This window comes from Chaetodon auriga, chromosome 13 (assembly GCF_051107435.1).
Source record: "Chaetodon auriga isolate fChaAug3 chromosome 13, fChaAug3.hap1, whole genome shotgun sequence".
Taxonomy (NCBI): domain Eukaryota; kingdom Metazoa; phylum Chordata; class Actinopteri; order Chaetodontiformes; family Chaetodontidae; genus Chaetodon; species Chaetodon auriga.
Window position 1 is genome coordinate 21405927 of NC_135086.1, and position 287218 is coordinate 21693144.

Below are 287218 nucleotides of genomic sequence, written 5' to 3' on the forward strand. Positions count from 1 at the left end.
ATGTAGTTCATGAAGTTGCCTGTAAATGCTGTTGAGGAGAGGAGACTTAAGGTCTCCACTGCAAAATGAACATTAAATATAGCTGAAATAGTTTCTAATTCTCTAGAAATGATGTCATCAAAAAGATATGACCCCTACATACACTATAAAAGACATGCATACTAGAAGACAATGAACCATAACAAAACATAAACATAACAAAACCATGCTTTGATTTTGTTGAAGCATAACGATGTGTCCTTTGAGGACAGAGTCAAAATGTCCCATTAAAGAAATGTACAGAACATATAATAATTCTGTGTCAGTCGTTGCTAAGTGGACTGTAATTCTTCTTCATGTAGGACATTTGGTCCTTTTGAATGCAGATAATAGTGTACTGCAGTTACTCATTTATGAGGGACTATTTTCAGTGGCGGATTAAAATACATTTGGTCTTTACTGAGTATTTCTGGCAGTGGGAAGGTGCATGTGGGGTTGACTCAAAATAAACTACAGCGTGTGTCTTCAGGGTAATGAAGGAACATCAGCCAGTGTAACAGTGTGGCTCGCTGTTCTGTTTTTGCTAGTTTTTGGACAACAGGAGCTCTGTGGCACAGAGGAACACTTGCATGGACTGCAAGTCATCCTATAATGAAGGCAGACAAAACATAGGAATGACCAGAGACAAGGCTGCTTCTCTCTTTGAGTGAAAAGAGCACTGTCCGGTCTCTCCCAATGGGGGGCGCTACGCCCTCGCTGTGAACCCCTCCCCGGGGACTGACTGAGCATTCGTGAGCTCCTGGTTTATCACCGCCACCATCATCATCACCAGACGTGTTGTTAAACTATAACACCTATCACTAGCCGCAGGAAGAGCTGCTGCTTTGTGGAGCTTCCGTGTCAGGACCCACATCTGACAAGAGGCTCACATCTGCAGCCGGCTGACGTAAGGCGGCCTCCCCTCTCCACCCATGAGCCCGTGCACACTCCTCCTCCCCACCCCCAGCCTCGCCCTCTCTCCCTCCACCCAGAAGAAGCAAGGCATGAAAGCTCAAGTCTTTTGGAGGCTTTAAGGAAAAACATTCCCCCATTTCACCTCACATTTTTTTGGGGGGGCGGTGGACGGGCGGAGGTACAAAACACGGTGACAAAACCCAATTTTTTGAAGAGGCAAGCTTTTTTCTTTCTGTGCTATCTGTCAGAGTTGGCCAGACTCCAGTAACTTGTCCCATTGATCTAAAGCTAAAACGGCCCTGTGCGCCCACACAGCCAGGCCTGCGAGGGGTGTAAAAACATTTTTTCACCCTCGTGGGGTTTTTTTTTGTTTGGGCTCAATCCCCAGCTCTTTCAGGGGGCATAAAGAAAGCGCTGTGCTCAGCAGGGTCATGTGGGCGAGGCCCGGGGGGTAGACTATAGGTGGCGATTAGGGCCTCTAATGTGCAATGAATCCTCTTCAAATCACATGATATGAACTAATGTCGCCATTTAATGATAAAACAACAGCGACTGGGAGGGAAGAGACAGTGTGTGTGTGTGTGTGTGTGTGTGTGTGTGTGTGTGTGTGTGTGTGTGTGCAGATGCAGTGTACAGCTGCACAGAGGACAAGAGGGCAGGAATGGATGACAACTGCATTTCTCAGGTTCTGTGCTCCAACACACGGCGCAGCACCGGCGGAGGGACGGGAACGAGTTTAGCCGGGACAGCTGGGACGTGAGTTCAAGTGCAACACGAATCTTTTGTGTTATCCTTCCTCTCGTCCTCCTGGATGGTTCTGTTTTTGCTCATTTCTTACATGCTCCTACCAAATGCTCCAATGATCCTCATCTCATTTCTTGAAAGCTGCAGAAATTATGGCTTCTTCCAAACTGAGGATGACAAGATCTGCATTTCATTTGATGGACAACTGTCTACCTCCATACACACACACACACACACACACACACACACACACACACACACACACACACACAGTGTAACCTTGGCTCTGACGGCTGGTGTGGGCAGAGTGGGGAGCTTGGATTAGGTTAAATTTAGGATGGCCTTACCCTATTTGGTGAGCCATAGTGAATCAGTGAGTGCAGCAATCCCTCCAGCGCAGAGTCACCAAACTCATCTTTTTCCAAAATACCCCCGGGACACATCCGTCAATCCGACACACACACACACACACACACACACACACACACACACACACACACACACTGGTCCCCTTTGAAGCCAGGATCACATTTCTGTACCCTATAATCTTCAGCAGCCGCTCTCCTCTTCTTCAGGTGGTTCCTCCAAAGTAAAAGTTGATCAACACAGTTTAACAACAAGCTCTTGCAGGTTTGTTGATGATGTGAAGTGTAGTTATGAGCTTTTGCTTCTAAAACACAAAAGGGAAAGCTCTTAAACCACTGCAGAAACCAAAGCATCACGGTGTTGAGGTAAGACATGAATCCTCACATTGTGGGCTTACCTTAGTCAAACAATCTTAAACCACATCCCTAAATACAATACTCAAAATGCCACATGGAGATGGGGTTATTGCACTGATGACCCCTGTTCAGGTGACTGGAAGGAGAGACGAAGGAAGCTCAAACATGCGGAAACTGGAGCCGACCTGAATCTGTCTCCAGCTCTGTGGAGTGCGCTTTGCTCCTGACAGGTCACATAAAGAGGTTCAAAGCGATGTAAGGAGAGGCTTTAGTCGACCTCTGGAGAGACAGAGACAGGTGGATGGAGACAACATTTTGTCCTGTCATTTATTTTCCGTTTCAGTTCAGCATTTAGTTGAACTTAGTTGAGTTATGATGACTGTACCCTGTTGCATTCAGCACTCAAGTGAAGTCAGCCAGGTGCATTGTGGGCACTGTGCCCATACCCTCGCCTGACCTGTAGGTGTCCCCGCAGAGCCGACCTCTCCTCATATAATTCTCTCATAATGCCCCATGCAGCCCCTCCCTCTTTCAATGTACAGACCGTCAAAACAAGCCGTCCCACATGACCGCACACTGTACAACTGCTGCAACGTTACATCATGTAGAGTATTAACAACTAGGCTGGAAGAAAGCTCTTTTTAAGTGAACTACATTCAAAATGTGGCAGAGTTAATGGACTAGACTCATCAAATAATTATATATATATAATAATAATTTGAATTGAAATGGAAGAAATGCACATAATGCACATATACATTGTTTTTCTTTTCTATATCCTGTATACTTTATATCTTGACCCTTCTGTGCCACTGTTTTTGCTTTTTGTAATACTTGCTGGCTGTAACGACTTAATTTCCCCGGTGCGGGATCAATAAAATCTTATCTTATCGTATCTTAAATCTTAATTTATTTGGCAAAGGCTGGGGCTGCATTAGGGGAATTTAGACTCACGACCTCAGTGTTCATGAAATCCTCGCTCAGGCAGTGACTCAGATGAAAGGGAAAACTTTTCTCTAAAAATACAAAGTCAAAGCATTTTTTTCTCAGAGAGTTTGGTTTTCAGTAATTCACCTCCTCCACCCTGTTTCCTAGGGCTGATTTTGAAAATGAACTTTCACTTTTACAGTTACTGTTGGTTATGTTTTTTTTTTTGTTGTTTTTTTTTTGGACTGTTTTTAATCATTTTTGCAAACAGCTTTGAGGTTGCATGACCTGATCTGTTAAAAATGCAGTCAGACGTTTGACAGTCTGGCTCCAAACTAGAAAGTTTTCTGTCAAACAAACCAACATCTTTCCATGAGCCAGTGGTCAGGCCTCCTAGAAACAAATTCATCACACTCCTGAAATACATAAAGAGGGCCTGAGGTATTTGTGCTGTGGGCTGAGTGTGAATTTGTTAGGTGATTAAAGGCTAAATATAGCCTCCTGTCTGCTCCGAGCTGAAGACTGGTGACTCAGTGACAGACGTTCTCTCTCTGCAGCAGTCACTTTTCCACCACAGGGCCAAGTGGGGCTGCACAGGGGCCACGGGATTCAAATTGGATAAAAAGCACCACTGAAACCCCTATCAGGACTTAATGTCCTTACTTCCTTATTAGGTCATCATGTTGCATTGTTAAATTAGAATTCATTCTTTCAAATAATAAGCTGTGTGTGATTTGTTTATGGCTACATAAATGTCTTTCAGTTAAAATGTTATTCTAGTTTTCATTTATGAAATGTGTAAACCTCTGAAATCTCAAAATCAGATCAACTCAAATCAAATTTAAAAATAGTGTAGTGTAGTGTTGTATGTTGTATTAATCTTCCAGTTCAAAATCTCAAAAAAAGAAAAAATAATAATAAGATAAAGATCAATAAGTCAATACAACGCTGTTATACTTCAGACTCTCCCCCTGAACATGAAAGCTATTGACATTTACTAGCATTGACTGGTGTTGGTGTGAAACCAGACAGAAAAAAAACAGGAAAAATGTGAATGACATGCTGCTATACTGTGTAGAAGAAGTCACTAAAAAGCGTGTTGTGTTTGGCCCTGCAGTGGAAACAAGGCTGGCTGAGTGACAGGCCGAGGCCTCCAGTCAGTCGTGCCAACAGATCCACTATCTTCCATCACTCCTCAGCCACTGGACCTAAGAGCAAAGCACTCTGTACTGTACTCTGGTGTTAGACTCACTGCCAAATATCCTGTGCAAAGTAATCCTTCCAAATCCATATGATGTGTATTATTATTATTATTACTATCTAACCTATTAAACATTTCAATCTGAGTAATCAGTCAAGTATAAAGAAAAATGAACATGCAATGTGAGACTTTCATATTTTTTTTACATTTTAAGCAGGCGGCTGAAAAATGAAGCCACTGTGGAAGTGCCTAAAACTGCAGTTCCTCGAATGGCCAATTGAGGCTGGCTCCAAAAGCCAGTCAATCCCCATTAACCCCCACATCAAAATATCCAACTTCACTGCAGAAAGAAACATGTTTATATCCCGGTCTTTGCCAGCTAATTTCCACATGTTATGTTATGCAAAATTATGGGTGTGGTTGCTTTGAGTGAAGCTAGCTGCTAGGTTTCAGCAAACATCTGGCCCACCTCAACTCCACCCACACTCCATCTCTTTGGCCATTTTTGGATTAGGCGGTAGTTTGGTGGAGTCAGGCGCTGCCAGGATGGTGACCGATGGAGCCACTGAGCTTCATGTTGGCTCTGGCGAAGGGTGACGTCACGGAGACTACATCCATGTTTTATACAGTCAATGGTTTTTAGTGGTCTTTTAATACAGGTTTACAGGAGCATACCGACATTTTTGGAAGATTTAGTCATTGAGCAATTTAAGATGTGTAGACACAGTGTATGTTAGTTCAATGTTTAATCTGTAGTAGCTCATTGTTGCCTGTGCTCTACGTTAACATGTTAGCATATACTGATATCAGATTCCAACACTTAAGCATATTCCATGAATAACTGCCCACTGTCACATAGTAAGAGATGTCAGGTAACGTTATGTTCAGAATTGTGTGGCTGTGGTTGAAAAAGCTTCTTTAAAATCAGAATTTTTGCAGAAGGCATAGGCAACAAATGTTATGTTTAGCCACCCTAACTGCCTGTTTGTGATGATGATGATGGCCCCAGAACATTTGAACTATCATAGTTAATGCACTTATTTCTCTTTGTATGTATATGATTATGTGCTTTGGATGTTGCTTTGTTGATGCCCACCGTGGCCAAAGATCAAAACGAACCTTCCCGGCAGCTGTAAATTTCACCCACCTCTATCATGTCTTGCACAGTGTTGTAAATTATCATTCCCTTTTTGATAGATGTTTGACTCTCAGGTGCAACATTGACACACCCGTCTCATTTTAATTATTTCTGGATGTGGTTATAAAGTGGGTCTGCCTGTGTGTGTGTGTGTGTGTGTGTGTGTGTGTGTGTGTGTGTCTGGCTCAGCGTCACATTGTGACATTCGCAGTTGGAATGCAGAGTGAGGGAGTGAGCACTTGGGAGGTCAGAGGTCAAAGAGTCTACTAAGAGAGCAATGCTAAAGACACTCCTGATGCTGATGTCTGCAGCACAGAACCCAAAGAGCCAACAGGAAGCCAGCAGTTCAAATTAACAACTACATGCTGCCAGAAAACTGCACTGTGGACACATCATGTAACTTGCAATAATAAAACAATACTGAGGTTATAACTACAGTTAAGAAATACATATTCTGTATCTCCACATACACAGGAAATGATGAACAATGTTGTGGCTCATTATCCTGTGCAGACTCATACATAATCTGTACTTAAAAATGCTTTAAATTTAAAATCTACTGACAAAACTAAATTACAAAAGTAGAATAAGCATAACAAATGAACATAAACAAATCTAAACACTATAAAAATGACTATTACAACCACCATCAACCATTGTGGACCAGCTGATTGCAACAAGTCATGCAAGCATTTGTGAAAGATTCTTTCTTTTTGTACATTTACCTTTAAGCCAGACATTAAGACTAAGCATATAGTTCCAACTCACATACTGTGCTTTGAAGCACCTCCATGACATATTGATTCACCTGCCATAAGCTTTAAAGTGTTGAATGAATCTACTCTAATTGAGTTTTCAGTCTTCATGATGAGTGGGCAAACTCTATCCACTGATGAAGACCAGGAGATGTGGTTGAAAGGCTGAAAAGCTAATAAGTGGACCTTGAGTCTGTTTTTCTTATTTCGTTTCACACCCGTGATGTGTTTAATCTCATTATGAGATATCTGGCTTACTGTTCAAATTTTTGACCCTGACCGGTCTTACACCCTTTGTTGTCTGTCTCCTCACTTGATAACTTCATATTTTCTCTTTCTGTATCACTGATGGTAGTTGTACTTTTGAGGCGTGGCGGCCAAGTGGTAAGATGGTCCTGGGCATACATCGACGCAGACTCGCAAAACTGAACCCAAGAACAACAAATATGGTACAAAAAATTTATTTAGTAACAGTTTTGTAAACATTTGAGGTAAATTAACATTTACATCAACTTGTTCTTACAAAAGAATCATTCATACACAAGGCACTTCTCTTGTTTAAGACAGCATTGAAAACAGGTTGCTGTTCTGAGCATTGTGAGATGGTTCCTACTCCCTGACGAGCCAGAGAAATCATGCTCTGCATGAGACTTAAGAGGAGAGAGTTTGGAGGAGTCACGGGGACAACGGGCTTTGAACACAACATCCTGTCAGGGCTTCATATGCAGGGTTAGGGAAGGGCCAGCTACCCAGCTAACATTGTCTCAACAGTGGAGTCGTCTGATTTGACATCTAACCAGAGTCTCGGCCAGTCTGTGAGAACATACTGAGTGAACACACAGAAAAATACCCCAACTGTTTTTTTCTCTCTCTCGCTGTTGCTGTTGGTTTTTTTTCTTTTTTTTTTTTGAAACCTTCAAACTCGTCATTTTCTGAGCTTGAGATAAATAAACAGTTTCTTTTTTTAATACTGCCTTTTCTGTGAAGAGCCACTGTGTTTTAGTTTTAAGACATTTTTTCCTTTGAGGATCATTGGCAGTTTGGCGTCACACTCTCTCTCTCTCTCTCTCTCTCTCTCTCTCTCTCTCTCTCTCTCTCTCTCTCTCTCTCTCTCACTACCAATATAAGCACTGTAGAACAGCAATTTTCTTTCCTAAATGTGCAAATCTTTATCAACTACCAAAATGTAAACTTTAGGGATCAAAAACAAATGCAGATAACAAAGATTTTTTTTTTCTTTTTTTGTCATTTTGAACAAGAAACATGGATTGAGAAAGGCTGCTTTTACCTATGTGTTGTGTCGGCGTATATTCTCCTCTTTGTGCTTCTGTTGGCACTAAATGTCATTCAAACAACTGAAGTAAGATACGGTATTGAACATTATACCTATATGGGTACAGATACTCTTACACAGTACAGTACCATCATTTTGTAACCCCCCTCCCCCAGAAAATTTTAAAAAACAGCTGGTACCACTTTGCACTGCTCTTACTCCAGTGTATTAACCTGCACATTAGCTGCTGGAAAAGTATAGCTCCTAGAGGATAGAGGAACATATTAGTGCTTAATCATAGTACTTAATTGTATGCCCTGTGAGTGCAATATGTCAATGCAGATTATTGAGTTTTCACAGTGTTATTTTGCACTTGCAGCTCTGCCCCAGAGGTGAACTCACAGGATAATACAGTGGATTAAGGTTGTGTAAAGTAAAAAAAAAAAAAAGAAAAGAAAAAAGAAAAAGCTTTGAGTGCCCGGGTCGTGAATGAACCAAACAGCACAGTAACACAACAGAGACAGGGGACTGCAGCTGCTGAATTCAGTTAAAAGTTTGGGTTTCTAAAGATCTAGAAGAATCAAGATGAACACAACAAAATAGAAGCCGTCGAGGTCGACCGCACCGTGGCGTCTTGATACTCACAACGCCAGTCACTTTGTCTTTCTTAATCGTAGCTGTTTCGCAATCACAAACTGACTACTACAAGTATGCAATTTATGAGTAAAATTCAATTCAGTTTTAAAAAAATAGCACTTTTCAGAATAAAACCAATGAAGAAGCACTTGAAATGTGTGATGGTGAAAAATCATTGAACTCCCAAAGTTGCTCTCGGTCTTTAAGTGTGGTGATTAAAGAGGGGGCATAAATATCTGCCAACAGTCTAACTAAATAAATGAGCAGTTTTCAGTGTAACCAAGGAGCTTTGGGAGATTGTTCAACTGAATGAACAAGGAGAATATTGTTAGCCTTCCTATCAGACGGTGGCTGCCATGTATTTGCAGAATATTTTTAAGATTCTTTGAAGGCGTTATCTTATCATTTGTGCAGTTAGTGGAGAGCATTTTTCTTTTCAGACATGTTGACCGAAGGCGACGCTGACAGAGGCAGGTGTAAGGGACTCTGCTCCTATTTTCCTCTTTTGTAAACTAACAGCTTGGTGGGGACGTTTTAATCTCTAGGTTATTGTAAGTGGGGACCCAGGTGCATTCTGGGCATCACAGGGATGACTTCTATCAGCAGTTTTGACCCATATCCCGTCCACACTGCGCCTATGTCTGTTTATTCTGAGGGAATATCACATCTGTCCATTCCTAGCCTTTCCAGCTCAATTACAATATTTATTGTCTCTGCAGGAAGCGCTGCATTGAATCATGGGTAAAACAAAGCTTGCCATGCGAATTTGTCAGTGAATCGGTGAGTTGTAGGGCTACACACACTGGCATGCACAACTACAAGGAACACAATACACAGAATGTTTGTTGATAAAATGACTTCTTGATGAATTCTGTCTAATGCAACAGGTGTTTGTTCAGAAAATTCACGAAGTGCTGCAGCAAAAGACATTCCAGGTCAAAGGACAACCACTGGAAAAAGCTGTGGACATGAGTGGAACACACGGTGCACGTCTGCGCTGCCAATTTGACTGTGAAACCAGATAAAAATGATGGACAAGATATATGAGTGAATCGTCTGGCTATACATCAAATAACTGATCTGTACAACAAGCTACCAGCTACCTCTGCTCCCTCCAGATAAAATAAAAAACCATTCAGTCGTTGTTTTGACGAACGTCCTTTAGGCTGAACAGAAGGAAGAAAAAAATAGAGAAACACCATGAGATCTTCCCCCAAACCAAACACTTTGGTGAGATGTGTCCATTCTGTAGCAAAATTGTGACATCACAATGTCCTTTGCTCCATCCACCGCTGTGTGTGGAGCCTTCTCACTTTATCGCACTGCATGATCATCTTTTTTGTGCATAAATTAAGACCATCCAAAAACACAAACCTTGCCTCAATTACTCTGCAACTCACCGATTGCACTAAATCATCGACTGCTGCTGATCGTGTCTTCACATTTGCCTAAACGTTTTCTGCTATCCTGCTTTCCTGTCTCTTGTCGCCTTGCCTTCTTTTGTTGTTTTTTTTGTTGTTTTTGTTTCTTTTTTTTGTTTTTTTGTTTGTTTTTTCCTTTATGCATGCCTGTGATTTTTCTGTCTGAGAATCACTGTGTTTGGGGGTGGGGTTGGGGGAAGCGGCGTGTTGGTCGGGGAGGGTTTAGGGACATGAAAGGGCCGAAGAGATTTAGACAGCCAGGTCGCTTGGCCTGGCCCTTATGCTGCTGCTCTTGCTGGCCCGACTGAGCCGCCGAGGGTCTGTGCTGACCGTTACCGGAGGCTCGTGCATCTCCACTGTGGTGGTGGTGACGTGGCCTTCCTCCTGCTCGCTCTTCCCTCCACCCCAGCTGTCTGCGTTGGAGGCAGTGCCAGGGCTGCCGCTGCTTCCGCTGCTGCTGGAGGCGGCAGTGGCGGTTGTGTTGGTGATGTTGGTGTTACTGGTCGTGTTGCTGGTGGGAAGGAGCAGTGCAGCATCGACGGGCTGCTGCTGCTTGTTGTTGCTGATGGAGGAAGAGGAGGATGGGGAGGGAGAGGTGGCCTTCATCTCCCGAGTCTGCTGCTCGGTGGCCAGGTTGGCCCAGTTCTGCTGCGTGGCCAGCCTGTGGTTGTTGTTGTTGCTGATGTAGTAGTGGGAAGAGGGGGAGGGCTGGTGGAGAGACTGCTCCTGCTGGAGGTCGTCCATCTTGAACTCTGCTGCTGAAGGCACGGCTGCCGGCCCCAGAGGCGGCAGGAATGCCCCGCTGCCCGCTGTCACATCTGTGTAGTTGGGAGGATAGCTGAGGCTGGATGGGGCAGTTCTGGAGGCCGAGGCCAAACACTCAGGCTCTGCAATGTCGACGCGGCGCAGCGACTCATGGTCAGGGGCAAACTCATTTGTCATGCCCTGTTTAACTTTCTTCCATCCAAGGTGATAGATCTCTAACAAATTCAGCAAAAGAGACACGCAAGCCACCACAAGCATAAATATAATAAAAATAGTCTTTTCAGTGGGCCTCGATATGAAGCAGTCAACGGTGTTGGGGCAGGGCCAACGTGCACACTTGTACAGGGGCCTCAGCTGGAAGCCATAGAGGAAATACTGGCCCAAAATGAATCCCACTTCAAACAGGGTCTTGAAAATAATGTTGAACACATAGGTACGCAGTAATGCGCCTCTGATACGGATTTTGCCATGCTCATCCCTGATTGGTGGCTTCTCCTTCTTGCCGCCTCCTCCTCCTCCTCCTCCTCCAGCATCTCCACCATTTCTATAAAGGAGTTCTTTCTCCTCTTGGAACCTGTTTGCTTTGCGCATCTCCTCCTCCTTCTCTTTCCGCTTCTCCTCCATGCGGACGATGTGTAGCACATGGCCCAGGTAGATGAGAGTCGGCGTGGACACGAAGATGATCTGCAGCACCCAGAAGCGGATGTGCGAGATGGGGAAGGCCTCGTCGTAGCAGACGTTCTCGCAACCGGGCTGTTGGGTGTTACAGGTGAAGTCAGACTGCTCATCACCCCAGACCTCTTCAGCCGCAGCCCCCAGCACCAGGATCCTGAAGATGAAGAGGACAGTCAGCCAGACTTTGCCAATGACCGTTGAGTGCTCCTGAGCGTTCTCCAACAGCCGTCCCAGAAAGCTCCAGTCGCCCATGCTTCACGATTTCTAGCCTATGGAGAAAGTACAGGCTGGAGTGGACAAAGAAGGGAGTGACAGCAAAACAAAAAGAGGACAAACAGACAAAGAGAGCGTGAGAGAAAGTTAAAGACATGTTTATGAATCTGCTGAACTACTCAAAGTTGGTGTGAACATCATGTCAGGCCTCACCCCAAGGTTAAACGCTTCACACATACAAACACACAAGAAGACGCAAGGACATGGATGAGTGTGGAGGTGTCGACTAGACTCCGACATATTTCTCTTTTTCATAAAACGCTTAGCACAACAAGGTCTTTATAGAAAAGTGCCACGTAGGCGCCGGATATCGATAACAAATCGAAACACAGCATTCGCTTCAAACGCAGACGCTTTTTAGCAGCTGGTACACTGTATAGGCCACCTGTTTGACTGAACCCTGGTTCACTCTCCCTTTCTCTCTCTCTATGTCAGGCCTGTCTCTCTCTCTCACCTGCTCGCTCCACTGCCCAGCAGGCATGTGCTGAGATCAACATTATAATGTTCGAAAACAGCATTTAGCAGAGATGGGGCTCTGGTGTGGCACATGCACACACACACGCACACGCACGCACACACACACAGAAACAAATACTGACATACACACACACACACACGCCACCCTCCCTTCCTCTCTCCCCCTTCAACTGTAACAGAGAACAAACAGAAATATTTTACAGTAATAACGAAGGATAATAATATAATAGCTATGTGATAAACTTTAGGTTTAGGAGATTTAAGAGTGTTTTTAAGTTTCAAAAACTCTGCAAGTGGAATTTTTACATTTGAAAAGACAGAAGACATTACTTTCATTACCAATTAATCTTTGATTTTTCATTTATTAATCAAATTATTTAGTCTTTAAAATGTTAAAATAACAATTTAAACTTTTCAGGGTCCTCTAACAATGGTCCAAACAAAAACCAAAACAAATATATAAAATAAAGAAAATGAGCATATCCTGAAGCTATTTGCAGTTTTGCTTGATTAGTATTATTGGTAGTACTGTAATACTTTGTAGTATGATACAAAATGTTAATATTCTGTTGATTCACTAGTCTCTCTGCACTGCGTCTGGTATTTGATGTCATAGATTTAGTACTCAGTGTAGATCAGCCATTTGAACAGCCCTTTCAAACTACATTTTAAAGTTGAAGTAACACAAATGGATATTTACAGATACAAAATATCACACGTCCTCTTATGGGATAGACAGGTGATAAATGTGTTTTCAGCAAAGTAGCACCTCTTATTCTTTCCATCTTTTAGACAGTCTTCTGTAAACTGAGCAAACAATATCAGTGGAACAAATTCAACACACACACACACACACACACACACACACACACACACACAGACCAGAGGATAAACTTACTAAAGTATTCTTGTATTAAAGGTAATAAATCCATCGACTAGGGTTCACAATATGTATGACACCTGGAAGAAAAAAAGCATTAGTCAACCAATCACTCATTTTCTTTCTGTCAGAGGGTTAGCAGACCAAAAGCAGTGAATCAAATGCTGAACAAAAGAAGACTTTAAAAAGTTCTGTGCATGTTTTGATCAAATATCAAAATGCATCCAGATTACAGCAATAGCATTGTAAGAAAACTGGAAACAGCTGAAAACAATTTAAAATCTACAACAGTTTAATTTTATAGACCCCGTTTGCATTTGAAATACCTGATAAAAATCTTGGGATCACAGTAGGCTACTGAGGACACTGTAGCAGTGACACCCACAGAGTCACAAAGTCGTGTTTTCCCTTTGCCATGTGACCTTGTGATGACTTAATTATTAGTGGCAAACTTTGAGTACATTTCTCTCAGTTTCACAGGTATTTGTGGCATTTATGTCGGATGGTGATGAATGTAACAGACAGAGCCAGGTTCAAATACAAAGCCATAGCTGCCAGGCTGACAATACAGAGTGTGCCAGAGTCCCCAGACTCCCTTTAAGCGCCACAAGCTTTGTCAGGCTTTTGTCCCACTCTTGTAAAAGTGAAGCAGCTCTTAATTACCTGACAACCAGCCGTTCTTCATTCTATTCGGTCTTATTTTACTCCCATTTAAGTACAGGGAACAAGCAGCAGTGTTCATCCATCATACCTTTAGTCCGGAGATGTCATACTTAAAAATGAAAAGCAAATCCATCTGCCATCATTGGTGCCATCGTTTGAGTGCGTTGAAAAGCGTGTAGACCTCCCGCGGCTGCAGCGACCCTCCCTCTGTCTCCCTGATCCCAAACCCGCAACCTGTCGCCTCCCTGACAGCTCAACAAACTCTTTCTTTAAAAAAAAATGCTGCCACACAAACTCATTCATGCACAAACTTCTCCAGGCGCGCGGTCAGTGTGGCTGTCTGTCCCGGGCCCGTTACCGTGCGCAAGGAAAACTTTTCCTTTGTTGTTGTTAGTTTTTGGAGGCGGCTTGGAGTCGGAGATGGGGCTCGGTTAGGCGGAGCTGCCTCCCGTTTCCAGCCATGTCTGGACTGTCACATTGTGTGACCATGCATGAGTGAATCCACAGAGTCATCAGCCTGTCCGGAGTCACACCACGCCCCTGCCAACCTCCCCAAAAACCTGTCCAAAATGCGCGCAAAAGTTGCCGAAAATGTGCCCAAAACTGTTCCTGTAACAAAAGCAGCAGTGTAAGGTTTACAGAGATAGCACTAGCTGCAATATTTTAAGTAAAGCACAATGAAATGGTCATATGTTCACTATAAACCCACCCCACAGACACACTGTACTCTCTGTCCAAATGAAACTACTTTGAGAGATTAACGAAAATTTGATATCTGGTGATTAAAGAGAACACGTGGTGGAAAATACAGGGATCTCTGGGCAGACCAGAACTTTAGGACATCTCCCAGAAAATGAATTAAAGGAGATTCCCCCACATGTGACCCAGTGGTTTAGCTGCAGGAAAGCATGGCATTATGTGAAATACACTAACAGACACACTGCAAACAACACAATGAACCACGAAGTTCTGTTTTTACTGATTTATTAAAAAAGGTCTCACAGAGCAAAAAGACTTCATGGATCAAAGTGCGAGTAGAATAAAATCTTCTTAGGTACAAAACACAATCACAAACATATAATGTCTTAATTTCTGTCTTCGAAAGCTGTCTGTTCATTGGTGCGTCGTTTGCTCAAAGCAGACTACTAACCCTAGACTCTAAAAGAACTCTGAATAGAAAAATGTTAAAAACAACAACATCTTGGGACTGGACCACTCCAGCTCATCCCTTGAAAACAATGTGCATTACACACCGCTGCTATCAAGCATCAGAATGTCATTTGGCTGTTACAGAAAACAAGAGGTCAAAGGTCAATGCAGAGCAGGCACACAAGACAAAACAATTTCTTATAAATGACAAGTATTTGTTTATAGATCTGTGACAACCATGACATGGCATTTTTTTGGATACCAAATATAATAATATAGATATTATTATAAACTTTACTTACCCACTGAAAAAAATGTCAACATTACACTTCATGCTGTGACTCCACAGATCTGCATCAGCTGCACCAGTTATGTAATGCCAATAAACGAGCCGTCCAGATTGTCTTTTTATAAATTTGGAATTGACACATCCAATTATTATCCAATTTGTTTTGCGCACCCCTTTCCGATCGTTTCTAACCACCACATCACTGTTCTCTGGATTTTTCTTTTAAAAACACAAATGTGACTAATCCATCTCAGTTATTCCTGGATGGAGGGAGGACAAAGACATTTTCACTTTGACATCAGCCGTAGTCCCTCGCATTAAGAGGGCAAGCAGTGATTAGTGTGGCGGCTAAAATAAGGCACATGCTGAAAGCTGATACAGCCAGCTGGGGTCAGTACACACTGCAACAACAACACAAGTCCAAGTAACACATGAGCCAGTCAGGACGGAACAGCATTTACTGACTGACGACTGAAAACGTCTCATACAGACCAAACATATATATTTCTCATAGTTTTATCACCTGGCATATGTGAAAATATACAACACATTCTCACATTGAGTTTGCGTCATTCATGTAAAGACGCACTTCAATTTCAAACACATTCAGTTCAAGTAAAAGACAAAAGACATTCTGATTTGACTGAACAGCAACAAGCATCAAATCTGTTAAACCGCCACGGTGTGATTTCACCATGTTTCATAAATTCTTTATCAGCATAATCTACACTGTGCAACACACTTCTCAGTAATTAAAAAAAGAAACGCTAGCATTATTCATAGAACGTCATTTAGCTAATTTTCAAACTCAACTTCATGCTGCATTTCCTTGATTCAATACAGCAGGATCATAAAAACTGCTTTTATCAGCTACTGTAAAACATCAATCAAATGTCAGCTCTTGTAAACTACACACTAAAGCGTAATCACAAAGGCACTTGGACCCTTTTTCTGCTTCACTTTTCAGGACTTCATTTGTTTTCCTTCCTCCTCTTCAGCGCTGGATAGATCATTCAGGCTCTCAGAAAGGCGTTGGTGCTCTTAGAGGTTCTACTGTGAACCACTAGATGTCAGCATAGACTCATTGTTCTAAACCTGAACAGTCACCTGTGCAATGTTCGGCAACAATAAAATCACTATCAGTCTTCCACTGTACGGAAAAAGTAAGGTGACACTTAATAATGTGGAACGTCCACAGATAGAAAGATAAAATTGTGTCTTGGAAAAATTCACTGTTACCTGGAGACTTTTTGTTCTAATTAAGCAAACCGGCCGTCAAAGTAACATTCACTGGTGAGACTTCGTCCAGATTTAAAATTATATACTAACAATTATTGCTTTTCTTACATTGAAGAAGAACATCTGACTGCCTTTAGTGGCAAATTTGAGGCCGTATGTGGAAATACAGAACAAATAGGCATATTTTACAGTGATTTCCCTACTAATGAAAGTGTGCTGTTGTCTATCTTAATTAATTCCTAGTGGGGTGATTTTATGCACCAGAGGCTCAAAATGTGTTTCAGAAGCCGTTTCACCTTCCCATGAGACAATTCTGGCGGCTTCCCACATTTAGAACCTAACTACCAAACTGCAGACACAAACTGTGACCATTACAGGTGGATGTGTTTCCTAAGATCCACCACTGATGGCCGTCCTTCAACACATGGTCTTATTGCTGGTTGAATCTGTGGAGGAGGACAACAGCATCTCGTTCTTCTTGTTCTGCAGAAGGGCATTATCCTGTGCCGTGCTGTCTGTGTGGGTGTAACTGTGTCTCCTCCTGTTCGACCTGGCCGAGCACCTCATGAGCGCCTTGACGATGAGGTAGCAGAGCTCGGCCACGTTCAGCACCATGCAGATGGCCGATGAGGACACCATGAAGATGGTGAAAACGGTCTTCTCTGTGGGCCTGGAGATGAAGCAGTCCACCTTGTTGGGGCAAGGCCACTGCTCGCACTTCACCAGCCGGGGCATCTGGAAGCCGTCGTAGACAAAGTACAGCGCGTACATGAACCCGCCCTCAAAGATGAGCCGGAAGAACAAGCTGCAGGTGTAGGTCCACCACAGTGGGCCTGTGATGGGGAGGCGCCTCTTCTTCAGCGTCTCGAGGTCATTATCTGTCATCTTCTCTGTGCCGTTGGAGGCCAGCATGGTCCTTTTATCCCCACGTTTCCTGTAGGCGACGTGCATGGCCACCAGCAAGGCAGGTGTGGACACAAAAATTAGCTGCAGGCACCACAAGCGGATGTGTGACACGGGAAAGAAGTGGTCATAGCAGACATTTTTGCAGCCTGGCTGCTGAGTGTTGCAGGTGAAGTCTGACTGCTCATCCCCCCAGACGCTCTCAGCAGCCAGAACCAATATAGTGATGCGGAAGATGAAAAGGACAGAAAGCCAAATCTTTCCCAGACTGGTGGAGTGCTTGTTGACGCCACCCAGCTGGGCATAGAGAGCCCCCCAAGTCATCGTGGCAAAGAGGGCTCTGGAAGCTCAGACGACCTGTAGATGGCGGAAAATCAGAAGATTAACAGCCTAGAAAACCCAAACTCAGTTTGTTCATGAAGGACATTTGAGCAACTGTGTGAAGGTACAGAGCTGTACTTGTTGGCTACAATCCCCCTCTCCTATGGAGGATGGAGGCAGTACAATAATTAAATTAAAAATAATCTAAAATAAATTTGGACAAACAATACAAAGTGGGACTTGAAGTCACTTTGAAGGTTGGGAGTGAAAAGCAGACTCGTACCCTGGGACACAGAGGGCCCAGCCTGACACAGATTTGACACTTTCAAGTCAAAGAGGGCCAGAGCAACACACTTCAGCCGTCACCAGTGTTTGGCTTTTTCATGTGTCTTAACGGGAGAGGGGCAGCGGCATTGATCTGCATTTAACCCGTATTTTTCCTTATCTCCAAACAAGAGATAACCTTTGCTTTCATCTTTATTCTTGCCATCCTAAAAAATAATAAAAAAAGTCAATCTTTTCACATACCAGTAATTGCCTCAAAGATTAAAGAAGAAACAAGTGATGTAGTAAAAGGCAATTTCTGCTCTTTCGACGTGATTCAAGTAATGCCAATTTACCTTCAATAAATGTACAACACAGGCTACACAATCTTTATTTTCACTTGCGTAAATTAGACATAAAAGTGTTTTTGCGCATCCGACATAAATCACGCTCAATGGGCTTTTGTTTATTAAACGAAAGGCCGACATAATTACTGTTAATATCACTGTCCTGAGCAGTGGTATTGTTGTTGCTATCATCCGTATATCTTCACTCAAGTTGCGTCAAAGCGCAATGACTTAATAAAATAAACGGGCCGCACTTGCGTTGCGTAAAGCCCATGACCTCACCTGGCTGTGTGGAGCTTATCCAAAATATGTCACCAATCTTCCATGAAGGGAGACACCAGGAATTTTGTCTTCTGCTGTATTCTGGAGTAAGTTGTCCCGAGTTTAGGTCGCTGGGGACTGAGGTGGACTTGTCCCGTCTTTCAGCTGTGTGAGGCGCACCTGTGTCTTCAGAGGCTTTTCATCTCCTCTGCTGGGGAGGGGCCAAGCTCAGGGTAGGGCCAGCCAGGCCCCGGTGGAAGAGGGCCATTATGGGCAAGACCGACTTTAAGTAGCTGTCACTGGCATAGTGAGTGTGTGTGTGTGTGTGTGTGTGTGAGAGAGAGAGAGAGAGAGAGCGAGAGAGAGAGAGAGAGTTTCATAATCAGTTGTATGAACATTCCCAAGTAATGAGGATCATGGTTCGCGGAGTTAAAGCACAGCAGTGGAGCTTTAGAGCACTTACATGATCAAACGAGTCAAACTCTAGATGAGTTCCAGCTACAAAAGAAGAGGAGTCAATCACGAGACTGGTCAGCGGGATAGCAACTGAACTACTTCACAAGCTGAAGATCAGGCAATCAGGTGGACAAGTTTAACCTGCTTGTGTGACTGGTTTACATTTATTGGCATCACTAAAAACAGCACTGAGCTCCATAACATCCTCTCACCTCCTCCTCTCACCTCTTGTCTTAGATTGTCTCAGGTGACTTTAACCAAGCTGATCATTTCTGCCTTTGGGAAAAAACCTAGAAACCCCCAAAACAGCTGGATAGCTTGATCAAATACTGTTCTTTCTATTATTTGCGCCACACAGTCACATACTCTTGTCCACATTCAACCATTTTCAGACACATTTATCCTAAAGTAGATGAAGAAATCAGTGCAAATTTCATGTTTTGATATTATGAATAACACACAACATAATGCTTTAAAAATGTGGAAATATGCTGTGTAAGCCAGGGTGACATTTGCTTAAAGCTTTTAGACATCGTGGTACCTCTGAAACTCCTGCCTCATTCACACAGCACACTGTATGTGCACATCCTGTACACAGATACACATATTATCAATTGTGGTAAAGGTGCAACAGTCACTCTGGCCTGAAATCTCCGTGAAATGAAATCTGCAACTTGAGCAGAGCAGAAATGGCGAAGCGAGCCTGAGCAGCACTCGTGATTTTTCCATTCCCTGTTTCCTGGAACGCAGGACATTATCACTAACCAAAAAACGCTCCACACATCATCCATTTGCTTCGCTGAAGGGAACAGAGGCCACTCCAGTTCTCATCCAGACACATCTAATATTTGATTTCACAGTTTCATTTTTATTTTTCTTACATGTGAAGTGAATAATTATACATATGGAAATGTGTGATTCCATTATTTTTAGTGATCAAAACATACATTCACATTTATTTGGAGACCTCATTTTTCACAAGAGGTCATTCTGTGGCGTACAAGTCAGATGATTGCTTTTACTTCAGTTCCTCAATGACCACAGTGTCAGTCTTGAGATCAAAATGTAGACAAAAAGCTGAAATATGATGTATATTTGGGAAATTAAACATTTGAAACTGAGTCTCTTTCTCTTAATGGGTACCAAGCCACAGTTCTTTCATAATGTTGGCAGTTATGTGCTACAACTATCCAAAAAAGGCAATTTAGAGCAAATTATTATCAAAAGAGGTGTCTGCTCTAATCTTACCTGTCTAGAAAATGACAGGAGTTTTTCCATTTGATGCTGGAATAACAATTAACCAAGAGGTATCAAAGGCCTCTTGCAGGGGTCATGGTCATACTGATAATAATGACAGAAGATTCATATTCTCTGTTAGCTGTCATAATCAGAAGTATTGTTGACTTTGGGCCCTGCATGCTGATTTTTTGATTTCAGTGATCCTTCTTCAGCTTGGCCAGACCCATGAGGAGCTGGTCTCTCCGCTCCATCCTGGCTGACAAATGCTGCCGGTCACTGGGAATCAGCTCACACATCGCCTGTTGGACATCAGGGAAGGAAACGTGACAAAAAGCAGATTGCTAGAGCTAAGATTAGAAGGCTTTCAGGTGACAGAACCACCCTCAGATGGCCATATTGGACTTCCAGTGGATGAGAACATGACTGATCTGTTTGTTTTTAACCGGAATCTGATCCTTTTGACACATTTTGTGTTTGAGTAATGTTAGTTTGTGCAGATAACTAGTGAATGATGACTTCCCTGCTGTAAATGTAAATCTGATTTACACACTGGGTAACGTGCTTGGTGTGAGCAAGCTCTAACTCAGGTGGCACAGAAACATACGGTTTCAGTCCCGTGGTAACTCTGGATTGGTCATGTGTCATGGCAGACATGCGTGTGAATAATAAAGCTAGCAAGGGTTCACGTTCTGGGCACTGGCTGGTCAAGATGGCTTCACAGTCATGCTGGAAATGGGGGAAACTTGATCACATCATGATCATGAGACGTGGCATTTATTTGAATTCACAGTAACTGCTAGCCAGTGAGCAAAAAAAGACCATCAGAACAAAGTTATCTGGTATGATTGGTCTTGGGTTAGCAGTTGAGGTGAGGCTGGAGCTAAAGGAAAGAATGCATGGGGACGCTGAGAAATTTTGCTTCAGTCGTGGTTTGATTTTCATACTTACAGCCAATTTCCTCAATGAAGGAAGCAACACACTGTTACCTTTCAAATGTAAAAGATGGTGTGTGTTCATACTTCAAACCAGGGCAGGAATTTCACGGCAGCCATGAGGACCATGGCTGCTGTACCCCCTCAGTTTGGCCTTATGCTCCTCAAAAAGTGGTACGCCCTGTGGCCACAGTGGCTTTGATGCCCTGCCTGCACTGCCCTAGTTGATTTTACCATTTTCTCTTGTGCCTCTTTCCTGTCAATACAGTTTTTAGACACCACTGTCTTGTGAAAATTCTGAATTCTTATGGGGCAAAATCAAGTGCAACGCTGGGCATATAATCAGTGGTGGGTTTGAGTTTGAGCCCGGTTTAAACTGCTGGAAAACTGGGCTATTTATGACAGTTAAACACAAATCTAGCACCGGCCAGACAGGAGACCTTATCAAAGTCACTGATAGTTATACTATGTATCAAAAACAAAAACATCCTTAACCCTTAGATTTAACTCATGAATCCTGGAGACTTAAAATCTGACAGCACCAAAGGCCAAGTGGCCTCGTCCCTAAATTGATGAAACTCCAGGCCTGATTAAAACGTTTGTTTTCAGTACAGTATTCCTTTAAAAGCTGGGTTGGCTGAAGATAATGAGGTGGGATTCTTTGGTCTTGCATCCATTGTTGCCTTCATACCCTCAGTCACAGTAGAAAACTCCGCTCCTGAGTGCCTATCTGTGGAACTTCTGATTAGAAATTGGGACACTGTGTAAATGCAACTGATTAAGTCATCTTGGAAAGGCAAGATTCAGAGGGAATATGACTGTTCACAACTCTAAACTCATGCACTTGTTCAGAAGGTTTCTCGGAGAGGCAAAAAACACCAGAAAACAAGACCGCTGCTGTTCTCCAAACCAGTTTACCTTCAGCTATTTATTGCACTGGTTCAGAGTTTCCCTGATGACCTTCTGTGGCTAACATTTCACCAGCCTGTGACAGCATGTGACTCAGTAATGTCTACTTAGGAGAGAGCTATTTAGTGCTGGCCGAGAAGGACCTCTTGACTTTCAGTCATGCAGAACTAAAGGCACAATCAGCAAACATTCTCTTCATTCGACTGAATCAGTAGGAAGAAATCATGAATCAGGCAATGTTTTCTGTTTTGACTAAATGCCACTAATCTGGACAAATGGATACTGTTCCATTTTACACAAGTTATCATAAGTGGCTCAGTGTCTCGACAAGTTCATTCAAACACACTGTACATACGCCACTAGGGGTCTCTCAATCAAAACAATGAAAATAAAAGACATCGTTTGATGATATTTCAAGGGATCATGGGAGTTGTTGCCTTCATTGTTTAAAAACAACCACCATTGCAGATGAAAATCTATTTTCGCCGACGAGGCAGATATTCAAGTTTTATCCACGCTATGCTTCGTCACCTTCGCCGGCTTCCTTTCTAACTCTTTGAAGTATCATCTAGTGTTTCCCACATAGCCACAGAGAGGTGACAAAACGAAACACACCACTATTTTCAATTAAGACAGGGATTTCTCTGGGTTTGAACATTGTTAGAAACATTTTGGATAATGTGAGCACATAACTCAGCAAAATACACTAGACACCTTAGCACTAGTCCTTTTTGAGAGTTTAATGTGGAAATGTTACATATTGTGCGTTTAAAGCATGGTCTCTTTTTCCTGCCATCATACTTACATCAATGATGTTCTTGGCTCCCTCAGCAAAGAAATCTGGTACAGGCCCAAAGGAGTTCAGGATCCTCATTATGCCCTCTCCATACCGTTTCATGTAGTCTCCTAAACCTGCGGAAGGGCAGCTGATCAGAGGTGGGAGCCAGGATTGAGAACATGGTCAAACAGCACAAATCTAACAGCAGTTGGTTCACATGCATCATGAAATATGCCCCAAAGTCACCAAAACTTGCAGAACAAATTGCTTGCTCATAATAGTAAAAACTTTTGCTCCACTCCAGGAAAATCCATGGTGCTAGAGGTAAAATATCACAATTTGAAAAGCTGTCCTCCCCTGTTAGGTGTTCCCCGCAGGTGGACACTATGAAACATGCTACGGGAGGCGTGAAAACACAGACTAGGACTTTTAATCTGAGGAGATAACAAGCTTCTTCAAAGACATTCATGGGATTCAAAATTGCGGCTGGGTTTGTGTTGTGCACTTGTAGCTGAAGGCTGAACTCACAGAATGACACAAATTGGCACTCAGCATCGTACAACACATTCTTAGACGTGTGCTCATTAGCTCCTCTGCAAGCCTCTGCCAAATATGGTTACCCATAACACCCTTCTCTGCATACATCTACAGAACTACTATGTGCATACTTGCAGTCTTGCACTGAACTGTAAACTGTGACTGCATTTGTCAAATCTCAAAGCTTCAATGCCTTGTCAGTGTTAGAATAATTATTATTATTATTAAAAATATAACTGCATCCAAGGAACATTCCCATGGACTTCTTGTAGAGTAAGCAAAAGATAAAGAGTAAAGCCCACTGGATGTTGACTGTAAGATGCAGCACTGGGCTGATGACAAACATGAAAACAAATAGTAATAACAATAATCATTTTCTCACAGTTTAGGCAAAATAAACTAACTTGTCAAAAAGCAATGCTACATTCTCTAATTGATATTTTCTGTTATCATTATTATTATTATAATATCTCCTGTTATTTTATTATTATCCAAGGACTTTAAGATGAGCCTCAGTTGTCTGAATTCATCGACTCCACAGAGAACGACGGTGCTCAGTAATTAAGTCTTGCGGTTATGGCTGTCATGAAAAGATGACGTCAGTCTCTCTGAAATGAGAACTCCTCCTTGCTGACAGTACATGGTAAATTCCTCATGAATAACTCTCCAGTTCTTTGAAGCATTTGAATTACTTAAAAACCTTAGGGTGATTCCTTGGAATTATTCTGTCATTACTGGCATTGATTAATCTTAAATGATTAACATGTGTAAGTAAAAGACACTTAAGCTGATGAATGATTCACATGCTGGCCAAATAATCTGTTAAAGATTACATAATAAGGGTTCTGTTTTATGACCTGACCACCTCGCTGTTGTATTCACTCTAGGTCTAAGTCAGTGACTCTCAGTCAAATTATGACATCAAAAGATGGCAACTATTTGTCCTTCTGCTGATCTGCAGTGGTGCTCTTCTTTAAAAGATCAACGAAATGAAGCTGACTGGGCTATTGATTATTGATTACTTGCTAAAATGCTACATGTAGCACCTTTATATGAACATCCTTCAGCACACAAGCAAAGGACTGTGGTCAAATAAGTGGTTGCTGACAGGACAAAACATATCGTGAAGAGGGCCAGTGTTATGGTTTATTGACATTCCTGTGATAAGAAACACAGCAGGTGAGAAATATATAAATTTCTAAAGCAATATAAAACCAGGGTGGAGCAATCGGAACATAAGAAAGATGTTCCCCAGCTACTTCACACCAGCTCTTTAATTAAGGCAGGTCAGAGGGCGTCCATTTAAAATAGTTACACTGAAATGAAGTTTCACACAAAGATTTCAAAGTGTGACGCTTGTGCAGCATGTAAGTCAAACAAATGGAAAAATGATTGTAAAAGCTTTTACTGTTTTCTTGCTCCTCAAACTTTCAGGCCAAGCATGTGATGGAGCCAGAAATCTGAACATGTATAAACTTTTAAAATCCATTTCCTCGTGTTTCTCATCTCATGTTTTATCCTGGACACACTACATGACGCAGCAGTGTGACAAGTACCATCTACCTTCAACCAGACACAGACTTTGTGTGGGAGGAAGATAGGAGTGTTATTTCAAGCTGTGATATTCCTCTTTCACTGCCATTTTCCTCAAATGTCCATATTCTGTGTATCAAAATCAAGGATCGAGCCCAGTACTGCTGCACATTCAGAGTTCTGGAGTGGATGGTTGAAGTCAATGGCGAGCTTTCCAAGAGCTTCCCACAACAACCCCATGTTTACTGAAGACCTCTGCAGAGGTTGAAAGTGAGTGGAAATTTAGACATTTCAGCTTTGACAGGTTAAAACTAAACATGTTTCTTTTTCCATCGGCCTTTCACTTCTTCCACCATGTGTCATTACATGCTGTAAGACTGAAAACTTCATTTCAATATGCTCTGGGAGAACAAAATGTTATGTGTTGTGCCGTAAAGCAATTTGGTGGATTTAACCTTCTCCTTCTGTAAGCCAAACCTCTGCTGTCTTTTGCTCAGCATGTTCTGACCACCCAACACTTGTTGCTAGTGCTGTGTTTGTCTTATGGAGCAACTTTTGCCTCTGTTGGTTGCATACGGCAAACACAAACAGCTAACTGAGCAAATGAGTGTTAAGAATATACTGGCAATAAAGAGTGGAGAGCTGATCACCATTTCAATCCATTGTAGGAGCAAGCTGCAAACATTTCAGAGCTTCCTTCAAGACAACAGGCAGCAGGTTTTCATTGGATTATTCCGTTAAAGGATAATGCTCTCCTGTACAGGTAAGTGGTTTCCAAAAGCAAAGTCATTGGGGCAGGGAAGAAAGAGACAGAGACAGAGAGCCTGAGTGCTCCAGTATCTGATTGGAATGATTTAAGGACGGGAAGTCACATCGGGAGATGGTCTTAGCAATCTTTTGAGAACATGATCATGCTACTGTTTCCTGAGCAGAAAAAAAACATCAGTAGAAAGCTTCAGCACTGTAACTACAGGTAGAGTTGGCACCTGGTTTGAAGGCTGCGATGTGTGCGCTGCGAGTTTTGGATTACTGGTGTGAGGGAGTGCATTCACTGTTACTCATCAAAAGACTGCTTTGTTCTGCCAAAGCGTCCTTTTTGTGTGTGTACACAGTCAGGGTTACTCTCTGGGTTTCACACTCCCCTTTGATATTCTCCATCTCCCTGAGGTTTCACTCTCAGTCTCTGTCTTTCTCTGACACACAGAGGAACGCCACAGTAAGGTACAGTACATGTATGCTGTGTTGAGACATGGGAACTATGTCACTGTTAACTCTCACATTTTTCATGTGTCTATGGGGCCTGAGTTCTTAGAGAAAGCTCTTGAGGAATGACTATTACTGTCATCAAAATATGTCCTGAGCTAATCTCTTCAGGATTGCATCTATGTTTAGACCGACATAAATCACATCATGGGTCAAGACTTGTCACCTTCTGACAAATTGAGCTTAGGCTTCAGAGGTACGTGGGGCGCTGATCCTCTCTTTATCTGAGCAAAGAGTCCAAAGTGGGCAGATTACCTTCAGGTGCATTGAGGTGCATCGTTTCCATGGGACCTATGAAGGCGTAACGCATCCCTAGCCCCTCTGACATCACCAGGTCGATGTCTTTGACAGAGATAATGCCATCCTGATAAAGAAATGAAGAAGAGAGTTAGAACGGACACATGCTCATCTCACTGACTTGACTTCCATCAATCTCCCTTTTGTATTCCTTTCAAAAAGGTAAAAATCTGTCAGTGTGTGACTCGACCTCCCTACAGCAGCTTTAAAGACAATCACTTCGTATCTAACAGATCGACTCTAAGCCATCCATCAGGTTTCTACTCAGTACCCCGGGTGGAGGATTGCGTGGCACTGGTGCTACCAACAAACAAACACAGCTCCAACTCTTTGAATAAAGCTGCACCGCAACATTAAGTCTCCAGATGTAAGCATATATTTTCCCTGGCAGTTCATCAAAGTCATGGCTTTTTACCTCCGGGGTTTTGGACCAACCAAGTTCCCTTTGATCCCATCAGACTACTCCCACCATATAGAGTTTCCCTAATCAGCCAATTCTGTGTCCTCAGGATTATGCAGGCAGTACAGGGAGGAGAGGGTCTGAGGATGGAGGGATGGATGGAAGGAGAGACAGAGGGAGTGGCTCAGGTATCTTTGGGTTAGAGATACCCCTTGGCCGACCACGAAGGAAATCAAAGCTCGGATACAGATACAGAGAGCAGGGTGAGCTGGAGGAGAAGGACAGGGTCTTCTTTGTTTGGGTCCTGCGTCCAACAACGGGCTTGTTATCTGAGCAAAGCGGGATGGTGGGTGGGGTCTTTTCTCCACAGCAATCAATGGAGGCAACCAGCCGCTTTCTCAGCCACTCTGTTTTCCAATGCTGGCCCTGACTCAAGGACTATTTTCTGTTTGTGTGTGTTTGCAGGTGAAGGAGGGTCCCCGTTATGTAAGAAGGATCACAAGGCCACTCTCAGGCTGCAGACCTTGTTGCTCAATGTCAAACTTTTGCTGATGTTTTGATCTTTTTTGGATTTTTGTTCATACTAGTTCGACAGTGTAATTGAGGCTGATGCTTAGAAGCTGTAAGCACAGCTGACAATGTTGCAGTTCTGTTTTTGCTCATGTAAACAGAGGGTCACCCCCCACCTGACAAAGGTTTCATAACTGATGACGATTCAGCCTGCTTGTATATACAATCTGTGTTTTTACACATTCTGCACCCCGAACGCATTGATGATTTTCCAGTTAGTTCCAGTTAGTCAGCAGGTGATGCAGAGTAGTCAGACTTTGCTTCCTTTCAATTGTGGTGGTTCTGGAAGATTGTTCATGGCGTGACTAGTTGTTGGTCATGAGGTGCCTACCCTTGTTTGTGGCTAGTAGGGCTGTATCTCATTTGGCAGAGCATGGCCATATTAAGTTTTCTGGTATAACAGCCTCTGTGATACAATAGGTCATTTTGATGTGTTGTGGTCGGAAAAGCGCATGTGTTACTAATAATATTAGCAATGGCTCCTTTCTGTTTGAGTGTCCCAATACCAGGACCCTGAAACCAAAGCATCTAAATGGAAATCAGCCATCATTAATATTATGTTTTTCGTACTGTGACATGTCAACATTTTTTGTGTGAAATAGGCTTATATCTTATTCCATTCTGGACCTTCTGTTTCCTCAAATGTCATTACTGCAGTGGCAGTTGGCAATTGGTCAGTGGTGGAAATTTGCATATAAAAGTTCATAACTACTGAACTATACACATAAGAAGGATTTGCTTTGCCTCTATACGTACGCCATTACACTGAATCCAAGGCCCAGTAGTTGCTGTCATAAAGGCAGTTGTGAATGAGGTCAGGAGAACAGTGCTGTCACACATGTCACACATGCCTGTTCTGTTTGTTCCCTGCACATTTTAATTATAGTATAGTAAATGAAGTACCCCAGGTGCATGACACAAAATGTGTCACTTGCACCAACAACCAGATCAGAAATCTTTCAGTGTGTGTCACTGCATTGTGATCTTATGTGAATGTATCCTCTATTGTGTGGCAGGGCAATGACAGCGTAACAGTTTTAAACAAGCCAGCAGTAATTGTACACAGTTGTGCATTGACTACAAAGAATACAGAATGGCGTGCATCGTGTTTTAATAACTGAAGGGCTCTAAAGTAGCAGCATCGTCACCGTCCTGATTAAAATAACACTCATGCAGTAGCTGAAAGGCAAACACATTCTATATTGTGTTTTGGGATTATTAGCTTGTATGTATCTGCAGAGCTTGTTGCTTTACTCATTAAATAATACAATTTTTATTGCTTTTGGCTAACAATGTATGTTGTATATTATACTGAACATGTGTTCAATTTTTGTCACTGTTTGCAGTCCTTCTGATACAACAAAATGGTAAAACTGGTGGCAATTTATTCCAAATCTCTGTCAGTTGATAGAATGATACACATTAGAGTCATTTAATTCCCTCAGTATACTTTTTTTTATTTTAATATGCACTGTTGGGCTGCAGCGTCCAAAAATGTGCTGAAATTTAAATCTGGTCATATTCTAATCATTCATTTTATGCTGACACTGCATCCATCCATCATTCATTGTAGACACACGTCAGGGAGGGCAGACGGGTGAAGCACAGGTCGGCCGGTTCATCTAGTTATCCTGCTCTTGACTCATGTAGCAATTGAGATTCACAGTTTATCACTGTCTTGAGTGTGGACTAAAATAGAAACCACCACTTGTTATGAAAATCTGTCTTCTTCTAAGGTATGTTCAGGTGAGTAACACCTTAGACATTCAACATGACCTCATCAAAGCCAGGCCCACATGCTGAGCTATGACAACTGAAACTGAATAATGATCATTATTTACATATTGTTCTTTGACAAAAGGAACTACCAAAAAGACAGAATGTTAATGTCACACAGGTTTGTAGGCAAAGCCTAAAAATTAGCAAAAAGTCTGATAAGAGTTAAGTAAAAAATTGTCATCATCATATTCTTGACTTGATTCAGGGTGTACCAGAGATACAAAAAACAAAACACGGCCACTACTTCTCATGAGAAGAATAAGATGCGAGCAGGTTGGTCGTCAAGTCACTATAGAAGATTTTTCTTGTGTCTTTCAGTTTCACTTTAAATTGAAAACATTTCTGGGTTTTCTTCAAAACCTACAAGAAACCTGTCTGGTTACTCTTAGGCACACAAGGATGGTTATGATGGCTGTGAAAAATGTGAACACCTGATTATAGACTGTGGACAAAAGGCAGTGTTGTAACTGCTAACATCAATAATAGCTCTGCTCCATTTAATTGTCGCAATAAGCCAGGGGAGGTATCCCAGCAGGCACAGTAACAGGGCCACTGAAATGAAATGATACTAAAAGAATAATAAAAAAAAGTTTTGGACATCTCAATCCCCAAAAAGACTGGTGCTGGAAAACAAAATGCCTGGCAGAGCAGAAAAAGAGAGAGGTCAGCACGCCAAATAAGTCCTGCTTGAATGCTGTTAATTATCTGCTGTGTACCTTTCGAGTACATGGTCAAGGTCAGATCTATTTATAGAGCACTTTAAAAACAAACCGGGTTTGTGCCAAGGTACTTTCAATCGAACATAATTGAGTTGTTGGGTCATACCTGTTTGCAATGAGAGCTTAGGTAGTAATGTGAGTGCTGGTGGTCTCATCAACTCCTAGACTTGACGCTTTCAGTCTAGTGCCTGTGCTGAAGCGCCATTAGAGAAGGCTGGTTTGGGAGCTTCAACAGCTGATTCAATGGCATCAGGACACATCCAAGGCAGCACATCAGCCGCATCTGTGATGGGATGCTCTACAGTTGATGTAATCCTGTGTATAAAAGTCTAGCAGCACCTTGTACAGTAGCTGCTATTGAGTCAATGAATTGCTCATCCACATGTATCTGATGCAGCATTTCAATCTTCTAATTCTCTGTCAGCTGCTCACACTCTGTGCAGCTCACAGTATTTGCCACCTGCATCCAAAATCTTAAGAAACATCTTTTTAACATGGCTTTCTCAAGTGTCTTTTCTTTCCACCTAATGGTTGTTTTATTTTGTCTTACTTTCTACCTACTACTCTTGTGCTATATAAATAAAGTTTCTGATTATTATGATTATTTTTATCCTAATCCCTGTGAACGAGTCTCTGAAAGGTAATCTACAAGTCATCTTTGTGTAATGTTAGCTTGCAAGTGAAACAGTGTTAATGTTAGCTGCTCTGTCAATTTCACAAGAGTGAAAGCTAATAGCCTTGATTATAGTCACCACAGACAGCTCAAAACAGTAGTCCACTACTCAATAAAGAGTCAGGATATGGGGTAAAATGCGACTGTTTTTGGTGTAATTTGGTGTAGTCGACACGGGGTGAGACTTATCTGCAAGGGCCCACAATATGAGCCCACAGAGGAGTCTTAAAACATTGATCAGAAGGACCTACTGGGAATAAGAGTTAGTGCCACAGGCCCAAAGACTCGACCTTCTAGCATGGACCAACCTCAGGTAAGCACGTTGGTTAGCTGTGGTTTCCTCCCAGTTAGTGGTGGTGGCTGACGTGAGGTAGCTCTCGTGCAACAAACAAATCGGGTTAGGCTGGGTTTGGTAAATCCAAATGTTTATATAATCTTCATGTCAGGGATATAACACAGCTTATGAGCTAAATGCCAGACAGATCAGACATGTCTGCAGTCATTGTGAAGTGAGAGATGAACCATTACTATTACATTCTGTTGACAAAGGCAGCTTGTAATGTAGTCATTTCCAGGCCCAGTTGTCATTAGTTCAAAGCTCTGTTCATCAACACATAACTCTGTGTAATATGATTTCTGGTTCTGTGTTTTCAGACAGACAGACACTCGTCCTCTGGGTGGAACTCTGCATGTCACAGCAGCCGTACACAAACAAAGTGCACGGGACAAATAGCGGAAAAACTAACTGTTGCCTCTTTTCTTTCTAGTCTGTTAGCCTTTTCTTTTCATTTGTACTTCACTGTGAATGCTTTCAGTTGATCAGGATGCTCTATGATGCACACAGCAGGGGCTCCTTCTTGGGCTAAGTTTGACACTTTAACAGCAATGTGGCATTTTTGTCAGCTATGACCTAAGAGAACCCTCAGGGTTAATTCTACACAACAGGAGCCTCACAAGTGAGTGATCCATGGACAATATGGAATGTCATGTAGATATGAGTCTGAGCTTCCACAGGCCTGTGTGAAGACATAAATATCACACAGTGGATGCATGGATGCAAAGTTACAGCCAGTACAGAGTCAGGAGGGAGACAGGCACAGCAATCTCTGCTTTCCTTGAGGTATACTGAACGCTTCCATTCTCAAAAGCTGAAAGCCAGTGGAATGTTTTGTTGTTTTCTTGCGTTCGGCACTGACTGACCTAACAAGGGCTTTCACCTGACTGCACGCCCACTTGACTCAACAGCGGACCAAGAAGCTCCTCTTGAAACTAAGAACACGGTCATTCGAGGAGAGTTAGAACAATGTAAAAGTTCTTAATCCTTAAATCTATATGTTGTGAAGTCCAAACTGAGACCAGGCACTGTTGCAAGTCATCCAGTGCTCTCTTTCGTAGTGCCTGTTGCACTGTCCTTCCGAGTATCTAATAAATGCAACCAATAAAGAATCTTCTGTCTGCCTCAATAAATAATCTTTTTGAGTGCTTTTACAAACATGTCACATTCTTGTTTCATTTCCAGATTTCACAGAAATTCATCCAATAGTTGCTGAAATCCTCTGGATGTGAAGTGGTGGACTGACAGACCCACAAATGGACACTGTCATTCATGGAGCCATGCCTCTACTGTGGCTAAACATGACCACACAAACAACTCTTCTCTGACAGTCTAAAGACAAGCATGGAGCTGATTCAGCTTCTCAAAGAGTATTATTTATTGCAAGAACATTGTATTGGATTGGACTCATTCAATTCATTCAACCTGTAATTGTCTTTATATTATAAATGTTTGAATTCTCCCTGCAGCCTGCTGACTGATGCCATTCACACACACAAGCACTTCTGTGAACACATTAATGTCATGAGAACTTGTGTTTTTCCTTCAGGGTTTGCTTCAGGGTCATTTTCTGGCAATCATTCAGCTGGAAATTAATTGAAGGACGTCTTGACACCAAGAATACAACCAATAGTCACAACATTGTCATGAACCTTTGAGAACACGCATGCCGAAGAGACGCAAAGTTACCCTGAGGATGTAGCAGGAGAGCTAATTGAGTTAAACAGGCTGTCGTGACAGTTTGTGCACATTCCTCTTGTTGACAAACTTAACTCATCATCTTCTCACAGTATATCCTCATCACTCTGCTTTAAAGGTGAGAGCAGCTCAGGAACATCAACTGGTATTAATGGAGAGTTTTATAGCCCCATATGGACTTTCAGAGATTTTACATCTTGAGGACATCAAGGTTGAAAGCGACAGTAAAATCTATCAGCAACTCATGCGAAACAAACTTTATCTATCTGGAGAAACTTGTTGATTTAACACTACCTTTAATATAGCTTGCTTCATGGCAGAGCAAGTGTCGTCGGGTATTTAAAAATCCAAAAGACGGAAATTCAGCTGTGTGTACACACCCCATCAGTAGTGAATTAATCTTGCACTGGCTGTTAAAAATGGCCATAGAGTCAACACTGCTCCAACAGTCTAAGGCAAACATGAAACCAATGCAATTTCTCTAAGTGTATTTATTGCAGGGCTATTGTCTGGGATAGTACTTAGTTCAATTCATTGTTCTGGCAATTGTCTGTAAACTAAAAATGTTGAGAGAAACCTTGGAAAATCCACCGAGCAGCCTGCTGACTGTCAGCTAATTAACTGTGACACAAACAAGCACTTCTACGAACACATGATTGTCGTGTACAAAATTTCCATAGGATAGTGCACAATTCCTCCAGGGCTGGTTCACCATCATTCAGCGGGAGTTTATTTTTGAGGACATCTTGACATCAAGAATGGAACTAATGGTCACGACATTGTAATGAACCTTTGAGAACGCACACGCAAAGTTACCCTGAGGATGTAGCAAGTGGGCTAATGGAGTTTAGCAGGCTGTCGTGACAGTTTGTGCACATTCCTCTTGTTGACAAACTTCACTCATCATCTTCTCACAGTATATCCTCATTACTCTGCTTTAAAGGTGAGAGCAGCTCAGGGACATCAACTGGTTTTAATGGAGAGTTTAAAAGCCTCGTAATGACTTAAGTGCTGTTGCAGAGATTATACATCTTGTGGTCATCAAGGTGGATGACGTCTATCAGCAACTCATGTGAAACAAGCTTCATCAGTCTTCCGAAACATGTTGACTTGGAAATTGAGCTGTTGGTAGACGCCCCATCAGCAATGACTCGATCTTGCGCTGACTCTTTCTTTAAATAACTGGACGATAAGGGAGAGTGTGTTCAGAAAAGATGATCAAGGGCAGAAGCGAAAGTAACGAGGACACGCATGTCCATCATCACAAACTCATGCGAATCAATGGAAATCCTACTATTAATTGACAGCGGAAGAAATTTCCCTTTATGCTTTCATCGTTCATCAGAACTGTGGAGAGTGTAAAAAAAACCCTTCCAGTGTAAAGTCCCATGAGTAACTTCAAACCCACGGCTGTAAAATAAAATCAGCTTATCTGAAAGATATCTTTTCCCTTTCTCAGTGTGTTTGTCAGCATGTCTTTACAGATGTGTCCTCGGCTGCAAACTTCTGAGTCTCATCGCAAGATGTTCTGCCAGTGGAACGACCTCTGATCTGCGCGTCGCAAAACTTGATAATTCTCTTGATATTTACTGTGAGCCTGTAATAGATCTCATCGAGGCCCTTTCATGGTTAAGCAACTAATTGATTAATGGATCAATTACTGCAGCTTCAGTTACAGATTTATATAAAAGGGCATAATTATGCAAACTATTGGGGAGATTTGCCATCATAGTTCTTGCTCTTATTTAGATTTTAATTGATAACCTTTGAAAGCATTTCTGTAATCAGCCTGAGAAGAGAGAGAGAGAAAGAGTCATTGTCCATCAATCTGACAGAGTAACAACGTGTAGGAGTACTTATGTACTTAGGAGTACAGTAATGTCAGGGACAAGAGCACAATGTGTTGATTTAGCTGTGAAAGAGCTGCTCTTTGTGACACTTCTGCATTGAAAAGAGATGGAATAGAGGTAGAAAGAGAGAGAGACACTGATCTCAGTCCCTCTTTGGGGTTATTATGGCCTGTGTGTGCCAGCCCTGGAATGAATGATGGGATTTGTTCTGACAGTAGCAATAAATCCCCACGGAGGTCAGACCTAATTCATTACAGCTTTAATTATCTTGTAATCTAGTCAACAACCAGGACAAAGGAGTTTTTCTTTGGCAGAAATAACCAGTAAGAGATTCATTCCAAACTCAGGTACCTACCACAAACAACTACTCTGACAAACTGATTGCAGGCATTGAAAATATTGGTAATCATTTACGAAACCCCTATGATGTCATCAGCTTCATTTAGAGACTACACATTCACAACAGTCTGCGATACAATGTGGGGACATGTGTTTGAAAGATGTGAGTGTTTATTAAGTGGGAGAGTCTTAAGAAAATTGCTATTGCTTTGCATTATGGGAAATGTCAGATCCAGGCTTTTTAGAGCTTGACTGCTATTATGGACTAAAAGTGGGGATATTTTGGCCTCCGCTACATCAGTTTGAAGATGCTAGATTTCCTGCTGATGGCAGTATTTTTTTAAATATTCTACAGTGGTTTCAATGGTTTCGTTCAGTCACTTTAGCCTATCTTAAAAAAGAAGTGTACTTTAAAAAGGAGGCCCAGCCGAAACAGCAGGAGCTCCAAGAGTCACCGACGGACTGGACACAATAATGATACAACGCAACAAATATTACAAGTAAGAAAAGCAGCAACTATGAAAAGAGACAACAAGAAAGAAAGCCATCATGGAATATGTAGTAACAAAGGTTCCGAACCTTCTACAGAAACATCTGCTGTCACATTATTCAGTGCAGAGAGAAGTTGGAGGTTCTGATGTCAGCCGTATTTGAGGCATGAATCACAATGATCTTCATGTGAGTTCAGTTCAGGTAACTATTGTCATCGCACTCATTGTCCTTATTATCACTCTAACCATTCCTCCCTGAGTGAGCATGTAATGGTGCCTGTCATCAGAGGCTAAAGCTCATTTACTGTCATTGTGTTCCTTTTTGGAAGGAGTCGTGGAGATTATAACAGTGGACTGACAAGGGGCTTCCTCTTCTCTGCCTCTATTACAAAAACCATCAGCAGCACAACAAAGCCACACAAATCCTCACTGAGACTGAAGAGCTCTTGTCCAAAAATAAAAACAAACATGCACACATACATTCCTCTGAGCCTAATGTTATAAAGACCTAACCCTAACTATGTGTAATGACACACCAGCATGTTTTGGTTTGGCTGGAAATTCAAATGTAGTATTATTATCATAAGCAGCGTGTGACAGCCCTCCCCGCCGCCTGACTCCTTCCTGTGTTTTGGGTCGTCAGAGAAACTGGCAGCACCTGAGTGGTGGGTGGGCCCAAAGGAACAAAAGGACTGCTCTCCCAGGCTGTACTCTCTCTGGATGGGCAGCCCCTGCCTCTCCTCATGGCCTCCGCATTACTGTAGCTTCATTTAGGTTTACAAATGTCACACCACTCACACACCTGCTTTCATTCATCCATGCGTGCCATACAGTGACTCCATATCTCCACACCCCATTCTATCTTCTTATCAAATAAATTAATCTGGTTTTTCAAACTACTCTATGTGTGTTTGTGTGTGTGTGTGTGTGTGTGTGTGTGTGTGTGTGTGTGTGGGCTCCCTCTTGTTACAATCCCAGCCAAGCTTGTATCAAGTGCAATAACCGACCTTCCATTGAGAGAACTTAACTGGTTCACCTAAGGACAAGACCACCACCCAGAAAGGGAACCCCCCACACACTGACCTGGACCAGCCTCCAGGACTCTGCGATTATGGCCGCCTGTACTCTGTTGAGAGCAAAGCCATCAATCTCCTTCTTCAGACAGACGGGCGCCTGGCCAACCTGTACCATGAGAAATCAGTCATGACAAGAACGGCAATAGCTCCTTGGATACAGTGCTTGTGTCTCTGCATGTTTAGGAAAAGAAAGTAGAGATTTCACATCAATTACATTCCTGCCAACCTTAGTGCACCCAGGGCTTGAACTGATCTGCTTCCTAATTACTTTTTGCATCTGACGTAGCAGTAATGGCTAGCTGAAGATTTTGTGATCTGGAATCTTTACCTTTGTCATTAATGCGTGGGTGGTGTCCATAACGGTCGCTGCTGTCTCTGGGTGAGGTACCAGCTCCACCAGTTTGACATAATAGGGTGGGTTTACCTGGAGAGCACAGGACAACAACACAACATCCAGTGTGTACTTCACTAAGGCCCACATGCGTGGCAAAGTCTTGAGAGCTGGTCTGTCATCAGGGTTACTGCATCCAATTTTCGATCATTAGACTTTTTTCTAATAGCAGGCCACACTGCACTATGACACACCTGCCCATATTCTGACCACATTACACTCATCTCTACGTTATGCTGCATTATTCTACAAAATACTGCACTGTTATCTTAGAATACACAGCATGTTACTATAATAATAGTGCCCTCACTGACCACTTGGATGAAGATGATTAATACAATGTGGCAGCTGAATCCTACACTTTTGGCAGGACATTGAAAATTTTGTGATTCATTGCAGTGATTCATACATATATGCATGACTCATTCATTGATTTTTCCTCTGTTCTACACTAATCTACCTCATTCATTATTATCATTGTCAACAGATTTTGTTAGTATTGCCATCACTGTCAACAGAATTCCAGGACAAGGAGGTGGGTGGTAGAGGGAGGGGGGTTGACAGGTTCATTATTGGAACAAGTCATGTCACTGTATTGTTTTGTGATGATTTCTAAAATATCAATAAAACCTAGTTTAGCATTTGTTTTGTTCTAAATTTGAGTTAAATAATATATATAGAAATGACACAAGGAACTTATTACATATTGTAATGAGTTCCTGAATTTGTGGAGTCCTTAGTCACTTTTTTGGGCAATAAATAATGAGGATGTGAAGTTAAAGGATCTTTTGATCAGAATATTTTAGCACGTATCATGGTTCTGCTAAACAAAGCCTCAGCATCAACATTAACTGACTGCGTCACCAACTGTGCTCAAAATTTGACTCCATCTTGTTAGTGAACAGAGATTACTGTTTGCAACAGAACCATCAGTCCTGTGATAACAGACTTATGTGATCATGTAAAGTATGCAGTATCTATAATGTTAACAAAATGGATGTAATTCTACAAATACCTGTATTTCTTGCATCAACAATGGGTTAGTCATTTTGAATTTTAATACACTGAGTGCAAGTTGTTTTTGTGATTAACAACTTTGTGATTGCCTTGACATGATGTTAAATGTGGACTGACAGCTCAGGCTGAAGAATTAACCGAAATATTATCAAAACACAAAATGACCAAGTGAATATTGAAATCGCTGGAGCTGCAATTGTGGTGCTACAGAGACGCCCTGGCCTACAAATCGTATTAATCTATCATTCTGCAGATGTAAGGGAACATGCTCGTTTGGTACAGACCTCAGGAAAAATTAAATCATCACCAGTTTTAGATTTTTTTATCAAAGAAAACGAAATGAAAAATTTACCATTCCCCCTAAAATCATGATTCATGACACAATTATCTTTTCTTGCAAAAGGTCACTGCAGACTACTAACAGCAGGAAAAATGAGGGAGACATGAAAGAAGGAGAACTTCCACTAGATAATGCAGTAACTCTACATACATGACAGGAGAATTAACTAAACTGGCTTCCCCGGTTTGCCATTCCTCTGTTTGAAGTCCCTTTACACTGACAGCAGCGCTGCAGTGGCACTAACCGGATGGGAGACGATGCAGCGACTCCTGTTCTGCACTTTAGAGAAGACGCTGCTGGGCACCAGGCAGGAGGTGGAGCTGCTAAGGATGACGTCTTTTCCCACAAGATGCTCTACGTCCTGGAAGACGCTCTGCTTGACCTCAAGCTGCTCAAATACACACTCCTGGAAAACACATGCAAGCATATGCATACATGGAAAGCGTACACACACATAGAGACATGTGTTGGTGTGCACACGTTAGGTTTTCATCCCTTTGGGGACATCACATAGACTTGCATTCATTTCCTGGAAACTTATGAGAATGTCCTCCAATAAATAAAACCAAAGCAATCAGCAGAGCTAAAGACCACGAAAGGTGAGTGAGAAAGTGTGTGTATTTTAAGATAATGTGCGTGAATCGATCCTTCAACTTTATACACTTTATCATTAATCATCCTTTGACTACAGCAAAAATGAAAAGGTTAATCACACATAATAAAATAATCAGTGTTTTGCTCCTCAGTAAGCATCAAACTACAAACTTCCACTATGTAGCCACTGAAAATGTGCTCTGACAAATTGTATGTTGAAGGTCAGAACATTTTAAAAACTGGATCCGCCCACTTTGGGTTTGGTTTGTCATTTTTTTTGTCCGCCCTGACAGTGTCGGAAAGGAGTGGCTGCCAAAAGCTGTAATGGCATGTTAATATGCTCTTCAAATGGCATTCGTGTGCGTAGAACTGCAATAACTGGCTGGGCAAGCAGCATACCTGCTGCTTAGCTAGAAGGGCACGCAGAGAGCACAGACCTCTGCCGCGGCCAAAATAGTCCACTCTTCTATGACATGCACATCTGCCCACATTGCTCGCAATGATGTGTCATGGGTGTGTGAGTGTGCATAATGAGCAGGTGGCACCTTGCCACCAGTGTGTGAATGGGTGAATGCTGGCTCATGTTGTAAAGCAGTAAGACTCGAAAAGCTTTACCAGAGCTGGCGTTTATATTATATTGTATATTCTCTGTTATTTTTTGTTTTATTTGAGCTATTTCATGACTTATTTAACTTTCTAATGGGATATTTTGATTTGTACCAATTCATATCTCCTCTCCTCCAACAGGGAAACAACAGATTTATCTGATTTGAGCACCGTGTTTGATGTGGAAAACAGCTGTCTGGAAACATATTGACCAAAGTGAGGAATGTGAGGAGTGGCACTGTATGTGCAGTCCACGACCCAATGGTATGTCCCGTACTGTTCCCCGGCACCAAGTGCACCACCATGTAGCTAGCAGGTCAGCATGGGTTAAGACAGTCACGAGTCTTACTGAGAAAAACTCCTGTACTTCCTCTACTCCACAAGGAACTGTGATCTGTTACAGGGCGAAACATGTAGCAGATGGTGTCTTGCTATCAGGAAATGTTCATTTGCCTATGTGGCATTTCCCCGTTTCTAATAAGTCCTCTATTGTTCCTTGTTCGAGTGAATATTGATTTCCTCTGGCCTCACCTGTCTCTCTGTACTCTGATCACTGCCGTAATGAAGAGCACCATTGTCTGCTTTAACAGAGTCAGATACAAGACATTTAGCTGAAAAAGTTCAATTTCTATTCTATTCAAAGTGGCTGTGTTACACACGACTGAGTCAGGAGGATAAGCAAGTGTCCATTGTTGTGTCTGTTTGAGCTCTTATCGTGACAAACACGAGATGAGTGACTTGAGGTTAAAATGTCGGGTAATGATGTCAACAGCAAGTAAGCTCTTGTCATGGCGACTTTCTCCTGAACCTGTCAAAGAAAAGCTCAACGATTATTAGTTAGTTTACATGAGAGACAGTTCATACAATGGCTACTGAAACCTGACAATATCTACAGAAAGTGCTGATATATCCTGGTTCATTAGAAAACATTTAAGATTTGATTTATTAGTGATGGGCCACAAGATAAATCTGAATAATAAGTAAGAGGAAGGAAGCGACATTATGTTAAAGAAAGCCTCTGAGAAGTGCATTTAATGCTGTGACACTCGACAGGCACAAGCCAAGGACGGTCATAATGACCATTTCATATCACAAACAGCATTCAGTAAATACTACACAGCACTTAACTGTCTGAAATCTGATTTTCCTACATATAAGAAGAGTGGACCACGTAAAAGAGTGACTGCTTTTGGGGAAATACAAAATGCTTTGGGGTTTATTCAAAATGCTATCAGTGGTGTCTGATGTATGCTATATGTGCCACAAATGAATCAATGACTTTGCGCCCCCTTGAGGATAATCAGTGTCATTTTGAAAATGCCAGAGCATACCATACTGAGGGAACTGTAGTCACTCCAAAATTTGATTTATGACACATGACTCGATGCTTGTCAACTAAATAAATGAACCAACAGTAAAGCTTCCTGTTGGGTCTCACACTGTACATTTGAAAATATCCTCACTGCAGTGGTGGGAGGCAACACGTCCAAAGTCTGACCACATCCAGGATACATCTGTTGTGTCACGTGTGGTGAACGAACAAGTGAGTGATAAAAACAAACAAAATCAGCAGAGATGAATCTATCTGCGCTTCCCCTCGAGTTTAGCATGAGGGAGGAACAGACAGACTGGCATGTGCTGGTGCTGAGAGTGGTCAGGTGTATCACCTGGACAAAGAAGGCTCCCTCCAGTGCCTGAGCCAGGTCATCGTAACTGCTGAGCAGGGCGAGCTGCTGCGCGGCGCTCAGCTCCCCTCTCAGCATGTGGGCTTCCTCCAGCTCCTCCAGCTGCCTCCTGAACCAACACAAAGTGAAAGCTGTGTTTAACACTCACACACACACACTTTCTACAAAGACTCCATGAAACAAATTGTCCCTTAGGACAACATTACTCTTTCAATGTCTAAGGAATCACTAGCACAATAAACATCCAGCAGATTTGAATAGTCTGATATAATCCTTGTCTAAATTATGCAAACAGATGAGAATTGAGCCAGAAACCTCTGGGGTAGATTTTTCAGAAATGCTTGCGGGCAGATGCCTGAATGCTGTCAGGTTGGTTTTCCAGCCAAAGTGCAAAGCAAAATTAACTAGCTGTCACTCATGGCAGTACAGGAGCAGCCATAACTTGGAAGATGCTATTTCAAATGAGTCAGTGACATGCATACATGAATTTATCTGTCAAAACAAAAGTGACGTAAAGGAAATTACACTTTACAAAAACAGGGTACGGCACTAAGGGACAGTCCTCACAGCTTGTTCAGCAGGAAATCGCACACAAAGGAACACTGAAAGACCAGTGCAATGCCACCCTCTACTGTTCCTACAGGCAACTGAACCTGCAAGAGCCTGAACAATAACTGTGCAAACACCAGAGGCAGCAGCAGATGAGCTATTTACAGGATGAATCAAAGACATATTAATGACATCCTGGTATGGAGTTGAGGTTTGAGTCACACTTTCAAAAGCTGTAGATCTAATTTATGTTAGGTTGCTTTTTTCTGAGAGCATTTTCAAAAGCATTTTTCACCAAAAGCCCTTTGTCATTCACCAGCAATGTTTAACTAGCAATGACTGGGCTATGACAGAGTTTTTAGGCCAGAGCATGTTTGTCCATGTGTTCTTATAGTAAGAGGAAGTCGCTGATCATGCCATGTCCATGTGTCTTCCCTGTAAGCACTGGAAGGAAGAACAGGTTATATTTTGAACAGGACCCTCGTGAGTCACGAGTGCACGGAGGCAAGTCTGTTTGTGTTTTGAAGCCACACACTCCTGTTAGCTAATAACATAACAGAGGCAGATCGTCATAAGACATGGTTACTTATGATAATCCATTTTGACATTCAGCTCTCCTGTATTTGTACGGGCTATAATCAGTGTTTTTTCCAATATATACAGAATAATAATAGATATTGTTTTATTGTTGCTCTTTTTGGAGCCTTTTTGTTTGTTTCTGTTGATTTTTGGTGCAGTGGGCATGTGATTTTTGTTTTCTTCACCACTGTAAGTTGCTATTTCATGTGTAAAGTTGGCTCTCTTCTTCTCTGATCTCTTTGTATTTGGCTTGTATTGTGCTTTTTTGTTGACACTATGTGACTTTGATTGTTGATTGTCATTTTATTGGTACTGCTTTGTACAGACCCCAGGTAGACCAGCGACCACTTTGTAGAAGCTAATGGGGATCCGAATAAAGAATACAATCTACTGTGACCCAACCATACCGAAAATCTCTCTGTAATCCCAGCTACCTTTAATTTCTATAAACATGGATTTGGGATACTCCTCCTGTCATGGCTGACAGGATGATCAATGCACAGAAAAAAAAAGCTGGAGTGTGTCTATAACTAGGGAAGGTAGATGGAATATTACATTAATTAAGACCATCATCTAATCTATTACATGATGGTTTATGCTGGAAAAAAGTGCATTATTGTGTAGTAAGACTGACCTGATCTCTGTGATGGCCTTGGCAGCTTGTCCTGGTTGGTTGTCATAGATCTTCACATTGAAGCCTCCACTTATAAACACCATAGCCCAGGAGCGGCCTATCAGCCCACTGAAACAACACACACACACAACAGACATCTCAGATGTTCACTCTTCAGCTGAAATCACATGAACGATCTATGCAGTTGAACACCGATTGTGACAACCGGCCCGGTCTTTGTCATTCTGTTCTTATTGCTGTGGTGTGTCTGCACCATCATGTCCTGCACTTACGTGCTTCAGCACATCCTGGTTTATGTTATTCTGCAGGATCTCACGTGCTCTGTCTGTCTCTTTTTGTGCTTCTCAGCACTTCACTCTCTTCCCTACGCAGGGAGGTCTGATACACAGCAAAGACCCTGGAGGTTTTGCTGTTGCTATATCTAAATGTTGGATTGCAAAATCCTGCAGTGGAAATGCATGTTTGTACAATGTTTACACAAATACTGCATGTAAGTCTCAAAACCTGAAAAAAGAGAAGTTGATGAATGGCTGTGACGCTTTATGTTTACTTCCCAGGAGTACAACAGGTCATTTCAGAGGTCTGCCAAGTCTTGCTGAATCCGTACAAAGAATGATCAGGGTACAGAAAACAGGTTAAAATGTAAGCCTCAACAAAGCAGGAGCCTCAGTACAACTGCTGGGCAACTTGATAAAGTAGGCTGAGACTAGTTTGCAATAGCCAGGATTAAAGTAAAAGAGGTCAAGAAATCACTTCAGTTAGCTAAATGCCAAGAGATGTAAGCAAGCATTCAGAAATCATATGCAGGACAGCCATCGCTAACGTCAAACGGAACCATTCAGAACCAATCACTTCACAAAAACAGTTTCTAAGTGTGCTGACTTTCATGCCAACTCCGTGAATACGTTCCACGACCAGCTGCCATCATAAAAGGGTCTTTTCTTGCTCACCTGCCGATCACAGAAATGATCTTCATGTCAGAGGAGTTCACCTCAAGAAGTTCGGCGTGCAACTCGTTACCCTAAATCTCTACAGGCCTGCTGAACGGGTCCGGCAGTATCAAAGATGTAGCCCCGCCCCTCTAGAGTCACGCTGTCACTGCGTACGGAAACCGAGAAGGACAGAAAGAACCCTATACTTAAATAGCCAAAAAATAACACAAAAAAACAGAGAAAAACCACATATCCGCCAAGTATTAGCAGCTACTGTTTAAGTTATATTTACTTTGTGACAGTACTGTGACAACCGAGGAGATATTGTGCTGGATACTCAATAGCTCGCGCGCGTAGCGTAGGCCTGTATCCTAGCAACGGATGGAATCAGTTTGGTCCACTTATGTTAACGCAGATTGATGATTGACACGTAAGTAACCAATGAGAGGTCTGTGAACGAAAGAGTCCCACCCAGGCCGCGTTGAATTGTGGGATTGAATGCTGAAACGACAACAAAATTGTTGTTTCTTCGCCTGGAGAAGTGGCTGGCTTCCATATTCATGAGTATTTCATTACACCACCTCACTGGAGAAAGAGAAATGGAAAATGTGCATCTGGCTGTGGAAGAGGATGATCTTTACTCGGGTTACAACGACTATAATCCGACATTTGACTCCGAGGTGAGCTATATGCTAACTCTTAACAGCGAGCTAGCTCAAATCCATTTGCGTTTAAGTGTACAGCTAACAGTGATAGAATCAATGCTACATACGGTAAGAGCTGGACAGGTGGCGAACGATAGCACAAGGCATTTGTGAAATTATGAATTAAATTGTGTGGGTACAGCGCCCACTTCTGGATTAGACATTGCAATGCATTTCATGCGTATGGATTAAGGCCAATTGTTGACCAATTTCAAGGAGCTGGAGAATGATGTGGGCTTCCAACAAGCAGTGAGGACAAGTCATGGAAGAAGACCTCCCGTGAGTACCGATTGTAGTGTGTGTGTGTGTGTGTGTGTGTGTGTGTGTGTGTGTGTGTGTGTGTGTGCGAGAGAGAGAGAAAACAGATGGAGAGACAGAGACCGAGGAATGATACGTTTTGTCCTCACTGCACTCATTTGATGTTAATTGTTCATTTTGTTGTTAATTTGTTGTTCAATACATGTCCTTACTTGTCCAGATGACTGCCAAATTTCCTGGCACTGCCATTGGAGCTCGGCCTTTAGCTTCTTCCTTTGGAGTAAGTGAAATGAAATGGAATAATTCTGATTAAAACCTGTTTTGAAAACTTTCAACACTTGCAGCTCAAGTAATCATATAAACAGAGTCCTGAACTCTGCTTCTCCTTTTAAGACTTTTATTGAATCAGCACAAACTAATGTTCTGGTCCCTGCAAACAGCTCTTTGTAAAATACGACATGCATCAGACACTATATTGCATCAGCGCCTCTATTGCACAGATGAATTCACTGCTACAAAGGTGTCACTGTGTGAAGAGCACTTCAAATATGCACAATGAACATGTTTTTGTCTCATATTTGCACATTAAATCGTTTTGTTTGGTAAGCAAACGTAGTCTCACCTGGCTTATACTTGTTGTTTCATCAAGTCTCGGATTCCAATGGCCTCTTCAATGGGCAGACCCATGACTGGAGCTGTGCAGGTGAGCGTGAACGACCACTGAAGTGTGCATTTAAGGTCCAGCATAGTTTTTGCTATCCATTAATCTCACTTAGTATTAAATGTGTAGTGAGGTTTTGTTATAGATTTTAATGATAAAAGCTGGTCGATACCATATATTTAATCAGCGCTTAATAAGTAAGTAAGTTTATGTATATAGCACCTTTCAAGAGCAGATGTGACAAAGTGATTCATAATAAAGCAAATAACAAAGGAACAGATATGAAATAAAGACAACAACCTTGTATACTGTTCAGCATTAATAATAGCTTTGTAATTGTGAGACTGAAGCATATGAGGCAAGCTGTAACAATACATATATTGCTGTTTTCAAATGTGACAGGATGGAGCAGCCCGACCAATGACTGCTGTCAGAGCAGCAGGTTACACGTCCTCCCTGACCCGTGGTGAGTTCAATCACAGCTACTTTAGTGATTCTCTAATGCTACATATGTTTCAATTTGGATAACTGCATCTTTACCTATTTAAAAGTCTGTGGCTGCTCATTTTTCCTGTGTCCGCATTGTGGAACTTATTCGTCTGGATAGACATAGTTGTAGAGAGCCAATGTTAGCGTGGCACAAGCAGCAGGTAGCAGGAGATTTTGCTCTTTTTATACTTTAAAATTATTCTACATGTACCGTATCGTATTGTAATTATGTTAACAGTATAGTATTCCTCCAGATACACTGATAATCAGTATAATTTGTATTGTCAGGCTCCAACTTTGACCCTCTCGGCCAGTCCAAAGGCCCTGCACCTCCACTTGAAGCAAAGAATGACGACACGTGAGTTATCACTTTTTCAATTGACTTGTCTGTCTGTGTTTCTTTCAAGATTATCCCTCCATTATCCAAGATTAGCTGATGTGTCACATCGGATCTAAAGATAAATATTCACTCATAATAAGGTGTAATTCTTAAATCCAAATAAAATGTAAACGCAATTAATAAAATGAAATAACGCTTTACAGTGGAACTAATAATAATAAACTTATTTGTAGGTAGAAAACATATTTTCGACTACTGCTCACTAGTGTCCGCCCTGATATACTGTACATGTCACAAAATGTATTATGTATTGGGATACATTTTAATTCTCTCGACTATAATAGGTTTCTGTCACTCTTCTAACATGTAGTTATTGTCTCTAAACAGCTGTGTCTTGGGAAGCGGTATTATCACACACTGTATTGCTGTGTCTGTGGTCTTGCAGGCCAGAGGAGAAGATCAAGATCCTGGAGAAGAAAGTGAATGACCTGATAGAAGAGAGCTGCATGGGACAGAGCCTGGGAGCCTTACAACTGGTCAGACTCTGTCATTCTTTAACACGCTGTTTAGTAATATTGGCTGTTTGGATTTGGAGAGAACGGTCTCAAAGTTAGGCATGAGTTGATGATGAGTTTTTCATTCTGTCAGACGATGTTCCAGGCAAAAGTTTATGGTAGACTTTCTGTCAGATTCAACATTAATACAACTCTAATCACTCTACCTATTTCTGGTGCTTTCTCATATATTGTATAGCTTACAGAACTAGACTGTGTGCGTGTGCGTGTGTGTGTGTGTGTGTGTGTGTGTGTGTGTGTGTGTGCGTGTGTGTTTGTGTGTGTGATGTGTTTCTGCAGGCTCTTGAAAAAGCCAAAGAGGCAGGGAGGAAGGAGAGAGCACTGGTGAGACAGAGGGAACAGTCTGGCAATGCAGACCACATCAATTTGGACCTCACATATTCTGTAAGTTGTTCCATTGTCTGTAAATGAAACAATCGAGCTTTGACTTCCTACGACCTGAAATGAAATGCCTAAAAAATTAAGTGCCACCCCTTGCAAAACCCACTCTTTAAGCCTGGTTTTCATTAGTTACTTTAAGTTGAGGCTGCACCTTTTTATCCTTCTTGAGCCCTCATATTATACATCGCTTTTATGTTCTCTACTTACATACAATGATGTTTATTAGAAGACAGTGAGAATTCAATTTCTTTTCACATTAAGTAATATTTTCATGTTAGACAGAGACACTGTAAAGAGAGTGTCAGTCAGGATTTGATCCTCAGCCACCATGTTTGTCCTCTGTGAGCTGTATCCACATAGCTGTTCGCTTACCTGCCTCCAAGGCCACATTACATAGTGAAGATAGAGTCTGTGAATCTGTTCCCGGCTTCATTGCCTGTTTTCTGTTATTTGATTTAGAATATTGAACCTTTCTTTCATGACCAGGTTTTGCTCAACCTTGCCAACCAGTATGCAAACAATGAAATGTACCCAGAGGCCCTAAACAGCTACCAAGTCATTGTGAAGAACAAGATGTTCAGTAACGCAGGTGAGCAGAACACACTGCTTCATGTTCCTTACAGATGTGGACACTATGGCTGCTGTCACACATTATCCACACATTAAGCAGACAGGACAGACATCTCATGTGTAATATGGGTATAAAGCAAAGATATTCCTCTGTATGATTCTGGCAAACACAAACTCTGTCTCTGCTGCCTCTCCAGGCCGCCTAAAAGTCAACATGGCCAACATCTACGTCAAACAGAAGAACTACCCTAAAGCCATCAAGTTCTACCGAATGGCGCTGGATCAGATCTCCAACGCTCACAAGGAAATGAGGATCAAGATCATGCAGAACATCGGCGTGGTCTTTGTCCGCATGGGCCAATACTCGGACGCCATCACATCATTCGAGCACATCATGAGTGAGAGCCCCAACATTAGGACGGGCTTCAACCTTATCCTCTGCTACTATGCCATTGGCGATAGGGATAGGATGAAGAAGGCCTTTCAGAAGCTCATCTCTGTTCCTCTGGGCATCGATGATGAAGACAAGTACATCCCGTCTAATGTGAGTTACACTAACATCTTTTTTTATTTCTTTATTTAACTTACAGAATTAAGTGAGCAGACTGTGTGTGGGCCTTTTATTAATCGAAATGTTCCCCCCAGTTAAAACATTTTCCTATTGAGTAGTTTCCAAAATGCTTGAAGGGTCATCTTTGCATAAACATGTTCCTGTAGTTTTTTGTCTCACTTTCCAGTTATATGTCTGTCTGTCCGTAATTCAGTCTTCCCAAGATCAGTCACAAAACAGTTGTGATTGGATGTGATGCCTGTAACATCCTCACGTCAGCCTTGTCCTGTCATCTTTCTCAGGATGACACCGGATCAAATATGGTCATTGAGGCCATTAAGAATGACAAACTTCACCAGATGGAGAGAGATCTGTAAGAAAATTCTCACGTAACACCAACACACACTTTCCCTTAGCAAAACATAATCATTGTTTTGTCCTTACAAACCACTGACACACAAAACACCAGCACACTGCAGTTTAAATACAAGGCATGCTGTTTTTATATTTGGGTTTTGAACCGTTTATTGTCTTACTTTCTCTCTGTAGAAAAGCCCTGGCTGAGAAGTACATCATGACCGCAGCCAAGCTCATTGCTCCAGCCATTGAGACTTCTTTTGCTACTGGATTTGACTGGTGTGTTACTGTTGTGTTTTTTTACATCTTAAAATCTTAACACCAGAGGGCACACAGTGTACACGAGCACTCCAGCTCTAAGGGAGTCCTTAGAGGGCCTCAGGAACACAAAGACATTTTTTTTAAGGAGTGAGCTGATATGCAGGCATAATTAAAAATAGCTGACCATATTAATAGGCAAAATCCTCCATTTTCAGACTGAAAATCAAAATTAGGGGAAGGCCACTGGATATATTGTTTTCCATTGGTATGGTTCTACTTACATCACAGCTTATGAGGATTTTAAACCTATAACTTTTTTTTTTTTTTTGTGGGAACTGAATAAAACCATGAAAAGATCAGCCACAGATATACATGTATTGTATCTTGACACAGACATATTATTATCAAACAAAATCAAAATGTGGCTCTACTGCACCTTTTTATTTAGACAAAACAAATAACTATACGTGCTATTTGCATCAAGCAGGAAATGATTTGATATGATATGTTGATGTTGTTGGTTCTTTCAGGTGTGTGGACATGGTGAAGAGCTCTCAGTATGTGGAGCTAGCCAACGATCTAGAGATAAACAAAGCCATCACCTACCTCAGACAGAAGGACTTCAACCAGGTGACTGTTTGTGTGAACAGCATAAAGGGCAATACCACTCAGTTTAAGCATCACTCCTTTAGGCTGTGGTTGTTGCCACAGTAGCAGCAAAGGGCAACTACAAACTGCACGCCACACGGCTAGTATTTTACCTCCAAATGATTTTTAGAGCTGAACAGGAAGTCTAAGTAATTCCTTGTAATGTGCCAAAATGGCAGAGCCAGATTGGGCTGATGTTTGACACCTTGGAATAGATAACTGTAATGGAATAGTTGAGATGATGCAGACTTTTCCCATTTTAAAACCAGAAGTTATGACCAAACATTGAATGGGAATGCCTGAAACTAAAATCTCACTTACATATATACATTATTACAAAAGTATAAGCCAGTACAGTAGAGAGTGACTTTGCAGAAGCAGAACATATTTGTTGTACATATTTGTTTGTTGGTTGTGTAACTGTGTTACAGATTCTGAACAGGTACTCTCATTAAAGCACATAAACGCTGTGTGTACCAGGGTAGCAGTTCCATTAATAAATTGTTAAATCGAGTGGTATTTCCCTTTAAATATATGTAACATGAGGATGATCTGGCCTTTATTGTTCTTTTTATATTTGTTTTTTCCATCTTTTTTACAACATTGTGTTTCCATACAGTTATTAGCCAGTGTTGTTTATATATGTCAGTTTTCTCCTACTAAGACTGTTTTAAGAGTTTGCAGCATCAGACTCAGAATTTCCCCTTCTCATTGCCCTCCATTCTCTCTTGCTTTTGTCTTGTTTCCTTCCCATCTGCATGCCTAAGGTTGAGGTATGTGTGCCTTCTGTTTCCATGTTAACATTTAGGTTTGGTTCTTTTCCCCTGACATGTTACTACTTCAGCATATCTGATCCAAATAACAGCACTGCCAAGAGAAGTTGGAGAAGCAGTTATTGGTTTAAAACCCACAGAGCAGTAAGGAAAGTCTTGGGGCAGAGAGGAAATTATAACCAGGGTTCCTTCTTCAACAATATACTGCCGAGCTGTCACTGAGAGAGCTCTCACTGCAAACAGTCCACTTCTGTAGAACTGCTGTAGACAACTGTCTTGCACCAACCGACGTTACACCTGTGGAACCCCAAAATGTACAATATTAAATGAATAAAAAATCTTTTACAAAATAAATAATAATATGAATAAACTGTGTGAAAGGTATAGTTTAACCAAATAATTAAAGAAATCATGAAAACGCAATTCATTATTATAAGATATTATTTAAATATTCATAATTAAATAATACTGGATAATAATAATACTGGATATCATTTTTATTTCATTATAGACATTTTGAAATGCGTCCTGTTTCAAAAGGTTGTGCTTTACATTTTCTCTGATAACACATTTCATGTCAGGTTTTATGTCATAATGACACTTTTTATTTCGTAATGTCACTGTTCATGATAGGGCAGTTGTCACCGCCCTCTCACCTATCAGCCAATCACATACCCGCTGCCTCTCTTTAATTAGAAAGCTCAACAGCTGCCACTACATTTGGCCCTCGCTCCTGGTAGCTAGACTAACAATAATACAACCATTTTTCCAAATGAACCAACTAGAGGCTGCTGCTGTAAAGAAACACACACAGTAACTAAGCCTCTGTAGCTTTTAAGGCTTGTGTGTCTTTCTCTGAGGAACTGTGACCACTGCAACGAAAGGTCCCATTAAACTCTGAAAAGAAAATAAGATAACATTTTATAATAATGAGTTGATGTCTTAAATCATTTCAGAAATTATCGTTTATTTAATATTGAACACTTTGGAGCTCCGTATACATCTGATGCATGTGTGTGGTGCTTTTACACTCAGACCGACAGATGTGGGGGTGGTGTAACCTGCAGCATCAGTGCAGCTGTAGCCTAGCTGATGATGTGTCACAATGTGAACTTTCACGCACGGACACTGTTATAAAGTCTCCTCAATATATGATGCAGTGGCATGACCAATTAAATGTGAACACTGTGTGTCTGGAAAAAAAAAAAAAAAGCTCATTGGGTATGCTACTGCATCCTCTTTATGCTGTTTGGATTTATTTTGTGTTTATGGTGATTCCTTCACTGCTCTGCTTCATGCACCGTCATTTCCAAAATATACATTTAACTACACATTTAACATATTCTGATATTTGCTGATATGAAGAATATTTATTGAGGGTGTGATGGTGCAGTATAAATCATACCAAACACCAGAAGCTTCAGATCACAAGTGTGGAATTCTAAAAAGTTACACAGTATTACTATATAACATTAACCCTGACAGCTTTTTATTATGTGTTATCAGGCAGTGGAAACTCTGAAGACATTCGAGAAGAAGGACAGCAGAGTGAAGAGTGCTGCAGCCACCAACCTCTCTTTCCTCTACTTCCTGGTAAGATCCTTTCATTGATCAGTCAAAAGGCAATCTGATAACACACACATAAAGAGGGAAAAAAGGATGGGGTTGGATTTCCTTTAGAAGCTTAATGTCTGAATCAGATGAAATATTTTTGCCATGAAATTGCAGTGAAAAAGCATATTTGCTGTCAGCTGTATTTGAAGAAGCACCTCCTAATAGATACTCCCCCTTTACAGGAGAAGGACTATGACCAGGCTGACAGATACGCTGACCTCGCCATGAACGCTGATCGTTACAACCCGGCAGCACTTATCAACAAAGGCAACACAGTGTTTGCCAAGCAAGATCATGAAAAGGCTGCGGAGTTCTACAAAGAAGCCCTGAGGAATGATTCCTCCTGCACTGAGGCCCTCTACAACCTGGGTGACATGATCCAATTCCATGATATAGTGCAGCGGTGGATAACGCAGAGATTGATTTATAGTGTATCAGCTTTGCACAAAGTGCGCATTGGTTCATCCATTCAAGGGAGATGAGCACTTAAAACAAGATAACGTTCCCGCTCATAATGCAAGAATCATCCTGGAATGTTTTAAAGGAATGTTCATAATCGGTTTTTGCCTCCACTTGTACCAGGTTTAACATATAAGAGACTGAATCGTCTTGAGGAGGCTCTGGACTGCTTTCTGAAGCTCCATGCCATTCTGAGGAACAGCGCCCAGGTCATGTACCAGCTGGCCAACCTGTATCCGACTGATGATGTTTGTCTGTGTGTCACATGGGTTAACTGTTTGAAACTGTTACACCGCAGCAGATGTTACTGGAAAGGTGTTTATGTAGGGATTCAAGCCTGCATCTCTGTCCATTCCCATGTGAGCATCAGTTGGTCCTTGACTCATTGGCCTCATATATGAGCTTTTGGAAGATCCCCAACAGGCAATCGAGTGGTTGATGCAGGTCATCAGTGTAACTCCCACCGACCCCCAGGTACTGGCCAAACTGGGAGAGCTGCATGATGGCGAGGGGGACAAGTCCCAGGCTTTCCAGTACTACTGTGAGGTACGAGAAGTGGAGTCAGAGGTTTTTCTGTCTGAGGACTAATTGATTCATTTATCATTTCACAGATTAATTTAACATTAGCGTGCACGCTGTATATGTGCACTGATTTTGTTGGGCCGTGTTGCTGTCCAGTCCTTCAGGTACTTCCCTTCCAACATTGATGTGATTGAGTGGCTCGGGGCTTACTACATTGAGACACAGTTCTGTGAGAATGCCATTCAGTACTTTGAAAGAGCCACCCTCATACAGTAAGTAACCACGAGTTCATAGTACTGTAGAAGATGATAGCAGGATAGGTAACAAATTATACAGACCTGTATAAAATGAATGATAATTTCAGCAAGTAGCAGCTCAAATTCACCATAATGCAGTCAAGTCTAAGGAGTTTTTCTATTAAGCTGAGAAATATTTGTGAAATGATTTGTTGTTTATTGTTATTTCTACATTTTTAAGACATGATTAAGTGATCTGGGTCTTATTTTGTCTCGTTTTCATTGTTGTGTTTGTCTTCTTTCACCAACTGTGAGGCCTGTTCTCATCTGGAAGTAGTTTCTTTATTGAGCAGAGGACTGATGATTTGGCTTTGTTCGCCTTCCAGCTGAACTCACAATTGATTTGTACCAATCTCTTTCTCTTTCTTAAAAAAAGTTTAGTGCAGGGTTCTGTGTGCGTACTGACAGGATATCTTTCTGCTGTGTTTCTCAGACCAACCCAGGTGAAGTGGCAGCTGATGGTGGCAAGCTGCTACAGAAGAAGCGGTGAGAATGATTTTGTTCGTTCAGGCTTTGATTAAACAGCATGTTACCACCTATTCTGTGCCAGTTTGATACTGAAAACCACACCATAGAGAAGTGGAGTCACTCCCAAACTTAATCATGTCTGCAATCCACCAACAGCAGATTAGTCATTTATTATTGAAGGATTATTCTGATCTTATAAAATTGAGCTAAGTCTTTACTGACTGAAAGGAGGTAAGTGAAGGAAACACCTCATTTCAAATCAGTTTTGGCGAGTAGCTAGCTAACTAGCAGTGAGTTCATTTAAAGTTTTAAACGTAGGTCTCTCTTTTTTCTTTGCAGGAAACTACCAGAAAGCTCTGGAAACATATAAAGACATTCATCGCAAGTTTCCAGAAAATGCTGAGTGTAACTCATCTTTGTTTGTTACGCAATTTTCAACAGAACCCTTGATAAACAGCAGATGATCCACTGATCAGTGGAGTGTAAAGAAAATAAAAACTGTGTGTTTTGTCCAGGCCTGCGTTTCTTGGTGAGGCTGTCCACAGACATGGGATTGAAGGAAGTCCAAGAATACGCCACCAAGCTGAAGAAGGTGGAGAAGATGAAGGAGATCAGAGAGCAGGTACTGTACGTCTGTCCGGGCCATCACACTTTACTTTCAACAAAGCTTCACAGTTACTTTAACCTACATAAAACAAGCAGCTTAGCTGGACGAAACAGCATTTAAATAATTGAACATGTGAATAGTATTACCGTTACGCAGCCTCGTAAATGACCTGCTTGTTTTGCAGTTGTTATGTTACAGACCTGTCGTGAGCTTTCATTAATCATCCTGTCCTCACTCATGTCTTGGCATACTGTCCACTGTCCTGGACAAGTTCTTTGAAAAAATACATACGTCCTTTTGCCATAACATGGGTCAGTGGTCACCGCAGCTCAAGACAAGCATGAAAAAAACAGCTGGGTTTTTTTTTCCATGGATCAGTGTTCAGAGGAGAGCAGACGCGGTACAGCTGGTTAACACCTGGCTGATGCTCATGCTGGCTCATGTAAAAGAGTTGTTGTGTTTGGAGAGCCGGCCACATGTCTAATGCTGCATGATCAGGTTGTTCAGTGTCACCTGAGACGTCTGAATGGAGTAGTGGTTTGATTATCAGGAGGATTATAGCTGTACGGTGAAAAGGAAGTCTGTGTTTTCCTCATCAGTCTAAACCTAGAATAACAGCAGACACAGGCATGTCCCTGATCTGACACCTTCAACACGATCCTGTGAGACCTGCTTGAGTATACTACAAACAAGCATTCTCTTTAGTTCTCAGGCCCTAAATATTACATAAATGAAATGAATTCTGCGTTGCAACCTTATCTTGAAGGATGCAATAACTGCTATCGATGATGGCTCCCAAATGTGAGATCCATGCCCGAAATAGATGACAGGCCTGTGATCCACAAAACCGGTGCCGGTTTGAAGGGCGAGAGTCAGAGAGATAGAGTTGTGTGCCTTGGTCGAGTGGAGATATGCATTAGAGCCAGGAAGAGATGAGAAGGATGACTTTTTCAAATCACAAGCAGCTGCTCTTGAATCAGCTCAGAGATGCTGTTGGAGCAGAGAAACAATCCTAGTGAGACTGACAGACAGAGCCAGAGGTTTGACTCATTAATCCCAAAATTCTCCAAACTGAATGACCGTGTTAAGCGACTGATCCCTCTTATATTACTGCATTATGTGTGCAATGACAAATGGGGGAATGACTTGAACCAAAAGCTAATGTATGAAAATCAAACCACTGCTGCAGCCAATGTTGTGCGAATGCTACATTTTTTTTATTTTACCTTGAAGATTCTGATCTTGTCATGTTATTATATTTAAAAATCTGTCTCAATCATGATGAGGGAGAGATGAAGAAAGAGAGAGCAACACCGGCTCAGTGCTGGAAAAGATCACTGGAATCCAACTATCAAGCATGAACTGTCTCTGCCCTTTGGTTTGGAGGACACATAAACCACATAAATGTTTTAGACTTCGGTTGAATTATACATCCATCCCTCCTCGCTCTTTCTCTCTTCCTGCAGAGGGTGAAGTCGGGGCGGGAGGGCAGCACCAGAGGTCGTAGAGAAGGCCGAGAGGGCAGCGCCGGGAGTGCAGGTGAGTGAGCGAAATGTTTGGAAGATACATCATAACTCCACATTTTCTCACAGTATATCCAGAGTCCAGAATTTGGATATGTGTCTTATTAAGAAATGCTTTCTAAGAAGGTGAGGTATATGTTTTGGTCGTCTTTAGGGTAAGGTCATGTCTTTATGTAGGGGTGGTTTTAATTAGAATCAATTTCTAATCTGTACTGTTAAGATCATCCTCATCCTCACTTTCAGTCTTTTTCGTGCATGCACTGTATGTCATTGACTTCCCTCTCTCTACCTGTTGCTCACACATGCTGCTGGGCAGCAAGTGTCTCCACACCTGTCCTCACCTCTCCTAAGAAGGCCAGCATCATGGGTACACCTCCATACACCACACTGAGTCCTGACTAGTTGTGTTGTTTTACCAGTCTGAATATTTTTAAGTCCATCAAAGGAACTGCTGCAGCTGTAATAAATCTAATCCAGAATGGGTCACTAACAGAGGGAACACCTTTCCTGGTCAGATTAACGGTCTCCTGGCTGTAACATTTTGGGATGCTAAAAGGTTCATGGAATGCTAATGTAGCCTGACGTCTTTGTAGGATGAGACTCTTTGGGTAACCTGTAAACACTGAGAAGGACACAGCAAAGACCAGAGGACAGACTTCCATAGTTTTAGCACTCCTTCGCTACAGATCCACAACAAATACAGACGCATACTCTAGACTGGCTCCACGACTGGAAAGCTGGCTCATCAGCAGATTTTAAACGCAATCCAGACAAACTAGAGAGCTGCCAAAAACTGTAACAAGGCCCAGCTTTGCTCTGTTGTGCAGCTAAACTTCCTATAGTGTAGTAAAATATATAAAGTATATCAGGCACCTGTTAATGTGTCCGCTGCTCCACTCTGCCAAGACTTTGATCATTTCACTGTCCTGACAAATTAGATTAGAAAACCTCAAACTTGTGTGCTTTTACGTTTCCATTTTGTTTTGTACTGCCAGAGCTGTAAGCGGATGTGTTGAAAAGAAGCATTTCGATGTTTGATCCTTTGTGGTTTATTACTGGTCCTGACACTTTTAAGTTGTTTCACTAAACCCCAAACCCTTTTCTTACTTTGTTACGGCACATCAGAGATGGATGTTAAAGCAGGTGAGAGAATGAAGGCCAATAATGACCTCTCACATATGCACACATGATCGTTTCTCTCTGTACTTTTTTCTGTTTTGTTCTCTCTTTCTGTTCGTTTCAGTCAAACTTTGTAATCTTGTCTTTTTTCTTTCTGCTGGTCTTTGTCTCTGGCTCCTCTGACTTCATTTCTGTTGTCACTTGCTTCCTCTTTGCTGCCCAGTCTCTCAACCTGAGTCTAAACAACTCAGTCCACAGTTGGACTCAGGGAGAGGTATGTAAGATTCTCACTCCAAATCAATTAAGCGAAGCCTGTAGGAATGTAGGATTGTATTTCTGGCCTCATGGACATATGACACTTGGACAAAGAGATCTTTACAAGCATTCAAACTTGCTTGTTTCATTGCAGTAATTTCTCATTTGTTTCTGATATCTGAACCACGTCAGACATGGTATTCAAAACAAGCTGTCGTGTTAATTCAATTAGAGATTATTCTTCATCTCTTCCTCCTCTGCAGTGAGTACACTAAATACTTACTAAATACTTAAAATGGTGATAGATGTTTAAAAAAAGAAAGAATTGGACATAAGTAGCTTTTAACCACAGCAGTACAGTTTGGGTGGGCTTTCCCTTTATGCCAGGAAGCAAAACTTTGTTTATACAGAGCGTTCATGCCTTCATTTAAGGAGCCCCGTTGTAATAGAAAAATGGAAAAACGCACACAGTTTCACTGGCTTTATACCAGCGTCTTAACCTTTTTGTTGTGTTTTATAGAAGTACTGCAGCTTTCATACTTTGTAAGAAATGAATGCAAATCCTTTTTAATACTCCGCTGTGCACTTCCAGCAGATGTGGTTAGAACACTTTTCCGTAGGTAAAACACACAAGTTGAGAAACCTAAGTATAGCGTTTCGCTCAAAACACCTGAAACTGGTCCAGAAATCTTGGCTGACAAGTGGCTGTGATGTTGGCCTGTGGTCGGTGTTTGCACTGAGCTCGCTCGCTGAGGAGGAGGGAGTCATCACCCGAACCTCTTTCAGATATTTGAGAAAACCTGAGACTTTTCCATCTTTCCTGTTAAGTCTGCATGTTTTCGGTACTCAAAATCGTCCGTGTGTGTATGTCAGCGCTGAGAGTTTGTCTTCTCTCACATGCAAACCTGCATCATTGGTTGATGTGAAAGTGGTAAAATCACTGTCACAGAGCAGGCGAGAGGTGCAGGTCTTTAAACTTGTTTCTCTTCTGTTTTCTTAGAACATAACTTCTCTCTGTCCAATAAATGAACACATTTAGGCAATGGTTGCAACAGTGTTATCATGAAGCAGCTGTTAGTCCGTATTTGTAGCCTTTATTTTTTGACCCTTTTATGATCTTAAAGTGTTTCAAGTGTTTTTCCAAATATGACTGGGCCGGAAAATTGAATTGCTGAAGCCAGAACGTCAACTCATCGATACTGATCAATGTTTTTATCACACTCTCAGAGAAATATTATGGCTGTTTGTGCCATGGAGACAAAAATCTTTGCAACTTAAATTGTGGAAACTGTTACATGTAATTTGAAGCGTGGCTTCCAACCTGTCGTGTCATCCCTCTCTTCTGTGTGTCCCAGTTGCGTATAATAAAAAAGAAATGCCAAGAAATGAAAAATAGGGAGAAAAAAGGTTGATTTTCCAGCAGAGGTTTCAGTTTGCCAGCAGTGTGAGAGGCCTCATGTGAGATGTTTGAGACTGTGAAGGAAGCTAGAATATTGGGCCTCCTTCTCCTTCCTGTTTTCCAGCTTTCTGCCTTTGCTCTCGTCAGTTTCCAAGGCTACCTGGCAGCCAGATGTGGGCTGCTTCTGTCTGTAATCATGTCTGTCCTTTAGCTCAGCAGACCGCTCTGTCAGCCTGTCATCTGAGCCTGGAACACACACACACACACACACACACACACACATTTTACATTACATCTCATGAAGAGCACCAGCTCTGTGTCTAAGAGCTGAGCTGGTGCTGTTGTTCATCGTCTTGCTAAAGGGCTAATGGATGCAGCGCTGTTACATTTTGGTTGATTGGTGGTATCTGGTAACTGCTAGGCTAATGATTGCTAACCAGGGTCCTCAGAAATAACTCAGCTAGCTTTAAAAAATTGTAATTACGATTTGATAAAAAAGTAAACTTGACAAAACTCAACTCAACATAGAAAATATAGATCAAAGCTAAACGATGACGCTTGTAGAATCATGTTACTTTGTTTGCACGAAGGATTGTACAAACATCAACTTTTAAGGATTTAAATGTGTTGGAAAAAAAAAAGTCATGTGTGGTGTTGTGGGGGTATGCCAGACAAGAAAAGGACACACACACACACACACACACACACACACACACAAATATTTCATAACTTACTGTCTCTGAGATGAAAATCTCACATCTCCACCATGTTGACTTTTCAGAATGTGAGAAAAGCAAACATACTTTCTGTTTGACCTGTAAGCTTTTAACTCTAGCTGGGTTTGAAACTGTTGAGGATGTCAACAGCCATGAAGGGTCTCACACCACGTCTGACGTCGTCACATAACAGCAGAGACACTAACACACACAGAGAACCACAAGAGCTGTACACTTGTTAAATCTGGGAATGTATTTGTGTCTTCTTGTGTGTTTTGTGCAGATAGCGGCCACAGCAGCAACAGCACGAAAGGAGAGCGACTGAGCGCCAAGATGAGGTCACTTCCTGGTTCCAATGAGCCCTACGAGGCCAGCAGCCCAAAAGAAATAGGTGAGAAAACATTCATTCCTCTGTCTCACACTCCCTTCTGTAATCAATTACATGATATAAGCTGTCTCACCTCAAAGCTTTATTAAAACTACAAAAATCATTGACAGTGATGTCGAGTAACAGTTTAAACTGACTTAAAAGATACAAAATATTGAAATATATAAAACAAAGTATACAGTATAAATACAGTTCATAAAAGAGGCAATGCACAAAAAAATATTCAATTAAAGCAGGTACAAACAAGCTGAATGGTTCATGATCATAGATTTAAATTTACCGCTTCAATTCATTTTCAGGAGTTCCAGGCAGTGGGGCCATAGACACTAAAAGCAGAAGTTCAGTACAGACATGCAGTCAAAGCCAGTCATTAGAATGAGTTTGATGTGACCCAGAGGACCAAACTAGCATAGATGTGATATAGGAAGACAACTTCCCATTAAGGGCCCCATAGATTAACAGATACATATGTCTATGATGTCAGAGAAGAATACTCAGCATTTTCATACAAGATGCAATGATGAGTGCAATAAACATCACCAGGAACAAACTTAAGAGCAGCATGAAAAACAGGGTCAGAGGGCTGAAGAGTGGAGACAGGAGCATGTCTATAAATCACATCACCACGAGCCCTGAAGGAGAGAAAAACAGCTGCAGCCGTCCTACAGAGCACAGGAGAGATGCTTCCATTTCGATATTCTGTTGTTTGTTGACAAGATTGTCTCTATTATGTTTAAATTGAACTATAATATTTGTGAGTTTGTCGTCTATCTGAATATCAAGATATTTATATTCTGTGACTCTCTCAGGTTTGGATTTTTGTCAAGAGGAAATATGTTGTTGTTTTTTTTTATCTACGGCTCTAGAGAACAGCATAAACTTAGTTTTATGTGCATTCAAAAGAAGATCATAAAGTGCAGCTTGGAGGACGTTAAAGGAATGTTGAAAGAACTGGACCTAAAACTGAGCCTTAGTTGTTGATAAGTTGCTGCTGGTCACAGGTGCTCCAGGGGCCAGGCACAAGCCCTTAAACTAAAACCGACATTACTCAAAATATGTAAAAGCAAGAAATGATCGATAGTGTCATGTGGCTCACTGAGGTCCACAAGCTCCAAAGTAGTGACAATGTCATTTACAACCAAAGTGATGGCAGAAAGCGTTTTATGCGTAGACCTGGAGCCGCTCCTGTCTGCACCTGTACGCAACAGGATAACAGACAGGATCTAAATTAAACTGAGAGGCAGATTTGGAGCGGAGAGATAATTATGGTTAATGAAAAGATGGCCACTGTTAGCAGGAACAGCTCCGTCATCCAACGAACCCTACGAGGGCTCAGCCACTATACTTATCCTCCTTTATGTCTGAACTGAGGAGACCAGGAGGCTTTTTTGAAGACAAGCACTTCTTACAGTTCTTACCAGTGACAGCTCAGACACAGGTGTACAACACGCAGTCAGCATATGGATCTGCAAACACTCATGTGACCATCTGTATTTATCACACCTGCTAGTGCTCATGTAATTTTGCTGAGTGAAACCTGTTTCTCACTGCAAATAAAGAGTTAGTAAACTCACTAATCAGAAGGTCGATGGTCTGATCCGCAGGTCAGTCCATTGCACACAGTGGATTTGGAGTAAAAGACTGTAACAGATTCAACAGTTGTGTCCTTGAATCGGGGCCAAAAGTAGCTGTGTTGGGGATTCTGTGGATGTTTTTGAGACCTTTTTTTGGCTTAATGTAGCACAAACACTGGAAGCAGGCGAAACTGCTAGTATTGTTGTACCAAACAAAAATCAGATGCAGACCTTTGACGCATTCGTTTGAGAACCCTTGGTCTCTGCTTTCATCACTTTGTGAAGTGATATACTGCTGCAGCACCATCCTCAGCACCACAGCCAGCCGACATGAAAGAGCTCTTAACGGCATGGCGTTCATTCACTGTAATGTGGAATGTAAGAGGGTAACACGTCTGCTCCTCTCGTGTATAGACGCGTCCTACGTGGACCCACTGGGGCCTCAGATGGAGAGGCCGAAGACGGGAGCCAAGAAGCGCGTGGAGGATGACGACTTTGCGGATGAAGAGCTGGGAGACGACCTGCTGCCGGAGTAGCTGCTTCCACCCTCTGCCTTCACCGCACTGTTGGAACATTTGCTCTTTTGTCACCATTGAAAGGCAAGAGCACAAAGATTCACCAGAAAAAACCAAAACGTTTGGAGCTCAGCTCATGGACATCAGTGAGACTCTCTTATTCCACTTCAGGGTCTACGAGTGAGACGTCTTTACCTCTGTCAGACCGACCATCTCTGCCTTACATCTGAGCAACCTTGTTTGAAAAATGTAATATTTTTAGATTTCCATTAAGCTTGTACCTTGAATATGTCCAAAAAAAAAAACATATACAAAAAGCTGTTTCCAGTACAGTCTGGAACTATTTAGAGTTGTTTTGGCTCTGTACTCCAGTGATTTTAAAATGAACGAATCTAACTGAAGCTACAGTGCTGGAGTTTAACTTTTACCTGGATGTGTTTACATTCATATCTGATGAAGTGTGTAGATGTTACAGAGTTATCCTCCCAAGAGTAAATGAGCCATGAGTTCATTTTCTCTGTTCACTCAGTACGCATGTGAACGCCCCGAAACACCCCTAAAGCTGAAAGTCTGCATTTCGACCTCGCTGTCACCTTTTCATTTTAATTCCAGTGTTGGGACGCAGGCGCAGAGCCAACACAATGAAAAACATAGCACTGTTCTAACAGTTCTAACAGTTCTGACTGCACGCGGAACCTTCTGGAAAATCCATCAGCATGATGTACCAAACGTATGTAATCCATCCACTTCAGCTCCTGCTTCCTTTTGTTCTTACTCCAGAAATGTTCATTTGTACTGAAATATTTATTTTGTTCATGTTTATTTCTTTGTTGTTGAATCTGTGATTAAAAGAGAAAATATTTTACCAAACGCAGAGCAGTCTCATTCTGAGCACAGTAGATAAAACCGAAGCGTGTGGCGTGTTATTAATGTGAAGTTTTCCCTGGCAAGGCAGCAGATCAGAGGTTTAGAGGAGGTTAAGCTGCACTGAATTAAGCTTTAAGTGCCTTTTTATATGTGCAATATAATTGAAAGCTTTTGCCTCACATAAAGCTTGATATGAATTCACAGCACACGTCATACCGGCGGGGGGAAATGGGGTCTTTGAAAGAGAAAAGAAACGCAAAAGTGTGCTTTTATTGGTCTAATCAAAATCTTTGTATCTTTATGTTCGTGTCTGACCTCGACGTCATAGTTTCTGTGTGAACGCAGAGCAGACAGGAGGCTGGAACAACCGGATCCAGTTTATCTAGAAGTCAAGAGACTGAAGTGTGAATCCAGGATTCAGCAGCAGAGCCAATAGTCTGGACTTCCCTCTCGCGTCCGGAGCTGCTCTCATGAACTCCTCCATGACCGTGGCTAGAGGTTTAAGACGGGACTTCTTCTGTCATCACTTTGATTCAGACTCGTTCTGAATGGTGGATCTCACTGTTCCTGCGCGTCCAAGCGCTCCCAGCGGATTTTACGCACACCCCACTGAAGAAAAGCAACAGGAAAGTACTGTTAGTGGCATTTTTCTCATATTAGACAGACAGCAGCAGGTGTTTACCTCCCACCTCGGCAATAATTTCTAATTGTAAGGTAATTATTACTCCTGGCGACGCTGTGGACGTGTTGTGCCAAAATGTTTCCGCTGTTTCCCGGGCGGCGCGCCTGCGCCTCGGTGTCCGAGCCAGGACTGAGGACTGTTTGCCTGCCGCTGACTCTCCAACGCTCCAACACTTCACTGGATTACAGCAGAGGAAAGTAACTTGTTAACGGGAAAAGTCGCCTCATTAACGGAGGTCACTTCAGTTCTGAGAATCCACTTGTCATCTTGTAAGAAGGGCGAGGGCAAGGAAGGCGACATCACAGCGCGCAGGGACCCTTTTTCAGAGGATTCACATTTTGGCACCGCACCGAGCTGCGCACAGTGATGCCGCAGCAGATCCGCGTCCTGCTGCTGTTGCACCTGGCTGTGCTGCTCCTGGGCTCGCCCAGCGGGGCGGCTCGGATACGAAAGAAGGCCGCCAGGACGCGGTCTTGTCTGGACCTGCCGGAGGAGATCCTGGAGCAGATGTTCGGGCGCCTCTCGGTGGGCGTGATGAGCGCTTTCCACCACGCCCTGCAGCTGGAGCCGCAGGACAAGCTCAACCTGACCTGCCCGACCACCGCACGGTCCCCGACCGACAGGAAGACCCGCCTCCCGGTCAACCTGCTCAGCATCTCCCCCTGGGCCTACAGGTGAGGGCAGCTGCACCGCACAGGGAGTCACGCTGTAGTTTTGGAAATTACAATTTGCGCACATCTCACATCTGGACTGAAAATGACTTAATGCCTTAATTCATTTGCGATCAAAACTTGCATTCAAACAGAAATACACAGATATCACATCAGAATGGAAAAAGTACTTCAAAAAGTATTCCATTTATTTGTTGCAACAAAGCTTTCAGCACGTGACATTTTGTCATGGAAACGTCTCCATAGCAATTGACGCGGAGTTGTTATTAATAACATTAAGTGTTATTTATAGTGAGTATTTAAAGTTTCACTGGCAGAATGCAGAAACTCCCTCACAGCCGCTTAAACGTTTTCAGATTGCTTTGAAAAGCCTGATCACATGGCAGAGCTGTCACATCAAAATGTCTGAGATACCAAACCTTTTTTTTTTGTTTTTGTTTGTTTGTTTGTTTGTTTGTTAGTTTTAAGAATACAAAACGAAAGAGTCTTTTCTCACAGAAACTTTGTAGCAGTAATCTGTGTTCTGACATAGTAGGAATATAAACCAGGACTGAATCTGATAGTGAGTCTGCAGAAGAAAAAAAAACAAAAAAACAAAAAACACATCTGTTGCATTCATGTTTTCAGGATCTCGTACGACCTGAGCAGGTATCCCCGCTTCATCCCCGAGGCCTACTGTCTGTGTAAGGGCTGCCTGATCGGGCCGTACGGCGAGGAGAGCGACCAGTACCGCAGCACTCCGGTCTACGCGCCCTCCGTCATCCTCAAGAGAACCGGCTCCTGCGCCGGCGGCCGCCACTCCTACACCGAGATCTACGTGTCCATCGCGGTGGGCTGCACCTGTGTGCCGCTGCTGGAGAAGGAGCGGGACGGCCAGAACGGCAACCAGAGCCTGGAGAGAGCACAGCCCAAAGCCGGACGGCTCCGCTCTGCGGCCAAGAGAGTGTGAAGGTACTCCAGAAACGCCATCTCTACACCCGACTCACCTCCCCGGGTTTCCGTCTTTCCCCACGGACACGAAACATGCACACGTTGAATTCTGGGATGAGAAAGGCTTCACCACAGAAGTCCTGCAGACTGAGCTCCATCATCGAACACTGACCAATATTGACCATTAACAATGAGCTGATCAACGCTGCCACCTACTGACGGAAGAAGACAACTGCAAGTTGAGCCCTCTGCTCTGATCACCAGGAGAAACCTGAGGATGCATTCATGATGTTATCCTGACAGACTTCATCTGAATAACACATATTCCACAAGACTGTATTTCTCATCATCAAAATAAAAAAAAAAACATCCGGCACATCAGTTTGCAGAGTTCACTCACCTCTCCCTCCAACTAAAAATCAGCACTTGAATATTTCCATTCTCCATATCCCAGACATCCTCTCAGCTGAACGTCATCACATCACTAAAGGGGTTCAGAGAATAAACAGGCTTACATAGAAGATGAGCTTTCCTTTTTTTTTATTTATTCTTCCTGACACTCCACAGTTGGCGCTCCTCTGCCTCCTCTGATGAGGGATCAGCTGAGACGTGCAGAGAGGTGTTTCCTCTCAGGCTGAGCTCTACGTCTGTTTGAAGTCTCTCATTAAAGTCTCACTTCACTCTGTGTCTCCTGTGCACTCTGTCAGTGATGCTTCAAGCTCCATCCTGTCCGGGTCTGCATCGTGTCTTGAACTGCTCCTCCAGTGTGCATTCAGCGAGGACGTGGCTTCAGATTAGAAACCGTCCCTCTCGTAACGAGGCCTCGTTAAACTCTGCCTTGCTGCTGGTCAGTGACAGCAGACTGAGGAATATTTCATTTGTGTAGAATAAAGCTAAACAGTCAAAATCAAAGCAGATGAGGGCAAGACATCCCAACCTGTGTGTACAGGTTATACTCAAAAACACTGGATCCTACAGTTCCCATCATGCAACTTGATAGCATCCTTTTGTTAGAGTGTTGTTTGCTGAAAGGCCACATCTGTCAGACTCCACGGTCATGAATCGCAGGCTTTCTGCTGAGCGTGTGGATCCTCCAAACCAAAGCTGAGTTCACTTTGACGACAGACCAAGTGAAAGAATTCTGTACTTAAAGTATATTTAAATATTGTAAGTATGTTTCCAGTACATTTATATAAATGTGTACTTACTTTATATGCAATGAAAGCATACTTTTTCTCAATATATTACAGTCAAATGTATTTTTTGTCAGATGTAAGTTCAATATTTAAAGTGCACTTTTAAGATAATTGCTGTGAACTACACTGTAGTATATTTTTGGTGAGTGTGTTAATGACTATAAGCATGAAGTGCACTTGAAATGAACTTATACAGACTAAAGGATATTAATTTTACGCTGTCATGACAAACTCCAAAGTATATTTTTTACACATTAATCTGTGTATATCTATTTGGCATTCAGTGTAGCACATCAAGACATGTTGATGCAAGGACGACGAAGATCAAACATCCAGAATGCTGCATCACGCTGTCAGTGACGGGAAAAATAGGATGTGACCAATAAGAGGTGCCAACTATTTCAAGGACATGCAGGCATTAATGTGCACCGAACATACGAGGACAAATAGGAACAGTACATCCTGTTTGTCCTGAGTGTTGAAGTACACCTAAAGTGTATCGAAAACGCTCAAGAAGTATGTAAAAATACACCTGTATCCCAATGTATTTGTGATCTATTAATATTAGATTTAATGTACACTCAAAGTACAACTTACACTCTAACTGTGTTTCAGTTATACTTTAAATTGAAAAACATGAGCGGATATAAAATAATCAGTAGATTTGCAGTACATTAAGTACACAGTCTAGTGCAACAAGTACAAAATGATTTGTTCTTATTTAGCACACTTTAAGTACACCATTCAGTCTGGATGCAAGTACACTTCAGTATACTCAGTATACTGATATTTAATATGTTTCAGTGCACTCGTCATGTCCAAGTATTTGGACACATGTCCATCACGGTCTCCTTGAGCTGAAGGTGGCGTCTTCAAAGTAAGCAGTCCATTTGTAACACCAAGAGTCCAAAGACGTTCAACATAAAACGGCATCAAACAGAAAACCTCACGATGAGGACGCTGAAAAACGTCACGTTTACTCTTTTTCTTTGATTCCAGACTTTTAAATAAATGTCAGTTAGCTTTCCGCGGATGAAATCATTGTTTTCACAGAAAGCACATCACCAAATATTTGTTCCTCCTCACGCAAGTTCAGGGCCTTCGTGGAAACCGTCTCCCTCTCTCGGGCTGCTGATCTCACAGGTGTCCGGCTCCTCAGCAGGACAGCAGGCGAGACGGATAGTTGACGAAACAGCGGAACTCATTGGACAGGTGTTTGTTGTGCTTTGGCAGGAAGCTGCACATTTTGACATCCAGAAGGTCTTTGGCGAGATTCTCCATGATGGCTCCTGCAGAGCGGACAGGACACAAAAAGCAAGACATGAGTTCACAGCAGACAGTGAGTGTCTTCAAACTGCAGCTGTGACTCGATCGGGTAACATCCTCCTCTCACCTGTGCACAGCAGCACTTTGCCTTTGCTCAGGTACTGGATGGTTTTGGCCACTTTGCTCAGACACTCCTCGGACAGGTATGGCGGGTCGGCCAGGACGATGTCGAAGCTCTGAGGAGCCGCGCAGGCCGTGAGAGACAGCGGCTCGTTGTAGTCGTAGAACATGAAGTCGTCACCGTAGATGGCGAAGCGGCGGTCGTACTCCAACACGACGGCGGACACCCGATCCGAGCCGTCCACCACACCCTGCTTCAGCTTCTGGTACACACTGGGCGCGCTCACACACGCGATCCTGTGTGTGAAGGGAAACACATGTTGGAGATGAAGCCTAAACTTGTGGTTGTGGTTTGCTGCTCTGTGGTCAGTCAGTCGTTCAGAAACAGCGAGGACTCCTCTGCAGCACCGACGCTGAAGCATCACAGAGGAGACACGACCGGCTTCTACACACAACATCTGCAGCTACAGAACGATTGACGAATGATCACATTCTGCTTTACGCAGCGTCACCACTTTTCTGGACTCAGGGTTGTACGTCTGTAACCACTTCAACCCCAAAGGGTTTTTTTTTTTCCTGCAGGATTAAAGGTGGAAAACTTTTACAGTCGTCCACATGAAGGAAAGCAGAAATCACAGGAACATCAGAACAAATATTGTTTCTTGCTGATTGTCTGACTTGTTATCTGTCTCATGACCTCTTTGGCTTATCTTGTGACCCCTGAGTTGAGAAGAGAACCACTGTGTGTGTGTGTGTGTGTGTGTGTGTGTGTGTGTGTGTGTGTGTGTGTAGTTTTACCTGCCTCCCTCTCCAGCTTCTCGTACGACCTCCTCAGCTAGCTGAGCTGCTGTCTCATCACTGTACCAGAACTGGCTCATCCGCTAGTGGACAGACAGACAGACAGACAGACAGACAGACAGACAGACGCACGCGCACACACACAGGTATCAGTGGCACTGTTATCTTTTATCAACAACATTTAATCTTGTTTAGTTTGCTGATGTTAAGCTGAAAGAAAAAGTAACATTTACTCTTAAAGCTGATCAACAGCAGATTATTGATCTGATGCCAGATGACATTTTAAAGTTGAAAACTACGCAGCTGACACTGTCTTTAGGGCTTCTTCTTACAGTTACATTTATGATCAGTTCATCTGCTGATTCTTCTCCGCTCTGTCAAATCAAATAAAAACACTTGAATGACAAAATGGTTGATCCACAAAATACCTGGCAGCCAAAAATACACCAAGACCGTAAATCTGGGCTGAGACAATAAAACCAGACAGACACAGATGCAGTGTCCTTTTTTTCCTGTCTCCTGCCACTAAAGCCAGCAAACTAACCCAGTCCTCCTCCAGTGCGCCCACAGTGAACTGCTCTGATGGCGTGATGCAGCACGCGGGGTCATTCCTTCTGTCATTGTAAAAGTCCTGCAGGGCGGCCAGCGTGTGAGCAGACAGCGTCGGGACGTCGTCGTCGTCGCTGTCACTCATGGCAGGCAGGGCAGGGGAACAGCTGGCCTTCAGGACTGACGGGACAGAAGACCTGAAAGAAAAACTCAGTTATTAATGACTTTTTTGACGCCTTGATACCTGATTGGATAAATCTATTGATTTCGTAGTTTGTTTCAGTTGTGCTGTTGAAGCTTTTTGAGGCATCGTTTAAGTCAGGTTAAAGGACCTCAAAGAAAATGAAGGTTACACTAAAGTTTAGCAACCATCAACATCAAAAGAGCCATTTTGGCCCCTTTCCCAACAAGTGGAGCCACTATTCAACCCCCTGAAATGAGGATAAAACAGCACACAATGTTTTATATGCAGGTATGCTACGAACTGTAGTTTATTGCATTTATGAAATCATAGAACTACAAAAAGAAAACGATTGGCGTTTTATTGCTATTTGTAACAAAGGAAACCACCAAACTCTTATGAACATTAAAAAAAAAAAACAAAAAACAAAAAAACACTGTCACCTACAGGGTTACTTTCAAATGAAATGTATAACGCAGTCCTTCCCTTATTTGTTGGGGGGGGAGCCCAGATTTGATTGATAAAACAAATAGCTGCAGCACGTTTGCTCTGAAGGGGCAAACACAAAAATATGCCAGTTTACATTTAATCATCACATGTTCAGACAAGTGTCGGGAATGGCATTCCGTTTTTCCAACAAGTTTCTTTGAGGAGGTTTTCAGTAGGAGGTTTTGTGCGTCTGAGCCGGAACGGCCGTCTGACCGGTGACGCGTGTAGGATGTGACGCAGTTTGATCTCCAAAATATTAACACTTTAATGTAACAAGATCACCTCGATCTCTAAAATGACAAGTATTCCACTGAAGAATGAAATAAAATAACATAGCTATTATTTTTTCACACCATTTTTTTTTTCAAAGCTACAGGGAGCCACCGCAGAGGGGTGAAAAAGCCGCGTGCGGTTCAGTCAGAGACGCGTGCCGCCGACCCCTGCAACAAACTGTCTATTCTTATGATCCTTCACACCCAGAGACCCTCCAGAGGGTCTGCAGCAGAGATTTCTGTCCTCTTTTAACGCGTGTTTACTGATCAAACACCGAATCACACCTCATTTACCACCACCGGTTATTTTCAACTTTTTAACATTTATTCTGCTTTAAGGACGTGTTTATTTCATTAGGACAAGAGCGTCGCCATCGCCACAGCCTGTGTGCGGGCAAAGCCTGAGGAATGAATGACAGCCATAATGAGAGCCAGAGAGAGAGCATACCTGATGAGAAACAGGTGGCTGTGAACACGCTGCTGCGGGGGTCACACTGCCTACACCAGGCAGGGTCTCCTCTGTCGACTCCCTTCCGGTTCAGGGTCCTGTCAGACAGGAAGCGTACGCTAAAACTACAAAATAAGATCTGATAAATACTTCCGGTGGAGGCGACGGTTTGTCGACGATTTATATGAATTCATTAGTCAGATTAATTAGATTAATTCCTTACATGTAGGATTTACACTGAACAAATATATAAACGCAACACTTTTATTTTTGCTCCCATTTTTCATGATCTGAAGTCAAAGATCTAAAACATTTTCTATATACACACATAAAAAAAACATTTCTCAAATCTTGTTCACAAATCTGTCTAAATCTGTGTCAGTGATGACTTCTCCTTTGCCGAGAAAATCCATCCCACCTCACACGTGTGGCATATCAAGATGCTGATTAGACAGTATGAATATTGCACAGGTGTGCCTTAGGCTGGTCACAATAAGGGGCCACTCTGAAATGTGCAGTTTTATCACACAGCACAATGCCACAGATGTCGCAAGTTTTGAGGGAGCGTGCAATTGACATGCTGACTGCAGGAATGTCCACCAGAGCTGTTGCCCGTGAATTGAATGTTCATTTCTCTACCATAAGCCGTCTCCAAAGGCGTTTCAGACAATTTGGCAGTACATCCAACCGGCCTCACAACCGCAGACCACGTGTAACCACACCAGCCCAGGACCTCCAGATCCAGCATATTCACCTCCAAGATCGTCTGAGACCAGCCACCCAGACAGCTGCTGCAACAATCGGTTTGCATAACCAAAGAATTTCTGCACAAACTGTCAGAAACCGTCTCAGGGAAGCTCGTCTGCATGCTCGTCGTCCTCATCGGGGTCTCGACCTGACTGCAGTTCGTCGTCGTAACCGGCTTGAGTGGGCAAATGCTCACATTCGATGGCGTCTGGCACGTTGGAGAGGTGTTCTCTTCACGGATGAATCTTGGTTTTCACTGTTCAGGGCAGATGGCAGACAGCGTGTGTGGCGTCGTGTGGGAGAGCGGTTTACTGATGATGGGGTTATGGTATGGGCAGGCGTATGCTATGGACAACGAACACAGGTGCATTTTATTGATGGCATTTTGAATGCACAGAGATACCGTGACGAGATCCTGAGACCCATTGTTGTGCCATTTATTCACGACCATCACCTCATGCTGCAGCATGATAATGCACGGCCCCATGTTGCATGGATCTGTACACAATTCCTGGAAGCTGAAAACATCCCGGTTCTTGCATGGCCAGCATACTTACCGGAGATGTCACCCATTGAGCATGTTTGGGATGCTCTGGATCAGCGTATACGACAGCGTGTTCCAGTTCCTGCCAATATCCAGCAACTTCGCACAGCCATTGAAGAGGAGTGGACCAACATTCCACAGGCCACAATCAACAACCTGATCAACTCTATGCGAAGGAGATGTGTTGCACTGCGTGAGGCAAATCTTGAAACGCCACACCTGTGAGGTGGAATGGATTATCTCGGCAAGAGAAGTGCTCACTAACACAGATTTCGACAGATTTGTGAACAATATTTGAGAGAAATGGTCTTTTGTGTATATAGAAAATGACATCCATTTATAGGAAAACATGAAGATTGTTGATTAAACAATTAGTTTCTGCCTCTCTTCCTGTCGTTCAACACACACATTTCTCACTCATAATTTCCCTTTTGAAGAACAAAATACCACGGGAGCTGAATTTGTGGAAAAGATGACACAAGAAGCTGGTGTATCTAATTGTGCTGTAAGCCGAACATTGTTAAGAAGAGATGTCAGCGATAAACATTAGAACTGCAAACATTAATAGTCGCGGATTGATGACGTAGTCCCGAAAGTATGGCTGTTGAGAAGGGACAAAAGTCCCTAAATCTCTCGTTCTATCACGGCGTTTTTGTGTAATCACTCGTCAAACAGTTGATGCTTTACCTCCAACGTTTTGCTTTTTGCACAGGAATGACCACCAACATACCTGACAGAAGGTATTCCATGATAAAAGCAGAATCAATAATTATTTATTTCTAAAGTAATAAAAGACAGACAGACAGACATGACACGTGTAAAGGAAAATGCAGAGGCCAGAACTTTGTATACAATAAGTTTATGTACACTTTTACACTTCATTAACAAAACAGCCATTCTACAATAACCAGGATAGTGCTCTGAACGAGGAGGATTCTGTCTCCAAAATAATCCATCAACAAGTGGCTCTGTTCCTTTTTATTTGGTTTGTTATTGCTGTCCTTCCACTCAAAGTCTTTGCTTCAATCCAGTGTGTGTTGAAGAGTGATAGGGTGGATGTGCTGCGGTAGAAAAATACTACTGAAACGAATCTGCTAAACTTTAGAGGCCTGATCCTTCTTGGGCCTTCATCTGTCCTCAGGGACATAATACTACAATCCAAATAGAGAAAAAATATCAAACTTCAAAGGTCAACTCAGAGAAAGTTGCTCCCTCTAGCTGTTTTCATACAATATTGAACTCACAACTCTTCCTGACGTCTACTGGCATATAAAAACATCTCAGTCGTTTTTTCATCCTTGAACATACATTTCTCATGGTTTCTGATTTGAAAACATCATATATAGTATATATACACCCTTTAGTCAAGCACAATCTGATTTTGGTTTTCTGTCATCGCCAAACAACAAACATCGTCCGGTGCTGCGTGGTTCAGCCAGGCCAGCCTCTGTTGTCATGGCAGCATTTCGCATTTTGTGTGTTCATGTGCATATTTTGTGTGTTTGTGTGTGTGTGTGTGTGTGTGTGCGCGCATCTGCTGTATTCGTGGCAAATGACAGGCACAATTGTTATTTGTCGTCAGTTGATGTATGACACGATTCACACAAACACGCACGCACACGCACACACACACACACACACACATACACAAATACACACACACAGAGAACAATCAAAACAAAGGCACTCTGGGATTGGGGTGGCATGTGTGTGTATGTGTATTGGGGAGGAGGTGGTTGCCATGGCATCCTTGAAATAAAATGGCCCCTCTAATACCTATAACAAAACCTCACACTGGAAAAAAAATTCTCCTTCAATTTCCAATAACAGCAGCCTGTTTTAGCCTCAATGACACTGTGTGTGTCTGTGTGTGTGCGCGCGCGTGCGTGTGTGCACATGCTCTGGCAGACTCCTGGTACATGAGGTGGCAGAGGGGAGCACAACGCATCGGCTGCTGCTCCACCACTCGTCGTCATGATGGTCGGTGCTCCATCATTTCAGTCAACAGGGCAGGATCCTCCGAGTGAGTCCGTCTGCTCTGCAGTTCTGTCTCCATGGTTACCACATCATCGTCATCAAGCCTGTCAATCATGCTGGAGGGGCAGGCCGAGAGTGTAACAAGTGGGGAGGAAAACGGAAAACAAACAAAAAAAAAAAAAACAATCCCAGGAGGTGAAAACAGGGTAAACATTCAGGCATGAGATGGATTCCCCAGCAGGTGGAGAGACAGAGAGTTCATCAAAGGCTTCCAGCTGTCTCTTCTACCCATAGTTCTAAGGGATGAAGCAGGGGGTCTTTGATTGGTTGCTTTTCAAAACGATGATTCGAGGCGGAGTCGGTTTCCAGTGGTTATTTCACGCAGAGCAGGCCGCCCACATTGGCCACAAACTCCTCCAGGCTCTTGAGGAAGGCGACCTTCTGCTTGCGGTCCATGGTGGGCGGCGTGCTGCTGGCTGTCAGCGTGTTGAAGGCGTCAGCCAGCCGCTGGTAAATGACGGCGTCTCTCTGTGAGGAGAGCAGAGACTCCACCAGCTCTGAGTACTCCGCCTGACAGAGAGGACAAACAGACCATACACACAGGGTCAAACAAAGACATTTAATAGTACAGCCAAGACTAACAGCTGATGAGTAACAGGGGTCTCAATACAAAGTGTCTACCTGACATTTGTCCACTAGAGGGCACTCAAAAGTTAATTTTTCAACTGTGAAAGCTTCCCTGATAGGAGAAACCATGTATCAGATGTGTCCAACCGGCACTGACACGCTGACCTCTGGACATGAACAGGCTGAACCACTGGAGCTTCCTGGTACTGACAGGTGCTCTGTGTTACTCACCTGGTGCAGGCACACAAGTGTGTAGAGAGCTTCTCCTGCTGCCACTGTCATCTCTGTGTTGTGTTTTTGCAGGACCAGCATGTCAAACACCAACTGGAGGCACAGACGACGGAATACACGGCGTGAAAAGGAAAATTATTATAGAGCACAAGTCTACATCTACATTAGTTTAGCAAGCCAATGGATTCTAGAATCATTACATTTATGTGTTTAATTGTGGTGAAAAGGAGACCCGGCCAGGTGTGTGCTGTACCTTAAGGAAGTGACGGGTGGCGATGAAGAGTGGTGTGTCCTTCTCCTGGTTTTTCGCGCACTGCTCAGCCAGAGGAGACAAAGCCTCCAAACACAGCTGGCTGATCTCTGAACTCATCCTGAACACTGACGTTAAGGAGCCCAAACTACATAACAGTGTGTCTTTTTTCTGTCTTCCACAGCTGCAGCAGGCAAGATGGAATTAAGAGGCAAAATATGACAAATCTGACCTCAGATGACTGGAAATCCAGTAAATTACTAAACATGTGACACTCTTCTCTGATGTGGCCACATTTTGAGATTCAGGCTACTTAAAATATCTTTATAAACATGTTTCAAGCCTCACTGCCACCAAACCTCTCCACTGAAAAGAAACATGTTTTGGTCCAAGCACCTGTAACTTCACTCTTATACATTAAATTATCAGTCACATTCATTGGCTAAATAAATGCCCCTTTTTCCCACCATCTTTTCCCAGTTCTGGAGTCGTACAGAGAAGGTCATCTGTTCTAGAAAGGCCACATGTTTGCCAACCTCGATGAAGAGTCGAGCAGTAGCAGTCGGTACCAAAAACAAGTCCTGAGGCTCAATACTCAGTATAAAAGCTACTGAATGGGAGAACTGAATCTGAACAGTCAGAAGCCAACGCTGCAGACACACACGCGTTCATCATTTATGCGTAGTCCCACATGTGTGTGATTAGTACCACTCAGCAAAGCAGACTCTTAACAGTCAGGCTTCAGCTGCCAGGAGCTAGTGAACACTGTTATCACAGAGGCAGGAGAAAACCAGCTGTTTATCTAAATGTGGACCACATTAACAGCCAAGCGTGATTCATTACTGTTGCTTTATCTGTTTTCATCACTTCTAATGACTTCAGGTGCTTCTGCTTTTCATAGGACAGAGATTGTGCTCAGCGTTAGCACTTAGCCGCAGAGGTGTGGCGGTAATGAGCAGGTCTACAGAACAAAGCAGTGGCATACAAACCCACCCTCAAGCACATCCCCTCCAGCTTCAGATTCACAACAGTCTGGTTCTACTTTTCCATCGTGCTGCGTAAGAATTCCTTCAAAGTAAGTCAGCTAACGTGTTTTTTTTATTTTAGTCAGGTTCTTTGTTTGAGCGAAGTTGAGATAAAGATTTGGATTAACTAACACTCTCCTCTGCATTCCAACATGCTTTTATTTGAAGGGTGCGCCATCTGCGTTTCAGAGCTTAGAGCCACTGAACTTTCTTTTTCCTCAGCAATTAATGTGTTTTTCTGGTCTAAAGATTGATTTTCCACCGTGCTGTGGAGACGAGGACCCTGATAAACGGCATGGCATTCAAAGTTCAGCCAAATCCAGCTACAGGGTTCACAATTTCTCTATTAACCAAATATAAATGCCTGCTGTAAATCATAGTGGAGCTGTACGATCTGTCAGTTAAATACTTCCATGAAATTATGAACAATGGGTTCGATGCACAAAACAATAAGACAGAAGTCAATGTGTGTGACTAATGGTCTATTATTAATCATTTCTGTTTTAGTATTGTCATTCATATTGTTTTACTTGTATTTCTTTATTTTTTTTTAACCCATTCAGGCATTCCTTTCTGACACAGGATGCTAATTTTGGCTGACATCACCACCAACAGTAATGAGTCATACTGGGCTATTAAAGCGGGCTAATCCACATTTAGATAAACAGCTGGTTTTCTCCTGCCTCTGTGATAACAGTGTTCACTTGCTTCTGGCAGCTGAAGCCTGACTGTTCACAGTCTGTATGGCTGCGTGCTAATCACACACAGATGCACATACATACACACATGTGGGACGTTTAGTAAATAATTACTCAAGATTATGTACGTGCATTTTGTCCTCTGTGACCCTTCCCCCCGCCCTGATACACTCACACACAGACACAGTCTCCCACACACACGCACACAGCCGATGGGAGGATACGAGGTCATTCCCAGCTCCAGGGAGAACATGAGGCTTTTGAAGAGGTCTTCAGGCAGCTGTGGGATCTTTTCTGGAAAGATCTCACAGATGAAGGTGATGAGTTTGTAGTACTGGTTACACAGAGAGGGGAACTGGAAAACAACGAGGACACGATCAGCATGAGCCCACAGACCACGTCTGATGATGAGGGACACTGAAAGGAAATGTCCAGCCTGGATCATAGGCCTAACACTAAAAGACATCCATGCTGTGGAGTTTACCTTGAGCAAGTCCTGAGACATGAGTGGAAGAACAATGTTGACGCCATAGAGAACCACATCCGCTGCGGATACTGTCCGATTGGATGCCGGTGTTCCCTGGTCTTGGTTTCTAAACACCTCGTCTAGAAAAGACAGAATCTTAAGCAACTGAGGCACCATGAACAGGCTATGGAGAAGTCCTCTGCTCTAACTGGCTGTGGATTTCTACTCTTGGACAAACATTCAGCTAACTCACCGGTGTCGCTGAAGTCGATGAACTCTTTGGAGAGCAGGTTTGTGAGCAGCTCCATGATGAGCAGCAGGTCCTGGTACTGGTCCTCCTCGGCTGTGGCGTCGCTTCGCTTCCTGCTCTGGTTGTTTTTGGAGTAGACCTGCAGCAGCGTCAGACACGCTTCATACAGCTTCATGGACTTAGTCTGAGCAGAGAGGAGACAGTCGGGACAGTTAGTATCTCACACAGCGACGTGGATGTGAAGCCATAAAGACTTTCTGCTTCTTTTTAAAGGCCAGACTGAAATACATTCTCTGAGAAATCTTTGAAGTTAAAGTTTTCCTTTTGTGTTTCCTTCATTATCTTACATTCTCTTATCTTACACTGACAAACAACTAAAAAGTGAGGAGAGAAAGATCATCGTGTGTTAAACTTGTAAAATGTACCAATGCTAAGTCATCTAAATGCTGGTATCAGTGTAAAGTTCTTTTGAGTTGCTCATTAATTACAATCTTCTTCAGCTAAAGTCACAGATGAATTGACTGACTGATGAATATCTCTTGATAAATATTCATCTGTTACTGCTGAGAGACAAAAAGACGACAGCCACTGACAGAACGTCCCACAGGAGGCACAGCAACACATGGCTGAAACACCCCCGTCCGTTATCTGTACAGTCCCAGCTGCTCTGGCAGGTAACAAACCATCACCTGCACAACATATTGTACTTCAAACATTATGAAACAGTGAAAGACAGTTTAGACGTGTCACTCACGTCTCCCAGGTAACAGATCTGCTTGTGAGCCACTTCCACAAAGACTTCAATGATGAGGTTAATCGTCTCAGGCGTGTTGCTGTAGACCTGAACAACAAAAGCCACAGTCAATGATGTGATGTCATCTAGATATGAACGCAACCTTTCATCCCGCACATACACACACTGACCAACGTTTTCAGGCCTCTGTCATTGTATCAATTCTACCGAAGAGTGGAAAGACATTTTAAAAAACCTTTGAATTGTAAATGGAGTTTTGTCGGCTTGTCTTTTGAGTTGAATGCGATGTATAAAATCAGCTCAGTCCTCATGAATAATTCAATTCAAAGCCTCTTACTATGTCCAATTTTGTCTTGAACCTGTGAGCTTTAGAGAACCATCCACTAATCCAACTAATAACCATCCTCCAAAGCTGTTAGAGTCATCACTTTAATCTAAGATACACAGGAACAACAACATACAGGCCATCTTTCCCTAACTCTGATTCACCTCTCCAACCTGCTCTTACCTCCATGAGGCCGATGCAGCTGGACAGGAAGTCCATGAGAAAAGAGAAGAGCGAGGCCACGTTGTCGATCTGTGTCGCCTCGGCGATGCCGCACAGTGCCTCTAACGTAGCCACGATTTCCTGTTTGACAGCTTCCTCCTGGCTGATCTGGGCAAAGTTCTCCTGGTTGATGAGGTTGAGGAAACGCTGCTGGAGAGGGTGAAGCACCTAGATGGACGTAGAGAAACAGGGAGTCTTAGCTTAATTTGAGAATCAAAGTGTGCGATTGCCTTGATACATGTCTGTTCAGATGGACAAACTGGATATTATCCATCATGTTCTTCATGTCTCCGGTCATTTCAGTTGTCTAGCTTCACTTTACTTTGCTGCCAGTTAAGAGATTTAATGCGATGATTTCACATTTATTTGCCATGCACTGTTAAGATCACCTGGCAGAACTGAAAGCTCATTTTATAGAGCAGTTTTCAATATTTTTCAATATATTTGAAAGCAGTGGCAGCAAAACAGACTGGAACTCAGCCTTAAACTGCAGTTATGTGAACTCAGTTATGACATATGTATGAAACTGAATCTGCGTTACTTGAGCAAATGGGATAAAAGTGATTTCTCGGTGCATGTGAGGAAAGAGGAAGAATGCAGATGGTAACAAAGGAGTGTTTGATCAGTTGTTGGGTCCATCTCTCCTCTTCCTCATCCAACAGAGCCACCCGAGTTCAGACAAAACAGCTGCATGGAGCCAACAGCTGCTGTCTCACTCGTCCACCCCCGTAATTACTCTGGAGTCATTGTGGCTTTGCACCCCCATTTACTACTGTCAGCCTATTAAGACAAAGGCCTCCAGGATCATGAAAAGGATCATGTTATACACAAGGGAGAAAGACTCGACGGGGGAATATTATCAGCTTCATCCATCACTCCTCCTCTTTGGATCTGACTGGAGTCTGCAGAGATCTGTAACTCCGAAAAGGACTGACTGGTGTTTGTGTAATTTTGAGGGACAAAGCTCATGTCTGAGGTGAAGCTTTAATGTCAACAACACGAGCAAAATAATCAGTTCATTTATATATCATCAGATGAAGAACAGGTTAAATGAAGCACTGTGGCTGCTGGCTGTTCCAGATAGCAGTCAGACAAACCAGATTATATAAATGAGTTTATTTGTTTGCACAACTGAAAGTGATTGCATCTGACATGTCAGTAATAACCTGTCACTGTACAGGAAAGCTGTGCATGCACATCTATGAAAAGTACCACAGATCAAAGTTGAGCCGTTCTGCAGTTAATCTGGGTGAAACTTTCACTGCTCACTTTTATTTTCTTCTCCAAATAAGTTTGACTAACCTGGAAATTTGTCTACAACCTGTCTAACCGTGTTCTCGTACTTCTTCTGCTATGTTTATAGGATTAAACATGTCATTTACAGGCCTTGCGTTTGCCAGATTCTTTCAGTTGCTGAGTAGGTGTGATGGGTCTCCATGCCCAAAGAGCTGCTACAGCTGGGCTCAGACTACAGGAGTTTTAAAGTCCTGGCTGATTTTAAAATGGGGTGCATGACACACATAAGGAGGAGAAACTTCACACATGTTCTTCTCTCTCATCTCGAACATGTACACACCATGAGACTCGAAAATAAAGGCACAGGACACATTATAGGATGTTATTTAGATTATCGAGGGAGGGAGCAAAGCACAGTCTGGCGTGATGTCATGGTGAGGCAGATGTAAACAAAACGAGACCGATGTACAACTCGCTGTAGAAATGTTTTGCGGTGTGAAAAACAAAAGCACAAAGCCAAATGAGTTTTTAAATATCTGTCAACAGCAATATGCTAGCTAACATTAGCCTCAAATGCCAGAATGTTTACCATTCCTTGGCGAATCATCTCACTCACTGGCTATTGTGGTCCTGCTTGGAAAGCACAGACGTAATCATCCAGATTTGAACTCCTAAATATCAAACTGTTTGGAATGATCAGGGTGGCTACCATGAATCTGCAAGCAGTGCGGGAGGTACAAAACTGGATCTGTAAACATTACCTGATTATCTGGGCCAGACATCGGTACCAACCAAGGTCCCAGACCAGATTTCTGCTCCAACTGTCAGGAGGGGTGAATCGAGGATAAACTGACCCAAAACTCCTGCAGTCTGAGCCCATCTTAACACAGAATTGCAGTTTAACAACATAATTCTATAGTCCCATCAGTCAAGGCCCTTGTGCCCTTGTTCCTAAGCCAAGTATTGCTACAGTATAAGTGTCACTGTCATTGTAATTTATTTTTTAGACTTTATTTTTGGGACAACTTTGCCAGAATTAGATATTTTAGACTAGAAGACAAAGACACAGTTTTTAAATACTTACTGTCTTTTTGAATTACTTTAATCTTTTTATGTATGTGTGTGTATCAAGGGTCTGTAATAAGGTAATGTTATAACTGAGGAATGCAATAAAGTGTATAATGATATAGCGTACCTCAGCAATGATAAGCAAAATCTACAGAAACGCCCCTTTGCAGGATTACAACTACCAATATTATTTTCAGTGATTAATTGCTTGGTTTGCCAAACGTTCGTTGTTCAAATGTTTTCGTTCAGCCAACAGTGCAATACTCTGAAAGGATAAATACTCAGAAAAGCTTCAAAATCTCACATTTTAAGAGAGTTTGGCATCATTTTCTTATGTACAATTACAACTTTCCAATCATCTGTTTGATTCATTATCAACTGATCATTTCAGCTCTGATTTTTTACTGTACGTCGTTATCACGTGTTACCTCGGCCCAGTATTGCTGTTTGGTGTCAGAGTCCATGTGTGCGAAGCCTCCCAGGACCAGTGCTTTCATCAGGGACCTCTGCACGGAGCTGGACAGGAGGTGGAGGGGCGGGCTGCGGCTGGCAAACTGCTTCGCCAGGTTCCACCAGCTCTCACACTGCACCACGATGTTTGCCCTGAACGCACATGGAGGCAGAGTGTCTGTCAGAGTCCGTGGTTCTGATGTAACACACAGCAAGCTGTGAAAACATCCACACACTCACACATGATCTCACCCAAAAGACCTCAGAACACTGCTTACTGACAACGAGCACTTTTAAAAAAGTAACGCTGACTTCAAAAAAACCTTCTGGCTTCATGTTGTTGCTCTCCTGTGAAGAGTTTGTAAATCCTATGTGGGTGATTTCCATGCTTGCATTTTGATGATTGAGATTGATTGTTTCTTCTAGTTCATGAAGAGCTGACATTTGGGAGATAAAAGGTTTTCATCCAACTGTGACAACATGATGAGTGGCCACCACATCAGCAGATCAATGATTTCCCCTTTTAAAAATTGTTTGATCTTGTAAAGTCAATTTATCATAGAACTATGTTTTGACTCTATGTGTGACCTGAAATGACTGTTGAACCTTGTGTGCTATCTACTGTCCATCCCTGTTTAATTTGACCAAGTGTTTCATATCTGAGGAGGCAACTGCCTTTTTCCTTTGACCTTGGATGGAAATTCTTCTCTACCACTTCCACAAACTGGACTACTTCCATTCATACAGGCAGGATAAAATAACAGACTTGAACCCCGTTCAGGGTCAGACCTCTAATATGAAACTCTGGTGTATGAGCTCTGTCCTTTCAGCTGAAACTTGGTTAGCGCTGTATTCCTGATTGCTCTGTAAACCTCTTCTCAGTCATTATTAAAGAATACAAACAAGTTTGTCCCATCATCTTTTATAGAAAGGTTTCTCACAGGAAATAAGAGAACTTTCACCACAGATCTACCATCAAAGGAAGCCAAGAGGCTTGAAACTATTCAGTACATCTGAGAAATAAGTAAAAATGCTGTTGGTTGCTTTATGGGGAAAAAGCAGGATGAAGGTTTTTTGAGGCCTGATCCTTACTGTGCAATAAAACTCCCACCACAATTTCCCAAATCTTCTGATGTCATGTTTTGTCCGACCATCAATCCAAAACACACAGATATTCAGTCTGCAATCATAACAGACCAAGGAAACCACTAGATATTCACATCTGAAGAGCTGGATCAAGAGAACTTTTTCTTAAAAAATGAATAAAAACAATTCACTCATGATCAAAATAGACGTCAGTTAATCTTCTGTCGATCGACTAGCTGCTGCAGCCCGACACCGCTGTCCTCACCTCTCCCTCTTTTCTACCAGCGTCACCAGCAGCTCCACCGTGTCGTTGGCCAGCTCAGCCTCTGAGCTCCACACAGACAGGTTGTTGATCACCTTCTCTAGAAGATATCCCACAATCCACTGGGCCCCCTCCGTGTCTGCACCGAATGCTGTGCTCATGGGAATGCTGATCTGAGGAAAGACAGAAAAAACGATGAGTCAGGAGAAACATCTAGTTCATTACTATTACGGAGAAAAGACATTACAAAGGCGAACTGCAGTGACTGGTCTGGAAAAGATTTTATATGTTTTGTAGAGGTCAGCTGGAGGGAACAAGAGAGGAGCAGAGAGGATCAAACCTGCTCATAGAGCTTCTCGTCCACCAGTAGGTACGTCTTGGCCCAGCGTCTCAGGAACCACACGATGTCCTTTCCCATCTGTGGGCTCAGCAGCTCTGTCAGGCTCGCTCTTGTTGCCCGGGACTCAACCTCTGAAGTCCGCAGCACTGCTGACAGCAACCTGTGACAAGAACATGAGAGACAGAAATAGTTGAAATATGGGAAGACGAAGTCTGTAAGCCTGTGAGAAAGAAGATGAGATGACAGATGAAGATGACCGATTAGGCAAAATGAGTAGAAAAATAAAAGGCTAGAAGAAGTGTGAGAATAGGGAAGGATGAGAGAGAAGTTAAGATGAGATAGGTTAAATAATAAAAACAAGGCCATGACAGGATAAGGAGCTCAGCAGAGACCATATAAAAGGAGCTGGGAGTGAGCAACATTTTATGGTGGACGATACTTTATCATCTTGGCCTCAACATCACAATGAAGGCAAAAGTCACAATGCAAAGGATGCAGAGTAAAGCCACATTAACAGTTTCTGCATCCGTGTGGCTGCAAGGGTGAGCCTAATGTAAATTTCATCATCTTTCCATGTCAGCAAGGGGTCTGCACAGTCCATCCAATGGCAGGCCAAAAAATGTACACGCCAACAAATGTGTAATCCTCCCTTGCAGACACCCCCACATCGGTCTCTGGACTACATTTGTGCTTCATGCGGCCAAGTAGCCCCACAATGGTTTATTAGACAAACCACGCTACTGTCTGCCTGAAAATGTAAACTAGCAAACATCACCTTTACACAAGGCACTTAACTTGTGTTATTCTATTACTGGATACACGATGTTTGTATCACCTACCATGTAACCGTGGTATAGTGGAATTAAAAAATCTCAAATCTGAATCTGAACTCTGGATGAATCAAAAGCTGAAGGCGCAGGTGCAAATGAGGAGGAGCGGGTTCAAAACAGCGATGCTAGTCAGTTGCGTGGACTCACTTTGGTTTTGGTCAAGATAATACTGAGCGAAATGAAGATTTAATCAGAGGCGTGAGGGCGAGGTGTAATTAATATTCATAAGATAAAGGTTCAATCATTGTTATGGAGGGAACTGTGACGGTGAATTGTGATCCTGGTTCCAAATCACACACACCGACAACAACATGATCAAACCTTAACAGATAGATATCATCCTGATGCCCTTTGCGTTTGTGTGGATTTGGATTTGAGAAACCATTTCTCACACACACACACACACACACACACACACACACACACACACACACACACACACACAGTTTAAAGGACAGAGAGACAAAGGGCTTAAAGAGGCTTATGGGTCCGGCCCCCTCAGTTGAGAACAGTGCACAGTTTCACATTGTTTGCAGAAAACAAAACCACGCTGACATTTACAGGGCTGGGGTCGTCTGCTCGCTGTTAGGAAACCTGATGCCATCGGCCACTCGTCTCTGCAATTCTCTGTCATTGCTGTCATCCCCCCCCCACACAAACTCACACGCACACACGCACCTCTACCTAATGAACAATCTAGAAAACACAGGGGCTCAATGACCTTCAACAAACAATGTCTCTGGCTGCTGTGATTATCTATTGTCGTCACTGTGATTATCCGTACACACACACACACACACACACCTGCATGCACACGCACACACACGCTTGCCCTCATACAGACAACCATCCGGTGTGACTGCCAACAGCCCTGAACAGCACAAGGTTTGTAACACCAGTCACATACTGTCAGGCTGCACAAGTAATTGTTGAAAAATAAATCCCATTTGATGACAGCGACTGCATATGCTTTGCATCCCTGAGTCCATTTCATTATATGTTGGTGTATTTTAGAGCCATCAGTTGATGTTCAACAACCACACAGGAAGAAGCCCATTGTGCAACATCCATTATGTGTTGACAACAATGTCTAATCCCACAGTAGCAGAGAAACATGCCAGAATGAAACGCAGCAACACGACAGGCAGCGGTTTAAATAAGGTGCCACAATCATAAACATGCATTTCTACTCTTACAGAAAGCGCTGGCTGAATATTTGTTTTCAAAGTTAGAAATCTCTGCCCTTCTGGAAATAACAGTTCATTATTTTTTATTGATCAACAACTCGTTTGACAACCCTGCAGATACATTGTTGTCATTTTGAGCTGTGGTGCAGCAGAAAATGTCTTGATTTTTGACCTGCAGCAGCAAATACCCTGTCCATTTCTGTGCTGATAACTGAAAGCGTGTATTGGGAGTGGTGGTTGCTGGGCTGTAGGGCAGCAGCTAGTGATTATCTGCATTACTGGTTTACCTCCAAGTAGCTGTTTGGATTAACTGATTAATCATTAAGTCTATAAAATGTCAGAGCATAGTAAAAAATGACCATCGTAATTTCTTAAACCCCTAGCTGACATTGTCAAACTGCATGTTCAGACTGACGAGCGATCCTACTTTGAAATGCTGGACTTTATGAGTTGATGAAGAGTGGCCAAATCCACCTTTATTTTTGGTCCCTGTGACTGTAGACTGTCTATTTAAGGGCAGAGAGAGGTACAGGTTCAGGAGTCTGAAGGACACACCTCCATGTGTCTCATCCTTGCAGCTTATGTGAAAGTCAGCTCATGTAAGAGCCGTGACAGATTTATTAAGCAGTATTTTGTGTGTGAATGCTTGAGAGTTGAACAGTTTGTCATCCTGAGCCAAATGCACCGCACACCGGCCTGAAACCACATTAAACCACAACCGCGGTGAGAGGGTCGTAGTTACTGTGCTTTACTGGCTGCACCTTCAGAGAGTGTTTGAGTGTGAATGTGAAGGAACTAGACCAGCTTTTAGCTTTATAGGACAATAACTGTGACAACACTGAGAAGTCCAACTAGCCTTGGACAGTGAGGATGTCTATTCTGGGTGAGTTTTATGGGGGTCTGGCTGGTAAAGTGAGATGGACTGTCACGACATCCAAGGACTACTGGACACAAAGAAATGTCATCTGTCCATCTGACAGCAGTGTGTCCGGTCCTTCACTCAGACTTATTGCGGTGTTAAATTCATTTCAAACCTGTGCTGCACACCATTAATCACACGTGCTTTGCTGAACACAGGTTCAAACCTGAGACATTTACAGTCTTTTCAGTCTTATGATGAGAGCAAGTGAAGCTCAAATTCCTCTTTCACCTTACATACCCATATGTTCTTAGTTATTTTGGAGATTCAAGCTCTCGACATTAAGGTTCTCAAAGCTGGATTCCAGTAAGTGTCGGGTCTGACAGCTATTAAGTTGTCTTAGTATATTAATCAATTCAAAATGTTACATCAACTGCAACAGTACCTGATGACGGAGTCTGTACGGTTGCAGCCCGGTATGGACGAGGCCTTCTCCCCAGGAGACCCGAGGATCTGCAGCGTCGTGTTGATGTCCACCTCTGTCGAGTGTTTGATGGAAAACTCCATCACCTCTGAGGGGATCAGCGGGGTTTCACCCTGAGGGTCGTCGGCTAGTAAATACCCTGCAGAATGTACAGACAGAGGCAGATGACATGTTACAGCCACAGTTCACTTTGCTGATTTTAAGTTCTTACTAAACCTAAAAAAAAGTATTGATTAATTGATTGATTCATGATCAATCTTTTGTAGTTTTCTTTTTCCCCGAAAAATGCCACACCGTTCCCACCATGTCATTTTTGAATATTTGGCTGTTTTATTTATCTTGTATGATAGTAAATTGAATGTCTGCACAAATGTGCCGGTTTTAGTGTTTTTCTGTACTCCACCACATAACATTAAAAAAAAAAAATAACAAAAAAAGGACTTTATCTTTAAAGGGCAGCTCAATTTGGCAGAGTGGCCCACCCAGACTAAAGAGTTAGTTAATGGTGCAGAATCTGCAAAACGTGTTTAACGATGCAGATTCAGACACTATTTCATTAACACAGAACTGGGTGGAGATCTGTTCTTCTGTCTTGTTCACAAATAAAGGCAATAAAGTGGAATACACAGCACTGGAACAGTCATTTGTGAAGCCTATAAAATAGTCATATTCCAGTATATTAAAACATCATCTGGCTTTTTATTAACTTCTTCAAAGTGCCTGCAGCACTACGTATGTCTGCATTTATTTTTAGACCATGTGAAGCCCGAACGCCCTAACAATGATTTTAGAATGATTTGCAGGAAGACTAGCTGAGGTCAGGTACTAACTCAAGCTTAGCGAAGTGAAACAGCATTTATTAAAAGATGCACCCACTGACTGTACTGGCTTCCTCAAAAATGAATGGCTTATGTGCTGAGTCCAAACACTTCCTGTGTTCCAAACCCCAAAACCCCAAAATGTCCTTTTTAACAACAAAAGACACAAACAAACGTTTTATGTCCTGCTTCTGACCTGAGACCAGTATGAGCCAGTGGATGTCCTCATAGAGGTCATCCAGGACTTTGCGGTCCACTGATCCGGGGTCAGATGAGGCCATGAGGTGCTGCTGGGTCCTCTGGAGCTGACCGTGCAGCCGTGTCACCCGGTCCTCCAGCAGACTGTGGGACGAGGTCACAAGACCAATGTCAACATGGGCAACAGAGCTTGACAAAATGCATTTACTATTTTCATAGTATAGTTACACAAAAGGTGACAGTAACTTTGTATAAGACAGTCAGCTTTCTGATGGAGTGGTTACAGCAGGAAATAATATGAAGTGTTCACCTCGTGAGCAGGGGGATGCAGTGATCAGCAGCCACACGTCCGAGCATGCCGATGCTGGACAGCTGGTCAGAGAAAAGCTCTCTGTCGTCTTCCTGCAGCTCGTTGATCTCCTCCTCATCATGAGACGATATGCCATTCACTGACTGAGGGGTGGTTCAGCGTTTTATGAATGAAAGGATGAAGGGATGAAATAAGATGGTGAGTGAGGACGAAGAGCATCGAGAGTGGTCATAGCTATGTTCATATTGTGGAACTCTGAAAACACGTTCTACATGTGCACTAAAGAGGTAAAATAAAGAATGCATAAATATCCTCCATTAGGCATGAGTAGATCCAGTCTAATAAGATACTCTGAAATGAATGGAGTTCACTTCTATCCTTAAAGAGTTTCCAAATTTGCTGTAATCACTGATGAGATGAGAAACATGGCTGTAAATGCGTAAACGGGCTGAATCTCACCAGGTTCCGGGTGCCATCAGGAGCAGCTAAGTGACACTGGATGTATGAGTTGAAGACCTGGATTGCCGGCTGGACGAAGCAGCCGCGAGGAAAATGCTCCTCGTCCTGGACGAGCGTCAACCATGACTCAAGCAGCTTGTCGTAGGCCTCCATGTAAACCATGTCGTCCTTATCCAGCTGAGCAAAGAACGAAAGAGCAATTTATCTCTGACAACACAACCTGCAGGTCATCGTGTGGAGTGAGTGCAAGTGATCGACAGCAGGCAGGATTTTTGTTTTGGTCTTGATCTGATCCTAATCTGATGCTATAGTGTTTAAGACTTTCTGGAGTGCAAGAACTTTGCAGTCAATAAAACAACAATTACTCTTCGGTGAAACTGGTCAAAAACAGTCTCAAGTCTACATTTCTTGCATTTAAGGGTAATTCACTAGTCAAAAATTTGGGAAGCACTGATTTAAAAAGTCTAATTATATTTGTGTGATCAGAGGGTAAGGATGCTTAGTTCCTGTCATGTTAAAAATGCATCCACAAATGGTAAAGGTAAAGGTGTTATATTTTTCCAAATATCACAGTATCTCAAGCGAATAATGTCTCAGGGCTTCTGATCAGGTTCAGTAAACTTTAAACCAAATACCTCCAAGATGTACCTTAATGTAACACACCATGTCACTAAATTCAATGACGACGATCAGATTTTTTATAGCAGATGAAAGTGTTATGACTCACCACCTCCTCTAGGGCGGCACTGCGTCCAAACGAGCAGGTGAGCAGCGTGAGGCAGTTGATGAAGGAGGTGAAGAGGTCGCTGGGCAGAGCTGTCAAAGTGCTTCGAGGGAACATGGTGATCAGATTGGAGATGATATTGGAGATGCCCACTGCCTCAGAGTCCTCGATCTCAATGCTGGGAATGCAGATAATGAAATGTAAGCTACAGATAAGATCTGAATGATTCCTGATCGGGATATAAATAAATAGAGCTCCAAATACTTCGTGCGGTAGACGTTCTGCAAATCAATAAAATGACTGATGCTGTTGGGAGAATCAGGTCAGGAGTGAAAACTGACTGCAGCACATACTGTGGTGAAACAACACCTTGTGAATCTTAGAAGTTCAGTGGTACAAATCAATTTCCTTCTCTTGACAGGAAAGGCTAAGAAAGTCCAAACTGCTTCTTTTGCATTTTCAATTCAAACCCGTGCTTTGGCCTGAGGAAGGGCAGTTTCCACTCTGCAGGGTGAGGCTGAGGCTAAACTAGACTCACTTTCCAGTTTACCCGCTAGTGACTGAGGTTTGGAAATGGGCATGAAAATTGATCCTTAACCAAAACTCGTGGGCAACTTGACCCCTGAGCTGTTTTCCACAGCTGCTCAGTGGTTATTTTTATGGTATTTCTGCCTCATACTACAGTGCGCAGAGTACAAGATGATAGAAAGAATGGCTATAATTACCCTTCTCCTTTTATCATCAGCTCATACCATGAAGCATGAAGTGACAGGTCTGGACATGTTAAAATCAGATTGTGCTCACATGTTGAATTTCAAAACCAGATAGAAAAGTGGCTTGTAATCTGAATTCTACAACATCTGGACAAATCTAACCACAGTGCCCGAGCAGTCAATGTGAAGAGATACTGAAGGATCGCAAGAAGAAGTCATAACGCAGTCACGTTTTACAGCAATTTAAGGCTCAACATTAACGACAAGCATTTAATCAAGTGTAAAATATTGTGTACCTAGACAATGGGTCTAGAGCCACACTAGCGGCTCTGTGAGGATTTACTATGGTACAGCAGTGCTTTGAGGTAAATGCTATCGTCAGCATGGTAACATGCTCACAATGACAATGCTAACATGGTGATATTTAGCAGGTAATGTTTACTATGGTCCCTATTTTAATTTAGAGTGCTAAAAGTAGCTAATCATTAGGAAACACACGGTACTGCTGAGGCCGGTGTCATTATTTTTCCAGGTATCTGATCACAAACCAAATTGTACGAACTGAAAATTTGACCTGCTGTTCGCGCTTTAGGAAAAGTCAGTGGATCACCAATATCAGGACTTCACCCTCTGGACACCACGAATGTCTGTACAAAGTTTAACTGACTGATTAGTCTGACTGATCCACCATCCAGCATGATCATCCATAGAGTCTTGCTACCAGTGTGGCTAAAAATGCTTAAATGTAACACTTCTTGTTTCAACATGCCAAAAGAGTCATTAAGAAGAGTCTTAACTTGGGGCTTGCTTGAGTAGGTATCTTAAAATCCCAACATTACACCACGTGACTAAACTGTGAGCAGGCATTTGGGGCAGAAACAAGAACAAAGGCCAAAATTCAATGTGTGAGAGACATAAGAGGAACAAAGTGGGTGGAAAAAGCTCCAGATGAACAATAAAATCGACAACAAAACAAGTCAGAATCGAGGAAATCAGACTGGAATGGCTTGGGATTTCGCCAAAAATGTGAGTGGAACTTTCCAATTCAAAACATACTTTACAAGCAGCGTGTCTCTATAGTTGCAGTGCTGCAGGGCAACACCACAAATTACCACATTTTTGGGAGATAATTACATAAAATAAGCAGCGTTTGGTAAGGATCCTTAAAATTTGGTATTTAAAGAAGTGTTATTCAGCGGGACATTTTGAAGTTGAAAAATAAAGTTGTTAGTACTTTCCAGGAGATTTTGGGATTTCTGTAGTGCTGTTTCTTTGTATTTATCTGCTGACATGTACACAAATACAAGCATATTTGTGCTTAGCTAAAAATTGGCTGATAATATCAATCAGGCTCTACTCATGAGTGTTTTCCCCAAACAGGTTCATCCAAGTTCTTGGATGATGCATATAGTGCAAACCTATTCAACTAAATACACCATGTTACCCACACTCAAAGGGAAATCCCCTTTTAACCCCTCTACAGACACAAGCCCTTAAAATTTAGGTATATTTTTGTCTTTTTTGTGTTGCCTTTGCTTCCCCAAAACAGCAGAAGTCTTAATCCTGAATATGTGTTTGAACCAGCACACCTCTCCACACTCAGGCCCAGTCACAGAGGAACATTGTGTGAGAGGCCTAGCTAACCCCTATCAGATGGAGTTAAATTGCGAGCAGAAGTGTTCAATCACTGTAGATCAGCCATCCCTCTCTGCATGGTTTTCCGATGAGGCAATTGGAAAAAAGCTCCAAGAATAGGTGATTACAGACAGAGCAGGAGAGGAGGGAAGAGAGAGGGAGTGAGTGAGAGAGAGCCTGGGAGAGAAAAGGGAGAGAGAGAGAGAGACCCCCTATTCACCGAATCACGTGGTCCGACAACAAGCTCATGTGCACATTCAAATGTGTGTGTCTGTCTCAGTTATTTATACATGTGCATGTGGCCCCTTAATTCAGATCAGAACCACTTTGACTACAGACACACCCACAAATGAACAGAAAATTCTTCTTTTGTACTTAGTGGCCCCAGTTAATCATCTCTCTCTCAGTCTCTCTAACACACACACACGCACACGCACACACACGCACACACACGCACACACACGCACACACACGCACACACACATCCCATGAACGCCACTATTTCTGTTAAGTACCTCAAACCTATTAATTTTTATACACCACTTTTATTAACAGTTATAAAGTGCAACAACAGCCACAGCATTATTAAAACTATATACAAGGAACAGTAAAAGAATATTAAAAGTAGGGCTGGGTATCGAAGCTCACTTTTTTGGTATGTCTGGTTTGATTTATTCCTGGAATTAGTCTTGAACAGACAGCTGCCGATTTATTTCAAAATCTTGCCAATTTTTGACCATTTCATTTTGGCAAAGTCTTTGTATGGTTGCTTGTATTTTGACAACATCTGAAATTTGAGAAATTTAGCTTATTTTAACCAAAAAAAGTACTGTAAGGTTATCAAAAAAGTCTTGTTTCAGTATACACCCAAATTAATAATAACATTAATAATCAAAACTTTATTTATCTAAGACTTTTCTTAATGTTACAAAGTGCTTTGCAAAAGAAAAAAAAAAAGAACCAGACAAGGCAGATAAAATGAGAAAAAGATCGAGGACATGAGGACACAGAGGAATGAAAGACAATAAGATGAAATGAGAGAGTCCACAGTGTGGACCTCTATTAGCAAAGCCAATCACCCTCAGTCATAACCCACAGCTCTCCATCTGCAGATCTTAATGATCAAGAGGGCACATACCAGGTCAGAAGATCAGAAATCTATTTAGGGGCAAGATCATTTAAGGTCTTAAAGTAGGCAATAAAATTTTAAAATCAACTCTGAGAGGGAGCCAATGTATGGAGGCAAGCACAGGGGTGATGTGATCATGCCTCTTTGTTCCAGCAATGAGTTGAGCTGCAACGTTCTGTACCAACTGAAGACGGTGGAGGGAGCCCTGACTGATACCAGAGTAAAGTGCATTGCAGTAATCAAGCCGAGAATAGATAACAGCATGTATAACTTATTTTAGATGAGCAATTGATAGAAATGGCCTACTTTTAGAGATTATCTTGAGCTGGAAAAAACATGGCTGAACAACACTTTTGACTCGATCATCAAAACAGAGTTCAACATCAAGTATTACTCCAAGATTCTTAGCAGAGAGCATAACAGTATATGAAAAACCACCGAGATAAGCACCAGAAGAGCTGATGGAATTTGGGGGACTGAACAGAATGACTTCAGATTTATCATCATTAAATTTAAGGAAACTCTGGGACATCCAGGATTTGGTATCAGACAGGCAGGAGGTGAGATTAGCTAGGTTACTAGGATCAGTGGGTTTTAACAGCATACATAACTGAGTGTCACTGGCATAAAAATGGTAAAACACACCATTGCTTTGCTTACGTGGCGTGTATGAAAAAAAAACAGAAGGGGGCCAAGAACTGAGCCTTGGGGGACACCACAATTTAACTGAAGCGTCAATAAAGAAGTGTTACCCAGAGTGAGAGAAAAAAGCTCTGTTATGTGGGTTATAAGCTGAGAGCCGAGCCCTGACACAGTTGATGACAGTATTGTCTCTGTAAGACAATACTGTGATGTGTGTCAAAAGATGGCACTTAAATCTAGGAGTCCTAAAATCGAGCAGTCACCTTTGTCTGCAGTTGGCAGCAGGTCATTAGTAAAGTTAACATTTACCGTCTCAGCACTATGCAGTCCTCTAAAAGCAAACTGGAAACTGTTATTATACATAAAAGACATCAGGTGGGATGAAATAACTTTGTCCAGAACTTAAGATAAAAAAAGATTTGGAGAGTGGCCTGAAGTTACTTAAAGACAGGAGGTCCAGATTAGTTTTTTTTTTTTTTTTTTTTTTTTTTAGCAGTGGCTGAACAATGGCATGCTTAAAACTGTCTGCAAAAGAACCAGAGGTCAGAGAGCTGTTAAAAATCTGCTAAATAACAGGGCTAAAAGTGGGAAATACTTCTTTGAGCAGCTTAGTGGGGATGATATCTAAGATGCAGGAAGATGAGTTCATATGAGAGACTCTAACACTGAAAATGTAAAACTGGGTAAAAGAGGCAGAACCGACATGTGGAATGGAAAGAAAGAAAGGGTCAAGCTGGATTTGGGACCTGATATCCTCCACCTTCTTTACAAAATGAGCGAGGATTTTTTTGGACAGCTGAGCGTCAGGTGTTGGAGAAGAAGTGGAGGGACCAGTAATAACAGAATCATTAATCTTAAAGATGACTTTTGGATTATGATTAGTTTTAGATATCAGTTCAGAGAAGTAAAATATGTGCAATTTCAGACTTTTTTTTTTGACCTTCCATTGTCGTTCAGATTCTTTCAGGGGCTAACAGTGTGATCATTCAGCCAAGGGAAATTATGTGGTTTTAACTTCCTGGTTTTAAATGGTGCAATTTGGTCGAGGATTGATTGAACTTAATTGTTAAATGAACAGATTGAATGAGGTTAAAAGAGTCTGTAAGATCTAAAGAATCTGAGTTGAGGGAATAGGAAGGACAACAAATATGAATGATAGAAATCACCAGGAATGAGCACCCTGTCATATGTAGAGATGACAATGCAAAACACTCAACAACAAAATCAACTGATTTAGATGGCCTATAGATTAATGATGCAGAGTAAATTGGGAGGGTTAGTGATTAAGAAATTTAAACCTTCAGAAGAAATAAAATGAGCTAGACTGCCTCCTCTTCCAAAGGGCCCGGGGTTACGAAAATATGCAGAGTCAGGGGGTCTAGCCACAATTAGGGAAACAGTGTCCCCTGAGGACTCAGTAATCATAAAAATTCCAGATTAGAAACAATAAAATCATTAGTAATGAAGTACTTATGACCAAGAGAGCCGGCATTCAAGAGGCCAAAGCTGTTCAGTATCACAGCAGAGAAGGAAAGAGCATACAGGGAATAGAACATTAATTGTTATTATTTCCACTTTTAGACATGCCGTGTGGACAGGAGGCTCTGTGCCATATAATGGTCTGTATGGGGAAAATTCTTGATGACAGGGTAAATGACAGATGAGGCCAGATGAGGGCAGAGAGGTTCAGGCTTTAGGACTGAACAATTCTAACAGCAACTGTAAGCCAGTAGAGGGATAACAAAATGGGGCTAATGTGTTGTCTTCATGTAACTAAAGTCCTGCAGGTGCATAATAACCAACTGCAGACAATTTAGTCCTGTTTGAGCTGGAAAAAGTGTTGAGACTTCCAACATTTCATTTCCTCCAAGCGGTTTGTTAAGGCAGTCAGGCTGTCAACATCTTTAGGTCTGACAGGGAAGTATAGTTGAGTATCATCAGCTTAAAAATGGACGTATAATGTATATTGTCAAGACAACAAGAGCAGGTTTTATGAAACACTGTTTCTATGAACGTTTGTCAAAATATTAACTCATAGCAACTCACATTTAAAGCAGTGTGAACAATAACAGCCTTTTGATTTATAATATTTTTGAGTGGAAATCAGGAATGTCCCATGCAGCGGGAAAAGTCTTGTCAAAATGAGATTTAGGAAGTATAATAAATCAAGTGCTGAGAATTACGGGATCATGAGTATTCTTTCTAATGTGAAAAACAATACTCTAGCAGTTTTACCTGCTGCATTGTATTCCAGCATTAGCTCCGTCAGCAGTGGATGAAGCGCTTCCTCCACTTGACAGTTCTTCCTTTTACGATGAAAGCGGCATAGAAAATGTGCTGACTTTCGGTTTAATGGAAGTGAGTCTGTCATAAAAGTCTAATCGTCAGAGCTCTGCAATGGAAGATCAGGCGTGAAAAGAAGTGATATCTCAACTCAACTCAAATTGAATTAATAAAAAGGGACTGATTAAGAAAGAGATGGAAGGTTGAAATCCAAGGCTGAGAGTGAAGGTGCACGGGGCAACGTGAACCGAGGACATCTCAGTCTGAGTCACAGGCTTTGCTGACAAGATAAAGATATCCAAAGGCAGCAATGCCACAATATTTGTGAAGAGCTACTGTAGCAAAGTCTTGTGAAGGTAAGAGCCTTGTAGGTGAAAACCAAGCAAATTAAGGGGGAGATGAAATCATGGGAGGATAATCTCTAGCTCTAGCAGCTCTAATAGCACTTCCATTAAGAAATAAACTGGCCCAAAACATTTGAGCGAAATCATAAAGCACCAAACAAACAGTCAGGGGTGCAGTTTGACATAGTGTCTCATGGACAAGATTAAATGGATGCACCTATGTGTTTTGTTTTGTTTTTTTTTTTGCTGAGCAGTGTGTTAGGCTGACATTTATAGATTCACACAGACCACACACAGATTAGCCTCCAGCCAATAATGGTGTGCCAGTGAGGTCAAGACTTTCATAGAAATGTTGCAGAAATAAATCAGGTATAAGACAAAGAGTCAACCCACAATTCCTGCGTAGTACCTCAAAAACTAGTCAAACATGCAGATTTGGCACTTCTCTTTGTCTTCTATCATAATAAACTGAATATCTCTGGGTTTTGTTTGACTTCTTGCTTGAAGGGACTTTTTTCTTTTTTTTTCTTTTTTTTTTTAGAAAAAGAACCACAGAAACAACTGCTGGGACAGGACTCAAACTCTCTTAACCTTTAGGTAACTGCCACCTCACCCAGCTGCTAAAAAAAGAGCAGTGATCGCTTTTAATGCATCTTCCTAAAGCCCGAAAACACTCTCTGACTCCCTGCACCACACACAGGAGCGATCAATAGGCTCCGAACAGCCGCCTGCGAGCCAAGCCACAGGCTCACACAAGTCGCAGCGTTTTTCAGCACAAGATCACAAGTTCTATTTCTTCACATGACCTCTGCTAACAAGCAGCCAATACAAGAGGCACGGACTGAGGAGGCCCTACGGCTCAGCTTCTTAAATGCTACACACCTGCCCACACCAATTCAAATGTAATGCCGCTCAAGTCATGAATCCCCTCGAGTATATCTGGTTAAAGTACACAATGGAGTGTATTTGGAGGCACAGGTGCCCCTATATGTTTGTTTCATGCGGCCTTACCTAACCTAAAGCTAAAAAAAACTGTGTAGGTCACTTTGATAACGCTTCTTTGAAACCGAGTCAGGATAAGTGCTGCATTTCTTCTGATTGGACAGTCTGATTACAAACCCTTGACTCAGAAGTCCAAAATGACACCTCTGTGGGATGAGATGGGGGAATGGCTTTGTAGTAGAGAGGCTGAGAACATTTTGAAGTAGTGAGGAAAATTGGCTTTGAGTAGAGGTTTCAGGGTGAAAAACAGTCAGTTCCTTTGCTCTGAACACCCAGGTTCAGTCCTGCTTGGTGAAGGGATTTGCAGCAGAATAAATTGAGCTGAACATTGGAGTACACGCGCAATTTATTCTAGTGGAGACCTATTGCCATTTCGATGCATCTGCTGCTTCATGAGTAATGAAGTATGAAGTAATGAAGTAATACTAAAACAAGAGCAACAGGCCAAAATTCATCTTCCACTTGCACAATATCAACAGAGAAAATACATTTAAATCACAGGTATAAATCCTACACTGAAGTGCACCTCAAAGATCTCCTTAAGACTTGAAGCAGCCCCTGTTTCAACCTATATTCATGCTCTATTTATTCATTTAAAGATTATACATCTGTAAGAACGTTGTGTGGCTTATTTTGTCATTGCTAAAAATAAAAGTGACAAACGAATGAAACTAATTGGAACGTAACAACATTTGTACCAACTACGTGTTTAAACGGCTACAATTTCTCTTATATTACTCTTTTATGTAACCATACATGCCATCTGTATTTAATGTCTCGCCACTGTCTTTTATTGCGAAGCACTTGCTGACTGCTGCCCCAGAAAAATCATTTCCTACATAGTTATCTACTCATATTTTGAATTTCTCTGCTGCCATAAAATGAAAAGTATACCAAAATCAAAGACCTTAGACATATCACCTCACAGAATATAATCAACACATATCCCTTCTTAATGTCTCATATTTTGGAAATGACATTTTGTTGTTGATACCTGACTCCTGCACGTTATCACTGCACTGAAATCAAGGATCCATCATTAAATTGAAGTTACTGTTATGACATATGGGCTTTTAATAGGATTCAGGTTTGTTAAGGTCTGCAGCACTTCCAGACACAATAGGGAAGCATCAGTTTCATAATAAGGGTCAGGCAGCTCTTTATTATATTAGAATTTACCAGTGTGGTGGTTGCTAGTGATGATTTTTTCCTCTCTAGCTGAAAAAAGGCAGCGTCTCTGTGAGAGCAATAAGGCCTAATTTGATCCTCTTTCACATAAATTTGGTTTTAGCGGAAACTGGGAAACATAAGTTCCTTGTTAATTCTATTTGTTACTGAACTGGAAGACAAGCTCATTCCTCTCCAGCCAGTTTCCCACAGAGTGTGCAGATGCTAGAATCAGAGGCCATTAAAAACACAGACTCAACAAGCAATTACTTCCTGTAAATAAAGCAGAAATGGCACAGTATGAGTCACACTCGTGCTGACGTTGGCCTCCATCACTTGTTGAGTTTCTGGATTTAAGAAACATAAAATCCTTGAGATACTGGAGGGAGATAAACAGCTACTGAGTCTTCAGCCATGGTAACATAACACTAACTGTGCTTCCTGATCTGGCTTTTTGAATGCTACAATATATGCAGTTGAAATGGACAGCTGAGGTTTTATAACAGCATTAGATTTAGATTACACGTACAAAAGACAGACATGCGGCCTTTATTAAAAAATCCACATCCGAGCCGTCTCATAGATTAAAGATCATTCTGCTTCTAATCTGCTTCTATTTATCTACAACTCCCTCTGTGTGATTTGTGGATTTAATGAAGGAAATCAATAAAGGAATGCTTTTACATGCACTGACTTCAATAGTACACCTCACTTCAGCCAGCGACCCTATTCATTGGTCTTCATGTGATTCTTATGCCTGGAATATCTTTACTTTTGAATGCACCCCTGCACAATAGGATTCATTTAGCAAAGGAAAAGCTCATTTGTTATTGTAAAGTTGGTGTGTAATAACCCCAGCATCCCCAGGGGAGCTTCTTTCAATCGGCAGGTCTGAATTAGTTCCATCTGTTGTTTCTAAATCCTCACCTGTCAGCTTAGTGGAAATTACGAGAAGGTTGTGTATCTTATCAAACATAAAATTTGAGAAGAAAGCATGAGAGAGATCAGTGTGATTGATGAAAGTAGTAGACTGATTGCTAGTGTCAACTGGAACAACTGCTCCTTTGAAAACAACATCATATTCTCTATTGAGGGGATTTACGTTTGAACTGGAGTGGGTCCCTGCTGTGAGCTTTTGGTTCTTTATTTTCATTGCTTTTGGAATTGTGGATTGTGGATATTGTCCCCTGTCGAGCTAAGAGGGGATCACCTCACAGCCAACATGGACAGGAACAATAAATACAGCAATGGATAAGTGTCAACATGCATACTGCATGTGACTTGCTTAAAGGCTGGCTAGGAAAAATGAAATTTAACATATTCTCTAAAGAAAACATTCTCCTTGCTGTCAGTACAATACAGAACAAAACCTCAAATTTCACTGAGGATAATCCTTAAGAGAAACACTGAACAGCTTCAATCCTTAAAACTGAATGTAGAAAAGGTGGTCACCACAGTGGCCTGTATTCACCTGCCAACACAACCACTGATGCATCAGTGTGCTAGAGTACATTATTTAAAAAGGATGCCACCTAATAGTTTGCACTTCGCCATGAAGACGTAGCAACTACAGAAATACCAAAAGTAATATTTGACCTTTGTCACAATATTACAATAACCAGAATCCTACATGATATCTAGTCTCTTTACAATATGTCGGTATATGGCCAAGCTCAACTTAAAGAACAATGACGACACTGGAAAAAAATACAACTACACTCTAAAACGGTTACTCTAGTGGCTCTGTGAGGCTGTACTCAGGCACAGCCAGCTGTCTACCATGTCTACAGTCAGCTTGCTACCAAGCTCACCACGACAATGCTAACATACTGATGGCAAGCAGGTATATTCTCTATCATGTTCACTATTTTAGATTAGCTTGTTAACATGCTAATACTTGCCAAATAGCCCAATAAATAATTAAAAATTTTGACCAGATGAAGGCGCTTCAGGAGAAGTCATGGGGTCACTGAAGTTAATACAATTCCTATCCGATAAGTAGTTGAGATATTTCAGTCTCCACCAAAGTGACAGACAAACCAACCAACAGACAGACTGATCAGCATCACCATCCATAGAGCCACTAGCATGAGCAGAGAACATACAGTGTGACTGTATCAAGATGAGCCACTGACAAACTGCATGTTGAGTTTTCCAACACAGCAACACACTGACCCGTTGATCATGCTGAGAAGACCCTCCACAAGGTGAGCCAGGTAGGAGACCTGGGCGCTCTCATCAGGGAAGATGGGCCCGTGCATGGAGGCCAGCTGGGCCAGACACTGCAGGGAGTCCTGGGCCATGTCCGAGTCCTCCCGAATCTTCCTGTGCACCTGAAAGGTGAGAGAAGAAATAGGTCTCTGTTTTCAAGGTATGAAAGAAAGGTCTTATCAAATAAAGGGATAGAACATCTGTATTCCCCAGTCCTCAATGAAGCAGCAGGTACTCTGAATATATGAACAAGGTTGGAAATAAGTGCACAGCGAAAATGACAGACTAAAAATATGTGGAAAAACTTGTGCACGCTGTCACTTTTAACAATTTGCTGAAAAAGCACAGATCATTTCACTCTTGACTTCATGCCCACCTGTAACATGAGAAGAGAAAACAAGGATGGCTCCCATTTTTAACCTTTTCATTCAGCACTTTGTTAATAAAGAGGGAAAGTTCAATGGAGAAAGTAGTGAGGTCTGAGTCAGCGTCTCAAATACTCCCTGACGACTGCAAGGCATCAAGCTGTTTTCACCCAGACTGCCTTTCAAACATCAAAGATAAGAGCAGAATAATGTTACAGTAAAAGCCCTGAATAATAATTAAAAAAAAAAAAATCACCTAACTGCACTGTAAGCATCAGCTGAAAGTGTGTGTATGGATGAGCTAAAACAGAAGAATAAAAGAGAAAAACCCTTTTTAAAATGGTGACTGCTTTGCTTCGTGTGATCTGGACTGTGTGAAAATCCATATGACCCTTCCAAAGGAGGTCAGCGGCCAGGATCACCAACAGAGCAGTGACCTCTTCAGCACCAACACACACTGAGGGCGTTTAAACCTGTCGGCTTGGCTCCTCTGTGCCTGTAATGCATAGATTTATATATTTAAATGTGCCACTTGTACATATTCAAAAATCATTTAATCAAATCAATTAATTCATATGTTGTGTTTTGAATGTTTAATTACTGATTCTGAGTTTGAGTTCAGTGTTCGGGAATACAATTTTGTGGTCTCAATTTAAATTCAGTGTTAAACATATCAATTTAAATTTTAACTTCTATGTGAATGATCAAATGTGAATGTACGCTCTTTGTCCAAACGCTGAACAACTTAATTTGATTTTCTGAAATTAAGTGCAGTGTCACCTCAAATAAACCAGAATTCAGAAATTCTTAGTTCAAGCACACAAGTCATGATTATGAATTCAATGGTTGGCTTTTCTTCTGCAACATGCACATGCTTCAAAGGAAACTCAAACTGGCTTTCAAACAACCAGACTTGCTCCATTCAAAAACCAGAAATCTTACACTACGGCACATGTTGAAATAACAACCACACATCCAACCATGGAAATGATCCTTCTGTACTGTAGTTACCTCCTGTAAGATTTCCTTATTATGAGCACCTGATCTGACCCAATCTCCACAAAAAAAGATTGAACAGCCTCCTGCATGCACCTGTTTCTAGGTGTATCACGTCTCCTGAAAGCCTGCAACCACTTTCAAAAAAAGTTAGAACTAAGGTCTATGAAAGTAGGAAAAATATTCCAGACCTTTGTAAGTCGAGACTTTTTAATACCCTCTGATGCTTTTGTTTGGGGGCACTGAATTCAAAGCTTTCAAAGATTTTTCAATCCCTACAGATGAACAGGGATTTGGCTCCTGCCTGTTGCTCTGGTGATATTATCATGCTTTTTATCAATGAAACTTAATTTAAATAAACCGCAAAAAATACTGCTTTGAAATGGAAAAGTCAAAGGCACAAAGCGAAAAGGTGAACCTGCCTCGTCCTCTTGTCATCACTTTCAAAAACATATCAGCTGATACAAGGCAGATGGAATACTCACTGGTGTAACCCACTACCCAGCAAGGCGAAGCGAACTGGCGAATTGATTTTCAATGTGTCTGTTTTAGACACTGTGACCCCGGTCTCAAACAAACAATCACTGAGCCCGTCTGAGCCCAAAGACAGCCTCAATCAAACCCCGAGTGGAACGATCCGGCTCCTGATGGAAAAGATCTGCTCAACTCCAGTCTCATCTCAGTTCTGAGCTTCTGTTCACTTGTGAGATTTGGGGGTTTGTCCGTGCTGAGCTGTCACACTCCCACAAGAGAAGAGGCATTGTTGGTTTCAATTGTGCACACGGACAGACACATAGAGCAGGGCAGCAGCAGTAACAGCACTGCGAATCATCACAGCCTCTCAGCAACATGCGTTTCCACTGATGGTACTATGCGGACGTCTGGAGCTCAGCTGCCTTCCTCTCTTCTCAGACCAGTCCGAGCTCTCTTCCTCTCTCTTCTTCTTCTGCCGTCTCTTGAACAGTCATCCTCTTAAATCCAGAGAGTGAGTCCTTCTTCACTGGCTCCACATACTATGCCAGCGCATGGCCCCATTGCAGAAGCAATCAAACTTTCAACCTCCCTCTCCTTGTTGCTTCTTCCTCCTCCTCTCAAATCCTCTCCCCTTCTCACTTCCTCCTCCCCAAATTCTTTCCCGCTGCCTCTCCCCACTCCTCCCCTCTCTTCTCTCTCTGGTCTCCAGCTGGGGTGCCTGGTTGGTCGTAAGCCACGCTTGCTGGGAAGAGATCTCAGATGCTAACGTAGTGTAGCCACCATAGTCTTCCTGCTGCTGCTACTGCCCTCTTCCAGAGCGTGAAGTCATCCTCTGGAAGAGCTCAGTGAGAGGAGGGGAAGGAGGAAGGGGGTGCTGGGTGAGTGAGCGAGAGAGAGAGAGAGAGAGAGGGAGAGAGAAGGAGGGGTGGGAGAGGTAGTGTAATGCCAAAGGATTGAACAGTGCGAGGTCTGAAAAAGCAGCTGCACCAGCGAATGATCCATGCGATGCCAGTAATGTCAGTCGCCTTGAGTCTGACTATAGTTAGAGATACACAACGTGTGTGTGTGTGTGTGTGTGTGTGTGTGTGTGTGTGTGTGTGTGTGAGCGTGTGTGAGAGAGAGAGAGTGTGCGTGTGTGTGTGTGTGCATGTGTGTAGAGTGGGATGGATGGAAGGAGAGAGAACAAGATACAACAATATGGAACATTTTGGGCATGCAGCTCAGATGACACTAGATTTTGCACTCTGATTAATCAATGAATTTGGTATCAGTGAAGCATTAGTTGTTGTTCTTGCTAATTCGATGCTTATTAGATTTGTTTTGGCTGTGCACTGGACCTCATACCAATAGAGTGCTAGTCTGAGAGAGGGGAAATAAGAACTGTGTACGACTTGGTTCATTTTACATTTGTATCACATTAATGCCTGCATTGTATTTTTCATACCATATTTTGTGGATTTCCTAAACACTTAATATTATGTTTAGAACACATTGATTTAAGTCTAAAATTGGGAATATTCTTAAAAAAACAGAAACTGCTTTCAGAAAAGCTGGAACCAAAAAATTCTTGCCTATTTTACCTGAAAAATGACTGAAACAAGTCATCAATTGTCAAACTAGTTGCAGCTCTGAGCCATCTTCAGGCACTATGTGCTGCAGACTAACAAATCTCTTATGGTTCCACTGGTTGCAAAAAGAAGTCTAAATGTATAGATGTCTATGAGAAAATTACCCTACTTGATTTATTACCTCAGTAAACAGTAAACAATTAGAAATTACAGTCCTGCTCAGAGTAAAATAGACAACACAATTGGGTATGCTTTAGGGTGTGGCTACCTTGTGATTGACAAGTCGCTACCACAGCAATATGTCATTTGGGATAGAGGCGTAGCGATGTGTCTCCCTGGCACTGTGTACATTTAAATAGCCGTGAACTTGTTTTTTGAGTGTTGCCCTTGGTTTCGTCTTTGACTCGTCAACAGTGTGTTTTCAGTTAGTGAAAGTTAACTGCAGTCACATTTCAGTCATTTAAAAATGCTTTGTTCAGTATTTGGTTTACTAAATGACTGTAAGGAGTCGTCTGCTCATTTTTCTGGTAAGTACATTTTGTTTAGTCTGCTCTCGCAAGACAAAAATTGGTATCCCAATTAACATCATAGTTAACAAGAATTACAAGCGCACCTTGCTAACCAAGCTAGTTAGCTAGTCTTAGTGTTAGCTGGTAACGTGCTGTTTGCTATGCTAATGGTAGGTGGCGCTGCCGGGCTGGTAATCTGTATGAACCATAGACTATGGGCGTGTTTGTGTAATTGTAGCTGTTCAGTCCAAGCCTGATGAAAAGGTAAACTTATCCAACATTAAGCTAACAATGTTTGTTTTGTGTGTCTTTGAGTTCTCAGTCAGATCCACCCTCTCGCTCCTCCTCAGCTCCATCCTCTTGACCGAATATGGTCACTTCTGGCTCCAAAACACCAAGATGGTGATGACAAAAATGTCAAGATTTGAACATTCATTAAACTACAATTAAAAAATGCAGTGTATTTACTATCTACGTCAAAAACAAAGCTGAAATTCATCTTACAGCTTACGTAATACTTTGATGGGATAAAGATTTGAAAAGCAGAGCTGATGCTGGATTCAGATGCAGTAAAATTGTCCTGAACCTCAACCTTACTGCAGACACATTTTCGTGTGTACCAAAGAAGCATACTAAGGCCTATTAAGACTATAACGAGGGAGAAAAGAAAGGGCAACAGGTAATTAGGATGAGAGCCGAGTGGAGAGACAGAAAATTAGCTATAATGACTGAAAACTGAAGGAGGGAGAAAGGCAAGTAGACAATGAGTTGAGGGAGAGGTTGAAGGAAAGAGGGTAAAGGAGGAGATGGGAGAGTGCTAAAGGACAGAGGACAGGGAAAGAGAGTGGAGAAAGAGAAAGAGAAAGAGAGGGAGAATGAGGAGTGATATTTATAGAAGGAGACAAAGCCTGGTGTCTGTTTCCTCGGGGGGCTCAGAGGCTCATCTTTCTGTTTTTTCAAATCAACACTGTGCCTCCAACTTATTGTCTTTCGCTCGCTCTTTTCCACCATCACTCCCTCTCCCTCTCAGATTGGGTTACTGTCTGCCCGCAGGCTCAGTCAGAATAGCATCAGCCTCTGCTGCAGCCTCATCAGTCCCTGTGCTCCACACTGATTGTGTTTACTGGGTAAATACCAAATGCTTTGCTGTGTGTGCTCTTGTGCTTCTATATTTGTGAGGACTAGGGGTGGGCTTCTATCATAATGCACATTTTATACCAAAACAGCAAATAGGAAATTCAATTGAGAAACTATTTATAGTAAAAAAAAAAAAAAAAAGGCCACTATGTGTGTCTGTTTTTGGAAAAGGAAATCTTGAAAAATATAATTATACTAAATATAAAATATTTTATCACACTGATGCAAAAATACTTTTTTTTTTTTATTGCCATAAAGTGGTGGTTAATTTACAACATTACCCGCAATGGGCTAATACAACAGTTTTCCAAAATCTCTTTAATATTTCACAAATGTCAATTGTCTAGTAGTGTATAATGTCATGTCCCTGAACTCTAGTCAGGAACCATTTGACGTTCAGACCTCGACAGTGAGGACATTTTTGGGAAGTGAGGACATTCTGGCCAGTTCTTACATCCTTGAAGGACACTGACGGTAAAGAGCATTAAGTTGGATCTATATTTGACGTAAAGGGTTAACCATAGTTTTCTTTCAAGTTACTGTCTTGAGCATTCATATGTGTGCATTCCAATGCAATGAAAAGCTCTGGCTACTCCATGGAGAAGAAAAAACAACAACAACAACAATGGATTCGCATCAGTTCATATGCATACACATGTACCCCTTCACGTCTACCCACACTCACACTGCAGTCTTTCTTCAGCTTGTCTCATATCATCTTAACTTTCAACAGTCTCTACCTGCATCAGACACTTGTCAGAGAAAACACAAGCAGCTCATGCTGATGAATCCGTGACAACTTGTAGTTTCGGTTTTGAAGAGGCTACATGCGTAAGCTCTGTACCACAGCTACACCCCTTCACACACAACCGTTAATTCAGCTTTATGCATGTGAAGTTAATATTTGGTTGTGGGGAAAGAAGCAGCACTACCGCGATGGCTGTTCTTGCGTTGGCATGAGCCTCCGCACTGAACGCACAGCGTGAGGGTCAAGAGTCACACAACCAGTTTCCATTATCTGGTAAAAACAATTTTTTATCTGGAAAGTCTGTTTAAGTCCGATATACTTAGATTTTGGCGAGAGCGATGCAGTGACTGTTTCTGGTTAAACAAAAAGGATCTTACTCTGTGTTACTGTAATTCCACTATTCCTTGTGGTTTATACAAAGGTTAGTAATTACTTTTTACTGTCTAATTACAAAAAAAATAAGGTAATTAAAATTAGAGAAATTTAAATGGGTTTGTTACTTGGGAGACAAACACAGTCTATGATACTGGAATATAATGACATTGATCACAGGGGAGAAGAACTCCAAATCAAAGTAGTGAAATATAGCTGAGGTCAAGAAATGTGACAACCATCTGACTGACAGTTAAAACCATAAACCAGCTCAAAAATGACAATTACCAGCATGAAGCACCATGCTGTGAACAGACACATTACAAAGACTACTATGACTCTGTGGCTGTGCGTTACTGCTATGTACAAAGTGTGTGAAAGGATGCGTTGTTGTGGGGTGTGTCCATGTGTGTGTGCAGTGTTACTGTAGCTTGTATGTGTACGTGCCCATTTGATGCGATGAAATAAACCAGATGCTACTAAAAGTCTGGGATGTGTGTTTGTGTTTGCATGTGGGTACACACTCAATCACAATGTGATGCTGCTCTCTAATCACTGAGCGCCAAACAGAAACTGGAAACCCAGAGAAACACAAACACACAAAAACACACTGCTGATGCCAAAATGACAGACGCTTCAGTTTGTGTGCTTTCCTGTGCACTCCTCTATTTCTTTCTTTTTTTTTTTTTTTTTTTTTGGAGTCGGGGTGTGCGCTGTGGTCACAAGGTGTTAAATCGACAAAGGTGGAGAGGGTTTATTTTGAAGGAGGCCATCAGTTATTGGGGTCTTCTTCCTTTTCAATCTACCATGACCCATTTATCCCCAAACCTCTCTGTCTGCTGCAAATTGCATCCTTATTTCACTTTCTCTCTAAATTGTATTTCTCTGTTCTGTTTCTTTTTCTATGCCTCGTTCCATTCCTGCCCCTCGTTTCATATTCTCTTCTATTCTTTCTCTTCTTATTCTATCAACTCGTCTTTCTTTCAGTCTTGTCCAATTTTCCATCTCGCCTGTCTGTCCATCTTTTATCAATCCCTGAATCTCAGAGCCGTAGCTGTCAACAGATGAAGTGGAAAAAGGATGAATGCTTTTCCACAAGAACCATGGAGACCGGGATGACATTTTGGCAGATGAGCCCCTTCAGCAGCAAAATGGCTGCTACACATTGCATAATTATTGAGCTGATTTCCAAAATATGTGTTTGTCCTGTCAGTGAGTAGGGAGATCCTGACCTCAGGCCTGGTCAGGACCGACAGACATGAATAATCATCTCCAGTGTTATCTAAGTTGTTTGCTGATTCACTGCCATTATTGTCAATGAACTTGCAGACTGACCTGAGCCATCCTTGTGATGTCAATCATGTTTGATGTTTAAAACCTAAAAACACATTATAGTTACAGGACCACTGGATATTGGTTCTGATAGGCTACCGTGAAATTTCTGACAGGTTGTTAATAAACCAACAGTTTCATTAGAGTATCTAAATAACTCAAGTTTAAATGTGGTTAGGCAGTTTATTTTAGGCCTCATTGGCCAAAAGCTCCATAATAACCTTTCAGCACATTGTAATTCAAGCGGTCTGACAGAAAACTAGACTTCTGCACCTCCTCTTGGCTCTGTTTTAAGGCTTTAGAAAATCTAGCCCATGATGGGAGACTTTGGCCAATCACAGGTCATTACCGAGTCCTGCATAGCTGGACTTGTCTCCACACTTTATTTTAGCGCTGTGGCAGCGCTCGAGGTCGTGAAAGTCTGACTGGATGGCAGAAAATCCTGCAACTTGAGATAAATTCGGAACACGTCCTGGCTCTGCATGGACTTCCAGGCTCATTATGTTTGATGGAGAGTGACTTTTGAGGGCGGACACTGGTTTGTGTGTGTTTGTCGCGTACTAGCTTTTCGTCCTTCTGTCAGACAGCGTTGCAGCTGCCTCTGAGCCCTGGGGTGCTCTGCCCTGGGGCCGCAAGGCGCTGGAGAGGCAGTGAGAGGGACCGGTGATACTCATGCCATGGAGAGCGGGCGGAAGGTTTTTCATTGGGTATGTTCCATTGTTGTCTACTACAGCTTTAACCAGGAAGCCAGTCTGTTAATTCTGATGGATGTTTATAACAGACAGTTTGCAGAATCATTTCACAGTCCGCCTTCTTTTGATTCAAAATATGTTTGGCGAACCCGTCTGATCATCTCACTGCTCGTGTTTCTTGCCTTGTCTGATGCATGAATATGCGTGATCTGATCACCAACCAAACCTCCTGGCTACAGAAAGTGACAGCATCCTCCTGTTAGCTCACAACACTGATCAGCGAGGGAGGCCCGGAGCCAGTTAATGGGAGACTGACAGACATCCACCCACAGAGGGACGGAGAGTCCCCAGAGTCCCTGAACAGGGTGATGAGTGTGTGTGTGTGTGTGCGCGAGATCGGTGGGTTGCTGTGGTTGTTAACAGGGGCCCTTAATCCTGGGGCCGGGCTCTAATCCTGCAACCGGCCTGTTGTGAACTGTGACCCTGATGGCGCGTGTCTCTGAGTAGCCCCTCACACACACGCACACACATATGCACACACTTACCCTGGTCGGCCTGTTACCACTCACAGCTGAGGAGACACAGCAGCTGAGACAGCAGAGGGCCCCATTAAATTGAATAAAAACACACACACACACACACACACACACACACACACACACACACACCTCAAGGAAGCAAACGGACATAACACAAATCCAAGCATAGAGTACACACAAAAATACACTACACAAACTCAAATTGACACAATCCCACAGAAAGATATGCGCCAACACATGCACAAATACACACAACACCACCAGGAGGATGCTGTAACACACACTCACTCACACACACACACACACACACAAACAGCTGACAGGGCCACAGCAGCCTTACAATAACACACAGTTGAGCTACTAGAAATACCACAGCGAGAGATGAGACTGGAGGTCTGAAAACTGAAACCAACACAAAGCACATCCTGCAGATTCCCACAGCAAAGAGAAGCAAAAGAAAAATGACAAACATTTTTATTCATGTCAAACTCCTGGGCAGGCCAATCAAACCCTCGATTCGGCCGTGTGCTTTGTATACCAAACCTCTGATTACATTCGCTGTTTGGAGCCAATTACAGTTACAGTATTTGTGATTGCTTTGCGAACGAAGCCATAACAACCAGATTGAAAACTGTCGATGAACAGTGATCATCAGACACAGCAATGGAAAAGAAAAATAATAATAAGCGTCTGCAGGTTGTGCAACAAAGCACAGCTACTACTTAATTTAATCAAAATAGAAAGTCTTTCAGATTTGGAACTGAACACATGTTTGTGTATTTCTACTGCAGCTTTCCTTTGTTTATTTTCACCTTAAACCAGCGGCATGAAGACAATAACATTGCTAGTCATGATCTCTCAGACAAATCACAGATGCAGTGAGAGCTGGGGTTCAGCACACATTTAACCAATAGAATTCATGTTGCAATAGAGGACAAGGGACAAGAGTGAAAATCACACCTTCAATCAAACTGCGTTCATCTCATTGAACTGCACCACAACATAAAGTGAACTTTAAACGACACTTTCAATACCATTTCTGTTCCACATCTTCATTAGCAGAAGATTTTCATAAACACTTCTTCATCACAAAGCAATTCTACTGAAAATACTGACTTATTTTTCAAAATCACTTTCCATATTTCCATATTCACAAGACAGGCATTCATCTAGAGCTGGCTCGTTTTATCTCTGTGTAATCCAAACTGAAAAGACACAATAGGGTGTATTAAGAGAAAGTCAGTGAAACAGGTTTTCTAAGGTCCTTTTTCAAAAATAACAACAACACAAAAATTAGAACTCCCTGATAAAACGGTCGAGTGTCAGATGACAAACACAAATCCAGCCAAGTAGTTTCTGCCTCTGTAGCTGCACAGAAAATAGCTCCACAGGTAATTACGGGGTTGTAAGGCAGAGAACTACTACAAATAACTTGACAACTTTTGACAGCAACGCAGAGTGTCTATCGTTGTAATGCAAACCGCTTTTATGGAGGAATAATCTGCACCACCAAAGTAAAGACTGATGAGAGTGAGAGTGATTTACAAACGTAATAGACATTCAGAAGACCTGGTTCACCTCTCAGAATCCACACCCAAAAACTACGTTATGTTAGGCCTTACAAAGGTAAAAATGGGGCTAGAGGAGTAGTATTTGGCAATGAAAATACAGTATATGCTCCTGTATATAAACAGTGGAGCAGTATTTGGTAGGAATGAAAAGCCCTAACTCACCAAGATGAAACAAACAAACAAACAAAAGCTGAACAGCTGTCACTTAGCTCTCAACATGCTGAATCACCCAACCAGCCAACTTTGCCCAATGTTATCCAACATTTAGCACAGCCCAAAGGGCTAAGTGAGTGGACCAGTATTTGGTGATGTGCATGAAGTGTTAGTAAGCTGGAGTATGGCTGCATGTAGTTCAGTAATTCACAGACAGATAGCGTTAGTGTAGTGTAGCATCTAAAGGAGCGCAGCAGTATACGGCAGATGAAAGGCAGAGTATCTGGTGATGGGCAGCCAGAGGGTTTGGATGGATGCTGAATGGAAGAGGAGCTGACTGGTTTGTTCCACACTTCTCCTCCACACCGTTTGCTTAGCCAGCCTAGACTGCCTCTTTAAACACACAGGTCACTGTGCAAAAATACACATTTACTTCACCGGGCGGTCCTCTGGACAGTAAGGCAATAACACGACCCCACGGCAAAGCACCCATAAATCTACTTAATGGTGCGTCCAAAAAACCCACGAAACTAGTAAAAACTCTGCATGCGCCAAAAAGACGAGGTCAAGTGAGATCTCTCTGCCCAACATGAAAAGGCAAACCGTCTCTCTGTGTTTATCATAAATAAACCACCATGTAGAGGTCAGGGGAAAAAAAAGAAGAAGAAGAAGAAGAAGAAAGGGCAAAGCAGGACACAAGAACACTAATGGAAATGTATGAGACACAAAGACCTCAGCTGTGGAGGAAAAACCTGAACAGTGACAGCACATCAGAGAGCAAAGCATCAGCAGGTCAACGTTTTTCGTGAAGCCGTTTAAAATGAAATGGAAGACAGATTTCATCAAAGACATCAACTTCAAACCGCTGTGATCCAGACAACGTCCCACTTGACATAATGAGCCACAACAAAGCACAACTTCAAAACTGAGCACGCTAAACACGTCAGTGATGGACGGGATACTCACGGTGAAGAAGAGGTCCATGACGCGGGTGTCCAGCAGCGCTTCCCTCCAGGACTCCGTAGGCTTGAGCGTGACGTTCTGTGTGGCCTCGAACATGGCGATGTAGTGGCGCCCCAGTGACCCGCCGACAGTTAAGGCCAACAACAGCATGAAGAGGAGGAGGAGGAGGAGGAGGAGGAGGAAGAGGAGGAGGAGCAGCTCACTCAAAAACACCAGCTCCTGTCACTAAGCTCCCTCTCAATGGGTATTTTGGTCTCTGTGTGTGAGTCTTTGGTTTCGTGTGGCTGGCAGCAGAAACTTGTCAGTCACTTGTTAGCGAACGCTCCCTCTCATTAACCCTGTTAATCTTTATTCCACAAAAGCTTTTGTTTTGATTTTTTCTCACCCTTCCCTCTGTGCTTGCTTTGTGTTCTTGTCCTCCCTTCCTTCTCTTCCTCCCTCATCAGCTCTTCCTCTGCCACAGTTTTCACCCACAAAGAAACTCCTTCCTTCTTTCTCACCCTTGTGTCCACTGTTCCCTCACCTCCTTCCTCCGTTTTGCCTTTTATCCCCAACTCTGTGCCTTGTTCCGCTCTTTCCCCTCTGACTCGCCTGACACCCTCTTGCCTTCTTGTCCTCTTCTTCACCTCTCTTCCTACCGGCACTCCCTCGCTGTGTACACTCGGATTTCTCTCCTCTGCTTCCTCAAGATCTTAAACACACAAGACACGCTCTCAATGCAGCCAATCAAGACTCTGCGTGGCTCTGCCTCTTTGTCCACTCCTCTACAAGACGTCCTCGAGACTCCTTACTGCCCCGAGACACCCCCTCTCCCTCCTCAGCCAATCACTTTGTGTCTCCTCCTGACTGCTTTCCAAGACCAAAGCCTCTCTCTTTGCCCCATGACACAAAGTCTTCATTTAAAACTTCTGTCACAAACCTTCCTCTTTTGCCTTTTATCCGTTTATTTTCCCTCTGGACCACTTTCCAAATGGCTTTTTTTCTTCATCCTAACAAGATGCTGTCTCTCCTTGCCCCACACAAAACACTTTAGCCTGATTTTAAACTTTGCCTCAACCCACAACACAATCACACTCTGTTCACAAAACTATAAAAACCTTTTCATCGTAGCGCTTTTCCAAATGTCCCTTTTCTCCTTTTTCTCAAACAAGTCTTTCTCTCTCCAAGCTCCCACAACACACACACACTGACTCCTTATTGAAGACTTTCTCTACACCCACAACAAGCTTTTTCACAAACCCACAACACACACTTTCTCCCCACGCAGCCACAACACTTCCTGCCCTTATTCAAGTCTCCTAAACTCAGCCACAACGTGCTTTTCCCTGAGCTCATCGAAAACAATCCCCGTCACTGCTCCTTCCACTCTCCAAAACCAGGCCTTTCTCACTCTTTCCTCAATCAAAGCGTCTTACAATCACACACTCTCTTCACACACCGCCCGAGGTTTCAACGCTTCTCTGCGCCGCCCTCGAAACCCCTTCCTCTCTCCAAAAAAATGTTTTTCTTGCCGTCGTTACAACATACAGAGTCCTGATGGAGGCTTCATGCCAAAATAAGTCAGCAGATTTGTCAGCCTCCTGACTGCAAGTAAATTTACACAAAAGATCAACACATGAGGTTAGTCTTTTGCTGTTTTTGTCCTCTGGAATGTTGCCTTTACTCCAGACTTTGTTTTTGGAACAAATACAAATACACAATGTCTCTTCATTCTTACCTCACTAAAGGACAACCGATCAAAACTCTGTCTCTCCAACACTCCCTCCATCACAAGCCTCAACAACACTCAGGACACTTCAACAACCTGAGACGCTCCATCCGTCAAGACTCTTTCCTTAACTGTTGACAGCTGGTTCATTGAGCGAGGAGTTAATTTAATTGTCAATTAAAATACTGATTATTTTTCCAATAATGTCAGAAAATAGTGACCAATTGTCTGACCAACAGTCCAACATCAAAGGTCATTTATATTGATGTTACAAAGTAAAGCAGCAGATCGTCACAAATGAGAAGCAGGAATCAGAGAATTCCTGGCTCCAGAAAAAAGTGACTTATCACTTATCAAATCATTCCAGGTGAATTTTCTGCCGATCCACTGATCGATCAGTTGTTTCAGCTCGAATTCAAACCCAAAGTTCCATGCTTTGTGTTGATTAATGGCTGCACCTTGTAGACATCCTGAATCATTCTATATACACATGCATATAATCTCAAAAGAGTTTCTCAGAATGACTTGTTTGGTGTATCCCAAATAAAATGAAAATAAACTTCTGTGGGTTTCAGCAATGTTTGGCTGCACAGCACGACGTGATAAGTGACTACTGGAAGACCAGCGCAGGTTTATGAGTTCAACACACTGCATGGATTATTCAACCGTCTCCTCTCCAGGACATTTCACATTACTTTTACAACTACTACCACCACTCATAAAAAAATAATTAGTAATAATATTTATCTTTGCCAGTGTTTTTTGTATATTTTATAGTCTGCAAATGTTTTTTTATTCTTTTGCTTGCCTATAAAATAAATAAATAAACAATAACAAAGAAAAAAAAAAAGACAGCCTCTTCCTCTCCGTCTTCCATCAGCCACACACACACACACACACACACACACACACAAACACATAAAAACACACACACACACAAAACCATATCACTGCCCTGCGGCTCAGTGACAGCAGGAGGAGGAAACTTCCAGAGGAATGCTTGATCAAAGCCAAACAGCGGCAGAGGCCGGCGAGGTCACGCATTCCTCTGACACCAGCCCACAGTCACTCCCCATGCACACACCCCACCACAACACACCACACTTTTTCGGCACAAAAGTTGGCACCTGTCTAAGGGTCTGTAGGGTTGTGTGTGTGTGTGTGTGTGTGTGTGTGTGTGTGTGTGTCCAGCGCTTGGCTTTCAGGCCTTGTTAAAAATAGTCGTGGTGAGGCAGAAGACCTCTAACTGAACCTTTCTGAAGCGAGAAGGAATGAGAGACATCAGAATAAGTGAGGAGGGTGCGCTGCAGTGACTAACTTCATGTTTATTTGTTTTATACCAGGGGTTTAACTGTTCATTTCTGTGAAAACTTTCTTCTTTTTCAAAGCTTTGTTTACGTGTCCTTCTTCCACTTGATTTTAAGCGCTCTTGGCCTGCGACTGTCGTGTTTGTCTTGATGCCGTTTTCTCCAAATGAAATGAAAACCTCACACAGCTGGCTTTTATCTTGCAAATCCCTCAGATACACGACAGAAAAAAATGAGGACGACATGAAACATGAGGACAGAGAGAGACAGAAGGGAAGAAATGAGCAGTCAGTGCGTTTTCAGTCTTGCAACAAGTGGGACTGACCAAGTCGTGCAGTTTGCAGACGGGGGCCGTCTCCGCAGGGACGGACCACCTCAGTGACAGAGGTTGTACAAACCTCCTAAAGATCATATGACTGAGACAAAACTCACAAGAGACCTCAGGAATGATAACTACACGGCTACTTCAACTACTTTCCACAGCTGGACAGAGATGTAAAATGGGGCTGACAGGTTGTGACACCACAAAGATAAAAACACTCTGAATTAGAGGAAAACAGATGCCGGCAAGTGTCATCAACACAGATTCAAGATATTTAAAATTAGGAGGAGAATATAAGACAAATTTCATCATTCAAAACATTTTAAACTGATCATTTGGATGAATGGTTTTAGTTGTCCAGATATATACCAAGTATTCATATAATGTTCAAAACTTAATCTGAAAATATAAATAAAATTAGATCACGATTCACCAATTATTACACTTACGGAGGTCTTGTCTGACCCCTGGTATTAAAATAGACACGCACTGCACGTCACATTATTAACCTGGCAAAGAAATCCTGACTGCTTCCTTTAGTTCTCACTGTAACCATCACAACAACATTCATGGGCTGTCCTGAAAACAGCTCACATGAACTGAGATGACCGTTTAATCTACTTCTGATTGTTTAAGTGCTCACTTAGTTCAAGCTCTTCAATTCTGCGGAAACTCTACTTGTTGAGTTGACAAGTGAATTTACAACTTCAACCATGCTTTCCATGCTGCTTTGAAAGAAAAAAAAGATGTGCCTGAGTGTGTGTGTGTGTGTGTGTGTGTGTAATGTACATGCCTCCACGATGAGTAATGGACACGGAGTGACGAGGACATGTGGCTGTGGTTTGGTGTCTTTTTAAAAGACATCACCTGCTACTATCTCAACTCTTCCAGCAGGCTCAAGAATAACTAATGTGACACGTCAATTTTCCACTGGAAAGATAAGACGGACTGACAGATAAACAGGACACACAGGCACACACAAACAAAGCCGACTACACACACATGTGAACCACTGACCGCAAGAGTTTAAATCATACACGAGTGAAAGATTCACACACCCTTAGCTCTCACATGCAGTTGCCAAATTCGCAGCCAGACAGACACATAAACACACATTGTCATACATTAATTACCACCAGCCACCGGTCAAATGCCAATAAAACCGCTACTGGTAGGTTTGTCTGATCCACCAGTTACTTTGGCAGAGAAACGACGGGCATTTCTAGTCCAATTCCCTGCCCTAATTCTATTTATTCTGACCACAGCAAGCAGACTTTCTTCGGCCCCACATCAACAGACACTTGGCCGTCCAGTATTTATGGTCTGCGTGTGAACCTTCGCCCAGGTACCGTAGTGTGCATGGGTGTACGGCTCTCCACTTCAAAGCTAATTCTTTTCTGCATGGGCTATAATTCAAAGTGCATTGCTAAGCATAAACTAACCACATGAGTACCAAACGGCAAATGTGGGCTGAGCCTTTACATACAAGAGAGGCTGAGGGATGTGGGCCGCAAAACCAAACAACAAAATACGTCCACGCCAACATTTTTATTTCGTCATCTTTGTGGGTTTGTTCGTTTTGTTACCACATGCTAACAAAAATGGACTAGCTATTAATTAAATTCTACTGAAGTCCTCAGACAACTCAGTCAGCGCCTTCACAGATTTGATTTATGTCACTTTGTCACAAACCTTATATTAACATTACTAAGAGTCTGCAGCCACGCTAGCGGCTGTGCGGCTATACTGAGGCACAGCCGTGCTTGATGTTTATAATGTTTAATGTTTACATTCTCTGAAGACAAAGTTACACAGTACAGCTGAGGCTGATGGGAATCTCACTAATCTCTCTAGTTTTGCAGCTATTTTGTCGTGAACCAAATTATTGGACAACTTCAAATTCTGGCTCAATGAAGTTGTTTTATGGAAAGTTAGAGCATCAAGTTCACATGTATTAGTATTATTAATAGTTTAGTAATATCCTCCTCCACAATATCCACTTCACTTTTCATGGCAACCCATAAAATTGCTGTCATGACAATACACCAAGAACTAAAGGCACTAGAGGGAAAGTCAGGGAATCACCGAATACAGTAAGATTCATCATCTGGGGAGCATGAATTTCTGGACAAATTTTCATAGTTATTCATCAAATTGTTTTGCAATATTTCAGCCTGGAACAAAGCAGTGGAGTTGTCTTTGTAAGCAGCTGTTTGTTTTGGTGTGGTCGGAAAAAAAACAGTACAAAATTAGCAGATCCTTGAAACTTGTCACACATCACAGTGTAGATTACGTCTGTCTAATCTTTTGTGAATTCAGTTCCCATTTCTTTTTAATATGTAGGTTTACTGTGCATAGATCTTTTTGCCCTTTCCCCCCCCATCTTCTCTATACTTCAATGGAAGCAAATAGATGTGCAGATTGCAAATGGCTAAGTAATGTAAAATCTATGTACTTTGTAATAAATGGGCTAAATCTTGCAGCCTCCAGCAGGTTTATTAAGGCCGTCTACAGAAAAATAAAATCCGACTTCACGTCTCACATTCCTGACTCCGCTTTCATCAGCAATTTGCAGATCTATTTGATAGTATTTTCATGACCATTAAGTAGACAATCTCAGCAATCTGAACATTTTGCAGGCCCGAACGACCTTCGAGCCTGATGGTTGCGGATTAACGAGCTTCTCCTATATCCTCTATTCATTATGGTTGATCCTGACTGAGGATGGACCCGCTGCACATTAAGACTGGCTGAGCGTCTGCCAGCGGCACAGCGAAGAGCACAGCACTATGCTAAGGCGCGTGGTAGGGTTTAAGTGATATATCCTGCCTTAAGTCTCCCCTACAGCCTCGCCATGTGAAATAACAGTCCAGGAATACCTCCTCAGTAACCCACCCCCCTCCCTTTCCTTTCACATTTCCTTCTACTGTTTGGCCCCCGTCTGCTTAGCCAGCAGTTGTCATCAATTCTTCCACTACTGAATTAAACCAATGATATATCAATTATGCCACTCTGCTGTTTGAATCAATGCAGCAACACTGCAGAAAAGTGACATATACTAACGTCAGACTTAAAATCTCAGCACACACACACGCACACAACATGCGGCAGCTGAATGCCCATCAGCATATTACCCATCTTTATATACCCTACAACCTGTGTTTAGACAGCAGTAGTTGAAGATTCTCCATACAGGTCAGGGGCCAAGGCAAACATCCAGCATCAGCTTACACACTCCAAATCCTAACCTTAACCTGAGGGCCAATATGGCTATAAATTGACCCCAGAACAGCTAATGAGAATACTGAGCCAGGCTGAGGCATGTGTTAGGCTGACAGTCGTCTCTTCAGCACAATAACGTCTCCTTACAGGCCAAACCGAGAGGTCTCTTTCTTCCTCTCTAGTACAAGTATATAACTACAAGTCAAGTGACAGAAACGATATGACCTCAGTGGAAGAGGCAGGGAAGGCCATGCTTTAATTTGAAACAACTTGAGTTTTAGCGAGCGGATACACCGTGAAATCTACACATTCCTGTCTAGTGAAGAAAAAAAACAGATGGTAGGAAATTAAATGGGACGTTGCTACAGAACAAAACTGACTATTATAGCAACATAATTGACATAGATGAATTTAGAGGTTCCCTCACATATCAAATACATCTAAACAACATAAAGAGGATCCAGACATGTGGACTGCTCCGGCAGAATGAAGCAGCAAGGACGGAGGGTGATCTATCTGTCAGCTCGGACAGCCATATACAGCACCTGACTGCTGCTGCAGCCTCAAAGCCTGACTGCGACCCTGGCCAGAGTCAAGCCCAGTGTGGAGTGACACGGTGTCGTACCGACGCCCGGGGAGCGTGCCTCCACCAAATGACACCAGAGCTGAAGGGCCAGGGTTCAGACGACGGCGAGGACAGATGACATGCATGCCGCTCGGTTCGTCTAAGGGTGGGAGGCTTTTTAAAAAGGGTCTTTGAGCTGGTTGAGGAGTGTGTGTATTCGTGTGTGAAAGGCGGCGGCTGTCAGCCACGCAATTAAGGAGAGGCCCCCTGATACCCATGCTGGCATACTGCATGTTTGCAAAGCATCACACAGGCACAGGCGTGTTGTGACACTTGCAGACAGGCGGCCGCACTCATTCAGGCCTCCCAATGGTCTTCATCAATCTATTCTCCTTTTCAACAACAGCCCACACACTTGTAGGCTTTACATACACTCACATACACACAGAATTTCGAGGAGAAGGCCTCTTGATTTGAGAATTCATATGCTATTTCTGTGGCCTGACACAGTCCATTCAACATTTGTGACAATTCAACATGAAGAAACTGCAGACCTACAGCTCTGCTTGCATGCAACTAGTACTCTGGGGATTCCTCATTGTATTTATGAATTACCTAGCCACCTTTGCTTCAGAGTCATTTAAGTGTACTTAATGATTTCGTAAGGGTATTTTCAGGTTGCAAATAGCCACACTTTAGAAATCAACAATTTAAGAAGTAAATAAAGAAATTATATTTAATGTGAACCTCGATTTCAAAAAAGCTTGGACGCAAAATGGAAAAAAATCATAATGCAGTAATTTGCAAAGCAACTGTATTTACTGACAACGGTTTAACAAAGTGTTCCTGAGTCCATGTAGTAATATCTTTTATGTAATCATGGGTTCACAAAGTGGTGAACCTCGCTCCATCCTGAACCTTTCAAGGATGCCCGTTGCCTTTAGTGACAGAGTTTTAACTAAACTCTTCTAAAAACACTGAGGATTAGCTATGGAGTTAGGGGTGGGTGATGTTGGCAAAATCTTCATATCATATCATACTTTATGTAATTTTGTATCACAATATGGTAAATGGACTGTATTTATATAGTGATTTTCTAGTCTTACCAACCAGCCAGCATTCACCCATTCATACACTGGGGGCGAGACGCCACCTGCTCTTCACGAGCAATAACCATACACACACACCCACAGAAATCTGGGGTGTAGTATCTTGCCCAAGAATACTTCAACATGTCGGCTGCAAGGGCCAGGAATCACCCACCGACCTCCTGATAGGTGGAAGGGCTTTACCACCTGAGTCACAGTCACCCCCACGTATACTATACTGAGGTATAGTAAATTGATGCCATAGCATAACACTGGGAATTCAACTGTAAAGCCATATGCAGTATACATATATAAACCCCACATCTGGTTTTCGTTAATCCATTGGAACAAATACCAGACAAATCCAGGTATATCACATCAATGCAAAAATCATCCCATCCAAAATTTGCCATAAAGCAGACCTGCTCACAGAACTTCAACAGTGCCCACAATGGCCTAACACACCCTGAAATATTAGAGACACTTACTTTGGTACAGTATAAATAGTACAGCAAAACCTCTGGTGACTAATAAATGTCCATTATTTCTTGGTTTACACAATCATAATCAGCTTATTGTATGTGCAATGCAAGCAAACTGAGCAATACTGAAATACTGAATTAGATACTTAAGATTCAAAATGTTCATATTTTCCAGAATATCATTTGCAAGCCCAAAGTATCCTGCTTTAACCGCAACCCAAAAAGTCCCTTACATGTACAGTAATTACTTTGGTGACTTCATATGAACACCCAACACTAAAACTAAATTAAACTGCTGTATAAAACAGATAATACACACACATATACACACAGGCACACACAGAGGACTTAAAAGTGCATCTTTCAGAACACACACATATCAATCTGAGCGTGCCAGGCATACCAAGGGGAGCCTCAACAAGCCAAGGCGGGGGTGGTGGGCTGCTGGAATGATATGGAGATGGACACACAGACACCTCTTTGAAAGTGATACATGGCCCTGGCTGGCAGCAAGCGCCACTCCAGATCCCCTCAGACAGGCAGAGAGGATGCCAGGCTGGTAGGGATTTAGGCCATAATGAGCCTGGCCGTGTGCGCACGCACACACACGCACGCACACACAAACCTAAGTTTGCTCAGCAATGCAGGCAACTGCAAAGATAATACGGACGTGTCCACAAGAGATGAACTACAAAGAAAAACTGATGGACAGATATGCATTCCTCTGTATTGCATATTTGTAGAAACACACAGGCATGCACACACATGTGCATAGACAAACATGCGCATACACACAGCATTATCCATTACAGGGACAATGCATACTCACGTACACAAAAAACCCCTCATCTATATTCATACAAATGAGCACTTTATATTACAAGTAGAAAAATACACAAAGTACTACAACTAGGAGGACATTCCACCGATTTACATTTCTAACCCCAACATGATCGTCTTCTTTTAACCTAAACCTGACAGGGGGAAGATCCACTCGTCTTTATGCCTCTAGATACCTGTATTCATCACACTACACAAACCTTTACAACCTGGGTTTGCTATAATTCTTAATTGCCCTTTGACGTACTTCACTTCAAAGTCAAACTTAAACAGTGAAGCAGGTCTGCAAAAGCCAATGCTGCAGACACTGAAGTTCATAATTTCAATGTTCACCTTGTATTAACTTCCACAGCTGAAACCTGCTGGAAAATTTAATATAACAATGTCATGGTGGCAGATTTCAGCATATAAATCACTGAATAAAAACGCAAACCAATAAAGGTGATGGCTTAAACTACATAAATATCACCACTGAGATTGTCTGAGTTTTATTCTGTGCCCAAATAATTATTCTGTGCAAGACCGCTGTTTTTAAGAATAACAAATATTCCAACATGTGAAATGGCAAAGCCATGACAAAAACTGCGCATGATGTGTAGTTATGTAGGTAACTGGGACTGACCTGTTTTTCCTCATCACACAATTTATCCAATCATGTGTCAAGACCAAGAAATAGTCTAATTTATTATCTTGGCCTTTTCAGGTGAAGAATGCCTGTCAGCCTCTGACAAAGAAAGGATATGATTGGGTGGCAGGAAGTTCCAGCTGAGGACCTGGTTGGCCAGAGCCAGGTAGCGCTGGAAAACAGACGACATCTGGGCATTTAGGTTTTCTCTGCGGCTGAACTCCTGCAGCACCTCCATGGTCAACATAAAGATCTGACGCAGGCCCTCCTCCTGGGAGAGAGGGATAGAAGAAGAAGAGAAAGATGGCCGAATGCAGGTATAAAAAGTGATACATTAAAGAAAAAACAGTGGTCTGTGACTACATTTAAGAAAATGAAGGGCTAACAAGGAGTCCTGCATTAACAACTTTACTGCTGGACAGACAAACCTGGAACAGACGCTTGCAGCTGCCGTGGAACTCCATGCTGAGGCCGATGCTGCTGGTCTTACTGGAGCTGGAGAACTCACTGAGCAGAGCGGTCAGGATGGAGCAGGCCAGTGTTTGCTGCAGCACAGAGAGCCATGTGATCAAACAGGTCAAATGTTATACAACGTTACACTGAGGTCAAACTCGATCAGCAGTCAAGACCCAGAGAGAGAGAGGCTGAATGTGCTTCATGTGGAAAGACTGGCACTCTGTCCCAATTCCATACTACATACCGATTCCAAGCAAATTTTCAATGCATGTGTCACATTGGAAAAACAACAAGAATAAACATACTGAAAAAAGTGAGTGTGCAGCTTGATTTTTGTGCAATATTGTGCTGCACAATGCAATTCACAAAGGAAATGGAGCAGCTGCTCACAGCTGCAAAACATTATCACAAGTTGTGGTTAGTGGTGAGACAGCTCAGTGAAGTTGTAAGAAAACAAAAAGAAGTATGAAATCTCTGGAATAACATTTTGTTTTCTCTTTCATGAGGAGTTATTTGACAGTGACGTTCCAAAATCACAATGAAACTCACCATTGTTGGTGCACATACTACATAATTTCCTATACAAAATAGTTCAGTATATTGATTTACCTTGTAAAGAAACTGTACAAGTGTACTACAGTATGTTGTGTACTATATACTGTTGGTATCTAGTACAAAACTGGGACACAGCATAACATTTTCTGTTCTGGTACAAAGAGATCCTCTATTTGGAAAAATTACAACTGGATGTAGAAATGATCACTAATAAGACAGTGAACACATCATAGGTTATTATAGGACAAATGAGCCTAAAATCCATTCTCTCAAAACCAGATAGTTCTTTCAGAATGCAGCTGGTCCTAAAAGCATGAAGGGCAAGAATTTATTGAAATCATCACAGAACAGTAGTGACATTTGGATCTAACTAGATTAGCAGGGTACCTTTAAGGCTGTAACTTGTGACCATTTCAACATGGATTAATCTCTTCTTCTTTTTTTCCAAATGTCAAAAAATACCACCAGAAAAAGCCCAGCAAGAGTTTACTGAGCCCAGGACGACAGCCTCAAATTGTCAGTCAAAACGGGGAATTGTTTAAGTAACCTCGTAACTTGTAGCATCAGGCAAGGGATGCAAGACCAGTTTTTCTCCAAATATCAAAGGACATGGTCCCGTCAAAACCAGCCAACGTATCCATGTTTTAATAATTCAGTGACAAGTTTGTTCAAACTTGTATGAGGACTATTTTGGAAGGAAACGTTTCATATAGTTTCCTAATGGTAAATGTATTTTGTGGTCTGTTGGCCAGATTGTGAAGACTGAGGGATGGATGAAGTTTACAAAGGCAACAGTTGTGGGATTTCAGCCTAAACAAACACCACATGAGGTGACTTCATTGACCACTTTCTGCTGTCTGGCTCCGCGCACCCTTATCACCGAGATCTCTTATTCAAATGGAAGTAGCACTTTCAGCCCTCCAGGGCACATGCTGTAGATTCCCATTTGTGGTTGAGGGTTTGGTTATATGAATAACCAAATGAAATAGTGACACCTACTGGATTATGAGCAGCATTGCAGTTTGCTTTACAATCCATAGCAGCATTGAGGCAAAGTCATGCCAATAGATTTTCACAAATGGGAGACTTAATGCAGCAATATTTCATCCATGTGCTGAGTCATACAACATGCATCTAACATTACTCTTAAGTCTTAAGTTTTTCAGCTTGGCTTCAGCTTTTTTTCCATAAGGTCACCTAAACAGTTGACAGCACCAAACACCAAAATTATATTGTAATGAAAATGCACTTTGACAACATTTATACACAAAATTGATTTGAGTACATGAGCAATGAAAACAGGGACTCGATACCATACTTTCCTCTAACCACAGGAACATGCCTGAAGCTTTTTCCCAGTACTGCCTTTGTGGCATTTTTTATTTTCACACTGAGCTCTCTGTAATCTGAGCCAGATTCCATGCAGGAAGTCTGTAACCAGGGCACAAATGTGGTCCATCAAGTCACAAATATAATAAATATCATCAAAGCTTTCACCCGGTTTCATCTCATGCTATAAATGAGTCTGAAATACACTCCACAAGTTCTCCCATTCATCTGGAACTATTTTGGGAGAGTGTTTTGGTCTGTTTATGTCTTCTGTGAGCAGAAGAACAGGACCGAGTGGAGGTAAGATTAGAGCACATATTGACAGCCTTTGTGTTCGATGTAAGTCACAATTTACTGTGAGAGGCAATAAAAAGGTGATGCCAGTTAAATGGTCAAACCTTATCATCACACCTCATTATTGGTACCGCGCTTCACCTATTTGAATGTAAATTTACACATGTGACGTTTGACGCAGTGGCAAACTCTGATTAAGGACAATATTTCTGGACAAAGTAGGTGTAGACTGCATGCAACTTGTGAACGCTTGTGAACAATTTCTATCACTGAACTGTGTGCCCCTGTAGGTTGTTTGGGTTAGTTATTTTTCAGCCTCTGTCACATTGCGGAAAGCTGCCTAAAAGTCACCAATACCTATAACCTATTTACTTATGTGCAGTGAAAAGTGATTCCAAATGAACAGTAATGCATGACGTGAGTCACCAATGGTGAAATGATGTTAATTTACAGAATTATTTTTCTTTTCAAAAGCAGTTCTGTTGATGCAACTGTGGATGTTTTCTATTAACTGATGACCAATGATCTGTCAAAATGTGATCCTGACAGTCTTTAAATCCGGCATTGATGCAAAGGTACTGGGCTTTGACATTTTGATGACTTACTGTGTCTCGCATGAAAAAAACTCATTTTAATCTTGGATTACTTGCCTTTTTAAATCAGTGTACTATGATGGTGGATACATGAACAATGAATGATTATTTGTTCATTGTAACTAACAGTGATTCATTAAAATATATTAGCACTGATACGTCTACGTGTCTTTCTCACCACTGTGGGGTTCCCGCTGCCAATGAGCTGTCCGACCTCATGAAAGATGCTTTTACAGTTGATGCTTTTGTCTAGAGACCCCCTCTTCACGATGACCGCCACAGCCAACAGGATCTGCTCGCGGACGTACTTCTGGAGACTGGAGGAAACAGAGAGATCAGTGCTTTGAACCAGAGAAAATAAGTAGAACAGATAGGAGGTTAACTGAACACTGACCATCAGCAGGGATTGAGAACAGCAAGAAAAACAAAGTGAAACAGAAAGGTTGTGTGTGAGGGTGCGATCACAGCTGCAGCTTATTTTCTTTGGCATGTATCACATGGAAAAGTTAACTTCATAGCATTTTTGTATTTTTCTTTCTTTAAATCACACTGTCTAATCAAACAAAAGCAAACAGGAATCTTAGCTCGTTTGCTGAACAGAGTTTGTGTAACCTATCGCTGCACCAGGTCAGAGACTTTCATGGATTCCAGTTTCTGTAACTTGTACCACACATAACAAATAAGCCTGTGCTCTTCTTCTCTGCTGTGTATACTGGTATACACATTAAGACACAGCTGATTATGAGCATCAGCCCAGACTTTCCATGCATGAGGACCTACAGGCTACGGCACGTCAAACTCATTTTGCACATAAAACCTTGCATCATTGGATCAAATTGTAGAAAAAACCCAGTTTCAAATGGCATCAGTATTACTTATACAAATTAACTACTGCTTATACAGCACATGCTTGGTGTGATCTCACACAGATTTATAGTTTTCACTACTAAGCTCATCAACAAGACCATAATATATATCTGTGGGATTTAAAAGGCTTATTGATAAATATTAATGGCCCTTGAATCACTTCGCTGCACAGTTCTCTCTGCATTGGACTCATGAAACAGGAGATGAGGTCTATTGATGTTCTTGAGAATCCTGCCACTCACCAGTGAAAGCCCATAAAAGTCATACATAGTTAATACCCTGCAAGACACACACAGGTTTAATTATGGCTCTTTCCTCCTTCCTTACTTGGGTCTCTGTAAGACGTAGGTGAGGAGGAATGCCCGGAGTGACTCGATGCTGGTCTTTTCCAGCAGGATCCACTCCCGCACTACCGCCTCCATGATGGCTGTGGCTGCCTGGAACAGCACATAGTCCACCTTACTGGTCTCTGGAGAGGGAAAAGGGGAGGTGAGAGAAGAGAAATATAAGCAGGGAGAAAGATAAAGTAGAAAAAAGAGAAGATGGTTTGAGATGAATTGCTGGGAAACAGTACACGCACATGCAATGCAGTTATATTCAGTATGACAAAGCAGACTGAAAACCCAGATTAATGTAATAGTACAAGAAAGCCATTTGTAATCCCACTTTCCTAGTACTGTTTACTAGCTGTTCAAAATGATCCAGTTGTTGAGTGACAGGTCTGAATGTGGGCATGAAGGGTCATTTGTTTATTTGTTAGCCCTGTGACTGACTGGAAACCTGTCCTGGATGTACCCCGTCTCTCGCCCAATGCTAGCTATTGGATGGAAGATGCTGTACAAAAGCACTATTTCTTAGGTTATTCATTGTAATAAGAAGGCTACTGTTGAACTGTATTGCATTACAGAGAGGTGTTTTTAAAATCTAGTCTACCCTCACTGATATAAACATGGTGGATGAGAACTATGCTCTTTATGGGGGTTCATGACATTACAAATATTTGGGTTATACTCAAACACAGCAATAGGTTTGTGATCATAACAACGTCGCCGAAGCCCAGACTGGATGGAAACACTTCAATGAAATGGAAGTAACATGACACAAAAACCATGCAGGTTAAAATAGGTTCTGCAGGCTAAATGATTAAGTCAATAGTCACCTAAGATGTGCTTGCAGATGGCAAAAGGGGATTTGGATTTCCTGAAGGAGAGGAATATGTGCTCGGCATGCTGCCTCTGTTCGGTGCTGACCATGGACGGCGGTGCCTGACGAAAAACAAACACAAAGAATTAGCATTTCTATACAAGGCTTGGTTTATTTCTACTATGTTCCAGAACACAGAGCTCCCACACTTTTCAGGACAAGTTTCATTCAAGTTTATATTTTGTTTAGTTTATATTTGTGATCTTAAAGATACCGTGACGACTGGTGGAATATGCTATTTTAGTCAATGAGAAATGGTAACAGCAGCAAAAGTTGCTTACATTGTAGCAGCCATGAACCCATATAAGGTGTTTGGTTGTGTTATGACTGAGCACAATACCTCTTGCAGGAACAGCACGCCATGACTTGTGAAATGGAAAAAAACACTTTCTACTGGCAGTGACACTGCCCAATATCAGAGGCTCATTTTTCACTCCTTTTGTCAAATCAAGAAATCCAGATGAGACTCTTATCCGCACACACACACACACACACACACACACACACACACACACACACACACACACTCTTTTATGGAGGAGTGTCGCCATGATACAGCTCAGCAAGAAAGTCACATTCCAGGCCTAATTGCAGTGAAAGCAGCTCTGTGGCTGAAGGCAGCAGAGGAAAGAAAGACCCTTTTATCTAAGAGCACACCACACATGTACACTTCAAACTACTTACTATACTATGATGAGAGAGGACGACACGGCATGATTTTTATAAGAATTAAGGATTCCGACAAAAAAAAAATTGAAATCTCAATAACATTTACCTTAATGATAAGAAATTTTAAAGCTGCTCTACAGAAAAGTCTTATATTAATGATGGAAAAAGTTATGTGTGGTGTTAAAAGTGTTGCTTGTGGTGACAGAGATTTATCATCTGCCTCTGACGCTTAAGTGTTTTAGCGGCTTTCAGTAAACTGTTTTGATTTTACAGCTCACCACTGCACTGTTTACTCAATCTGATCGCAGTCATCTGCATCATTTCCAGCCACAACAGGCAGCTGCTTTCAACAAAAATAGTCTGATAAACCCAGTGTACACCACTTGTCCAGCTTCACAAAAGACAGACAGAGAACTGGCAAACACAGAGGAGCACTGAGCAGCTAAAGAGATATTATGTTCAGAAGTCAGTGGGGAGCAAAGCAAAGCTAAAAGGAGAGAGAAAATTGGACCTGCATGCATTCAAGTGGCCAGAGGCACAACTCCAAATGAATGATAATGTCCACTAGGTGTGTAAATTGAATGTTTTCTAACACAATCACAATAAATGTGTATCTTATATGGTATGTTAAATTCATTTTTACAGCCTGTTGCACCACCTATACAACTCCATCAAATAGTTTTATTACAAATACCAGTGTGGGAAAGCTCTATGGACACTAATGGAATTTAATTTTTTGAGCAAGATCAGTACGGTGAATGAAACATGTCATGACTCAAAATACAAAAAGGCTGACAACTGACACCACACTGGGTGAAAAGTGACAGGAGAGTTCACTTTAGTTGCTTATCAATTCAGCACGGCACAATTTAATGCAATATATTATGTGAGGTATTTAAGGTAATACAAGGTATCTAAAAGGTTCTGGATCGGAGAACGTGCTGATATTTCAGCATATTTACAGTCAACTTTCTAAATCTATTGAATCTGAGACATCAGAATTAAACAATGGAGTTTAAACTGAGCTGTTTCAAATGAATCAGAGCCTTGTCCTGACTGGTACAACTTATTGTTACAGCCATGGTTAACTGAGATACTAAAATTTGCACATTATGGTTCACAATATAAGAAATAATACCAGACAATCACGACAAACATGAACACACGGCCCAGCTCTGATCACATCCATTCAGGAGAAGGTACCAAACAGAGTTAGTATCATATTCAACAGGGCGACAAGTGTGTATCACAATGTCTGATGACGTATGGGAAAATCACATATAGGTTAGCTGATGTCAACTGATGTATGGACAATGTAGAAATTGTAAGTCAAACTGGAGCTTAAGAAGTTTATTCTGCAACAGTTCTAAAGGAAATATTAGGCATGTGCCAATCCACAAAATTCACATTGTAATTGGATATGTTACTGCGTTTTATCGAGAGAATGAGATTAGCAGTAGAGAAATAAAGGAAGGTTCTGTACATGACAATGTGTCTGACATTTCTGCTTTTCATGTACTGGTTAGAATTCAACTTTCTGGCTGAGTGTACCACTGCAGTGTCCGGGTTTCCATTCAAGCTGGGATGTAAGTCACCCAGCTCGCCACTCATTTCATATCCACCTCCAAACTATCAACTGTCCAACACAGGCACAAAGTCTATAAAATCACTTCTAGAAACAAAACAATGAGCGAAGAGTGCAAAACCTGAGATGAGATTCAAAGCGAAACCAGAGGTTAACATCGAGGATGGAAGAAATCAACAACAGAGCTTCATCATGTCAGAAAATCCACCTGAATCAGCTGATGTCAGCCTGACAGCCACTGTATCTATTCGACTGCCTTTGAGTAACTAGCTCAATTCACCGTTTCTATTGAATCACTACCATGTTACAGAATATGATGCAACTTCTTGTTCCACCCCTGATTAATCTGAAACTGTGTATATGTTATGATTCACAACCCTTAAAACAAACCATCACTGCAGAAGACACCTGCTGGCTGAACTGTGAGGCTAAAGGCTTATACGGCTGCTGTGGTGTTCACATGAAGCAACTCGTCCAGTTTCTCTGTCACTATCCTCTTTAAAACAAGGTAGCAATTCCCATTACGTATAGTTAGCTAGTTTAAAAACACAAGAAGGGGAAGCAAAATGGCAGAAAGCAAGAGCAGGCTCTAGCTAGCTAATTTTTCTGGTACACAGACTCATGCACATGGTTAGCCACTTGCTCTTAGCTGGTGTGTTTCCAGTAATATTTACTCCAAAGGAGACTGGACGGTGTTGAGACAGAAAGGAAAGGGCCACACACTTGCTGTCGGTGAGGATTTTAGGACGTACGCCATGAGCTAAAGCTACAGACCGAGTGGCTGAACGGCGTCTATATGCCAAACAAACAGCAGCGGGATGTTAAACTGTCTCCATACACTCAAAGTTCACGTGAACGGCTGAGAGCAGGCACGAGCCGTTCAAGTTTCCACACAACTGAGTCACATTGGAAAGTGTCCCGACGCGGGGTTACATTTTAGGGTGGTGGTCCTTCATTAGAGAACGGAGGTAAATGAAGAGGGGGGGATACTGCGATGGTGAGCGGATATTTTTCGGGATGGAGACAGGCAAGGCAAGGCGCCACGCATCGCTCACATAGCGTTTCTCCGGTGAAAACTGAACACATCTATCAACAAAACCCGGGAAGAAACAAACCGCCGCGAGAGCCTCGAAGCGCCAAACTGCACCCGAGACAAAGTTAGGACAGACGTGCCGCCCCGCTCATGGCTACAAAACAACCCTGAATTCTCACCATTAAAACTTTGGCAGCGCTTTCCAGCTGTGTGATCACTTCTGGTGCACCGACCGCCGCCATCATCGTCCCTCTCCAATGACGCGCCATGCGCTCTGCATTGTGGGATTACAGCGCTGGTACCCGGCAGGGTTCAACCCAGCAGCTTGAGCGTGGAGGCGGTGGGTTATGGAGTCCACGCAAGAAGCAACATTTACCCCACTGTCAAAGTCAAGACGAGGTTTTTAAAAGCAAAGACTAGGAATAACACATGAGGCGTAATGCTACCCACAGCTGAGCTAAAGGAAGAGTTCATTGGAATTCATTTATTAATTTATTTTATAATGTATATTCTGTATGGCCCATTTTTTTTATTGAGCGAACATTTAAAGGAAGCTAATGTTGTCAAATGTGGTTATGTGAGACAGGTATAAAAGTAAAATAGTGGAAAGCATATATCCATTTACTTTAAGTACTTTACTGCACAAACATTTATATTATTGTTATATTTGATATTATGCTTTTGCATTTCAGAAGACACCATAGAATCTTTTACTTCAACACACTTATTTACAGCTGTACTTTGCAGACTCAGCACTTACATCCAAGAGCTGATAGAAATATGATGCACAGATATAAATTACTACATTGTATATAACATTATTTAAAGAATAGCTCCACCTCGACCAGCTTTCACCTTGATACATTACTGTAGTAATGGTAATAATAATACAATATAATAACTAGCTGAAAGGATATTTTTGAATGCAAGTAGTTAAGTAATTTTACATTGTAATTTTGTTACCTCTGCTTTATGCATAAGATCAACTGATGAATGTAGTTTTCAAACAATATTTGTCCATTGGATTTTTTTAATGCAATAAATTCAAGATTTACTAACTTTTAGGCTCATGTTTCCATGAGTAAAATTAAGATGTCTTGGCCTTGGTATTACAGTGTTATTAGCACTATAATGACTATTATGTAATATATGTAATAATGTTATTATTTACCATACCTTGATTATTAACCTCTGACCTCTTCATTCATTAAAGGCAGACCAATCTTTTTCAAATAAGAGTCAAGTAAGCTGAATTCAGATGAATTTACGCTGTACTGATGAACGTCAACAGAAATGTAATCCTTTCTTGTCTATTACATTTAATCTTAGATGGCATACATAAAAAAAATCAAAGCCAATACATGTGCTTATTCTTGAGCTATGATGGGCCTAAAAATAACAGCGACCAATGATAATAAAGTTTACTGAAATAAAGCACCAGTCCAAGTTGGTTAATTTAATTTATACATACATTTTACACACAAAGACTGTGAAAGCATTTTTACAAATTCTCAGTTCATACATAAAATGTAAAAAAAGAGATAGCTGTCCACATTACATTATCTATAATACTGCGTAGACATGAATTTTTGAACATTAGCACGAGGGAAATTGGAAAAAAGGGGAAAAAGATACAAAAAATATGTATATCTGTATAAATATAAATTCAAGAGTAACAGAATTGCATCATACATTAAGGAGCATCAAAGACAACAAGAGGCTCCTTAGAGTAAAAATACAAAATGAAAAGGATACACAAGTAAGTCTCGCGAAGAAATCAGATCAGAGGATATCAAGTCAGTCAGAGATTGTCAGTTATCGCTCTCTAACCTCAGAAAGAGAAAACAAAAACACATCCAGGAAACACCTCACACACTTTGTGGAACTCACACACTCTGCAGAGAGCAGCGGCTCTCCTTATAAAGCTATTTTTCACGAAGCAGTCGGTCGCTGTGGATTGACAACGCAGTCAACGAGAGCTTTAGAGAAATGGAAGGACGCCTGGGCAGACATCTGGACCAGCTCAAAGAAAAACTGAATGGGGAAGAGTGAAAGAGCAGCACCCTGTCTGCCTTCATCGCAATGATGGAGCTCTCGAGCAAGGCACTTGATCCATTGGTGCAGCTCTGTGGAACACTGATCAGCTCGCAGGCGACACTGGCTATGTTTACATACAGGACACTGGCTGTAGTCCAGTTGAAGCCACCATTAAACACATTAATGACAAACAGCATCAGATTACATTAGCTCTTTTTGTGTATCTATGCAACAATCTGCCAATCTGTGATATGGAATTTAAAATCTGAACGATCCATCTCAATTTAAAAAAAAACAGCAGATTTATAATTTTAAACATGAACCTGAGATTGTACAATGGTGAAAACCTTGTTTCCCTTTCCAAAAACAACATGTTGCAACCAGAAACACATTGAGTTATAGAAAAATGCCATTACTTGGTATTTCCATGTGACTTTAAGGGGAAAAGATAACTTCAGATTATAAACCTCATCAGTTTCCCTCATCTTCTGCCTTATCGAATTCTATTTACTGCAGGTTACTGAGGAGAAGAAGAAGATTGTTGGTTCATGTAAACAAAGCCAGTGTGTAAAACAGAGCGTGCTCAGTCAGCTTCCCCAGATCAAGAATAACAACAGGTAAGAGGTCTGTGAAAGAGATGATAATAAGAAGGCAATCTTTAAAGATTGTTCTTTAGAACACAAGGCACATTTACAGAAAAACAAACTTTCAATACATTGTCAAGCAAAAAAAAAAATAAAAATAAAAAATTCTTCTGTAACAAACCCAATCCACACGCTCGCCATCATTCTGCCACTTATGCATCAGAGAATCAAAAGTTCTGACTACTTTAGCATTCCCAGTCAAGAAGTCAAATTCAGAACACCACCGGAACGGTTTGGTACGAATCGACCAAACAGTTCGGTTTGACACAGAACAGTCGCTGTTTACTGATTGTCAATAAGCAAGAAGGTACTGGATGATAGTGTTGTCTGCTGTGCAGCAGAGCTCCAACACAGAACATGGCACAGGTCTGTGGAAAAGGCAGAGTTAATCAACACTCAAACTTGTGGTCATTTTGGATAAATAAAGAAAATGTACCAATCACTAACTCTTTGTTGAAGTTTAACCATTTGCGGTTTTGTAACATAGAGAAAGCTATTCACTCTTTTTCTAAATTACATTTCCTGAATCCAACCTGCCTCACTCCTCCTCCTCTCCAAATGTGATCTCCTCTGCTCCACCTATTCCTGAACCAGACCCCTGCACACCCTCCTCTCCTGCACCCAGGACCAGCCTGGCTGCAGAAGGCGAAGAGTCTACTGTGGATGGTCTGCAGACACTGATCGTCATCATCACGGTCATCCCCTTCGACACGCGCTCCAACACTCAATTAGAAAGGCACACAGCTCATTACTTTCAAAACCCAAGCACACTTGGCAATACTTATTTTGAGGACCAGTGTGTAAGATTCAGTGGGATCTATTGGCAGAATATGGCTGAAATGGAATATGCTTAAGTGTGTTTTCATCAGTGTATAATCACCTGAAAGTAAGAACCATTGTGTTTTTGTTACATTAGAATGAGCTCTTTGTATCTACAGAGTGAGTGGGGCCTCTTCCGTGGAGTTGGCCATGTTTCTATTGTAGCCCAGGACTTACAGACCAAACACTGGCTCCAGATAGTGCCTGTTGCAGCCACCGTAGGTTCTCCTGCATGCTTGGTAAGGGAGGGTTGAGTCAAGGGATATTGCGCTGGTTGCAGTCTGCAACCTCACCACTAGATGCCACTAAATCCTACACACTGGTCCTTTAAGCCACAACAAAAGCAAAAAGGTAACACATGTAATAACAATTACTAATAATAATGTAAATAATATTAACCACAATATTAAGCAGCATGTTGTAACTGAAAAGAGAAAATATATATAAACCAATATATTTGTACATTTCAGTACTAAACGTTGAAAAGGATATTAAGTGTTTAGAAAACTATATATAATGTATTTTTTTGTATTGCACATCGTCATACTATCACATGTTTGCTGTTGTAAGAACATGATGCTTTGAGTTTCCATAACTGCCTCCAGAAGACAGAGAAGGCTGGTTCAGTTTCAATGCAACTGTGGGACTGGTCTTTGCAAAAATCGCTGTAAAATCATCATCATCATCTTGGTGAATGTGTGTATGTGTGTGTGTGTGTGTGTGTGTGTGTGTGTGTGTAAGAGTTTGGATTCTCAGTCAGAAACCACCTCAGACCATCCAACCCGACAGGCTCAGGCCTGTCCAGGTCTGGCTCTGGTTTTCTTGAATCAGGCTGGGTTTCATTCTATTTATCAGTTCTTTTCCTAAAACACAGCAGGGGGAACTATGTGTGGTGCTAACACCTTAGCAATCTGCCCCCCCCACCCCCCTCCCAGTAAATAAGAAGTTGCATTTGATGGCAGGAACATTTCTCATCTGATCCAACTCTTCCTGAAGGACTTTATGAAGGCAAGGATATTTGTAACAGCAACCTCTGAGGGAAGAAGGCTCCATCTTAAGGACAAAACATGACACTGAACTAATGTTGGCACAAAATGAGGCAGCTGTGGATACATACGACAGATGGAGCAACCCAAATGATTTTGTTTGGTTAATTTGATTGCATTTTTTTTTTCATTTGATCTGCTACACCATGCAGAATTTGAAACTGAAGACACAGAAATATATAAAATCTGAATGCTGCCCAAAGGGACACATTTTCTCTCACACCACAGGACTTGACAGCTGTTTCTCTGTGAGTGAACATGTGTCAGAGGAATATGGGAGAATTTTTTCATCCATCTAGTCAGAGCCAACTTCCTGAAACATCAATACGGACACTGAAATCGACCTGCAGAGACCAACGGCTTTTTCACCCTTTATGACTGAGCACGGTACTGAACAAGTGTGCGTGAGTGTGTGCACATGCATGCGTGTGGGTTTGTAGCTTATTTTGCAGCAGCTGTGAAAGAGGCGTATTGCTTATTCAGCTTCCCCCGCCCCCGCCCGCCCGCCCCCCTGCCCCTGCAATCAACGAGTAAACTGGTTCCACTCTTCACATTGCCGTGTCCAATGTTCGAGTGTAAAGCAGCTCAGGTAGAACAGGAAGTAGCTCCTGTGTCAAAAGATCACCGTGGAGGTGTTTCAGTCATCCGTAAGACCAAGGGTAGGAGGAATGGGACGAGAAACCTCTGGAAGAACCAGAAGCAGTCCTCGAGTTAGAAATCTTGTCATCTAGACGTCATTACATTTCCAAGAATATCAACCATCTCCTTTCAACCTGTACAGTTTCTGAGTCTTGGTCTTCTAACCGCATATGCTTCACCCTTGATGCAGCCAGTCACGTATAGAATGTTGGTTCTTGGTCCCGGATCAGGGGAGTTCCACACACAGACAGACACAGAAGAAGAGCGGTGGCAGGTGGGAGGCTCGTGAGCTGAATGATGAGCATTAGTCAGCAGTAACAGACACAGGAAGCCTGTCAGTCTGCAGCTCTAAACGTACACCGGCTCACATCCCTCCCCCTGCTCTCCCTCCTCCTCTTCGTCTTCGTCTTCCTCCTCCTCCTCCTCTTGCTCGTCCTCCTCGTCTGGGCCCATGCAGGTGGCTCCGGTGATGCTTGGCGTCACCTCGCTGGCTTCAAGCGGCTTAGGGTAGCGGAAGGGGCAGCCGTTGTCGTCGAAGAATCTGCGGAAGGTGAACTCGTAGAAAGCGTGCTCTGGGTGCTTCCCGTGAGGGGAGCAGAGCATGTCCAGGGCCCGGGTGCTGTCCCCGCTGTCGCTCCACGCCCCGGGGCCGCCCTCCTCCTCCACGGGGTCAAAGTTGGATGTGTCCATCGGGTGGGCGATCTTGGGCCGGTAGGGGGCTGGTTGCTGCCGCAGGTTGCTGGAGAAGTCCATCTGGGTGAAGAAGGGGTGAGCCTTGATCTCGCCGGCGCCATTGGCACCCAGGCGGTCCTCCGCGGAGCAGCAGAGACGGCCAATAATGTCCACGGCTTCGGGGCTCAGTTTGACCTGGGCAGGCACCTGCAGGGTGCTTTCCCAGTTAATGACCTGCAGTGGGGAGAGACACAACACATGAGTTTACCACAGCGGCAGCAATGTCAGATGCAGATGTTGAACTTGGATAATCAATTTGTTGGATTCACATCGACAGCTTTGACTTGGTTCACTAATATTGTACAATCTCAGCACTCAGCAGCTGCTCCGGAGCTTCTGAATGTATCCCATAATGGTCCGCAGATGGCATTCACCCAGTTGTCATGATAATGGAAATGTTTGAATTTCCATTTGTTTCTGAAAACTTTCATTTTCACATTTTTTTCCAGCTGACTTTATCTGCTGAGGACAGCAGCTCAAGGACAGCTGCTGAGTAGACCTTGTGTTCGTGTCAACTACAGCTCTGACTCCTTGTATTTGACCTGTTTAGGGTTTCATTATTCCAGCATCACCTTGTGATTCTAAAACTATCTGTATGGCTGGATGCCACAAGGGAGAGTGGGAATGTTCTTTTTTTGACGCTTTGGCTGAACTGATCCTTTAACAGAGGGAGCAGCTCATTTATTGGACATAGTTGTGCTCGTCTGTCATTATGCCAGCCCTGACAGGTGTTTCCAGTTCCTGTAACTTTAGCTGAGTATGATGTCCCCTGTGTTTCATTCACCCTCTCTGTTGTTCATACAAGTCTGAATGTAAGTGAGTGAGTAAGAACCCTCACAAGAGAGGCTATCCCTGTTTGCAATTCTCATGGTTTCAGTAACTGTAGCTATTAAAAAATAAAATATCAAATTATGTATAACATTTGTGATATGACACAGTATCACAGGACACACTGTGCTGGATGTAGACCTTGTGGTAGTGTAGTATGGTGGCCCCATAGGACACATCCATCCAGTACCACACTATGAGCCAGTGCCAGCTCTACTGGTCCAGTCCAGCAGATGGCAACAACATGACAAAATCGGTGCCATCAGTAGCAACATGGCATGGCTGAACTGCAGGCTGTCTGATAAACACCACTGTATACTTGTATTGCTGTAACTATATTTGCTAACAATGAATTCCTAGGCTGCACAGACAGCTCTGACTGCATCCTCACTTCTGACAAACTACACTGCATGTCTGTTGTTCCAGCATTTTTTGTTTGTCTCTGTGTTGATATTTGGTGCCACCTGATTAAAATGGCCTTGCTCTAACCTGGCCAAACAAACTGAACAAATATGATGCGCTCTAAAGATGATGTCTGAAATCCCATTCACACCTGGGAGCTGCCCAGAAAGAGGCAGAGTCTAACTGACCTGGCCTGCTGCGACTGATCTGATCCAGGAACACCAGGCTGACATTCACTTACTGGTCAGTAATTTCATTTAAAAATCAAAGCTGGGGATGTTTTTCTTCTTCACTGACCTTGATCTGAGTCTCAGTAGGTGTTGGGGCCAGAAAGGGCGGCTGTCCCACCAGCATCTCAAACAAGATCACTCCCACGCTCCACCAGTCACACAGCTGGGTGTAACCTGCACACAAGACACAAATATCAGATTCATCTGCTCTCACTTTCAGGATAAGAGTAAACGAAACAAAATGCCTTTGGCAGAAGGACACTTTGGTCACAAACATTTTGAAATGGCAGAAAAAGCGTCAAACATCATTTACTTTACTCTGACATTCAAATTTCAAATTAAAGACACTCGGCCAGACTAACAATTCATGAGCTGATATTATGATGTGGCAAATGCAAAGACTCAGTTCATGCTGGCTATAGGATGTACTCGCTTTCCAACTATGAACCAATCAAAACAGTGACTCTGTGACACATGCTGCTGATTGGCTGCCTTTGCTGCTGCTTAACACAAAGCAGCATCTAACTCTAAACTCTTAAGTCTGGGTGGTTAAAATAAAAGGTTGTGTGGCAATCCTCCATCATATCTCGCCCACCTTTGCGCAGCAGCACCTCTGGTGCGATGTAGTTAGGTGTTCCCACCAGCGAATGAGCCAGGCAGCGCTGATGCTGCCGGTTGGCGCGCTGCTCCAGTGTCATCAGCCGGTCGCCACAGCGACAGTTCGACACATCGTCCCAGAAGTCGCTGGGCTCCATGCTGTCCTGTCTGATGTGACTCCCTGGAGACAGAAGACAGGGAACAATGTTATTAAACTCCACACAGAAGACACACAGCGACACACTGCCTGGATATTTTTGACATGTAGCACAAGTAGAACACTGAACCATCACCACAAAGTATCCCACCTTTCTGGTAGTACTTGGAGTTGTGAGTCCAGCGGAAGCCCGTGCACAGTCCGAAGTCCGTCAGCTTGATGTGTCCATCCAGGTCAATGAGGATGTTGTCGGGCTTGATGTCTCGGTGGATGAAGCCCATCTTGTGGACGCTCTCGATGGCCAGTGTCAGCTCTGCCACGTAGAAGCGTGCCAGAGGTTCAGGGAAGACGCCCATTCGGATGAGCAGGCTCATCATGTCTCCTCCGGGGATGTAGTCCATCACGAAGTAGAGGCTGTCACGGTCCTGAAAGGAGTAGTAGAGACGCACCACCCACTCGTTGTCTGCCTCCGCCAGGATGTCGCGCTCTGCTTTAACATGGGCCACCTGCACCAAAGACAGCGCTCGTTTCAACTAAGTTTGCATAACGTCATCATCAACTGAAATAGAAGACATAATATCCACCAGAGTACAATGTCTTTTTCAAATGGTGTAAATGCATAGGCCTCAGTCTGAGACTTATTCAAAACAGTGATACTGCGCACTGTGTCAACAGCAATGTATGTATGTATGTAGAAAATCACCTGGTTGCGGTTGAGGACATCTTTCTTGCGCAGTGTTTTCATGGCATAAAGTGCACCAGTGTCCACCTTACGCGTAAGACACACTTCACCAAAGGCACCTATGCCCAATGTCTTGATTTTGACAAACATGGATTTGTCCATTTTGGCACGGCGTAGCCTGTTGTAGTTGGACTCTTTCTGGTTCAGCATCTTCCTCATCTGTTCTTGCTCTGCTTCCGATAGGCCGGCCTGGACAGGAGGACAGGGGTTAAAGAAAGTTGGTGAGGAATAAACAATGACTCCACAGCCCTTTCAAAAGCAGTCTCAGAAACAATGGAAATAAGTTTATTTTTCAGTTCTGATTATTAATGACCTACAAACATGAGCTACACCCAGCGCCCTGACCTCTGCTGTCAAATTGAACTAATTCTGTTACCTAACTGTCAGGGCCTAGCTGTGGTATTTTTTCTCATCTAAAAATGTCAATCACTTTAAAGAAGGTCAAAAGGCCAGAGGCCAAAGTCATGACTCAGGTCAAGCTCATGCAAACACAAAGGTGAACTCACTGACTTCTCATTCCAGGACAAAGGTGATGTTGTCTGTAACAAAGTCCTGAGAAAGAATTCTTCGGATGACAACTTATTTACCATCAAATCTCAGTACAACCCATTATCATTCTCATCTCATATACAGACAAATGCTTTCACATTACTCCTGACCATTTTTTAAAGCATGTCGGCAAGTTTCTTTATTGGTTATCAACATAAAGACCCAAAGCTTTGAGACAGGATCATCTTCACAGAAAACAATTTGCTGCTATTATTCATTTGTTCACATTTATTCAGTTAATGCACTCCAGGATGTCTGAAAACTGATGGATGTCTGCTCTGCTGAAAAGCACCACATAATAATGTAAACTTGGCCGTTTTTATCAATACAAAAAATGTTGCTGCTTGCAAAGTGGTCAGTACTTACGTAATCTAAGTTTGACATAAATAAACATGCTAGTCTGGTTTTCCACAAGAATGGACCTCAAGCATGCTGTAAGTCTCTTTTTATTGGAAAATGATCTGCAATAATGTCAGTATACCCAACACAACATGTGAAACCACTGTGAAGCCAAAGGTTTAAATGAGGTTATTCAAAAAGCTCCATAGAATATCAACACTGACACAAATTACAGGACATGCAAGGCATAGTATAGCATCATCACAGACAGCATTGCTGGAGTGGGCTCAAGCTCACCATCATCTTCACCATGAGGCAATCTTGTTGCTTTCTGTCTCTTATTAAGATGATTCAGCAACTGTTTAAAAGACAGAGCAGTTTAATGTCTGGCTGTCTTACCTTGGACATCTCTTGCTCCAGCTGAAGCCTGCGGTTCAGTTTCTGCTGGTAGGTCTTCATCACATTCTCTATGTGCTGCTCCATGTAGAACTTGAAAGCGAAAGGTGAGTAGGTCTTGATGCGTGACTCTCTCTTCTCCTCATCACGTCCATTCTTCCTCACCGGAACAGGTGACGTCTGGATCTGCTTCTTGTCTTTCACTGTTTTTTCTCCCTTGCCCATTTTTGTCTTCTCTTTCACCTGCTGGTTCTCCTCGGCCTTTCCGCTCCCTCCACTGCCACCATGTGTGCTTCTGGCAGCAGTGTTGCTGAGGTCCTGAGCTCCACACATGGCTCCGGCTGCTTCCAGGGCCCCTGGCTCACCAGACATGAGCAGGTTTTTGGGGTAAGGTGGTGGTGGGCAGCGTGGCTCCTGAGCAGGCTCAAGGGAGTAGGGTTCCTCTGCCATGTAGGCCAGAGGCTCACCTGCGTCCTGGGCCTGAGCAGTCATCCAGCTGGGGTGACACGGTCCCACAGCCGTCTTGGGTTCTGGCCTCATCACACGAATACTCTTGACAGGCTGCTGGATGGGTGGGGACGTTACAGCCGTGATGGTGTTTGGAGCGCCCAAGGAGGGGTCCTGTTTGCCAGCTGTGGGGGGTGCAGTCATTGTTGGCCGCACACCATTGGGTCCAGCAGAGCGACTGTTGAAGGAGTTGGTTCTGCTGGGTACACGCACCTCCCCCCTAAATGGGCCCTGGGGTTGGGGTTGCCTAGCTGGAGGAGCCCCTTCAGGACCTGGGGGCCCTGGCCAGTGGTGTTCATACAGGTCCAGGTTGAGGCTGGCCCTGGATGGTGTCATCAAGCCCTGGGGTATATCGGAGAAGTCAGGGCCCATGGCTGCCACCCCACCTGGGGAGCGGGACATCATGTGAACCTGGTGGGAAGTGGGGCTGGCCTGCCGTGGGTGGGAATGAGGGGGCAGGTACAGGTTAGCAGGGTACCCTCCCCCTCCCCCTCCTGGACCGTTCTGACCCATGGCCCCTTTCCCCTGGATGTTAACGTAGTTGTCTGGGGGTGACATGGGCGGCGGTGCCATCTTGTTCTGGAAGGAGGCGGTCCTCTTGACTCCATAGCCTGTAGGCTCCATCATGTGTGGCCTGGCATGACCATAGTCATAGTGGGGGCCTGGGACAGGGCCCCCTGGTGGCTGAGGCTGGAGCTGCAGAGGCTGGCCAGGGACATTGTAGCTCATCATGGGCCCGTGCTGCTCCATACTACCAGGGTAGCCCTTCTGCTGGGCCCCTGGAGGGTACATGGTATTGCCTGGGTTGCTCTGGGTGGCCATCACTGCTGGATAAGTGCCCATACTAGGAGGTCGACCCATTGGGTTTCCCATGGCAGGGCCCTGTGCTGCACCAGATGGGGGCATCATGTAGTTAATCACAGGAGGAGCGCCCATGTAGGGTCTGGGCATCTCACCCTCAGGGCCGTATCCAGCTGATCCCTCATACATAGCCCCCATCTGGTGGTACGGAGGCATGGCACCTGCCTCACCTGAAGCCTCTAATGCAGGCCGGTGGTCCATTGAGGTTGGCATGCCAGTTTTTCCTGAAGGGACAAGAAGTAAAATTACTCAATATATCAAGCAAATTTAGCAATGTGATCTAACATTTTGGAACAGAACACTCGATCAATGAGCACATACAGTAAATACAACCTTGATTCGAAAAAAGTTTGGACGCTGTTTAAATCATTAATAAAAACAGAAAGCATCATTAGCAAACTAGCTAGTGTTTACGAGCAAGTTTTAAAAAGTGTTCCTGAGCCCATGTAGTAACATCCTTCATCCAATCATGTGTGCGGTGGTGGTGAACCTCACTCCATCCTTGCCTGTGACCGACTGAGTCTTTCCAGGATGCCCCTTTCATACCCAATCATGATACTATCACCTGTAACCAATGAACCGGTTTACCTGTGGAATGTTCCAAACAGGTGTTTTTGGAGCATTCCACATCTTTCCCAGTCTTTAGTTGCTACTGTCCTGACTTGTTTGAAACATGTTGCTGCATCTAATTCAGATTAAGCAGATATTTGCAAAAATCAATGAAGCGGACGAGGTCAAACATTAAATGTATTGTCTTTGTACTGCTTTCAATGGAAAATAAGTCAAAAAGGATAAGCAAATGATGACATTCTGTTTTATTTATGTTTCACACAGCGTCCCAACTCTATTAGAATGACAGTTGTAAATATCTTGAGGGGAAATAAATCCTCTGGCCAAAGTCAACTGATTGAGTTTGCACAGTACGTACCTGGTGAAGTCTGCTTGATGACACGGACAATTAGCTCATTGCGAGGGTCAAGGTAACCCATTTTGCTGATGTACTCTAAGGCTGCTTCGATGTTCCTACTTCCTGTCTGCTTCAGCGCCCGCACTGCCATCTCCTGTGAAGCACACAAAAAACAAAGAGGGTTTTTCATACAAGAACACAAGTTGATGTTTTGAAATGTTTAATATTCTCTAAACAAAAGTTGTTTGGCAAAAACCTTGCCCACATAAATAGCCTAAAATTGTGAATGAATTCAGGAACCCTTTAAGGTGTAATTAAACACTACAGATCAGTGTCTGCTTTTCATACTCACACACACACAAAAACACAAGGAAACTAAACATAAGCTTGCTGCAGGTATCTGCGATTAATTGCACCAAATCATACAACTTAACACAAGCAGATATTTTGCCTTGAAGGTGTCCATACAGCCGACAGAAAAAACACACACATCAGCACAGTAGGTGCCCAAGCACCTGCATCCTCTCTTCTCGAGGTTACATACCAGCGACTTCCTGTGTTGTTTTATAATGAATTTTTTTTTCTGTTGTTAAGAAATACCTTTAAAAAAAATCAAGTGAAACTTGACAAACTGAAATGAGTGAACAGATCCTTAGTCAGCATTCAAAGAGAACTCTGAGCCAAGAAAATTATCATACCACTGCATGAAAATTTGTAATAGAGGCAATTATTTCATATGAAGTTGTAGCTTAGCAGCAGGGTGGGGTCCTGTGTGGCGGCAGCAGACAAGCTTCACTGGGAATGACCAGAAAGAGCTCCCTTTAACAGACTATACTGCTATTTCTACCAGTCTCAGCACATTTAACTCTAATTGCACAAACTCGACATCACTAAGCACCGTTTCCCAAAGCATACTGTGGTATTTTACATGCATTCTTCCTTTCCAGCTCAAAACTTTTTCATGTCAGTGTGATTACAGAATCAACAGATTGATTGTCTATTGCAGTAACCATCATGACCTTTATCTTCAGCACAGTTAACGTGAGGAAACTGTGTTAATGTAATTCAAAGCACAGGCTGATTTATGCCAAACGCAGGAGAAAAGCAAATACACACTGACATAGTGGAAAAGATCAGGGGAATTTGGCAACATGTTGCTTTAAAGACATTCTTGTTTGGCAGCCATTGATGATGCACCACCAAAATTATTAATGTCAAGTTGATACAGTTTGCGTAAGACACTAAAAACACTTATAATAAAAGAGAGATCATGTTATATTTTCAATCTCTCTCTAACACCTATGCATCACGTTGGCTGCATTTTCCCTCACTCTTCAGGTAAAATGGCATTTCATTGAAGTATCTGCCCCCTGACTTATCTCCCTCTTTGATCATACTGGGGGAGCTCATCCCCGGCCCCAACAGGTGGGCCACTCTAAAAGCCCAGAGGTATGTAGGTCACCTATGTGAAAAATGCTGGTTAACCACTTTGGCATTTTCTACTCATCGGCCGCCGTGTAATTCATGACTGAGACACAGCAGCGAAAAATGTGAAGGAGGAAACATGCAGAGAATTCCTCTCATTGCATTGATGGCCTCTTATTAAACAGTGCCAACCATTCCTTTGGCTTTGTCTTAATTCAAAGCAGGCGATCTTAAAAGCTGTTCAGCTCAGACCAAGACATCGACGCACATGCTGAGGCTGCAGCAAGACAAGTCTCCAATTGTGGTTTTGATTTATAGTTAATGTTGGGATCTAAATCAGGACAATAAAAAAGGGAAACAAAGGCCAAGCTGACAGTTTCATAGACTTAAGTCATAACAGAGCGTCTGCAACACTGCTCGAGAATGTTACAAGTAGCAGGTCATCATAGTGAAGCAGCACGGGAGGTAATCTGCTGTGTGATGTCCTGTAGAGGGATGAGCTGTCCGAGGCTGTGCATGTACGTCAGTCACTGTGCTGACCGTGCAGCCAAAGTTTGTCCAAAATGTTCAGTTTGCCTTCTTTTATCGCCTGTGGGGTAACATCTATATGAGTAAAATCCTCTCTAATAACAGCATTTACCCAAAGCACCATGTCCTGTATAGGCTGTGTGCTACACGGAGGTGATCCGACCCCACCTGCCAATCAAAATTCCTTCAGCTGGTGTGGTCAGCGAACGAGATGATGAACAACCGCCTTCCTGTCTCTTTCACAATGGTAAACATGTAAACAAACAGGGCTGCAGAGTGTAAGATAAACAGAGGATCTGTCTTTGCCTTTCCAACTGAGCGACCCACACGCACATGAGGAAATCCCCTCCAATGGCATATGACCTCACTGCAAAGACATTTCAACTCAGACCTCTGCTCGGCCGCCCTGACGCAGCTGGCTTTGAGGCGCCCCCGCTGGCCGCACGCAGGAACAGCAGCCTCAGATGACGCTCTTCTGTCTTTCACAGATGACATTAGGTGGCTTTCATTGCTCAGTCACTCATAGGGCCACGGGGGGCCACAGCAAGAACTGAACCCCTGAACTGAATCCTGACAGAATGAAATCCTTGCTTTACTCATTAAATGACATTACAGCAATGCTGAACTACTACTGAGGGGGCCGTAGATGTAAAACCTACATCCATGTGTATTTATTACTACATTTTATTATAATTTGTCATTTTATTTGATTTTGTAACCATTTAGCTGATTCCTTGAGTAACTTCACATCATAGCAAGTGTATGCCAACAGTCAATAACTGAATACTGAGCATATCTAAGCATATCAGAGTAGTTTTACTCCATAAATATGAAAAACCTGGTGCTCTTCCACCATTATAACATATGCATAATCATTTAGGGGCTACCGTGATGGCCCTCTACCGCTCTTCCCAAAAGAGCATTAAACAGCTGCAGTACATTGAGACTAATCTTGCCAAGATTTCTTACAAGAAGCTCGAGAACTGAGCATATTATTCCTGCTCTTAAATTTTTACTATCTTCAATGTGCAGCACCTTTAGCTGCTTTCAAAGCAATTCAACCCACTTTTTCATCTGCCTTTCATTCATTTTCTCTGCTGCACTTTTTTCCGTTTTTTGGAGGAACTTACGACTGGACCGTCACTGCACTGCAAACCTTTTACACTCACTTATGAGGTACACCTCGCAAATATGAATGTGCTCCAATACAAGAGTCCTGCAATAAAAAGGCTCCCTTCATCAAGGTTCTAATCTTTGTTTTTGTTGAGTCTGTTTCAGAGGGGTGTTGACTGAACTGTAGTGGCAGTTTGAATGTACCTGCTTGGCTCATACCTAATATTAGCACATGTCATTGAGACATTTTATAACCAGCTTCAAAACAATTACTACAAGGAGAACAAGGAAGTAGAAGAAGAGCTGAGGAGAGACGTTTTATCCCTGTGCAGCCATTTTGTGCCCCTTCTGCCTGCCGTTTCTCACACACACTGGGCCGCTTCACTTGTTGCCAGAAAACGAAATCAAACATAAATGCTTTAAAAGCGCGACCACGCAGCAACTGTGGGCACAGCCAGCTCTCAAAGCCAGGAAATGCCAAGGCCACACTCTTTCTGTGCCTTCTGTCACGCACACGCATGTGTGTGTGCGCGGTGTCCATCACAGTGCGTCTATATTGTACGTATAAATACACGCGGACACGTCTGCTTTCATTCGCTTCCACTGCATGGTCACACACACATACAGTACATAGCTATGTGCCTGAGCCTACTGACCATCCACACACACACACACACACACACACACACACACACACACACACACACACACACCACTGTTTATACTTTGTTTCCTGTGTGTACGTGTATGTGTGTGTCAGTTGCATTCCTGTGTAGCCAGTAGAGAGTGCTGGCTGCCAGAGCCTCCCAGTAATGTCACATTATGTCCTCGCTCAGCCTTTCTACCTCGTTTCCTTTCCTCCTGCCGCTCATCCATGGCCTTTTCTTTCTAACTGCAGTTTGCTTTAATGGCAAATACAGTACGGCCACGTTGTACGTGAATGAATGTAGTATTTTTGGCAGTAGTATGTAGTATGAACAAGGCAGAAGTGTTTAAGCTGGTCTGGACAGCCGCTGTGGAAGGTCAAAGGTGGGGTGAATAGAGAGGGGTGAGCCACAACAACTGTTCTGATGGGAATAATAACTCACACGCAAAAAGAAATTGCTGTGTAAAGAATGAAAAGGGAATGTAGAATTAATTTAAGAGAACACAAGACAATAAATGTCTGCATATTACTACGTAGTACAGATCAAACTTAAGACTACATTCAAGTTTTATAAGTCTGAGAAAAGAGATGATATGAAAATACTGGACACACAATTAGCATCCAACATGAGATAAAGGAACAGTTAACGCAGGGACAAAGAGCTGCCACTCTTTAACAACCAGTCCTTCAGTTGCCTTCTTCAATGTGCAACAGACCGGCTGTGCAGCAGACGGGGCAGCAGGAATATCGATGTACTTCACTTCTCTGTGCTGAACACAGAAAATGTGAAATAAGAGAAAGAAAAGCGCAGTCTGACTGATAACGATGAGAGCCACAGAAGACGAGAGCGTAGAAAATATTTAAGTTTCAAAGCCCACATTAAACAGTCCTGAGACAGAGAGTTACACTAAAGCTGACAGATACACTGAACCATCAAAACACAGCAACACTCTGATTTTTATCTCTCGGATCATATGTCTGTGTGTGCCTGTGTCTGTGTGTGTGTCTGTGTGTGTGCGCGCGCACTGGGTGGAGGCGGGCCTGGTGACCCCGGCTGTCATGGCGACAGATGTTCCTCGCTCACATTCCTCAGCCCAGGAAGCAGGAATTCAAGCTATTTGCATTCTGGATAGTGTTCCTCTATCTCTGCCTCTCTCTGTCCAAAATATCCAGGCCACATTTGTACCCTTGTCATAATGGTCGCGGGCCGCAAGCCGCCGAGTTATCCCAAACGCATAATCACCAGCCTACAAACTCCACACACACACACACACACACACACACACACACACACACACACACACACACACAGTGCTCTGATAGACACAACGAGCATGAACACAGACTGAGTTGCTCACAGACACACACACACACACACACACAGTGGAGTGTTTTTTGATATTCGTTGTCTCTTTGACCCAGTTCTGAAGCACACTCTAGCATGGGACCCTGCAAATCAAAGCCATATGGAGGACGTTCAGCAGCAGAGTCCAGATGGATGGACATGCCAAGAGGGACGTCCATGCGCGATTTCCACACAGACAGCCATATAACGCGCCGTCCTCCCTCCTCTTCCTCACCCATGGCAGTATTGCGCATAAAGCTCCTCTGCAGACAGAGTGAGTGTACTGCAATGCTTAGGCGAGGTTACGCCTTACTTACAAATCATTAGAGTGTGAGCCGAGGAAAGCCACGTCCTCTGCCCCAACATACAAACCATAAACACTAACACATACGCCGCTTCCAAGTCACGTCCTGTTGGCCTCATCATTACATAAACACTGCAGTGTTTGCTTGCTCTCACGTCGGAGGCTTTAATATGCTCAGCGTGCACCGGAATCCCGCCCGGCCGCCGTTTGTCCTGTATGTACAGTAGAAGGTCTGTGACGACGGCTGAGAGGTTATGGGAAGGAAAGCGCTCAGCGGACCACTCCTTCTCTTCATTTCCTTTCTTTCCCTGTCATCTCGACGCGTGGCATGCCACCCTCACCCCCCCCCCACCCCACCCTCGCTCCCCCTCCAAAACATTTCCTCCTTTAAAAAAAAAAAAAAAAAAAAAGTGATTATGTAACAAGTCACATTGCTCTGTAATTTGCAGCTGGAGAGGATGGGAGAGACGAATAGGAGGAGGAAGACGAGGGCAGCTGATAACAGCTGGCCTGAAAAAATAAGGCTGCCTCCAGAAGAGGTGAAGGAGAAATTAGGTGAGGGGTGTTCAGGGACAAAGCAGCTGATCTACAGGAGCCATGGTGGCTTTGGAATTCGCAAAGGCAAAATGACACACTCAAACATGAGTACAAGCGTGTGTGCAGATGATGAGGAAGAGGCCAAGAGGTGTGTTAAGACATACAGCAGCCTCTACTCAACATGTCGGATTAGAATCAGAGGTAGTCCAGAGAGAGCTCTCTGATTGGCTGTTTGGGAAACTCAATCAGTGATTAGAGCCACTCAAGGCAGGTTCTTCTTACTGCTTCATCTCCACCTGTTCCTTACTTCTCCCACAATATCAGAGTAAAGTCAAGAAAACATCTGATCAGACACATCCTCAACTATTCTGAAATCAGTGCAATAGGCGGCACTTTATTCACAGTTTGTTTGGCTCGTCTTTCAGTGGTGTTGTTCGGAGTAGAAACCCAGACTACTGACTTAACTACTACTGACTATTTCCTCTCATGCATCCATAGACCATGTGTGCACTGTGACAGTGGGCAGTCAGTTGGCCAATTTATGCAGAGTTTTTGAGAAATGACTCCAGGTGTCGATCAGTCAGAGGACCAAAGTTTAAATTTACTCCATCAATCACTGTTTTAACATGAATGAATCAAATCAATTACTCCCAGTGTGTGTTCCCAACAGGACCGGAACAAACACATACACATATCTACAGAGGGACAGGGGGACACAGACGCTGCAGGACAGAGTCTGACAGACTAGAGACAGGGGGAAGGAGAGGCGACATGTTGGGTGGTGACTCGACTGCAGCAGAAGGAACTGTTCCACCCTGCTGCCATTGAATGTTCACTTCCTGTTTGTATTGACTGGGCCCGCACTGCTCTGGGCCATTTACAATGGTGGCAGCAATAGAGGACAACTAGCTGAGGAAATGGCTGCCATTGTAGCCTACAAGCTTCTTCTTTAATCCTCGACAGGCGTTCGAAATGCACTGGAGGAGCATCAGAGTCCAAAATGACCTTCCACGCTCTGCTGCCATACCCAGAGCACAACAGTTCGCAATGTTCAGTATTGATGGCTGTGACTCACGGTTTGTACAGGCAGTGTCAACAATAGTTTCGAGTGAAAATGGAACACAGTACCTCATAAATGAAGCCCTTTCAAAGCTTGTTTCCTCATAAAACATGTCCCTCTGTACACTCTCATGACTTCAGAGTCAGTAAAAGATACTCATCTGAAATCTTTCCATTTTAACACTAAAACAATGTCACCATGTGTTCGCAGTTCACTCAGCTGCTGTGACAGGCAGCCAATCAGGAGCCTGTCTGACACAGTGACGTCTACACCGAGCTGCTCCGGACAGTTTCGGGAGTGATCGTGACTGACAACTTTTCCCTGAACGTTACGCACAGTGGAACTAAACATAACTTCATTTTCATACCTCCGCCTGAACGACTCAATTCCTACAAGGAATCACTTAACAGCGGTGGAAGAAGTACAACAATCTAAAAGTACTCCATCGCAGTCCTTCATTCAGAAGCTTACTTCAGTGAAAGTACAGAGCCATTATCAGTGAAACTTACTTGAAATAATAAAGAGTAAAGGTACTGATCCTGAGGAAGAACGGCCCCTGTGACTGATACATGATGATGTTAGTATATCATTAACTGATGGATCAATGTATGAGTAGCATTGTGTTGTTTTAGCTGGTCAGGTTTAAGCTAGTTTTAAATACTCTATATACCTACAGTCTGGCACTTTAGTCCAGTGGACCCATTCAAAGTATATCTATAAAACCCTGGTTCCGATAATGTTGGGACGCTGTGTAAAACATAAATCAAACAGAATATGATCATCTGCTTTCTGACATACACTCAATTGAAAGCAGTACAAAGACAATATATTTAATGTTTGATCTCATCAGCTTCAGTGATTTTTGTAAATATCTGCTTATTCTAAATTTGATGCAGCAACATGTTTCAAACAAGTTGGGACAGGAGCAACTAAAGACTGGGAAAGATGTGGAATGATCCAAAAACACCTGTTTGGAACATTCCACAGGTAAACAGGTTCATTGGTAACAGGTGATAGTATCATGATTGGCTATGAAAGGGGCATCCTGGAAAGGCTCAGTCGATCACAAGCGAGGATGGAGAGAGGTTCACCACTTTGTGAACACATGACTGGATAAAGGATATTACTGCATGGACTCAGGGACACTTTGTGAATCTGTTGCTATAAACACAGTTAGTTTGTAAATGACTGCATTCTGCTTTTATTTCCGTTTTAAACAGTGTCCCAACTGTTGTAAGCTGTAACCCCGAGCAGTCATGAGGTGATTAATGGGAGTGGAAAAAAAAAGAAGAAAGTTCTGCTTCTTTTTTGATTTCTTTGTGTGAAATACTGGATAACATGAACTCTTCTGGCTTCAAACACTGATCTAAATGAAACCATCTGATGAGCACAGAGGGGAAACGTCTCTTCGGTGGAACTGCTAACAGCTCATAGACATCTGAAACGTGACCAGGGGCCCAGCCACTGGTTTAATCTGTAACAATGCACTGTATTTTATAAGCCTATCACATGTTTCTGATGAGAAATCTTAATCTGAACGGTAACAACTATCACTTCATTTAGCTTAGTTTTAGGAAAAACTACAATATTTCCCTCTGAAATGAAGTAGTAGTATAAAGAGGGTCAAATGGAAACACTCCAGTGAAGTACAAGTACCTCAAAATTGTATTAAATACAGAACTTAAAAACAGAAATGTACTTCTTACTTTCCACCACTGCTACTAAAACTACCTGTTAATGAAGATCACACAAGTTTCTACATCAGATTTAGAATCAAAATGACAAATCTAAATCATGACTAAATTACAGCCATCAAGATCGGGAACCTGAAACCTGACTGCCAGCTTGCTGAAGTGCTGATGAGCAAATCACTCCGTCAGTCCTGCAGTCTGACTACGGAGGACCTTAAAGGCACAAACTGTCACATGTAACACGGGGAAACACGATGCAGAGCAGAGGAAACAGCAGGTTTCTGGCTGTGATGAGCTGAAATCGATTTGGTTCGGCCCCACGGCTTCTCCCTGCGGGGGCCGCCTCATGGCCTCCCTGGAGCGGGGAGGATTTCTCCGTACTTCTGTGCTTAGGCCCGAGCTGAGCATTCTTCACATGCCGAGCTCCATCACAGGGCTGTCCTCCGGCCCTTTAACCAATGGTGTACCAAAACTGAACTGGACCAAGAAATCATGTGATTTAGACTCCCCAATTGAATTTCTCATCCCTGCCTCATTCACTTCATTTAAGAACATTTCCAAGACTTCTCAACAGTTCCCGAAGAGAAAGATGGTGAATAGCATGACTGAAAAGAGAATACTTGCTGGTCAGACTGAGCATGCAGTAATGAGTGCACAGTCAGCGTGACAGTAGCCCTGAGGACAAACATACAGATAAACACAAATCTGCGTTGCGTCACGCATTTAACATGTTTTCAAACTGGACTTTCTTGTCCCTATTTCATCTTCTATTAGTACACTGTCGCAAAAAAACTGACAAAAGCTAACTAACTTACTGAGCTGTAAATACGGACGAGTTTGATGTCAACTGAAGTGAAGTGACCTCTGATTAACAGCATCCACATGACGCCTTTACACCGTGAGCTCTGAGCGGACGGGGGGCCCTCACTTCCTACGGAAACACTCTTCTCCTGAGACGTTCGATGGCGCTCTCGCATTCCTCCAGTGGGATGGAGGGAGAGAACGCCAAAAGGCCCAGTTGGGAAACCCACCTGATATTTCAACATTTCAGCGCTCAGGCCGGCGTTACATAACCACAGCACCGTACATTTGGCAGGGAAGACTTGTATTGTACTGCATCTAAGAGTGTACGGCACTCCTGACTGCTTTCATTAAAAATTCCTGACTGAAGGAGGCAGAGCGGCCTCAGCATCTCGCTGAAGTGGCTTTTACAGCAACAGAGCAACACTCTGCCAAGACACACACAACACTGACATATTCATACAGTGTATTAACACACACTACAACTCTGTCTCTACTTCCTGTACATGTCTCATGCTCATATAGCAGGGGTGTAAAAATACATTGTGTCAAATACCCTGCAGCACTTAAATGTGACAATAGCATATTGACAATGATGAATGGTAACTTAATCTAATTTGTTATGACTCCTGCATGTTACTAGTGTTTGTTTGAATGGAGGGTGCACTTAAGCGACATCCATTAACCCTGCCAGGCGTCTCAATTGCTTCCTGGAAATCTTAAGGGTTCATAGATGCAGTTGGGATGTAGTTTTTGTGGTATACCAGTTCAAAATTATGTTAATATTAGCGTGAAGCAGCCTAACCCACTGACTTACAACACTGCCTGCAAGGAATGTATAAAACTACAGGTATCAAAGGGATGGTTAGCTTGATATAAGCAGTGTAGGGACAGTGCACGTTCTCAGCTGCAGACACATGCACGCTCACACACTCTCTGTGACTAACCTGGTCACAGCCAGCGTTGACCAGGTCCTGAAGCATCTGCCGGTTGACCTCCCCGGCGCCCGCGGGGTGTCCTGAATTGGAGGATGGGCCCGGCTCGTTGGCAAAGGGCATGAGGGACTTGCGGATTTCTCGCAAGGCATTCTGGTAGTTATTGAACTTCTGCGGGGGTCGGAGCTGCTGTTGTCGGCTGGCTGTGTCTTTCCCGCTCTTGCAGTCGGCCCCTCTGCCGCCCTCTGTCCGGGAGGTGCCCCCGTGCAGGGCTTGGCTCACCAGTTTGGCCGGCTGCTTCAGACCCTCCTTGATCTCCTGAAGCCTCTGGCGTGTGTTGCCCACATATGGTGTAGCTGGGAAAGTCTTGGGCCTCATGGCCTCAGTGCCCAGGGCAGGCACCTACTCTAAAAGGGAAACACACACACGCACACACACAAACAAACACACACACACACACTCTGGTCCACCCTCCAAAAGATCCCCTTCCTGGCTGACCTAAATAGATAAGGAGTCTCCAGGAGCAAAGATCGCAGGCACAGATTTGGGAGTTGTCCTCTGGGTCCGTTATGTGTTTGTCTCTCTCTTTGAGTTTGTGAATCCCGCTGATGCTGATGGGGTGGATGAAGGTGAAGTGTGGTACTACAGGCATTCCATGGTGTGGTTTTCAAGGCTCAGGTTCCAGCTTATTCCAGGAAACACAGCCAGTCACGAGGGCACTGCGCAGCCAAACCATGATGCCGCCAATCTTCGCCTGTGGAGGAAGGGATGGAGTTAGAGCATGGAGACTGTGGTCATGCATAGTGTTCATGCTTTTCTTATTTTCTAAATTTAAAGCAAGCACCGGGCAATTTATATCTTGAGCGCAGAAAGGTTGCACCAAACACTGCACGTAGAAGTGAACCAGAAATGTCAGAATGGACCTTGCAAAAGGTGGAAAAGGACACAAATGGTCCCAAACAGTCTGCTGTGATGGAAGGGTTGAGCTGCATTTAACACATACATGTTCATACTGCCGCTGCATTGTAGCAATGTATAGAATAACAATGTGAATAAAGATGGATAGCATGGTTTAAAGTTCGTGTAAACATCATTTAAAGATTAGATTTTCAGTTTCATTTTCATCCCAGTAACCTGATGCAGCAGCATGTGATGAACTGAAAGAATAAATGTGCAGAAATACAAAAAAAACCCCCCATTTCCCTGAAGGGGTCATACATATTTTCTGTGGCCTCACACCAGAGGTAGATGATCAGCTGTTGTCAGCCTGATATCAGCCTTAATCATCTTGACTTTCGGTTCCAGAATGTGACAAACATCACATGGGACCAGTTTGGTGTAACCTGGAAGTTCCATCCATCATAAGCAGTCGGTGCATACCTAGTGCAGAATTCAGGAATGCAAGGGGTCACAAAACATCACCTGGCGCCCCCCGCACCCCATCAATGCATAGCTGCGGTCGCAAAAGTCAACCCCCGTCGTTGCATACTTCTGCTGCGTGGTCACCGGTAAACACCCCTGTGAGAGCTCAGAGCTCCAGCGTGGGGTCACTACAAGTCAGCGGCCCACCCTGCGTCAGCCCCTCTGCCTGTGATGCTCCCCTGTGATCAGACATTTAGCACCATTTCACAGTCTCGTCTAAAGAAACATACTCCACATTGTGCCACGACCGCACTACTCCTCCAGGGTAGATGGGATGACGTGTGGAATAAATGCATGTTCCTGTAAGGAGCCTCATGTGGTGTTAAACACTTAAGTGTTAGTTAGGTTTGTGCTGCGTTAAATTGAGTGGATGAGAGGACAGGCAGCAATTATATTAAGGGCAATAAACACTAAATTTGCAGCAAATGCTGAGGCACGCGTTGTATTTGGTTAGAATTATGAGTCCAAATGATGGGAATGAAGACTTAGTTTTACGGGTCATAAACCAAGGCATCTGATCTGATGATAGCAGTGATAGCCGAGTAACAGCTCTCCACGGAAGACCCTGAGACTGAGAGGCAGCGTGGTATCCCATAAGAGGCAGCTTGGTATCCCGTCCCCTAAAACTTCTCCCTCAGCCAGAGAGGATTTGTGTTTGGCTGGCAGGTGGTGTCTGCTCTCCAGATACCAATCTGGTTTGTTACCTACATGGAAGAACTGCCAGACACAATCCCATTCTGGCAGGTTTCAACACGGCTGTGGGTTTTAAAAACCTGTCTGCTATTCCAACCATTCTGTTAAGCAATCAAGCTTTAATTGATCTGGTTGCATTTCAAAAAGTCGGATTGGCAGATTATTTGGGCGACAATTATCCTGACACAAGAAAATAATGAATGAGCCGAAGGCGTTTCCTCCACCAAATCTCTTATTTGTTTTATGGAAACACCTTTCACACTTCTGGCGTGCTCGCGTAGCGCAGGCACGAAGACAGGCCGTGTTCAATCAGCTTTAAAATGTATTCATGGCTATGTTTGGAGGACGTACAGAGAAGGTTCATGTCAGTCATCCCGGTGGCACAAAGTCTCAGTCAATCCAAACTTTCTCCAGACACCGAAGCTCTGAAATCAGAAGTCTTGGACTATTTCATGTGATTTTGCAGACATTTACCAAGTCGTTATACTCTGTCTATAGATACCAAAAAGATGATAATGATCTCTAGCGCACTGCGCAGAGCTTTGTACTCTGCAGTAGATGCAGAGCAGAACTGGGATCGTGGCACCCCCACCCACCTCCTCCCTGGCAGACTTCATCTCTTTGGGCCATTTCTGAGAAGGACACAGCGCTCACTGTTTGGACAGATAAAACTTTGTATAGACAAAAACATGTTTTTTTTTTGTTGTTTTGGTGGGTGGTGGGGTAGGGCGGGGCCAAGTGGGCCAAGCTGCATAAATGTTGCCCCATCTCTGGGATCTCTTGCCTCCATTCCTGCGATGCTTTTGGCGCCACGTCTGACCAATGAGCATTCCATTCCACAAGTAACTACAAGTAAACTCATACCACCGTTGAATCATGGGACAGTCTATGCTGAACAAAATAAAGCAAAACGCAAGAATTATGAATGATCTATGTCTGGAAACAGGCTTTAGGAGGCTGCTGGGCCAGGTCCAAAGGTAAAAACATGTACCAGAAAAAATGTGCAAAGACACTGCAAACCACTCACACACACAGCCACAAGCACATAGAACACCTCCATCCTAAAGCCCAACCTTCATCAGCACACAGCTAAGCTCATCCCTGCTGAACTGGACCTGAAATGGACTGAAATGTTCAGTTTCACAGAAATATTCACACTTGATGCCACAAAACTTTTACACTGAAGAAAGAAATTTGAATGTGCCATTTAGTCTGATACTTAAAATGTTAATTTCTGTAAAATAGATTAAAACAAATCTCCAAGCTGGTCGAAACAATAACAAACACACCATAAAAATATGACGGAAACACTTCAAAAACTCCATGAAACACGCAAACAAGTGAAATAATCTTCAGCAGCTCAAACGAAAGCCAATGTCAATCACTTTAACATGCAGTTCCTCTGATAACCACTAGACACTGGCCCCGGGACAACTGCACTGACGTGAAGAGGAGAAACAAGCTGTTTGGAAATAAAAACTGTTTTCCTTGGATTTCTTTGGTTTTAAATAGCTGAAAGAATCTCTTCTATGTGTATCTTCTTGATGAGTTTGTTATACAGAGAATTTTAATGCTTAGGGGGGGTGCAAGTTTTTTTTCTTGATTTTCCCCAAAAAGACCAAATTTGACCCTTCTGACAATATACTGGGGATAAAATGGGAAGAAAGATCCCTTTATAAGTGCTGCTCAGATAATATCCGACCCCTTTGATAGGTTTGACGGAGTGTCTCTTGTATATTTGGGAAATTATGGAGGAGGAGGAAAGAGCAGAACATCCTACATGGCCACTGTGAGGTTGGTGTAAACTCCAGGTTTGACAGACGGCTGAGGTGAGGGAAAAGTGAACATATCGTTCAAGACACATTGTATGTGTACAAAGGGAACACTCGCTGCAGTTGAGAGAGAGTGCATGTGTCTGTATGAGGGGAGGGGGGGTGGGGGGGTGGTGGGGGAGAGAGAGAGAGAGAGAGAGAGAGAGACAAGGCTGTCAGTGACTAACAGAAAGCTCAAGTAATGTGATCATTCATTTCTCCAGTGTATAAACTGACATTTCTCCTTATGTTTGAGTGCATTTCAGTACAGGCAGACTGGTAGAGACTCTGTAATCTGAGCCCGGTTTAACAGAAAAGAAGCAAACCCGACTTCAACATTCAAAACATCCTGCATAAAATCTCCAGGTGACAGCAGACAGACACTCCGACCACAGACAGTCTGTGATGTTCACTGCCCTCCAGAAACAGACGCACAGGCACATCAGATTGAACCCAGGCCTCGGCACAGCTCAGGCACCACAGCCAGCGTTTACATCCAGCTGCACCCAGCGGCTGTCTCATCCCAGATATCACCACGCTTCTTTGCCATTTTGTCACCCAGCTTGCTTGTTTATTTTCCTGGTTACCTGCTGCTGTACAATAAAACACACAGCACAAGCTTAAATGGCCACAGCCAACATCAGACAGCATCTGACTGCAGTCCGCTGGTGGCCTCCCCCTGCAGTCATCCCTGTGGGTCGTCTCTGACAGATGCCTCAGCGCTGACAACACACTGCTGCAGCACCTTAACCTAAGTATAATGGGTCTAATTGTCTAAAAATGTGACCTCCACCTTAGGAAACACACTGACGGGAACATGAAGCATCTAAATAAAAGGTGGGTATCCCTGCTGTCTGGCGAGATCTGAAAAAATCAAACACCTGAACTGATCAGACCAAAAACTGCTGGCATTTAAATACAGTGAGAGTGTGTCAAACAGAGCGAGAGGGTGTGTTTGAGTGCAGTGGCAGCACACCTGAATGGAACACATGGCTGCATCAGTGCCAAACTATTCCAGCCATTAGGCTTGGACTGGAGTGAAAACAGCAGACAGACAGAAAAAAAAAAGATCTGCATACATGTTGAGCATTATTTCCACTTTTTCCCCTCTATACCCACGAGTTATCCAGACTGACTCAGATGCTGTTCTCCCACTGTGCTATCTGTGAAAAATGTAAATGACACAATCGTTCCAGAGACAGTTTGGAGACATTTATGTCTCTTTACAGCTCGCTTTTAAACACAGGTCACAATTATTATAGACTTGTGCATAAGGTGAAACTCCACCAAAACACTGGAATGAGGGCAGACAACATCTCATTGAGCTGGATAGCCCCTGGATCCCCTCTACTATAACTCAGTGGACCCCAGCATGGAATTTGGGCCCCTTACAGATCCTTAAGTTGGGGTATGCAGCAAAAACTCGGGAATATCAGCATAACTGCAAACCCTTGAAAACAGTAGAGAGACCATCCTGTCGAATTTCCACCTTTGTGCCAGAGCTCGTTCCTGAATGCTGTGCGTGGTTTCCAGTTTGAGGCTGGGGCCCCTGTTTTAACGTCCTGGGGCCTTCCCAGGCTGAGGCTGGGGGCTGCGGAGCAACACCAGAACATTCCTGTGCAGAAAGACCTCAGCTCGTCCTGTTGCTCACAGTGAGAGGAAAGAACGTCCTCTTGTCTTTAGCCCTCACTTTAATTAACACACTCGTGACGGAACTTTTTCCTCAGCAACAAGTCGTGGAAATAAATCACAGCACCACTCCCCTCCCCAAAAAAGTAAGTCTCAACTTACCATGTGATAGAAGTCGCAAGAATAACTCAGATTGGAGAGTAAATCCCGTTAAACGACAACTTTTAAAGTCCCTTTCTCGGTTAGAGAGCGCGTAGAGAGAGCCGAGGAGCTCAGTGAAGACGGAGGAAGTGGGTAAATATGATGAAATGTGCCTCCATTTTCTCCCCAGACTCCAAGCAGGATCAGAAATGCAGCACAAAGTTGGACACTCGCTGCATTGTTAACATTCCACAGGTCACGTGACGGACCGACGCACGTCAGCACGGACCCGAAGATCGTCTATTAAAGCCATGCCTCACTCGGTGGCTTACATTGAAAGAGAGGCAGCTATTGGTTTGTAGCGACCTGCGTATCTGAGAAGTCATGTTTCGGTGAATGTGATCCCGATAGTGGGAGTCAGTAAAAAGCAAACTGTCAAAACTTTCTAGGAAATATTGCAACTGTGCCTGTTATTTGCTTGCTAGCTAACATCGGAATTAACATCTGGTTGTGCGTTTTGTAGTCCGTGACAATACAGAATACTACCATTTTTGAAACACTGATTGAAATATTTTGTTGTAATATCAAAGCCTGAATTCAACTAATATGTTCGAGTTTAATTAGTTTTGGCAGGATTCTAAAAGCAAAACCATCAAATCTTTGCAACATGCAAAACCATGTAGTAATTTGTGATTGCCATTTCACCCATCATGAACATTTTAAAGTGAATGACTGTAAAAAGAGATATTAAAAATATTTGAATTTTCACCTGAAGGAGAAATGGTGCGGAATAAAATCAGGAGAGCACACAATAATTAGGTGAAATCTAGGAAGGATTAGCAATGGCAGCCTGGGACATATTTTGAAACATGACTGTAACTGAATAAAGTGCATCTTCAGACCGTATCTCTGATCCTCATAATGACGAAAAAAATACTATTATTTACAAGGCAATGATGGATGACATCTATAAAACTAATAATAAGGCATTCTTTAGAAAATCCTAGTGTTGCGTCTTGCGTTGCTGTGTTCTGTCAAAGGCACCAAAGGCTAACATTTTCAAACTCTACACACAGCAACAGAGTGAGAGCTCCTTCCTCTTCCTCCTCTCTGACCGCACATATTCAAGGAGGGGCTTCCTCCAATGCATTTCTCTCCTTGATATATCAAAAAGTATCAGTGCATTACTCAGTCACTGCTGCCTGGCCTTGGAAGGGAACTTCACCAATGAGCCAAAGGCCACGAATCAGTGCGACTGCAGAAGGAATATTCTCTATTTTCATAACGTCAAACACATGGTCAAAAGAGGGGACATCACATGAACGACAAAACTTCCTGGATATATTTACAGGACACAGACACAGACACACACAGACACACACACAGACACAGACAGACAGACAGACAGACAGACACACACACACACAGACACACACACACACACACACACACACACCTCCTCAGTATTGAGGAAGAATCAAAACACTGTTGCATTACCCAAACTTTAATTTTTCAGTCACAGAGGCCATAATGAGGAAAAACTGAAGAACAAAGGAAACCTTCAGAGGTTACACATCATGGAAGCACATGCACCCATAACGATACAGGCAAACAGCATGGCAAGAGATGTGAAGAGTGAGGAAAAACACAAAATGACATCAGCTGGTTTGTCTGTGAACATGTCGCGTTCATCTCTACTAGAAGCTCTTTGTTTAACAGTAGGAGCTAAAGAAAAGCGGACCATCAATATACGGATAAATTATTTAGGAATAATAGTCAACACTACAACTCTTCCTAATATAAAACCCAAATGTAGTGTTATATCTGCTAGAACAATCCCTTTTCAAATACCATTCATTCCACCGAGGCTTTGCTATTAAGCACTGTTCACACTGGTTTCAGACAGGTCTCACCTGAGATCAGTCCTTTGAATGCAGGGAGTGATCCCTTTCATGCTTTCAGAAGCAGAAATAGGAATAAAATAAAATAAAATAAGAACAAGGAAAAAGATGTCCTAGTACTCATCACATGCTCTTGCTCCCACTTTTAAATTATTAGTCTCAGCAACTCTGCTTGAAAGCTTTTCTTCCTTTTCCTTTAAGCATCAAGCACTCAAGTCCACCAATGAGCTGATATCAACGTGATGAATCAAAGATGTAACTTCAGAAAGGAAGCATGTCTGTCCATCAGAACAGCACATGGATCTCTGAAGATAAGAACTACTTAAAGAAATGATTTTTTCTGAAAAGTTTCCTCCATTTTTCCACCAACCTTTGCAGCACTGACTCATTTCATGTCCCTGGTTTGTTTGGAGTAAACGGAAGACTGATTGGGTTGTTCAGATTAGCAGTGATAACAAAAAAAAGGGGTGGAGAAAAAAATCAGTTTAATGTGCTAAAGGAACCCTTAGAGTATTTAATGTGAGCACATGAAAACCATGAGTGGTCAGGAAAGCCTCACAGCCATCCATGGAGGGGAACATCCGGCGGCACGAGAACAGAAGGCACATTCCTCTTCGGCTTCCATAGAAAGCCCATCTGAACCTCACACTGCTTCTGAAGCAACACCTTTTAAAGCCCGGCACCAGAACTGAGCCGGTTTAGTCTCTGTTGTTGTAACAAGCTTCCTACGGTGTGAAAAACCTTTCCCAATTAATTTTAGGCCCTGAGCCAAAGCACAAGATCCACTGCTGTAATGTTTAATCCTTCAAAACATTTCCTCCAAGAGAGACTTAGAATCTATGTAGAATTACATGGCCTGATTTGGAATTGATAGCCATTAACTGATAGAAAAGTGATCAATATAAAACAAAAAAACTACTGGGAACATTTCTTACCATCCACAAACAAACTGTACGAATACTGTTAATGTGTGCTTTGTTATAACATATGAGATGCTGTTGTTGACTGACCAAACCAGAGAAGAATTGAAAGCATTTTGTATGACAGAAAATGGCTGATTGATTTGTAACAGCAGTACCAGCTTTACAAACTAAGGCACCAGCAATGCAGGACAACAAACGATGTGTTGCAATAAGCAGGGTATTGAGTTACACACTGACATCATAATCGGATCTCAAAATATACTGTATATCAAAACTGAGTTTCCAGTTCATGTGACTAGATGTAAGCCCATAACTTTGCTTAATTTGGCAAACTATTAGAAACATCAAAAATGCATTTCTTGAAAACAGCCTGCAGCCTCGTGCTGCAACAGACACGTCTCTGTGGTACGTGCTCACGGCTCCAAACACTTACAATCAATTAGAACAGAACACACTGATTACACAGTCACAAATTAAAAGTACATTCTCCGAGTGCCGAGGCTGACGTGCTCGTCCGAACAAAGCATTAATTACACCTCGTCAGCCACACTTCAGTGTCTGTGGGGACAAAACCCACTCTGGTCGCCTGTGGGAGATCGTTCTATAATGCCTCTCTTTCAATTGCTTGTAATGATGCCTTGATTGAGCGTGACTGGAAAGAATTGCAGAAGCACATCGAGGAGAACGGAGCTTCATTTCAGCACACGAATGCCTGCACATCAAGTTTCTGTTTGAGAACTGCTCCCTGCTGTGTGATGTTAGCCCAGAATAAGCTTGAGTAAAATGAACCTGGAAACATGGCCAATAACAGTAATCTCTCCTTCCTCACCAGCACAAAAACATCTTTTAGACATCTCAAGCTTTGTTTTAAATAAGAAGGCATATTGGCAAAACACTGACCTGGAACACTTAAAAAAAAAAATCTTGACCTGTGGTGAAAACTACTTATCTTTTTGGTCCATTTCGGTTATTTTTACCACCAAGCAGCTTAAGTTTCTGCAGGGAGGGCTGTTTATTCTGTGTACAAATCATCAATACCAGTAAAGCCCTGTTGAAGATGACATATCTGACATTCTATGATGTGTGGTAAACTTCAGGAAATGAGCTGTTTCTACAAAGCCAGAGAGCACAGCAGACCCTGACCATATGGGACTAAATTAGTCTGTGGGTGGTAACAGGTAACTAATCATCCCATGACTAAATTCTATTGTTAGAAAATGTAGCTGGCAGGCAAAAATGTGTGAAAATGCCAATACAGGTTGGTTTACACTCTACACGGTGAACAGGCAGAGGAAACTCTGAGCTATGAACCGCTTCACTATGCATGCTGCTCTTATTTTAACCCGCTTTATATCTCTTTGTATTGTGTGTACTGTTCTTGATTCATAGGCAGGTAAGCAACAAAACTTTTTTTCTGCAACAGAGGGAGGGAGTTATCGGTGTAGCCAGCTGCTCTAGTGTGTGTTGGAGATGAAAAAAACACTCGCAGACTCTCGCATGGCACAGGATTGGATTAGTGGGAACATTGCACCACCAAAACAGGTTACATACCTCTCTATTTACAAAGGGCTAAAGTTACATTTTACTCACACTGTTATCGTTCAGAGCCGAAATTTAAAAAAAAAGAACTAATAACATCCTTTGCAGGCCTGCCATTCTTTGTCAGTTGAGTTGCATAACTTAATGACATCATGTCTCAGCAATGTGGTTTCTGGATTTGAGAGAAGTAGTCTAATCTCCAAGTACAGACCGACCTAGATAAGAGGGAAACACATATACTAGAAGTGTAAATTAAAGCGGATAAGGAGAAATCAATTTTCTCTGGTAATCATGTAGCGTGTTGACTCAGGGATGTGGTGGGAGAACATGGAGTAAGGTCCAAAGCAGTAAAGGGAACTGAAGTGCCAGACCAGCATTAAGGAGCACGAGGCGTTTCTGTACGCATCACTCCAGCGGAGCGGCAGAGATGCACAGGTTGTTTAAGGCACAGGCAACTTGCACAATCTTATCAAAGGTTGAGAGGTTCGACGTGCGCTCCGAGGCCGTGGTGAAGGGGCTCTCCACAGGGCCCGTGAGCATGGCGTACCTCTGCTTCACCATGGAGATCACCCTGTCCACGTGCCTCTGCACACTCGCCGTCTCAGAGGACGTATCAGCCGGCGGCGAGCCCTCTGAGCTCCCGTACGCCTCTCCTTGGTAGCTGCCTGCAATTTTGAACAGGGCTCCGCGGGCAGCCACAGAATCTGCAATGTCGAGATCGCGACTCGCCAACACGACATCGCCTGGGAGAAGCTTACACAGAAGGCCGCAGCCCTCAGCCAGGCTTTTGTCACTGACGTTTCCCAGCACGCCCCTGGAGACGAAGGTGACGACGCCTTGCGGAGCCACACCGATCAGATATTTTAACACATTGTAACCCGTCCCCACGCCCTGACAGCTTGGCACCACCCTCTGCTGCTGTTGCTGCTGGCTGCCCCGGGAGACCGGCTCCTCAAAAGGCACCATGAAACAGTCTACGATGACAGCGCAGTCAGGGTGGGAGGTGCGCAGAGCTGCCGGCAGGTTTTTCCGGAGCTCGGCTCTGGAGGGCCAGAAGACGGCCGTTGGCACCAGAGTGGAGGACATGATGCTGACCATCTGGTGCACTGTCCGCGTCACCGTGCCCACTTTCACACCAAAGCGATAGGCCAAGTCTTGGTTGCGGAGGTCCAGACGGAGCCGCATCAGTGTCAGCAGCAACTGCTGGAACTTGGAGAGCTTCACGTTTTTCATCCCGTCCATGTGAGGCGCCAGCAACCACATGACCGTCTCTAGGACAAAGTAGTTGGGTAAACCAGTGTAAAACTTGACTTTTTCTGCATCGTTCTTCAGGGAGCTCTCAGAGAGGGACATTTTCTCCACGGACTCCCTGAGACTTTGGTTCTCCTTCTTCAGGGCTTTCAGGATGTCATCAAAGTTAATTGGTACATCAGACGTCTGAGCGAAGCTCCCTTTCTTGCTGTCACTCATAGATTCATCATCCTCATCATCGTCTTCATCGGTGCTGAGGGATGAGGATGCACTTTCCTCCACAATGGCCTCCTGCTCCCTCTCCTCAGGATGCTCTTCCTGGCCCCGCTCCCCCACCACAGACCTGCCCTGACCCTGCAGGAACAGCAAGGCGTTGGCCGCCTCCACTCGTGCCTCCTGCTTGTCCAGGATCTCCAAAGCACCTGGCTCTTTCATCTCTGGGGATAAGGGAGCTGTTGTGAACACAGAAGGAACATAATCTGGCGAACGCGGATTCTTCACCTGTTTACCTGCATGTAGAAAAAGAAGAAGTAGTAAATGGGGAGGAGGTGAAAATACAGATAAAAAAGAACTGTCTGTTTATGGCACTTCCATCAGTAACAGTCTAAGTCAGCAGGGATTCATGACAAACTGTAGTAGGCAAACAGCCATGTTTGTTCCTTGCCTGAGCTGCTACATTGTCCCACTGAAAAAGAGCAAGGCAAGCAGTTTGATGGCAGCTAAAAGAGTGACAGATTTCCAGAGTTAGGCTGAGGATAAAGGTCTACCTCATGAGGTTTCTTGTGGGTGATAGCTCCAATTATGAACAGTGACTACACAGAAGTAGGATTTTGCACCAAAAAAAGAGTAAACATTGATGAATTATCGTAACCTTATCAAACTGGTCTGAATTATTTTGTTGCTGAGAAATACTATCCACTGTTCTGTTATAAAAAGGAAAAACCTTCATGTTATGAATTAGAATGCAACTTTGGGAAAATAATATAATTAAAAACAACTGTATATAATGAGCAGGGTGGCAAGCTGTGATACGAAATGACAGACTGAGAAAATATGAAACAAAGAGGTGTGAAAATAACATGCATCATTTAAGTTCATTTTTCATTCAACTATGAACTAAACAGACTTTAGTCTCTTGTCCAAACAGCTATAACAGAACTGGCACATGTCACTGAGATGAGCTAATGAAATTGAAGTACCTTTAACAACAAATGGAGTTAGGAGTTTAATTATCATCATTCTCAATTAACTTAACGCCTCACACTGCAAAAACAGCTGTTTATTAATATCAATGAACCTGATTACTTCTTGCATTTTTGCCAAGCTTAGCAAAGCGAGGCATTTAAAAACCCCAATTTGGCCTATGAAAAAAATAATAAAGAAATTCATGGAAAATTAACAAAGCTTGCTATTTTAGAAACCTTTACATGAACGCCTGAATCATGTGTATTATCCACTGTAATACGCACTCTAATCGCTAAATTTAACCAAAGACATCTTTACAAAAATAATCCTCCCACGTCTAAACTAAAGGAAAGGCACTCTGAATCCCAGCATGAATCTGACCCGGGTCCAAACAAACAGTTGGGATACTTCTTGTTGCAGGCTGTACTGCATTCGTACCTGAGATGAAGTGAGTACTACACAGCCGACTGCCGTCGTTCGGCACCCAGCCCTCTCGATTCACAGCAGCTATCCAGCGCTGCTTCCTCTCCGGGTCCCGGGGGAAGCGGTAGAAAGATAAGGTGGTGCCCGGTGTCCTTCTGTTCCTACAGCCTGCCACCACACATGTGTGAACCATAGTAAGGCCACGGAGAAGCGTGGAGGTGTGCGCGGCTATTTGTTGGGTGTTTTGACTCCCAAAATGGTGGCCAACCAGAGGGTGAAAAAAAATGTTGTGCCGTCATCAACGGTCGTTTGCTTTCAGCGGTCTAATTGGATCATCTCATGGCGACGTCACTGACATGCGATCCTAACTCACGCGGTGCTGCATCTAAGCTAACGGCCTGAAATGAATTAATCAAACGAAATATCGTGGAAATGACCGACATGTGAACTCTAAGTGGCTCCAGGAGGCGAATAAGAGGAGGGAAAGAAAAGAAGACCACGAGGTCGCAGCAGCAAACATTAGCGTATAGCTTCATGAAGATATTTAGCTACATGCTAATACTCGCTGACGTTACCTGGTTACTCTCATTCGGCAACTTCGTTCCAGGGATGCAAGCGCCACTGAAGAGCTAACGAGGACAGAACACAGGATCACATCGCCTGGCTTTCACTGACACCACACAACTTCTGCTGATCGTTTGATGCAGACTAGTGTAGTTCTGCTGATCATGAATCACGAGTGAACACCAACAGTTTGTCTGCTGTGTAAGCAGACAGCCACTGGTTCTGGCGTTTTGACACTACATGGCCAAATGTATGTGGACGGTAGCGGTCCTCTGTAGTTTGGGTGTGTGGCTGTTCATGTTTTATAGGTCCCGTGTTGTTGGTCTAGGCTTCTCAGGGGGCCAATGAAGGGAAGCGAAATCTTAATGCTACATCATACAGTGGAAAGTGCTTGACACTAAACAGAAGTTGATAAAACAACCTCACCACAAGATCAAATTAGTAGTTATTAATTCTAAAGCCTCCAAGTGTATCACACGATCTTCCTCAGCTGATGGAGTTTGCCCAGTTGGCATGGAACTGTAGATATCTACACTCCCACATATCAAATATCAGCAGCTTCAAAGTCTCGTGTGCGTGTTTCCACACTGATGTGACAGAATATGTAATGCTTGGGTCCCCACTGGTCACTGGAAGTCAGCTGTTACACTGGGGCCACAGTGGGCTCTTAATTATTAATGCTGTAGACTGGAGTCTAGATCATATACTGAGTCATTTTTCATCCATCATTAGTTTTTCATATGCTATTAATAGTCTTCAGAAAGCTAATTTCCACATTATGTGGCGCAATGTGTTCTGCTTTTATTATATACAGGTCAGTTTAAAGCTACAGAAGTGCAAATCATTAGCACGTCATGCATCACAACTATTTACAATCAAACTACAAAGTTATCAAGACTGCTTTCTCTGGTAACGGTAATTAGTCAGGATTCCTCTGGTGAAGTGTTCTTTCTTTGCAGTGTATATTGAAGCAGGCACAGATCAGCACCTCATTAACTCGCAGAAAGATGTTCAATCAGGTTTCAATCAGGCTTTTGAGTCTAGATCAGACTACATTTAGGCTCGGACAAAGTGTAATGCCTCCAAGCTTCAGTTGTGTGTGTTCAGTTTGTACACAGAGGTGTTCCTGGATCCTCTCACTTGTGTCAGCCTCTTGAGCTCGGTTAGACAGAGGAGGTACAACGGGGTCCTGGCTCCTGCGTTGGTAATCTTCCTCAGCTCCTCCATGTGAAACTCCGTCTTTCCTCCTGCAGAGGGCACCACAGAACAACCAGATGCATCACACAGCTGCTATATCCAATGCATGCTCTTCATAATGGTGTTATTTTGTTAGGGTTCAAGCCCTGAAGAGGCAGAGCACAGTAGTATTTGTGCCAGTTTATTATTATTATTATTATTATTTGAGTTCATTTTTTTTCTGCCGCAATGGCTCAAATTGCCAAGAACGTGTTAGAAACGTGAAACGGCCTCATTACGGAAATAGAATGGAAATAATGTGCATGTGCTTCCCAAGAAATAATAGCCCAATTGGTCAGATGGTGGCGCTGTTATTAAGGCCCAAAAAATTCCATTTTGGGAAGGCCACACCCTTCACAGCATAAATCATAACCATAATGTGAAGCCTGATAGCTGCTTGTTGCTGCTGGCTGCTTTAATTTCGGCCCAATGAGCCACTTCGTTCTGCTGGGTGACAGAGCCAATCATCTGCTCATGAAACACTCCAATAAACCAACACTTTTCAGCTTCTATATACTTAAACTGGAGGCATCAGCTTGTTTTGATATCTCTTGGCCTGACGGGGTTTTGAGTGATGGGAGGTAAGTGCAAACATATTAAAGCCAAATTAATGTTAAACTGATGAAAATGGGAAAACACTCAGCTGAACTGTTTCGAGTGGCAACAGCTGCCGGCAGTTAAACTGACAGAGCAGCATCTTTTGTCTACTCTCCAAACGGCCTTGTTGGATCATTATCTGTAAGTACTCCAGTGACGCTGTGTAATTTGAGATAATAAATTTGTTTTATTGCATTCAGTTTAGTGTGGACCAAGCTGGCCATTATACAAGCTCTCACCAGTGATGCATTGTTTGCTCCTGGCGATATGGACAATGTAACCAAGGTTTGTGAATGCACTAATTCATTTTAACAACAACCACTGGTGTAATTCTTACAGCGCCTCACCTTTTTCTACGTTGTAATCACTAAATCATTAAATTTGTTCAGTTTCATATTGTAACAGTTTTTTTTTTTTTCTGTGGCAACATCTGCTTGCTTACTGACACCTTTAGGCCACTCACTGTCAGTCACTCACTTAACATGCACCAGCACACATCATGTGGAAGAAAATACAACAATTTACATGACAGTTAAATATACCACATGCATTCCTCTTGACTTGCACTGTGCTTCACTCCCACAGTGAAATAACTTTGCCACCTGAGCCTCGACAAGCATTACATCACACTATGCATATCCAGCTTTTATGCTGATAGTGCTGGTAAGCAAAAAAAGGTTAAAGGGTGTACCCAGGTGTCGGCGGTACCCTCTGTAGTCCCTGATCAGTTACTATAGTAGAGTTTATTGATCCAGTTGCTGTAGTTGATGCCTACTATTGCAACTGAGTGCTGTGAGTGTGATATCACAGATACCGTGTAATACAGCCCTGTGGTGTAAATGAACTCCTAAGATAAAACAGTCATGTGCTGCTATTGGGTCCTGTGAATACTGTGTATTCTACTTTCATGGTTATTTATTGGGAGGGATTATGGCTTGACTGTGGAGGAGCACTGACCACTGAGTGGCATGGGCAGCTCTTTGCATTACTAAACATATACAGCGAGTACCAATGGACCATACCACATGATCTTCTATAGCTCAAAGATCACCAACACTGACACCTCATGGTTCCATTCCTTCAGGGCTCATGCAAGTGGCAGCCATTGCTGTTAGTTGATGAACATCAACAGTCCCAACTAACACAAATCTCTATTAGCATCAGTCATCAACATACCAGCTTTTGTTTTACTGTGAAAGAAGTCAAAGTAATGCTGGATACTATTTTAGAGATAGTAAGAGCTCCTCAAATTCAATGAAATAAACCTACGAACTGGCATATTTAGGACAAACATCCAAACAAGTTAGTCACAACCACTTGCCCGCATAATTACGACCCTGTAATGTGCACAGGGGTATTTTCTTACTGTTGACTGATACAACAGCTCTTACAGTGTTTACAAAGACAAATATAATGTCATGTATTGTTTTTATAAATCCTTTAACTTTGAACCACAAACAAGACATTTGGACAATATCCTAATTTATTCACGCTGATCAGAAGTGAACTGCAGCACTGACCTGGACACTCTTGCGTGAATTTGTTGATGTTGTGGATGGACTGATTGAGGTTGTGCAGAGTCATCTGCCTCAGGTAGCTGGGCAAACTCTGGAACTCGCTCTCTGACACCACAGACACACTCTCAGCACTGGGAAGAGGATTGGATGGAAGACGACATGTTACAATTTCAGTTTCCCAGTTAAAAAAAAACAAAAAAAGACAGGCATGAATGATTTCAGGCACAGAACAGACAGGTCAGAAAAAACTAACCACCTCAACATTCCTAAATCTAGGGAAAATGTATATTACATCTCTGAATAAAACAGCAATCTGATCTGTTTTGTAACTTTAATAGTGAGATTCTATAAAAAGGAAAATCTTAGAGAAGGCGTCTCCACCCTTATCAAAAGCCTTTGTTCAAAGTGGATCAATCCATGGTTACAGAGAAGTGGTTTTCTGGGTGACCTTACTTGTTTTGATCTTTTCCTGGCCTGACATGTGGGTTCACAATTGCCATGGCAGTCTTCTTCAACTGAGCCTGGGACACAAGCTACAAAATAAAAGACACATAATAAGTGAAAGTTGGTTTTGATGTTCTGGATAATTCAAGTTGGGTTCTTTGGGTCATTAGATATAATCAAAAGGTAGCTGGAAGACAAATTAATCTCACTTTACAGATGTCCTGTGTAACAAAGCTGAGGTCTGGCATCTCTGGGGTGCTGGGCTCTTGGAAGCCCATCCTGAGACGAGGTGTCCCCAGAGTAAATTCCTGGGTTGGTCCGTCCAGCTCCAGACCGTTGACAGTGGGCTCCTTGCTCACCTTTTTATGCTCACTAGCCTTGTGTGGCATTTTGTCTCGTCCCTGAAGGTCAACACGAGGCAGGTCAGCAGGCAGGCAAACAGTAAAGAAAGAGGTTAGAGTTTATGTTTTTATATGAAGTCTGTGTTTCACTGCACGAGTCCAAAGCAAAGATAAGAAATGACAGCTGACTTTATGTGAAACAATGAATCAGTAAAATACAGGATATTGACAAAAATGACACCTGTATTGATTGTGGATTTGATAAATTTTCTGAGAAATTAATTTTTGTCATTGTTATTGGCTAAAGCCAATTTTATGATAAGTAAGATAAGGTAGTTCTTTATTGATTGTCCAGGATAAATTAGGGTGTTAAGACCTCAAGGTAACACAGAAACTTCAAAAACATCATCAATGAAATGTTTTACACACTCTTGGTTGTACCTTTGTGGTGCTGATCAGTTGGTTCATGTATGTGGTTTCAAACACCTCAGGGGTGGTCAGCAGGTTTCTAGGACAGCTGGAGGATTCTGGGTCACCGTTGAGTTGCACAGGTGGAGAGCAGTGACCATTTGTCTTTTTGATTTTGAACCCCGGGGTGCAAAACACAGGCGAATCTGGGGACTTCAAGTTGTCTGCTGAAGGCAATAAGAACAATGTGATATACGTGGATAGTAAAACATGTTTCTGTTCAGTGCTTCCTTTTGTTTGCAATGAGATGTCATGGTGTCATTTTTTGAAATGTATTAAAAGTATTATGTATATACATATAGCATATACAGCAGAAGAACAAAAAACATGCTGTGATTCCTTCCTGAAAAACACAAGCTCGAACAGCTTCATACCTTTAGCCTGCAAACTCTCCATTAGTGAGTTCACTGGTGGCACAGGTATGCCTTGTGGTGGCCTGTAAAGGAAGAAGACTTACTGTTGAATGCAGTAATAAACAGTGACTACAGGCTCCTGAAAGTTCTTTGGCACTGCTGCTGCAAAAGCTGCATGTTGCCAGTGGAGGTAAATAAAGGTCACCCACTGTATCCATTATGTAATGCACATTATGCTCTACCCTGGGGGCTTTTCAACGTTCCTCCGGAGCAGATCCATAGTGAAATCATTGTTCAGACACATGGTGTGCTCTGAGATGCCAAAGTCATGTATCTGGGGTGTCTGCAGCTCATCGTCATCCATCCGCAGGGCACGTTTGGGAGTTATGGGCATGGGTGGCGGTGCGGGCGTGTTGAGTGAGGGGTGAGGGAGGCTCATCACAGGCATAGGGGGCACTTCAGAGCACCACTCCGCCCCGGACAGAGCTCTCGTCAGCTCCACCTCGGACAGGCCGAAGTCAGAGAGGCGCGGTGTCCGCAGCACATCAGTCGCAGGTGGCGGTCCCGCACTCGGAGGTGATGAGGAGTGATTACCTTCAGCCTCCTCCTGGCCTCCCCCTTCTCCTCCTGCTGACTTAGTTTCATTCTCATCGGCTACCTCATCTTCAGCATCTGACTCCTGACCTTTGGCCTCTGTGTAACAAACACAAACACATAAAAACACATTTTGAATGCACATATTTCCTTCAGCCTATAGCTGAGAACAATGGGTGACTGATAGGTGACTGACTCCTTTCCTACTGCCAGTAGAGGAGTTTGCCTGTCTGTTTTTTTTTTGTGTGCCAAGTTCAGTGTCATTAGTGGATGTTACTGGGATTTTTGTCCAATGTGAAAGGGATATTATTGTTAGTGTTTAATACAGCTAGTCACTTATATGGTTGTTGCAACAGAATGTTACACATTTCTCCTTATGACTTAAACATTCTTCCTGCTAGTTTTCTTACTAGTATTTGTTTTTGATGATGTTGTTTTGAGCTGGTCGTTCATCATTAGCAGATTCCTGGCTGCTGTTTAAAAGGGTCACACTCACAAATGTCTCAGAAACGCTGAGGAAAGCCAGGACCGAAACAAGTCTGTTTCTTCTTGCTGTGGTGCATCATTAAAGGTGTTCCATACTTGTTTGCAAGTGCTGACAACTTCATTTGCCAATTTTTGAGGCAGTACCCAGTATACTCTAAAAACATTTGAGCTGAGCACACCAGTTGTTCTAGTTGAGCTGTTCATAAAAATACCTTCAACTTGCAGCACATCTGAGCACAAATCTGGCCCAGTCAGAGCTCTTGTCAGCTCCACCTCAGACAGGCCGAAGTCAGAGAGCCGTGGGGTCCGCAGCACGTCAGTGAAGGGCGGCGGCCCTGCTCTCGGAGGTGATGAGAAGCGATTACCTCCGGCCTCCTCCTGGCCTCCTCCATCTCCTCCTGCTGACTTAGTTTCATTCTCATCAACCACCTCATCTTCAGCATCTGACTCCTGACCTTTGCCCTCTGTGTAAGAGAAAGACACAAAGACATGTCCTTTAGCTAATAGTTGAGAACAGTAGACACAGTGACTTAAAGACCTCACACAGCAGTACATCTTCAGTACTAGATTTAACTGCTGATAAACATTACAATGTAGCTATCTCACCTCCAGATTACCCATTATTGCATTAGCAGTAGACACAAGTAAAGAATCAGCGTCCTTTTTGGATGCGAAAGTAAACAAATCTGAGCTACAACAGACTACATTCTTTCATAGAAGACACAGATTATATAACATATATACACAGTATTTGTATTTTCTATGGAGGTTCAGCACATGATGAGTTCACATATGTACATACAGTACATGCATTTTCATTGTTAGTGTGTAAATCAATTGGTCCCTTGTTTGGTTGACGTAATAACATAATAATAAAGATGTTAATAATAATAATGCAGGTGCCTTTCAAAGTACTCAAGGACACATTATAAGACAGTAAAAACAGGCAGCAAGATGTCATAATATCAAACAAAGCAGTAATATAATGGACCAACTAAAGTTTATGAAGACAGTTGAGAGGAAGACAAAAAAGGGTTATCAGGGTGGGAATGAAAATGGCGGTGCTGTGAGGTGTAAGCAACAGGCGAAGATGATTATTATTGCATCGATAAAAGTATGCCAACCGAGTTGATACGTGTTTCAAAAGACAATGTGCTATCCAAGATGACACCCAGACTCTTATCCTGAGAGGACAAAAGAACTATGGAATTATCAACAGTGAGAGAAAAACTATCAGGTTTAGCCAATGTAGATTTAGTACTTACAAGTAGTACGTCAGTTTTTATCACTATTAATTTTGAGAAAGTTGTATGAGAACCAAGATCTAATTTACAGTCAGCAGTCGTAAAGGGAAGTGAGCAGAAGAGTGGAAGGAGGCCGGGTGGACAGATGGAGCTGGATGTCGTCTGCATAACAGTGAAATTGAGTGCTGATTGTCCTAAAAATACAGCTATGGGGTAGAAGATCAGCAATAAATAGAAGGGGACCCAAAACAGAGCCCTGGGGAGACAAGATCTAAACCAGGTAAGATAGGTGTTGATGATTCTGGTGGAAGTTAATCTCTCAAGCTTCGATACCATCTCATTAAACATGAGGACGTTTAAAAACATTTGAGCTGGGCACACCAGTTCTTGTGTTTAAGCTGTTCATAAACATACTTTTAACTTTCAGCTCTTCAGAGCACCACTGCGCCCCGGCCAGAGATCTTTTCAAGTCCAGCTCAGACAGGCCGAAGTCAGAGAGCCGCGGGGTCCGCAGCACGTCAGTCGAGGGCGGTGGTCCTTCTCTCGGAGGCGATGAGGAGTGATTATCTCCAGCCTCCTCCTGGCCTCCCCCTTCTCCTCCTGCTGACATGGTTTCAGTCTCATCGGCTACCTCATCTTCAGCATCTGACTCCTGACCTTTGGCCTCTGTGTAAGAGAAAGACACAACAAAAACACACTTTGAATGCTCACATTTCCTTCAGCCTATAGCTGAGAACAGTAGACATGATGACTTTAAGACTTTGCACTGCAGTACAAGTTCAGAACTATATTGTACTGTTGATAAAGATCATTTTAACTTTGACAAACAGGTAAACTAAGTTAGACCCCCATGAACACAGCTACAGTCATGACTTACTGGTTGCTCCCTGGGTGTCTCGGGGTGTTTGGTAGCCGTATTTTTCCCAGTGTCCCCTCAGTGTCTGGATGTCCTTAGTCACCCTCTGCTCCATCACCCTACAGGCTTTAATGAAGCGGCTCACCTCAGTCTCCCTTGTTTTCTGCTGAGCCAGCTGCTCCTGGATCTGCCCCTGTGTGAGGACAGACCACAGCTGGCAAACACACTCTTTTCAAAGGTTAACAGGCCCACAGACTTACAGTATATGTGATAATATTCTTCACAAAACATTCTGAATTAATAGATTAAAAAAAAAAAAAAAAAAACTTTTATGCTTGATGAGCAAATTTAAGCACTGTAGTTAACATCGTGTATTGTCCTTTTAGCATCATAATAACAGTAGATATGTCGATTACACTCTTTGCTAGTGTCAGCTAAAAAGTTTATTATCTAGCCTGTAGTACTGGAGTGAATGAAAGGCAACACGTTTGACTGTGTCGTTAACAGACGCTACCTTCAAACAGCAGGATTAATGAACAGTTTCCATCATGACGTCTCTGTACCTTTAGCTCTCCGACCTCACAGTTCAGTTCGTGATACGCTCGCATCGCTCTCGCTGTGGTTTCTGAAATAAGAAGTAAGCCGCATTGACACATAGGAACTAGCTGAATGATTTATACATATAATGGTTTTCAGGGGCAGAATAGCCGGCTTGTCTGTCAGTGTGTCACTCACCGCTGTCGCCGTCGTTATTTCGGTTCTCAAATGTGTGCTGGAGTTTGGCAGTTTCTGATTCCAGAGTCACCGCCACCTTTTTCAGCTTGGCAAAGAACCGTGTCGTCGGACCCGGGTCCATTTTCAGACAAGAGTCTAAATAATGCAAGAATACATTCAAGCCAATTCCAACAAATTCCTGCAGTTACACCGCCAAATCTGACGTTTATTTACTGTCTCTGCTCTGGCGGACCGGTAAAAGTGTTCGATTTTGGCGCCTCTTCCGGCTAAAAGCGGAAGTGTCTTCTTCTTCTTGGGTTGTAGGCGCTCAGCGTGCAAATCCTTTCACTCGCGCCCCCTGTGTTGACCATTAATATTGTTCTTTTTCACAAAGCAATACAACGCGCATAATAATTCATCTGATTACAATCTTTGAATGTTTTTTTTGTTGTTGTTGTTTTTTTCCCCAGACATCCACGTTGTGCATTGTTGCATCCATTAGTGCAGGTGTTTAGAAAGGATTCAAACGTCTGTGTAAATTATCAGAATTGAGTGTTTGCAAATTTATGATGAATTATGGGATATTTTGAGTTGGGTATAAGGACAAAGATATATTTTTGTTTTGTGGATTTGAAGAGTTTCAGTATGGTTTGTACGGGCGTGTTTGAGTGGACATTCACATGGACTCCTGCTCTGAATTGTGTTGACTGAGCAAGTCAATTAGTCATTTTGCAAGTTTTCAATATGCCTATGTACTAGTTTCTCTCATGTTTGTCTCTGCTTTAAATGCAGGTGTTTTCACTGACTCCATGTCAGGTAAGTATAGTGTCAGAGGTAAAATAATGAGGCCCTGTTACCAGAAGATGGAGCTGTCTTTCAGCAAACAACAGAAGTCTGGTACATTGTTTAGATTTGTTCTGCTATATTATCAATATGCCACCCGTCTTACAGGAAACAACACCATGACAGAAGTGCAGGAATAAAAAGAATTGTGAATTGTGGGTTTGTGCTCTTGAATCCAGGCTTGACAAACTTAATGTCAGGTGGTATTTTAATATTCAAGATAAGCAGGCCACAATAATTCAATGTTAAAAAGAAAAAGGAGGATAAAAAAGAATGTTAACACCTGAAATGACATAGTGATGTGAAACAGCAATCAGAAAATGAACAGTGAAATTTAAAATCCTGACATGGAAGATAAAAAAGCTTACATGTTAATGCTCAAATTAAAAGCTTAAACACAAAAGCTTAAACTGCAATTTGTAATTGAAAAAGGAAATGACAATAAATAGAAGATATAAAGCTATCTATTGCTTTATCACTTTCCTCTTTGAATTTACAATTTTCCCATTCTCAATATGAATTTGTAATTTCAAGATTGAACTAATTATTCTTTTTCCTTTTTCTTTTTGAAATTTGAGTCATGAAATATGTTTTTTTTTTTTGTTTTTTTTTTTTGCAATTTTCTCCTAAATTTCCTATTTAAATTCAATTAGTCTTAAATCCATACAGATTACCTAGCAGTGTGAAAATACGTAAACTTACTCCTACCACGCATCAGTCGTGCCTGCTCCATCCTCCTCTCAAGTTCAGAGAGAGCTGTGGGTGGAGAACTCTTATCAGGTTAACTGTTGTTCAGGAGAGTATAAATATTGGAAAAACTGTGAAGGTCAGTACAAACAGGCACACAACCAAGGTGAGGTGCGAAAAGAACTCAACAGGTGTCAAGTTTGGTCTGGTGAATGTGTTAGCAGAACAGTGGATAGACTAACACCAAGTTCAATCATCTCTAAATAATGGCTTTCTTAGACCAGTTATTAAGCATGTGGAGTTAACTGTTCACTTTCTCTGTTGCTAATTTGTCAGAACACAGCTCTGGAGCCATGGCAATGTTTGGAAAGGTTTTGGAGCCAGTGGGCTACATGCAAACTGTGAGGTGAGTTTTCCCTTTCAACATGTCAAACATATGCCAGATTGTACAAATGCATCTGAATATCTCACGGGCTGCTAAAACAATATATCTTCCAGTTCCATCTCCACCCCACATCTGCTTAATTTACTACATGTGAAAGATTTTTATTAAGTGAATCAGGAGTGTGTGTGTGTGTGTGTGTGTGTGTGTGTGTGTGTGTGTGTGTGTGTGTGTGTGTGTGTGTGTTTGTCTGTGTGTGTGTGTGGTGCTCAGGGTCCTGGTCCAGGGGATATGCTCTTATTTGGGTGGCAGCGCCACAGCAGAGGAAACTGAGGTGGCCAAGAAGAACCTGGACCACATTGATAAAGAGCTGGGAGAAACGGGTCACGGACTGCTGGACAACCAGGAGGTCCACCAGCTGGAGGACGACCTGACGGTGGTCTACTACCAGCTGGGCACAGCGGTGAGGAAACTGTCCCTGGATGTGCAGTTATAGTATGTTTATTGGGGCCAACTTCTTGTCTCTGTGTTTTGGAGGTATATCAGTTTAGTAAGCGGTGAGCCCAAATTTCAAACTGTAAGAGTGTCAGACCTACAGCGTAGAGAATATACAGCTCATGTAACTGCAGCTCTGGCTTTGGTTGTTTCATAAGCGTGGTCAAGGGCTCTTAAGGTGGAGCTGTCCTTGAAGAGCAACGAGTGCTCTGCCAATTTTCCTTAACTGATGAATGCCTGTGACTGAACTCATCATGCTAAGCATATTATATAAATGTCAATATGTGACCAGATGTATGATTGAAACATCTGTTTAGTTCTATCAGACTTAGTATTAACAGGCTTAGGCTTTTTATTTTCTGAGTAATTATTTCAAAATGTGAATAGGAACTGCTGTCCTGTCACTCAGTGTTTATTGGTATGAATCTCTTAAATACAACAGCCATTTCATCTGATATATTTGGAACTTGAAAAATTCATGTTTAGCATTTTAGTGAAGGAACTTCTGTTTAGATTAAATTAATTGGAGTGAAAAGAAACCAGTGTAAGTTTCAGTGTAGGTTCTTTCTGGAGTGAGATGTCTGAAACAAAATGTGACTTAGATGGTGACAGCAAAAAATGTCTACAAAGACACACAAAAAGACCAAAGAGAGGCACAAAATGACTACAAAGAGACCACAAACAATTGCAAAGAGACGTTAAATGGCCACAAACATCTGCAAAAAGACCACAGAGAGACACAAAAAGAGAGGTGCAAAATCCCAATAAAGAGATACAAAACCACCACAAAGAGACACAAAATAACCACAGGGAGATGCAAAATTTCCACAAACAGATGCAAAATATGCACAGTGTTGCAAACTGATCATAAAGACATGAAGACCAAAGCTGAGATCCAAAATGACTACAGAGATACAAGATGACCACATATGCAAAAACACCACAGACAGATACAAAACAAGCCCAAATACATCAAAAAACACCACAATGAGACACAAAATGACCACAAACAGATGCAAAATGATCACATAGAGTTGCAAAAAGCCCAAAGCTGAGATGCAAAATGACTACAGAGACACAAGATGACCACAAAGAGACACAAAACAACCACAAACAGATGCAAAATGACCACAGAAAGATGTAAAACAACTACAAAGAGATGCAGTTTAATAATGTAGTTTAATAATGCCTTATTTACTGAATCTTAAATATTTATTTTTTACTTATTTTACTGACGGGCCTCTTTTCTTTGAATCTGTGCCCCTTGACCTCTTTATTTTAACCCCTGCTTGTTTCAGGTAAGGGCCCAGTCAGACTTCACCAAAAAGGAAACAGAGGTGTTCCTGCAGTACATGCAGGACTACCGGCTGGAGAGGCAGCTGACAGCCCTCTACAACCGTCTGATGGGAGTGTCGGCACTGACGGACCAGCCCACGCTGCTGGAGGAGCTCATACTGAGCTGCAAGCCCAAACGCTGGGAGCTGAGGGAGTTCTACTTCAAGGTTTGTGAAGGTGGGGGGGTCTTTGTCTTCAACTCATCTCCCTTCAGGGCTCCTTAAAGTTTAATGTCCTGTCATTGTACAAGTCATTATACAGGGGCACACCCCCCTGAGAGGAGACACACACACACACACACACACACACACACACACACACACACACACACAGAGGAAGAAAAATGACAAAGAACATTCACATAAATAATTCTTAAAACTGGAAGTGCAACTGATCTGTCATCAGTATGTATTCTTCATTACATCAGATCTGAAAATTAAGAGGCTGTTTCAGATGGCACTTCATCAAAATGATGCAAATATACTCAATCTCCCTGTGGAGAAATTTCTAAGATGTAAAAAAGCACAACTGAACAGGATTAAATATTCAGTTTCCAGACCAAGAAGATACATTTGACAGAAAAAAAATGGAGCTCCTGTGGGGAATGAAGCATGCTGCATCGACCCTCTTGCTACGAAAATATACTGAATATTTAATTCAGCAGAGCTGTGACCTTCTGTTGTCTTTCTTATGAGCTGAGTTGGCAAATTTCCTTTTGCCTGCACTGTGGGTATGGGAGCAAACATGTTTTATCTACTGAAAGGAGCAAGAACAGAGTGCTGCGATGGCGTTAAACTTAGAATTAAAAGAGGAATTTCAAAGCCTGAATACTGAATTCTGTGAGAAACAACATGACATGACTGTGGTGTCACTAAAATGCCATGAGTTCAAGAGCCACTAAAGCCAGTGTGAGTGCACATATTTTCCTTTCCGGGTTGATCAAATGAAGCTTTCTCTCCTGTTTCTTATGTTAAAAAAAAAAACAATTTCATGAAATCATGTGTCCGTTTGTCCATCTGTCCTCCTGCCCTCCAGCAAGACACACATAATGACCGTCCAGTGTGAGAGGAAATGGACCTTAACAGACACTGCAGCAGTTCCAGGCTTGTCCATGATATAAAAGTGATCATGTTATCATCTTTTAAACATATCTGTGGACATGACCGAGGTTGGACCAGTATCTACGGCAGTAAAGGGGCAGTTCAAAGAATAAGCAAAATGCTTGTCCATACAAGACAGCTGCTGCTGTCACTTTTGTGAGGACAGACAGGGTTTTCATCCTAGAAACTCAAATCACTCCAGAGTTCACTTATCAAGGGGCTTTAGGGTGTGAGGGAGCCAGCCTCAGTGGATTAGCCTTAATGCTGAAGTAATTTCTGCTTGAAATTGTTGCTGGACGAGTGATTTGTTTGTGTAATGCTCCGTTCAAGGCGCTGCAACCTGATCTGCATAAATGCAGTGAGTAAAATAAAAGTCCAATGCTTTCACTGAAGCAGATAATTGCTAAATATGCCCTCACTGTGCAGTCATAGTCATAGTGAAATTAAGAAATAAACAATTTGATAGAACCAAACTGACTTTAGTCTGTGTAATGAACCGAGAAATCTAGTGCACAGCAGTAGGATTTACTGAGAGAGAAGGACAACTACATATGTAACCCTATCCGGGAATCAAAGTCACCACTGCAAGTCATGTGTTCAGACTGGAGAACCTTGTTACACAAAGGAACCACAGCTATGTTTCTTTAACCTTGAGGACCTTATCACGTATAAACATGTTGTAAGTGATAAGTTTGTGTCATACTCAGATTTTCCCTCCTGCTCACACCAACACATGCATGTCTTATTTTGTAAATCAGACAAAATCCACATACAATAGGATAAAAATACATTAGTAAAATAACCGTGCACTCGTTCATTTTCGTAACTTAAATCGACGGTATTGTCAACCTAAGATATGCAGGCAGTGACAGGCTCTGTGCACTAACCTTGGAAAACCTTGCATATCCCTCCTTCCAAAGAGTTTGTGACATCTGCGTGGTTTATTTTGAGGCAGAAGAGGAGCTTGGACAGACTCACGGCGCCAAGTGGTGGCTTCAGTTTAAGACAATGAGCCAAATTTGTCAAAACTGGCCTCTGTTCTGCTGTAACGATGAGATTTGGAAACACTTCTATGTTCAGTATAGTCGGCAAAAATCCCAGATGGGTTGGTGTACTGCTAAAGACAATAAAGTGTCATAAATAACTCATTCAAGCTAGGCGAGGCATGACGTTGACATTAACTACCCTGGTTTTCTCAGCTGAAATTAGTCTTAACATGCACAAGAGCTCTCAACTGAACTGTCAAGCACAGCTGGCACTGTTTGAACAACATGTGATAAAACATCAAATCTGGTACACACATGCTCTAAACTATTGCTGACCACAGTTTCAATGCTCATGCTTTCCTCTTTTCCTCCTGTTCTCAACAGGTGAACTTTGTCCTGGGCACTGGTCTGCTGTGCCTCTTCACTCAGGCTTCTCTGACAGGCAGAGACCAGGCTCTACTGATGAAGACCTGGTCTGACCGCATGGGTGCCCTCTACAGGAAGATGAAGAACACAGGAAGCCGCTGCTTAGGCTACTTTCTTGAGCAAGCAGAGGTGGACATACGGCAGCAGCTCCACGAGGCCGTACAGAGCCGTGCACCCCCTGAGGAGGCGGCGGCGAACATCCTGAAGACCCTGGAGAAGAACTACGATTGGCTGCGTTGGGCAGTGATGCTCCACCCTGCTGTGGGACCCGTGGAGGATGAGAAGGACAACGAGACGCAGGAGGAAAAGGAAGAAGTGCCGGTAGAACAGCAGTCCAACAATCTCCTTTCTGTGGCGTCTGACCCGCCAGTTCCCCATGTGATGGCGTGCTACCGTGACACACCCACTTCGCTGGACAAGAGCCGCATCCACCAGCTCATCGTGGACCTGGAGTGGAAGATCCCCAACCCGCCACCTGAGGTGTATGCCTCCATCGAGGAAGACCCGGGCAGGGCGCGGCGTTACCTGGCCTCACGCATGCTGCAGAAGCTGCAGGAGGGCCTGGGATCTGGCGTGGCTGTCCACGTGGTGCCGGGCAGGATGGAGATGAAGTGCAACTTCCCTCCAGCCTCCTACTACCTCTATGAGTACAAACACCGGCTGGCCTCAGGCACTGTGTGCGTGTTTGGATAAAAGCGAAAGGGAGAGAAAACAAGCTGCTGTTCTCACACAGATGTTTCAGAGTCATACTGCAGTATTGGTTTTATTGTTGTTGCTTTCACAGTGGCATTAACATGTCTTGTGTTATATTACTTCCAAATAAATGTCATTTTAGAGGAAAAGAAAAATCACATACACAAGTTTTTACCTTTCTTTAAAGCAACATTCCAGTTTTATTACAACTTGGGTCTTATTTAAGCCATCAATGGAGTAGTGATAACATGGATACATGGGTGGTAGTGTCAGCTGGTCGGACAGTCGGCCCTCCAGTTTGGTCCAGTTTGAAATGTCAACAATGGATGAATTCACAGTCCGCAGAGGATGATCTATACTGACTTTGGTGATCCTCTCATCAATACTTTGGTTTATGACTAAATACCTGCAAAACAAACATTCCCATCAGCTTGTACAGATGTGCAAATGTTAGTATGCTAACACCTGCCTCATAGAGCTGCTAGCATGGCGCTCAAAGTATAGTGATTGCTGAGATCTGGGAACAGGGTGACTTAGCTACGGCAAACCAGGAAGAAACACAAGAAGTTAGACAATCAGACAGGTGGTGACATTTTCCAAAACAAAACAACAAGTATAAAGCCCAAGTTGTATGAAACCAGAATTTCCCTTCCAGGCTTGCTGCATCTTTCTTGTTTTTTCAGTGAGATATTCAAACATCAGTGCTGCATCGCAAGATCAACAAGGAAGCAGCCATCAAACGTTTGACTCGTCTTTCCTGTTAAGGTTTATTGCTGATAACTGATGGATCAGAAGACACAATAATTCCCAGTCAGTGAACATAGTCAATGCTCTAAAACCGTCCATCTCATCAAAGTACAAGTGTGCATCTTGTATCCCCATGAGGAATCAGCTGCAGTCTTAGTGTCCATCACATCGCTATATAAAATGTCCTGGAAATATCCATGTGTCCATCCTTTTCATACAGTGAAAAAGTCCAAGTACTGTTCTTGGTCTTACACAAGTCCACCATCAGAGTTGAGCTCAACCATTTTTTCTAAGTCCTTCTTGACATCTGGGAAACCCTCCAGCGTCTCCTGAAAGTCGTCCCAGGACAGAGAGAAGCACTGGCAGTCGGTCAGTGCCTTCACTGTGGCCAGATGTTTGCCTTTGGTCAGCATGCATGTCTCTGTTGTACACACAGAGGGAACCACAAAAGCGTGGTTAATGAGCGAGTAAACCCTAATGACGGGGATGAGATCTGACAATTAATCCTAAATTAAATAACCAGACATAGCAGAGTTGTTTTGGGAAGCAGGCTTAAAACTAAACGCTGCTGAGGTTTGCTGCCAAAAAGATTAGGACCTGTTCCCACTTAAAGCCTGAGAATTAAATAAATCCTCTAAATTGGAAAAGATAGATTCATTCAGTTTGGTTTGACAGTGACTTGCTCACCAGTGCAAAAAACACAGAAGCTTGCAGACGTGTCCAGCATGTGTGTGTATGTATGATGTAAAAAAGCAATGAATGCTGAGCAATGAAAAATCAATACAATGTGATATAATAAGAAATCTATGAAAATGTCAAAACCGCCACCAGAATGGATCAAAACATCTCCCACATACAAACAGTGGAGATTAGCTGCATTGTTAATACTCAAATCAATACAACCTCTGGTGGTATCCAGCCATGCAGATACTTCTGGTTATATTTTGTCAGAGTCATCTTATTTTTCCCACTGTTTTCCAATGCAGTGGTGGGGAATGGAATTTTGTTTGTGGTTCTCACAGCACCAAAAATAACAACAGCAAAATCTTTTCCCGGAAACATTACCCCTGCTACTGTAGTAATAATAATCCACTGAACAAGCTGTCAGTGTTTTCATAGTTGCTCCTTCTTCTCCATCAAAAGTTCCAGTGAAAGCCATTCACAGCAGTACTTAGAAGTGCAGAACTGCTTTCATGACACAGAAAATTGACAGATTTTTAAATGGAGTTTGCCATGACTTCTGTCAGAGACACAGCAGCTCTCCAATCTGCTAGCCCTGTAAAATGCAACCACTGTCGACACCTAAATGGTTTTGCAACTTGGATAACTAATTTTAATTCACTCCAGTATAGAAGACCATCTGATGGTCTGATAGCAGAAAAAGCCAGAGTGGACTTTAGGTCACGACTTTTTTTTTGTACTTAATTCAAACTTAAACCTCCAGTGAGCTGATCCAATGAGTTTTTATCTGCAGCATATATTTGATAGTACAAAATATTACTGTGATACTGCTTAATAAAAATGTTTCTAATACATAATATACCTGAATGGACACAATGGAAGCTCACAATGTAAAGACAAATTAGCTTGTGGCACTTTTAATTGTTTTCCTTCATGTCTAACATTATGTAATACTTAAACAGCATTCTCGTGTACTTACTGTACTTTTGCTTTAGGTGATACAGATGTTACTAAGAGTTTTTTAAATGAAGTGGCCATGAGCTAATAATTGGATTTCATCTTGTGGGTTAGGGTTAGGGTTAGGTTGTTAGACAAGAAGTAAAACACATTACGCCATCTTACTTTATCTACAGTGAATCATTTGTGAATTTCCCAGATGTTCTTTCACTTCCATCTCCTCCTCCTGAATCATGTTCCAGATTTTCACTAACTAAGGAAATCCAACTCACCTCCAAAAAAGTCTCCGTCACACAGTTCTCTCTCGTAGGAATCAGTCTCCATGAGGACCTGACCGTGGTCGATGAAGAACATGCGGTCCCCCGGGACATTCTGTCGGATGATGGCGTCTCCCTCCAGGAAAACCTCGTACTCCAGTTTAAAGAGGAGGGCGTTAATAAAGTTTTCATCTCTGTTCTGAAATATTGGCACGTTTCGTAATAAGCGGCTGCACATCACTGTCAGGATTTGCTGAAAAATAAATAAAAATATCATGTTACAAATATGAGAAAAGAAAGGAAACATATAAGATGATAACAAATCATATAGCCTCAAAAAATAAATAAATAAATAAAAAGAATCAGCTGCACCTCTTTGAGTGCTGAGGACACGGTGTCCATGACGTCCTTCTCATGAAACCACTTCCCTCCGTAGCGAGCCTGGTAGTAGTTGCTGATACGAAGCTGCAGCTCTGGTGGGAGTTTCATGAAGGCCATGTAGTGCTCCAAACGGCTCATCTGTGGAGAGGCAGAGTGTTTTCAGGATCAACAACATTCATTACTGTTCGAGATGTGGAATTTGTCCTCTGGTAGAGGACAGACCATGTAATGAAAAAAAAAAAAAAATCCTCAGCAGGCATAAAATGAATAAATGCACACTTGCTATTGTTCTCAGTGGCTGCAGGCAGCTACAGGGGTTAAAGGGTCATTACTTCATAACTTCATGAGCCAACACCAAAACACTTTCCATTTCCCAGCATCCATACTCTGAAGAGATATTAAAATCTCCAGAGTGATGTGTGATTCACAGTGGTGGCATGCAGCGTCCAGAGGTACAATTACAGTGAGAGTTGCTTGCTTTAATGAGGGTAAAAATTCTGTTTGATAAGTAGGATCATTCTACAATATAATTAGGATTTTCTGACACCTGTTTTCCGACATGCCACTAAATTTCATACCAAAGACTCAACATGGGGACATGATTATTTTAATGAACATGCAATGAAATAAGCAAATGTGATGAAATATATCAATAATAAATTAGTTTTCTCCTGAGATCAGATTAAAGCAATTTAAATGTAAATCTAATGACAGCTCATTACTTATATCTGTTCCACTGAGTATAGTAACTTGTTTAGAACTGAGCTGTATTTTCTGAGGAAGGATAGTGTCACCCATGAGGACCTTGCTCTTGTACTCTTTGGCCGCTGGGTCGATGTTGGCGATCATGGTTGTAGCGTTGGCCACGAGGACGGTGTACATCAGACAACCGGACACCATGCTGACCATGACGATCCACATTTCAACATAATCTAGAGAATGAGACACAGACACCAGCTCGATTAGCGGGAAATGGTAGGTCGGTATTCATAATATATCTGTGCTTGTTTTAGTGGTGGATACAGAAAATCTACAATTCTTACTTGTTGGTGCGTCCATGGAGCCATAAGAAAGAGCAATCATCTGAGAAAGAGCTCGGAAAACTCCCCAAGAGTACTTCACTATCACTGTGGCATTCTGGAAGAAATGTTTTCATCATTAGTGACGATTTTTGTAGATCTGACCTTCACTCAGATCTTCACATGAATTAAAACTACGACATGTGATAGAGATGTCTAAAGCACCACCAGCTGTTTAATGGGTACACTACAGGTGGTTCATTAGATTAGATTCAACTTTATTGTCATTGTCAGAGTGCAGCACAGAGACAACGAAATGCAGTTTAGCATCTAACCAGAAGTGTAAATAGTCATAATATCCAAAAATATAAATACATACAGGTAGTGCAATTGGCATGAGGTATTAACAGTATGAGGTATGTGCAGGTAGTGCAAGTAATTTCTATGAAACCAACATGTGCAACATGGTATGTAAACAGGTGACATGTGCAACAGGTAGTAAGTGGCAATGCAGTAAAAAGTAAAAAGTATAAGTGAACAGATGAGGTACACAGTGTATATAAAATATAAAGTATAGAGTGACATAAAGAGATTCATTTCCACATTATAGGTTTTTACCCTCAATATTGCATCAAGCCTGTGGTGGAAGCTGGATCTAAGAAAGTACTTTCTTTTTTTTTTTTTTGCTTGAGAATGAATTTTTATTTGTCTGTTGTGAAATTAGCTTCACCATCAGGTTTTCTTTCCGGACCCAACAGTCAGTGGGAAACTCCTCCAGCATGGGGACAAAGTACTGGATGCAGCCGTTCCAGTGACACAGCAGGAAAATCATCATGAACAGAGACAAGATGCGGAAGAACAGGCGCACCACCTCCAAGTTTGCATTTGACACCTGCCAAGCAGAGATGACAAGAGAACGTGTGATTTCATGGCAGTTTGCCAGCAATCAGACACACTGCAGGATGCTCTGGTAGCTTGGTTGAGATGTGTCATATTATGGCAGCTTACTGGATTTCAGCCTGCTCTAGAATAGGCCACCTCTCCAAGGTACTTTATATAAACATTAGAATGGTACATTACATGAACATTAAACTATCTCTTGTATTTAGGACAGCAGGTTAACATGTTTTCTCACTGGCTAAGACTCATTTTTTCAATTTACGTCCCACTAGGAATAAAAAAAACAAAATGCAACAATATTAATATATGTTTTTTAGACTTTAAGTTCTTGTAAAAAGTAGGAAGTTAGGCACCTTAAAGCATCATTCTGGTTTTTAACAATTTGGGTCTTATTTTCATAGTTTTGGTCATCATTTATGATAACATCATATTCAGCCAAAGTGGATCCGGGAACATGATGACATCAGTACAACAAAGTCAAATGAGGCAACAAACACCAGCTCTTTACAGGCTGTGAATAAGCCAACAGTTTAGTCAAATTATCTAAACCACTTCATTTGTAGGTAAAACTAAATGTGAGTGCACCTGAAATAATTGTTATAATCAATGATTGTGCAGAAAAACTGTGCACATAACACCAAAAGTACAGCTGGTTGAACTGACAGATGGACATTTTCAATGGACAGCGCTTCTTGCCCTGTTGTGCTGAAATCCTTTTTAGCCATATTTTTGTGTTTCCATATCAAAGCAAGTAACTGTGAGTACAGAGTACAACAATCTTATTATTGATTGGAATGAAAAAGGGACCCAGGTCATTATGAACCAAAATTATCCTTTAAGAACAACATTGCTGATCTAACTTAATCTAACAGCAAGGCCAAGGTGACTGTGATGGCTGGACCATGTGATTCGAATGGAGGCAGCTTGTGTCCCATAGGTTGCGCTAAGATGGACTCAAGGCAAAAGAAAACCTGGAAGAGCAAAAATGACCTGGCACTGAACTGCGATGGACGAGCTAGCCAAGATTAACTTGACTTGGGGGGAGGCCAAACACAGGGAACGATGTAGGGGACTCGCTGTGACTTTATGTCCCACAAGGGACGGGGAGAATTATTTTAGTAAACAGAACATCCAGTAACCACCACTACACTAAAACAAACACCAGAAATCATTATATCAGCCACCTGTAGCCAATTAAAGGCTTGGAGTTACACACAAATCCCAGACCACATAAATTATTCAGTATCAAGATTTGTTTCAAGATACATTGCTTCATCATGAGATTACAATGGACATCATCAAAGTAGGTTTAAAGTGTCCTTTAAACTTTTAACAGACTTTCTGCTGTTTGAGCCCAGTGTTTGAGTATGTCTAATTAGAAAAAGGCTAAATCTGTTAAAAATCAGAAAATGACACAAATGCATTGCTGATCATGAAGCAGTGTGTCAGCTCTTGTTTTCCAAATGACATTGTGAGGATTCAAAGTCAGATTTGTCACCAGAGCCTGGTCTGTTAGGGTATCGGTGGGTAGGAGACAGGTCAACTGAATTTCAAAGGTGAGCCTTAAAGACGGCCTGGTGCTTGAACTTACTTTCTCAACTTCATTGAAGAACCTGACCAGCCTGGACACTCGGGCCAGCCTGATCAGGCTGAGGATCCGCACGAACATCAGTATCCTCATCATCTTGTTGGTCTTGGAGGGATTGTCATCGTTGTGGTACTGTAAATCCTGGGATAACAAAACACAGATGCTCAATTATCAACAGTATGTTTCTTGTTTAATTTAATACATTTCATGAATCGGATCTTTTTCAAATAAACGTGGGTGTTTCCCTCAGTGGTTATTGTCTGTGAAACACTGTCTTCCTGCTCTGAGTGTTACATAAGTTTCTAATTATAAGTCATGAACAAATAATGTGAACCTAAGTGCACAACTGTTTTGTGACCTGACGAATACTGCAGCACATTGTTTGCTGTTCGCTGCTTCAACAGTCTGTTCATTATTACCGCAAACAGCAGTATGTAGCCGATTGGGAAAGCAGCTATAACGTCCGGAATGAACCACGTCCTCAGGTAACTGACTCGGATCCGCTTGATATCCAGAATAGCTTCCTGTGAAAAAGAACGGAGCAGCAGATAGAGCAGATGGATGAAGATGCTGCGCAGCATGTGCCACGATCACATGTATAATTTAACACTTGAACAGAACCAATATTTTGGGAGTTTGTCCAAAATTAAGGGAGACAGTGGTGTCGGATGTGATTAACCGTGTGTTCAAAGGAAATCAAGATTAATTTGACAGCGTCTGTGAATTGTTGCCGAAGCAAATACATGAATATTTCAAACAGGGAGAAACCAGCTGAGGATAAATCCCAAAACCAGATGTTTGAGCGTTCCAGAGTAAACACCATGCACAGGAATAACACCACAGCTGGGCCATTTGTGATTGGCAAGATTGAAGTCACAAAGCATGAGCAGATGAAAACAAACAGGATATAGTCTGCATAATACGTAATTGGAAATGTTATACTTCTCATTCGTCCAATACATCATGATCCCTGTTATAAAATCAAACAGCAGGTGCCAATTTTGCCCGTGTCCAGGAGCTGGGGGAGGGAGGGTTGTTAATCTAGCCTTTCGTGTATTGCGTAGATTACAGATGGGGCAGAGATGGATTGTATGTGCGTGTGTGCGCAGGGATTATGGTCTTCCAGATTGTGTCTGAAAATAGAGTACAGCCACTCTCACCTCGCCGTCCTCTGTTATGATGCCCATTCGGAAATTGAGAGCCACATCTATTAGGAACAGCGTGTCTGAAAACACGTTAAATCCTTCCCATGCCAGTCCGCTGTTTCCGTCCAGAAACGCTATCTCCATGGGAATCCCAATCAGGTTCAGAAATGTGATGGCCATCATGCACATGATGTAGTAACTCCTACAGGACCACAAAACATATGTGAGCATGTGTGACTTTGCAGTGAGTCTTGGACATTGCTTTCTGCGCAGGTTTGTGCCGGACGGTCTCAGTTTATTCCCCCTGAGGACTCATTAGACAGTCATGCTGCAGCTGGTAAGGCAAGCTGATTTATGCACACTAAATACTCTGATACTGTAACTGCACATCTTCTCGGCCAGGACTCGATTGCCGGGCTCAAATAACTCTGCTCTCTGATCCCAATTGTTTCATTCGTCTCTGTTTTCACTCCATCTGATCACATTACAAACTAATAACAGCCATACTGCAGGGATAATGCAGAACCAGCCATCTGTGAAAACATGTTCCTTAAAGAAAACATTTGATCCATGTGCTTTTTCCTTCCAGTCCTCTGTCATGACCTTACAAATCTTAGAGTTTACTTGTTTTGCTTTAATGTTTACATAGTCTTTACATTTCATGTTAATTATACTGTATAATTCAGTTTTTGGATTTTCTAACATGCTTTCAGAAGTGCAACACAAATCATAATCAGTTATTGCATTGTTGACTAATGCTTAATACTAATTAGTGATACAATATGTAGCTAATATGGAGTGAGACTACAACTAACAATTGTATTCATTATTGATTAATTTGTTGATTATTGTATCAATTAATCATTTAGTCTATAAAATGTTAGAAAATATTGAAACCTGCACAACAGAATTCCCAGAAATGAACTTGCTTGTTTTCCCTCCACAACACTCCAAAAGCTAAAAATGTTCTGTTTGCAGCTTAAAAAGACAAAGACAAACAGCACATCTGTTGAGAAGCTGGAACCAGAAAATGTTTGATTTTTTTTTAACCACTATCAAAAGAGTTACAGATGAATCAACTAATCAATTAATCCACTAATTGGTTCAGCACTAAAATGGAGAAAAATAACTGCTTTATTAATCTCCAAAGCAAAATGAAGCAAATAATCACCTTCAAAAACTTAGAGAAACTACACAACTTTTAAAGAAACAACCAGACTGAAAATGGTGGTGTCTCGGCACAGGACTGGCCTGAATCTATCAAACATATTAAATACCTCATGAGGCTAAACGGGTGGATGACAAAGACCCCGCTCTGCAGCTGCCGCATGCACTCCTTCTCCACGGCCGTCTCACTGCCGTACACGTACAGGGACTGCCTGTTCAGCTGCGGCAGAAGCAGGGCTCTCCATCCACAGGTGGCTTTGGTGCATCCCACGGTGGGACCTTTTAGTTTCTCCATGGTCCGACTTCGTTCCCCTCTGATCAGCCGAACGCGCAGGCCATCCTCCCTCTGCTGCTGCTGCTGCTGCTGCTGCTTCTTCTGCTCTGGACAAGTGCAGTCTGACTCTACCAGTCCTGACCTCCCCTCTTGGTCACAAGGTAATTTTCCATCAAGGCTCCAAACCTCAGGGCTTATTGAAGCTGTGTGGAGCGAGGCGAGTGGATACCCGCCTTTCGGCTCCCTCCCTCCCTCCCTCCCTCCCTCCGTCTGCCTCTCTCTATTTCTGCCCCCACCCCACCCCTCCACTTCTTTTCTTTTTCTCCCAGCTCATCAACTATTCAGGATCTGTGTCTCATCCCCATATGAATCAAGCCATGTCAAGAGGCTAAGGTCCAGCTCACATTAATACTGAAGACAATGATACGTGTGGGTATGTGTGTGTGCGGCGAGGATCACAATTATTGTCATGTGAACAAGACATCTGGCAGTATGTGCAGGCACAAGTTCGGTCTGGGCCATCTCTACCAGGGATGTAATTAAACACTGAACTGTGTTACCTGATGCTGTACATATGCTCGCAGCTCTGAGCCAGCTCCTGTGTTGTTTGTTTTGCACGCCAGTAACAAAACGGCACAGAAAGCTGAAACATTTCATTTCAAGGATTACAGAAGATTGTATTCAGCTGCATGTTTTTCCATTTTGGAAGGCTGGTAGGATTGCAGCAAAGTATGAAAAATAAAAAAACAGAAATCACAGGCTGCAGCAGCATGGTGGGATTAACTCAGGGGTCATGCCAAGGGGTAAGGTGAAGTACTCTCTGCTTAGTGCATGAGATGTGTTTGATAATGTGAGGGGCGTTTATGAGACTTCTGGGTTTTTTTTTTTTTTCTGTAAACTCTTGTGGTACAGGAAACACTTTAAGTGGTTACATGGAGGAAAGAAGACAATGTTTTCCCACTTATATATAGATCAGTCAGATCTCGGCATCGTTACCGCTCTCTTAGTGGGCTCTCAGACTGACATTTGCTATTCTGCAAAAGAACAAATGCATCTGTGTGGATGGGTCTTCTGCTTTGGTTGCTTCAAAACACATTCGCAGCTTATTGTCGGATGATGCTGCAATGCCATCCCATAAAAGTTTTGGTTTTTTTTCCGGAACACTGCCTCCATTGCTTTGTGTTTTAGACAAGTTGTGTGTTCCAACAAAGGTTTGTTGGGCTGCACAGTACATGGGACTGAGAGGAGAATATTCATTGGCTGTGCAGCAAATGCTGATCAAAGAAAGATAGACAAAGAGTGCTTACACTTCTTCTTTCCAAGACGCTGCCGTAGGCTTCGTTCACACAGAAGCAGGAGGTGGCAGACGGTCAGGACTGTCTTCCTTCAGGGGGCAAATTTCTACAGAGCACACAAAAGCAAAGACTGACTTCAGATAACACTGAGAGAGAAATAAAGGTTATTTCAATGCCACCTGTACATTTTGCATTGATTTTTTTCAAGGTGCCACACTATATGGATTCTAATCCTGTGAAAAGCAAAGTGTGGTTCAAATGGAGGTGCATATCTATCACACGGTACTGAGCAAAAGAACAATATGCTTACTTGCTCATTTATCTAGCACACAGCTGGCCCTCAAACTAGAATAAGTGACTCAGTGTTTCTGCTTACGCACTGCTTTGGTACGGTGACGCACGGTCGACCCAGTGGACATGTGAAAGCAAACACATACCTTCCGTACTGTAGGACCGAAACTGAACATTTTTCATAACACAGAACTCCCATGCGACTGTGGTATATATTCTACCCACCAGCAGCTATATTTCACAGCACAGACTATGATGTCTGCCGGAGATGCTGTGTTTAGTACGCACTTGTTCATGTACACATTTTTGATACTTCACGGAAACACACGACAGCATCGTGCTCAAACAATTAGCCAACTCATTGATAAGTCAATTAACAAAAAATATAAAGCAATTTTGACAATAAATTCATTATTTATTTCTAAATCAAGCAAAAATGTAAAACAAAGCCTGGTGAGAATTGCGCTGCTTTTCTCTGTTTTATATCACAAACTGAATTAACCTGAACATATTAATCAGCACTGAAAATAATATGTATTCAACTTCCATGATTATGAAATATTGACTTACTGTATAGTACTTCTCCACTGACTAAGACAGAAGGTAATAAACTAATCAACATGGCTCTTCAGATTTTCGTTAATACTTTCCCCACAGCATGCACACCAAATGTGGTGAAATGAACCTAAACTAGGAGGCTTAACATATGTTTCATCATTCATCACTTTGAACTTTAACGTCTAACCTGTGGTGGAAGAAATACTCAAATCCATCATTTAATTTATTAATGATCATTTAGGCCTCAAATTTGAAAGGAAGCCATGTGAGAAGTTACATAATAACAGATAATGAAGGAAACCTGACAGGCCGTTTTTGTCAAAGGTCACAAGTCTGAAAAGTTGAGAACTTCTGGTTACATTTCTAACAATGTATCATACTGAATGTGCCAACCATATGTGAAATCTTAACATGCTAAGTAACTATAGCACCATGGGTACACACTACACGTATAACTATAATTATCCTGCAAACTGTGCTGAAGGCCAGCAGGGAGGAGAGCGGCATTCAGTCCCAGTTCATCTGGCAGGTTAAGAAAGGTTTATATTATGATACATGAATAATGGTGCAGCAGCAGCAACTTCATCACTTTTGAGCCGCTGAATGATGAATTTTCATTGTATAAATTTTTTAATAGGTCAGGACACATTTGTGACTCTGTGTGTGTGTGTGTGTGTGTGTGTGTGTGTGTACTGGCTGCTGGGTAGGAGCTGAAGGCAGCCTTGAATAGATGCATCAGAAACACTGGAGCTGACAGTCTCATACTGTATTTTCTAAAATGATGCAAATGAACCATGGTCCTTGACTTTTTTAAACCGTCAGCCAAAAACAAACAAACAAATGCCAATTTTTTATTTTGACGTTCAATACTGTGAACCTGTGATTACCTATACCTGTGATTCATTTCTAAAATTAAAATTATTTTGTCTCCAGTTAGTAGTTTCACTGCAGTTCTTTTATGGTAATTGCTGATAGTGTGTAATATCAAACTTTTGTTAAATAAGTACACTTCCTTGTTCCTGTGTGCTTGTACTTGTAGAAAACTTACCACCTCTCACACAAAGTAAGGTTACTTTTGTTAAAAGTTTTGGCCAGTCTATTTTGTGTAATAAATATCATTTTTCAAATAACATAAAACCAATTAGGAAATCTTGGTTTGGTATTAATTGGTTAATTGGAATAGGGAACTGCATCCTTTGTACATTGGACACGACTGTGTGAACAATAATGTCAACGTTCAATTTGAGAGAGTTTCATATGATGTTAGCCACCACATTAAGGTCAACAAGCCTTACTCGCTAGCTTTGACATTCAAACTGTGTCGAGTCTACAAAATGATGTCCCTAGTGATAGATGCTCTGGTCTGTCGTGCTAACGCCTTAGCATGTTCCTACACGACCTTTCATACAAAATACTACACATCCCAGAAGTCTCTGCGGCGCTTGTAATCACGTGAGTTTGTATAAAAAGAACACGTGAGCTTACCCTCCTCATGCTGGTTTCATTTTGAAGGTGAAAACTCCATAAGCGTGCGCCGACAGCCTCCATCCAAGTAAGTTATGTAACCTAGCTTAGCCGCTGTGTTAGTCCGCGTGTTTTTGAAGTAGCTTCGTTTTTTTTTGTTAATTTAATCGTGGCATTCTTTTGCCATGACATAGGTAACGGGGACGTTTGTGTGTCGCCATCGTTTTCACTGTTCGCCATCGTTAACGTTAGCTAACTTGTAAGCAGGCGCGAGCGTTATACAACACCTGCGAACTGTTAGCTAAAGCTAGGGAACAACAACTCAGCCGAGCACGTCGTGGCTCTGTTCAGGTTTGTTCCGGAGCTTTAAAATGACAAATACTCGTATTTCTAAAATGTAACTGTCGTCCTGTCAGTGACCCGTGGTGTGTGCCGACCAGTCGATATGCTAATCATAACTAATGTTACATCAGCTCACCCCCCGTCAGTGTCACTGCATGACTCAGGTCATCGAGATAACATACACATGAGGGAAGCGTTAGCTACAGCAATAAAGATGAGTCCAGTGAGACACAACCAGGCCAATTAAAGTTACTCAGAACATTCATACAGGTGATTTTTAGGTAATTGTTCTTCCTCTTCAGGAAGAACAAGTATGTTTGATTGTTTCATCTTTACTATCTTGATTTCTACGTTTTTACTGCTGTTGGCTCTATATTTGTTAATATTTTTCACAGCAGACATTCTCACTTGACACTCTAGGAAAGGTGTTGCTAATAACATTAATTGATGGATCTGTTTTGCTTAAGTGATTCAGCAAGCTGACAGTGAACCAATTTGCACAACACCAGGATCTAGAAACTTAAGCAACTACATCTAAGGACTTAGCACTTAATTTTTACACCTGTGCATTCCCTTCATGTCAGATTGTCTAATCCCACAGTCCCTGAGAAATGGGCTGATCCAGCGAGATAATTGGAAACATCTGTGAATGGATGAGGGCTTGTCTTGAATTTGGGAAACTTGGTTGAATGCATGCATGCAGCAGCATAGCATGTTCTGATCAAGTATACACCTTTAGTGTTGTCCTGTTAGTGAATGAAATCATCTCATTAATTATCCTTTTCAGCCAGAAGATGTCAACTGTGTGTGCTGCTGGTGTGGATTCTGCTGCTGTGACTGAGGCCACAGAGCAGAAGAAGCCACTGAAGCCTTGCTGTGCTTGTCCAGAGACGAAGAAAGTCAGGGATGCTTGGTACGTACCTGGCCAGAGAGACTGAAACACTTATTGTTGCAAGGGAAAGTATTTATGGATGCCTTGTTTGTCTCCACCAGCATCATTGAAAAGGGAGAGGAACGCTGCACAGACCTAATTGAGGCACATAAAGACTGCATGAGGGCACTTGGATTCAAGATTTAACTTCTCCCTTTCTTTTGTGTGGTAAGTATCAAATCCTGACATCAGGCATGTACACGCTTAAACTAGTGACTTTATATTTGGTGTCCAATTGGCTTGTTTGATGCTGGGAAATAATTTCCTTGTGCAAGGTTGTTTGTATCCCTCAGCTGTTACTGATTCATCCATTGTTGAACCAGAGTTTCTGCAGGTCCTTAAAGGGATAGCTTTATTTTTTGTGGCATTGTATGAGATAATTATCCAGTCCCTGTATATCCTATAGTGGATAGAGGTCAGCATGTCCCAGTTTAAAGAAATGCGATGGAGTACTGGATGCTAAGCAATCCACTGCTGTAGAAAATCTAGAAACCTACTGCCTAAGTAAAGGGCTGTCTGACAGAAAGGTAAAGTGGGAAATATTCTAAATATTGGGTGCACTTAAACTGAAATTTGTTTTAGGTGGATAAAATGTTTTTCTACTGCCCCTGTCCACAGCCTTCTGTTTATATTATGATATTAAGTTATTTCCTTGTGTCATTTGTCCTTAAACATTCATCTGACCTTCAGACCAATGGAAGTCTGATCAGGCCAAATGGCCATTGAAAAGAGATTTGCCCTTTGAGAGAGAGAGAGACACACACACACACACTGTAGATTCATCTTGTTACCTGCAAACTTAAAACTGCAATCACTGGCCCATCAACTCAGACACACTCTGGACCACTGCCAAATATATTCTGACTACCTCAGGCTAATTTGAATTGAGTCACCGGTGTGTAAATGAGCACCTGCCCTTTCTGTGACTTATGTTAATGCCCAACCCCAGATATTTGCAGTTGGGGAGGTATTTGTATTCACCAGGTCGTTCATAGCCTCGGTTTCCTCTTGCTGGGTCAATTGTGTCTCTTGGCTATTGCTGATTTCATCCATTGTTCAGTAACTGCAGTATCGGACGAGAACATCGTGTAATGAGGAGCTGAGAGGGAGGGGTGTGTGTGTGGTGAGGAGGGGGTGGAGCCAAGTGCCTTCTGCGCTTACATGAGTACACATCAAACATGCCTCAAGCCTTGCGGCTCAGTTCATGTTTCAGCAGTTCAAATGGCCTGGCTGTCTGGCATTGCCCTGATATTCACTTGCTCTTGTAAAGGAGAAATCTTTTAGGCAGTAGGCTGGAGGAAATATGAACATAGTGTTAAGGTTATCTGACAGTTTGGTACTGAGATAAATCACAAAGCATGCTTCTGTTTACTGAATATAAAACCAGGTCTCAGCCTCTTTTTTTTTTTTTTTTTTTTTTTTTTAAATGTTACAAAACACTCAAGAGAACTTCAGTATATATCAACTGTTCATGCTCTTTAATATGTTGTCCCAATTTGCTGTTTAAAAATATGAACTCATTGTGTTTTTGTTTCCCTCTCCTGCAGTGTGTTGCTGTGCAAGTGGAAGATGATCCTCGACATTCCCTTCTTTTCCTTATTTATACCTCAGCTGGAGGGGAAATGATGTGATGGTACACATTTTTTAAAGTCTTCAGAATTTGAGAAATATGTGAATATCTAAAATGCTGTCTGAAATTGAATAAAAGTCCTATGCAATAACTCATTGTTGGTTGGTTTCATATTTTTGCTATAGAAGTATTCATGTGTTCATCTTGAGGTTCTCTTCAAGGCTTCCTGTCTGTGAATGGTTGCTTGCCACAGTTGCTGTCCCTGGTATGCACTTAGGCTTAAAAATAACTCCTGCCCCTGCAAAGTCAATACTTGGCATATCTGCGTTCTTCGCCTGTAGTGTCACTCATACTGAAGTATGCCTGGCAGTCAACATCCAGTTTGACACATTCACCAAACTCACTGGAAATGCTAAGCTACAGTAGTTCTGCAGCTGTGTTTAACAGTACCTGGTTCATTTCCTTTTTCCTTGCGGGTTTAGGAACTGATCACCTGTTTTAGTTTTGACATGTTGAGCTTTATTTAAACTTAAACAGCCTTTTGCAAATGGCTTCATAAACTCAGATGTTGAGTCAATATTAAAGTAAGCAATGTGTCACATTTTAAAAATATGTAATAATGGAAAAAATTGAAAATTGCACATGGTTTACGTTGTTACAATTGCACATGATGTAATGGTGTATAAAAGATAAATGTGTAGACTTGATAAAAGATGAATATGTAGTATTGCATGGATGTAATGTCATGATGAAACATGAAAACACAGTAGTGCAGCACTGCATTTTTGTAAAGGTACCCTGTGTTTTCTATTACTTGAAATGATGATTTTAGTTATTGTCATACATACAAATATGCCCAGTCAGCTTGTGTTTGAGACCCCTTGAGTTATATCAGATCCATAAGTGCATATGTTTTCAAGTGATTGTACTAAAATCCCAGAAGAAAGATACCAATTCACATAATATTCAGATTTTCAGACTTTTGTAGCAAACAAAATTCATATTACAGCAGGTGTGAAAAGAAAAGGTTCAGGCTAAATTAAAAAGTCCCTCTTTCCTTTTGCTTTTGAGTTAGTTTAAACTTTTTATCATCCATGCAACAGAATATTTTATGATTTCATGCAGCCAGAACATTTCTGAAGGCCTGAGACGGACTTGTCCCTGTGAGCAGTGGGGGACAGGCTGAGGGGACAGTCGGACATGTGAGGCGGTGGTGGTGGGTGTTTATACCTGAAATCTGACCTGCGCTGTCATCCTACTTATTTCAGTGTCTCTAAATATGCACCAGCTGAGCTGTTCTCCTGAGAGTGGACCGGACTCGTAAAGTTTGGGTGAAGGAAAAACTGTGTTGCGGCTCTGGATGGACCTTTTTCTAATGCGTGTGACAGTCTGTGAGGCTCAGTGTCTCACAGATATTTGTTATAGTCCCTCTCTCCCTCCCGTTTCCTGCCTCTCTCCCTTTCTGTTATGTTAAGTAGCAGGCCTGCTTTCTGTCCACCACTCTTTCCTCCTTGGGTTTCAATTCCAAACATGGTTATCCTTCTAGGGCTCTATCAACGCCCCCCCCCTCCCCACCATCCCTTCTCTTCCAGCTGTTGGCTCCACAGTTCAGGCCGGTGGGTGAGAGAGATAGACAGAAAAGCACAGCAAGAGAAACGACAGGAAGACTCTGAAGGGAAAGACGGTGGGAGAAGCCAGAGGAGAGAGGAAGGGACACATAATGAGAGAAGAAGCCCATTCCAGCTGTGTTTCTATAACAAATAGAGCCGTGAGAACTTCTTCACATTGAAGAATTTTCCACTGCACGCCAAGGGAACAAACATTTGCTTCTGACATTTTTGGTCAGTATTGGCTGTTTATTTTTGATCAAGCTTTTATTCAAACACAACTTGGCATTGTCAGTTTGTCACTTGACGAGTTTCGAACATGAGCACAGACAACTCGACTCTGCTGGACAGCTTGCTCTTTGCACCTCTCTGCGATGGCTGGAGCAACAACACGGAGGGGGCCATCTACCATTTGGGCAACACCTTCCTATTCCTGGGCTACATGGGAGGCAGTGGGGCCTACGGATGCCTCTTCATCTTTGGCTTCCTGACCCCCGCCTTTACCTGCCTGACCCTGTGGGGCTGGATGACCATGTGCGGCCTGGATGTCTTCACATGGAACCTGCTTCTGCTGCTGGCCTGCTTGGTTCAGATCGGCCACCTTCTTTACCGGCTACACCAGGAGGGCATACGAAGTGAGGAGATGACCAGCCTCTACCAGGCGGTCTACCTGCCGCTCGGCGTGCCCGTCCAGGTGTTCAAGGAGATCACAGGCGCCTTTGAGAACAAGGTGGTGGAGCTGAAGGCAGGAGAGACGTACGCTGTGGAGGGCAAGACGCCCATCGACCAGCTCTCCTTTCTGCTGTCTGGGAGGTGGGGAGTGTGTGCGTGTGTGTGTACATCTACACACCTGTACTACATAATGCAAACCACCATCACTAACAGTCTGCACAGAATACAATCAACACACTTGAGTAAGTTAAGCAGCCATACCACAATGTAAAAACCCCTTTTTGCCGTTTGGAGGCAGTGGAAGCACAGTACATCTCACATACAATATTATCACTTTTGATAAGTTGATATGGCTAACGTGTTGGAAAATAGTTGCTTATTTATGTGACCAGCAGACACAGAATAACATTAGTATCTATTTGTAGTCATCTTTATGTTCTTTAAATGAGTGTAATCCAATATTTTAGCTCTATTTTTGGTCTCTACCAACTCTCCCATTTGATGCTGAGCAGGTAATGTACAGTCAGACCAAAACAATGAGCTGAAAGATGCTACAGCACACTGTAAAGCTTCGGGGAAGTCCAGGGTCAGGTGATTGAGTGTTCATCGCTGTGAGCAGTTCCTTTCACATATCGTCATTTGATCCAGTGTTTATATGAAACTGTTGATCACACCTGCAAAGTACCACACCAACAGTGATGTCACAGTGTACCGACACACCCTGTACACTGTGACATCACTGCAACAAGGTGAGGAGTTAAACCACTGGAGGTCAGCAAAAACCTTTTGCTTCTGCAGGTGTTCATTTTGCAGAATGGATGCTTTTAGTGTTTTACATTATGTTGTTGGATTATTACAAACGTGTAAGACAGTCAAGGTAACGCTGATATTACCCACAGATTCTGACTTTCCTCTTTTCTTCATGCATTCTGTTGATAAGGTTATCTTTTGTGAGCGAAGTCCTAATCCAACTAAAGCTGTGAAGAAAAAAGTATATTTTTTCCCTCTGAAATGTAGTGGAGTTGAAGTATGAAGTAGCAGTAAAGTACACATACCTCAAAACTGTACTTTCCACTACTGTTATTGTGTCCTGCAGCAGTTGCTGTGAGTTTTGTGACCAAGAAGGTTCAAGGTCTTTCTTACTGTATCACTTATAATATATACTATTTCATTTTCTGAGCACAGCTAATAGTATGTTGTTGCAGGTTCACTGAATGTCCTACTAAAACAAACGGTGCTCACTCATTTGCAGCACAGGTATACTGTAGTATTTATTGGTTTGAATTCTTCTTGTAGTGAAAACTCACCCATTGTTTTAAAGACATTCTTCTATACTAATGAACTACTGCAGAGCTGGATCCCTATTTCTGTCTCTATCATGCTGCTGGCAGCATGAAACCGTCACAGGAAATGTATCCTCTTCATCCAAACATTCTCAAAGTAGAGCTGCATTTGATTTCACAGTCCTGGAGCCTACACAAGAGAAATGTTGTAAACAGAGTATTTTTGTCCGTGACTCACCAGTGTGCTGTCCCTCTGCACACTGCCAGCTGGTTAAATGATATCTCTGTACTTGAGACAGGAGTGGACGCTGACTGCTCCTCTTACCTTAAATTAAGTGTTGGCCACGCTGTTGGCAGCTTAGAGTGCGAGCCAAATATGCAACAACAAACAAAGAAACAAAAAGCTTTACTTCCCCCCACACTTCCAAAGTGGTGGCTTGTTGGCTGTTTGTCATTTTATGTCACTGTTCATCTTTTTCTCCAGATTTAAATATTAGCATTACTGTTATGTAATCACAACTTTTTAGTGTGTTTCTCCGTAACATCTTACTTAGGGTATTACCGTTAATCAACAGTCTCCTGTTTGGTGTGACTACACTATGCAACCAAAAGTATGTTGACATGCGGATATGTGATTCTTGGGAAAAGCTGTGGCTATTAATCTGCTGCTGTGACAGCCTGTATTCTGCTGGGAGGACTTCACACCAGATGTGGCTGCAGGGATTTGCTCCCTTTCAGCCACAAGAGCATTACTGAGGTGCACTGCTGATGTCGGGCAACATGTTGCTGACAGCTGATGGTTCAGTTCATCCCAAAGGCATTGAAGGGGGTTGAGGTTAGGGCTCTGTGCAGGCCAGTTGAGGTCTTCCACACCAGAATCATAAAACAATTTCTTTATGGACCTGAAATGAAATGTTTGAAATGTTTCCACAGAGTTGGAAGCACACTGTTGTCTAAAATATCATCATATGCTGGAGCATTAAGATTTCCCTTAAGGGGAACTAAGGGACCTAAACCAGAAAAGCAGCTTCAGAGCAAAGGTCAGAGGTGTCCACATACTTTTGGTCATACAGAGCGTGTATAACAAAGTACCAACAGTACAGTGACACTCTTAGCATGGGGCTCTCCAGTGGAAATCCCTACCCATGGCAGTGTAAATGCCGTTCAGGCTTACTAATACTACAACACACTGCAAATAGCTATTAATTAACACCCATTGTTATGAGGAGTCCAAATATAGACTTCTCGTAGTTTTAAACTGCTTTAATGATAGACTCTATACAGTGAACAACCACTCTAATAAGCATTTCTATGAATACAGAATACCAGAGTACAATTTAGATTACATGTGTATACACGTATCAGTCTATAGGGACTTATAATTAGACTTTGAATTAAATGTCCTTGTTGTGTCCTTTGTAAGTGTCAGTCCTACCTTAGAATTAGCTGCTGTCCTGCAGAACAAAGACACACAAAGACGTGCATGTGACAGTAAAGCCTGGAAGAGTTTAGCTTTTCGAGAATGATTTCCTGGAGGACACCTCCATTTCTTTCTGTAGACGTCAGGTGATTGACATGAAGCAGATCGTCTGCAGCGCTGACATGATAACACTCCACTCACACTGAAATAAGGTTAAAACAAACTTTCACTTTAATCCAATAAAGGTTTAATGTTTAGTGTGCTGGGTTATCTCACTCTGCGGAAGTTATTCTTTTTAAAATAAGGCTTCCTTCTGCAGGAGGAATGTCTTCAACTATGATTTCTGTGTGACAGAGGGAATTCAAGGACAAGAGGAAACTTGGTATTATCAGTTTATTTGAAAGATGTTTTATGTACTGTATCTGTCCATAGCTAATATCCATGCTAATATTTACTTTCATGGTCTTGGACTGCACTGGCAAAGTGACCTGCAGCTCTCATTATCACGTCTTAATCCCTGCCTCTCTGTCTAACCTTGCATCTGAATCTCTTTTAGAATCAATGTATCTTTGGAGGGCCAGTTCCTGCATTACATCCACCGTCACCAGTTCCTCGACTCTCCAGAGTGGGAGTCTCTCAGGCCAAACGAGGAGGGAAAGTTCCAGGTAAGGGATCCCACATGCAGCTCATTTCTGGAGACCTGAATGTTTTTAAAGTAAATTCAGCAAGTGGAAGTGTGGGAAGTGTGGCAGCCAAATGTTAAATTAACTTTAAATTAGCTTCTAATTAAGTGCTGTCATTGAAGGATTTGGAACAAGAAACCAGACATGGATATCAGGTTGTCTTTTGTTACTGGCTATCAGAGTCAGCATCTGACTGATTAGATGAACAGGGGAAAGCAGTTGTCCTCTTGCCTTTCACGTATCCTGTTGCTTTAGATTGGTTCAGTTAAAGTTGAAACAAGGCCTGGAGGTCAAGATGGACGTTCAGTGCTTGTCTCAAGGCCTGACAGGGTTGCAAACAAGAAGACTGTGCTGGATTAGTGAGGTGAAAATAGAAGTAGAGCTGCGACTAATGAATATTTCCATCATCAGTTAGTCTGCTGTTTTATGGAAGTGATTCATCATTTGACTATAAAATGTCAGCAATGCACTCACATACACATTCATACGCTGGTGGCAGAGGCTATAAACAAGGTGCCAGCTGCAAATCAGGAGGGAAAACCATTCAAACACAGACTCAAACACTGATGGCACAGCTATTGAGAGCATGACTGATGCTCTGGTGTTTCGTTCATATTCCACAGGTGACCCTGACAGCAGAGGAAGACTCCCGGTACATCTCATGGCGTCGCCGGCGCCTCTATCTACTAATATCAAAGGATCGCTACATTGCCCGTCTCTTCTCCGTCATGTTGGGCTATGACATTGCCGAGAAGCTCTACAACCTCAACAACAAGCTCTACATTAAGAGTGGTGTGCTGCTGGACATCCGTCTTCCCAGCCTCTACCATGTACTGGCCCCCTCCTCGCAGGGCAGTGAGGGCGGCAGCGGCAGCGACGGCGGCACCGCCAAGGAGCAACAGCAGGGCCAAGACCCAGCACCGGCCTACCAGAAGTCCGATCCATCCCAGTCTCAGCCCCTCCAGCCCCACATGCAGGGACCAAGGAAGACCACCCTGGATGAACCCCAGGCCCCTCAGCATGACCGCTATCAGCACCCCTGGGCATCAGAGCCGGAGCTGCCCTCTGGTGAGGACTCCATCAGCCTGGTTCTGGAGGACTTTGCTGATGTGGCAGGCTCCTTAACGGATTATGGCAGTGAGAGGGATTATTTGAGGTAGAGGGGAAGGGTGCTGGAGCTAACACACTGGGTCACCACTTAAGCTACATGTAAGTACCTCACCTGGGCGGACAGTGTCGCAGGGGTGGTGTGTGAGCATGGTTGGCTGCAGTGCACAATTCTTACTAACCTGGTTTTATAGTCAGATACAGCGTAGGGCTGGACAATATGGCTGAAAGCATTAGAGCATTAATATGAATATTTTTCAAAATAACATGGCAAATGCAATGTTGGAAAGTTACTCGGTACATTTCTGTTCAAATACAGTACCTAGTACATTTTTCAGGTAATTCCATTTTGAGTGTTTCTGCTACATCTGAGGAATGAATGCACTTTTTACTCTACTACATTTGACAGCTACAGTTATTAGTTACCTTGCAGATTTAGATATTGCATACAGTACAGCACAAAAAATATGATGGAGTATTTAAACTACCCAGTACATATGCATAAAGATACTTAGAATGAGATCAACTCCATAACTGACCAATAATAATAAGGCAGATGCTATTAGCGGTCAGGTGTCGGTAGCTAATGGTGCTATTTGTACCCAAACATGATCACAACAAGTCATTTTGTTGCCTGAACCAAATTGTGATTGAAATCTGAAAATAATAATAATAATAATCTATGTCTGAAAAACCTCCTCCCTGTGCAGAATTGCTGGCTGGCTGTGAATAGCTAATTAGCTGCAGTGTGACTATTCTCACCCAGGTGCAAACAAACACTATGTTATAATAGATAATATATTATAATACCCTGAAGGTATTTAATCAATAGTTTTTGAAGCACATTTTGCTGATAATTCTCATCTTTACTTTAGTATGATTTTTAATGCAGGACTTTTACCTCTAATGGAGTATTTTTACATTGTATTACTACTTTTACTTCAGGAAAAGTATGCAATATTTTTTCCACCACTGGACAAATGTATACACGATTACACATCAACAAAGGGCAAGTTGATGAGGTTCAAAGTTCAATCTTGACCTTGGAAACAGTAATTGAAAACAATCTCAGCACATGTATTAGCTTGTTCTGAAGCTCCTATTGTGTGATTGTATGTATGATCTCCATCAGCAGCAAATGTGCTACAAAAACAATGAAATGTGAACATCTACAGTTCCGTGACAACAGGGCAAACTCCATCTGCTGATGAGGATCATGTGATCATATTATATAACAGCTATGAAATGGACCTCGTGATGAGACGGTTTCCTCAAAGGTCAAATTGATGTTCAACACAGTAAAACCTGTGTGACTCATTTTGATCCTTCTGAATTGCAGTTTGCTTGAGAATTTGGTAAAATGATGACACGTATAATCAACATCCAATAATACTGAAATATTGTCCAGCCCTTGCAACATCTATAACTTCTGCTGTGATGTTCTCAGATGAATGCAGTTATTATATTTTCTAGCTGTTTTGCACTTTTTTGATTAATCTTATGAGGCTCTGATGCTCAGGCTACTTGGTCACTTGCATTTAAAAAAAAAAACAAAACACGTTGTTAGTCCGAGTTAATCAGTAAAATTAGTATTGTTGTGATGGTTTTACGGGAACTACCAAACTATTTGTAGCTATAGACTGACATTAAATGATGCCGAGAATTCTTCGCTGCTGGTCTGCTCAGCATTGGGGATATCTGGATTATTATTCTATTTTCAAACCATACTTTAAGATTAAAATGCCTCCCCAGCCAGGTGCTCTGCATTAGTGTTTGCTTTGGTTCTGCCACTCTTACGCTTACAGTCATCTTTGGTACAGTAGCAGAGTTACATTTGCTCACTCAGATGAAACAGGTCTGCTTAGCCAAAACAGCTTAATAGCAAATAAGCACAAAGTGAGCTCATCATGGTTTCAACAGCTGATCAGGTCCTCTGTGTGCCTATTTGTGCGTGCGTGTGGTGAGCAGGGGTTCGATACTGTAGCTGAGAGCAGACAGCGGTGAGGTCGGTGAGCAGCTGTGTTCCTGTTTGATCAGGATTAGAACTCGGAAATTTAGGGGATGTCCAAAAAATTCAGTGGCATGCTAATAATCCAGTCTGTCGGCTCATCTGTTCATCTCCCCTCGGCCCCCCCCTCGACCCTGCTACCATCCCAAAAAGCAGCCCTCAGCCAATCCCAGGCAGAGGATCACATTTCATAGTTGGATAGTGGGGTCAGTGTTGGGTTTGGGTTGCAGGGCAGCTGCGAAGCAGTAGGTCAGATCTGCCCCTTGGAGTAGTAACAGTCAGACTCATTATGTGTGACTCAGACCTAATGTCTGGTTCTGTGTGGGTGGATGACCAGCAAACTGTCAGCAGCTACAGTGAATTTCAGGAGAAAAAAGTTCAAAAATCGAAAATGTTTCTAACAGCTGCCTGGCTTTGGTATTAGTTAAAGTTAAAGAGCACAGGGTGTTTCTAGAGCTGCCATTTGCACAGTCAGCACTGTGGAACACATTGTTTATGTGAACACAGAGTGCAGAGCTGATATTTGGTGTGTGGTTTCTGACTCTTTGCATGCAAACACAGGCGTGATTGGGGAGTGACAATGATTAACACCCACCTTGTAGGAGGATCCTGTGTTAAAATCTATTTGTAATACTTTCTCTTTTTCTTAAACATTCTAACATTTCATGAAATCATAACTAATTAAAATGTGAGTTGGAGGTCTCGACTGAGGCTCATAAGTCATTTTCTGTCCCAGCTCTAGCCCCAGTGGAAACACTGAGTCAGGCCCCTCCAGTGAATGCTGGTGTCGTTGAGGCTGATTAAATCCCAAATAACATTGCAGAAATATTTGGAGTTGATGCATTACATCAAGATTTTGGAGAACATGTAGTGTGGTTTCATATTTGGTTTCGCTTGACAAATGAGCTTGGTTTCTAACTTTTGCAGAATACATTTTGAAAACCGTTGATGGTGAATTGTGAAATGTAATTAAGTGCATATCGCACCTCCACAATGGTTTGATGAGACACAGCAGTGCTAAATACTTTCAGGTTGTCAGGATGTGCGTGGGAAACACTGATCTTTGCTTTGTGATCGTGACTTTCCTAACCAAAGCCTCTGCGTTGACTCTGCAGGAGGTGATGGTGACGGGAACCTACCACCTCGATTCCAGAGGGGCAGAGCGCCGCTGGCTCCCACGGACACTCCCAAACTGTGAGAACAGTCTCTCCTGGAAACACTATATTATTTACAGTATAGCAGTATGAATGTGTCACATGTCACTTGTTATGACACTGTCTTGTCCTCGCTGTTCGTCCCTGTTCTCACCTCAGTTCACATTTTCAGGCCTGAGCATGTATTTAAATTACACTTTTGAGTGATGAGACACCCAATGCTGATGTATGTGTTCCAGAAGATAGAGATGGACGTGTTGACTTGCAGATACCATATCCAACATTTAACAAACTGTCAGCAATGAGTCAAACTCTAACTGAAATCCTAATTACACCATCGTCTCATGGCACGAGAACACTGAGGACAGAGAGGCAGCCTTCACCTTGTCACTTACCAGCACATGAAATGTCTGAAAGCTTATACTGTGTTATAAAAATGGATTCTGTGACGCTGAAACAGATGGATTTGGTTTTCATCTCACTTATATTTGATGTTACAACTATGATTGTTTGATTTGGACTTGATTTGTCACTTTGTTTAATGTTAAATTTGACTTTTTATGTTTTCACTTTTACTAAGTGTTGCGAAGAATATTGATTCAACCCCTTACTGAGGTTTTGGTTTTGGTGTGGACGGATTTGGTCAGCAATCAATTGAAAAGCATCACATTATATGCATATACTGCATCTTCTCAAGAACTTTCCAGACCTGTTTATGAACAATTTAGTTACACCTGCAACTTGGCAGTCTAGATTTTCTCCGTTTCACTTTCATTTTTTTTTTGTTGGGCATGTTTATTATTGTTATTTGTCTGAATGCACCATGACTTGCCTCAGTGTCAGAAATGTATGCCGTATGCAGAGGTGAACTTCTACTGATTTTCAGAGCATGACACCAAATTCATCTAGAGGACAACCTCTTACTTCTTCTTTGGTGATATATTGGATACCTGTACCATGTTTTTTTTTTTTTTTTTTAATTTTTGTAACTAATTAAGTATTTAATACACACATGTATACTGTGAATTGCATTATTTATCTGTCATTGACTTCCAGAATACAGAGATGGGACTAAAATGAAGAAGTCAGTGTTTTAGTTTTCTCATGGGGCCAACATTTCTCCATAAAGCTCTTTGTGTGCAGTGAAAATGTAGTTTGTTTTCTGTGACTGTCTACTTCCTGTCATATCTGTCACTAGATCACTAACACTGAGCTTATATACTGAAAATTATTTATGCATTAGCAGCTGAGGAAATCTCCTCTTGAACTAATTCATTCATAACAGAATCATGTTCAAAAGATTCTTTTTCCAATTTGAGTTTTTTTGCTTTCTTTCTTTCTTTTTTTTTTTTTTAAATGAGCAGCAGTTTTGAGTCTGTTGTATTCACTGCATCAAACACACAAATTAGTAATATATAATTACTCAACCTCCAAACATGAATAGACAAAAGCAAGGGCTAGTTATCAGTTTATTGCTTGGCCTTAAAAGACAAACTGCACTCAGCAGCATTCAGCGACACTAAAAGAACATGTCAGAAAACACATGAGAAAGTGGTCACCTGGAACATCCTCAAAGCACTTACAGACAAGCTTTCATTCTATGAGCAGTTCTCAGAGGCAGGGGTGAGCTGAGAGGCGAGCCTGATACACAAAAGACAATAAAGATGCATACAGATGCATTCTTTTTACTGACAGTCATCATGTTGGAGGGTCAGCGGATTAGCCAAATAACTGAGCTAAATAATAACGTATAACTAGAACGTGTTTTGCCAGTTAGTAGTTGACTGATAATGTGTGTAATATTAGCGTTGTTCTTTGGCTCCACACATGAAGATTTAAGTCTCTGATCATTTTTTCTCAAAATGAAACAGGGTGGTGAAAGTGTAAACCTGACATCGTGCTGGTACCCATGGGTGACCTCCAGGTGCCTTTGTTCAGTGTCTATTGAGTTGATCTCTTTCTTCAGAAGATGCCACACACCTGCACAAAGTCATGTGACCACGGAGCTCCTCGTCTGATATTGATGTTGTTCACACAAAGCGGCTTCTCTTGCCTGCAACAGAAACACACTCCAATGTAATTTAAATGTTCAATATAATGTTATTGTTTTTCTTTTTTCCTTCACCTTTAAATGTTAGACACTTTAGCCTTCTTATATTGATTAAAAAAAAAACAAAAACGGAAGCAGACAGGAAACATGGGAGGACAGAGAAGATGACATGTGACAAAGGTCCCGGCTGGAACTGAACTGGGGACGTTGCGATCATGTGGCGTGCATGTCTTAAACATTTTAGACCATATCTTGGTTGCGTGTCCTGTCACCTCTCATCTTTCAGCTGTCACATAAAGGCAGAAAATAGTGACCCTGCTTCTAAATGACCTGAACATTCCTGTACTGCCATTTCTTCTTACTTATTGGCTTACACACTGCAATTAATTAATGTCACATCAGTACCTTAAATGACAACCTGGCTGATTAAACATGCAGTGCAGAGCTTTTGGCTCCCCCCTCTGGCAGTGAGAGTAATTACACAAACACTCTCCTACCTGCTGCAGCCAGCACTATGGTTGCTCCACCCTGATGCTGTATCACTGCATAGGACAGCATAGGAACATCGCCACTGACACCAGATTCAAAAAACCTCTGTTATGCTGTGAAATAAGAGAGCTTTACCTGATGTTGACAGGCTTAATCTGCACCGTGTGAACTCATTTGGCAAAGGCTTGAATGTAACTGACTCATTTATATGTGAAAGTCCCACACTCCAGCTTTAATCCTCTGTTTGCTGTTAGCATATTAGCTGTTTATAATTCTTGCATCTATGTTTGTTTCAGGTTGCTAGTCATGACATAATAGCTAAGCGTGGACTGGCAAATAGAGGCAGTGTATTTCCATACTTTGGTAAATGTGTTGTTGGAACACACTGAGCATATCCAGGAGGTGGACAGGAGAGAAGTTAGTTAACTGCGGGAGAGACATGTGGATATTTTCAGAATTGTTTTGCCTGTTCAATAATACCTGTTGTGAATCCTGTCGTGCTCCATGAGGGAGCAAACTCCAAACTTTTGCATGTCACCTTTCAGCCCTCCAGGTGATCCATCCATCCACCCATTTTCCATTTTCTATACCGACTATCCCCTTCAGGGTTGCGGGGGGGCTGGAGCATTTACAGGTTTCCCGAATCTGTAAATGCTTTCCAGTGTACAGAGGAATAAAATCTACCAGGAGGAGGTGCGGGAGCTTGAACAGGACAGTATGTGTGTTCAAATAGTGGTGCAGATGCTGTACCTGAGGGAGGGGAACTCGGAGACGCACACAGACTTGACGTGGACGTCTCCCTGTCTGTAAAATCGAGATCCGGTGTTCTTCAGCTCGATGGAGTGGATCTCACACAGAGCCACAGGGTGAGCCAGCACCATCCTGTACACCGTCGTATCTGTCTGACTACAGTACACACACATATACGCTCAGTCTGCATGTAAATAATGTTGTCATAACCACACAAGACCAGGCAGACAGAAACGCTCTCAGACAATCAACATTCATCACAGAGGACAGTTATTGCCTTCTGTGTTTATGGCTTAGAATTAATAGAACTACAACAGAATGACTGCTGGATCTCCTGCTCTCACTCTCCTGAATCAGCAAGGTGGAACGTAAACTCAAAGCTCCCCTCAGCCTAGTTTTGTTTTTCTTGTTGTGCTTTTTTAATAGAAACTTAGAAACCTAGAAGTGTGCAAGTGTCCATATAATGTCATTTATTCAATATTGCAATAAAGTAAAAATAAAAAGAGTAATTAGAGTCCTCTTGAACTCTGGAGCACCTGTGCAACACGCTTGCTCTCTCAGTATTCCTGCTGCAGTATCATGCACCTGGTCGGGCTTTTACAGTGAAACATACAGTACCTCTGCTCTCAAAATAGAAGCTGTCCGCTCAGCTTTTCTGGGAGAAAAAAAAAGACATTACAGTACTAGTTCTGGGATGAGGGTGCCGCAGTGGAGTCTGCCAACCAGTGCTGAATTAATGGAATCTGTAAGAATTCTGTCACACTGAATGTTGCTCCACTTAAAGCTCTGGTTCGATGTGAGAGTTCAGATTTTGCTAAAAGCACGTTTAATAAGGATTGTGGACTAAATGGACTGTAATATATAAAATAATAAATCTAAAATAATAGACACACATCTCTGTATCATGCATTACAGTTCAACAGCAGTACAAACTACATCCTCCAAAACAACATGTGGTTAAAAAAACCCATTCTATTCTTGTTGCACAGCTGTTGTATTAGACTGTATTAGTTTTAATGGCAAAACCTGGCAAATAAGTGTATGATGAACAATGTTTCCTGCTGACATTTCTAAAGTCAGAGTTTGTGTCAGAGGACGCATTTTGTAAGGCTGCAATTAACAATCATTTAGTTAATCTGCCAGTGATTTTTTTGATTAAACAATTAATCATTTGGTGTATAAAATGTCAGAAAATGGTGACAAAACGCCTCAAACTGCTGCTTTGCTGTATTTGACCAACAGTCAAACAGTCTCACGACTAAGAAGCTAGAGCCAATGAATGTCTGACAGTCCACTATGCTGAGCTGTGGTACACTCTGTGAAGACGGATCAGACTGTGATGTTAGAGATGTGGTACCTACAGCCTGAGCCTCTGCGCTGTCCCCTGGTTCTCAGTCCTCAGTGTCACCTCCACCTCAGCACTCTTATCCAGAGGAGAAACCTCCAGCTTCAGCAGGATGTGATGAGCTGAGCACAGGAACAACAACACAGAGGGAATCATGTATTTAGTACCAACCTTCATCTACTGTGACATAGATTTTTTTAATTGTTACCATGACAATAAGGCACAATATGAAGCATTAATAAAGTTGTCTTTAAACCTGACAAAATACCAAATGAATGATGAATAATTCATCATAAACAAAACATTTCCAGATAAACATTGTAGTTCAGTGATTAGCAGCTTAAGCTTTTCCTTTCATGGTGAAGGCAGGAAAGTCTTGTTCCTGCCATCCAGGGGGAGCTTCTGGTACACTTGAACATGAGTGTAAATCTAAAGTAGAGAGCAAACTCAATGAAAGGAGCGCTGGCTCAGCTTGGTGAGTGGGAGAACTACGGCGGGCCTCCAGCAAAGTAGGCCACGCTGCTGTGGAGGACACGCTGACCTCGCTAAAGCTATTAATAAAAGGTCAGATCTGACCAATATGACTTCACAGTGGGGGTGAAAGTAAAGTGGAATTCTTGCTGGTGCTATACCCCGACCTTCATCACTTTATGCTGTTCTCCTCTCACCCCCAGCTTCATGCATCCCTAAACACACACAATCAATTCTTTTACACCTATATGGTGAACAAAGATTTAGAATAAGACATTGTGTAGCAAATGACTTAAATACGTGGTGTAAGTGCAACAGAATGATTTCTGAAAAATTCACTAACAGCAGTTGAGCAGTTTAGAATGACCAATGATGTCCTTTTCAGAACAATGGGCACATAAAGAAGTGATGAGGAGGAAAATGCCTCTCACAATGTGTGCATTGAAATAGTAGATCATTTTTTACTATTTTTTTTCACCAAAACAAAACGCCTGAAACACTTTCCACTGAGGTCTAAAACAGCTTTCCTCTTCTGAGTAATGACCCAGCTTTACCCAGCCAAGTCTTCACATAAAGTAGTGGGTCCCATGGCGGTCCCACAGAGCTGATGAAGAGGCTATTTGCTGCGTTTCTTGTTGTCTTTTTGCTCCAATACTCAGTCATGATATTGTTCATTGCTCACAATCAGCATTGCTTGTAGACAGTGTGTCCACTGCCATAAATGGCTTCCTTATCTTGTTAGGAATGCTCCTCTTGTCTTGTATTCAGTGAACCTGTCTGTGCTCTGTTTGCTGTGGTTGTGAAGTCCTTCTTTCATACTCTCTCTCTCTCATATATATGAACTGAGCACAGTCAATGATGGGAGTCTTGCCAACTCTTTTTACCCACTCTCCCTTGAATTCCATCACTTCCTCTGCCTCGCTGGCATCAACGGTATGTTGTCCTCAGTACCTACTGAGGCTTTCTGTACGTTTCACATCTTGTTGGTCTTGTCATGTGTTTTCCTGTTCTTAAAATATCTGACAGGTTCTTCAGTCCGGTCAGAAGATCTGCCATTAGTGCAAGACTCTTCAGGAACTTCACTGCAACTTAGAAAGCAGACCTTTGAATTTGGTCCTCTCTGTGCTGTATCATCCTCTGATGGCTCATGGAAATGTTGTGCCAAGGCTGGATAAGTATGTATGGGACTGCAGTCACCCTGCAAACACTGAACACTCTTCCAGTCCTCCTGTGTATGTTGCAAACACATTCATGTTTTTTGGTGACTTGCTATATAATGAATATAGGCTGTCAAGGAAGGCCTGGAAATCTTATGTCATGTTATGATCAAATACCTGCAAAGGACACAAATGACATTTCCATCAGCCTCAATCCACACACTGAGAGTAAGTTTTCTCTCACCTCTGCTGTGATAAAAACACAACCTCTCTCTCAAAAACAATCTCGCCATCACACAAACACACACACCCCAACACTCACTGCAAAAAGGTGGCGTAGAAGAAGTGAGGAGGAATAACTTCTGCTCTTTGGGGATTGGAGATACGGCTATCCCACTGTTTTCTGATAAACCTGAAAACAAACAGACACACACACACACACACACACTGAGTGAGTGAGGGTGATATTGTACATGCGTCACAGATCAAAAGGTCATTAACTGTGTCACTGCATCAGCACGCACTGGAGCACCAGAGGTTGAAATGATAAGAAGCCGCCAAAAGCCGTCATGTGACGAGAGCAGGCCTGCTGCATGACCTCTGCTGGTGACACTGAGACTGAACAGAGCACCAAACAAGACGCCCAAGTTATAGTCCTACTCTTTCATTGTTACTCATCCGGCTCCCTCGTAATGGAAACATTATTGCTACTGTATTTTTCTTGTGTCTCTGATGTGCATTTGTGATTGTGAAGGATGTTGGGTAGCGATTAAGTCATTTCATTGAATCTTTTATGACTCTTATATTATTCCTTCAGTCAAAATCAGAAAGTGGGTCTATTTCCTACATTTATTTATTTAATGACAATGACAAAACGTTTGCCTAATCGTTACTGACTCGAATTGCTGTTTCCAAAATCTAATCAAATGAATTAAGACAGAAAACAAATTCTTCATGATTGAATTCCAGTTTAAACAAGATCAGATCAGAGTGAATCACTGTCGGGTTGTGATTTTCACTCTTAACTCTGGTAGCGCTGTAGGGAAGTGCTGCATCAGTAAAAGTGGTGGATGCAATATTGTGACTGTGAAAAATCTCCATTTCAAGTCAAAGTCAATATTTCACTCAAATAAAAATACAGAATTATTTTCAGCAAAATGTACTTAAAGTATCAAAAGTAAAAGTACTCATCATGCAGAATGGCTCTTCAGAGTGTTCCATCACATCCCAATAAAGGCAGATCTTATATGCTATTTAATCTGCAACAGTGCATCATATTTTATACAATGCTCCTGTTTTGTGGTAAAATCTTTACTTGTAAAGTGACTCCTCACTCCAGATGTCAGGTAGTCATATAAAGTACAATATTTCCCCAAAGTATGAAGAAGCAATGAAATACAAGCGACTCAGAATTTTAGTTAAATACTTACTCATGATGTACTTTCCATTACTATTGTAACCAACAGTGGTTGATATATATATATTTTTTATCATTACTAATAGTTGCATTAGCAGCTGTAATATGAGCAGCAGTATTATTATGATATGTGCAACAGCAGCAGCTTGCATAGTAACTTATAGCATGTACTGTAGTACCACTGTATACAGGTCAGTATATTGCAGTAGAACTAATACTTCATTATAAAAGGACAGATGCCATGTGAGAACTTGTCTCTACTGTCCAAAATATTCCCTCACAGCCTTAATGCTGTAAAAATGAGAGCAGTTCATGAACACACCGCAGCTGAAGGTGTACTCCCAGGTGTCCTCTTACCTATGGTTGGACATACCCCCCTGAAGACGTCACAGTTCACACAGCGTCCCTTCAAGAAGTCCTCATAGCTGAAGCACGGGATCCCCACTAACGGGCACGAGCCGTTCAGCGCGCTCATGTACACATGCAGCGCCCTCATGTGGTCGCATATCACATAGCCATACACTGGAAAATAAACAAGAACTGACAACACACAGAAGCACTAAGGGAGCCAGATGTGTGGAGTCTGTCATTTTCAAAATTACAGTTATTTACAAATGTGTCCACACACTGAACTGCTGGGTTCAGTTTGTTCATGTGTCATTTGAGTTTTAATCATAACTTCTTGTTGGACACAGCAGCCAAATCTAAAAACAGCTGCTCTCTTGCTGTCAGCCACACCTTTTAGCTTTTAGTCAGTGCTCAACTTACTTGAGGCAAACCTGGAGCGGGCACATCCAGTCTGATCCTTCCCTCCGTTCAGAAAGAAGTCCACATGACCCACAGGGATGGAAATGCCAAAATCTGATGCAGGAGAAAACCTTGTTAATGCTGTCAGCAGTTTTACTCTTCACTGGAAACACAGACCCAGTGATGAAACTGTACTGTGCTGTATGTTCATCCAGCATTACATTCCTCCTCTCCAACTCCCCCAAATACAGTAGGCACTCATTTCCCTGTGGTGGTGCTCCCTCCTCAGAATATCTGAGTAACATTTGGCTGGTGGAAACACAGACTCGTTAAAGCAGGACTATATAATGTTTGCCCAACAGACGCCACAATTTAGAATAATTGCACATTAGATTTTCTTTAAATTTCCAGAATTTTCTTGAGTCAGCTGCTTTATAGACATCATCATCATCATCATCATGACCTGACCGAGCGAGTGGAGCAGGACCACAAGCAGGAAACAGCAAACACGTGTATTGCTGAGCTAAGCTGTTTATTTCTTCTTTTACATTTGTCGCAAAACCGCTGAAATGTTTAATGCGACACTCTAACAACCACAACACAAGCTGACAAGAGTCACGATCTTATAATGTCTAACCTAAAGTGACTCAGCAAACTGCAGTCTGCTAACACTGATAAGCTAAGTTCATCCGGGACAGCATTTCCCATGATGCAACACATACTCGGCTGCTAATACTAACTGTTGACCTGGAGGAAAATATGCAGTCCAAGGCCTCTATTGTGCACCACAACAGCAGACTCTATGCTTGCTCAGCCTCTAGTATTTTGGTGGAACTGGAAAGAATCAGAATCAGTTTCAGGCTTTACGGTAAGTTTTGAGCTGCCTTACAGTCAGAGTCTGTGTGGATGGCGTCGACAAACTGAGCATCAGAGGGGTCCAGCCGGTCAAAGGTATCAGCTCCTTTAAACATGGGTCCAGCAGGGTCGAGGCCTGGACGACAAGGACAAGGAAAACTAGGTTTGACAGGTAAAACAGATGTCTGGAAATAAAAGGATGGCATAGAAATCACATCATTTGGTCATCTTGATTTGTATCAAACTGAGCAGCAGGAAATATTTCTTCTTCAGGATTTATTTTTCTTAGTTAATAACCAGATTCCAGTCAGCAGCTGTGTCTCCTCTGAACTACACTTAACATTCAAACTTGCACCAGCCTCTCCACTCAGACAAAAAGACCCGATATAAGCAGTGAACAGTGGCGTATTGTGCTGGGTGGTGTGTTCAGGCGACAAGAGGACTGCGCCTCTCCACACAGCTTCAGAGTGGCTCTTATCAATGTGCCGTTGTCCTTTGAAGAGGCCAGCTAATCTTCCAAGGTCACACTGGAACACATTCAGGCTCTGTGTGAGCCTCCAGAGCTGTGGAGACCTTCACTGTCTGGCCAGCAGCCAACAGCCTTTTATTTTTCAATTCATCAGCAATATTGTAGAAGATGTCATGGAGGTGCAGCAGGACTGAGATCTGATCATCAAAACTTTAAATCCTTTTTATCTTCAAACAGTCTCTAAGCAGGAGAATCAGTCTTATTATAGTGAAGCATTTCAACTTCTGTGTCACATGGATGTGGTCCAGACTCACCTGTGATTCTTCCTATCTTTCCCTCAAATAGAGTCCCCACAAAACCAGCAACATGTGCCCCAAGACTGACCCCGATGAAGTGGAAGGATTCCAGTTTGCATCCACGTTTCTGTTGGATAAGACAGTCTCAAGCTTAGTCATTTTTATTCTCCCCTGAAACCGTTTCTGCTGAACTGTGAGTTAATTGTGTACCTGCTGTGTCTTTGTTTTATTGAAAGAGCAATATTACGCAATAGTAATGGGCCAGTGTATTGCTTACATTACAACCCTATTTCCAAGAAAGTTGAGACACTGTGTAAATAAAACCAAATGTGATGATTCGCAAAATCTTGACATCTCATATTTAATTGAAGGTAGCACAAAGACAACACATCAAATGTTGAAATGGAGACATTTAATTATTTTTGAAAATTATATCCTCATTTAGAATTTGATGCCGGCAGCAGGTTTCAGAACAGTTGGTACAGGGCCGTGTTTACTCTGTTGCATCACCTCTTCTTTTAACAACACGGTAAGCGTTTGGGAACTGAGGAGACTAACAGCTATACTTTGGAAAGTGAAATGTTTTTCCATTCTTGCTCAATGTACGATTTCAGCTGCTCAACAGTTCGGGGTCTGCTGTCGTATTTCTTCATTTTCAGTGGGTGACAAGTCTGGACTGCAGGCAGAGCAGTTTAGCGGCCGGGCTCTGTTACTATGAAGCCACGCTGCTGGAATATGTGCAGAATGTGGTTTGGCATTGTGGTGCTGAAATAAGCAAGGCCTTGTTGTCTACTTTGCAGCATGTGTTGCTCCAGAACCTGTATGTATCGTTCAGCATTAATGATGCTTTCACAAAGGTGCAGGTTAGCCATGCCACGTACATTAATGCACCCCCATACCATCACAGATGCTGGCTTTTGAACTGTGTGCTGTTAACAAGCCGGATGGTCCGTCCCTTCTTTCAGTTGAAGGATGCAGCGTCCGTGATTTCCAAAAATAATTTCAAATGTTGACTCCTCAGACCACAGGACAGTTTTCCACTTCGCCCCAGTTCATCTTACATGAGCTCCGACTCCACCAGAGAAGGCAGCAGTGTTTCTGGGTCTGCTTTATATGCGATTCCTCTTTGCATGGTAGAGTTTCAGCTTGTTTGTGGATGCAGCGACGAACATGCGCTGACATACGATGATTTCTGGAAGTGTTCCTGAGTCCATGCAGTGATGTCCACTACAGAATCATGTCTGTTTTCAATGCAGTGCCATCTGAAGATCACAGCCATCCAATATTGGCTTTCAGCCTTGTCCCTTGTGTACAGAGATTTCTTCAGATTTTCTGACTCTTTTAATGACATTATGTACGATAGACAATGAAATCCCCAAATTCTTTGTAATTTTACGTTGAGAAACATTCTTCTTAAATTGTCGCACTATTTGCCAGCACAACTTTTCCAGACTTCTGTTGTCACTGTCCCAACTTTTTAGAAATGTGTTGCTGGCATCAAATTCTAAATGAGGAAACCATTTTCAAAAACAATGAAATTTCTTAATTTCAACATTTGAAATGCCGTCTTTGTGCTATTGACAGTTAAATATGGCGTTTTAATCTTTTACAAAGCATCACATTCTGTTTCTATTAATGTTTTACACAACATCCCAACTTTTTTGGAAATGGGCTCGCACTGTTATAAACCAACTTATTCTAATTGAAGGTATTTGGTTTTGGTAACCAGAAAACTTAAAGGAGGATGAGTGGTTACTTTCCATGAATATCCATTAATGTAAAATATATAATAATCACTTAATTATCAATTGCAGTTGTTATCAAGAGATGCAGGCTTGATTTGTTCATCTTTTCAGTAATGTTGCCTGTAGTGCTGATGGCTGTAATTGTTGGGTGTGTGTATATGAATTGTGTTGTCGTGCATGTTTTGATGTTTTTTTTCACAGGTCTCTTAAAAAATAAGTAAAATGACTTCTTTAAATGAAAGGTTGACTGTTTAATTGGCCCTTCAAATGTATTATATACCAGCAGTATCAGCAGAAGAAATAGAAGCAGTGTTTCAAAACAGAGGTACGTCACCCCCCAAAATTTTGAAAATAAAGGAAATGCTGAATGTTAGGTCACCATCTGCAGAGTGTTTCTCTCACCTGCAGCTGGTTGATGAGGACAGAGATCTGCACAGCCACCTCTTTGTAATTCTCCACCACCAGGTTGTAGGCGAAGGAGGCGCCGTAGACCCAGTCCACCACCAGCACGTTCACATCCTGCACCCTGAGCAGGGCTCGGGCCAGCTCCATCACCCAGGACGGCTTACTGCCCATTGCCCTGAGGAGTGGAGTGGAGTAGGGTGGGGTCAGGATGGTGGATGGAAGCGAGGGATGAAAGGGAGGAGTGAGGATGTAGGACAACATTCACCTTCAATTATATTTAAAAAACAAATGGAAAACCAAACTGGTGCCCCTTCAATTAAAATTGTTTTACCTTCCAGGAGCCCCAAGATGCCCATGAAGGAGCTGAACATGTGCAGTTGTGGAACAAAAAAAAAGGTGTTTAATGTTTCTACTGTGTCTTGTTTTGGTCGTGCACCTGACTGGGATGGATGTATACATTGTCCAGCTTCTTTAACTTACTTTGTAGTGTTTCTCCTAAACTTACAACACCGATTCCAAAAAAGTTGAGATGCTGTTCAAAACATAAATAAAAACATAAATGCAGTCATTTGCAAACAAGCTGTGTGTACCAACAAACTGAGCCCATGTAGATGTAGCAATCTCCTTTATCCAATCATGTGTTCACAAAGTGGTGAACCTCGCTCCATCCCTGCTTGTGAGCGACTGAGCCTTTCCAGGATGCCCCTTCCATACCCAATCATGATACTATCACCTGTTACCGATGAACCTGTTTACCTGTGGAATGTTCCAAACAGGTGTTTTTGGAGCATTCCACATCTTTCTCAGTCTTTAGTTGCTCCTGTCCCGACTTGTTTGAAACATGTTGCTGCATCTAATTCAGAATGAGCAGATATTTACAAAAATCAATGAAGCTGATGAGCTCAAACATTAAATATATTGTCTTTGTGCTGTTTTCAATTGAAAATACATCAAAAAGGATAAGCAAATGATCACATTCTGTGTATGCCCCCGCGCCGCTGACTGCCATGGACGTATTATTGGTCACAACTCAGGAATTGATATGGTAATTATGACTAAATTTCACGTAATTGTCTAACAGGACAAAATGATGAAGTGATGATGTTTTACATCCAAAAGCTCAAAAGGGAACAGGAACAGAAGGGCAGACATTGAATTGTTGACACTGATCTTGGCTGTCCACCTTCAAACCGTGCTGATTGCAGAGATCTTCTGTGCTGTCGGGTTGAAGATTTAGAATTTTGTAGCTTCTTTGCAGCAACATCAATATTTGAAGCATTGTAGTTCACCACATGCTCATTGGTTTTGCTGATATTGAGCTTCAGGTGATTGCTGTTGCCTCATGTGAGTGCTCTCATCAGTACTCTGTATCTTTCTTCCAAATGAATTGTACCTCTCATTCCTTTAAAGCTGCAGCTAAAACTGGAATTAGGACAGTGCATTCACTCTGTGGGGACTTTCAAAAAAATGACTGCCAGCCAAGTATAGGGCTACATATACATAGTATATTTCAAAAACTTCTATATCAAATTAAATATTTATAACTAAATAAGCAAAGTTTGGAGAACAAAACATCTTTATTAATTATCTAATAAGAGTTTTAGGTCACTGACAGTAGAGCTTTTGAAAAATGTCTTCCAGAGTGAAGGTGAAAATCTGTTTTGCAGTGTTGACACGTAGACAGGGAAACAAGTTTTTAGCTCATGATGATAGAATGTGCAGCGTTACATCCCTTGTTTGACATCAGTATGGGTGCCCTTATCTCCCTTTACTCCCTGTTTACTATGGCGATGGCAGGTCACACCTTTGTCATAGTAAAACTGTGTCTCTAGTTGCAGTTAGCATACTAGTAATAGCTTTTCTCAGGCTTCTATTTGGCTAACATGGCTTCAGGGTCAGGGTTGTATTGCTGCCTTTTGGTTTTGCATTTTCTTGATAGTTGTACATAGTCAGAGGCTCACTGACACGAAAGGTTTTCAGGACCTTTGAGGGTCTCCTCACCTGTAACCGTGGATGATGACCTTGGTCGAGCGGGACATGTTGAAGTAGGAGCGCTGCTGTGGTCCAGTGAGAGACTCTTGGGTGAACATGTGTGCACAGTCCACGTTTGTCCTGGTCAGCAGCAGGTACTGCACCTGCAGCTTACCTCTGTGCTGCTGGTACTGCAGCCAGGTGGTGTTGTTCACATCAGCACACTCATCATCTTCCTGCCTCTTCTCCGCACCTAGTCCATTAGAGGGAAATGATGTCATGCATCGCACCACAACAAACTCACATGTGCTGAATTCAGACGACCAGAAGTTCTTCTTTCTATCTCCAATAATGTACCACATTTACATGTACATATCAATTGAAAAATAACCAGCTACATGGCTGACTATGGTCAAATGATGTTTCATGGGAGGAAAAAAGAGACAGTGTTCTCATTTGTAAACTGATATTTGTTCTTAAAAACACAGTGTATCATTGTTTGACCTTAATGATGATTAAAAATAACAGATTAGATTAGAAAAAAATTGGGGTTTTTTTAGAGCAGAAGGTGATTTCAGTGTTTATATGATGCAATGTTAACAGCTGAATTCAGCTTTCGTGTTCAGTGAAGGCACATAGTGCACTTACTGCACTTAATGTCAGCTGAAACTGAAAGTCATCCCTTTGTGCAATTTGAAATCATGCCAGATTTTCAAATGTATGGTGAGTTGATTTGTTTTGCTTTACAGTGCTGTGTTACAGGGCTCATGTAGTGTTGAGTAATCTCAGTATCACTATGGATGGAAAATTTTATACAGGTTCACAACAAAACTCATTTCCCTTTCTTCGGTTTCACTCAAGCGTCTTTGCACATATGTTTGAAACTATTGCATGGAAAATAGTAAAGAAGTGATGCAGAAGAAAAACATCATGAGCATGCCACTTACCCACCACCAGAGATGTGATGCAGACTGCCAAAGCACAGAGGAGGATCATTCTGTGTTCCCACGGCATTTCTGTAGTAACAGAAAGGTGACTGGGGAGAGTAGCTGCCTAAGAGCTTTAGTCAGTGCTTAACTGTGCTCAGCTGCTCTGTTTAGCCACAGATTGGTAGATGGAGCGTTTGGCTTGAGAAAATTCCAGCTCTGTGCAGTGCTGTGACTCTGGAATGACTACCCAGTCTTCAACTGGCAAACAGTAGTCATGAAGCAAGGCAGGAATCCACATAAAACAGTCCGAAAGATTCCCAAAACAAACGTTTCCAGTGATCCAAGCAGAGTTTGCTATGTTTCCTTTCTTGTAAAACTCCACTTTAAGCCTGAACGGATTCACAACAAACCTTCCCCTGTCCTTTTATTCAGTCATCACATTTGTGAGTGGGTGTTTTTTTTTTTTTCTTCTCCCCAGACTGGGTTTGCACTGATTTGGCAAGCGGTTAAAGCTCTTTGCCTGGCGGTGAATCCATGACCTCATTGGTATTCAATGGCTGTTTGTTTAAAATGCTGGACTCTGGCCTGGCTGCCCGCTGGTTTGTGTGTGTGTGTGTGCCTGAATACGTGTTTGTGTGTGTGTGAGCATGAGAGGGAGTGAGGGTGTCACAGAGTGGGGAGGGGTCATACTGTTGTGTCTGATGGAAATCAATCATGATCTGATCGAATGTTCCACCATGAATGCTGGTTTATGTAATCCATGTTCTTTGTAAATATGCAGAAAACATTCTGTGTAATTCCATTGCTTTGACCAATTAAATCAGTTCAGTGTTTTATCATTTAATTATCATTCTGGATATTCAAATGGCTGTGTAATTAGTTTCGAATACACAGTAGATTTCACTGGGTCTTGCCTCTAGTTTAGTAATTGGACAAAGAAGTGTAATCCCTTCCAAGGAAACTGGGTCAAGTTGGCAGTTGGCAGTCATTTTGTGTTACCACAGTGATTTAGAGCTTAATTATATTTAAGAGCTCAGTGGCTCAGCAGCTTGGACTATTAATGACAACTTTGACTATCTACTAACTACAGTACTGGATGTTTACCATTCCAAAAGTCTGCCTGCTTAAAACTTCAAAGCACATTCATGCAAGGCAAAGATTCTTGAAGGGACAATGAAGTTAAAGCTGATGAGTGTTCTGTAAAGACATGGTACAAATGAAAATGGACAATGAGTTTTTCCCTTAGAAACTTTAATAATGTACACAACATACTGCCATACAGTACAGGAAGAACATGAGTCAAAGCTATTAGATCTATACTTTTGTTTTTAAGGATTTGGTGTGTTTTGATTTCTACCCTCCTCTTCCTCATAGGGTGAAATGAATGCCTCTTACTGTTTTGTCTACCTTAAATCGTCTCTCCTGAGGCTGAGGTTATTGTCTGTATGGCCAAAAGTACTCAAAAAACAAACAACTATCTTGTGTCATTGTGAAAGAATCTGTGACTTTGGTGACTTCTAGTGGTAATATCAGATAAACAAACACAAACAACAAATACAAACAAACATCAACAGTGAAGACAATCATGTTTTTGAATGGCTCTTCTGTACCTCAGATTTATTTTCACAAAACTTTTTTTTTGTTTGTCACTACAGAAAATGGTGTTGTTCAAACATAAGAACACATGGTCACAAACAGATAAGCATACTTATGGATACTTTTCAGTGAAAAATCATTTATAGCGCAGTTTTAACGAGTAACAACTTTTCATGAATTATTTAGCTCTTATTCTTTCCCTTTCCTTTGGCAACTGTGAGGCGAGCCATTCAATGGTGCGTTTGCGTGCTTCCTCCCAAGTATATCTGGGGACATATCCCAGGTCCCTCTTAGCCATCTGGTAGGAGAAGCTGAATGGTGTGTTCAACATGGTGAGAAGCTGCCGGTTCAGTGGCGGGACGATGCGTATGAAAGGTCGGAGCATCATGCACAGAACCTCCAATAAGAAGCAGAACACGTAGAAGAGGCGGAGCGGCAGCAGGAGTCTGTCTTGAATGTTGAAGCCCAGAGGTGACATCATGACGTAGTTGAAGTCGGAATAACTCACATGTGGTGTGTCATCAGAAATGAAATAAAACTTTCCTCCAATAGCATTTCTTTTTTGTGGATCTTTGAGGCTGCGAGCTGCTTGGAGGTGGGCCACAGCGACGTTGCCCACGTAGACAGGATTGACCAGGGCCTCTGGTACAGACATACGAAATAGAATGTCCTTGTTTCGTATTCCATCACCCATGTGGCCCAGCAGGAAGCGACAGCCCTCCCCATAGATGTACATGGGTCTGAGGGCGCAGGTGGCCAGTCGGCCTCCATTCGGCAGCACCTCACTGTGGGCCTGCAGGGTCCTCTGCTCGGCCTCCTGTTTGGTCTTGCTGTAGTTAAACTTCAGAGCAGAGTCGTAAACGGTGTCCTCACTGCCATTAACTATGGGTTCACCCTTGGAGTTTGGCCCCATCACCTCAATGGTGCTGGTGTAGATGAAGGACACAACGTTCTCGTGAATACATGCCTCCAGAAGTAGCTGCGTTCCTGCAAAGCAAAGACACTCTTCATAGTTGATACAAGCTGAAAGAAATCTTAATCAGTGTTTATCTTGATTCACAGCAGGGCAGACCTTTCTCCAAGAGTCACACCAGCAATACAGTTAACAGATTACAAAGAAGTCAAACTCATATTTGAGACTCTTGCTCTTTGCTTTGGGCTATTTTAACATTCAACATATTTGATGATGCTATTTCAGTTTAAAGGTCCAGTGTGGAGGATTTGGTAGCATTATGCAGTGACATTACAACCAACTGAATATCCCTCACCTTCGGAGAACTGATGGTGGCAAAAGGCCCTCTGTAGAGCCAGTGTTCAGATGGTCCATTTTGTGCTACTGTAGAATGGTCCAACATGACGGACTACTCACGTCTGTTATATGACATATGACAAAAGCCTCAATGGACACGTTCCCACTGAAACTCTTGCTTCTGAGCTGTTATGGGGAAACGTTTGAGTCAAGAATAGAAGCTGTATTCTCTGGTTGTGTTTCTTGCAGTTGGTTTGTAAACCAAACAGTCAGTGGTGGTGCTGGTACGGCACATCATGATCTGTAGTTACACCAGTAACTCCCTCGTTAACAGTTACACACTGTCCTTCCCATTTCCCATTACTCAACACTCTGGTAAACAGTCGCTTAAATTCGTTACATTCAGTGCACCATGTTTCCCATTATGAAAACGGAGGAGGAGTTACCCTCAGGGGTGCAGTTTCCATGGGAATGCAGTCATCAAGGCTTTCATCATTTGGAAGTGGGCGTGGTTTCATCTAAACTGGGTTGGAAAAACGATAGACCCAACCCATCCTGTCAGTAAAAGGCTGATTTTAAGGTAACAAAAACATAATTTTTATTTTCAGGTGATTATTCACTAATAAAACAAACTTACATTATGTTCCATTTCTGCCAATGGATCCCCCTAAATCCTGCATAGTGGACCTTTAAGTGTAAATTCTGTATAAAGTTGAAGTGTCAAATGGAGATTAAAATGGAAGCACTGAAAGGAGCTAGAAAGTCTGCCTAAGTTAAACTGTGCTTGGTGAGAATCTGTGGGTTTGGCCATCCACTCTGCAGCTGCAGTGTCTTTTAAAGTACTTCATGAAAGCAGTTTGAAATGTTAGTAGAAGCATGAGCCCTGAGAGTCAGCTGACGTGTAACCAATCAAAAGAGTTCTACTTTATCTGCATCAACCTACTGTATATAAAATTTCCAAGAATGCACAATGCTTGATTGTTTCTTCCATCAATTGAAAGACACTCCAGTCTGTAGGAGTGTGGAAAGTGTGAAGTTGCCTGGTAAAGATTTCAGTGGGTTAAAATGACTGCCTTACCTTTGACATTGACCCCATATATCTCAGTGTACTCCACCGAATCATTAACGTCAATGATTGATGCGATGTGGAAGACGACTGATGCACCTCGACAGGTTTTTCTCAGGAACTCACCGTCTCTGATGTCCCCCTCGAAAACACTCAGATTTGTGTCGCCTTTACAGTCTGACACACAGTAAATCAATAATCAGCAATGGCAGTATTTCTTCCTTAAATAGGTTCATTACTGCTGTCAAATTTGGCTAATACACTGTTGAAAAACAGACTTTAAAACTCAATGAGCTCTCCTGATTAAATTCATTACACACACACATACATATATTCATATTTTAGCTTCATATTTCATTTCAAAAATTTCACCTATGCTGCAGAGAGAAGTAAAGGACAACTCATTTCTAGGAAAACAGATTTTACCCTCCAGAGTGTGTAAAAATGTGGGCTCTATGTGTTTGTCCATCAGTCGAATCTCAGCCATTTTCTCTTCTTCCAGCAGGAGCCTCACCAGCCTCTTGCCCAGGAATCCACAGGCTCCCGTCACCACACACACATCACCTCTCAGAGACATCACAAGTTGATTCTCTTTTGGTATGAGGACAGAAAATCTTTTACAATGGACCTTTGAAAAGCCTTGAAAAAGTAAGAGTGAAAAAAAAAAGAATCCAACTTTTGTTCTGATGGTTCGAGTTCTCTCTGCAGGGGAACGACAGCACCTCTGCCCTCTCAGCGTCAGTCGCTCCACTTTTTGTAAAGCCCGAAACTTGACTTGAAAAAAATAATTATTTCCCTAAGGCAGTGTGAAAAAGGGGGATGTACTTCAGGGTAGAATGTGATGCTTTCCAGGGCTAGACAAAATATGGGCTGGAATGTTCTGTGTGCCAAGGACAGTTGCTGTTGGAAGATGTAGTATTTTACTCAACTGAAAATAGCAGTCTGTTACAGGGGCTGGGCAGGCTGAGCATGGGCTACAGAGAGAAACATGACAGCAGAGCCTTCACCTTTATGAAATGAATGATTCACCAAGATTAAATAATACACTGACACGGTACTCATTGGTGGAAGAAGCACTGAGATCTTTCATTTGAACAAAGGGCACTGCATTCGAAATCTCACGAAGTTAAAGGGCTCCATTCAGAGTGTGTTTATACTGAACTTTGTATATCAGTGATATGAACTGATTGTATGTAGTATGAAAGCTGTCAGATGAGAGTAGTGGTGGAAAAAGTACAATTTTCTACTACATTTATTTATTTATCGACAATATTCTACTATGCATATTTTACTACTTGTACTCAATGAAAGGATTTGAATACTTCTTCCACCACTGCTGATGAACTGAACTTCTCAGGAGGGTGTCGTCGTTGGATTTTTCATCTGACATGCCTGCACACTGTGCAGAGGACAAAAAGAGATATTGGCTTTGAAATGCTGTGATGTGACTCTGAAATGTCAGACCCGTTTAGATATTCAGAGAAACAGTTTTATAGGGTTCCCTTAAAAGGGAATATGAGTACATCAGACCTGTATGCTTGTACATTAATTAAACTGAACACTTTCCATTCCTGAGGAAGGTACAAGGCTAGATCAGCAAAATAAAACATGAGTCGACATTTCAAGGTGAGATCTGTCTGCCAGAAAAAACAAATGTGTCTTCCCTCACAGTAAATGGTACACTGGGTCATATGGCCATGTGGTGGAGACTCTGAGTATTGCAGGGTTTTACTGGTGAGCTTTTGTTTATGGGACTCTCTCTAACCAGTATTACATTCAGAAACATCCAGAACAACATTTGAGCTCTGTTTTTCCCACACTCCAGTTTTTAGGTGTCTAAGTGCCCTGATGTTGAGCCAAAAAGAAATACTTTTCAGAGTAGATTTGCTTTATCTGAATGCAGTAAGCTCAGCAGATGACAATGAAATGAAGTCACGTTGCACATCTTTTTGTACAGCACTACCACAGTGCCTTCAGTCTCTTGTCACAGTATATTCAGTTCTTACCTGCTGCCATTGTTTCCTCAACTGCTCGCCGGTGTCCTCAGTACTTTTCTACTCAGCCACACCCACCTGCTGCTCACCCAATCACACACCTGAGACCCGTAGCAATCAGTGCAGTATATAAACTGCTCTGCCACACTCACTCTTTGCCAGGCTGTTGTTGTTCTAATGCAAGACTCTCCAGCTAAATCTCATGGCCTGATCTCCTGCTGCTGTCCACACCTTTTCTCCTGTTCCCCGGTTACTACTTTAGCCTTTTGTCCCTGACCACAAGTCTTGCTTTTTTTTCTTGGATATTGTTTGCCTGAGTGTTTGGTGTTTGCCACACCAAACACTTACAGAGACTCTAAGACTTTGTATTCTGCACGTCCCAAGTCTTTGCCTGCCTGTGACTGCTGGATGTTTTATACCCTGCAGAATACCAGAGACTCTACTTGTTGCTGCTAATTTGGTTCTGCCAATTTAAGATTAAAAGGTTGATAAAAGTTTTACCCGTGTTGTGGTGGTTCTGCACTTGGGCCCGGAACCCGCTACGTGACAGTCTCTAACCTGCTGTTCACCTGCTCAGTCAGTGCTTTTCCACTCCACCTGTCCACTTGTCTGCTTGTGAATACTTCACAAACCCTTCAAGAGACTCTGAATCAAACTGAAGAGACTGACTTGAGTGAGCTTCCCTTGCTCATTTGGTGCCTTGCAGCATTGAATATCTAGACTTTATATGCAAACTGTACTGTGAACTTTGTTACTGCTCATCTGTCACTGCCAAGTCTGAGATCAAAGTAACTATAAGCAATCCCTGTGTACTGGTGGTACTGCGTTTGGGTCCTAAACACACCCGTTACAAGTAAAATCTTTCTGTTTGGACTGCTGAAGCAGATTCACCATAGCTTTGGACATCTTTTCTAAAACATACAATTAATACTTTCTGCATCACATACTCATGTGGGTGTTAGCTTTCCTGTATTTGTAGTCCTTGGCATTGCAGTTGATATCACTGCTGTGTTTGTCTTATCTAGAGGTGAAGGATGAAGTCCCAAGAGGAGTTTCCACCAAAGAATGTGTGTGTTCATATGCCTGTACAGCTGTTGGATGGCCTTCCCTGACAGTGAATAATGTGATTTTAGTGTAACATGAAGAGAATAAACATTTCATTTTAATCTCAAAAGACTGAATATCAATATAAATATACAAAACAAATCAAACATGTCATTTTGCCACTGTGACAGTAATTGACTGAACTCAAAGGTACAGCAATGAAATCCAGAGGCTTCTTAGGTTAGGCTGATCTGTCATTGCTGAGGCATTAAGGGACTGAATACCGGTTACGTTGAATGATAGATTTCATTATAGATAGTTGTGAGTAGTTCGAGCCTTCTCAGACCAAAGCTGACATGTAATCTGTTCTATTACAGCTTTTATTGAGGGGATTTCCTCATGTGTGTTTCTGTTGGATCTGTGCTGTTATGGGTCAGTTCACTCAGCTTTGTTTTGGTGAAAATGTGACTTTCTGTGTCAGTAACAGAATGATAGCAAGTTTCAATCAAAGTTCCAAATCATAAAAAGGACATGCTATCTTCACAGCCACATTCTTGCTTACATCTTGTGACTTTGTGCCCTAAAACTCCATAATCATGAATAAAATTAAAAACCGATGAATGAGTAATTGGCTTTTGATACATTCCTTCATACTTCATTATGATACAGAGAGCTCAGTTTATTCCTCTCAGCTTGTGCGTCATCATAGATGACAGTTCTGTGCCACACTGCCGCAAGGTAATGGGCTAGATAGGACACATGTTACACAGACTGCACTTGTTTGCAGGATAAAATCTGTTTTAGTTTATTGAGATTGGAAGAGCAATGAGAAGATAAAATAATGCCACCTTAATCCTTGGATCACATTATTTCCATTTGTCTAAAGCTGCGTTTACACCAAAATTCACTCAGGTGATTTCATTTATTTCATTGAAGAGATGAATTGGCCTTATGTCTAACTGATCCTGACTTGTTTGCCTCAGAAATCAATCAGATTTAACTCTGACCTGTGACACAGCGATACTCAATATTCCATGAATCAGTGTCCAGCCAGTTTGAGAAGGAGGGTGGGTTTGACTTTTCATCAAGCATGTACTGAATGCTTCCTTTTACATTCTGAAACTGCAGTTTGAGAACACAAGCAGCAGAGCAGAAGGGATGTTTCATGGCTGACAGTAAATGCAAGAACAGGAACTAAAAGAGAGTAAAGTGTCTGATAGAAAAGTGTAGAATTTTCAAACTGTTGAATACTAAGGTTAGCTAACCATGCTTGCACCTGCAGCTGGTGTTTTCAACACACACTATTTCCTGTTTTGCCCTCTGTTTGCCACAACCTACTGACAAATTTCATCTTGGCAGTTCTGGTCTGACAGCGGCAAGTTGGAAACCCCCTATTGGTGGTGCACTATCAGCTCTGAGCTGTGGGCAGTGGACACTCCTGTATCTGGGCCTCATCCACGGACCCCTCCGGCAGATGGACTGTCATTGTACAGGCACGAATCCCCCCCAGAGGCTCCAGCACGTTGAACACTCTGTCCCACACGTCCCGCTCTGGATCATACCGTTGCACAATGTCAACCATGCATCTGCTGTTCCAGGAGTATCCTCCCACCACATAGATCTGCCCGTTAAACACTGTCACACCGACATCACTCTGGCCCCGTGGCATTGGTGCCACCACTGTCCATTGGTCTGTCTCTGGGCTGTAGTATTCGCAGCCCAAGACATCGTCATAGTCGCTACTGCCTCGGAAGTGATTTCCGCCCATCACGTAGAGTCTGTCTCCTACAGTGCACATGCAGTGCAGGCCGCGGAGCTCTGTCATGTCGGCTCGTCGACTCCATGTGTCTGCGACGGGATCGTAACACCAAAGCTCCTTCTGGAATGTGTCACGGGTGATGCCACCTGTGTGACGAAACAGAACCCAACAAATGTTACGATACGTTAGAAATATTCCCGTTTAAACAATCCTTCAGACACTAAAGTGTGTTATTTAGAAGAGTAGATATAGGCTAGTGGCAAACGTTTACACTTAGCCTACCACATACAAATGAGCTAACATTTCCCACAGGAAAATCTGGTAGATATTCAGGGCTCCAGCTTGTTAAAGGAATATTATGCAACTATTTTACCTTAAAAAGCTTGATTTTGATGGTTCATGGACTTTAAGGGAGAATGTTGCCACTCTGTGACCCTGGTGCCTGTTCTTGCACGATGTAACTTGGGTTGATTGGGTACAATCTCCTGTGTGTGAAACATTTCTGGCAGTACGCTACACACCAAGAGGAAGCTAGCTCTGTGTTCTCAGTAGTCAGCTTATCTGTCCATCAGGGAAGTCTGTAAATCACTGAGAGTTGGGGCAGAGCACCCGGTGAACATCAGAGGAAAAAAAATATCTTCTCCATAAAATATGATGCACTCTGGAAATGTTAGGGCGCCAAGTTGCAAAAAAAACCACCGGCGAAATGTTGCTTTAATGTTTGGAAACAGCTGCTCGTTATGATATAAGGTTGTCTCAGTACGTCATGTGCATGTGGCAAAAAATCCCTGTATGCAACACTACATTTGATTTGATCCAGTGTAAACACATCAGGAGTACTTAAAATGTATGAAAATGACACTGTGCGCCCAAGAAAATCTGTCAAGTGAATAACAAGTGTCTGTGGGAAAGTTTTGATGTTGAGGTCAGGACAGCACTGTCCTGTGGCCGGATATCGAAAACAGACGTGGTCAGCACATTTCCTTTCACACTCTAAAGGCAATGTCATCTATAGATCTTTTAAGGATGATGTCTTTACATTGCTCATTCCTTGTAAAGGTCAAAGACAAGGTCGTGGTTACTGTATTTCACAGAGGAACAGAAAGTTGCCCTGAACAGCGAAGGGTTGAACAGTCCAGAAATGTTCTGCATATATCATGAAATGACATCATCCAGCAATACATACTGTATTTTCTAATATTGAAGATATGTTCTTTCTACATAAGTATAACAGTAACTATTATATAAATCAAGCATAAAACCTTCCTGCCTTCATGTCAATCTGAACAAACCACTGAAGCATCCCAAAATAAAAATGATACAGTTCAAATGATCACTCAACGTGTCATTTTTTGTCTTAGCAGCTTCTTTCCGCAGAAGAGCTGATAACACTAAAAGAACGTCTTTGGTTTACAGGACCGTACAGTGTTTTACTTCCTACCATCTATGTAAGCCTTGTTGTGACCTATTTATGTATTTATCTATTCTGTTTCAGCAGGGAGTTAGAAGTATAGTAATTGAGATACAACATGCAAAAGCACATTTTCTGGTGTTTTAATTTCCTTTGTTGCCATGTAGGTTCTTTGCGCTGTTCAGCTTTAAGCATTTTGAATAATGAACTTAAATCTTGAAGTTTGAGGACTGAACTATTGAACTTTGCTACATTTGAAGTCACATCTATTATTTATCACAAACATCTATCCATAACATCTAACATCTATAACATCTATCCACCATGGTAATTTTGTAAGCTTTCTTCACATCAAGCATACTGCAGGTGGAATGACGGGTGCAACTTCCACAGCTCTACTGCTGTCTGTTCTGCAGCTCTGTGTAGTTTCGACCCACCTTTAGCTCATTGTTTTGGTTATTCAGACATTGCTTCATATAAAAAAGTAGACAGCAGTTTCAAGTCAGAGCTCACACAAATTACATGTGAAGATACTGTAGCCAAACATTTGGCAACCCACAAACGGCCAGATATAGTGGACAGACCAAACACAGGATACTGAACTAACGGTGAAGATGAGCCAAAAACAGCTCATAGTAATGCTCATCTTGAGCCGTCTCTGCCACCTGTGTAAGTATGTCAGGCAGTTGTTTGGTTAACATCTTAGCCATAACAGTTTGATAAGCTCAGGGCTCACTGGTTTGTATTTCAGGATGTAGTGGTTGACGGTTTACAATATAGTACTTATGTTCATACATAGAGATGCAGAAAAGCTGTAATTCTAAATCAATTTTCCTGTAACTTTAAGCCTTTTACTTAGCACATAACTTTGTGTTTTTGTTTAGTTTATAATGAGCCTGAGTGTCAACTCAGCACTGCCCTGGTGAAATGAAATGAATATGGTATATTTTCTGCTATATAATATATTACTAACTCACTCAAAGCTTTTGAGAGTCGTGGGCTTTAGATTTGTTGCTTTCTGCTGTTAACCACTTCAACCACAGGTCTTCGCATTTCCTGCATCTCAGTCTTACATGTGAAACTCATGTTTCTGCTCTCAACGTGACAAATTGGCTTCCTGTCCAAGGTTGCTGCGAAACCTGCCTGAGATCAGGCTGAGAGCAGCTCATGAGAGTCTGCTGCTAAACAGGAAGTGGTTTCAAATAGGTCAGCCAAGCAAGACTTTTCAATAATTCATCTTGTCAAAATGGAATATTTTGTCACCTGCAGAAAATCTCTAAGGTCCAGTTTTAGATGTGAATGAAAACATTCTATATTCAAGGATCCTTTCAGAGCTGAGTTTATACTGGACTGGACTCCCAAACTGGCAGGTTCTGCAGTGTTGGCTGATTGAGTACCCCTATATAGTCACATCCAAGCACAGAGGGTGTTGTATACTGTACAGATTGTAAAGGCCCTTTGGTAAATTGTGATTTGTTATATAAATAAAACTGACTTGATGTAGTGTTTTTTGGTGATTCCAATTTTCTGTTTACAGTGTAAAAGTGCAGGTTGTGCCACAAAACACTCCCATCAGGAAGCATCGCCATCATTTAAATTAAAGGGGTCCACTATTGAGCAGTTATTCCATGAGTGGGTCTCAGTTTTACTTGTCTCATGTACAAACACAAGGATGCACATGCACACACTTGTGCATATGGGTGACGCTACATACATTCCCGCCAATGGTTTCACACTATCCCAGGAAAAAAGGTAGGAAAGAAGATTGCTTGCATGAATGTGCACGAAGCAGGTCTCAAAATTTTCTTCAGAATTGGCTTTGCAGGTGTTTTATCAGGAAGGAAATACATTTATCATGTTTGTTCGACCTCAAGCAGACAAACAATGCATTTTTGTGAGTAAAGCTGAATGTTTTGTTTGTTGACAAGCTCTCTTCTGCTGACGGTCTGATGATAGTGCGGAAGTAAGGAAGTCATCGTAGACGCTTGGTTGTGCAAAGCATGTGTGGTCAACACTAGCGACTGTGTGTCAAAGTCGTGTCCCTTTCACCTGCAAATAGTCAACATTGGTTTCTTTTTACCAGAATTTTTTTTTGTAGCTCCAGCCATGACTATGATCTTTCCCTGACCACATGCTTTTTGCTCAGCTTAAAAGGTTAGCCTTCGGGGTAGCAGAATAGAAACCATCATATGAGTCATAAGGGTAGATTAGAAAGGCTCTGACAAACAAGTATGGGGATTCACACAGTTCTCCATCTTCATCTCTGTGAGACAGCACATAACACACACATGCACACTATCAGTGCATACATTGCTTGCTAGCTAAAGCTTAAGTCTGTATTGCCAGTATATTGACGGAGACAGCCAAGTAGACAAATGGACATGAATGGGAATGCACTATGTTCCTTGGGTCCTATGTTCCTCAGCTCAATATCCTCTTAATATGACACATTAAGGACACGTTTCAAAGAGATTTCTGTTGTCAGCAGTGTGTTTTCCCTTGGTCAAAAGGTCAAGGTGAGGGTCAAAATATTGAAATCACCCACCAACAGCTTATAGTCTGTGGATATTTTACCTCGTGAAACCTACACACTCAAATTGGTGACTCCAAACATTGATATCTCCAGAGTGGCTGAACAGATATTTACCATTGAAACTCCATTTTAAACACCCATCTCCATTCATTTTTTTTCTTTTTTTCTTTTTTTAAAGCAGGCGAGCATACAAACAAACATAGCACACATGACAATATAATAACATAACATCGAACAAAGAAACACAAATGGATACACACAAACAAACAAACAAACAACAAAATAAGACAAGACAAAATAAAATATAGGAACCCTTCAAATATTAAAAAAATAAATTTACTACAGCATCACAAAATAACATATGAGAGAGCATATTTATAATTGTATATTATCCCACTCTTCAATAGAGGAGATTTTTTCCCATTTCATATTATGTAGTGCTACTTTCTACTTATTTGTAGCAATTATTTTTTCCAAAAGAAGCTGGCTTTGCAATATATTTTTGAACAAACATATTTAGGCTAGTTCTTGAAGCAGATATCCAATGTTCTTAGCCAGTTTTGGATTTTGGTCCACAAACCTCTTCTTCATTACAAAATCTACATAATGGTGACTCTACAATATCAAACATATTAAGTTGCTTTTTAGTAGCAGTAACTTTATAAAAAATCTTCAACTGAAAAATTCTAGAGTAAGAATCAATTGTTTTTTATAAATTGTTCTGAAAAACTGTTTCCAAGGTATCAAAATATTGAATTCGTCTTTCCAAAAAGTACAGACTAAGTGTAGGAATGCGGTGAGGCCTCTGCGCTGTAAAATAAAATTCTAAATTTTTTTGTTAATTTTTATTCTAGATAACCATTTCTGACATCTCGTAATAGGTGCGCAGATCTGCAGTTTGTATCCTCTACATTTTAACTTCCGTTTCCAATTGATTGGGATGGCTGAAATCAGCTGATTGAAGTTAAAAATATTACAAATTTGTCCATACAACCTGCAAAATTTATCATATGAAAGAAAATCACCTGTACTATCTAGTATATCGTTTACAAAAACAATTCCGTTTCTCCAAAATGTTTCCCATAAAACAGGCTTCTCATCTATTCATACTTCTGAATTAATGGAATCCAGTAACTCCTCCTCTAGTATTTCACCTTCGCTTTGCTGCTGCACTGAAAGTATCTGATCATAGTTTACTGGAAAGAATAAATCAATATCAGAGTCAGCAAGGGTTCATTTTCAAAACAAAATATGGCTTTGAAATAATCCACCTCCTGACACAATATTTCCTGAGGAGATGTTAAAAAAACACTTTTTGTGGCATACAAATTCATAATAGTTTTTTTTTGACAAAATTACTTTGATTTAATCTTAAAAAAAGAGCAGCACACTTTTCCCCTTTTTCCATCCAAGTAGCACGAGATCTATTGATGATACCATTTACACACCCAGAATATAAATTTTCCAGTTCCAATGGCTTATTTTTATGTAAATAAGTTATTTCTACAGAGGGAAGCCGCATTTCGTCCAACTTTTTATTCAGTTCATTTATCTCTTCGATTAAGCTCCTCTCCTTCATCAAATATTGTTTTTGCTTCCATGACCTCATCTTAATAGCATGACCTCTGAAAGCACATTTAAAGGCCTCCCAGATGTTATGTGGGTCTCCGTTCATTCTTAGTGAACTGTGAAGATAGCCCTCACCAATCTCTTACTATCTTTGGGAACATGGGCATAAACCTGCATGGTTACAACAAGGCAAACAATACGCTTCGTGTTCTATCTTCAAACACTTGCAAACAATAAAGATAAATACTGACTGTGTATTGAACAGTGTTACCTTACCTGAAATGTACACAAGGCCCCCGTGAACTGTTCCAGCATGTCCATAGTGAGGTTCCACCATACTGGTCACAAACGTCCATTCATTTTTCCTCAGGTTGTAGCACTCCACCGTGTCTGTCAAAGCGATATTTGGAGAGATGTTTTGGGGTGAATTTTAGGGGTGAGTTGGTAGAGACCAAACATAGAGCTAAAAGAAAGAATGGAATTACATTTCTTAGGTTGCTAGAAACGTGACTGAGTTGCAGCTCACCTATCTCTCCTGAGGCATTCCTTCCTCCGACTGCAAACAGTTTCCCCTTGACAGCGCTCAGGTGGAAGAATGTCCTCCGCTCGTTGAGTGAAGCAATCTGAAGCCACTTGTCAAAGCGCGGGTCATAGCGGTAGGCGCTGTCTATGGCTGTCTTACCCTTGGTGTCATAAGTACTCTGGCCTGAGAAGTCAACAAGAAGCAGTTTTAGAGTGGCAAATAAAAAGGAAGATGAATTATAACCTGTGAATCAATCATATGCATTTATTTAGATGTAGTTTTAGTTTAGATTTAGTTTGTTTGGTCATACTTGAGTCATACTTGATGTATTAAAAATGGGCATGTCTCCTTTTGATTTGTTTAGGTCTACAGTTCCTGTTCACCAATCAAACTAGACTTGGGTTATGTTTCTGTGCACTAGGATTTTAAAGATTGGGGATTATGCTTCTGTTAGGCTCCTATCCTGCAGTTTCCATGGATCATGACTTACGATTAGGGTCCTTGATTTGGCGTGTGCTTATCCCTAATTGAATACCCATGTTAAATAAACATGCAGTTTGCTTGATGTGAATATCGTCCTGGGTGTAGAGTGAATTGTAGGTTCTCTGACCTCCAACAATGAAGAGAAAGCCGCCTAGAAAAGCCACACCATGCTGGTAACGTGGCACATCCATGGGCTTCAGGGCTCTCCAGTGGCCAGACTTTTCATCATATAGCCGCAGCTCGCGGCTCACAACGAGTTGCTGTCGCATTACACCGCCCAGTGCCAGGATGTGGGTGGCCTCTGAGCGTATTTGTGTCCGCTCAGTTTGTAGAGATGGCTGCATGAAAGGCATCATCTGGTAGTTGCTGGCCTCCAGCAGGAGGTTCACGCAGGCCGTCTCAGTGCGCATCATGGAGTCTCCGCCCTCTTCATCATCCTGTGAGATCTGAATGAGTTCACTGGGGCTCATCAATGGGAAGCGAATATGGCGCATCAAGGCATAGACAGAGGAGCGGCGATTGGGGTGGTCATGGTCCAGCCATCCTCTAGCGATGTGGTAGAGCTCCAGCTCAGAGAAACCCTCCAGGGAGTTGCTGGCCAGAGCGTTGGCCATGCTGGTTTCAGAGAGCTGGAGGTAGCGGCCACACTCAACCAGTGCTGAGAGGTTCTGGCTCACAAACTCACCTAGGGTACAACAAAGAGGAACAACATTGATAATTGTGACCCTCCAGCTTATTTTTGTTATTTAACCAAAAGGATGCCTGATGCACAAAACTTAAGTCTTCTTACAGTACATTTTGATAATAGTAAAGTGGGTTCAATAATGGACAAATGAACGGGTAGACTTTTTTAGGGATTGCTGAGGATCTGAAGAGTTGAACAACTGCAATACAGAATCTCTATGGTGTTCCCACCTTCCACCTCATCTATGTGTTTATACAGACCGAAGAAAGGTTGTACTTTCGTTACTGTGCTCTCAGATCAGTTTCATTGCAGTCACCTATATTCAGCTGAACATCCTCCAGAAGCAAGTCTGTGGCGATGCGCTCCACCTCCACACAGTTATCAATAGTGATCTGCATCAAAGAAAAACACAGAAAGGGAATAAATTAGGTGAATGAAAATAATTGCCTGCTTCATTCTGCATTACTTTCTCTATTTTGCATGTACAGCTGTTGGCAATCACATACAAAGGTCACACATAAATGTCTCTTGTCTGTACAGTATAATTGACCCTGAGAGAGAGGGCATTAAAGGACAGTCAAGCACTCAGAGGGATCTGACAGCCAGAGCCAGACCTCCATTAGCTGAATATAAAACCTCCCCATTAATGAACTGATGCAGCATAATAAGAGTGTGACATTACACTGAAACAAAAGCTTCTCACCTCACTGCTCAGTAGCTGATTACAGAACCTCAGGACAGGCATGACCTGCAAGAAATTGGCAGCCTCCAGTGTATCCTGAAGATTACCCATATCGAGACTGACTTTGGATGTGTAAATGAAGTCTATAATGTTCTTTAAACCCAACTTAGTGACCCCATGCAGCTTGATCTCTCTCATCTCCTGCTCCCTCATGCCTCCTGAACAAGTACAAAGAGACAAAGACAAGGTGAATGAGTGATTTTGCATCATGTCAGAGGATTTATGTTGTGCAGGCATTACGCCAAAGTGCGCTGTCAGCAAGCTAGAAAGACACAGCTGGCACCATAAAGCATGGCTGCTCATACGGTGTGAAGATAATAAAAGTGTGTTAGTTAATATTGGTGTCACATGCAAATATCTTTCATGCAGAAGTAAGAAAGAATCCCAGCAAGTCCTTCCTCTTTTCTTTGACTATTTTTGACAAGCCTCAAGACTGAGATGTCCTAAAATGGTTACATACAACCTTTACAGTAGTAACCTCAGGACAAACATTGTGTCACTGGTGATAGGGATCTGAAAGTAGCAAAGGTCCCAGCCCCACATGAATTTTTGTGTCCACATTGGACCTGATGTTGTATTTGTGCCATTAACTATGTGAAAGACATGGCTCTGAGGATGGCTATGTCTGTCTGTCCACTACTGAAATATCTCAGCTATATCTCAGCAGCTATTCTGTTTGTTTACATTACGTACTAATGCACTTGTCACTGAGTACGTTTCATCATGTAATGAACTCAAGTTTCTTGTCTGCTTTTCAGCCTAATAAAGCCGTACCACTCACCGGTGAACATTGCCTTGAAATAGTCACTGGATGAAGCCATGATGACTCTGTGGACTGGGAAAGTTTCATTGCTGTCCCCAGGAACCAAGACTACATCACAGAGAGTCTCATCTGCTCGAAAAGTATGGAAGCCCTGTGGAAAAAAAACAATACTTGTCAAGAATAACTTGGTATGTTGAATTTTACTTCAGCAAATCACAATCATAATAATGCTGAGAAACTTTAGGGATTGGAGGCCCCGACTAGATTCATCAAGACCCATGCCAATGAAAATCAAGTTTTTAACTTTGTTAAAATGTTGGGATGTTTTTTTATATGCTTAAAGACATACAGTATCAGGAGTGAAATAAGCAGTTCATGCCATGGCTAAATATTCTCACTCTCACTCTCTGAGGCAGTCTCAGAAACACCGACTCAGACAGGCAGGGTTTCAGACATCACATACCAAAGGAACCAAGCACTACCAACCACCAACTCTGTATGAGAGCCTGTACATCTCTCCTTCTTTGGAGTCAGTTCCCAGTTTGAACATGTATGGCTGAATTACACCTGCATTACCACTTGTCATTGTGGACAATAGATAGCAAAACAGAAAACAAGCAGAGGTTTGTGTGTTTGATGAGCAGAATTGAGAGTAAGCAGGTCTGCTTAAGCTGCAGACATGCGGTGGAGGGGTGGGTGGAGAAAGAGATGGAGCCTATATCCATACTCATCAGTGCATACTAAATAAAGGCAAATTGTAGAGTTACAGTTAATCCATTTTAAGGCATGAAGGGATTTTTTTCATGGAAAACAATTCCATATGCACCACACAGGAAGAGGACACTTTCCTTCCTTTGAGAACGCAGAGAGGACAGTTATAAGACAAATTCTTATCAATGCAGGAAATAAATCCACTTCATGACAGACTGTGTTTTAAGCATAATGTAACTCTTATTTTTAGACAAAAAGCCCCACTGTTGAGTTAATTGTGTTACAATAATGTAGATGTAAAAACCTATATGATATATGAAGTGCCTTCAGTTTATTACAGGCAAGAGGGTGTGCAACTCCAAAATAAGTTCATTACCCTGAGCCATTTGATTTAGTGGTAAAAAGTCACAAACATACCTGCAATACAGCCGTTCCGTGTTCAGTGCTATTGAACACCTTGCACAGCGGCCGAGGCGGAAGTTTGGGCTTGGTGGCCTTGTCTGGACATTTAACTGGCATTTCCATGGGTGGGGGGAGAGGAGCCGCAGCCGGAGCTGGAACTGGAACTGGAACTGGGACTGGGACTGGGGCTGGAGCTGGGGCTGGAGCTGGGGCTGGTGGAGAAGGCCTTTCATCTATCAAATCCAAATGGAGAAGAGATATTTAGAGGTGAGGAAATAGAGTAAAAAGTACTATAATTCTCTATACGTATTGCAGTATAAATATAAAGTGGCATTGAAATGGAAATACTCCAGTAAAGTTTTACAAAATTGTTCTTAAGTACAGTACTTAATGCACTTAGTTACTTTCACATGTTCTATTGTATCACTGTCTCCTTGATTTTTTTTATTGCAGTTGTTTATATTTATTTGATCTGTCATCTTTCTTGTGTCAGATGGGATCAATAGTTACAATGCAAATTGAAGCCGCAGACAGCGAGTGAGCACACACCTTGACGAACAGGTCTGTCAGGCGGAGCAGGGGGTCTCTCGGGCTGAGCTGGAGGTCTCGGAGGATCCCTGGACTGATGCCTGCTTCCCAGGCGAGACAGTCTGCGGCTCAGCCTCCCCGGCCCGCTGTCGTCTCCACTTCCCCTACAGAGGACGAGGTGTGGGTGACTTTAAGAGCAGTATGATCAGCTACGTATGATCAATTTAATGCAAATGGGGCAAGAACAAGTAGAAAATAGTACGTTTACGAATGTGCCAAATTTGAAAGCCTCTATAACCTTTTACAGTTTTGTGTCACAGCACTTCCTCTTAGGATTTGTACAAATGCCACTTCCTTCCTTTGAACTGGCAGGCCACTCTTCACATGGCCTGAAGCCTAACTCCAACCATCTCTAAGCTGAAGCGTTTGATTGATGGAGTTTGTATCTTGAAAGAGGGCTTGCGTCCTCAATACAGCTGACGAAAGTCCCATATCTGTTTTGTATTGCAAGTTCAATGGTTCCTCCTTTTAAGGTGAGCCTCTTCTCTTGAAGCTGTTTCCTGAGAAGCTACTCATAAACAGTGAGTTCAGGTATAAAATACTGAAAGTAGAGAAAAGACTCAAAATACCAGCATTAAATGCACATTTTGTAAACATTTCTTTCAATTTTCTAAAAAAATTTAGAACATCACTTGGATTAGTGAAAGATATTAATTTTAGATTAATCTGACATCCATCAATCTGATGTGTATCAACATACAGGAAAACAAGTTTGTGATGCTTTAAACACACAGTTTAAGTTTTCATTGTATATTCTTTAGAATTATAAGTAAATAAGTAAGTAAATTCAATAGCTTAAACGTTTGAAAATATAGAAATCGTTGATAAACATATTGTAGCATGTGCTTCTGTCATTCAGCATCAAACTTGGAGCGTGTTGTACAGTTGTAGAGAACAAAACGAATGCTGGAAAATGATTGCAGGTAGAAGCACAGACAAGATGAAAATAAGAAAATCAAAAATCTTTTTGTCATCTTGTTTCCAACCTCTCAACACAGAGTCTTCCAAGTGCTAAACTCAGTAACACCCTTAAATCATTTCTTTGACATACTGAAACCCAAAAAAACAGCTCACCCCATGTCATTGGCCTCTTGGGGTTGTGGACGCTGATGAGACTTCCTGCATGGTGACAAAAGAAGAGCTTTAAAGGGGAGAAAGTGATTTTAGAAACTACAGCAATGTGCTGTTTTGATCCCAGAAGAAGACATCTACAGGACAAGTTTACATATTATTAAAGTTACTTTTGTGCATCCCCGCTAATGCACAAGTATCATGTCTCCTGTAAGATGACTCATCGTTGACCCAGTTTTTGTGTCAGTCAGTCACCTGTTGTAATGTCCTTTTTGTGTGTGTGTGTTTGATGTAGCCTCTCTTGTTGGCAGGCAGTATAAATGTCACTGAACTTCAGTCTCCTTAGTGAAACTGTGAAGCCTTTCACAGTCAAACACTAATGATGTCTTAGAGAGTACACATATTAAATTGTGTGGACAGTGACATTTCTGTGAGGTTTTATTTAGCATGTTAGCTGGACAGTAAATCATTCATTTTCCACATCCCATGTGTTGCAACCTGAAACTTCAAATAGCAGCATGTTTGTCATGAGATAAGATTGGCTGTGTCACAGGCTTTATGGTTGACTTTTTGAAATGTTTATTATTTTGTACTCATATTCAGCACCAGCAATGTTTGGTATCACTTTTAGTAATGCACAATTTGACAAAGATATTACAAACAGTCTTCTTTATGCTACATATTTATTCACATTATACCATGTACCATATGTGTCACATTTAGTTACCATTATCTAGTTATTTGCTCTTCCTGTTGCAGCTCCTCTTGTTCTATAACTGCAATGCATTGTTGTACGGCTGAATGTTATCTTTAAGTGGTATCATTTCTGTAATCTTACTTGTCATATGATCGAGTCTGAAAGACCTTTTTGTTTGAATTACTGATGGGTTAGGACACATTAGCTCCTCCTCAACTGACAAGTGTAATGAATTAAAATGAGTAAAACGATGCAGTACTTTTGTCTAAATTCAATGGTGGAATGTTGTACATTTACTCAAGAACTGTACTTTCTCCACTTTGTGCAACTCAAAGCTATATCGCTATATTGCATCATTACTGTTCAGATTACAATTCTTAATACCTTTCCTGCAGTGAAAATAACATATCTGCAACTGTGGTCAATTTGAATGTGAATATTTCTGATAAACTGAAGGATTAAATGGACATATGGACAACAAAATGATCCTACTCGTTAAGATAAATCAACTATTTGCAACCTCTCTTGGATTAACTGGAAAATGCATCACCACAAAACTGAAAACAGACATTTTTTTCATAAACTGTTGATTTTTTATATAATTCCATGTAGATGAAACTACCCAACAGTAAATAAAGTAGATCTACAGCAGTAAAATGCAACATACACATTAATGCAGCAGTAATATTAATTCAAAAACAAATCTAGTAGTAAAACACAAACAGGGATAATTTTACTGCAGAATGCTACTGAAAATACAAACTTCTACTCAAGTAAGGTTTTGAATGCAGGACTTTTTCTTGCAGTGGAGTATTTTCACAGAGCGGTATTAGTCGATTTACTTTACTAAAGGATCTGAGTAGTGAAACACAGCCATATGAATACACACATACGACTCTGTGCTACCTCATGGTCGTGTACTGTGCCTGTGGGTGACCTACCTGGAAGAAATCCTCCTCAGCAGACTGGACCTGATGCCTCCCTCCAGCCTGCTCATCTAACCAGCCAGGGTTGGTTGGAACACTGAGCAGAAAATGTCTGCTGCACTGCACCGTCTGGTTGGAGAGTTGGAGTATCTGGGTGAGCATTGCCGTTTCTGTGCTTTAACCGACACCTCAGTCACTTCCTGTGCTACTTCTCTTTCTCACTGCCTTTCTGCATCTTGACGCTTGCTACCCCAATGTGTCATACTTGAAATACAGTTAGTGAAGTAAACAAAAGGTTTCACATGTTGTTCTGAAGGTGCTGAAATGAACACATAGGTGCATGAGCAGGCCTTCGCTTATCTACTTGGGTAAGACAAGAATGATAATCCACAAGGAGGAATGTATTTTCTGAAATTGTTTAGCATTCATTCTCATGTTTTATGTTATTTTCATGTCTTTTGCAGAATGAAAACAGGGAACATACAAAATGAAATCCCACAGAGAGACAATAGACAAAATGGTCTTTTGACATTTTGAAGTGGAAGTTTATAGTCCACTGTGTTTTTAGCTGCTGGTGGAAGCGCTGCAATCACTGAGCAGGTTAGTTTTTCTGTGCTGTTCCCTGGAGTAATTAGATTATATTCATTTTAATTCAACACCCATATCTTCTATAGATATTGAGGCAATTGTGTGCTTCACAGCCAAATTGTTGAGAAATACTGCACCTGAATCTTCCCTGCATTAAAGCTCAAAGCTTGTCCACATTAATTCCCTTGAGTATGTAGCTAGGAAACAAAACCAAAAGACAGACTTCTGCCATGCACACATCTGTTAGTGACTACTAATAATAGATCCAGAGCAACAGATCTTCATCACCTCAGCTGACGTTTATTGAACCACAAGCACTGGCAGCATCTCAAACTGCAGTGTGTCATGACATGTCACTATCAGTTGCATTTGTTACAATAAAACCAAAGTTGTGTTGCCTTCATGAAAAGTGCCTCCATCCCCTCCAGTCCAAAAGCAAAAACACTTTCATTATTCAACTGCTAAATCTCCTGCCAACCTTCAGCTTTCCCAGGACACTGTCTAACTCCTACACTCCTGCATGAATACATATTGGATGTCAAACGCAAGTCATTTCCAAATTGTGGAAGCTGCTTGCATGTTTCGTTTTTACTTGACAAAGTCACAGGTTCTGAGATGAACATCTTTCAGTTTCTTTGTCATGGTGGAGTCTCAGGCTCTTGCTCAACACTGCTGGTTTGGTTCAGTTGTGGATCCTGTTCAGTGGGTGACGTTGTTGTCCTCAGTGCTGCCCTCTGCTGGTCTGTTAGAGTTTAGAGAACTGAATGAGGTTCCTGTTGATTTCTGCCACGTTCCTGCAGCCTGGATGAGAGCAATATGAGATGTTGTTGTTGTAGTAGAGTCAGAATGTTGCTGTACTTATTTTGCCACAAACATAAACATGGTTACACTGATCACGTCAGTTTGAGTGGCGTGACCTCACGTCTCACCTGATAAAGCCATGGACAGACGGAACTCATCGTTTAAGATTTGCAGTACCTCCCTCACCCCTTCCTCACCCTGAAAGATCACACAGGACCCATAATTACTGGAAAAGCCTAAATACAATCTGTGAAAAGTTAACATCAGTATATGTCAGCTTTAGCTTTTCATTTTGGTTCTTGACTTTGTGGATGTTTAGACAGAATAACAGTGCTACAATTTGCAAATACTAACTTTTTTAAAACCGTTATTTTACCAGGAAGTCTCATTGAGCTCAAAAATACCAGACCAAGGTTGCAGCTGTACACAATCACAACATATTAAAATGGAACATGTGCAACATGATATGCAAAAAACAAAACAAAACAACCCACATTAAAACAGAAGAACAGCTAAAACAACAACAACAACAAAAACCCACAGTGGCCTCTCCAAAAATCAACCACACGCACACATACCGCCTTCATGAAGACATTGATCATGATGCCCTTTTTTTTGTAACTTAACTGTTTAAATCAACAATAGTTTAGAATATAAACCTTACACCAAGGCCTTAGCTCAACAGTGTCAATGTCTTTCAAAGATAAACTTCAGCTGTCAAGGACAGCAGCTTAGTGGAGTCTGCACATGTGGGATAGAAGCTAAACAGGAAAGGAAACATCAGTGTTGTGGTTTGTACCTTGTATGCAAGTCCCCACACTGCTGGACGTCCAATGAAAACACACTTGGCTCCCAAGGCCAGCGATTTCAATACATCACTTCCTGTCCTGATTCCTCCATCCAGATAGACCTCGATCCTGCCCTGCACGGTGTCCACGATCTCTGACAGCGCATCAATCTGTTGGCAACAGAGCTGAAGATGTAGCAGGGCCAACACACTTTATAGCAACAGAGCACATGCTGGTAAGTGTAGCTGTGTTTCCACCTGGCTTTTCATTCTGCACTGTAGCCCAGGCTTGACTGTGTATATTACCATTACTTTTTTGGGGAACACTGTGGCTCAAAACCATAACAAGCTCATGGTATCTACATCTCAGGTTTATCACTGTCAGATACTACAGCATCATTACCAGTGGTAACATTAAAGGAATAGTTTGACAATTTGGCAAATGTGCTTATCAGCATTCTTGCTGGGAGTTAGATGAAAAGATCAGTACCACTTCGTCACTAACGTCTGTGGGTTAGCTGGTTAGCTTAGCTTGGTATAAAGGCTGGGAACAGGGAGCAAAAGCAGGCCTGGTTCTGTCCGAAGGTACCAAAATCCACCTAAGAGCGTCTCTAAAGCTCGCTAATGAACACATTAGTTTATCCTGTTTGTTTAATCTGTAAAGAAACAACTTGTGATGATGTTATGGGGGTTTATGTGCCAAACTATTTCACACACAGAAAAGTGACTTCCTGCTGTCTTGTCTGGTTGCCTGGCAACCTCAATGTGACAAGAAGACACCAGGAAACACATAAAACAGCAACCTGTTGTTTTTACTCTTCTATACTGTTGAAGATTTAAGATGATGAAGATGTCTTATGTTACTCAGTGAGCTCAGAGCTGCTGGTAGGTACAGTCATAATGGTGGTATACTTGCATTCACTTATATAAACACAACATTGGAAACAAAATGAGCTTTAATATTTAACTTGAGAAGTAACAGGGACAGGAAGTACCGAGGCTGGGCCTCCGTCCAGCTGTCTCCCCCCATGGTTTGACACAATGATGCCCTGGACGCCATGCTCCACAGCCAACTCAGCGTCCTCCTTGGTCAGGATCCCCTTGATGATAATAGGCAGGCGGGTGATGGATTGCAGCCAGTAAACGTCCTTCCAACTGATGGACGGGTCCAAGGTGTTGGCTGGGATCCCATACTCCTCTGGGACTGCTGCCTCCTGCTTATAGTGCATGTGGTCCAACTAGTTTAAGGGTCCACTTGATATACAAATGGTCTCTGGACAACTACTGCTGCTTGTACTTTCCCTGATAATGACGCTGCCAGAACATGGATTTGAGATATTTCCTATATATGTCTTGTAGCTACATTTCATGGGTCACACAAGCAATTTGTGATGGAGAAATACTTCATAATATAACTTCATAATATAATTATGAACAAGACATCTGGAATGTTACATCTGATGTAACTCTAAAAAATGTCAGCTTGGGTATGAATATTTCATTCAATGTAAGTATTCAAGTTTACATCAGTGTAGTAGTGAATAAAATAACCTTGTCTTACGTATCTCACATTTTCTCATTTGACCTGACTTGTCTTAGTCTTGTCTGTTCTTGTTCAGTCTTATCTTTGTCTTGTCTCATTTAATTTGTTCTTCTATGTCATTAAATTTTGAAAATGTCAAGAAAAACTGTTACCTGGAACACTCCATCAAAGTTTTTGACCTTGAGGTGCGGCGGCAGCTTGAACTGGTTGCGGATGTCGTTGCGGCGCTTTCCAGTGTAGGGGACATCGACGGTGAGGACCAGGGCCTTGTAGCCAAGCGCTTCTACACGGTGTACAATCTGTTCTGACAGCTTCCGGTCCCGGTACACATACAGCTGGAACCAGCGGTAACCGTTTGGTGCTGCTGCCACTATCTCCTCCACTGAGCAGGTGGAGTAAGTGCTGGTGATGTAGCAGGTGTTGAGTGCCTCTGTGGCTGTGGAAGTTGAGAAATTATTATAGGGGTCACTGAGGATCAAACTCACCTGTTGAGCTGAGTTCAGTCACCCAGTACGCTGTCAGTACACTGTACACTGACAGTGTCAGTGTGTCCATGTGCCTCTGACTTTCAGAAATGTAGGAAGAGTAATTGTCTTCTCGTCACAGTCCTCTTCCAAACTGCACCACCAGGGCTTTAATTAAACAACTATAATAATTATTGAAAACTTAACTGGCCATTTTATTAGTTGAGCATTAAATTAGCTTTAAGAAAAAAGAGAAAAGACCAGAGAGCCTTCATTACAGCACAGGATTACTGCAATCTTATGCTCCCATCTAGTGTTGGCAATTGTTACTGGATAAAAACCTTGAAAATACAACTACAAACTCAGAAATTTTGAAAGAAAAAAATCCGCTCTTTTTGCATTTTTGAAAAGCTTTCATGATTAAACATTGAAATCAGGGCATTCTGTATGTTAATAGCTTTTCATCACTCACTCACACACACACACACACACACACACACACACACACACACACACACACACACACACACACACACACACACAGTCCTCACCCCGAGCAGTGGCCACCTCTCCTTCATGCCAGGCCAGGCAGTGAAAGGCAGTAGGTGCGATACCAACTGGAAAGCTGATTTCTGTCCCCTGAACGGTGGTCCGGGTGTCACTCACTGACACATCCCGCAGGATGCGAGGCCTGAGACGGATCCTGAGTGTGGAGAACAGACCGCATTAGGACCATCTTAAGAAGTAGGGGAGGCAGCAGTGGGTGATATACAAAATTCTATATTTTGACATGGTGTTTTTTATGTGCTAGTTTATGAACTGAGGAGCTGCTTATAGATAAAACTTTACTTAAAATGATTTAGTTAAAAAATGGCTAAAAACTAGCAATAGTTATTAGTATACCTTATTATCTCACCAGCCATGTTTATCTAACCTCTTAGATAACCTCTTCAAAAAGGATAAATCTGTAAAATACATATGTAAATGTAGGTTTTATGTTTGTTTTCCACTTATTTTCCTCATTTGGACAAAAAGTTACCTTTACCTAACGGTGGAACAAACCAGCCTCTTGACCAAGTATTGTAAAATCTTAATACCGGTATTGTCAAATGAAGCCATTCTTTTAAGAGAATCCCTCTCGAGATGATGCAATGCTGTTTTTGCTGGACAATTCATATTTCTTTGACTAAGAAGAGACAGAATCTGGGATTCTGTTTCCCCAAAGCTTTGACTTGAGATCATCTTTCCAAGACACAGGCCAGTCTTTATTCCTGCTGGGGAAAATCTCTAACCTGAGCCCAAATGCATCAGCAAACAAACCCCATGTAAGAAGTTTGTTGGAGCAAAAGCATATATGAACAGAACCATCAGAGTGAAAAAAAACAGTCCATCAGTCACTTTATGGAGACATTAGGAAAGCTGAGAGGAATGCATGAAGAGACACACAAAGGAGAAGCTCTGAGAAGATAAAAAACCTCATGAACAGTTCCATACTCACTACAGCAGGGTGGACATAACAGTGCAGCATGAAATTTATCACAACCACACATGCTGTACTGTATGGAGAGAAATCAGTTACAGCAGTCAAAAGTCCACAAAAGCTTTAACATAAATAATGTCAGGCCTTGATGGTGAATTTCTATGTTATTGAGCAGAACCATCAGTAGAACCATTTAAGCTGTTCTGTGTCACTGTCTGTGCTGTTTAAGATGGAGACTCTCATTGTTTGGTAAATTTAAAAGGTCTTAAATATTCAATTGTGGTGCTAAATTGTGTAATTGTGATGACCTTGCATGTCAAGGTAAGTTTTATTTTTCCCACTGTACCTTTTGTAAGCCAGTAAGTTGTCGTCCCTGGTGCAGCATTCGTCTGCTCCAGCTGCATAATAATCCCAGGTGGCCTTTGAGAGATGCTCCTTAGCATACTCCTCAAAGTCTGTCAGGCATACCATAGCCATCTCTGCACAGCGACCTCCCTCTCTGTGTGGGAACAGCATATACAATACCACAGCAGAACAGGAGGGACATCAACCATCAACACACATTCTATTTCAAGTCATTTCACCGTAAGCACAGGCTGTATGAATAATAACTGGCTGAAAATGGAGCTTCAGCATTCAGAATATCTCTTTACTCAATGCTAAACACTGCTGACTCAGCTCAACCTAATTAGTTATTTATTTCCAGTCTTTACCACAACCAGGCACTTCTCATATTTTTACCATCCCGTGTCATCTGGAAAGTGGATTTTGGTGCAAATAGCTGCAGGCACCAACAGCAAACAGACTTCGAGTTCAAAATGAAAAACTACTCTACAAGCAAGAGCTTCCAGCTTCAAGACTTACCACAAATGACTGATCTTTCAGAAACAAAATCCCTCACTCACATGACACAGCCTCCACGAAGGACTGAAGACGCAACATCGCCGCTCAGACGAAAACTGCCCTCGTATCAGCAAATGCAGTGCGATCAAAACTCAACTGTCGAGCTTCCACGCTTTGACACCTGAGCAATAAAATGGCTGGTTTACTTTTAGCTTTAACACAGAGATGAATCAGTGTCTGTGTCAGTCCTTGTGTCCACACTGTTGCTTTTGTGTCAGTCAGAAACAAACTTTCATAGAGCCACTATGAAAGCCACAGACAGTGTATGTGACCCGATGATGACCCTTTCTCTTATTGTGTTTACACAAGCTGGAAATGTGCTGATGGTGACTCCAACTATAGTGCGGACAAGAGGCGTTTGACACAGTGCTCTGTGGCCCAGATGGTACGTACAGTCGTACACATGGGCATACACATTTACACAATGTATGCACAGGCCTGCAGGCTACCACATGCAGTACATACCTCTTCTTAGAGTAATAGAAATCTTCACATTGGTGAAATAATCAGCTTTAAATTTGAAAAATGTCCTCACTGAGGAATAAATAAAAAGTTAGTCAGGACTACCTACACGTGGACAAAGTATTCAGATCCTCAGTAAAGTAAAAGGTAAGAAATACTCTGTTACAAAAAAAGAATAACAATGCATCATATTTGATATGCAGATAAGTAAAGTAGTAACTACACCTGTCAAAGAAATGTTTGGAGACCAAGGTTTCTTGTGATATGCAGTGAAGCACAGTACAAGTATACACTGGCATAAAATGGAAATTAAATACAGTACAACTAGATGAAAATTTCGCTTCCGTACAATACTTAAGTAAATTTACTTTACTTAAATAAAGTTACATTATCCTCCCTTTGAGGTCACAACGGACATGCCCTATGTTTTCAGAAGGAAATTTGGGGACCAGTTTATGTTGTCTAATTTAGAGTTACACTCAGTTGAGGCAGACTCCATATATTAAAAAAACAACAACAACAAAAAAAACCCAATTCACATGAAAATTGACTATTTCCAGGCTTAGAAAAAAATTGTGTAAAAAAAAAAAAAAAGAAAGAATTAATTTAATAATCTAACAGATTTTCTCAGGTTTTACACCACCAAGTAGTGGAAGCTCGGGACATAAATTATACTGCCAACACATTCAGAAAGGAAAAAAAACAAAACCGTGTTATAGGAAATTTGAAGTAGTTTAACATCAACATTAACATCAGTTCATACATTGATGTCATGTCATATGCATGTTTTCCTTTTTCTGTTCACTCTTACGACTTAAGACTCCAAGTTCATTACTTTTTATTACTGGAAGCTGCTTATCCTCGACGTCACAACAACCCCTCCCTCCCACTCCATCCCTTAATCCTGCTTTACTTGAGGTAAAACAAAGGCTTTAAGTCCAAACTTCATTAAGTACATTGAACTGACCCTTGGCTACGCCTCGCCCTTCTTAGATACTGTTGCTACGCCTGTCGACCTTCCATCCTGACACAGCACATGAAGTTTCCATTGATAACACTTGCAGATTTACTAAGTCTTTGATTCCTCACAGAAGTAAACATTTCTAGCTTACAACCATGGACACTTTAAAGGTGTAATGCTAATGCTTGAACTCCGTGAGTCAGCTGAGAAGTCTGTCAACAGCTGACGTTTCCATGTGACACATTTTAGAACGAGAATCCTGTAAAAGGGTCTTAAATATGTGCTTGATGGCTGCGTACATGACAAAATGCTGAGGCTAAAGCCACGTGTCCCAGCCATAACATCTGTGTCTCACCAGCTGTTGATCCATGCCACGTAAACAAGGGAGCAGCATTGTTTGTGTATTTCAATGTTGAGCTAATTTGCCTGGTAGTATGGTATTAAAAATAAAAAATGATCAAATGTAGAGTCATTAAAATGTTGTTCCTTGATAAATGGTGAACAGTGGTTAGATTTAGGCTGTGCCTCATTGGCACAGTGCTTCACTTTTACAGGAGAGAGGGATTTGAGGATATGAGGGAAAAGTAATGAATTTGGCAAATGTAATCGAATCTATTGTATATTTGGCTCAAGATGCTGGAGTGCGACCTTCCCCTGAACCAGGAGTGGGAAGCCTTTTTCCTATCAATGCCCATTTCAACTTTTAGAACGTCCTTCAAGGATCAGACTAAAATATTTACCACATATACCACACTAACCTCTAATGCAATGGCTGGAACTGCTGGTTCTGTCTGGTGTCAGATGGTAGTATGATGATGATGATGATGATGAAGATGATGCTACTCACAGCTGGTTTTCCAGGTTTGTGTCAGTCAGTCTTTACAGAATTTACTCTTTGTAAGAGTCACTGAGCTGTTCTCAGTAGTGGGTTGTCCCAAACAGAGATGCAAACTCCTCAGGACGCACATACAGTTTCTAGAACTGGAGCTGAGGGAGGTTGTTGAGCTCGTCATTGGTTTACAGCTCAATGATTTCATGTTGTAGCTCATCAGACACATCAGCTGGTTCTACAGCAAATCTGTTAAACTCCTTTTCTTGACTTTTCACATCCTGAAACCTCTCACCAAATGCCTGAAGGAGTTTTCACACTCAGCAGCAGATTCACATGTCATAGCAGCTTTTGTTCTCTCAGAGCAGGAAAATGCAAAGTGTTTCCTCTTTCCAGCTGCTGCAGCTTTAATTTCACTTCAGATGAGTTCACATTTGAAAGCAGAGAGCTGAGAAGCTGCGTTCAGCTCTTAGAGGTTCTTGGTAATGTCCACCATGAACAAGGATGTAGCTATGTAGCAGAACACACAGCATTCATTACCATTGAAAAACTAGACAAAAGACACCACCCTCATAACTCTTGACATACGCAGTACCACTCTTCTCATGCACATCACATTAACATGCAGAAAAATGCAAAGCTGGACAGGCCTGCTGGTGCCAAGTTATAGTTACTAAGCTCTGACTGGATGGTTGCTGTTCAGAGGAGGGGATTAGTGAAGGGTCAATTGCAGTAAAAAAAAAAAAATGCTTCAAGTCCAAAATGAATTGTAAACTGTCCCCCACCCCCACAAACTGTTTGATGAACACATCATCTGAACACCTAGCAAAGTCCATAAACATCGTTATTAATATAGAGCACGTGGCATACACATACATGGTCCTCTGTTCCAAACTTGATGATTTTCTTCCTTAGCACAGGCTTTTAGCACTGTCTCAGTCACACAAAGGCATGCTGTCCCATTCACCCAGATTTGTTTGGGTAAAAACAACCAAATTCCAGAAACAGAAACCTGATATTGGTTCCTTTTTTACTGATGTTGTTGCAGTAGTAGGTCATATTTGTGTTTCCATCAAACACTATAATGCAATATATTAGCTATGACAATTTTATGACCTCATGATGAAAACTAGCTTGTCACTGTCCTCACTTCATGCATTGCAGGGTCAACTTCTTGTTTGATGCTTGCCCCGCCGACCTACGTGATGTCAGCCCATTGACGGCATCCACCTTTGATTATGTGGTCTCAAAGCTAGGGCTCAGCATTTTCCCTCATCAGGCAGGAAAATAAACCCTGTATAGTTGTACTGTCCCATTCAACCCCAGGTGACTGCTTTTCTCAACTGGCTGATTGAATCCATGTTGTCACAGGTGGAAAAGGCAACGTGGTTGTTTCACCAAAGGAAGACGACTTTTAGGTTGTCAGAAGTTAAGTTAAGTTAAGTAATGAGAGGAAGGGAAGTGTGTGAAATGCACCCTAAACTGACTTGGATTGGACTTTTCATTCACCTGTCATCACCTGGGCCTAAACTTTGTTACAGCTGTACAACTGGACCCACAACTGCAACTCAACAAAACACAATCGCCACATCCATCGGCTGCTGGTGCCTTCAAGTGAGGCTGTGTTCACGACAAGACTGACACGGTAGTCTGTAGATCAGTTTCTCTGAATTCATGACGCATTTTAGCAGTCTTTCCTTTCTTTGTCTGACTTTTTTTATCTGCTGTACTGTTTAGTCAGTAAACGTGACACTGAACTGCAATATCAATCACATATCAAAGCTAGCTAAGCATTCACAACTGTATACGAAGCAACATCCATTTTAACGGCTTCTTATGATTTTTATCATTTAACCAGTTGCCTTGCAACCACATTTGTGACTTGTTGATGCTTGTCAAGCATATGTTTACTCAACTTTATGTGTCAAATATAGCAACAAGCCAAAAGATTCAATTTAAAGTAAGCCCAAATCCACACTACATGTCAATACTATACAGTGGACTATTCATTGACAGGGTAGTTACAGGGGAGAGAAATTTGGAGCTTTATTATTTTTGTACTAAAAACCTCGACAGACATCAGCATACCTGTGGCTTTGGAAAGACACTATCAATGAAGTGTCCAAACTCATGAAGAGTAAGTAAACTGTTTGTCATAAGATCAAACACCTCATGAAATGTTCCTGTGGATTCCTGCACACAATTTTTTTTTTTTTTTTTTTTACATCTCCTCAGTGAAGAACCTATTCTCTTAGCAGGTCAAAAACGATGGCAATGCGGATGGCCACTGTCTTTTTTTTTTTTTTTTTTTTTTTTTCTGTTGCTGTTGTTGTTATACCGATTTTCTCAGCTTGATAGGCTATCATTATCATTGCAAGTTGAATATTTTTGTCATCTCATGCTTAAAAATAAGGGTTATACTTAAACATCATTCAGTTCAGTTTCCATAAAAACGGAAGATGTAAGTAAGAAATAATAATTGTAAATCTGTACTTACTACGGCAAATAATAATTCCAAAAATATGGTCATTGTCACCATCACTCAAGCAAAAATGAAATTTTCACAGCTCAACAAAAAACTAACTTTACAAATTAATAATCAACAAATTACTTAAAATATAAATCAAAATTATATGATCAATGAAAAAAGATTGCTAAATGAATGAAAACTACATAATTAGAAAGAAATTAAAAATCAGTCATGATATAAGAAATAAGGAGTTGTATGGAAAATTTGACAATACATATTTTTGCCACTGACGACTAAACATTTTGTTTGATTTTTCTAGACAGTGAAAGAAATAGATCCTGGTGTGTCAATAGTTTAGAGGGATTGCTTATTTTTTTCTTTCTGAGCACACAAACGGCCGAGTGTATGAACAGACATCGAGCATGATGATGGTTTTCTGTTGCGTTTTCCTCCGTTCAGTTCAGTACTCACCGATTACAAATGTTCATTCTTTCTCAGCAGACTTTCTTCCCTTCCGACAGAGTCATAACCTGTGAACAGTCCACAACCAGAACACAAAGCACACGGGTTCCTGTTACTGCTACCGACACTGCTGATATAACCACTGCTGCTCTTATTTCCACTTACTGTATACTGATAGTACTACTGTTACTGTGACCATAAATCCTGTGCCACTAACAGCGATACTGGAAACGCTGATGATAGTACAACATCAAATATCCATTTTAGTTCTGCTACTTGAAACATTAATGCTGATATTGAATCTAATTGAAAATTCTGTGCTTGCTGCAATGAGGATTACTACGCCTATCATTATCAGTATTACTTCCAGCATGTATATGCACCGTATGTCTTATACAGTATTTTGGGATGTATGTGTACACACACACACACACACATATATATATATATATATATATATATATATATATATATATATATGTATTTTGTTTTCTATTATATCCTTTGTACTTACTGTTTGATGTAAATTTTCATTGTTTTTGTTTTATTTTATTTTACCTCATGTCTGCCCTTTGTAAAGCATTTTGATCAGTGCCGCAGCACTAAGCTTTATTATTATTATTATTATTATTATTATTATTATTATTATTATTATTATTATTACTATTATTACTATTATTATTATTATTATTCCTTACTATAACTTAATTACTTACTTACTTACTAGTAGTGGTATTACAGTTACAACAACTACTACTAACAGTAATACAGTGGAGAAATACAGACTCATTGTGCACATTATTAATAATCCCTGTATTTAAATTACACCAGTACATCTGTGTTTGTTTCTTTTTATGATGAACAAAGTATCATTTTATTAAACACAGTACAATAGTACACACAGATACCATCATCCAGTAAAACCTTTGTAGTATAAACACTTCAGCATGAGCTTTCAACTATGAACACTTGAGGGCAGTGCAATACTGAATGAAGTCCATTCATAAAGCTCCATTCAACATCTGTAAAGCAGGTAAACACAATCACACTTCTATTTAGTGCACGTGTCATTACTGCACGCTCTGCGCTCGGTGTGTCAATGTAAAAACAAGAAACGGCCTCTGATCTCACACCTGTTATTCTAAATATATTTCATCTATTTACCATAAACACCGTCACAACACACACTGTACTTCCTGATCTGTGTGTGCTTTCTAAGGTTAAAGTACAATGTGTTTGAGGTAACCTCAGTTTGACTGTATTTAAATTGTTCTACTTTTTGAATTATTCGAAGTCTCATGGGAGTTTTAGAAAATAGTTACAATTATAAAAACGTAATTTTAGCTATCTAGAAAAATATCTTCTGCTAAATAACCTTTGTACCCTTGTGTAAGCAGTGGAAAAGCTATTTGTTGTCTCTCACTTTAAATTCTTAAAATATAAAATATAGTACATTTTTCTGGTATTTACTTTACATTCAGGCGATATTGCTTTTTTTTGACCAGAATGTCAGTTTCATTATCTACTGTAGGCTCCTTGTTTTCAGTATGGCTGGATGTGTGTGATGAATGTGAGCTGTGTCGGCTGTGAAAGGTGTTGCTCATTTGGACCCACTGAATGGCTGCTGAGAGCACATTGTCCAGGTGAATTTCTAGAATACCTGGTATATGGTATTTAGTGTACAGTGTTAAACAAGGCGAGGTTTTCACCAGCCTCTGCTACAGATTACTTGTTTTTGTCGCACAGGCCTGCTTCCATTAGCAGTGCTGCTCATCACCAGCAGAAAAACACATGCTGACACCTTGTTGCTCTTATTCATTTATCTGGTGTAAAAACACTGGGTGTCCACATTTTGGTAAAATGTAAACAGTCTAAAAAACAGAATCCTGTAAAGTGCACACAGTGTAAATATATGTAGTTACTGAAGTGGATAAAATCTGTGTCTTACCTTAATCTGAGCTATTTGAATGGCCCACGGTACGTGTTGGTTCCACGCTTATTTGACAGGGTCGTGTCAGAGGGCAGTCCAGCCCCCCCCATCCTACCTCCCCTGACTCACCCTGACCCACCCCACCCCTCCCCCCCTCGCAGCGTGATGCTCCACCCATCGTGGCTAAGCCTCTCGTCAGCACTCTGGACCCGGGCCTCTCTGTGTGCCAAAAAACACCAAAAGCTCACCCAGGTCAATTGTTTAGAGGAGCAACACAAACCTCCCATTCTCCTTCTGGCCTCTCTCCCTTCTTTTGCTCCTAACTTTCATCCCTCCTCCCATCCATCTTCTTTCCTTCCTTCCTTCTCTCATCTGTTCCATCCCCCTCCAATCCTTCCCATGATTCATTTTTCCTTTCTTCCTTCTTTTCTACCTCACTTGTTCTCCCTCTCCTTGCTTCCTTTCTTTCATTATTTTTTGCCCCGTCCATCCCTATTCCTGTCTTTTCTGTCTTTCCTGTATTTGCTCTTTCATATTTACATTCTTTCCTCCTTCCTTCCCATTACTTCTTCCTTTATTATCTCCCTTTTCCCCCTTCCTTGCATCCTTCTCTTCCTGCAAACCTTTGGCTCTTCCCCCTTGTGTTTTTAATATTTATTCTTTGTGTGTGTGTTGTCAGTTAGTTTGTCTAAGAGTCAGTCAGTATCTGACTGTTTTAGCCTGTGCATGTCTTTGAGAAATGATTGTACCAAAGCTATATGGTGCTGTGGTGTGCCTATGAGGGCAACACACTTAAGAAAACACATGCAAATAGTCAAAACACAAGCAAACAAAGAAAACATCAACTATTTGACAACACATGCACAGCATTAAGAAACAGTTTTTGCAAAATGAGAAAGCACAAGCAAATACAGAAAAGCTGCAAGTAACATCGACAACATGGGAAACTGTTTCCGGAAGACACTCAGAAGTGATGAAACAGCTCGGACATGGCTGGGAATGGCCAAAAATCTTACGTTTGAGCTCAGTTTGTTACTACCACCTACTGATAGCCGACTTCAATAACTTCATGAGTCACAAACCATGGCAACAGCTTGTGTACATCACTTTTTAGTGTCCCCTGGAAACACTTTCCGTTGTTTGTGCTACTTGCAGCATTTCTGTATCTGGTAGTGTTTTCTCACCCTTTGCATTTTTACTAAATGCTGTGCACGTGTTGTCAAATTGGTGATGATGTTTTTTCATTTGCATGTGTTTTCTTAGGCTGTCATACACAGAGCTCTCAGAGCCACCGTACTCAGGCTTTTTTGATAACTCATTGTCCTTCTCCTGAAGACTTTTTAAGTGTGAACGCCTGACATTTGCGTTGTAGTTTTAAGTGTCACTCACAGATCACTACATTGTGGAGTCTGAAAGTGACAGACATGATCCAACTCTGATCGCACATGAGAGACAATGGCTAGAAAAAGCAAAACAAAGAAAAAAAAATCTCTGTTAGGTGCCAGAGCTCTTTAAGGAAGTGTCAAACTTGTCAAGTGGAGTGTGGACTTTGACAGCTGTTTTGAGGGTCTTTACATATAAAACACAGATGTCCCAACCTTTGATATCATGAGATTGTTATGTTAGGGTCCCCATCAGTAAGTGATGGATTGATGGCAGGATGTGAGAGAAAACGGCATGAATGCCACAGTGTCTCAGCTCGCCGTGGACGAAACGAAACGCCTCGAGAAGTTGTTCAAGCGTTTTAAAACAGCAGTGGGGTGCAGTGATGTTAAATTAGATTCTCTCGCTCTTATTTCATTACGGCTTTTGAATTGAATTTACTCTTTGTAAATATAATGTCTTGGGTAACAAAACCTGGCTTCTTGAGAGGATGTCTGTCTCTGTGTGTGTGTGTCTCTGAATTTATGTGTTTTATTTTGGCTTTAACACGAAAGGCTGTGAAGGTGGAGCCAAGGCTAAATCTGACGAGTTGGACCTCCGCGGGGAGATGTGGGTGTTACCTGCACCGAGAGGAGGTGCAAATTGTGTTAATCCACAGCTGGCCTCGATGTCTAATACCGCAGAGTTAGATCTGGCTCCGGGGCCGCCGTATTGGAGGTACTGGACGTTCAGCTGAGTGGAAAACCTCTTCCACATGCTGGTTGAGGCTCTGCCCCGAGGCTGCGGCCCAGCATGCCGCGGCACATGTGTGTTGAATTGTCAAGGTGTTATCATGCCCTGGCGAGACTCTGTGCTCCTCCACCTCTGTCTCTCCCAGGTTTATTATCAGACTAAATACAGCAGAATCCATGGACACGGGCCGCAAATTCATGCAGCCTAACCTGACGGCTGTCCATCATGGTTTCAACTCACACACACACACACACACACACACACCAGGGAAAGATGGTGGATTTTTATTCATGTATTTGTGTATTTTTTAACCGGAAAAAGAGATAAAGTGATACCTGCTGTGGAAACTGAGTCAATGACACTATTTTATCACAGCTTTCCTTCCCACACAAGTTAGGACAAAGGAACAATAAAATCCAACAATGATTGAACAAGACAAACAATGAAACACTAAAGTAAGAGACTGACAGGGATAATCTGAACTGAGGGTCTCAGGATGGATGGGGGTCGTTATGTTATTGTGATTGTAAAGTCCTCTGAGACAACATGTGATTATGTGGACTGAATAAATAAAGTGGATTTGATGAAAGAGTATAAAACTATTTGATTAAATGAATGACATCTAATAAAAAAAAACAAAAACAATTGACAACAAGCAGAATGAGAAAACATGACTCACAGGATTTCAAGGGCTGAGATAAAGATTATTATTAATTTATTAGATTATTAGTAAAGATTATTGATTATTGAAATGAATAGCTGGTGTCTGTGAGACTGCATAATGAATTCGTGAGTATATCATGTCAGAGCTTACTTATGCCTGTGTGGGCTTGAAAAAGACACTTTAAAAATGTTTAAGGAAAAACATTTCTAATTATCAAAAATGAGCTATCAATGCAGTTTTCCATGTTTTAGAGACTTCATTGTTGAAATTATTGTCATGCCCCTGTAACATAATAGAATATGAAGTATATTGCTTGTGAAATTTTCTGAAAATGAGTTCAATTGTGTTGGCATTAGTGTGTAATATTATATGGACGGACGTTTTTCAGGGACCCTAAAGTCTAAAGCCTAAAGAATAAATCATGTAAGTGTAAGTTAAAAAAAAAAAATTACAGTAACTCTTCCAGGCAGAGCAATCTACACAAAAACTTTGTTTTTCACCTGAACACAAGATGGATCGTAGACTTTTTGTTACCTCATACGAGTTTTAATGCTGGATTCACTCTAAAAACGGAAAAGTTATGTGAAAATGTACAAGTATTGACTTTGCTTTATATGGTAGTTTTAAAATTATGAGTAAGAATTGAAAATAAGCAAAAAGTTTGGACTCTTTTAGATGAGAAATAGCTTTTAAATGAATGGTCAAAGGAGAGTTTTTAAAGCTCGAATTATAAATCAACAGCAGTTATTTTAATTCTTTTCTTATGGAGGAGCAGCCTCAGAAAAGCTCTCTGTCTGTAACCAGGAGTGTGTAGCTTCAGTGTCTGTGTGTGTCAGTGGAAAGCATTGTTCAGAGTGCCAAAGCAAAGGCAAAGGAGCGAACACATCAGTGGCTGTAAATGTCATGTAGCGGCTGAGTGATGGATGTCCGGAGCATTTGATGTCTGGGAGAGATCTGAGCATAACTCACAGTCCGCAGTCACGCCATTTCAGACTCTTATGATTCACTCCATACACACGGGCAGCGGACCATTTGCTCACATCTACCAAGGGGCGGTGGTGTTGTGTGAAAGTATTATTTGTGCTCAGTTTTTTCCCTTAGATGAGGGAGGTGCATGTCATAATATGTGAGTGGGATTTATTCCTCCCTGAAGCGCACTTGAAGCTATGAAAACTCCATTGTCACGACTGTGAACTCTTCTGTCAGTGTATTAAGACATTAGCTTTCACTTGGATTTTCCAAGGTGCACATAAACGCCATTTCCTCTTCACTGCTCTTTAATGTAGTCTCTTTAACTTTTGTTTTTCGGTGGTAAATGTCAGAGTGTTATTCATGCGTTCAGAGATTGTTTGGAGCCCTGTCCTGTGAAGTTAAAACCCTGATTCCAAAAAAAGGTAAAAACAGAATGCAGTCATCTGGCAGTTTTACAAAGTAAACATCCTTTATCCAATCATGTGTTCACAAAATGGTGAACCTCTCTCCATCATGACTTGTGACCGGTTGAGCCTTTCCAGGATGCTCCTTTCATACCCAATTATGACACTATCACCTGTTACCAATCAACCTGTTCACCTGTGGAATGTTCCAAACAGGTGTTTTTGGAGTTTTTAGTTGCTCCTGTCCCAACTTGTTTGAAACATGTTGCTGCATCAAATTCAGAAGAAGCAGATATTCACAAAAGTCAATGAAGATTTGAATTTTTTGGAATCGGGTTGTAAAGGGAACCCGATGCACACAAGTCTGTATTTACAGAGTTAGTTGGACATGACTTGAAACAGGAAGTAAAACTGCTTGTTGAAAACTCAGAGGGAGTCAATGTGAGTCAGCTTTTACTTAATTTTCATCACTTAACGACATATTTTCTAAGTCTTCTAACCCTGACTTAGATTAAATTAGTTGCTGTTGCTGCTAACTGTGATTTTTTTGCTGATCGTTCAGTATAAAAAACTGAAGAAAATGGAGCTTGATTTATTTATTTAAGTACATCATTTAATATTTGAACTTTTTTTTGACTTTTTTTTAATTCATGATGCTTTATTTGTCATCAGGACTTTAAGATCCTGTATATTTATGATAAAATTCATTCATCCATTGTGATGGACAGCAGATGAATCAGCTTTGAGGTGTTACACCCATCAGGCCAATTACCAGCCAATTATTTTTTAGGAAAACCCGTAATGCCATACTGGAACTTTTCCCACTTTTATGCTTATCATCAGAGGGTTTAGTTGTATAGTTTTAGTGAAAAGAGGGGCAGAAATTTGACAAGCTCAACATTTAGTTTGGAAATCTCTGACAGCAGACGACAAAAAAATCAAGACAGTTGGCACTTCTTCATGTTGTTGCGGCTGTGGCAGTGTTGCTACAGTTTACTGTCATCTCTTCTTAACACTGAGTGATAGTTCGACATCTATTACCAGTGCAGCTGCATCACAACATACTGAGATGGCCTGAGCAAAGGAGTGTTTGTGTCTGTGATACTTCTTTACTGTCCACCACAGTCGCTGTCATCTGAAAACACTTCATGTTGAAGAACAGATCTGGGTCAGACATCTTGATCACGGTCTTAATAATCGAGCCAATTTAATGAGGATAAAGCAGACAAAGTTTTGTTTCTCCTGTCAGCAAGAGATCCTCGCTTTTTCATTTTTGGATATTGATATTCATACACATCAGAAATCTCCAGCACAGGTTTAAGTTATTTAAATCATTCAAGTGTTCTTGGTCCTGCCTGCAAGAGTTTTAACGTTATGTTTGCCGATGAGACAAAAAGCAAAGAGTTTAAACTTGTTATGTGTATCTTTTATTCAGAGAATTGTCACCCAAGGCTAACATCCATGTTCAGAAACAAAAGAGATCAAAGCAGCCAGTACTATAAAAGGATGTATTTTATGTGTGAATACTAGATATCTGAGATATAGACACTGTTATTTTTCCTTTTCCCATCACCATGCTGTTTTTAGATTTTCCAAGAGATCCTCATTTCTGTTAGCAGTGTGGAGTGACAGATAAGGCAAGAAATCACTGCTGAAAGTAACGTGACTGATAACTTGGTTTTGGGGTGTCTGCAGTGCGGGCACAGATGAGGAAAGTGCCTGCCAGCAGCCCGAGTCTGTCATCTTCACAGAGTGTTAGCGTGTGTGCTGGTGTCATTCTGTTTTTCTCTATCTTTCAGCAAAACGCTTTGCAGAACAATCACTTATTTTCTGCTAGAGGAAATAATGTTCCACAATAAAAAAAAGAAGCCCTTTGAAGTTTGGGGGGCAAGAGCTCGACTTGTCTAATAACCCGCTTGAATCTCTGTGTCCTCATGCCTGGCTGTGTGAACCCTTTTACTGGGGTGAATTCTTGAACTTGCCTTGGGGACACAAAGCCTTTATGAAAATGAAAAGACACATAAAAAACACATAAAACTCATGGTGTGCAGCTCTTCTACTTCATAATATGTAATAAATACTCTGGAATGATTCTTTCTGATCATTGTAAATCCAGCAAGCTTTGATTTAATACCTCTGTGAAATAAAAATTGGATAACAATGCTCTCCAGCTTGCCCTCTTTGCCGCCTTCTTTTCTTTCCTCCACGTCCTCTCATCTTCTTTTCCTCATCATCTGAAGACGTTTCATGTGCCCTCCAGGCTCATTTGGAACGCTTCATGTCCAATCAGTTGCCGCTGAAATGTGAATCCACTGTGACATTTTCTCTAATCAGCTCTCTCCGACCCTCTCCGTTCCCTTCGTACAAATTATGCAAATCACAGTGTAAAAACCTGACCAATTTGAATCAAACCAAACTCCTTACTCATTCCTGCTGCTTTTTTATTTTCCTCTTGAGTTGAGGAAGAGGACACAGCCAGTATTGTACATGACTGAGGGATGTAGCAAGACATCTGTGTTGCCAATACTCACATTGGTTGTTCTTGTCGTCATCTGCTAGTTGAGAGCATTCTCTGACCTTCGCTTCTTTCTTCTGGACCGAAAGCTGCATGGTGTTGAATAGAGTAGAGTCAGGCAGGTATGCTCATTTGTGGTTGGACACATGCTTGCATACACCCATGGTAACACGCATACACATACAAATAGTACCTGACTGCTTTTCCCTGGCTGTACTGTTTCTTTTTAAGTTTAAAATTTACAGCTGCCAGAGATTCAGCTCTGATGCAAAAGTCTCTGATTTTATATCTCGGAGAACAAAGACGTCTGGGGTTTAACGGGTGAAACCTCCATTTCAGTTTTATTTTCTAATATAGAGCAAACCTCAGGGAACTCTCTCTCTTACAAGGTCTGGTTTGTTTCAGAAGTATTAGAGTGCCGGGTCACTCACTCAGAGGTACTGCATGTGACAGGAATGATGTTATCTGGATGGAAAATTGGACCTATATGCTGCGGAAAACACAGTATTCGATCACAAATATATTTTGGTGAAAACAACAAAATTAAGATTTATGATAGCTTGTTGAAGTCCTTATAAACAGACTCAAAGCTTCATAAGCAGGTCCAAAATGCTTACAGCACATGGAGTCGGTCTCAACAGAAATGGGTTTCACTTTAACACTGGTACCAATACCAGTACCAAATACCAAACTGAACATCCAACACTTTGCAGATGTTAAGTTTTCAAGTCTTTTTCCTGGTTGTTTTCCTTGTCAGGGTGGAAACACATTTTTATTAACCCTAGCGGAACACTTAAAGTCTTTGAAACACTGATTCACATTAAAAATGATGGTAAATTGGGCAATCAATGAAGAATGCCCACTACTTGTTGGCACTTATTTAAATGTCAATCTTATTTGAATCTTTTGACAAATTGAGATATTGTTTCAACCATGGTATGTGGTTCAGTTGCAGTAGATTATTTGTATGTGAATTTTAATTGTCTTTAAATAATTGTTAACACATTTTGCTTCCCAACGATCACTTTGGGAGTATTAGTTCCAGCAGAATGCTACGCACATCTATTAAAAAACCCACACTCAAGCGCTTTAACACTGCAACTAATTATCTGCTGATGTAAAGGCAAAAACCAAATAAATATTGCAGCTGTGAATACGCTTTGCATAATCTGTTCCTTGTGGAATCACACACAACATGAGGCTACTTTGGAAACACATTATGCTGAGTTAATTCAGGGGAAAGAAGAAAACATTTGGGCCAAATGTATCCTCTCCATTGCCAAAGTGATGGAGGGGTAACATGCCTCATTTAGGAGACTCGTTTGAGGGCTTTGAGTTCAAAATGAGGCAAAAAGCCACAATGTAATGCATCACTCTCTGCACAAAGTGAGATTGTAATATGGACACCAACATGTCAGGCAGGACGCGCAGGACAGATGAGCTGAAGTGGCATGGGATATGTTAAAATGAGCAAAAAGATACGATTTAAAATATGTTTTTGTGTTTTTGGATCTGCTGGCCCATGTCTTCAACATTATATTACTAATCTATCACAGAGTGGACATGACTGATCAAAGTCAGACACCTGATTTGTGACAGCTGCACATAAAGAAAGACCATCACCATCTCTCAGAGCCAAATCAATCTCAAGACAACTGGAAAAGTATATTTAGCTCAAAGAGCCAAGCGGGAAGTAAATATTTTTACTGGATTTTTCCATTTAATGATATGCAGCAGATGTGGAACGAGGCGGAGGCGAGAGGCATGGGAATCACTTTACTGACTGACTGTCACCGCCAGTATGAAACCAGTGAGAGACAACAGCAGACTTTCAAGTTACCATTAAAGAGGTTCAGGGTTAAATATGTTTTACTGGTGCTCTTGCATGTACAAACCCAAGACCCCTCTCCCCCAAATAACTGGGTTTTACAACAAAAAGAGTTGTTTTTGTCAAATTTGGGCCTTTGATTGTATGGCTTGGCAGAGGGAACCAAGGATTTGTTATGCGTTACATGCAGTGTACTAAACTCTCATTTTCCTACTCTGATGAAATCAGGACAAATTGTGGGCTTTTCTCAGGACCAGTTGGCTTGGGAAGGGTGTGCATGTGCACGCATGTGTTTCTGTGTGTAAGCATGCATATGTGTGTGAATCAGTCAAAATAGGGTCTCTGAATCTCCCCTCAGGCCATCACTAAAAGTTGTCAATCACCTCCTCTTTTAATTCTAAAAAGATGAGCGTTCACATGCTAAGCCCCTGCGCCTTTTCCTCTGAAGAGGTCTGCCCCTCACCCAAAATATGGAACCAGGGTATCGGGCACACAAAGCATTTTTACCAAATGAAAAGTGGCGCCACATTAGTTTTACACAGTTTTTCCTGTTTGATTCAACAAAGCATTAAATCCACAAAATAAGCCATATCAGATATCAAATGGATAGCACGAGTGTTCGTGTGTTTTGAGAGAGAGTGAGAGTATGTGTGTGTGTGTGTGTGTGTGTGTGTGTGTGTGTGTGTGTGTGTGTGTGTGCGTGCGAGTTGATAAGGATGAAGTGAGATGTTGTGCTGTACTTGCCTGACACAGCGTTTCATTTAAGCGCTGTGTCTACATTGCATAAAAATCATAAAATATCCATTTGAAGAAGTGATTTAATCCAATACACAGAGCTGCAACCTCAATTTATTGAATAATAATAGAAAAAATCTATTTCTTAATGGAAAACAGCTTTCCTCAAGGGTTACCTTGTGGAGTCATCAATTCTTGCTGTTTTTTCTTTAATAAAATTCCTGTAACAGGTAAAACTGTGCTGAAATGCAGTGGAATTGTCTCATCTCATTGGCAAAACAAACTAAAATCAAATTAGAAGTTTCAGTCTGACACTAAATCTCTTGTTAATATGAATTTCATCTTTTGCAGCATGGGGAAAAACACGGGGAAAACATCCAAAGCAGGAATTGAGGCTCAGTCTTGGCAACAAAAGCCTGCTCCAGCGCCAGCATGTCGACTCTGCGGAATTAGCAGCTCCAAGGGTGAAAATGAGACAGAGAGAATGAAGGGGCCACTTTGCCACGTTGTCCCCAGAAGACTTTGTTTCCTGGCGAGACATGTGACTCATTACATGCACAGTATTTCACTCTAAGTTTACCCCAATTATCTTTTGATCGTAATCTTTATTATCAGATGGGGTTCAAAACTAATAGTACAAAGGACACAATAGTGAGATATATAGCTGTAGTGATGACACATTTAGAAAACAAAGTTTCTTTTTCATCTCAATCTTTTGAATTTTCTCTCTTGTTTTCCCCAAAAAGTTAACAAGAAATGTCTGATAACAAATCTCAAAAAGAAACTTTTCAGTGAACAGTTCAGATGGCCTCAGATCGCAGATTGTGAAATATGTTTCATGAGGAGATAGAAAGCAAGAACAGGATGGTGTTGACAGAAATATATGCGCAGGATGGATGTTTTAGACTCCTCTTCTTCTGCACTGCATTCTGTTAGCGTACCTGCAACGTGGCCCTTGGTTTCTACCTGCCATCTACAGTAGGATGCCCCCACCTGGCTGCCCCATGTGTTCACTGACAGGTGAGGACAAAGATCCTGCAGAGAGCGAGGCTTTGCATGTGGCTTCAGGTTTAACAAGCTGTCACCAGGCTTTAGGGGATGAGGAAATGATGGGGAGTTTATATGTGTGTGTACGTGTGAGGGTACGCGAATGTACTATAGAGCCAAGCATATGTACACGTGTGTGCATACATGTGTGTGAGTGTGTGGGACACTGCAGAAACACAGGAGGCGCCCGGACCTGTTTCCAGTTAAAAGCAGAAGCCCCCACAACAAAGGCCCTGGCGGGGCTAGTCGTAACGAGGAGAATATCATTTTTCTTTGGCCTCTGTGATCTGCCATTCTTACGTTTCACTTTCAAAGCTCTGCTCCCTGGCAGAAGTCCTCAGCTCCGCATCTCTGATGGAAAGAAGGATCGCTGCCCTCTGCCTCTCCTCACCTCCCTTCCATCCTTCCAAAAAAATAAGTAAGAGAAAGAAAGAAATTAGAAAAAAACACACACACACACACACACATGCCTGTCTTACTTGCGATAGCTGAAAAACGAAGCATGGAAGCCATATTTCTCTGTCAGCCCGGCTCTGAAGAAATCCTGCAGTAATCCTCCGACAGGCTATTTAAGGCCTGTGGCTTCCTGGTAAAGATCTCTTTAGGAATCCTCTTATCCCTGCCCTCAGGGGGCAGAACCACAGAATTTCTCATCCTTCATCCGCTGCCAGCAATTAGTAGAGATACCCAGGAGCAAGGTGGATGTAGTGGGACTGCTGAGGGGAAGGATGTAGAGGCACTGAGGTGCTTTAACTATTAAATATATGAATCTGAAAGAAAATGCCGACAATACCACATGCTCAGAGAGTCTTATATTCATCAGGCGACCAGAAACACGACTCAGAACAAGTTGTCATGTTGCTCTGGGTCTTCTAGATGTCTAAAAGCATTCGCTAACATGGTTACTGTAACATCATTTTAAGGATTATAACATGTCAGGGTTGTATTTACAGTTTGTTCTGCTGCACCCAAGAGGTAAAAAAAGAAATCAGTTAATGCAGGTTTAAGTGACATATATGAATGTCAGCATGATTTATGCTGTCATTTTACCAGCAAAACCAGAACATTCTCAGCACCTCCGGACAGATTTAAACAGCAGATTTTGATGGAGCTGTATCACACCTGTTCTGATCCGGTTAAAACCACATCAGGGTTAAAGTTTGGGGATGCCAGTGATACCAAACTAGAAACTCACTAGCTCCCGTAAAGTTTGGCTCACAGCTCTAAATTTTTCGCACAGATTTTGTTGACGTGATGTAAAAGGCACATGATAATTTTCATAGTAAAACACTGAGCATGGCCTCATTAATGCTACTCAAAGATGACTTACTGAAGGAGAAGAGAACCAAAAAAATAACTGCATGTTCGCGCTGATGCAGTGTTGTGTTTTAGACTTACACTAGAGCACATTTTCACAGACATGCTGCCCTTTAAATGAGTCCTCATAAAACCCCAAAAAGTTGGTAAAAGATGAATAAAACAAAATGTGATCATTTGCTAATCCTTTTTATCATAATTCTCAATTGAAAACAGTAGACAGACAATATATTTTAATGTTTGACCTCACTGGATTCATGGTTTATGTGATATTGCCATTTTGGTGTTAATGTTGCTCAAGGACCATCATTGCGACTGACCAAAAAGTGCAGCGGGAGCCGGTCATGATGGATGAATCAAACACAGGATTTTCACCCAGGAGACTGGGGTTCATGTCCTGTGAGGTTCATTGGTAACAGGTGAAGGGGGCATCCTTGAAAGGCTCAGTCATTCACAAGCCAGGATGGAGCAAGGTTCACCACTTTGTGAACACATGACTCTATGAAGGAAATTACTGCATGGACTCAGGAACACTTTGTAAACCCATAAACACAGTTCATTTGCAAATGATTGCATTCTGTTTTATTTATATTTAACACAGGGTCCCAACTTTTTTCAAACTAGGGTTGTGCACATTTTGGCTTTATAGTTCTTGGGTTGGAAGCTTTTTTATTTGGGTCTGCCAATCGTGAAATTTAAAGGAACTGAAAGGTGACTTTGATGCTTTCCTGTCTCTGGCTCTTTCTGTTACTGTTTCTCTCTTTGTTTGTATTTCGAGTGTTGTTAACTGCTGTTCAATGTTCAGTACTTAACCATCAGACCACCTTGTTGCAGTAAAAGTCAAGCCATTTTGTCATGTGAACTCCAGACAGTATCCAGAGAATCAGTTCTGAACATTATCTAGAGTTGTCCCTTCACACATGTAGAACAGGATATTGTCTGTGTCAGATGCGTTCTTGTCAAGTTGAAATACTCTGGTAATTTGGTTTAGGTAGGTAGGAAGGTAGGTTCAGGTTTATTCCCGAATCTTTGCATCTCTCCACTTAGCGGACATTTTCATTGGCGTCTTTGTGTAAATGACACATCTTCTTCACCCTCGTATGTTTGTATTCTTCCAGTTTTGTGCAAGTCGCATGACAGAAAAGTCATCAACATGCCCACTTGGTGAACTCTCCGGGCAATGATCCTCCTGTATTCACACATGGGCTGAATTGGACATTACATGGACTTTGTACGAGGGCGCTGGCAGGTAAAGTCTAATGTCCAGTCAAACTGATTTGGGCATTTACTCTCTCACATACAGCAGTGCATGTGTGGAAGATATACAGAGATATACTGTATGGGCCACTGAGTGTTCCTTGAAGTGATGATCATGCCTCTCATGTGGTGAGCAGATCTGTGATTCTGACTTGATGCTCGCGGTGTGGCGAGGGGGATGTTCACTGAGCTGGTATTTATGGGCGGAAGGAAAGCAGCTTTGATAGAGCGTCTCTTGACTGTTCTCCAAGATGAGATGTACTCATGTCCTCGTCCTCTTGCCTCTTCCCCTCTCCATCCCTATCTTTATTTCCCATCAAACAATATGCGAAACCTCTGAAGCTCTATGTATGCACATATGTATGTGTGAGAAGAGAGAGAAAGATCTAAAAAGCTCTGCACTGTTAAAATGTTATGAGGTTAAAAATCCCATTGAACTTCCTTGTAAAAATCTCATTGGACAGTCAGGACCTCATCAGATCATGAGAAATCCAGGAGGTGTAAAGTGGATGTTTCCTCAAAGGGAACCTCTGATCGACCAAGAGTTCAGAAAGTACACACAACCCAAATGCCCCGTCAATTACATCATTTATGTATTGCCTGTCATATGTGTGCTTCCTGTATATCACATTACTGTCACGTTCTGTTGGACAGGGCTTTGATGTGGAGTCAGAGCTTTGAAAAGGATTCAACTATGTGTTGCTGTTGTTGTTGTTATTGTTGTAGCTGCTCAAATCCATCTGACATGTGTATGCCACATAGAAGCCAGACGCTGCCTGTGTGCCAGTTGTTGCCTGAGTTACAGAGCTGACTCTACAGGGTTCCTCCTTGCTGGGAGCTGGTCCAGCCTTGGAGGCTTCGGGGGGAAGTACTGAGGCTTTCATGCTGTTTAACTACAGATGTAGCCGTCATACTAGTTCCACATTTTACTGCTGCGGCAGCATGGAGCAAGACATTACCACCAAACCGTGGGACTGCCCCCAAGTGGAAATGTTTTGAAATTCGTCTTTCTTCCCAGTCATTAGAGGAACTAATATGGACAACAGATGACTAATTGTGATACAATGAGTGGCAACCAGCATGTGATTGTGCTAACTTGCTGTCTCATCAGAGTTCAACAGACCTTTTTCATGGCAGACTTTTTGACCTGAAAAAGTAAACCCAGTATACCATGCCAGTCAGTCAGTTGTGTAACGGTAGCTAATTATCAAGTATGTTGGTTTACACTGAAACATGACCAGATGTCCTTATGATTTGTCAGATTCCTTACTTTTATACCTGGAACACAGCAGTACGACATTATCCTTTTGAAAACAGCATTTTAGCTTCCTGCCGTGAGCGTGACATCAGAGGAAAATGGCCACCACGTGAATATGACGACGAAAGCTGGCTGTTGTTCGCAGAAAAGTAGCTCCCGCATGTATCTGAATTTTAGATGTGTTTGTAAAGCATATTTTTTCGAGCCTACCAGTCATTTCCCCTGTCTTGATCCTGCATGATCAGCTAGGCTAAACACATCCCGGCTGGGACGAGTCACAACAAAATAATGCTAAACAGTTGCATACAAATAATACGAATCATGTAATTTGTATGGAGTAATGCTGCTATCCAGACTTATAGCTGAGTTTATGAGGAAGGCTTCTGATGTTATCCGGGATCTCTTCTCACATCTTTATCCATTTTTGTACCTTAGTTTGAGGCTTTTATACCAAAGTTCACAAAAATGTCAGATGCTGCAGCACAGCCAAAAAAAAAAAAAAATTCACATCTTGAATTTTCTATACTGAAGTCTGTTGTTCTGAAATATTACTCCTGCTGCTTTCCCCCTTTTTTCTCACTCACCCAGTATTTTAGCTGCTCAGACACACCAGCATCCATACATCTGTACGGCACGTTGACTATTAGGCTGCTCTGCTACATGTGGAACATCAATCTGCAACCTGAAGTCTGCTCCACATGTGTGAGAGATGTATCGGGTGGTGTTAATATGTGTGTATGTGTTTTTATGTGTGTATGCATGTGAATAATATTAGGTGAGTGTTAGTGTGTGAGAGAAATCGAGAACAGGGATTGTGCAAATGATGATATGATGCAATTGTATTGAAAAACTGGATGATTTTATGCTCGTCAGTGTTTTTGTCATATACTAAGGATTCTATCTGATACATATATGTATATGAAGCTTAGTAATATTTCTCTGTGCATTTATCTCATCTAAATAAGAATCACTTTAAAGTCATAAATAGTAAATGCACAGTACATTTTGTTTTTTCTATCATTCTGGTTTTTTTTGTACAGCGCTCACTCAGTACATGTGATTTCTTTGACCTGCAACTCCTGTATGAAAGGTGCGATACAAATAACGTTTATTATTATTATTACATAACCAGTAACTACAAGGATATTCAATCTGGTTCAGACAAATACATATTATTTCTCATATTCCAGGAAATCATTTTAAAGATTGCTATTCATACACTAATGCATTCAGTTCTTAAATATCCATACTTATGAATATGTTCAGTTCAGTATCAGTTACTTTCATGTCCCAAGTTCCTGTTAATTCAATAAAGATCATGTTATTTAATTATTACTGCAGACAGAGTAGTACACAAGTTCTTTTAAAATGAATTCAAAATACAGGTGTGGTGCAACTTTCTCCTTATTAAAAAACTTTTTAAAACTTTAGAACATCGTCAAGCAGGCTAGTAAAATAAGAGACATCGCGCATTCCTGATGGAACTTCAGTGCTGTAGTCAGTCTGACTGAAAATCATCATCACCACGCAGGACCCCTCACACCCCTGTCCAACTTCTCCCAACATGATGTCAACATAAAGTCCACACGGCCTCAAAAACACCTCCAAAAATTCCATTCAATTCCATTCATTCCAACTGCCATGAACATTATAAAGAAACATTGAACGACCTGCACGCTAACACCTACACAATGTTTTTGCTTCACTACTTCTTGTACCTTTGATTTCTTACTTGATTACCTTGATATGCACTGTGCTTTTTACGTGTAAGGAACATTAAAGACAGATTTCCATTGCCTTGTAATGAACATCGAGGATTTCTGATTCTGATTAAAAAGAAACCTCAGTCTTTCATTATGATGGCATGAGTCATTATATCATTTATATGGTCACAAAAATTACTGATTGGGTCAGAACACCAGTATTTGTCATTTATATATCATTTGAGAAACTATAATATCCTCATCTCAGGACATACTGAGAAACAGCCTCTTAGCATCATCTTTCTGTCTGTCAGCACAAAGACATTAAATTAACAAATTGGTGCATAATGTAAACCAGGAGGGAGGTCAATCCCAACTCATTTACACTGCTAAGGAGCGATAACCACCATGAGAATCCTGGTTCCTCCTGTAGGAAAAGAAAATCCCCTTGCTCCTCCGGTTTGGCCGTCCCAGTGAAGTGAGGAGACATCGATGAGATTGAAGCTGGCACCTCACTCAGAGGGAGCTCCAGGGGAAGGAGGCCCAGCCCCGGGCGGTCTGCTGCCAGCCGAGGTGAGGAATTGTCGGGGAAAGGAGACATGGCAGCTCCACTTCCTCTTGGCTCGACAATGGAAGCCAAATTAGAGGGAAAGAAAGAGAGAGCGCAGCCTTGCCTCATCTGTCATACTCTTCTCATCTCTCACTCTTTTTGTCTCCTTCATCTCTCTATCTCTTCAAGCCCCTCAGGCCCACTCCTCCTTCCTCCCGCTGTCCTACTGGATTACAGTGAAGAAATATCATCCAGATGATGGCTAACCACAGAGCACTGGAGAACAGAGGGAGACAACCTGAAATTACCAGGTCTGATAATCAGTGTATGTGTGTGTATTTCGATTACGTTGGCCAGTTTGGGTTGATGGTTGTTGAGGAGCTCTGACTTATGCAGCTCTCTTTGAGTTGATGGTGCTGCTGACAGTTTGAATCCCTGCACTGGATTACCAGGATTTTGTTTTTATCAGTTGCTTCTTTTTCTCTTTTTTTTTACTCAAGTTTGCGTATCTTTGGTGAATGGTACATGTTACTTGATTTTTATTTCTTTACATCATTGTTCTTATTTATGTTTCTGGCTTTGATGGAAGTGGAACCCAATCTCATAATAGTCATATAATGATAATAATACATCGTTCCATATTTTTTTACATGAACATATCATAATTAGTTTTAAGGACTGAATAGGAGGGAAAGAAATGATTGCAACCAACTATGTAATGACGACGCTGTTTCTGAACTATCTCAAGCATATCTTTGTCCTGCAATTTCTTGGTAATTAATGGCTCACATTTACGCTGATACCATATATCTGTGAAACTAAAGCCAGACGAAAATATCAGCCAAGCCAATGTGTTCACATTTAAGAGAGTTCTTTGAAAATGTCCTATGAAAGTTCATACTTTTGTTAATAGGCTACTGCTTGTTCATCATCAGTAATTTCCACTACCAAAAGTGTCACACATCTAACTCACCTTTACTGCACAATACATCCATCCATATACCCTCACTGCATTACATTACTCCTGCAAAGTAGGAGTCTGGTGCTAAACCAGACTGCAGTGATATACCACTGCAGTCACTGCTCACTGCTGTGGGTGTGTGCTGGGTTAGCTGCTGATCTAGAGTCTGTTGGCTCAGGGCTTGTGTACTGCAGCTCGGCATTGCCATCACTAACCATATCCAACTACCTCATGTCTCATTTGCATGTAAGAGCGTAACATCTGACGCTATCATAATGGACGTAAACAATGAACATGGCTATTGTTAATACTCATAGCTGTAAAGATAGCATGTTAGTATTTGAAAACAGCTGACGACATATCTTCCTGCCTTGAGGAAGACTCCACTATGCGTGCATGGGTGGAGTGTTGGCACGTAGGGAGATATGTAGATAAACAGGTAGTTAGGCCTTTACAGGCATGCAACATTTCATTTATTGATGTTGGGATTTAAAGAGAATTTCAACAAATTATTGCACCATACACACATAACTCCCTATAGTACAGTTGAAGGTAGAAGTTTAATGAGCAACTTTTGTGATCTTGACCCTGTCCCTTGTATAATAACTGCTCACACCATCTCACTTCTACATTTTTTTTACTACTCACATGCAAATTCAGTCCAACAGACCTATCTCATATTTTGATTTGTCACAGCAGGAGAAACACAGGTGTTGATAATATGCTAGAGCATGCTGGCTCACATGCTAGTGAGCCAGCATGCTCAATACTGGGACTCTGGATGTGGTACATTTAGACCCTGCTTACACCTGGCATTAACATGCATTCCTTTTTGGTCTTGTCCTGTGCTCATTTACAAGCTATAAATGACTTTGTCCTGCCAAACTTCTTGTTTTTTCTTTTCTTAGTTAGCTCCAAGCCTGTGTGAATCTAATGACATGTAATAACTGTGCATGGGGTCCTTTGACATTTTAGTCGAAGTGACAAATGCAGTTATGAAGATGCAGCTGCATGACAGACTAGGCTGTCCACTTGTGACTGGATCAACCAAGATGCATGCTAAAACGAGGCGTGAACCGGGTCTGTTCTTAACAAATTAAAGTGGGCTACATTTTTAGCATGCTTCATTTTGTCCCATTTGAACAACTGCATACTAATTTCAGTTCAATTCAGTTCACTATAATTCACTTTATTGACCACAAAGCTAAGCTGTTGGAATTTGCAACCACTCGACTCCATCATCATTACACAGTCATAATATTAAATTACAACAAACACTTATAATAAACATCAGATATTCCCTTCAATCATACCTGTCAACTTCGGGATTTGAAAAGAAGGGACATTTTCCAGCACCCCTCCCTGAGCTGTCCCATCATCCTTACCACGGTCCACATACCCTTCATATTCAGACAAGAGTACACACAGTGAATCCTAAATTCACCACTAGGCAACCACCCACATTAAAATATCAGGGCAACAAGGACTGGGTTAACTACTTCCTACATTAAATAAGTGACTTAGTGTGGGCGGTCAGAATCAGGGTGATTATGAAAATGGATGTGAGAGACAGTATAAATACAGTCATTGTCGGAGCATGTTTTTATGCCTCTTGGGTGCACTTACGTTTGGCAGATTCGTCTCTGTGTGATGCACTAAAATCTGTGTGGCATATTCAAAAAGCATGACTTTGGCTGACATTGCTCTTCATTAATTACAGCTAAGCTTCCTCCCATTTGGTGAGATACTTGCACAAACTATTACAGGTTTTGGCAGGTACTCCAAACTCCCTCCCAAATACGTCCTCCTTCTTCTTCTTCTATTGGCAGATGCCGTTTAAGTGAATGATTCCTTGTCAGTGTTATAGCTAATGTTCTACATACTGTTACCTGCTGTACCAGAGGGGAATTTAGCAAACACATCAAATAGGTAGTTTTGACTCCTGTCAACTGTTTTTAGTTTAGAAAGGTTAAAAATATGGGAGATTTATGGGAAAATATTTAAACATGAGGACGGCAGGAAAGATGGATAAAATATGGGAGAATCCTGGCAAAAATGGGAGGCTTGACAGGTATGCCCTCAATATCTGACAACATAGTAAAACTATACGACATCCGTTTCAGCTGGAACGAGTTGCTCAGTTGTTGGATTCAACTTATTTCAAATAAACCAGGAACACTGAACTTATGAATGTTCGTGTGGAAAAGTTTTCGTGCACTGGATACAGTTTAAACCACAGTAGTATTGCAGTAATCGTCAAGAGAAAGTGTGTCAGATCTGGTCGCTACACATTCATCCATTGTTACATAAAGTTTTTGTTGTCTCTGTCAACAGTCAGCGCTCCCTTCTTTCTCTTTGTCTGTGTCTTTATCATTCACATCCATAGCAACTTCACACAGTACTGTATTTCTCTCTTATCTCCTGTCTTCAATTTCTGCAGTGTGTGTGTGTGTGTGTGTGTGTGTGTGTGTGTGTGTGATGCTGACAGTTCGCCTCTCTCTTCTCCATTTCTTGATCACCGGTCCTTCCTGGTGTTGACATACACATCTGGATGACGGCTTTGAGGTCTGCAGTCTTCATCAGAAATCAACACAAGCCATCATGTTACATTATACTTTAGGCTGTTTAAGCTGAGACAACCTGTTGAGACCCTGGTAAGTTTTCTAACTGATGGTGCCAAATTTGTGGCTAGGGAGTTGATTACAGTAACCATCTATTTGGTATTGTTTTCACTGTTTTTGTCATAGCAGTGTCATGTTGATGATGGACATTATATCTATTATTTATAAGCGATAACAATTTTTAACAGAAAACAACAAACAACTAAGAAGTAATTGGTACTGCAGGACCACTCCACAAACATTTAACACATGCAACAGTTTGCCAGGGTGAATGCTATGTAATGCGCAAAAGAAGGCCATGTTTCAGATCAAGGACTTGAGAAACCAAATCTGAGGTTTGGTGGCATTTTGAATATAGTTAAATATACAAAATACCAAGCGCTTAGAAAACCCTACACAAATGGCATCTAAATTTCCATCAAAAACATTTGTTCAAAGATGGCAAAGAGAGAGATGCCTTACAGATTGCTAACAATACCACAGCTTGCACAATTGGAGAAAAAGTGGTGAGCTAAGAGAATGAAGAGTTTTGAAAATGGACCGGAAGCACAGGTGAAATAGGATTAGGCAGGTTCAAAGACAGCAAGAGGAGACTGCAGAGTTGGCAGAATGTGGTTCCACAAGGACACGCAGAACAATGTGGCAAAGAGCAGAGTGAAGGTCCGGGGTTTATACTGCAGACTACAGGTGTAGCTGATGAGCGGATTGGCAGCAGGTGTGCAGGTGAGAAGGTAGGAGGAGGAAACTAGGTCGCCATGCCCGATAGAAACAGACACACCCATGCATACAAACAGAGAGACAAGAGGACACACAAGGAAGGAGAAAACAGCAGAAACACTAAAAACACGATCTTTATATAAATATGCTATGATTATTATTCTACAGGGGAATCGGAATAACATACACCTTCAGGTGTGAGCAATGTACAGATTATTGATTTGCCAAAAGGCTGTAGCCGTGCATAATGGCTGTGCAGAATGATATAAAGACTGCTTTATTGTTGCTGGAAGATAATGTGCAATTATGAAGGTGTATTCAGAGACTGTGCTGATTTTCTGGCCTGTGATGATACAAACTGGCTAGAAATGGACCCGGACACCTGAGCAGCCCCCACAAGAAAGCGAGTCTCCTGGAGATGTTGATGCTCCCTGTCATTCCAGCTCCCTGGTTTGGCTGCCCTGGGCTTTGAAGGTCCTGCTGCCCAGTGTCCTGGTTAACATCTCGCCAGCTCCTGGTTTGATCATCACCAAGTCTGCTCTTGCGTCTGCTGACACTTTGTCTGTCTGAGCCTGTCATCACTTTCCTTCCTCAGTCTGAGTTGGCTGACGTCTCCCCAGTTCTGCAACTCGCACCCTATTGCGATACACAGTAATGTGCTTCTTGACCTTATGCTTGAAATCAGACTGCTTTTTTTTCTCCTTTAGCAGTCAGTCAGTTATTTTCTGCCATTCAACATTTTGTATTTTGTTACCAGAGCTTAGTCTTCCAAATACTAAACAATTTCTTCTATTAATTTGATCAACCACTATTTCTGCCATTAAAATTGCACTTTTCTTGTCAACTGCTTCTTCGATGCTTCCACCATTTCTCTTCAAAACTAAATAAAATGCTGGCGCTTTAAATACAAATCAAGCAACTGGGGCCATGTGCATGTGCACACAATTGCAGAACAATTGAGATGTATGAGATAAAAACATGTGGAATCAGACCTGCAGTATGTGTGGATTTCTAACTTTGATGAAGAGTTTTATACATTTGACCCATGGTCGGAGCCACTGTACATGACATTGACACTGTAGTCAGGCTCGCCTCACCTCGGCTCTCTGGTTCAGCTGTGTTCATTGGGAGGCTGCTGAGCCCAGTTCCATTCCCTGCAGTGTAAACATTCGCACTTCCCCAGTGCTCCGAGCTGCCGATCCAGGCAGACTGGATAGGGCCACTCGCTAATGACAGCTAGTAGCTACAGTTAAAGATAGTTACAGCAAAGAGTCTAGTGAGCAGCAGTTAACAGTACTCTGGTGATATGCTGCCTTCTGTAGAGTGGCCTTTGATGGTGCCTAGGTCTTATATATTACAACTTTTAAAGTGGCTCAGTTTAATTTTATTACATTACCATTAAACTAATTGGCATACATAAAACCAGGCGCTGGGTAGTATTCTGTTATTGGGTTTCTGGTTGTCCAAAAATAATGACATAATGAATATAATATAATAACTACTGTAGCGAGTTTCTCTGTGGCCAACAGGTTAATCCTGCCTTCAACAAAGACAGCCTGCAGGAATCCATCCAACTGCGCATCGCACAAAAATGAAATTAAGTATTTGTGAACAGCTTAAAGATTTAATTCAACTTTAGGAGCATTGTGATTGGGGCTGAAAGTATTGCGAGACAGACTAACACGAAATAAGAGCTACACAGTGTAGCACCTTATCTGTCCAAGCTTTCTCACTCCATCTCTCGCTGTAGCATGTACAATATTTAAGAGCTATCCAACAGTGAACAGTGCAGGTCCTCTCTCTCTCCCTCTCTCTCTCTCTTCCTCCTCCTTGAGTATTGAGTATATACTGTAAGCGTTTGTAAGCTATGATAAGTACTGATCTGGCCTGCTTCCTTTCTCTCTCTTACTGCGCACATGACAGAAGAGCTGCACTCCTCTACGTGGGTCTGGTTTCAATTTCTGGAAAATGAAGAGGTTGTGAGAAGGAGAGAGGAAAAACTCCTGCCTTGTAAATCCATTATTGTTCAGGATATATCAGAAATCCAGCTTTAATAGCACTGTTTGTGTAGGCTCTACTCTCAATCCCCCACTTTATAATCCTATTCGCCGACCAAGGCTTAGCTGCACAAATAAACACGGTAATGGATCTCCTCACATATAGCAAAGAGAAGAGGCAAAGAATGAGGCACCCTTCGGCCCAATCTTTTCCAGATGGCACCAATAGATCACATTATTTATGTCGGCTGTGTTCGGGTTCCCAAGGCAACGCTGCTCTGTTTCACAATCGTTGGTTCAATGACCCGAATCTCTCCTGTTTTTTCTTACCCAGGCCTTGATTAGCGAAGAATCCGAAGAAGATGGATCTCCTTCGTGGAAGAGTACGCCACTGATACACAGATGTGGTGTCACTCCAACGCACCTTCTTGAGAGGATAAACCTTCCATCTCCCACCTCCTCCCATGTGGGTTTCCTTATGATATTCAATCCTCAAGATGGGCGTGCATTATGCAGCGCATCGTTTCCATTAGCGTAGCTCGCTCCCCTTCGTTCACCCGTGAACTGCGGTACGATCTTTGGGACTCATTACCCCTTCGGCTCTCAGTGTGGTTACGGATAGTTAGCTTCATTCATGAGCCTTAATTGTTTCTCCTTTTTGCTCAGAGATGAGCAGCCGGGTGGATGAGGAAGTACGCTGCAAACCTCTCCGGCAGGCGGAGACGTCTCCACGAGAAACAAACCTGGTGTTGCCCAGTTGGTCATTGTAAGTTAACATCCACCCTGCCTGTCTTTGCCATTTTAATCACAGTAGCACTCAATAGGTTCATACTGCCAACCTGTGGTGACACAGAAAGACACAGACACATGCTGCAGGGACAGAAGTGAGTACAGTGAGTGCAGGAGGCTTCATTGCTGGTAGTACGGAGGGGATTCCCGTGAGGATTTGAGCTGCCAGAAGCATCTCTTGCTTGTTTATCAGGTCAGTCAGCTGTGGAATCTGGACACAGCATCTCTGAAACCTTAAAAAACAGCTTGAAGGTTGTTCAGCCCCATGAGGATGGTTCAAAGCTGTCGTATTTTCCCTTCCATCTGAACTGGAAAGGTACAGCACTGTAGTAGCCGACGCCACTGTTGCGGAGATCTCTCTGCTTCTGCCAAAACTCACCGTCTTCCTTCCCCTGCTTCTTCTTCCTGGCCAGGAGTCAACACTTCAGGCTGTTTGCCTCATGCGTCTTTCCATTTCTAGCAGCAAGGGAGACTGAGGAGGCTGACGTCAGTTTCTGAAATGACGGTGGAGAACGGGAGGAAAAAAAAACAACAACAGAGAGGTCGGAGGATGTTAACACCTGGTAGTTCTCCAGAAAGTTTGTGTATTCTGTGTATAGTTTTCTGCTGTGTTGCTGCCATGTACACAGTGTGCATGAGTGTGTGTATGGACATAAACACTTTATGCATGAAGACAGATTTGATACCAAGATTCCAATTCTTTTGGATTTTGGTGCCAATAACCATTTTTTTTTGCAGCAGTACTGCTAATGATTCTCAGAAATGTAGAAATCAGTAGTTATCAAAGCGCCTGCACAATCCCATGGAATTCAAATCAATTGTGGAACTAAAATCCCATCTTCAGTAGCCCATCTTCAATATGCAGTTTGATTTCTTAGTTTATTTCTGAGGGATGGTGTCCATTAATCAGCAGAAAGAGTTGGCTTATTACGCAAATCAAATCAAATCAAACGATTTGTTACAGAGTTGTTTTCAGTGAAAACGCTCTGCACTGAAACACTACCTGCTCAGCACCAAACAGCAGCCAAATTTAGCAACTAGCTGGTGAACACAGTGGAGCATTTAGCCACTAAAGATCCAGATATTTTTTCCTCAGGAGTTGGTGGAGAGCAAATACAAAGCTGAAAGTAGAATATTGGATTTATGTTTTTCTAGGTAGTCAGAGACATGACTCACAATAAATGCTTATGTTTCCCCCTATCTGCTGGATGTGTGAAGAGCACTGTTCACTATATCAACTGAAAAGGCGATAAAAGGTAAGTGTGTTTATAACTTTTTTCTACTGCTCCCAAGTGGTGAAGACATAACTTTTCCAGATTAAACAAAATGAATAATGAAGTAAAAAGGACAAACAATATTAAAACTCTATTGATATGTGCAGGGGAGGAATGAAGCTAACATGAAAAAAGTTGTGTGTAAGTATGATAAGGCAATGGCAAATCACATTCATTGTTTAATAAAAGGTTAATAGTGGGGACATGAGCACAAAAAGCACACTTTGAGATCAACATTATTGATCCCTTAAGAGGAAAAAGAATGAAAATTAAGGGTAATTTGTCTTCGTCATGCAAATATAGAGCTCCTGTGGGCGCACTATGTTGACTATTGACAGATTTACAGAGGAACATATGTTCGCAGTTTTCAGATATACAAATTTACAGTCCAGTGCAAGAGCAATTGTGCATCACTAGCGACCTTGCAGCTGGAATTTTGCAAACTTTGACAAAGAACACACTGATGAGCCAGTGTTAAACTCCCCGGTCACTCAGTCAGTCCAAAATCGACCGCACAAGTGTCGCTCCCCCCACTCTCGCCTGGAAAAATGTACTCCGACTGCGTGTGTTCGCTTCCTGGCTCGACCTGTGCTGTCATATTTCTCTCACTCCACACGTTCCTGTCTTTGTGGCGATAAAAACTAATAAAACATTGCTGAGAAGTGGCTGCCCACTGTCCCCCTTCCAAAAAACTCAATTAAAACAAAACAATGAGCAGTTACTGCACATTATTCATAGTGTAGCTGCATGACAGGCATAAATCATACAGTCTAATGACAGATTGGTGCATGATTCAGGCAAATATATGAAGTGACAGTGAGTTGTTTTGAGCAGATGTAAGCTGAGGAAGAAGAGGAGGAGGAAGCTGGAAATGTAATTATAATTAATGCGGGTGGATAGGAGGCCAGTGAGTTCGGACAGTAAGCAGAAGCTCGTCCGTCTGCCCCGGATGGTTGCGGGTGCGAATCCCATGTTGCTGAGGCTGATGAAGCAGCTGAATAAACCCGGCAGAGGAATGTAGGCTCGATACAGGCAGCAGAGAAAGTCAGTGGAGGAAAATTCTCTCATTTTGAGGATGTGGGATTATGTGGGGCAGGCGTTTCGGAAGGTTGGACAGATTCAACCGATTGACCACCTGCTCGTCTGCCTGTCTACAGTACCCACACACACACACACACACACACACACACACACACACACACACACACACAAACAGCTGAAACTTAAAAGAAAGACTCAGAGTTGTCATGACTGTTTGTTAAACACCTTTGTGTTACAATCACATTTTAAGCAACTAACAATGAAATACCTGTGAATTTGAAAAAAACGTCATTATATAATGTATAAATAAAAAAATATCCATTGAGGAATTAATGAAACTAACAAGATTATTACAATTATTGACAAGATTATTTTGTAGGAGTTAAATTACAAATATAGTGAATTACATTTTCATTCAGTTTCTATAGAGTGGATTGTTACAAATATCAAATATGTAACAAATAAGCAATAAATAAACAATAAACAATGCAATAAAAATAAAATAAAATGACTAAAATGAAATACTAAATGAGACAGAAATGAGGTCAATTGCCAAATTCAAAATACATTTTTTTTAGTACAAATTATAATCTGAGTACAAATATATATATATTTATATTTTTAACAGTAAATCAAGTGACCATGAAAGAAACCTGAAAAGCAGGTGTTGACAGACACAGAGTTATCATTGCATGTGCTCTAATTCTGCTGCTCATTATGTGCTGATGATGGAGTTTCTGTTTCTGCTCTGACCGTCTTTTACTGAGTGGACGAGCTTCTAATTTGAACCAGGAGTGTGAAGAATCGATGAAAAATCATGAGAATAGCTGTGGCTTTACAGTGCCTTCAGCACAGTAGGCCTATTGAGGAGGACATCAGATGGGGGTGAGGAAAATCGAACAGGCTGAGCTCACTCTGCTAATTAAAGCGTCCAATATATGAATTACTGTCTGTAAATGAGGGTCAGACGTGGTTTCAATCAATAAAAACTCTCATTTTTATTTGCTCATAGTGAATATGTACTGTGTGTAAAGTATGTTTCTTATATCTGAACTCAGCGTTCCCATAATGCTAAATATAAACCTCATAATGAAAATATCAGACTTTATGGAAATTTGGATGAGGTTAATTTCACCAAAAATCAAAGGGATATTGAAATGCTCCAAACATAAGATGGAGAACCAGCAGGAACAGAAATCGTTGTTTTTACTAATGCCCGTTCATGAAAACACTAGCACAGTGTGTGACACAAGCAAGATCCCTGCTTACACAACAAATATGCCTGTTTTGGTTTTCTTAGGTCGATATGGTTAATCCTTTCATACTCTCATAAATCCTATTCTCTACCTTCACAGTATGGTCCTGATCCCAGCCCAAGAATCCCATTATGAAAAGTATCTATACCAAATTGAATGTATAAATAGCCTATTTGACATGAACAAATGGGTGATTGATCCTTAATTAGTGTTTCAGAGAGCAGGGAGAGTGCATTTTTTAGGTTTTACACCACTCTTGTCCTACCTATTTTACCCAAGGTACGAAAAACACAACAGCCATTAACTATTGATTCAACATGAACTAACACTTCATATTTCTAATTTCTAATAAACAAAACCAGGAAGTATCTGGGAACTGCAAACTGGTCTTTGCATTTAAAGCAGAGGTCGGAAAATGTGCAGATGTGGTGGTTGGCCAGGCAGGTCGTGTGACAGTGTTATAAAAGATATATGGACATGGCATGTACAGTTTTCACAGTTTCAAGTTTCTCTAAAACCACCATTTTCCTACTGCTAATTTGCACAAAGTGGAGCAGAGCTAATGTCATTCTGGGGAGGATATTTACGCTGGCAATCATTTCTTCATTAGTAGCTGCTCCTTTGTCAGTGTTTATGCACCGCCCCCACCTGAAAAAGGTAATGATGCAGCAGATGTTAGCATCATGCAACATGGTCTGGATTAACTGCGCTTTTTTAAGAACGTGAGGATGTGCCTGTTGTCCTCTTGCTTGTTGTTACACATATAAGCAGTCATTGTCACTTTGCAGACATTTGCCATTTAATCATTGGTTTTTGGTTGCGTCCTAGAATAGTTGCCATACAACAGCCATTCAGGGAAAATCAAAAAGAGCGCGACACCAAGTCACAGTTCAGCGTGGTCTGAAGTGGGAATTCCGCGAAGAGAGACACAAATGAGAGGAAGTTCCTGGTGAATGACCTATAATTTCACAAATGAGGAGCAACTTTGTGTCACACCATCTCTTCTTAATCATGTATCTGCTCATAAACATGTCTGCTGGGAAGCTCTTGTGTCTCCTCTCATGGCAGCGAAGCATTACTCAGGTCTTTTCATGTCTTCAGATGTTGTTTCCAGATGGAACCACAGGGAAAATGCCACACTGTTAGACTTAAAAATAACTTTATATTTTTACGTCTTTGATAGCTGGTTGGTCCTTCTGGTCTACACGCTGAAAGAGTGTCTTTGTACATGTCTTTGTGCCTCTTATATAGATAGATAAGACAAATTTCATTCATATTTAATAGGCAATTTTCTTTCCAATACTGTGTATGTCAAAAGAAAAGACAATGATTCACAACTTATTCAATTTTAATTATAAATGATTGTTTCCACTGTGGGCTTTGGAAAGGCACCAAACATACAGAGTAAATTTGGGTTCATGATGATGTCTGAAAGAAGAACAGAACAGTCAGTCAGGCTGATCAGGCTAGTTGAAATTACATACAGTTTATCTGAAGCCAGTGCCTTGTTAAGCCTTGCCACATCACAATAAGCACAGCAAAGACTAAGATGGAGTTTTGAAATGAGCTCAAAAGCTATGACCACAAAACCAACACAAATCAGTCGTGCAGCGTTGTGTGGTTTAGATCCCATTCAGTTTCCAGCGATGTGTACTCCAAACGCTTGACAAAATTGTAACATTTTTTTTTTTTTTTTCCCAAAAACACCTCAATGTTTCAGTACCTGTTCTACTTCTTCTGTGGGAGACGAAGCATTCATGTCACATCGTCACTGTTAGCGGCGTCCATATTTTTTGCAGCCTGTAAACAGTCGATCTGCTCTGCCTTCGTCTGGCTCGCTGTTCAGTGAACCTGATCCTGACTGTGGCTCTTGGTGCTTGTTAGTGCATTCGCTGCTCCAGCAGGACTTGACCCAACATCGATCTGGGCCAGATACTCTTGGCCTGGCCTGCAGCTGGGGATCACACACACACACACACACACACACACACACACAAGGACACAAGCACACACATGCACACATATAATCTACAGACACATACACTCAGACTTGATATGACAGACCTACACTGATCTCTCAAAAACACACTTTCTTATATGCATGCATAAATACACCACACACACACACACACACACACACACAAACACAGTCATACACACGTGCACACATGTGGAGGCTTAGTTCCACCACTTGTAAAAACAAAAATCTACCATTTTTTCCCCGTGTTTATATTGAATAATCATGCATTATTTTGCATAAAAAAGAGACAGTTACCCCTAATTATGAGCTACATTTTATTCTGTAAATGCGACATATTTACTCTGAATTTCTACTTACTTAATTATCAAC

The 287218-nt window shown here is 42.0% G+C and overlaps 17 protein-coding genes across 32 annotated transcripts; 4 read left to right on the forward strand and 13 right to left on the reverse strand.

The window, feature by feature from the left end:
• Window positions 1-9999: 9999 nt before the first annotated feature.
• gja3 (gap junction protein, alpha 3) lies at window positions 10000-11442 on the reverse strand. The gene has a single exon (XM_076746777.1). The coding sequence runs from the start codon at window positions 11440-11442 to the stop codon at window positions 10000-10002; it is 1443 nt and encodes a 480-aa protein (XP_076602892.1).
• Window positions 11443-15805: 4363 nt separating this feature from the next.
• On the reverse strand, window positions 15806-18401 carry gjb8 (gap junction protein beta 8). Its single transcript, XM_076746949.1, has 2 exons — window positions 18278-18401; window positions 15806-17420 (listed from the first exon to the last, which is right to left on the reverse strand). The coding sequence occupies exon 2, from the start codon at window positions 17385-17387 to the stop codon at window positions 16578-16580; it is 810 nt and encodes a 269-aa protein (XP_076603064.1). The 5' UTR covers window positions 17388-17420; window positions 18278-18401; the 3' UTR covers window positions 15806-16577.
• Window positions 18402-19561: 1160 nt separating this feature from the next.
• On the reverse strand, window positions 19562-43624 carry cryl1 (crystallin, lambda 1). Its single transcript, XM_076747052.1, has 9 exons — window positions 43475-43624; window positions 42525-42632; window positions 40745-40871; window positions 38122-38283; window positions 36458-36553; window positions 36137-36235; window positions 26159-26267; window positions 22598-22704; window positions 19562-20250 (listed from the first exon to the last, which is right to left on the reverse strand). Exons 1-9 carry the CDS (start codon window positions 43498-43500, stop codon window positions 20146-20148), a joined length of 939 nt encoding a protein of 312 aa, XP_076603167.1. The 5' UTR covers window positions 43501-43624; the 3' UTR covers window positions 19562-20145.
• A 321-nt stretch (window positions 43625-43945) lies between these two features.
• On the forward strand, window positions 43946-61785 carry ift88 (intraflagellar transport 88 homolog). 8 transcript variants are annotated; one of them, XM_076746585.1, is made up of 27 exons: window positions 43946-44136; window positions 44377-44439; window positions 44639-44698; window positions 45068-45121; window positions 45482-45545; window positions 45857-45926; window positions 46354-46444; window positions 46763-46867; window positions 47351-47453; window positions 47632-47978; window positions 48287-48357; window positions 48534-48620; window positions 49133-49232; window positions 51530-51616; window positions 51820-52006; window positions 52220-52327; window positions 52491-52642; window positions 52775-52890; window positions 53348-53400; window positions 53722-53787; window positions 53898-54004; window positions 55456-55528; window positions 55829-55879; window positions 56638-56655; window positions 56855-56905; window positions 59285-59392; window positions 61378-61785. In XM_076746585.1, exons 1-27 carry the CDS (start codon window positions 44017-44019, stop codon window positions 61497-61499), a joined length of 2634 nt encoding a protein of 877 aa, XP_076602700.1. In that variant the 5' UTR covers window positions 43946-44016; the 3' UTR covers window positions 61500-61785. The 8 variants fall into 8 exon arrangements, with proteins under 8 accessions (XP_076602700.1, XP_076602699.1, XP_076602702.1 ...); XM_076746584.1 differs by having other exon boundaries at window positions 43958-44136; window positions 49133-49238; XM_076746587.1 differs by lacking the exon at window positions 56855-56905 and having other exon boundaries at window positions 43958-44136; window positions 49133-49238.
• A 1362-nt stretch (window positions 61786-63147) lies between these two features.
• il17d (interleukin 17d) lies at window positions 63148-64979 on the forward strand. The gene is made up of 2 exons (XM_076746595.1): window positions 63148-63701; window positions 64326-64979. Exons 1-2 carry the CDS (start codon window positions 63394-63396, stop codon window positions 64645-64647), a joined length of 630 nt encoding a protein of 209 aa, XP_076602710.1. The 5' UTR covers window positions 63148-63393; the 3' UTR covers window positions 64648-64979.
• A 1450-nt stretch (window positions 64980-66429) lies between these two features.
• Window positions 66430-71821, reverse strand: eef1akmt1 (EEF1A lysine methyltransferase 1). Of its 2 annotated transcripts, XM_076746594.1 has the most exons (6): window positions 70171-71370; window positions 69948-70072; window positions 68553-68754; window positions 68009-68091; window positions 67218-67507; window positions 66430-67113 (listed from the first exon to the last, which is right to left on the reverse strand). In XM_076746594.1, the coding sequence occupies exons 3-6, from the start codon at window positions 68700-68702 to the stop codon at window positions 66980-66982; spliced, it is 657 nt and encodes a 218-aa protein (XP_076602709.1). In that variant the 5' UTR covers window positions 68703-68754; window positions 69948-70072; window positions 70171-71370; the 3' UTR covers window positions 66430-66979. The 2 variants fall into 2 exon arrangements, with proteins under 2 accessions (XP_076602709.1, XP_076602708.1); XM_076746593.1 differs by having other exon boundaries at window positions 69948-71821.
• Window positions 71822-72083: 262 nt separating this feature from the next.
• On the reverse strand, window positions 72084-129934 carry xpo4 (exportin 4). 2 transcript variants are annotated; one of them, XR_013077973.1, is made up of 24 exons: window positions 129842-129932; window positions 126332-126437; window positions 125500-125641; window positions 124484-124622; window positions 121507-121623; window positions 121196-121349; window positions 110923-111035; window positions 99465-99622; window positions 88378-88552; window positions 87651-87827; window positions 87192-87334; window positions 86880-87025; window positions 85827-86004; window positions 82506-82665; window positions 82169-82338; window positions 80796-80970; window positions 78025-78231; window positions 77517-77603; window positions 76766-76946; window positions 76531-76652; window positions 76271-76401; window positions 74327-74451; window positions 74074-74166; window positions 72084-73785 (listed from the first exon to the last, which is right to left on the reverse strand). XR_013077973.1 is itself a non-coding variant. In XM_076747647.1 (24 exons), the coding sequence occupies exons 1-24, from the start codon at window positions 129929-129931 to the stop codon at window positions 73588-73590; spliced, it is 3480 nt and encodes a 1159-aa protein (XP_076603762.1). In that variant the 5' UTR covers window positions 129932-129934; the 3' UTR covers window positions 72084-73587. The 2 variants fall into 2 exon arrangements, 1 of the variants encoding a protein (XP_076603762.1); XM_076747647.1 differs by having other exon boundaries at window positions 74327-74444; window positions 129842-129934.
• Window positions 129935-131205: 1271 nt separating this feature from the next.
• lats2 (large tumor suppressor kinase 2) lies at window positions 131206-158383 on the reverse strand. The gene is made up of 9 exons (XM_076747379.1): window positions 158197-158383; window positions 152492-153233; window positions 142116-142248; window positions 139823-141411; window positions 138497-138724; window positions 137945-138299; window positions 137635-137817; window positions 137107-137213; window positions 131206-135753 (listed from the first exon to the last, which is right to left on the reverse strand). Exons 2-9 carry the CDS (start codon window positions 152855-152857, stop codon window positions 135196-135198), a joined length of 3519 nt encoding a protein of 1172 aa, XP_076603494.1. The 5' UTR covers window positions 152858-153233; window positions 158197-158383; the 3' UTR covers window positions 131206-135195.
• A 1280-nt stretch (window positions 158384-159663) lies between these two features.
• Window positions 159664-166207, reverse strand: LOC143330907 (uncharacterized). Of its 2 annotated transcripts, none has more exons than XM_076747667.1 (2): window positions 165413-166207; window positions 159664-164298 (listed from the first exon to the last, which is right to left on the reverse strand). In XM_076747667.1, the coding sequence occupies exons 1-2, from the start codon at window positions 165588-165590 to the stop codon at window positions 162944-162946; spliced, it is 1533 nt and encodes a 510-aa protein (XP_076603782.1). In that variant the 5' UTR covers window positions 165591-166207; the 3' UTR covers window positions 159664-162943. The 2 variants fall into 2 exon arrangements, with proteins under 2 accessions (XP_076603782.1, XP_076603783.1); XM_076747668.1 differs by having other exon boundaries at window positions 159664-164241; window positions 165413-165649.
• Window positions 166208-166430: 223 nt separating this feature from the next.
• On the reverse strand, window positions 166431-175047 carry ska3 (spindle and kinetochore associated complex subunit 3). The gene is made up of 12 exons (XM_076747669.1): window positions 174833-175047; window positions 174661-174722; window positions 174119-174290; window positions 173656-173907; window positions 172210-172461; window positions 171160-171610; window positions 170939-171000; window positions 170538-170731; window positions 169965-170156; window positions 169765-169844; window positions 169315-169442; window positions 166431-167208 (listed from the first exon to the last, which is right to left on the reverse strand). The coding sequence occupies exons 1-12, from the start codon at window positions 174951-174953 to the stop codon at window positions 167051-167053; spliced, it is 2124 nt and encodes a 707-aa protein (XP_076603784.1). The 5' UTR covers window positions 174954-175047; the 3' UTR covers window positions 166431-167050.
• A 6757-nt stretch (window positions 175048-181804) lies between these two features.
• Window positions 181805-195010, reverse strand: hcn5 (hyperpolarization activated cyclic nucleotide-gated potassium channel 5). Of its 2 annotated transcripts, none has more exons than XM_076747329.1 (11): window positions 194504-195010; window positions 192182-192275; window positions 189449-189635; window positions 188708-188812; window positions 188292-188429; window positions 186531-186692; window positions 185825-185918; window positions 185586-185713; window positions 184773-184919; window positions 184416-184653; window positions 181805-182926 (listed from the first exon to the last, which is right to left on the reverse strand). In XM_076747329.1, exons 3-11 carry the CDS (start codon window positions 189620-189622, stop codon window positions 182754-182756), a joined length of 1359 nt encoding a protein of 452 aa, XP_076603444.1. In that variant the 5' UTR covers window positions 189623-189635; window positions 192182-192275; window positions 194504-195010; the 3' UTR covers window positions 181805-182753. The 2 variants fall into 2 exon arrangements, with proteins under 2 accessions (XP_076603444.1, XP_076603443.1); XM_076747328.1 differs by having other exon boundaries at window positions 190711-192275.
• Window positions 194433-197476, forward strand: cox17 (cytochrome c oxidase copper chaperone COX17). Its single transcript, XM_076747330.1, has 4 exons — window positions 194433-194570; window positions 195612-195737; window positions 195818-195923; window positions 197303-197476. Exons 2-3 carry the CDS (start codon window positions 195619-195621, stop codon window positions 195900-195902), a joined length of 204 nt encoding a protein of 67 aa, XP_076603445.1. The 5' UTR covers window positions 194433-194570; window positions 195612-195618; the 3' UTR covers window positions 195903-195923; window positions 197303-197476.
• A 1775-nt stretch (window positions 197477-199251) lies between these two features.
• Window positions 199252-207651, forward strand: popdc2 (popeye domain cAMP effector 2). 2 transcript variants are annotated; one of them, XM_076747245.1, is made up of 4 exons: window positions 199252-199745; window positions 202864-202972; window positions 203614-204058; window positions 207221-207651. In XM_076747245.1, exons 1-4 carry the CDS (start codon window positions 199252-199254, stop codon window positions 207301-207303), a joined length of 1131 nt encoding a protein of 376 aa, XP_076603360.1. In that variant the 3' UTR covers window positions 207304-207651. The 2 variants fall into 2 exon arrangements, with proteins under 2 accessions (XP_076603360.1, XP_076603359.1); XM_076747244.1 differs by having other exon boundaries at window positions 203614-204199; window positions 207221-207278.
• Window positions 207652-208715: 1064 nt separating this feature from the next.
• pla1a (phospholipase A1 member A) lies at window positions 208716-222836 on the reverse strand. 2 transcript variants are annotated; one of them, XM_076747249.1, is made up of 11 exons: window positions 222374-222836; window positions 221457-221679; window positions 219453-219630; window positions 217324-217432; window positions 216575-216676; window positions 215707-215799; window positions 215296-215460; window positions 213844-213933; window positions 211910-212015; window positions 210549-210704; window positions 208716-209312 (listed from the first exon to the last, which is right to left on the reverse strand). In XM_076747249.1, exons 1-11 carry the CDS (start codon window positions 222438-222440, stop codon window positions 209222-209224), a joined length of 1380 nt encoding a protein of 459 aa, XP_076603364.1. In that variant the 5' UTR covers window positions 222441-222836; the 3' UTR covers window positions 208716-209221. The 2 variants fall into 2 exon arrangements, with proteins under 2 accessions (XP_076603364.1, XP_076603363.1); XM_076747248.1 differs by having other exon boundaries at window positions 215296-215478; window positions 222374-222804.
• Window positions 222837-224129: 1293 nt separating this feature from the next.
• hsd3b1 (hydroxy-delta-5-steroid dehydrogenase, 3 beta- and steroid delta-isomerase 1) lies at window positions 224130-227113 on the reverse strand. 2 transcript variants are annotated; one of them, XM_076747164.1, is made up of 3 exons: window positions 226693-227113; window positions 226279-226443; window positions 224130-224938 (listed from the first exon to the last, which is right to left on the reverse strand). In XM_076747164.1, exons 1-3 carry the CDS (start codon window positions 226841-226843, stop codon window positions 224130-224132), a joined length of 1125 nt encoding a protein of 374 aa, XP_076603279.1. In that variant the 5' UTR covers window positions 226844-227113. The 2 variants fall into 2 exon arrangements, with proteins under 2 accessions (XP_076603279.1, XP_076603281.1); XM_076747166.1 differs by having other exon boundaries at window positions 226279-226434; window positions 226684-227113.
• Window positions 227114-230087: 2974 nt separating this feature from the next.
• On the reverse strand, window positions 230088-244319 carry LOC143330410 (kelch-like protein 9). The gene is made up of 11 exons (XM_076746980.1): window positions 244183-244319; window positions 242548-242592; window positions 241435-241577; window positions 240901-241118; window positions 239791-239923; window positions 238971-239167; window positions 238584-238659; window positions 237710-238267; window positions 237103-237282; window positions 236853-236966; window positions 230088-231209 (listed from the first exon to the last, which is right to left on the reverse strand). The coding sequence occupies exons 1-11, from the start codon at window positions 244236-244238 to the stop codon at window positions 230713-230715; spliced, it is 2217 nt and encodes a 738-aa protein (XP_076603095.1). The 5' UTR covers window positions 244239-244319; the 3' UTR covers window positions 230088-230712.
• A 1181-nt stretch (window positions 244320-245500) lies between these two features.
• On the reverse strand, window positions 245501-255943 carry hao2 (hydroxyacid oxidase 2 (long chain)). 2 transcript variants are annotated; one of them, XM_076747486.1, is made up of 8 exons: window positions 255927-255943; window positions 250177-250329; window positions 248902-249053; window positions 248039-248322; window positions 247339-247560; window positions 246356-246514; window positions 245685-245754; window positions 245501-245556 (listed from the first exon to the last, which is right to left on the reverse strand). In XM_076747486.1, exons 1-8 carry the CDS (start codon window positions 255941-255943, stop codon window positions 245501-245503), a joined length of 1113 nt encoding a protein of 370 aa, XP_076603601.1. The 2 variants fall into 2 exon arrangements, with proteins under 2 accessions (XP_076603601.1, XP_076603602.1); XM_076747487.1 differs by lacking the exon at window positions 255927-255943 and adding an exon at window positions 251550-251566.
• Window positions 255944-287218: the final 31275 nt, after the last annotated feature.

Bases quoted from the DNA above. Each gene is read 5' to 3' on its own strand.
- il17d (XM_076746595.1), top strand. From the start codon at position 63,394: ATGCCGCAGCAGATCCGCGTCCTGCTGCTGTTGCACCTGGCTGTGCTG. The intron at 63,702-64,325 runs GTGAGGGCAGCT...TCATGTTTTCAG, and splicing joins ATCTCCCCCTGGGCCTACAG to GATCTCGTACGACCTGAGCA.
- xpo4 (XM_076747647.1), bottom strand. From the start codon at position 129,931: ATGGCGCGTCATTGGAGAGGGACGATGATGGCGGCGGTCGGTGCACCA. The intron at 87,335-87,650 runs GTGAGATTCAGC...ACCACCCCTCAG, and splicing joins CTGATGGCACCCGGAACCTG to TCAGTGAATGGCATATCGTC. The intron at 87,026-87,191 runs GTGAACACTTCA...CTCGTCCCACAG, and splicing joins TGCATCCCCCTGCTCACGAG to TCTGCTGGAGGACCGGGTGA.
- hsd3b1 (XM_076747164.1), bottom strand. From the start codon at position 226,843: ATGTCTCTGAGAGGTGATGTGTGTGTGGTGACGGGAGCCTGTGGATTC. The intron at 226,444-226,692 runs GTAAAATCTGTT...ACTGTGTGTCAG, and splicing joins ATTTTTACACACTCTGGAGG to ACTGTAAAGGCGACACAAAT. The intron at 224,939-226,278 runs GTAAGGCAGTCA...TTTGCTTTGCAG, and splicing joins ATATGGGGTCAATGTCAAAG to GAACGCAGCTACTTCTGGAG.
- eef1akmt1 (XM_076746593.1), bottom strand. From the start codon at position 68,702: ATGAGTGACAGCGACGACGACGACGTCCCGACGCTGTCTGCTCACACG. The intron at 68,092-68,552 runs GTTAGTTTGCTG...TCTGTCCACTAG, and splicing joins GCGCACTGGAGGAGGACTGG to CGGATGAGCCAGTTCTGGTA. The intron at 67,508-68,008 runs GTAAAACTACAC...CTTCACACACAG, and splicing joins GAAGCTGGAGAGGGAGGCAG to GATCGCGTGTGTGAGCGCGC.
- ska3 (XM_076747669.1), bottom strand. From the start codon at position 174,953: ATGGACCCGGGTCCGACGACACGGTTCTTTGCCAAGCTGAAAAAGGTG. The intron at 174,723-174,832 runs GTGAGTGACACA...TTCTTATTTCAG, and splicing joins AAATAACGACGGCGACAGCG to AAACCACAGCGAGAGCGATG. The intron at 171,611-172,209 runs GTATTTTTATGA...TTTGTTACACAG, and splicing joins AGATGTGCTGCAAGTTGAAG to AGGCCAAAGGTCAGGAGTCA.
- gjb8 (XM_076746949.1), bottom strand. From the start codon at position 17,387: ATGACTTGGGGGGCTCTCTATGCCCAGCTGGGTGGCGTCAACAAGCAC.
- ift88 (XM_076746584.1), top strand. From the start codon at position 44,017: ATGAGTATTTCATTACACCACCTCACTGGAGAAAGAGAAATGGAAAAT. The intron at 49,239-51,529 runs GTTTGTGTGAAC...ATGTGTTATCAG, and splicing joins AGGACTTCAACCAGGTGACT to GCAGTGGAAACTCTGAAGAC. The intron at 55,529-55,828 runs GTGAGTGAGCGA...GCTGCTGGGCAG, and splicing joins GGGCAGCGCCGGGAGTGCAG to CAAGTGTCTCCACACCTGTC.
- LOC143330907 (XM_076747667.1), bottom strand. From the start codon at position 165,590: ATGGTTCACACATGTGTGGTGGCAGGCTGTAGGAACAGAAGGACACCG. The intron at 164,299-165,412 runs GTACGAATGCAG...TTCTACATGCAG, and splicing joins TAGTACTCACTTCATCTCAG to GTAAACAGGTGAAGAATCCG.
- LOC143330410 (XM_076746980.1), bottom strand. From the start codon at position 244,238: ATGAGCAGGCTGGAGGGAGGCATCAGGTCCAGTCTGCTGAGGAGGATT. The intron at 242,593-244,182 runs GTAGGTCACCCA...GTCACCATGCAG, and splicing joins CTGAGGAGGATTTCTTCCAG to GAAGTCTCATCAGCGTCCAC. The intron at 238,268-238,583 runs GTGACTGCAATG...GTTGTACCCTAG, and splicing joins GGATGTTCAGCTGAATATAG to GTGAGTTTGTGAGCCAGAAC.
- hao2 (XM_076747486.1), bottom strand. The intron at 248,323-248,901 runs GTGAGGACTGTG...CAACTTCCACAG, and splicing joins AGAGGTGGCCACTGCTCGGG to CCACAGAGGCACTCAACACC. The intron at 245,557-245,684 runs GTGAGACGTGAG...GCTCTCATCCAG, and splicing joins TCTGTCCATGGCTTTATCAG to GCTGCAGGAACGTGGCAGAA.
- gja3 (XM_076746777.1), bottom strand. From the start codon at position 11,442: ATGGGCGACTGGAGCTTTCTGGGACGGCTGTTGGAGAACGCTCAGGAG.
- pla1a (XM_076747248.1), bottom strand. From the start codon at position 222,440: ATGCCGTGGGAACACAGAATGATCCTCCTCTGTGCTTTGGCAGTCTGC. The intron at 219,631-221,456 runs GTGAGGAGACCC...TCCACTCCTCAG, and splicing joins GTCATCATCCACGGTTACAG to GGCAATGGGCAGTAAGCCGT. The intron at 216,677-217,323 runs GTGAGTCTGGAC...CTTGTCGTCCAG, and splicing joins AAAGATAGGAAGAATCACAG to GCCTCGACCCTGCTGGACCC.
- cryl1 (XM_076747052.1), bottom strand. From the start codon at position 43,500: ATGAAGATCATTTCTGTGATCGGCAG. The intron at 38,284-40,744 runs GTGATACACCTG...TGTGTTTTCCAG, and splicing joins AGGGAGCCTTCTTTGTCCAG to GAGTGTGTATTTGAGCAGCT. The intron at 20,251-22,597 runs GTAAGTATGATG...GATGTCCAACAG, and splicing joins GAGCCAAGAACATCATTGAT to GCGATGTGTGAGCTGATTCC.
- popdc2 (XM_076747244.1), top strand. From the start codon at position 199,252: ATGAGCACAGACAACTCGACTCTGCTGGACAGCTTGCTCTTTGCACCT. The intron at 199,746-202,863 runs GTGGGGAGTGTG...AATCTCTTTTAG, and splicing joins TCCTTTCTGCTGTCTGGGAG to AATCAATGTATCTTTGGAGG. The intron at 202,973-203,613 runs GTAAGGGATCCC...CATATTCCACAG, and splicing joins ACGAGGAGGGAAAGTTCCAG to GTGACCCTGACAGCAGAGGA.
- lats2 (XM_076747379.1), bottom strand. From the start codon at position 152,857: ATGAGGCCCAAGACTTTCCCAGCTACACCATATGTGGGCAACACACGC. The intron at 137,818-137,944 runs GTGGGATACTTT...TTCTGTCTCCAG, and splicing joins CTCCAAGTACTACCAGAAAG to GGAGTCACATCAGACAGGAC. The intron at 135,754-137,106 runs GTCAGTGAAGAA...TCCCCACTGCAG, and splicing joins CTACTGAGACTCAGATCAAG to GTCATTAACTGGGAAAGCAC.
- hcn5 (XM_076747328.1), bottom strand. From the start codon at position 190,895: ATGGAGAAACTAAAAGGTCCCACCGTGGGATGCACCAAAGCCACCTGT. The intron at 188,430-188,707 runs GTAATAATGAAC...TTGTTATCCCAG, and splicing joins GCTACATACTGCTGTTTGCG to GATTTACAGTACCACAACGA. The intron at 185,919-186,530 runs GTGAAGCTAATT...CATTTCTTCCAG, and splicing joins TCCGGAAAGAAAACCTGATG to AATGCCACAGTGATAGTGAA.
- cox17 (XM_076747330.1), top strand. From the start codon at position 195,619: ATGTCAACTGTGTGTGCTGCTGGTGTGGATTCTGCTGCTGTGACTGAG. The intron at 195,738-195,817 runs GTACGTACCTGG...TGTCTCCACCAG, and splicing joins AAGAAAGTCAGGGATGCTTG to CATCATTGAAAAGGGAGAGG.